This window comes from Mytilus trossulus, chromosome 7 (assembly GCF_036588685.1).
Source record: "Mytilus trossulus isolate FHL-02 chromosome 7, PNRI_Mtr1.1.1.hap1, whole genome shotgun sequence".
Classification (NCBI taxonomy): Eukaryota; Metazoa; Mollusca; class Bivalvia; order Mytilida; family Mytilidae; genus Mytilus; species Mytilus trossulus.
In genome coordinates this window covers 81027985-81316342 of record NC_086379.1, presented here as the reverse complement: position 1 = coordinate 81316342, position 288358 = coordinate 81027985, and the positions used below count along the sequence as shown (strand labels likewise).

At 32.1% G+C, this 288358-nt stretch overlaps 12 protein-coding genes across 15 annotated transcripts; 4 read left to right on the top strand and 8 right to left on the bottom strand.

The window, feature by feature from the left end:
- Positions 1-11250: 11250 nt before the first annotated feature.
- On the bottom strand, positions 11251-17716 carry LOC134725969 (uncharacterized). Its single transcript, XM_063590305.1, has 2 exons — positions 11605-17716; positions 11251-11387 (listed from the first exon to the last, which is right to left on the bottom strand). Exon 1 carries the CDS (start codon positions 17686-17688, stop codon positions 11893-11895), a length of 5796 nt encoding a protein of 1931 aa, XP_063446375.1. The 5' UTR covers positions 17689-17716; the 3' UTR covers positions 11251-11387; positions 11605-11892.
- A 7411-nt stretch (positions 17717-25127) lies between these two features.
- LOC134725968 (thioredoxin domain-containing protein 11-like) lies at positions 25128-53110 on the bottom strand. Its single transcript, XM_063590304.1, has 14 exons — positions 52928-53110; positions 50189-50408; positions 49393-49513; positions 48332-48438; positions 47800-47890; positions 47318-47427; positions 46814-46882; positions 46174-46305; positions 45111-45791; positions 44323-44371; positions 43362-43504; positions 42282-42394; positions 40823-40903; positions 25128-27467 (listed from the first exon to the last, which is right to left on the bottom strand). Exons 1-14 carry the CDS (start codon positions 53044-53046, stop codon positions 26999-27001), a joined length of 2505 nt encoding a protein of 834 aa, XP_063446374.1. The 5' UTR covers positions 53047-53110; the 3' UTR covers positions 25128-26998.
- Positions 53111-62878: 9768 nt separating this feature from the next.
- LOC134727286 (uncharacterized) lies at positions 62879-66708 on the top strand. The gene is made up of 4 exons (XM_063591665.1): positions 62879-63051; positions 64630-64994; positions 65784-65845; positions 66181-66708. Exons 2-4 carry the CDS (start codon positions 64632-64634, stop codon positions 66404-66406), a joined length of 651 nt encoding a protein of 216 aa, XP_063447735.1. The 5' UTR covers positions 62879-63051; positions 64630-64631; the 3' UTR covers positions 66407-66708.
- A 2709-nt stretch (positions 66709-69417) lies between these two features.
- LOC134726702 (alpha-1D adrenergic receptor-like) lies at positions 69418-69900 on the top strand. The gene has a single exon (XM_063591118.1). It carries the CDS (start codon positions 69418-69420, stop codon positions 69898-69900), a length of 483 nt encoding a protein of 160 aa, XP_063447188.1.
- Positions 69901-76019: 6119 nt separating this feature from the next.
- Positions 76020-87533, bottom strand: LOC134727285 (N-acetylneuraminate lyase-like). 2 transcript variants are annotated; one of them, XM_063591663.1, is made up of 11 exons: positions 87422-87533; positions 86616-86680; positions 83019-83089; positions 82650-82737; positions 82010-82064; positions 81064-81139; positions 80652-80744; positions 80016-80161; positions 79433-79558; positions 77195-77234; positions 76020-76430 (listed from the first exon to the last, which is right to left on the bottom strand). In XM_063591663.1, exons 1-11 carry the CDS (start codon positions 87437-87439, stop codon positions 76282-76284), a joined length of 927 nt encoding a protein of 308 aa, XP_063447733.1. In that variant the 5' UTR covers positions 87440-87533; the 3' UTR covers positions 76020-76281. The 2 variants fall into 2 exon arrangements, with proteins under 2 accessions (XP_063447733.1, XP_063447734.1); XM_063591664.1 differs by having other exon boundaries at positions 86616-86677; positions 87422-87489.
- Positions 87534-94057: 6524 nt separating this feature from the next.
- LOC134725967 (E3 ubiquitin-protein ligase CHIP-like) lies at positions 94058-103163 on the bottom strand. The gene is made up of 7 exons (XM_063590303.1): positions 102956-103163; positions 102173-102371; positions 101261-101426; positions 99743-99821; positions 98966-99022; positions 96961-97077; positions 94058-96263 (listed from the first exon to the last, which is right to left on the bottom strand). Exons 1-7 carry the CDS (start codon positions 103046-103048, stop codon positions 96138-96140), a joined length of 837 nt encoding a protein of 278 aa, XP_063446373.1. The 5' UTR covers positions 103049-103163; the 3' UTR covers positions 94058-96137.
- Positions 103164-131673: 28510 nt separating this feature from the next.
- Positions 131674-140722, bottom strand: LOC134725966 (S-adenosylmethionine synthase-like). The gene is made up of 8 exons (XM_063590302.1): positions 140525-140722; positions 137395-137595; positions 136753-136865; positions 136202-136345; positions 135274-135492; positions 134438-134620; positions 133550-133683; positions 131674-133031 (listed from the first exon to the last, which is right to left on the bottom strand). Exons 1-8 carry the CDS (start codon positions 140661-140663, stop codon positions 132929-132931), a joined length of 1236 nt encoding a protein of 411 aa, XP_063446372.1. The 5' UTR covers positions 140664-140722; the 3' UTR covers positions 131674-132928.
- Positions 140723-140996: 274 nt separating this feature from the next.
- LOC134725965 (UBX domain-containing protein 8-like) lies at positions 140997-169069 on the top strand. The gene is made up of 7 exons (XM_063590301.1): positions 140997-141111; positions 146594-146725; positions 153346-153419; positions 155147-155266; positions 156084-156215; positions 158721-158837; positions 168869-169069. Exons 1-7 carry the CDS (start codon positions 141045-141047, stop codon positions 169025-169027), a joined length of 801 nt encoding a protein of 266 aa, XP_063446371.1. The 5' UTR covers positions 140997-141044; the 3' UTR covers positions 169028-169069.
- Positions 169070-175009: 5940 nt separating this feature from the next.
- LOC134725964 (EF-hand calcium-binding domain-containing protein 6-like) lies at positions 175010-193524 on the bottom strand. 3 transcript variants are annotated; one of them, XM_063590297.1, is made up of 16 exons: positions 193041-193524; positions 189163-189254; positions 187920-188017; positions 187102-187359; positions 186409-186546; positions 184816-184925; positions 184228-184287; positions 181959-182104; positions 181488-181684; positions 180647-180757; positions 179973-180149; positions 179386-179676; positions 178708-178951; positions 177992-178164; positions 177369-177540; positions 175010-176446 (listed from the first exon to the last, which is right to left on the bottom strand). In XM_063590297.1, exons 1-16 carry the CDS (start codon positions 193384-193386, stop codon positions 176210-176212), a joined length of 2850 nt encoding a protein of 949 aa, XP_063446367.1. In that variant the 5' UTR covers positions 193387-193524; the 3' UTR covers positions 175010-176209. The 3 variants fall into 3 exon arrangements, with proteins under 3 accessions (XP_063446367.1, XP_063446368.1, XP_063446369.1); XM_063590298.1 differs by lacking the exon at positions 184228-184287 and adding an exon at positions 184385-184426 and having other exon boundaries at positions 193041-193523; XM_063590299.1 differs by lacking the exon at positions 184228-184287 and having other exon boundaries at positions 193041-193522.
- A 5644-nt stretch (positions 193525-199168) lies between these two features.
- On the bottom strand, positions 199169-232324 carry LOC134725962 (ubiquitin carboxyl-terminal hydrolase 39-like). Its single transcript, XM_063590295.1, has 14 exons — positions 231641-232324; positions 230166-230229; positions 229651-229745; positions 229038-229174; positions 228539-228635; positions 225192-225247; positions 223181-223406; positions 222062-222207; positions 220679-220724; positions 219473-219696; positions 218602-218663; positions 211701-211842; positions 210991-211077; positions 199169-199611 (listed from the first exon to the last, which is right to left on the bottom strand). Exons 1-14 carry the CDS (start codon positions 232278-232280, stop codon positions 199534-199536), a joined length of 2100 nt encoding a protein of 699 aa, XP_063446365.1. The 5' UTR covers positions 232281-232324; the 3' UTR covers positions 199169-199533.
- A 243-nt stretch (positions 232325-232567) lies between these two features.
- LOC134725963 (UPF0561 protein C2orf68 homolog) lies at positions 232568-244717 on the top strand. Its single transcript, XM_063590296.1, has 4 exons — positions 232568-232722; positions 240750-240862; positions 243397-243470; positions 244169-244717. The coding sequence occupies exons 1-4, from the start codon at positions 232649-232651 to the stop codon at positions 244292-244294; spliced, it is 387 nt and encodes a 128-aa protein (XP_063446366.1). The 5' UTR covers positions 232568-232648; the 3' UTR covers positions 244295-244717.
- A 2178-nt stretch (positions 244718-246895) lies between these two features.
- LOC134725961 (piwi-like protein 1) lies at positions 246896-287665 on the bottom strand. Its single transcript, XM_063590294.1, has 21 exons — positions 287520-287665; positions 285626-285735; positions 282911-283022; positions 282321-282390; positions 276451-276747; positions 275776-275971; positions 274804-274922; positions 274221-274301; positions 273760-273873; positions 267181-267372; positions 266647-266725; positions 264985-265083; positions 260500-260640; positions 259443-259745; positions 258991-259086; positions 257808-257924; positions 257114-257308; positions 256194-256382; positions 255259-255326; positions 254455-254632; positions 246896-249640 (listed from the first exon to the last, which is right to left on the bottom strand). The coding sequence occupies exons 2-21, from the start codon at positions 285716-285718 to the stop codon at positions 249554-249556; spliced, it is 2826 nt and encodes a 941-aa protein (XP_063446364.1). The 5' UTR covers positions 285719-285735; positions 287520-287665; the 3' UTR covers positions 246896-249553.
- Between the last annotated feature and the right edge of the window lie 693 nt (positions 287666-288358).

Sequence of the window (288358 nt, the reverse complement as noted above, 5' to 3'; positions counted from 1 at the left end):
TGCAAATGAGAAAACTAACAAAAAACATACTATTATGGTAATATGCTTAACACGGCTATGACCAGGACTGAAAAATGTGTTGATCTCAAAATGATACTAAAATTATCTTCTTAAATCTTAGAATTATTTGAAGTATAGCAAATAGAATAAAACAAAATACCCCCAAAAATCGTCTTTCTGTGGGATTAAAAACAGACAAAACGTTTAATCCCGCTGCAAATGTTTGCACCTGTCATAAGTCAGGAATCTGATGTACAGTAGTTGTCGTTTGTTTATGTAATATATACGTGTTTCTCGTTTTGTTTATATAGATTATACCGTTGGTTTTCCCGTTTGAATGGTTTTACACTAGTAATTTTGGGGCCCTTTATAGCTTGTTGTTCGGTGTGAGCCAAGGCTCCGTGTTGATGGCCGTACTTTAACCTATAATGGTTAACTTTTTAAATTGTAAATTGGATGGAGAGTTGTCTCATTGGCACTCACACCACATCTTCCTATATCTAGGAACTTCAAGAGATATAATGACAACATTCTAATTTGTAATTACAAAAACAAATAAGACCAAATGTCAAACACCGTAACAAAACGTGAAAAGGAGATCAAACATGTGAATCATTATAGAAACATACAAATATGTTTGTCGAATAATACCATTAGTAATAGTATAGTGTTTATATCACGAAAGATACAATAAAAATAGCATGACAGTCAATTTTGAAAAAAAAGTAACTGATTTCATTTAAGAAAACCAAATAACAATGGCACCTTTTGATTAGACATAACTTCTTTAAAACTTTTATTAAAATTTGTTATGGTCATTTTGATGATGACTGATGTACCCATATTTTGACTTTTTTATTAATTGTGACTGTTTATTTAACGCATCATGTAAATGTAGCGGAATTTGATGAGACTGTTATTAAAGTGAGAGGGCTAGCGCTATAGAACCAGGTTTAATCCACCATTTTCTACATTTGAAAATGCCTGTACCAAGTCAGGAAAATGACAGTTCTTGTCCATTCGTTTTTGATGCGTTTTGTTTTTTGATTTTGCCATGTGATTATGGACTTTCCAAATTGATTTTCCTCTGAGTTCAGTATTTTTGTGATTTTACTTTTTACCAACAGGTGGTGCTTTTTACATTAGATGGGAAGAAAAGACTGTCCAGTTGTGAATGGAAGCAATTTAGTAAATTCTGGTATATATAATATTTAAGTATTGTAATTTATTGTGAATGTTATTACGTTACACGTTTACTGGATATAATTTCATTCATAAACTTAAACAGAACAGTATTACCAAAGAAGCAAATTAAATGAATTTAATTATCATGACTTGAAATTAAATAAATGGCTTTTACAGAAATCATTGTTGTTTTGATTTCACGTTATTTTATTGGATAGAAAATGTAAACCGTTTCAATAGTTATCAATTGTACCAGGATTATAATTTAAGATCAAGCTCATCGAGATTCCGTTCGCTGAAATAGTCTTTACTCATATCACATCTTTTTATTCTGTCTTTTAAACAATCAAAAATGTCCAGTGCAAATAAAAGTATCTTCTGTTGATAGACTGGTCCTTTAAAATTTAACAAACTGTCTTCTAATTAAAATGTATTTCAAGCAAACACTTTATCTATGTTTGCCTTAGTGTCTATTTCCTCTTCTGTTTGAATCTGTATAAACGCAAAGGTTAAGTGTACAATCAACAGTTAACCAATCATAATGTGCTTTGAGTGGGTTTTTTTTACAGATTTTCATATAATCTTTCTTGAAAGTGTGCATTTTCAAATATCATTTAATTGTGTATTTAAGAAGAGTATATAATATTAAGATTTTATTGTTTTTTATTACAGGTATAGCAGGTGGTGGGGCTTGGAAAGAAACAGGAGGTGGAACAAACTACTTATGTCAACCTCATGATCCAGATTTTGCTCCGTCAGATTTTCCAATTGCATTACAAACTAATGGTTTAAAAGCACATGTTTGGGGTGCTGAATTTCAATTTTCCTATGGAGATGTCAAGGTGGATGATGATGTTCCTTGTGCGGCGTGTCTGGATACAAATGCAGTCAACTCCGTGATGATTCCCGGAAAGAATTCGTGTCCCGCTACCTGGAAAAAACAATATGGAGGTTTTCTTTGTGCAAATCATTATGGACATGCTGGTGCCTCCGAGTATTCATGTGTGGATGAAAATCCGCAATATTTTGAGGGGAAATATTTTGAACATTTAGACGGAAAATTGTTTTTTCCAGTCATAACCGTCTGTGGCTCATTGCCGTGTCCACCTTATGAAAATTCGAAATATCTTAAATGCGTTGTTTGTTCAAGATGATTTTTGATTAAAATAAGATCATAGAAGATCTTAGTAACTAATATATCTTGGTTATAATTATTATTTTTTTCGCAAATATTGATTGTTAAATAGCAGCAATTCATCATTTTTGTTCATTAATGTGAATATAAAAGTAAATACTTTTTTTTAAACTCACTTATAGTTGATATGTTTTCTTCGGTTTTGGTTTGTAACCCGGATTTGTTTTCTCTCAGTCGATTTATGACTTTAAAACCGTCGCATCTATAAAATTTTAGCCATGGTATCTATGATGAGTTTATTTACAGCCACTAGGTCGATGCCACTGCTGGTGGAGTTTTATTTCCCCGAGGGTATCAGAAGCCCAGTAGTCCGCACTTCTGTGTTGACTTGAGTTATTATTGGTATGTTCGTAATTATAAATAACCTGTTTACAAAACTTAGAATTTGTAAAAAAAGATTAACGAATTGTTTGTCTTCAATGCAATTGAACTTCGTCCTGTATTTGGCCTTTTCAACACTTTTTTATTCGAGCTTCAAAACAAAAACGCGCGTATGGCGTAAATATGAAATTTCAATCCTGGTATCTATGAGTTTATTATAGTTAACTTTTATTTATTCTTTCTGAAAAAAAATCAGATTCAAATTGATGTATTTAGGTAAAAGATAAATTTTGAGAGTTAGGAGTATTGCATTTTGCATCATAAATACTTTCACAAACATACGTAGAACTAAATAAAACAAAAATATAATGATTATAACTCAATATCCGAAGCTGACGTTGTCTCATGAGAGGTTTATTTCAGGGAAAGAAAATACTGATAAAAAAATGAGAAGTCTACAACGATTGTGCTTTAATTGGGTTATTATATATACAGTATTCTTGGGTTCTATTGAACAAGTGACTAATATTTCTGAGACGTGTTCAAACAGATAACATCGAATTTCTACTCTATAAATACACTTGGGGATTTTTTCATTAGAATTCACGCAACTTTCTCACCAAAAACAACCGTTTATCTACATTCATTAATTCTGCTGTCAGGATAAATAAAGGAAAGTGGCTATTTACATACTGTGGACTGTCATTTAAAAATCTATTTCACGAAAAAGAAGATATCGAGGATGCTTTCTGTCTCAAATACGTCGCCTTTGCACGCAAAATATCCATTATTGACGGACATTTGACCACATGTAATGGTCAAATAAAACCAACTGTCTCGTGTGACCAATTACAAAGGGAAACTTTGTATGTTACATTCGATGCTCTAATTTCAAACCGGCTGTAATTGTATTCTTATTTTCCGCAGATTCAATCACATTTCAATTACAAACTGAGAAATGCGTAATGTGATAGCTTTATTCCCATGAAGGCATTCAAACTACTAATAACAGGGCATGTTGATTTGTTAAATAATGTAAGTTTATCAGCCCAGGCTATGTCTTTTATTGTATATTGCATTTCTTTCGGAACCTGAAAATCAGACTAGATTTATGTAAATGTATAATAGAAATTGTAAGTAAATCTTAACAAATACGAAACACTGTCATTGGAAAATAAGGTGTAATTATTACAAGGAGTCTATAGCTTTTGAAATATTTCTAAAGAATATGTATAAGACTGACCGATTTAAAATTTTGGGGAAAACGGGCAAAAAAACAATATGCATTGCATAAAGTACTGAGGAAAGTAGATGGCCCAGAATACCTCATTATAATGCAATAAACAATCACAAAAACAGTAAGGTTTAAATCAAAGTAGCAAAGTCTTAAAGCTGCAACTGATGAAAACATAAGTTTTCACATTGACATTTGTCAGTGACTTCATAGTAATTGGAATCTTTGTATTCATACTATATATAATATTATTGTACGAGAAAATGAATCAATAAATAAAGACAACAGAAGAATACCAGTGTGAAAAAGTCATAAACCGATCGGGACACGTCAACTATAAGAGGAAAACACCGAAGTGCAACACAAGCAAACGCCAACACACATAGAAACAAACGTGTGGATATCAAATGCCATATTCCTGACGTGGTACAGTACATCTTGAGAGAAATGGAGGGTTAAATCATGTTGAAAAACTAGCCAAACTTACCGTTTATGACAATGTTAAAAGATATCGCTAAAGGACTATGAGACAGAAATACAGAAATACAGAACAAACACACGCAAGAAAATTCATATCAGAGAAACGAATTACAAATATAATATTCGACCTAACATGCAAACCGCAGTACAACAACGAATATATTCTATCAACGACAAACACAGGATATCAGAAACAATTTTAAAACTAATTTGACTACAAACAATAGATTAGCCAAACAAACACATAGCAGAAAAATAAAAAAATAAATACATGAATGTTGAATGTTCACCGAGACACGGCGCAAAGCAATGCAAATTCACACTTAGTATAACAATCATATTCAGGAAAAGGACAATGATGGCATTGAAAGGCAATTCTATAATTATTTGGACAACAAATACTGACCAAGACCTACATTAAGTTTTGTCATTTATTAAGACTATTTACAGTATTCACATTAGCAGCTACTACGTAGTTAATTCTATACTAAAAGCTGGACTTGATTAAGACCAAGTACAGTATTCTTTACTAACAACTGACATTGATTATCAATTGTAGCATCCGTCTTTAAGTTTCACCAAGTATTTACACCAAAATTTTTACTTAATAAGAATTTTTTTACTGTCAATCTAGTACCCTTTAAAAACTAAAATGGTCTTCAGAGCAAAAGTCGATATGAACAATTCTCTTAAACTATTCACTCGTGTTTTGATATGCAATATAAGATTATGCATTGTATTTTGTCATAAGGTACCATTGGATTGTTGTTAGAGGTCACCTGTGACGACATCTATATGTTCACAGCTAACCAGTGGATAATTATAATGTCTCATTTCAGAATCCAAAGATTGAACTCTTTATTTTATATCATCATAGATATTTATCATTTGTTTAGATTATACCATCACAATAGTTTATGTACTTTTATGAATATTACCGAGACTAATTTAGAATCTGAGATGATTTATTGGTAATTTCACAATAAGCATTTTCATTCTTTTGTAAAAATTTCATGTTTAATTTTTGTTACAATTGTTTGTTGCAGAGATACATTTGTGAACAATAATTGCTCTGCGCCATGCCAGTTACAAATTTGTATCTAATCAGTATATAGTAATGTCTCATGACATAACATTCACAAGTGTTTTTTTCTCGTTATGTTTTAGTATTAGATACTAAATAAAAACGACTTTGCAACATTATCTCTAAGGAAAGCAAGCTAAATGAGATAATTTACAAATTATTGGTATTTACGCTGGTTATGACCACAGGGATTTTCACCTCCGTCTTTTGCTGTTTTTCGTGTAATACCTTGTAGGGTATTATAATACCAAGCTATTAGGACTATACAATCAACTCATGTTATAGAATATTCTTATTCAATACAGATTAATGTTGTCGACTCAAGCATAGATATGCAAGAAATAAATACATATGAAACAAATTTTGTGTAAATGTTAATCAGACACCAACCCAGCTTTAAACAAAAGTTAAAACACATTTAATCCGGTAGTTTTTATCATCGGAAGAAAACAATCCAAAAAGCTAAACTCTTTTTTTCTTATTTCATATAATGACAGTATACATATGCCTTTAATCGTTCTTACGTTATACTGCGATGGGAAAAAAGACATTTCATTGAATCATGCATTTTTTAAGTTTGCATTGGTTTTATTAGAAGTTGCAGACTAGGGTATCCAAGGTTAATACGAAGAATAGGGTATCCAAAGGTAATATGAAGAATAGGATATCCAAGATTAATATTTATGCATTTTTTGTTATATCTATTTTAATGAAACAGACGATAAAATAAATGTTTTCATTCTTTTATACCAAGAGATAAAAGTAGAAATAGGAGTTTTGTAGATGAGAAAGTTCTGATTTTCTATAGTTTTACTCATGTTCTGAAGCTTTAGAATTTAAACTGAAGACAGGTTTAGTGAACTTCTTATTATTCTAACATTAATGAAAGTAAGATGGCGGCTTAATTGTTATCCGTATTCTAAACTCGTAACCATTATCTTCATAAAGACACGCCAGGGAAATGGTCAATTCTCATTTTATTTCACAACGGACACACATTTGAATATCAGACGTGGCATTGCTGACTATTCGATGATCTTTAATGTGGATAGAAAACCAAATTATTGTATTGTCTCCATTACTTATCACAACAGCCGCCATGATATAGGCTATCAAATGTAACGTAAATTAGCCATTACCACGAGAAAACTGTTAAAGCCCTAGATAGTGATTTGATTAAAGTAGTAAAAGCTGACCAATATAAGACGTCTACTACAGCACTGGACTCATTATGGTCTATAAACTACTGTAATACCTTTTATAATCAAATTTCCTTCGTTAGCCATTTTGTATATAACTCTTGATGCGAAAATAAATAAAGCCGATATGAAACCTAAAACCAACAAAATGTCTTTTCTCATAATTCAATGTTTTACACAAGTTATGTATATCTAATCGATTTTTCTTTTTTAACGTGTGAGTATTGTTGAAAAATCAGGGTAATAGTATGCATTAGTCCAAAAGATTTCTTTTTCTAAGTTTCGTTATCGGTCGGCTGTCTAAGTTATCAACTGCTAAAACTAATTTGATGTAATTCTCTTGTGATGTAAGGTTAGGTTGTCTAATTCTCTTGTGGTTTAAGGTCGTGTTGTCTAATTCTATTATGGTTAAATAAATCTTGTTCCATAAGGTGTGTTCAGCTCTAAAGACCATTTCAAATTTTATTTACAAATAGTCACGGCAAAATTCAATTATATCTTATGACTTATTTCTGTTTCTCATGCAATTGATATTACTGTAAAAGTAATAATTCAGGTTTGTCAATTAAGAAAAACAAATAGGTTGTTAGGATTATATTCTAACTACTTTTTCGCATCTTTGTGGTTTAGTTTCATTCAATTCGTTTGCTTCAGTGTCGTGTATGAATTATTTTCCTTCTTGATTTGTAACGGTCTGACATTCTTAAGTAACACGATACCTTATTTAATCATTATCTTTAGATTTGTGTGTTTTTTTGGGACTTTTTTTTGGGGGGGGGGGGGGCTTATTATATCGTTATTAATTCTAGTTAACACCACGTGACCTGGATATTGATAACGACATCTATCCTTTAAAATAGCTGCTTCTTGTAAACTGTTTTCTTCTTGTTATCATTATTGCTGTTGATAATAAGTGCCTTGGTTAGTTCGCGGTAGTGCCATAATCAGTTATCAAAAGTACCAGGATTATAATTGAGTATGCCAGACGCGCGTTTCGTCTTCATAAGACTCTTCAGTGACGGTTTTTCAAAATATTCATAAAACCAAACAAGTACGAAGTTGAAGAGCATTGAGGATCCAAAATTCCAAAAAATTGTGCCAAATACGGCTAAGGTAAACTATGCCTGGGATAAGAAAATCCTTAGTTTTTTTTTAAAAATCCCAAGTTTTGTAAACAGGAAATTTATAAAAATTACCACATTATTGATGTTCATGTCAACACCGAAGTGTTGACTACTGGGCTGTTGATACCCTCGGGGACGAAACGTCCACCAGCAGTGGCATCGACCCAGTGGTGTAAATAGTTATCAAAAGTACCAGGATTATAATTTAGGACGCCATAAACTTTTTAATAAAGACACAAAGGGTGATGTTTCTTTTGTTTCCTTTTCGATGTCTTATAATGCTGAGTTTACGCGTAATTCGAATTCGATTCGCATTAACTAATTCGAAGTAGTTTAATTCGCGTTCGAATCGTTTTACGTCCTAACGTCAATTCTAGTTCGAATTGCAATGCGCGTCAAATTCGCTTTACTGTCCAAACGACGTTAACTTTCAATTCGTATTAACAAAAGCGTATTTCTAATGCGAATTGGACAATTCGGATTAGGTAATTCGAATCAATTCGAATCAGTAAAAAAGAAGAGTGTGGGAACGTGATTAGCGAATTCGATTCGCATTCGATTCGAATTCAATTCGAATTAAATGTACACGTGAAGGCATTACTTGTGCGCTTTGTTGGTGGTTGCTAAAACTTTAAAAAAAAAAAAAAAAAAAAAAAAAAAGAAAAAAAAAACGGAAAGGAAAGGAGAAAAAAAGTTTATATATAGATTCTCGCTTCTCTGTACTTTCATAGATAGGACAATTTATCACGAACGGTACGGTACACTGACCAGTACCTGCGGTAAATTTAGTAAATGGTTAAAGAAGAAAACGAAAAAAACATTAAAAAACAAACAAACAAAGTACGAAGTTAAAGAGCATCGAAGACCAAATATTCCTAAAAGTTTTAAAATACAGCTTAGGTAATATATTCCTGAGAAAGAAAGCTTAGTATTTTAAAAATTTCAAAGTTTTGATAACAGTTAATTTATAATTATGAACATATCAATGATAACTCAAGTCAACATAGAAGTGCTGGCTACTGGGCTGGTCAAACCCTCAGTGAATTAAACCTCCACCAGCAGATACATCGAACCAGTAGTTGTAAATATACCAGGATCGAACTTTTATATATATACGCTATAAACGCGTATGAAGATTCATATAATTTATTGCTTTCACACACAAAAATGCGTTAACTAAATATCTAAACAAGAGACATTTTAAAATCAATAAAATAGTTAATTTCATTAATCTAATGAAGGAAGGTTGTGTTTTTATTTTAGATTGTAATTTTCTGCAACAGTTATCGATAATGGCAATGATAGTGTCCCCTGGTACATCAGATTAAGTTGTCGATGTAAAAATAAAAATATGTGGAATGGTTGTAAATGAGACAACTATCCACCCGAGACCAAATGACGTGGAAAGATAAAACGGAGAAGACATATGTGAAACGAAATTATTGAAAATGAGATGGAGTTTAATTTAAGCATAAACCCTTTGACTTCAAATGTCACATCACTCTTAAATTAGAAAGTTTTACGGTCACCCTTAAACATGGTGATGTTTACGGTGGGTTTTTTTATTCAAATATATTGTTTTCAATAATACATATGTGTTAACTTTTTTTTACCAGATATCAGTTACAAAATATTTATGTAGGCACATAGCTTCGTTTAAATTAAATAAAACTTTAAAATACAATTTCCTATAACAGTAGTCTTTCATCGTAATAACGAATACTGAATCACATTAGAACCATCATGGAAAGAAATCAAATCTAAACGGGAATAAATTCACCTCATCTTTTACTGGTTTAATTTGATTGCAAAATACATGATTGAGTGAACTTGGCCCTCATCACCACTTCTGAGACTCACTCTAATTTAGATAAAACGTTTCAGTGAGAAACATTGCATAGTAACATATCTCTGTATCAATCGAACTTTCCGGCTTTGATTTCAATGATTTGAAAGAAGTGTTTTTGATTGGACAATTCTCCTCAAATTAGTTACAGATAATGTCTTTACTCCTTTACTTTAAAATAAGTAGCCAGTTTAATAGGTGCAGTACTTTAATCTGCATTTGTATGCTATACGAAGAAGAAAAGAATTCATTGGGTTATTCAAATTCGTTTCTGGAAAAAGAGTCGCATGCATAAAAATTATCACGTAATTTCCGTAATTCGTTAATAGAGTATGATTGACTAGTTACTGCTTAACCTTCAACGAACAAATAATACATGAATAATCATTGAACAAGCTTACTTACAAAGAAACAGTAAGTAGGAAACATGTTACTGTACCAGGAAACGTGGTCTTTGTTTTGAAGTCTTAATGGCTCAAACAGCAAATGCCAATTAAAATGTTTTCGGCTTGACTCGGTCGGTTCTATAGTTCAGTCACTATCTGGTGTAGAGTGCAGACAATAGCAGACAATACATTTAATTTAAGCCCCTGTTTAATTAAGGATGTACACCTCTGAGGAGCCAAAAATTTCTAGAATTAAACTTTTGTTCTTAACCTGGTTTTTGGGTTTAAAAGACTGTAACGAAATAATTGGTGAAGAAAAAATCATATGGTGGTGCACTTCTTTTTTTGCTACAGCCCTTTGAAAATGCCCAATTTTGATGATTTTCCCATTTTTCATCGATTTTCACCTGTTTTTGGGCTATTATTGTGAAAAAAATATTAGTTCCACAATTAAACTTTTGTTCATACTTTCTAGAAAGATGAAGGGGACCAATCTGAATAAATTTTACTTAAAAAAATCATAGGTAGGTGTTAATATAAGAAAGTTTTATCGTATTTTGACGTTTTTTGGTGTAAAATTTACCATGCTGTCAAATTTGTATTTTTGTGATTTTTCTCAGTTTTAAGAACAAAATGCATGTTATTTCAACTTTTTTGTTATAAATGATTGAAAAAATACATATCTAAGAACTTTGAAAAGACCAAAATGATATGGGACGTACATGATTCTTGTAAAATCATTTTTTGTATCCCTCACCCATTTTCTCCAAAATTTTGCTAAATGTACTGACTTATTTGATCGTAAAATTTGAAAACTGGATTACTCAAAATCCGTTCATTGTAAATACACAATTTTTTCACAGAGTTATGTTTGATTATAATATTTTTAAAATTCATTGATATTTTCCACTTGTATCACATGTTTTGGAAATAATTCAAGAACGAGATTTCAACGAGACTGAATGAGACTGAAAAGTCAGAAGAATACATCCTTAACACAGGTTAGAATCTATTGAAGGTGTCAATTGCGTTCACCACTTCGATAGATGCTTGGAGGCTGTTCTATAGTCGTGTGTCAGTGTGTCTCGAAAGAACGAGTGCTGGTACATGATTGTCTGAGTTATTGCAGTAAGAACATGTTTATGTTCCGGACCATATGAGTATTTGGACCATACGCGTATGGTCATGACCTATGCTGAGCCGGACTCAACTAGTTTAACCAGGTGACTGCAATCGCAATCTCGATGAATATATAACGAACACAACTTGTTTTGATAAATTGTAATTAATATATTCCACCAGAAAGGTTACAAGTAGTCAGTAGATTGGTAAACTGAAAGAAATAAAAATACAATATTTTACAATGTGTACGAATTAAATATGAAAGTTAAATACAAGATTATTAATCGAGTCAAAAACGAAAGTAGAATTTACAGTTCATTTCTCGGAATTTAATAACTTACAGTTCGTATGTATTTATAAATTACTTATCCAAATATAACGGAGTTAAACAGATTAATTTTCACAGTTTATGATTGAATCAAACGTACTTGACAGTGGTATGTCTCGATTTCCTCAGAAAGTTAAAATGTCGTCCATTTCCATGTGTTGAAAATATTGAAGCGGACGGTGTCACATAAATTATAGGTAGTCGATAAATACGGTGATTTAAGAAATCGGTCCAGTTCAATTTGTTCCGGATGAATATGAATTATGTAATAAAATTGAATATGGAACAGAATACTCCCCGTCTGATGTCTAACTGATATCACTATTTCAAATATATCACACACTTGAATATCTGATGATATAAATCCAAGGTATCACTGTAATATTAATTATACACAGTCGTTTTCGATGAGAAGAATCATGTCCACGATCGGTCGTGTGTAGACGGATGCTTTTCCATTTGCAATTATTCGTACTTCTGCTTTTCGGACATGTTCGTCTGAACTTTTAAATGAGTTCACTATAATTCCAATTGGCCATTGGGTACGGCAAAGGTTTTTGTCCTTTAGAAGAATGACGTCTCCTTCGATGAGATCACGGCGATCTTCGGTCCATTTTCGTCGTTGTTGTAGTAACGGCAGGTACTCTTTCCTCCAGCGGGACCAGAAAACACTGGCCAGAGCCTGTACACGTCTCCATTCGGCTAGACATAGATCCCGTTTGTCGAATTCTCCAAGCTGATCTGAAGTAAAGATGTAATCGGTCTTTTGTGTCAGTAACATAGCTGGTGTTAAGATTAGCGGATTCTCTGGATCTGTTGATACTGGTACCAGAGGTCTTGAATTGATTATTGCTGAAACTTCTGCCATGAATGTATTAAGCACGTCATGCGTTAGACTCCTTCCAGCGGCGTTGATAAGCATAGCATCAAGTATTCTCCTTGCGATACCTATCATTCTTTCCCAGGCTCCACCCATGTGGGACGAATGTGGCGGATTGAAGATCCAAGTTGTACCAGAATTATACAAAAAGTTCTTGAAGGGTCCATCTTCGACGTTGATAGAGTCAATCTTTAGATCGTCGATTGCGCCAATAAAGTTTGTTCCACGGTCGGATCGGAAAGTCTTAACTTGACCTCTTATAGCGGCGAATCTTCTGACGGCGTTTATGAAAGCTGAAGAGCTCATTTCCTCGATAAGTTCGATGTGAACAGCTCTAGTCACTAAGCATGTGAAAAGAATTGCCCAACGTTTTGAGTTTGCGTATCCACCACGTGTTTTACGTAAAACAATTGTCCAGGGTCCAAATGTGTCTATTCCAACGTTGGTAAACGGAGGTGACGGTTCGAGACGGTCCTCTGGCAAATCAGACATGATTTGACACTCAGTTTTTCCTCTTAGCTTGCGGCATGTCACACATTTGTGAATGAGAGAAGAGATCAAACGCTTTGCTCCGACGATCCAGAATCCTGCGGATCGAATCGCTCCATCTGTGAAGTGGCGACCTTGATGTTTTATCTTGTCATGGTAGTGTCGGACTAATAATGTCGCTATATGATGGCGTCCAGGGACGATCAATGGTTTCTTTTCACGGAGGTTTAAGTCAGATTTAGCAATACGGCCTCCAACTCGTAATAGTCCTTGTTCGTCCAAAAACGGATTTAGGTTAGCTATCGGGCTCCGCTTATTAATTTGTTCCTGACGTTTAATGCAATCTATTTCATCTCCGTAAACTTCATATTGAGCAGATGTTAAGATGAAATTTTCGGCATTCAAAAAGCCTTCCAGAGAAGTTGCTGGTGCTGCCTGTTTTGACCCGTGTAAACGGGAGAAGCGTTCTAAAAAGGCTATAGCTCGCACAAGTGATGTCCAGTTGGAGAATCTGTTAAATCTATCAGTTCCGATACCTTTACGCTCAGGTGTGGCAAATGTTTTTGCAACATTAACAGTTGCACGTATTTCTCCATCTTCCTCTGGGTCTATTAGCTGATATATGTCCTCAGAATTCTTCTGTTCTGAGAAAAGAAGTTGTCTTGGTCCTAATAACCATTCACTGCTATGAATTTCGTGAGCAGGTACGGACCTCGTTCCCGAATCTGCGGGATTACGGTTAGTTGGTACATAATTCCATTGATTTGGAGAGCTAAATTTCCTAATCTTCTCTACTCTATTAGCGACATAGATAAAGAACCTTCTTGTCTCGTTACTGATGTAACCTAAGACAACTTTACTGTCTGTGTAGAATTTCACGTTGTCTATTTGTAAATCTAAGTTATCCACAATCGTTTGTGTGATCTCAACTGCTAATACGGCAGCAGATAGTTCAAGTCGTGGAATAGTATGACCACTTGTTGGTGCAACTTTAGCTTTCCCAAGAATGAAACCTATGTTAGGTTCACCACTACTGTCGGTCGTTCGTAGATATGCAACAGCTGCTATGGCTTTTTCTGATGCATCAGAGAAGACATGTAACTCCTTTGTGGCGGTTTTGCTGAGATACGGCACGTAGGTACGTGGAATGCGCAATGTTTCTATAGCAATTAGAGTATCTCTCCAAGATTTCCACTCAGCTGCTGTGTCATCAGAGAGAGGTTGGTCCCAATCGACGGTTTCTGATACTATTTTCCTTAATAGGAGTTTCCCTTGTATAATCACCGGAGCCAAAAATCCCAGAGGATCGTAGAGACTGTTTATCGTCGATAAAATTCCTCTCCGAGTGATCGGTTTGTTTTCTGAAGATAATTGAAATAAGAATTTGTCAGTGTTTACGTCCCAGCTGAGACCAAGACTACGTTGTAGGGGTTTGCTATCGGATTCTAGGTCTAGATCCTTAAGATTTGAAGCCAAATCACTGGCATGAAACGCAGACATAACTTCTGCACAATTAGAGGCGAACTTGTGAAGCCTTAAGTTTCCATACTTTGCTAATGCTTGCTGTGTGTCCTTCATGAGCTTAACAGCTTCCTCTTTTGTAGGACATGACGTAAGACCGTCGTCGACATAGAAGTCTCTTGTAACAAAACTAGTCACGTGACTGCCGAACTCTTGTTCTGATGCTTGAGCTGCTTTTCTGAGTCCAAGCGTAGCAACGGCAGGTGACGGACTATTTCCAAAAACATGAACTCTCATGCGGTATTCGACAAGGTTCTCTTGTAGGTCGTTGTCTTTATGCCATAAAAACCTCAGATAATTTCGATGGTCTTTTCTCACTACAAAGCAGTGAAACATGTGTTGAACGTCTGCAGTTACTGCGACCATTTCTTTCCGGAAACGCAGCAGTACTCCAAGAAGATCATTGGTCAAGTCTGGACCTGTTAGCAGGACACTGTTGAGTGAAATTCCGTTACATTTGGCGGAAGAATCAAACACTCCTCTGATCTGATCGGGTTTCTTTGGATGATAAACACCAAATAATGGCAAATACCAGCACTCTTCATGGTCGTCCAATGGTGGAGCGAGCTCTGCATGATTATTGTCTAGGATCTTACTCATGAACGTAAGAAAGTGTTCCCGCTTAACTGGGTTTCTATTCAGACTGGTGTCTAACATATTAGCACGATGAAGAGCTTGTTGTCTATTGCTTGGCAATGGCTGTCTTGGCACTCGGAACGGCAACGGTGCTACCCAACTTCCTTCCGAGTCTCTCACAAATTCGTTGTCCATCTGCTTCATGAACATTTTGTCCTCATATGACTGTCCAGGCTTATCATCGTCCCTCGTTTTTTCAAAGAGTGGCGATTGTAAATCTTTCGTTACAGGGTCTATGTAGTTTTCTCGGATGTCAAACTTGCTTGTGCATGGTTGAAAGGTTGAAGGTTGTCCCGTAGGTAAAATGTTGGTTATTTTGACATTTAACTCGAGAGGCACATGCTGCTTATTAATGCAAGTTTCTCCTATCACTACCCAACCTAGCTTCAATTGTTGTGCATATGGAGTTCTGGATGGTCCTATGCGCTGGTCAAGCACATGGTGTGCTTCTATAAGGTCTCTGCCAATTAAGAGAAGAATTTGGCAATGTTCATCTATGGGTGGAATGCTACCCCTAAGTTCTTTTAAATGAGGGTGATGCATTGTTACTTCCGGAGTAGGTATTTCGTCCCTATTATCGGGAATATGATCGCATTCTATCAGTACAGGGAGGTCAAATTTGTCATAACCATTGATTGATTCCATGACGAAACCTCTTCCTCTTTTGCCGGAAGTGACTACTTTGCCGGAGCATGTTGATAAAGTATAGTTCTCCGGTTTATCTTTGACGTCGAAGAGATTAAAGAATTCGGGCGATGCTAGTGACCGGTTGCTTTGGTCATCAATGATGGCGTACATGCGAATAACTTTGTACTGATTATCTTTGTGATGAACATTCACAGGAAGTATTTTAGCACAAGATTTCCCGCCATATGTATCTTTGCAGATCTCAGTACAGGTAGAGTTAACTGAGGTTGCTTTAGTTTCAGCCGATTCTATAGGCTCCCCGCCGTAGGCTTGCTTAGGCGAGCTAGACTGAGAATTTGCAGGTTGCTGTGGTCTAGTGATGTGAAGTGCGGTAGTGTGTTGTTTACTTCCACATTCTTTACAACTTATGCGTGCATTGCATTCCCGGCTCCTGTGTGTGGTAGAATCACAACACTTGTAACATACATTGTTTTCTTTCAAAAGACCTTTGCGCTCCTCTATTGACTTGGCTCGGAACGCTCGACATTCATTTAAGGAATGCTTTGTATTGTGCAGAATACAAAGACCTTGTTTGCTGGCGTCTCCAGATTGCTGTTCAATCGCTGTTTTATGGGTGCCAACTTTAGTCTTGGGGTAAGACGTAAACCTTGGCGCAGCACCTTTTGTATTTGGTGTGGCTTTTGACCCAAAGATGAACCCAGGGTCGTTTTTTGTTTTGCTTATTTCTCTGACGAAGGCAGAGAATTCTGTGAAAGGTGGAAAGGCAACTTCATATTTGGACTTGTATCTTGTAGCCCTTGTGGTCCACTTTTCTTGGAGTCCGTACGGTAATTTTTCAACAATAGGATTAATCCCGGATGAGGAGTCAAAATATCCTAGCAAACATCCCAGCTTGGGATTTTCCTTGTGATATTCTATTTCTGATAGAATGTCAGATAGTTCGTAGAGACGTGTGTTGTCCTTATTTGTTAAGGTAGGGAATTTGGCAAGCTTACTCATGAGAGAGGCTTCTAACATTTCTGGAGCACCATACCGCTCGTCAAGCCTCTTCCATAATCTCTGTATCCCTATGGTAGGATTATTGGCGTTCGACGCTCTTATGCTAATGGCGTGTTTAGCAGACTCTGGACCGAGCCACTTGATCAGTAAATCGATCTGTTCTGAGTCAGAGACTTGTAACTCATCAGTCACATTCTGGAAGCTTGCTTTCCAAGTATGGAAGGATTCTGCCCGATCGTTAAAGGTTGTTAACCGGGAGAAAAGCAGGTCCTTACGTAAGAGGAATCTAGTTATCTCCGATGTGAGGTTGATTTGTTGCTGGTGTGCAACAGGGATCTCTTCTATAACTCCCTGTTTTTGGTGTTCAGCAGGGATCTCTTCTATGACGCCTTGATTTTGGTGTAAGACAGGGATCTTTTCTGAAACGCCCTGTTTTCCTGTGCCAGTTATAGTTCCCAGACCTGGGAATACATTAACATCTGGTGACTTAGTACGTGTAGGCAAGACCTTAGGTGTTTGTGATGGCAAGTTCAGTGCCACAGATGGCACGAACGCTGGCGCTGCATGACTCAGCTCAATTTTAACAGGCATTTGTTTTTTCTTTTGAGGTTCTGTTACTTCCTTTACAGCGGGTGATACTGGAAGTTTATTGACGAAATCTTGCACACGCTGGAGCGGGTCTTCCTTATCGTCAGGGAGATCACTAAACGCTTGGCTGTCATCATATTCCAGGATACGGGCCTCGGCTTCTGCGGCTGCAGCCTCTTTGCGTGCTTCTAGAAGGTTTAACTTGGCCTTCAGTTCGGATTTTTCTCGGCTTACACGTGCAGACTCTTGTGTGATTTGTGATTTTCTGCGTATGGCCTCTTGTTCTAATTCAGATTGTCTGAACAGGGCTTGTTCCTCTAACATTGCTTCTTGTTGTAGGATAAGTGAATGTTGTTCAACAAAGGCTATTTTTGATTTAGCGGCCTCTGCTTTGGCGCGCTTCCTCCGTGCAAGACTTGACATGTCAGAGACATTGGAGCTACCGCTGTGCGAGCTTTTCTTGCCCTTAGATATCCTCGTTTTTGTTGATCTAGCCGTTGTCAAGGTAAGGCGATGTTCGTGCAAAGTTTCAATTGCTAGGTCAACTTTAGACATTCGGATATCCGTTGACAATTTGCAGGTATCAATGTCTTGAAGGCTGTCTAATGTTTTTGTACTTTTGAGAAATTGCAAGTACTCGTCTGTGAGCTTGCGATAATTAGTACAGGCTTGTACAATTTTATCTTGTGCCGTTAACAATTGCTGGAGGTCGTTAGGAGGCTTGGTCGTTTCTAATAATCTAGATTCTAGGTTTGACCATAGGGCCTCTAAGTCGTTATAGAACTTGTCGCGTTTTTCTATAAAGGCTCCCTGTCCCCTTTCGGTAAGTTCGCGCACTCGCCTAGTCTCTGCGCTTTCATCTAAAGGTGTTGCGTTAGACGGATTTTGTAATAGTTCTAGATCTGGGACATTTCCCTCTGGGGGCTGAACCTCTTCTTGCTGTTCCGCGTGACTGGGATCCATGATGTAAATCGGCAATGTTTGTACAACGTTGTTGGTTTGCTGCCTAGGACGCGCAAGCTGTGTTGCGTAGTGTCGATGTAACAGCTACGAACGATGCTTCGTTGTATTTCCTGATCAGGAGATGTGTAGACAAGTTGTTGTCAATTTACTATGCTGAGCCGGACTCAACTAGTTTAACCAGGTGACTGCAATCGCAATCTCGATGAATATATAACGAACACAACTTGTTTTGATAAATTGTAATTAATATATTCCACCAGAAAGGTTACAAGTAGTCAGTAGATTGGTAAACTGAAAGAAATAAAAATACAATATTTTACAATGTGTACGAATTAAATATGAAAGTTAAATACAAGATTATTAATCGAGTCAAAAACGAAAGTAGAATTTACAGTTCATTTCTCGGAATTTAATAACTTACAGTTCGTATGTATTTATAAATTACTTATCCAAATATAACGGAGTTAAACAGATTAATTTTCACAGTTTATGATTGAATCAAACGTACTTGACAGTGGTATGTCTCGATTTCCTCAGAAAGTTAAAATGTCGTCCATTTCCATGTGTTGAAAATATTGAAGCGGACGGTGTCACATAAATTATAGGTAGTCGATAAATACGGTGATTTAAGAAATCGGTCCAGTTCAATTTGTTCCGGATGAATATGAATTATGTAATAAAATTGAATATGGAACAGAATATGACCATATGCGTATACTCATATGGTACGCGTATGGTCCGACCGTACGCGTATGGTCGGACCATATGAGTATTATACTCGTTTGGTTATTAACGGGCCGGACCATATGAGTATTTGGACCATATAGGTATTTTTCAAATATACAATAGAAATAATACAATAAACAATGTAATCATTTTACATGTAAAAAGCTACATAAACATTAAATATTGATGCCACAGTTAGTTGATCTTAGTTTTCATCGCTAATTGTATTCGTGTATGCTTTTGTATACTTAAAATGAAATTCACACGGTACCATACATGTAGTTTTTCTTAGATTGCTTGTTTTGGCTGCGTGCAGTGATATCGACTCGGACAATTCCGATGTGTCTACGGTGTTTTTGAGAAACTCTAGATCTTCAATATCGTAAAATGAATTTCACAGATCAAATTAGATAAAGACAGTGGCTATTTCATGGCTCTTAAATGCTATTTTACCGTCTTATAATTAAGATTAAATAGAAGTATAGAAAAAAAGAATAAAAAAAAAAAAGAAACATACACTTTTAATATTTTACTTTTAAAATGTCTTAAAAAATATCATGATCTTTAAAAAATATCATGATCCTTGCCGGTGATGATACCTACTTTAAAGAATAAAATTCCTTGTACAATATGTTCATTTAATTTTGGCATCTTTTTATAATTTTACTTACAAATATACTGACCGACTTTAGAAACGCAACACTAGATTATTTTTGTGTTATTTTTAAATGAATGTGTCCCCGTCAAAAGCGATGACTGCATATTACAAACGCAAAAATAATTGTCAGAAAGGTCAACAAATTCTGTCTGACATGTTTTAGGTTCTGTTTTACACCTTCTGAGTTAGCATTTGTTCAACCCATTAATTGGTTTTGGCAATAATGCGGTTGGAACCTGAGGGCTTTTAAGGTTTTCCTTCGCTCGATTCTTTGGCAAATCAGTTGATGGGAAACATTTATGGCATGAATCTGTACTCAATGGCACTCGGCAATTTGATTAGCAGTTGACGTTTCGGCCGTAAACATGTCTGGCAAGTGACGTTGCGTAATCAAATTTTATTGATGTTTCATTGTCTCTAAACGTTTATCTGTTCATTGATGGCCAGCAACAAATCGTGTCTACTTGTATCGTTGTCGGAAGGACAGTAAGATGAGTTTCTGAAGTCATACAGTATGGTTTCAGCACGTTTATGTTTTAATGTTTGCAGTATTCTTAAGGGGTAATTCAGTTTTTTGTTTCTCAGTCTTGGCAAAATGGAGATGCAACATTTTTAAACTGGTTTAAGTGAGGCAAAGGATTGAAAGAACTGTTTCACAAACCAAAACAAATAAAACAATCTTTCATGAGTCCAAAATTTCGCTTTAAGAAATTCGTGTGACTTCAAAAATTCGGCATGTTCAATAACTACAGGTAAATCAGATTTTAATTTTTTTGTACGAAGAAAGAAGTATGATAAGCATGCAAAGTAGTTGTAAGAAAATCAAACAAGATTTGGTTAAAAAAATCAACAAAATGAGTGTTGCGTTTTTAAAGCCGTTCAGTATAGTAAGAAATATTAACTGTGCGAAACTGTTTTTTTTAAATATTTTATTTTGAATATACATACAATTACATTTTAGTGACGTAACAATCAGAAGGGTCACACCTAATGAAGAGTTTAAAAGTATACGTGTTGATTACCCCGACCATACGCGTACGGTCCGACCATACGCGTATGGTCGGACCATATGAGTATATACCCATATGGTCATGACCATACGCGTATGGTCCAGATACTCATATGGTCCGGAACATTTATAAAGCTGTGTTCTCTAAAAGGTTGCCGTCGGGTGAAAAAGGCAAGTTGCTGGTTCCACAACCATGGTTGATGATGTGGTATTGCATACCGACATTTTTCGCATCTAGACGTTCGTATGGTGTTGACCACTGCAGCTGTTGTATAGTAGGCCTGTGGCCTAGCTCATAACGGATCGTTTAGAAAATAAATCACTTTCGTAACAAGCCTTTGAATTGAAATGTAAATCATTCATCATTCTTCTTTTTTAATGGCAAAGACAGGGTTTATCAGATTGTAATATGTTTAGGCAGAAAGGCACCAGGGCGCTCAACAAAATGAAGTATATTTCATGTGCAAACGGTTCTGGTCAAAGATGAAACTTAATTTATATATTTAAGTTTCCTGCAACTCTGGTTGATGGCTTCCTAGTATGTTGTTCACTTCTTTAAACATTTGCATAAAGCACAAAAAAACCAATATATTATACATCCCGTCATAGATTTGTTGTTCTATGGTAAATTTGTTTTTTCTTTGTCTTTAATTTTGGCTTAAACGCATGATCTATGTGCCAATTTCTGCTTCTTTGTTACATACAATTTGTTTCTTAGTGATAAAGATTATAACACAATGTTGACTGTTGTATTTTTTGTATTTTTACAAATTTTGTCCGTTTGCTTTGTTCACGCATCGTTGTCAATAAAATGGAATTTGGTGCAACTGTCATGCAAGGAAGAGGTTTACCTAGCTATAAAACCAGGTTCAATCCCCCTTTTCTACCAAAGAAAATGCCTGTTTCAATCAGAAACATGACCGTTGTTATCCATTCGTTTGATGTATTTGAGCTTTTGATTTTGCTATTTGATGAAGTGACTTTCCGTTTTGAATTTCCCTCGGAGTTCAGTATTATTGTGATTTTACTTTGTTTTGTGTAGCATTTTAGTGAGCATAGTCTCTTTTGATTGTCTAATGCTGTGTCTTTCCAGGATCTCACTTGCATTTACCAATGAATCTTTTAATTGATGCTTCATCAAGTCTGTTGACCCCCATTGTTCTTAGCTGTCAAGTATGTGTTAATATCCAGTTATTGACTGTGAAAACAGCCGTTTTTGACAACTGTAACTAGAAATCACTTTGAGGTGGAGTCAATCAGAAACAGCTGTTGTCTAGAACACAACTGTTACAATTTTTTGTTTGTTTCAGGTAAGAAAATGACATGCTGTTTAAAGCCATTCAAATGCAGCCATTTCATATGGTTTCAATACAGTTTAATTGTGAAGTATTATAAAGGATATTTTAAAGGCAAAAACAATCCTGCATTATCCTTGTCACCGTTGTCTATTTTAATTTCGATAATGTGCATTTTTGTACTTCACCATTACAGACTTGAGAGTATACGAATTATTTGCACTTTTTATACCTTATTTTCTACCATGTTATCTCACAAATATATACCTAGATGTGTCTTGCGGTTGTTTAAATGTACTTTGTTTTGTTTCAATATCATACTGTGAAATTAGATTTCTTTGTTTATTGCAATCTGTAATTTGTTGATATTACTCTACATAAACATCGTGTAAAATATATCATCTATCTGAAGATAATAACCAGTATAAAAAGTAAAGGAATGTGTAAACTTTGCCTTTTGTTGAGGGCTTCACTCTAACCTTTAGATAATTGATTGATTGTTGGTTGCTTGAAGTCCAATGGCAATTATTTCATTGACTTTGAGATGTAGAACAGGAATACAAGTGTTTGCATTTAGTTTCATTAAACATGTATGGGTATGTGTGATGATTATACTAGGTCTCTTTTTTCTATTACATATTTCATACAAAATAAATGGGGAACGTGTCCATGGGACAGAGATGTTTCTCCAAAAAGCATTAAACAGTTAAGAGAGACACAACTAAAGAAAGTGACTAAACCAAAATTCATAAATGATCTGAGTTTTGTGGTTATATGCATTGTGTAATAGTGTCATAATATTTGGCAGAGGATAGATACTTAAGGGAGAGAATTGAAAAGAAAATTCAGCAATTTTCCCCATTTTGAAAAGGGTCACAACTCTTGAAAGCTAAATATGATGCTACTCCAATTCAAACTTGATCTGTGTTTTGTGGTAAAAAAAGCATTGTCTATCAGTTTCATACCATTAGGTCGAATCAAACTTAAATTAGAGAATGAAAATCAATGGATGGACGTACAGATGGACAAAGGTAAAACTTAATGTCCCATCTGCTACTGCAGGTGAATGAAATTATAAAAAAAACTAGTAGGAAAAACAGATTTTTAATGACTTGGTTTTAATTTCAAATATCACAATAAAGAAAATAAATGACTTTGGATTGAACATTATGATAGTGCATATTAAAGATATAAATAATGAAACTAATACATATAACATCTGATGACATGATAAATAACATTAAATCTGCTTATTGTACTACTAAAAATACCACTAGCACGAACTTTAAAAATACATATGTATACCAGGGAACAAATAATTTAAAGAACATTTTCTTGTACTCACTTTTATTAGAAAAATGTGAACATAGTTGTAAAAGAAAAAGCTTGTATATTTTACTCTAACCTTAAAGCAAAACATTACCCAAGTTATATAAAGTCATGAGGATTAATATGAACCTGAACTCTGGGCCTAATACCTTTACATAAACAAAATTGCAACATCTGACAGAAAATATATGCAAGTGATTATAACCAAACAGTAACACAAGTTTTCTGTCTTTGAAATATTCTTTATATGAATAAACATATTTCTTAAGAAAGGAACCCATCTTTTTATGTTTCAAGTCAACCAATCATTGAATGTAGGTCAAATGAGGATAAACTTTTGACAAATTATATTATGTTTGACCCTTTTTTGTGAAGACAAAACAACATCTTGTAATAAAACTGTTCTTGTCCATCCCCCTTCCATAATATCCTTTACCATGTACTTTTAAAAGCAAAATGTTCAAGAAATCACTTTTTTTTTTTTTTCTATCTTCCACAAAATTTAAGTTACATTTTATGTACATACATAAATACTGTTTGCCTTAAATACTGCATAACTGAGAAATGTTTCCACTTAAGAATGTTTTCATTTGCACTTTTATCTAACCATTAACCAGATAATGGCAGATATTATATTTCTAAAGAACATTTACTGTCAATGATAGCATGCTTAAAGCAAATATAAAGTTTCATGGTGAATAAGACACGTTTAGTAAAAGCTTATGCCAATGATACAATGTAAAGAGACTAATGCTCCTTAATGCATACATACAATTACACACTTTCAATACATTTATCAATTGACACCAATTTACTACAAAATCCGTAGTTAAAGAGATAAATAATTGTAAGCAACAAAAGATAACATCAAGTGTTATGTTTATTCTGTATGGATTCTACTTATTAAGGATAGGTTTGTTTTTTGCTCATTTTTTGAAGGTCATTTGGTGACCTTTTGTTGTTTACATGCATGTCTTTTGGACTCTGGTTTGTAGTGTCTCATTGGCAATTATACCACAACTTTTTTTTCATATTATTTTCACAACAAAATATAAATTCAGCACATGCTGATACTATTAATCATTAAAGGGCTATGAAAATAATGTTAATCTGAATGTTTCTGACACATGACCAGAACACAGACAGAATCAGCTGTATATCTATATTGCCCTATTAATAGTCACTCTCAAGACAAAGAAAGTGTTAGTTTTCACTTGAGTTGTAGAACATTATCATTTAGACAGTTACCATTAGACAGGAGATTGGATTCAAGTTTGAAAATTGAGAAATCAAAACCCCACAATGATACTACCAATAATGTGAATTCACAGTCTGTCAAAAACATATTTAAAACTAGGACAGATTAAATTAGCATGAAGTAATCTAATAAAAATCAGAATAGTTCAAGTTGTAAATTGAGAATCACATTTGTTTTACTTCACTACTGAATTTATTCTTTAAAGCAAAAATACTATTTCTAATATTATTTTAAAATAACATTAACTCCATAAGTAAGTAATGTTTTATATTCCATACATAGTTACAGTTATCTCTTAAAAATATAATTTTAGACATGTTTTAGGTGCATTAATACTTTCAAAAAATAATTGATTTAAAGATGCAGACATCATCTATTTGTTACAGCAGTACAATTTTATCTAATAAGAGACACATTGAATCAAAATAAACAGATTAAATAATAACACTGAACGAACTGTAAACAAACAAAGCTGACAAGTGAAGATATATAGGATAGATGCCAATGAGGCAGCAACTCAACAACACAGTAATAACAAAGACATATAAAGGTCAACATACTAAAAAAGAAGTGGCTTTGTTAGAATTATGTATAAATTTTGACAACTAACTGGTATACTATACTCGTATATTTATTGATTGAGGATTGCTATTCATCTAATATGTTATATGAAAATAAATCAGTATGGTCCATGTAACCAAACAATAAAGATCATTTGAATGGTTTATTTTAAAAGAACTGAAGGGGTTTGAAGTGAACAATATATTTGGGGAAATTTTATTGTGAAAGTCATCGCTTATTTCCATGAAAGCGATAGAATAAAAAATGTCAAAGATTTTGTGGTGCAGATCAGTTTGCTGAAACTGTGAAAAGGCAAAATTATAAACTAAAGAATATACTTTGGCAATACGCTTTCCTTAAAACAGCCACTGAAATATAGATATTAAAGTCAGAAGAATTTTTAAGCATATATGTCAACACAGTCTTACACCCAAAAAACAAATACTTATACAAGAAATATCTAATTATTTTGGCAACTTGCTGGTAAATTTGAAAGGTAAAGTTCTTTTTATGTCAGTCTGTTGGTGTATAGATTTCCTAGTTTTAGAAGATAGGATTTATCTTAGCTTGCTTGCAGCTGGGATAGATGGAATCTTAATATTGGCAATAGGTCTGTCCTATCCAGCCAGGTGAACTAAAATATCTGGATTAAAAGCAGGTCTTTCCAATTTTTAATGATTACTCATAAAAGACAATAATAAACCATATTTTTTTTTAAGAATTATTCATAAAACACAGTAATAAACCATACATTTTGGCAGATGACAATAATGAGCAAAATAGATACTTTTTGTAAATACACTTTTTAAAAATTTACAAATATTTGGCATGAATTGATTTTTCTTTTTTAATTTGTCTCGACGTATATACTTTCCTTTTCTGAAAAAGATTTACTCTTACACAATGTGTTGTATGATAACAAGCAACCCACACACACTTTCACAAACATTCAGACAGTCACAGTCAGGCTTGATTGTCCATATGCAAGTAAAATATTGCAATGAGAAAACATGAATGATTTACAAAATGAACTAATGCCAGTTTTGGTTTTTTGTCCAAAAAAAGTTATTTACCCTTCATTTCACACATTTATACATAAACAAGTTATTGATAATATCAACAAGTACTATTATGTACAATTTATAATCCTAATGGTCAAACAAATTGGCTATCAAGTGATACAGCGGTCAAGAACAGGATAACATTGTTTTTTCAATGGGAAAACTGGAGTTTACATGGCTACAAGGTAATGAAGATTTACTGAAAGTTTCAAGATAATCCTGTAAGTGGTTCAAGGAGTAATTTGTACAAATTTCTACTGCAAAATGCAGATGGATGAACAAAATCACTTACATCAATTGAAGATCTTTACTTTTCTAAGTGTACAAAATCTTAGTTGAAGAAATCTGATATAATTTGCCAATTTCCGAACTGAAAATGATTATATACTTTTAAACGTAGGAGAGGTTTTCAATTACAATTCCGAGAAAGTAAAATTGTTGTTAATCTTGGAAGACTCTTAATATACATGTAATACTAAATGATATGTAAAATAATCGACATTGGAGGTACTGATTATACTTAATTAAAAGAATTTCTCCTTAGAGAGCAAATTATCTGAGAAAATCCCTTATCCACGATCATCTATTAAGGTAATCTATTAAATCCTCTATGACTAATGTGGGTATATCGTCTGATCATTTACAATTAATAAAATCATTCCAAACTCATATCAGATTCATTATTGCACAAATCTTGTAAATCTTTCACTCTATACTGATGAACAAATCAAGTGATTCTGGCAGGCTTAAATGTAGTCAATGATTGAGACTTTACAAATCTAATCAGGAGAGGAAGGTGACCATTCCATCTAAATTGAACCTCTCTCATGTCTGATCACATTTAGATAGAATTTAATTAATATAATCTATATATCATAATTCATCATGCACTTCATATCTGACTACAGAACTCAGAGAAAGATCTTTTTCAATTATTATATTATTTTTACTTTCTAATACATTTTTTAATTTGTCTTTATCTAAGATCTTTTGCGAGCTTTTAAGAAATTTTAACAAAATAAAAGCATTTTTATACTGCTTGTCAATTTTCTTTAGTCTTTTACTTAAAACTTTGACACCTGATTTAAATCTAACTGAAGTCTGTCTGGTTTTATACTGAAGTTTAAGTTTTTCTATATGGTTTTGTAACAGTTGTCTTCTCTTTATGTTAAGGACGATAGCCTCTGATACTCTGCGTAGATTTTTCTCAATACATGACTTTGTACAGACATCCACTGCTGTGTCCATCCTGAGATCGTGTGTTGTATGATGTAATACGAACTTGATCAGGTTTGGTAAAGTCAGTGGTAATGTCTCGGGATACTTAACACTCTCGGCTTTCCTGAAAATCACAAATAAATCTGATTAATTATCATGACAAAGAATTTATATACATTATTTCAGTTTGTTCTACAGTTGACACATTGAACTATACAGAGTCATTAATACAATGTTTTGTGTAATTTCAATAGCAGGAATCCTATAAATAGAGAATAAGTGTTAAAAATCTATTAACTCAAGATAATTGCAATCTTCAAATTTAACAAGAAAAGTCAATGAAACAAACAATCGCATATGAATTTAGCATAAACATGAAAGTTAGGTAAAGATAATTACAATCATATGAAATTCTTTAATACTTTAATTACAACTTTCAACAAGAGGCTGTCACTAAACGACAGCAAACCGGATTTATAAACATTTATTTGTGTCCTGTCAATATCACAAGAACCATAACTGATGAACGGTGAAAGTGAAAATCGTCAATATCAAATTTGACCTTCATTTTGTCATCAGTAACAACATATCAAAATTGAAAAGCTTAGGTTGAATGGTTCATAAGGAAATGCAACAACATGAATCGAAACGCCATTTTTCGATCTTTCAAGAACCATAACTCCTGAACAGTAGAAGACAAAATCGTCATTATTGAACTTGACCTCCATTTTGTCATCAGTAACAACATAATAAAATTTGGGAAGCTATGGTTGAACAATTCGTGTATAAATGCACAGACACAACTGGAAACGCCATTTTTCAATCTTTCAAGAACCATAACTCCTGAACAGTAAAAGTCAAAATCTCATTACTGAACTTGAACTTCATTTTGTTGTCAGTAACATATAAAAATTTTAAAAGCTTAGGTTAAACGGTTCATGAGTAAATGCAGGGACAACATTTGGTTGCAGACCGACCGCCGTACATCCCCAAATCAATAACCGACATTTTTGTCACAAAAATCCAGTTAAAAATGCATGCATAAGAAAAATTAAAGGGATTGAAAATCTGAATTCTTTGGTAGTAGCTAGAAGAATAAATCATCAGAACAGATTGATAATCACTGACATAAACTCAAACTTAAATTTTTTATCAATAGCTTCAAGGGTAATTCAGTGTTCTCCCCAGGCTGTTATAGCGTCGCGGTACCGCGACGCTATATTTTTTCACCGTGATGCTATAATTCCCGCGACGCTATAATTATTTTGAAGATGCTATTTTACTTGTCCTCAATTTTGAACTTTCATCTATTATCGATTATGATCATAAAAATTATATCACCTTTAATTGTAATCCCTTTTAGTCGGACAATAAAGGCAATTAAGAGATTAAATAGCTAGGTGTTAATTGCCCTCAGGGTGATAACTGTTTGGATGCGAATATCCCAAGCTGACACTTGTGGCATGACTAAAACCACGTGTCTGCAATTGCCAATTTCGACATGGAAAAATGCAATCACAAAACAATTCGAAATCTACGTTTTGTATTACGAAATTTCAAAGATTGAAACGATTTTTTTTCTTTTAAGAAAATTTTTTATTTGTGCAACTCTCCAAAAATTACTTTCTTTCTCTTCCGGTAATACGAGAGCAAGAATTTTGGTTTAGAGCTAAAATAAGTTTAATACTTCTTTAAAAAGTTATCATAATTGGCTTAATTTTATGTTTAATCCATTTAATGCATTAAAAGCGTCTTATTCATTCACAATCTCTTGTCAAACAATGTTTATTGTCGGACTCATTTTCGTAAATTTTTCTACGGCAGACATTGCACATTTTTGTTTAAACTACGGATCGGAACCGGAACAGACATGACAAAAAACCGCATTTTCACGATAATGACAACAGATGGACAGTAGACAGAAAAAATATACCAAGAGAGAAAACTACGCATTAACAGACTATTTGTTAGATAACTTTGTTCAAAATACATATCATTTTGATGTAAAGATAAGAAACAACTGGGACTAATTCATTGAGTGCCATGAAACAATGAATTTCATAAACATGATAAAAAAAAATTTAAATTGATTTTTTTTTTTGGTTACTTTATCTTTACTTGATATAATATAGAAAATAGTTAATTTTGTGTACTATATATTTAGTTTTGTATATATACAGGTTGATCTATAATGAACCATTCATTCATTTGACTTATTGTTGGGTTACTGAAACCACATATTTATTTTTATTTGGCACAAGAGGAAAAAAAAATTCTGTAACTATAAATGAATAAAGAAAACATAAACTGAAACAACTGTTTTTGTGGTTATAGTTTAATTGTATTCTCAGTTATGAATTGAACAATATAAACTAAAACATATAAAGGAAATAGAGCATCAACGCGACGCGACAAACGACATTAAAAAAAATATAGTTATTTTTTTTTACGCAAAATGTGATGCTATCCAAAATTTCTGGGGAGAACACTGTAATTACAATGTCATACTAGGTTTTTGATGTGTTTTAGTAAGTTTTATAAAAATTTGTGGCACTATCTAAGAATTCTTTAAGTTTTTATGGGCAACAACAGCATTCTGACAATTTATAAGATTTAAATGGTTTAATGTACAACATACAAAACATTCTATATTTGTTTCTTTCATTTACATGTGCTACAAGATTCTACAGATCAAAACATAAATTAAAAACTTCTGTATTACAAATGTTTCTCATCCTTTAATCAAATAATTGTACAAGAAGAACTTTAATCCATAGCCAGCAAACATATATCTATGTATAATTTGACAATTGTTGGTGACAAACGGATGATTGAATCTCCAATCAGAACACATGTAATTAGCCAATAAAACCTAGTCGAGCAAATAACTGTTTTAGGTGACTGTTCATTTCCGATATTCCCGCAGTTAAGATTATGTTGTCGTAAGTCACCATGTATTGATCTGAATAATTTTCCTCTTTAACTACTGTATTAACAATAAATCTACTCTAAGATGATCCATCCAAGTATAAGGAAACTGATGATCACTATCTTGTGAATACGATCATTTCAGTTCATGGGAACAAATTTCAATTCTCTTCAACTCTAGTGACTAGTATTACACTGGGGAAAAGATGTCATTCAGGTTGAAATGAATAAGATAATTAGCAAAACAGTATTGCTCTTAATTTTTAGTTGATTTATACTTTGTTCAAAATCTTGATTATCCTATTTTTTATGATCAATGTGCAATTGAACTTTTAGATTGAAACAAACTCATTTGTAACATCATTTTTTTTTTTTTTATAATTTCATGATTGTGATTCTACATAGTTATACCACAGAACTAACAGAAAGTACAATAAAACTATATAGCACATCTGAATTCAGACAGCACAATAAAACCGCTGATCTCACTGTATTTACAACAAGAGGCTGTCACAACAACAGCAAACCGGATTTATTAACATTTATTTGTGTCCTGGCAATATCACAAGAATCCTTACTGATGAATGGTGAAAGTGAAACATTCAATATCAAATTTGACCTCTATTTTGTCATCAATAACAACATATATAAATTTCAAAAGCTTTGGTTGAATGGTTCATCAGAAAATGCACAGACACGACTGGAAACACCATTTTTCATTCAACAAGAACCATAACTCTGGTACGGTAAAAGTCAAAATCGTCATTATTGAACTTGACCTCCATTTTGTCATCAGTAACAACATATTAAAATTTGGGAAGCTTTAGTAGAACAGTTCATGCGTAAATGCATGGACACGACTGAAAACTCCATTTTTCAATCTTTCAAGAACCATAACTTCTAAACGGTAAAAGTCAAAATCGTCATTATTGAACTTGACCTCCATTTTGTCATCAGTAACAACATAATAAAATTTGGGAAGCTTTGATCAACAGTTCATGCATAATTGCACGGACATGACTTGAAACCCTTTTTTCAATCTTTCAAGAACAATAACTCCTGAACGGTAAAAGTCAAAATCGCCATTATTGAACTTGACCTTCATTTTAATAGTTGTCAGTAATAACATATTAAAATTTTAAAAGCTTTGGTTGAATATTTCATGAGTTAATTCACAGACAACATTTGATTGCCGCCCGCCCGCCTGACCGCCTGACTGCCCGACCACCCGACCGCCCGGCCGCCGAGCATCCCCAAATCAATAACCGACATTTTTGTCCCAAAAATCCGGTTAATAAAACTGCTGAACTCATAGAACATGTAGAATGTACATTTTAATCACTGAAATCACAAAATGTTAAATAAAACCACTGATCTCACAAAAATGTGCAATAAAACCACTGAATTTACATAATGCGCACATAAACAAGAAAATACACAATAAAGATACTGAACTCACAAAAATGTACAATAAAACTGAACTTACATGATGTACAATGAAACCAAAACGATCAATTTCAATCACAAGATTTGTTGGATTAGAGCTATGACTAAGGAGTTTATCATTTAATTTGTAATAATGCAGTCTCATTGGCATTCTGGTCACACTGTCTTATAGCTACAGTTTTTACTAAAGTTAATTATACCTCCTCTTTTGAACTTTGTGTACTGGATTCTAGAAAGGACCCAAAGGTCTTTCAAACTGATTTGCTATTTTAACTGAACACTTAACTAGGACACCAGATAAAATATGGCTTTTGGAAATCTTAGTATATGTTTAAATTGTTTATAGTTGTCTGGGAAAAAGATCTTAAAATCCTATGAACTTGTCTGATTGTGTAAAACATCAGTTTAGATGTTTGACTTTCAAAGCTAGACTTGTCATTAAAGCTTATTCATGTGTAACATAAATTACTGCTATTGTATTTTTGGTTATTATTTTTATGTCTGACTAGACAAACCATTGAAAACTCATTCCTCAGACCTTTCTGTTCTACAACATTGCCAAGATTCCTACCTCATATGTAGTGCCAAGGATTATGGTATGATCTATTAAATATAGTACTGCCTTAAAGTGGTTTTCGTAACAAGAAAATATAATTTTGTCTTTATTACAAATTCTGTGACAGATTATCAATACTTCCATCAGAAAGAAAGGATATATTTCACATAAGACAATCTATTATCAAACCTCCAGTAACATGCCAAGTAAACACACATTAACGTTATCTATCTTCATCATATATTTGTTTTCTCCTTCGAGATTCTTATAGGTTAATGAAATTCTTATTTGTCTATAAGGTTTATGGGTAAGATAGGTACTTATGAATTAATATAGACAAACAACTTTTTACCTCAAACCAAACACCAATTCTCTCGAGATGCACTAAGTCTATCATATCACTTTTTGTCGTGATATAAACAGGTTTTGCCATCATATAGCATGACTGCATTAAGCATCCAGGGAAAATCCATTAAAGACTCTCATAAAGCATCATTTCAATCACATGAAAATTGAAAAGTGTTCAAGGAAACTAAAAGTCAAGAACCAACAAGAAGTAACTTCATCACAAGTCAAATTGACAGCTTTTTGTTTGCAAATTTAAAAATTAATTTCCTGTTTCTTTGTCATTTTGTCATAATTTCTAGCATCATTTTCTATTGATTAATTCCAATTTAATGTCATTTCTAAATTCAACAGCATATTAACATTGAAAAAATAAATTAATAAAATGGACAATTTTCCACTCAGTGTCCATGACATTTAGGCAGAATAAAACAATTGATTATTAAAACACAGCTTTTTACAGTCAAACCTTTTGGATTTGTTATTTGAAATAGTGGTATATGAAAACTACCAAGAATTCAAGACATTTTTTATTTTAATTTTTTTTTTTATATATAATCCTGATTTAACAAAACAAAATTCATTGAAGTTTTGAGGGCCATACAAAGAGTTATGTTCCTTCAAAACTTTACATGATAAATCAGATATGCAAGCTGGTGGCATCATCTGTGTTCCATGTACACTTTCCCCATTTATTTTCAAATGAACTGTCGAGAACGTGGAAAGCATTAACACTAGACAGCAGGCCATACCAAGATAACACAAACAAATCCAGATATATTATACCATCAGAAATTCACTTTCTTTTGAATATTGTCTAAAAAGAAACAAAATGTATAGCAAAAATTGAAAACATGTATCGGTGAAGCTCTCATAGGGAGTATTACATATATAAAAGTCATTTATAAACAGGGTTCATTGCATGGTAAGAGAAAAGGACAAAAGTATGGAATTGACAGAAACCAGATCTTTCTCCACAGGATATGTTACCATAGAAATAGAATGAGTGATGCAACTGACAGATCGGAGAACAAGTCACATGTTTAGTGAAGGATAAACAATTAAATAATAAAATTATAATCTTCAATATCAATATAAAGATTAATTGAAACTTTCACTTCTCTCATCAAGATCGTTAATAGAAATTGTAATGAACTTTAACAAAGTGTTCCCACTGGTAGGATACAAATTACAGGAGATGTGTATCACTATAGTTACACCAATCGTACAAATATATCAAAATCATCACTTGTCAAAATTTGGACAAAAATAGCAATATTAATTTTGTAAGATTTTTTTTCTTTATAAGATCATAGATTATCTTCCATCAGAGTATGACAACTCAATTTACACATTTTCATATCCTCTCCAGCAAGTCAATAAATGCTGGGTTATTTTAGTGATCAATACAATACTCTCTAAACCAATACAATACTCTCTAAACCTATATATTTTGATAATGACATTTTGATTTCTCTAAATAATCACCATTATACCAAACAACCGATGGAGTACACGAAGCATCTGTAAAATAAGAATTATTCTCTAACTTAATGGTGCTCTCCTATAACATTATACATATAAATCATTGCCATTTCCATGCCAAACTTACAAATTACTTCATATCCCATCCTTTTACAACATGATTTAAACACATATCACTGTACAATGGCTTTCCTTTACGTTGTGTAAATAATTAAGACATCAAAAGTTAAAACAATGAATATGTGATGATGGAAAAAAGAAATAAATGAACCAATTCTATGATACGAAATGATCGTAGTTAACATGAGACATTGTCTTTATGATTTATATTTGTTATTCAGTGTTGTCTTAGTAGTTTTTTGCTTGTGGCTTATAGCATGTTGTTATCAATTTTCAGAACATTTTGTCATATTGCTCGTGAATAAATAAATGAAAAAATAGCAACCAGCTCATTCTTTTAACTACATTATGAGTTAATTAAAAAGCTTATGACTTTTGAGTTAAAAATTTCCTTAATTGGGCATTTAAATTGCCTGTTTGACCTAACCAATTTTGCTTCAACATCTTTATTGTTTTATTTAATGAATTTAGATTTTTTAGACTATGTCTGAAAATAAGAACATAATCTCTTAGTTTGTTGCATGTCAGTTTTTTGTTAATTTCACATATTTTCTTTACTGTCAGTCAATGAATGAGTTTTCATCTTTTTGCATGTTATAAATAATTATTTATCACTTTGCATGTTGTAAAAAATTATCTTCAAAAAATTTAGACAATATTCAAAAGAAAGCAAATATTTGATGGTATTATATATCAGGATTGTGGTGGTTTTATCTTGTTATTGTGTTGTGTAGCCTACTGGTTAGTTTTTTATGTGTCCCACAATCTCTATAGCTCATTTGAAAAAAATGTGTCATAACAACAAACAATTAAAATGCTTGTAAGCACAGAAGGGTAAAGATTGCATAAATGTATCAGTGTAAAATAAAATAAATATTGTATTGTCAGTGGTTGATTCAACTTCAATTCTGGACAATGGGAGATAACTCCAACTTTCAAAGATGACTTTAACAATGACATCATTTCTATTTTTAAAATAGATATTAGATTGCTGCACTTTGCAAAGTTATGTAATTTCTGTTTTGTGACTTGAATATCTGAGCATATATTGGATAAATTTCTGGAAATGTTCATGGATAGGATGTAAAGAATGTTATGATCAATGCACTATAGTTTGTGTATCAAAAAGGTAGTTATAAGCCTTGGAAGATTTAGATATCAAGTGAGTAACATAGGTTTTTGATTGCATTTTGTGCAATCTTTAACCAAAAACCTTTATCATTTTGCATATTGTAAATAATCATCTTACAAATAAAGTTATTTCTTAACATCACTTCTTTCTTGTTGTTTTATTTTGTTTCCTATCTTGTTGAACCTGTCCTCCTTTCTCTTCCTTTTACAATTCATAAGTCACTAGACTATTGTTTTCTTAAATATTTGCAAATATGAATATAAAACAATGAATTAATTTTACTTTTATTTCCATATAACTACATACAGTTACTTATCTTATTTTAAATGAAATAGTTGATAAATCAACATATTGTTTTGAATACTTTGGGACAAAAATAAGATTGATTTAGTTTTCTTTTTATTTTCAAAAGTGATTGGTTTAAGCAATTCCCTTAAAAAAATTCTCAACCTCTATTGATGAGTTTTGAATTCATCAAAAATTATTTTCCCCCTATACAATCTGTATCAAATTATAAAATTGAGTACCTAATATTTCTCAGTAATAAACTCGGTGACCTATTATGGTCATATCAAAATTTGAATAATATAGTCTAACACTTTTTCAGGTTTATCTTAAATATCTAATAATTTTTTTCATCTCACATTTTATTTGAATAAAAGATATTTACAAATCTCTTATTAACAAATCAAAAAGAACGAGCAAAACTGAAGAAGAAATACTGTTAAATTGATAACAGTAAAAAATGTAGAAAAATCAGATTTTATAATACAAAACCAAATGTCATATTAATTTTAGCATAACTATTTCTAAATAGTCCTGGAAAGAAAGACAACTCTAAAAGTTTACAGCTCTAAAACTTTTCACAGTATTCAAATCAACATGTCAATATCTTGAGAAAAAAGTACCCCTATGCTGATGATACAAATATTTCAACTCACCCTCATCATTTGTATCATCAATTAGTTATGTAACACAATTATTTAATGATAACAAATTTATGAGAAAGTTCTTCCATGTAATCAAAATTTCATTCCCTTGGTACCAGAAGGCAAAAACAAAAAGTCCTTCCATAAAATCAGAGTTGCTCTTTGATTTATGTGGTTGGACTATTTAATCAAATAACAATGCAATATTCTATTTTTAAACAGCCGTAATAAAGCAATTGTGTGTGTTTTAACAAAACAATTATAAATCATTCTAGAGATAATTAAGGAAGATTTATTTTTGGTCCTTTTAAGTTTCCTCTATGAATGCCACATAAAACTGCAATTTTTCTGACAAAATCGTTATAAGGATTATTACACAAAATCAGTTCAGACCAGAATCAATTTGCGCCAATTATTTATTTTTTCAAATATCAATTGCCCCACTGTCTGGTTTATTTTGGTATTAATTGCACCAATAAATGGAATCTAATTATGCCATATTTATGTATCATTTTAATACCCATATAGATGGAGCAACCTATTAAACCTTTTGACTAGTAAGGATGTCTGATATGTTCTTGGAGATAATACCACAGTAGGAAACCTATCATCTCCTTGTAAAGATCATACAAATTCTGTCAGAAAATTACCAAAACCAGATGGAAATACATAGTGAAGTCTTATAGTGCAAGACTATTACTGGTGAGTTTTGTACCATTAATTTGAAAGGTGAATTAGAGCATACTTACATGTAAGTAACAAATATATAAAACCAGAAAGACAGATTTTGAGAACAACATAAAATTAAAAAGTAGCAGAATATATTGTACAAGAGTGCACACGCTGAAATATCACGCCTTCTGTACTAAACATCATTATTATGTTGATAGTCCTAAATATAAGGCTTTATTACAACTGTCATATAAACTCAACATTACGCAAGAAAACTAAACATTGATCCATGAACCATGAAAATGAGGTCAAGATCAGATGAACTATGCCAGGCAGACATGTACAGTTAACAATTCTTCCATACAATAAATATAATTGACCTATTGCTTATAAATTAAGAAAAACAGACTAAAACACAAATACTAATTAACACTTAGCAATGAACCATGAAAATGAGGTCAAGGTCAGATAAAACCTGTGTGACTGACACAAAGATCATAAAATATTTCCATACACCAAATACAGTTGACCTATTGCATATAGTATTAGAAATATAAACCAAAACTCAACCAGATGCTCCGCAGGGCGTAGCTTTATACGACCGCAGAGGTTGAACCCTGAACGGTTGGGGCAAGTATGGACACAACATTCAAGCTGGATTCAGCTCTAAATTTGGATTGTGATTAAATAGTTGACACAGCATAGGTTTCTGACACAGAATGAATGTGTTCTTATGAACTTAAAATTTTTGTTTTCTCTTACATGTCTTAGAGCAATTCACTATGCTGTTGAATATTAATCCTCTTAAAAAAATGTTTGAAGAAATTTTCTTTTTATTTATGAAATTTCAAATGAGAAAAATTGAACCAAATTTTTTTAATCACATCCCCCTTTCCCTTATTCCAAAACTAATCTCAATTAAAATTTCTAATGGAGTTTGCAACAATAACTTCTCATTTAAATACATCATAAAATATTAAGATGTAGAAAAACTGCTTGTTATCACTGAATGGTAAAGATTATTTTAATTTATCAGTTGGTAGTAAAAAGTGAACATACATTGTATATTGTATATAACAAAGATTTAAGTTGATTCTGGACAAAGAAAGATAACTCCAATTAAAAAAAAATCTTGCTATTGCACAATATTTTGCAATAAGATATTTCTTGCTTACTATTCTGGACAAAGAAAGATAACTCTAATTAAAAAAAAAAAATGCTATTTCACAATATTGTGCAATTGGATATTTCTTGCCATTGTGCAATACTTTGCAATTGAAAAGACTTGGTATTGCACAATACTTAACATAATAATTTAAGTTTCCTGATTTGGACCAACTTGAAAACTGGGCCCATAATCAAAAATCTAAGTACATGTTTGGATTCAGCATATCAAAGAACCCCAAGATTTCAATTTTTGTTAAAATCAAACTAAGTTTAATTTTGGACCCTTTGGACTTTAATGTAGACCAATTTGAAAACAGGACCAAAAATGAAGAATCTACATACACAGTTAGATTTGGCATATCAAAGAACCCCATTTATTCAATTTTTGATGAAATCAAACAAAGTTGAATTTTGGACCCCGATTTGGACCAACTTGAAAACTGGGCCAATAATCAAGATTCTAAGTACATTTTTAGATTCAGCATATCATAGAACCCAACCAATTCATTTTTTGTCAAAATCAAACTAAGTTTAATTTTGGACCCTTTGGACCTTAATGTAGACCAATAAGAAAATGGGACCAAAAGTTAAGAATCTACATACACAGTTAGATTCGGCATATCAAACAACCCCGATTATTCAATTTTGATGAAATCAAACAAAGTTTAATTTTGGACCTTTTGGGACCCTTATTCCTAAACTGTTGGGACCAAAACTCCCAAAATCAATACCAACCTTCCTTTTATGGTCATAAACCTTGTGTTTAAATTTCATAGATTTCTATTTACTTATAGTAACGTTATGGTGCGAAAACCAAGAATAATGCTTATATGGGACTTTTTTGGCCCCTAATTCCTAAACTGTTGAAACCAAAACTCCCAAAATCAATCCCAACCTTTCTTTTGTGGTCATAAACCTTGTGTCAAAATTTCATAGATTTCTATTAACATAAACTAAAGTTATAGTGCGAAAACCAAGAAAATGCTAATTTGGGCCCTTTTTGGCCCCTTATTCCTAAAATGTTGGGACCAAAACTCCCAAAATCAATACCAACCTTCCTTTTGTAGTCATAAACCTTGTGTTAAAATTTCATAGATTTCTTTTCACTTTTACTAAAGTTAGAGTGCGAAAACTAAAAGTATTCGGACGCCAACGACGACGACCACGACGACTCAGACGACAACGCCAACGTGATAGCAATATAAGACGAAAAAAATTTCAAATTTTGCAATCGTATAAAAACTTAATTTTGACCACTGAATAAGATTGAGAATGGAAATTGGGAATGTGTCAAAGAGACAACAACCCAGCATGCATGGAACAGAAAACAGGTCTTCATTGCAGAAAGAAACTCCCACATCCAGAGGCGTCCTTGAGCTGGCCCAATAACAAATATATATACTAGTTCAGTTATAATGACTGCCATGAAAATGATGTCCAGGTCAGATGACACCTGCCAGTTGGACATGTACCCCTTACAGTTCTTCCATACACCAAATACACTAGACCTGTTGCTTATATAGCCTCTGAGATTTGGACATGACCACCAAAACTTAACCTTGTTCACTGATCCATGAAATGTGGTTGAGGTCGAGTGAAAACTGTCTGACAGGCATGAGGACCTTGCAAAGTAGGCACATACCAAATATAGTTATCCTATTACTTATAATAAGAGAGAATTTAACATTTCAAAAAATCTTAACCTTTTATTTCAAGTAGTCACTGAACCATGAAAATGAGTTCAAGGACATTGGACCTGTGACTGACGGAAACTTTGTGACATGAGGCATCTATATACAAAGTATGAAGCATCCAGGTCTTTCACCTTCTAAAATAAAAAGCTTTTAAGCAGTTAACCAATGGCGCCGCTGCCAGAACACTTTCCCTGTGTCGAGCTTTTCTGCAACAAAAGTTGCAGGCTCCACAATAAGAGACTGTCAAAGATATTTAATTGTAAGCTTTTTGAAGTCTATTTTATCATTAACAACAACCTCATTCAATAACAGTAAATGATCAATCTGTAATATAGATCTGCAATTATCTGGCACGGCATAGCATTCCAAAATTAAATACCAATTTCTTGCCTTTCAAACTAATCATACAAAATAAAACCTTGTGGTACATCTTTTTGGTATTTTATTTCTAATTACTTGTCAAAATACACAATAGAACATTGGGACCCCTGAAAGGACAAACAAACTGATGAACAGATAATGATGTTACTATTAAGAGTCCAATTGGGTTTGTAGTCCATTGAGATTTAATAAACAAAACAGACATTATCAAAAAGGAATAGTATCAGATTCAGAAGCTTAAAAATATACAGCACAGACAGCAGATGTAAGTCCATGATTTCAGCACAGACAGCAGATGTAGGTCTATCATTTTGAAAAAGGAGATACAGGGGCCCCCAAAAAGGCAATAATTGGAGTGGAACAGGTAAAAAGTCTCTGCATTAACCATAGATGTACCTCCAAAAAGAGGCCAGGGCACCCTAAATCCACATTTGCTGTCACTTTTCAAAACTAATTTCAAAACATAACCTGGAAACCATATATAGAAGATAAATATAAGCACTGATAACGATAACTGTATGCCTCATTTCATAGAATAGTTGTAAAACTTCCCTCTAGTAAAAAAGAAGGGCAATGAAGAATATTAATGTGTGAAAAATAATGAAGTCTATAAAAAAGACATACCTGTGAGCTGGGAAAAACAGTAAAGTAGGATATCTATCTATTGTATACTGCCATGGTAAATCATTGTTGTCTCCATTTATTCTAAAAGAATGAAAAGAAAGATCACATGCAATTTTGTGAGTTGACACATTGTATTTCATCTGCTAACAAGACATTTTTTTTATATTAGGTAAATTAATCATTGAGTGAGGGATTTTTCTTAGATGAAATTTAAAGATCCCAGTGAATAAACTACACAGAGAACAATAGTTATTGTATCTATTCAATGACACAATTGAACCAGTGATATGCCCCAACATTTCATTTAGCACCATAGTTGGCAGGGAAATTTGAAATACCATCTTGTTTCTAAAAATTAAAGCATCACATCCATTACTAAATCTATAAGAAAACTAATTCAGATAGCATCACATTACTATCATGCTAAAACTGGCAAAAGTCTGATACCTTGACCAAGTGGTGATGACTCTGGAAAAGCTTCATTTGGTTTGCAATATAATCATGAAAAATGTAGCTTTTTGGTCAATTGAATTCATGTGATATTCATGAGAGTCCAAATTAGCATGAAAATATTTTACATAAAAGCTTGTTTGCTATGACTTTAACTTGAGATTCATGTGAATCCTAATTCACATAAAAATTTTCACACAAGTTTCACATTTAAGCTTATTTCAGTTTAATTTCACTAGAGCAAAATTTGAGTGTAAACCAACATGAATTAGTGCAACAAGATCATGTTTCCGGATAACACAATGAACCATGAAATTTTGTTGGTCAAAACTTCATAATAAACTTGTGTGATAAGAATCAAGTTGATATGTCACATTACCAAAGGGCATCATAAACTATTTTTAGTCACAAATTTAACCCAAAACTGATTAATGGAAGTACCAACACAAATACTGGAAAACAATATCCCCTACAATCACAAGCAGGGCTTAAACATGTACTTCAAATAAATTATTTTCAACAAATTCAGGGTTCAATCTATGTACATAAAACCTGCTGTTAATCAAAGATCTTGTCAGTACTGAACGGCAAAGATTGCATCAATTTATCAGTGGGAAGTAAAATTAAATATTGCATTCGTTGCAGTAGTTGTTTTAACAGGAATTCTAGACAAAGGAAGATAACTCCATTTTTTTTTTTTGGCACTATATTTTGAGTATCAAAGAAGTAGTTATAAGCCTTAAAAGATTTAGATAACAAGTTTGTGCCATAAAGATTTCATTGCATGTCATGCAACCTAAAAAAAAGCAATCAAAAGGTCTATTTCTAAACAAAAATGCCCTAACCACAACACATCATTTACTTCAAATATGTATCTTTTTTTATTCATTCTTATGATTTTCATAACAAAAGCCACATGACAACAAGTGAATTGAAAAAAAAGCTTACAGATGCTTTATTATTGAACCAACAATGTATTTGTCTGCATGTATATGAAATTAATTGTTACCTTGAAAATATAATATTTTTGGCTGCTTTAAAATATCTTGCAAGACTCAGGTAAATATGAGCAAAACTGGCACAAAATCCACACCATGGAGAATAAACAAGCATCATCACATCCTACAAAAGACAAAACATATAAAGCAACTGTCTTCATCATAACTAACACATCCAAAATTCACTGCAAATCAAGATTAATATATATTTCCTTCCATCTACAATGAAGTCTTAGGCGGAAAAAATGATCGAAAAAATTTGGTACATTCTTCTTCTCTTCTCTTCTTTAGTTACAGAAAACCATCAACATTTTGAAGATTATATTCTGGCACATGCCTGATTGAGGTTGCTTTTTAAAATTAATTTCAATTTTATTTATTTTTAAGGGAATCACTGAAGAATGACTAGGTCTTGCTTGAAATTTGAAAATAGAGTTGGTCATAACAGAACTCCCTTTATTTTCCATGTGACAGCTTAATTCTAATGAAATATTTGATTTTTTTACAAACTTTTAAAATACCAATGCATCAGTTGTTAATTTAAGCTTTTTCTATTCATTGTGTCTGAAACACTCGCATAAGAGGTGTCAAAAGCTCAGTCATCATTTGCATTTTAGGTATTAAGACAATTTGTTTTAATTATCTTTAGTATTACAAGTATAAAATACATAATTAGATTCAAGATTGTTACAATTACACTATACAAGATGATGCCCATACAGGTTTATCAGCAAACATTAGATTTAGTACATTACAGTACAACTTGAAATGGTTTTGTGTGAATGACAAATTGGATGCCCTGGTGTTAGTTATGATTATTCAATAATCTAAGACAATAAATTGATGCTGTTTTTTACAAATACAGCAAAAACACTCACTGCGCCTTGAAAACTGAAAAATAAATTCTACCTTGAAAACTAAAGGAAGTATCAGATAAACACACAATGTTCTATGTTGATTTTATAGAAAAACAACATCCACACCTTTAACAAAATATCTGAATAAGCATTAAATGTTAGCCACTGAACATTAGGCGATGCCAATCAACCAATCCTAAAATGTATTTTCTAATATACAGCCATAGAACTTACCTTATCTTCCTCCATAACATCACTATTGAATGTTGTTGATGTAGCCTCAGACACACACACCTCACTTACACATGACCCACTGGTAACCTCTGACCTCAAGTGACGAGGAAGGTCACCTCTGGTAAAGTTAATTACAAAATTGGCTGAAATAAAATGACAAAATATTTTATTAAAAAAATACCTATTCTTTCCCCTATAATTCTAAATATGTCAAAATTAACTCTGATCTGAAAATAACAATCCTACCATACTGCTATTATCTAGAAATTTCCTCTTTATTCAATATTCTCTGACAAATTCATAAAGGAACAACCTAAATCTTATTGTCATGTTCAAATTTGTATACCAAAACAAAATAAGTTTATGCTAATTTTGTTGAATTGTCAGCTGGTTTATAATTTTGCATTTCATGCAATATGTATACGACAATGGCAACATTTCCATGAAGAATTTGCTTTATTTAGATTTAGCTTTTAAGCAATGACTGAATGTTTAAATTTTTAATAGAACAATGATAGTTTCTTTTTATTTTGTCTTCAAATATGACATTTTTTTTGGTATATATATATATAGATTATCGTTGATCATCTCAACGAGAATGATTTTATTGCTTGAGCCGGAATGGCAAAAGCTAGAAAGGAAATCGAGTTTATCGCTATTTTACCTATGACAAAGTTGCATATTTCATGTAAATTTCGTTAGCAACGCCACATGCCTGCTTAGTTTCTAGCAATAAATTTCAATCTCAAGCAAGTTGCATGATATGAAAAATTATCACAAAAAAATGCACAAAATAGCAATAATGTATTTTATTCCTTGTATATGTATGAAAAGCCTAATTAGTAAAAGTACCGTTTTCATGTTCAATAAGTTGAAGATATTATGTATTCCTTGATATTTATAATTTATATCATAGATTTTGAAAGTTACAAATGTACATCAAACCATATAAAAGCCTTACCAATATTAAGCTTAGTAAATGGCTGCCTTAGAAAATGCTGGACTTCATTCTATAACAATAAGAAGAACGCTTTGATTAGAAGGGAAATACATCATGTACATTGTACATGAAAATGTAATACAATGTAATACAACTAAGAATACATATCTATGGGACACCATTCCCTGTTATTGCTATCACATTTCCATACACATTCAATGAATTGAGAAGTTAAAAGCTGTAACATGATACTGGACTAACATTGTTAAATCTTATTTTTAAATTTTCACATAACATAAAATTAGTGGTATTTACTTTTCAAGATCATATTGCATCATATTGATTATCATCTGATCAAATCTTATTGTGTATATTTAAATATGTTTACCTATGTTGAAAGACATGCATAGTATCAAATCATAAAAATACAAATTGTTTAGTTTCTAGGAAATCTTGTAAGATTTCCGTTGATATTTTTTCTAAATAGGTGCAATTTGGGTACCCTTACGTTAGACTAAAAATCTGCCAATGCATTTTCTTTAAACGTCAATCTTTACTGAAATTTGTAAAATTTTACCCACTTGTTATTAAAAATTGTTCATTGGACATACTCTGGCTTTATTATTAATCATCTGATACCATGGTTTCATCAAGAATTACAAACTTTTCATAGACTTTATATGCAGAGATTGGTGAAACCATGAATTCAAAAATATCCATGCAAGTTTCCTTAATCCACGAATATTGATACTCATAAAAATAAATAAATTCACAGTAACAGAAGAATGGGAAATTTAAATCCTACTTACTTGTTTATCAATAATCACAGATACTGAAATATTACTCTCATTTGGTACATATGTACCTAGTCTGTCTAAAAATGCCTGATGTTTGTTTTTATCTAATAACACAACATTCACTGTTTTATTACTGTGACATTTAAAACCCGTAAATTCATGAGTCACTGAATCCCGATCAATGTCAGAACTATGGATCTTCTGTTCCGAATCAAGGTACAGTGATTTCTGGAAGGACAGTCTTTTACATTTTGACCTTGAAAAATTATTGACAAGTTTATTTACATAAGGATCAGAACTACGTCTGATGGTACAGGAATGACTAGATAAAGTATCACATTGTTTACATATCAACGTCCGATACTCATTCACATTATAATGTTGATAAGAATCCAAACAAGATGGAGCTCTATAATTTCCAAATCCTCTTTTGGGAATGTCTTCTTCAGATGGCGAAAATTGACAACTGTCTTTGACTTGATAATCAAACGTTCGTTTACAAAGTTCACAAATATGTTTTTGGCGGTGTAACGATACACAACATGACAGGTTGTTAACATAAGGAGGAAGGCAGTCTTTGGGTAGCACCAATGATTTCATAGCGTGTTCTCTCTTTCGTCTCAGTAAACCTTCCAATAAAATGATAAATGTTCTGTTATGACAGTTTCTGTACTGTAATACTAATTCTCTCAACTGAAAAAACAATAACATTATCATTAGACATTGAACATTTACAAAATCAATTGTTTTTAAAATGCTTTTTGTTCATGTAACAATGTAAACATGAAATATGCACCAACATTTATGTACAGTTATTGAATATATCAAAAGGCGGAAAACAATCTTTTTTAAAGAATTGAACTTTTTTGGTCACATTATTTTCAATAGTGATAATTTTTTGTCCTCTCTTTATATCAACCATATATATCAGGAAGTTTGTCGACATATTTTGTTTGTAATATATTTTTATTTTGATAAAGAACATGTAATGAATCGTGTTCTCATGAAAAAATATTTGGTTGACATTTTTGGCTGAAAGCTAGTTTAATCTTCAGTTAAGTCTTTAATAACTCACTATGAGATAATAGAAGTCCACTGTGTGCAGCCTATTCACTGGAGCAAAGACCATTAAAACTGGTCCCCGGTTTAATTGTGTAGATAATTGAAGACTCTTGTGTCCAGGTACTGATATCCATTTCACTAAGTTCTGCAATTTATAAAACAAGTAACTTTGTTAAATCTGAACAGTTTTTATACTTTTACATATATACAAACAAGAAAACAATATATAAATGTACAGCAATAACGTGAATGATTTTATCATTTCTTACTCATCCATATCATATAATTGTCAAGAAACATTTCACTCTGTCAGTGTTGTGAAAATGTAACAGCTAATTAATGATTGTGTTTTGAAACCAAAGTTTACTGATTGCCACTTTTGTAAACAATCAACATAGAAGCAAAGAAGCCTTTTGGACAAGGTGAGCAAAAAAAGAAATATAATATCAAACTTTACATTTTTTTACTCCATACAAAAAATAAGAGGTAACACTTGACAAAATATTTATCTCTGCTGTCATACAAGTCCCCTCAGACTCAAATATCTAAGCAATTTGTTCTGAACATTGTATAAATGCAACAATAAAACATTTTTTTTAAGAATAACAAAGAAACAATTACAGAACCAAGTAAAACATATATTACATTCTCACCTCATACCTGTGTTCATTAATCCACTTGACAATACTGTCAGAAGTAAAATTATTTTTTGTTGGATAAATCTGTCAAAAAAAAAAAAAAAATCCTGATAAAATCTAATATGGCACAAAATCACAATAATCAATAAATGGTTTTAAACACGTCATTTTTGGGGCCCTTTATAGCTTGCTGTTTGGTGTGAAGATAGTACTAAGACCCATTATGGGTTTTCTTTTACTAATTGTGACTTGGATGGAGAGTTGTCTCATTGGCACTCATAACCACATCTTCTTATATCTAGTTGTCAAAATTTAGGCTTCATTTTACTTTTGCTATTTAACTGTTGTTGTATTGTTTTTTTATCTATGATCAAGATAGTTAAGAACATTTAGGCTTAGCAGATAGAATGCTTATTTGTTACCAGACTAAAACACTTACATAAAAGTGAACTTGGAGAATGAACACTTTGTTTACAGAACTGCAACCATATATAATTTTCTAGTGTACACAATACTCACAAATGATCCATTTAAATTGAGTATAACAAACTGTTTGGTATCATTCATTCCCAATAGCTGTGACAATAATGGTTTATTGACTATACTAAATTTTACTGGCTGAAGATGATCTGAAATTAAAAAGAAGCATTATAAACAAATTGTCTAAGGCTATCTGAATGTTTAAAGTCAAGTACAGAAGACAAGATTTTGTCATTAAGGGTATCATTTATATTTAAGTAAAATAAGAAGATCCATTTATGTTGTGTGATGAATACCCCCACTTCTTATTGAATCTTGACGAAGAAGAATAAGCGGCCGAAGGACACCTTTCCCTCATGCTCTATAATTTTTCTGGGTCAAAAACCTCATTTGACATATATATAAAAGTTTAATTAATAATAAATATGTATACTTAGTTTCAAATTTATTTCCTACTTACGCAAAACAGGTTTTCATTTCAACTAACCCTTTATAAATTATTTTGAGTTATAAATACTTACTCCACTCAATCATCTTCATAGCAGATATATAGTAGGTTTTGTACCCTGGCGGTGTTGGGGTTGACATATCAAAATTACCAATCACAACATTCTAAAAATAGAAAACATGAATTACGATTTAACAAATAGATTGTCATCCTAATCTAACCTGACTGCATTAAAAGACACCAACCTCTGTAAGAATAAAAACTAAATCCGAGAGGGAAATCATTTAAACTACAGAAAAGAGTACCTACATATTTATCATACACAAATAACATTATACATTGTAATATAGTTTCAGGTTAAAGGAAGACAACTCAAATTAACTTAAAACTTTTCCCCCATGTCTGGGTCTGCAAATTCAGGCTCTCAAAAAAATGTCTTTCCCTTTGTTGTTGTTCGTTTGATGTCTCAGAGATGTATACCACATTAGTTTTAGTCATATCTTAAAACTGCAGCTACAATAAAAATTCATGATTTATATAATTACAAAATAGATTTACTTAAAATATCTTTATATACCCTTTCCTTGTTATTTTACGTCACTTACATCATGTAAAGCTGAAAAGTTATTAATACCCTCGACAGAATGTAATAAGGTGATTGGATATAAAATATCTTCTACAAATCTAACAAGTTCATCAGCTGTGGGAATACCTGAAAAATATAAAATAAATTGGTGTTAGTATTCATATGTTGTTTTCTAGTTTAATATAAACAAGAATGTGTCCATAGTACACGGATGCCCCACTCTCACTATCATTTTACATGTTCATTGGACCGTAAAATTGGGGTCAATACTTTAATTTGGCATTAAAATTAGAAAGATCATATCAGAGGTAACATGTGTACTAAGTTTCAAGTTGATTGGACTTCAACTTCATCAAAAACTACCTTGAACAAAAACTTTAACCTGAGCTTCACACTATCTTTTTCTTTGTTCAGTGGACTATGAAATTGGGGTCAATACTTTAATTTGACATTAAAATTAGAAAGATCATATCATAGGGCACATGTGTACTAAGTTTCAAATTGATTGGACTTCAACTTCATCAAAAACTACCTCGACCAAAAACTTTAACCTGAAGCGGGACGAACGAACGGACGAATGGAGACACAGACCAGATAACATAATGCCCCTCTACTATCGTAGGTGGGGCATAAAAAGAAGATATGGTATGATTGCCAATGAGACAACTATCCACAAAAGACCAAAATGACACAGACATTAACTATGTAGGTCACCGTACGGCCTTCAACAATGAGCAAAGCCCATACCGCGTAGTCGGCTAAAATTGTTTTAGTTTGAGATTAACTTATTTATATTTAGATGTGATTAACAGCCTCAACAAAAATATGATGCTCTAATGTCTTGTAGGAATATGTTGATTTTAATTCAACAACTCAAAAGTAACTACTGTTGCTTTCAATTAATTTCAATCAACACTCATTTTTGATAATAATGAAATCAAAAGTAACATTTCTGTATTTATTATACATAACCTTTATACATATGAATTAAGGAACACTTTTTAGTCAAGGTTAAAAATAAATTTCTATGTATGAATGTAGGAACACTTTATAGTTAAGGTTACAAATAATTTTAACTACCATTAAATTTGAAGCCATCTAGATTGGTATGATAAACATATAATTCTGGATACTTGAGAAATTTATAAGTATTCCGACAGCTTCCCTCAGGCCACCAACAGTTCACGCCAACAAACTTTACCTGAAAAAATAAATTTCTATTTTTAAACCTCAACTAATATTGTGTTGCTACATTGTATGTGTCAATATAAACTTTAACTTCATTGAATGTTCATACAGGAAAATTTCTAAAATTTTAAAAGATGTATTTTTTCAGGGATTCAAACTGATTTGCATTTCATAAGGCATTGCTAAATGTTTAAAGTTTGTTTTCCATAAAGTGTTGCATTTTACCAAGAATCTTGAAAAAAGATATATAGTTATAAAGATATAAGATGTATATAGTTCTGCATTGTGTTGCTTTGTCCTTTAAAATTTGTCTTCATATTTTTTTTTTAAAGGCTTAGTATTGCTGAGTGTTTGTCTATAAATCGTTATACTTTGTACATAACTTAAGGTGGTACCTAACACTACAGGGAGATAACTATTTAAATTTAGAAGAACGTTTTAATGGTGTTGTGTTCTTAAGGGAATATTAAGCTACTCAATGATCAAAATAAGTGTTTGTCAAACTGCTATATAACCAGTGTATTTTTTCTGATTAAACTGTTGGTTCAATTCTTTTGCTTTTTTTTGTATTTTTGTCAAAGGGTCAAAGTTAATATTTTGTCAAAATTTCAAGAAAATTAAACAAGCCGAATTAATTTTGGTTCAGGTGTTAGGTACCACTTAAATAAATGGTACACATACAACATACCTTATCAATCAAATATTTAGCTGCCTTTTGATATTCTTCTCTAACACTAACAGACTGGGCACACCAAGGAGCATAATACATTACAAATAGTATCTCTTCTTTCTGTAGGAGGTCCACTATGGGATTCATGTTTCCATAAGGAAAGTCTATAACCGCTGATCCAGCTGGGAAAAATCGGCGAGGAAGTTTTGCTGGTGATGTTAAAGTAGCTTGCCTCAAACTGCAAAATGAAAAGAAAGCATGTATTGATTTATCAATATAAATGGAGTTAGACTTAACAAATGCATAAGTTTACATTGTTTCATATCTGCTTCACAAAAGACAATGCTCCATTATAGTACATCTCATGATCAGACTTCTCTAAATAGGCTATTTGACAATTCCCGTAATTGACCCTGTAATAAGAGATCCCTTTTTTAGTTGTCTCCCTTATAAGGGAATTAATTGTAATTTACAACGGAGAGCTAGCAGAAAGAGCAAATCTACCTGTGAGAAATGTGAGTAATCTATAAGGTTTTCAAATCTTTAAATTACATTAATTTGTTGTTTAACTAAATACTTTTAACATCTGACAGAAATTACTTTTCATGAAAAATTATTTAAAAATGCCAATACACCACTTTCAATTGATCATGCTTTGCATTGGCAAAAGCCCAGTTTGTCTGATATTGAACCAGTCTACGATTGACAAAGAGAAGTAATTCTGTAAAAAGTGTGTAATAACAGAATCAAATTGGTAATTGTCAAATGAACTATTCATTAAATGACTGTTGGACATTCGTTCAGACACACTGCAATTATTCATCTGATAGACCAAACATCAGTAGGAAAAAATAAAATTGGGGGATAGTCTGTTACATGAACCAATTAAATCTATCAAATATTTTTTTCCATAAATTAAGATTTGTTTCTGACTTTGATTAAGTTTTCTGTAACTTGTATATGTTTTTTTCACAAATTGAAGATTTAACCAAATAGGTATGGCTGGAGTGAATCATTCTGGGGCTTTTTCTGTTTCCAGATAATAGTACAATGTACCAAATCTTAACCCTGACAGGAGGGTTAACTTAAATCAAATCTACCAAAACTGCAGTTATATAGAATCGAACTTCAACAGACAATGTTTTACACAATGCACAGTTAATAAAAGCGTAAACAGTAAAGTAATTAGATGGGCGATTTTCTAGACGGATAGATGATGATGGATGTCTACTTAAAAATTCACCTGCAAGATAAATTTATGGATTACATAATCAGGACGAGAACATTTGTTTTGGTTATTTACAAGGTAACAGTATGTTACTGGTCCAAAAGAAGGCAGGACACTTTACCCTAACACATTATGCAGTCTGCGACGTTAACCACTAGCCCAATGCCCCAGACTAGTAATTTACAGCTCAGACAAGTAAATTTCATTTATCGCTAGCAGGACCAGACTAGTTACAAATATAACATATTTTCTATGTTATTTGAAATTTGAACATATTTGAAGTTCAAATTGACAAGTAATGCAGAAAAGAGCGTCAAATTAATGTGTTGCGAAGTCTCAACTATCTACTTCCATAATTATACATTTATCCAGAGGAAGTGAAACAGAAATGAAAACCAGTCGCAATATTTGGGGTACTTCAATCTGTCTTATATAAACCAGTAGACAGTGGACCAACACGGACACATTAAATTTTCTAATAATGACGGCAATTGTTTATAAATCAAAAAGACTATCAAGTTTTTCCCCTTGATTAATTATATATCATTAATGTTAAAAAAAGTTTACTTCACATAATCAATAAATTTATTAAAATAGATTTATGACATTGTGAGTTATCTTAACATCGTGTTGGAACACTTTGATCTTTTTGGTAATTAGAAACTTCCCTGTGCCGCTTAAACTATTGACATCCTACAACAATTGCGATATATTCTTTCCATTGAAAGGTCAAACATTTAAGGGAACTTTTGTGATGTCTAGTCATGTAGCAACTATAACTTTTATAGCAATAAAATCTTACGGGATATACCAATTTTTAAGTCTTCAGTTTGGAGGGTACACAGGCGAGGATCCAGAGGGGGGTTCGGGGGGTTGGAACTCCCCTTTTTTTTTGACGATCAATGCATTTGAATGGGGTCATGTTATTGGAACCTCCCCCCTTTGTCCTGGGTAAGGAACCACCCCTGGTACATGCTATCACATAGCCACCAAGGCAGTTCCTTGACTGGAAGTTTACATGAACTGACCGTATGTGGCAAAGATATGTGTACCAGTGTACATACATGTGCATGCACCCTCAACACATTTGTTTTAAGCATACACCTATAAAACTACAAGGTATCGTGTATGAGGTAGGATTTAATTTGCTATCATTAATTGGAAAATTGCTAGCAGACGCGGATCCAGAGGGGGGGGAGGGGGGGTCCCAGGGGTTGGAACCCCCCTTTTTTTGGACGATCAATGCATTTGAATGGGAACATGTAGTTGGAACCCCCCCCCCCTTTTGTCCTGGGTTAGGACCCCCTTTTTTTAAATGGATGGATCCGCCCCTGGCTAGCTACTCATGTAATTTCAGAGGAGAAGCACAAAGTGCGTTGGGGATTTCATGGTTTATAAATGAACGAATGTGGCATATGATATAGCAGATTGCGTTTTCTGTTTATATCGTACCGATTCAAAACAAATGACAAAAAAAGTGCACCATCTGAACAAGTTTCACTCTGCACCTTGTAATGACATTTCGTTACCTGGGGAGTAGTGCAAGTAGGGACAGAATAAGCCCCATTGTACACACACATATTCTTGAATATCTAGCCATCCAACGCCCGAAACACTTTACTGCTTTGAGACCCCTTATCGGCCTCATGTGTTGTTTTCGCCATTGGTTTACATCCACGTCAGATCACGTTGAATACGAGATTTCAGTCCGTGTGGCAAAAACAAGAGGCCACCAGCTAACGGTCGGCGCACTCGAAAATTTACTAGGACCAGGGTTTGACCTTTTCCGTTTGAATATGCCGGTTATAAAATACTTAATACTAATTGAAAAATAAAACAGTAATACTGGCATTCGATCCTTATCTCATGACTTTATTTCACAAATAAGCCCCTTAGCAGTTAGTAATCATCAAAAATCTGATGGATAACTGGATACCATAAGAAGAAGAAGAACTTCACCCGTCTCTGTATTTTTCGGAGGATTTACTGTAGTAAGTGAAAACCATTAAAAATCTTAAAGGGGTACTAGCTACTAGATATATAAAATCTCTAAAGTAGGATTTTTTTTGTTAAATCAATAACGAAAGTGAAATAGTGAAATAATAATTTGCCGCTTTAGCAGCCAAAATGGTTCAATTTTGTCAAATTAAGCGAAGAAACCGATGATTGATATTTGCTAATTCACTTGCAAGTGACTCAGGCAACCTCATTAAATCCGTATTCATGTGATCTTCAGTTTAACCCCTAGCTAGAGATTGACAACACATGCATAATTTGTACGTGTACTGGTTATTTTTAAAGAAAAATAATGTCAACAATGAAAGTGAAACTACGGTAAACCATTTGATTACTTATTCGATCCATATAAAATCATTCTTACAATTAAAAAAAATGAGAAACATATATGTTTAATCTATAAAATAAAATCAAACAGACCTATTAAAATCCAATTGCACGTGTTGGTTTAATCTATTCATATATTTATTTATGTTTACATCGCTTATATCACTGGTATTAAAGAGATAATAGTAACTGCAATTACGATTATCCCAATATGGCGACGGTAGATATAGGTAAAATCTTTACACTCATTTTTCTTACATGTAGCATGCTTTTGTCAATAGTTACTCAGCTGCAAGGTTTATCTATACCATTACATCATATTTGAATCGTAACGGTGCACTGGAATCGTCTGAGCGCTTTGAAAATTGCCGTTGAAAAAATCGGTATGATAATCGTAACTCTATGGTATTTTTCTTCTTTGATAATCGTAATTTTCTTTATCGGATAATAGTAACTGAAACATAATAAATGTGTCTTTCAGCATTTCAATGGTATTTTGTGTGTTAAAAATGCAAATGTCAAGTTTAACAATGACATAAACGCATATAAAAATAAATGAAGAAACTTACAGGTTAATATCTAGGACATATTTACCTATATATGTATATATATATACAGTCATGGGACAAAAGTGAGTTCCCAGTAAAAAAAAGTCCTATCATTTCAACTTGTATATCTATTTATAACTGACAACAATATGCATAGTTTATATGCTTTTAGTTTAAACATATTTTATTTGCAAAAGTAGCAAAAGGGATTGGACACAAGTTATAACAACATTACAGACGTCCTCTCCCAATTTAAATATAAACACAAAGTACATTAGATAATGGCGAAAAAAAACCATAACATAGTAGTAATGCATGTAATACATACTTCAAACAAAAATTAGAAATAAAAAGAAAAAAGAAAAAAAAACAACAATATAATAAGGAATAATAATGAAACAACTAGACGGAAGCGAAAGGTTGTAAAGTAGAAATTTAGAATGTTAATTGATTGTTTTAAATCTTTGTGTTATTATGATATAAGATTGTACGGACTCAAAAATGTCTTTGTTCTGCTGAAAAGAAAGGTCACCGTCACCAGCTAATAGAAGCTCAATGGATATAGCATAACTTTCTAATTTTGAAAACAGTATTTCTCTGGCTTCGTTGTGAAGAGCGCACTCTAAAAATAGTGTATACTATCCTAAACAGGGTGGCCACAGCTGCATGCGGGACTGGGTTTAATATTAACACGATGTAAATCTGAATTTAAAGAACTGCACATATTTCTCAAACGTGTATGAATGATACTAAGTTTTCTATCCCCACAACTAAAATAGGAAGGTGGCTGTATCAATTTGGACTTCATCTTTCGTTTAAAAATATTTATGTTTTGGACGTACGTATGTCGGGGGGGGGAGGCTATTCCATTCAATAGTAGTGGATGGGAAAAAGGATTTTCTAGTTATGTCTAGTCTATAACCGGGTACTACATAATTATTACTGTTTCGCAAATCGTAGTTAGATACTTGACCAACAATCGGGAGCATTAAATCACAGAGATAATCAGGGGCAGTCCCATTATGTAAAGAATAGAATATATTGAGCTTTCTGGATTTTCTTCTGTCCACAATCAATTGCCAGCCAGTTTCAATATATATAGCTTCCCGACTAGAAAACACGGGCAACCCAGTTACTAACCTCCCTGCTTCTAACTGAACATGGTCTAAATTGTCGGCTTCTTGTTGAGTACAACCATCCAATAACTCACATGCATATTCCATAACGGGTCTTATAAAAGTTAAATATATACGAGCAAGATAATTTCTATTCAATACATATTTCAATTTTTTAAGAACATTTAATCTCGTGCTTGCACACTTTAAAATATTTTCTATATGTGTATGGAACTTACCGTTGGAATCAAAAGTAATCCCTAAGTGTTTATGACAGGAGACAAATTCTACCAAGATGGTTTTGAAATTCTATTTTCAATATATCATCTGGGGAAGTATGGCAGGAGAATATCATAGCCTTTGTCTTATTAGGGTTAAGGTTAATAAGCCAATCTTTAGACCATACTGAAATTTGTTCTAAATCGCTGTTTAAGACATCCTCTATAGTGTAAGGGTTATTGCTGGAATAAGAAAGAGATGTATCATCAGCAAACAATCGAGTTAGACTTGTCAAATTATCAGCTATGTCATTTACATAAATAAGAAATAGTAGGGAACCTAATACAGAGCCTTACGGAACTCCTGCATTAGTTTTACCAAAAGGCGAATAGACAATTGAAACAAAAACGCTTTGTTTTCTATTTGAAATATAATTTTCAAACCATTTATACAGATTTCCATCAATACCATACGCTTTTAGTTTTATTAATAGGCCACTATACCATACCCTATCAAAGGCTTTCGAGGTATCACATAATATAAGAGATGTTATACAGCGATCATCAAGTTACATGCATATCCTATAATAAATTTATAGTAGCTGGTGAACCGTTTGATATATACATGTACCTGTTAAAGATACGGAAAATGAAGCAGCTGTCGAGACATGCAACTCTTCATCCAAATAACAATTTATAAAAAGGTAAACCATTATAGGTCAATGTACGGCCTTCAACACGGAGCCTTGGCTCACACCGAACAACAAGCTATAAAGGGCCCCAAAATTACTAGTGTAAAAAACAATAGCATAACATCACAACATAGAAAAACACACGTTAAAATATCAATTGGCAGACTTAACTCAATCAAAAAACATAAATTAATACACATATGTAGCTGTTTTCCTAAGAACTGTTAATAATATATGCATTAAAAGAAATGTCATAAGATGTTGGAACGTTTCGTAAATAATTCATCGACATAACTTCATTATATGCTATCAGATATATGTTTTTAGTGTCAATATCAATGAAACACTTTCCAGTTACGATTATCTTTCCATTTTTAAATACCATAATTACGATTATCTTTTTTTCAGAGTTACGATTATCATCCCGAATTTTTCGACGGCAATTTTCAAAGCGCTTAGACAAATCCAGTGCACCTTTACGATTCAAATATGATGTTATGGTATAGATAAACCTTGCAGCTGAGTAACTATTGACAAAAGCATGCTACATTTAAGAAAAATGAGTGTAAAGATTTTACCTATATCTACCGTCGCCATATTGGGATAATCGTAATTGCAGTTACTATTATCTCTTTAATACCAGTGTTATATGGTCATTTGAGGTCAAATTGATAGTTAATTAGATGGCGTCTGTACTAAAATTCACACGAAACGAACCTACATATTCTCTACCCCATGCTCTGTAAACTGTTTCTTTTGGACTTTTGGTAGTTTGGATAAATGTTTTACATGTTTATAAATCAAATATGAGAATTTGAGTCAAATCGGTGACCATGAATTTGACAGCTAGTGCCCCTTTCCTTTAAGAACTCGAAAAAGACTAAAAAAAAAATAATCTAGTCATTCTTGATCTTTTTCTGAAATTGGTTCTATCGATTGATTGTTCAACCCTGAATATCACCCGGCATGTGAAACAGCTTGAAAAATAGTCTTTAAAAGATGTAACTTATAACTCCACAATCTTTTCAACATAAATATGTATTTCTTTATGTCAAGAAAACAAAAAGACAGAGGAACAAGTGGTCGTTATGCGGGATCCCGAGTTTCTTATCGACAACATATTTGTTGAATTTGGAGGTAGATTTTTTCAACAAATTGTCGGCCGGTATTCTTATGGGAATGAACTGTGCGCCGTGGTGGGCTGTGGTATAGTGGTTAGTGCATCGGACTACTAACACAAAGGTTCCTGGTTCCATTTCCGTTCGGGATGAAAATTTCAGGAACACAATTTTCGGCTCTCCCTTGACACCATTTGCGAGTATGGTCTTGATGAAACGATGATAGTCCGTCGGAAGGGGACGATAAATGGCTGACCCCTGTTAAGAGAGAGCCACATCTCTTGCACGTTAAAGACACCCTTGTAGATAAGTTCGAAAAAAGAGTAGACTAATGCCGCTACAAGGCAGCACTCGCATCCGCAAAGTGGAAAGGGATTAATACAAGTTGCAAAACTTGTTTCCCAATCCAATATAAATAAATATGTTTAAACTAAACTGTGCGCCTCTCCTTGTCGACCTCTACTTATTTTCACAGTATGAGTCAGAATTCATTCAGACACTTGTCAAAAACAAGAAAATCGTAGAAGCTATATCATTTAACTTCACATTTAGATATATTGATAATTTTCCATGAACAATCCAAACTTTTCTGATTGTATTTCATTTATATATCCCCAGAACTAGAAATCATGGAAACAACAACACGATAGTAAAGGTAGCTCGAGGGTACACACAATTTGGCTAAAATTTGAACATTTTTTTCCATTACAAATTTTGTTTATTACACTAATAGTTGTCATTTTATGATATGGTACAAAAATCAACCAAAAAAATCAATTCGTTTTAGCCCAAGACGACTTTTTAAAAAGCTCCAAATTATCTCCCTTTGATTTGCATGCTTCTTTCAAAGGCAGATTGCTAGCTTGAATGAACGGTCATCCCACTTTTTTTCTTTTTTTTTTCTTTTAAATTTAGGCAAGTATTTCTATAGTAAGACTTACTATACAAATCCTTGATTTATAGAAAAATAGCGATATCGTACTTAAGTATATATTCTGGGAACTTACGTTCGTTTACCATCTTAATTTCTAGTATTCTATTATTTGTTTTTAAGAATATTTTTACGGCCTTCAACAATGAACAAAACCTATACAGCACATGGGTGGATCCAGCCATTTTAAAAGGGGGTACCAACCACATGTCCCCATTCAAATGCATTGATCGTCCAAAAAAGGGGGGTTCCAGCCCCCAGACTTTCCCCTGGATCCGCCACTGTCGCATAGCCAGCTATAATAGGCCCCGAAATCACAAATGAAACTGAACATGTAATATACAATTGAAGTCTATTTTTGGTGATATCCAATTGACGTGGCTCTGTACTTATATATCCTGTCATGTCTTATTGTGCTATGATACATTTGTGCATTCTTGTCATTCATTTTTGGGATACGATTGCTGTCAAGCAATCTGTAGACTTTTACCATTGACCCTATGGCACACTCCCTCACGTCATTCGTTTTATTCTAAACATTCGGCAACATCTCAGATTCTTATGATTGTCTTGCTTTAAAAGGTAAAAACAAGCAAAACAATTGAACATAAACAACTTTCCTGTAATGTTTTACTCATAATCTTCATGTATGATATTTTCCTTGACTTATATGCGTGTTTTTAACAATACGGAAAATCAGAATTAAACAGTATTTATATTTAGTGTTTTTATAAATTTAGAAACACGTCAGAGGGAATTCCCAAATTTTGATAACTTGCGAGAGTTCTCTGAAAGCCGATCGATAATTCTATTTCTGTCACAAGAACTGAAGTGGAGTATTTCTATATTTTACCGTTATGAAACTGATATTTGATACTGTACTCTCATAAAGAAATGGAGAACCATTCATCATATCATTTAATAAACGTTCTTGTTCCAAATCGCAAGTCGCGGTTTGTTTATGTATTAATGTCCATGCGTGGTCTCACTAATTAGAGACAAAAAGAATTGCAGAGACAAAAAGCGTCAAGAAGCGACAAGAAGAATAATATTAGCAACAAGAAACTATTTAGCGACAAGAAAACATTTTTTTATTTATATTACTTATTCGAAATATATAATAAAAAAATATGAAAAAGAAAACAATTTCAACGACAGGAAAGTTAATTTTGATAGGGGGGGAAATGAAACTTGTAAATCTAATTCAGTTGCTACATTTATTTACATGATATTTTATAAGGTATCACAGGAAGTATATTTTGTCTTTTTATTTGTTTTTAAAACCATTTTTGTACAATATATAATTAACTTGCAAAATGCATTATTTGTGCATAATTGTCCAGAAAATTCATACACAAATTGTGAAATACAAATTAAGAACTGAAATCAAACAAGAGGAAAACATAATTAAAATGTGAATATTTTTCATCATTTTATTTAGTGTATTGTCTCATTTAACGATATTTATCATGTTTATGCATATAGATTGAAGATTAAAGGAAACTGATGACAATCTTGAGTTTTCAACAGGTGTTCACTATTCGGTACAATAATTTTATATTCTGGTGCGTGTAATTGATGAAGGTGTTAATGGATGTTTTTGTTGCAATAAAACAAAGGACACGCACCTAGTTAATCTCATTTGTTGCTCTTAATTGTGTATTACCTTAGAGTGAAGCCACAGCTAATGTTGGTCCTATCAGGAAAAATTGATTGTACAGTTAGGAAGGAAATAATATTTCATGTTTTTGTTTTATTAAATCCTTCAAAAGGAAGGTGACAAATCTTTGTTTTTATTTTCATTTTATAGAGTTATATTTTCTTTGCTCTTACACATGTTTAATTTCTACATCTATCAATATGATAATAAAAAGTACACAATCTCTTCATCGATTTTTTTTAATTTCTTCATCTTTCAATATAATCCTAAAAAATATTTTAATGTATGTGATTACAAAATGTATTCTTGTCGCTAAATAGCTTCTTGTTGCTTTTTGTCACTTATTATTTTTCTTCTTGTCGCTTCTTGACGCTTTTTGTCGCTAATTAGTGAGACCCCACATGCGTGTAGTTTTCCTGATTTCAAGGGGTATCAGATTGAGTGATTCCCCGCTTCATTGATTAATTTGAAACTCATGGGATTCTTTCTATGTCTGTCTGCATATGGAGGGCTATTGTTGTTGCATAATTTTAAATCACATGCATAATTTAAATTAAAATAAATGTTTCATCGTAAAAATTACCTATAACACCCCTTCAGCAGATATGGAATCTTCCATGTTATCGTTTCGAGTTGTCTCCCTTTTCGAAGTATTCGTCAAGAAGTATTAACTCGTTAATGCCGGTAAACGTCGTATTATATTAAGAACGATCTCAATGTAAACAGAGGAGTGTGTACGGAAAGGATTCATGGCCTCTGACCCAAAGGAACTTCAATAATCAAAGAGTAAGAAATGGGGTTCCTCCTAAACTGGTCCGCCGTTCGTTCTATATATAGCTTCGCACCGAAGGTCAGTGTAGCGATAAGTGAACACAATATGATAGGAGTCCAGTTTAGGGTTCCTCCTAGAATTACGGTGATAAGATACGGAAGCAAGTTAACTCGTACCACGGCATTGGAACAAAAAAAGTAAACTTGTACTACTGGGAAGTCGTAACATTCAGAAAAATATATAAAAAATATGATGTTTTATGGGTTTCTGTTTGTAAACTTAATAGAAATAAAGTTGAATTACTTGAATTTTACACATGAGTTAAATGAAAACTTAGAAAAAAAAAGAATGTTTTAAAGCATTAATGTTTTAACTGATCTTTCAAACTAGAACATAGGCGGATCCAGCCCCTCCCCCCTTTTTTTGTGGAAAAAATTTGGTTGATAATAAAGGGAATCATTGAAGCATGACTGGAGCGGGCCCTCTCTTAGGTCAGTCAGTGGGCTCCCCCTTAGGAAAAGTTCTGGATCCGCCACTGTAGAACTTAATCCAGAGGAAAGTTAAAACATTGCTTTAACTGTACCTTATTAAAATTGAACATGTTGAATATGTATATATCCAATTTAAGTTAATTAAAGCTGTAATCCATGATCACAAATTGAATGCTATGTTTACAATTGTTGAAAGCCATGTCCTTTTTTTGCGGGGAAAATGCGGACCCCCTTAACAGGAATCATTTCAATTTCATTGTTACATTTATTTATAGACATTAAAAATAATTTTGGCAATCATTTTGACTAACTGCGAAGATTTTATTATTCATGAAATATTTTCTTCGGGTGAAACTGTATATACCTTAATTATCTACATCTGCCACAGTATTTTCTATCCAATATACAAGGAACATAAGCTACAAATTGGTCATTGTACTTTCAAATTATATACATTTTACAGACTTAAGAGGTATTGGGTGAAAGTAACGTATATCATGAATATTCATCATTTAACACCATTTGAATGCATTTAAATAAGTTGGTACGAGTTAGCAATGGTATGAGTTTTTTTTTTTTTTTAATGGTACGAGTTTACAATGGTACAGGATAACTATAATTCGATAAAACACAATAACTACATGGCTCATACACTTGTAACGGGGATTGGCTATTCTTTAAGTTGAGTGACTATTCAGATTGTTACATTTTGCATGTGCAGTTGAATTAGTTTAGAGAATTTATACTATCCAGCTGTACCAGGGTTACCGGCCAAAAATGCTTGAGACTCGCGCATGTTCATGCTTTTTTTGCAACAGTATTCTTGGATCTATTTCTTTCCTCTTTGATCTTTTGAATTTTGGCCAAATCTCATGCATTTGTTTAATGAAAATTTGGCAGAACTGCTATACATGTGTCAATGAAAACTATGGCAATCGTATCCCTCAGAGCATTCTGCTCTTTGATTGCTAATGTGCTTGGTCTTTATGAAATTTTGGGCTTCTTTGTCACGTATGTTATTTTTTTGTTGTTTAGTGATTAAAATTATAGTAACACAATGTTGACTGCTGTATTTTTGACATTTTTATCTTTAATGTCTGTTTGTTTTGTTCACAATCATTGTCAAAATAATGGAATTTGATGCCATACAAGTGAGAGGTTTAGCTAGCTTTGAAACCAGGTCCAATCGTCCATTTTTTTACATAAGGAAATGCCTGAAAGTTGTTATCCATTCGTTTGATGTGTTTGAACTTTTGATTTTGCCATTAGATTAGGGACTTTTCGTATTGAATTTTCCTCAGTGAATTCATTTTTTAAATATATATGCTACACTTATCGCATACGAAACGCGCGTCTGGCGCCAATACAATTTCAATCCTCTATGATGAGTTTAAATGAAGCTTTATGATTCTATTCGTTTACAATTACTACCACTGTTCCTTAACTATACTACACCTTACAACTTATTAATTAGTCAATACATTATAAACTGAACACCGACATTTGAGAAATGTAACAAGCACCCTCACTTAACATATTGTATTTTCTCTATTTTCATATCTTTCTCGTTTTAAACTTAGCGGTTTTCTGTCTCACAGAGACATTGATTATTGACCGACCTATATCACACGATCAATACAACATTGCTTCTGGTATAGCTTGCTCCTAATCATTAAATGGATCCAGGCGGTTTAAAATTCTAATGGAGATGGAACCTCGTAAAATGCCCAATGCTGACACCATTTGGAGAGTCTGTATGCAATAGGTAAGCAATTGTGCATGCACACATTCTGTACAATCTTCTAATTATATTAATCATGGCTGTTTGCCTTTTGTAGAATTAATCATCAAAATACAGTTTATAAAATCTATAATAAGAACTGTTAATATTGATGTTTGTTCTGAGTAACACACTTCCTTTATAAAGAGTGTCGTCTGCTGACAATACTTAAATTAATGCATCTGATTCAAAATCAACACAATGCCACGATTGACCAATCATTAGGCAGATGATACTTGACCGGTTCACTTAAACAATATTTTAATACGCCTTATGCCCAATGCCTTTTTCAATTATTTAAAATATTGAAATAAGATGACACCAAAATAAAAAGAAAATTTACTGTTCACGTAAAATATCTGCTTCAAAAATGCGAAATAGATTACAAGGGGACATTACAAAAAGTATCATAAAAACGAAACAACATTAAAGCCACAAAGAGAGAGAAAAAAGTGCTACACAGGAAATGTTTTGAAACCACGACTACAAAAACTGAGGGTGAAAACAGGTACTCCGATAGGGGCGCAGTTCCTGCTCTACTAGTGTTAAACGTGGTGTTGCTCATTGCACATTGCAAGTAAACAGACTGTTATATTTGGCATCTGTTGATAGATAAGATGGAAGTGTAGTTTATCTTTGTTCAAATCTTATAAAAAACAACAAACATGTTTCGCGAAGAGAGGATAAAGCATCCTCAACCTCGGCCACTCTGAAAGAGTTAAACCCCGTTTACATCATGTTTTTTTAATGATCTTCTGAACATATTTGGTCTATTCAGATACACTTTTCATGTTTTGTTCACCAGACTCATGCTTATCCAATTTTCTAGCATTTTCCTCATAAACGAGGAAGGGAAACGGGCATGTGGTCATGTCAAGCGAAACATAAAAGAGGGACGAAAGACACCAAAGGGACAGTCAAACTCGTAAATCTAAAACAAACTGACAACGCCATGGCTAAAAATGAAAAAGACAAACAGAAAAACAATAGTACACATGACACAACATAGAAAACTAAAGAATAAACAACACGAACCCCACCAAAAACTAGGGGTGATCTCAGGTGCTCCGGAAGGGTAAGTCGACATCTGTGGACGTTGTCATCTCTGGCACATTTTTTATTCCATGACGATCAACCCTCATTTTTGGCCTTTCTAATTGCTCTGTATCGTAAAAAAAAATCCAAAAAAATCTGAAAACTATATTTAAACGTTGAACTGGTCCATTAAAATTCTTTTATTCTATTTCCACTTTTGAATTAACAAAAAGGGAATCGTTTTTATAGTAAATGTATCTTTTGAAACAGAACAGAAATTGCCTTTTTCTTCTTTGAAGATTCGTTCATAGTTTAGAATTAAAATGTGTTTGAATATATTTACTTTATTTACGAGAATGTTTTGCATAGTATATTTTCAATTCCAGAAGAAAAATTAACTATGAATGATTTTGTTATATGTAGTCGACTCGTTTGTTTCGCCACAATCACACAGAAGCTTGATTAAAGTAAGTCGATTAAAAAAATGACTTTTTAAAGGTAAAATTACGTTTTTTCTTCCTTCGATAGGTATGCATACAAGTACACAAACACAGACTGTCATAACTTGGAGGAATATACCAGCCACGGCTAGATACATTCAGTACGAGAACCCCTGTCTTCTCTTAATAGGTAACGCATTATGTTACATAATTTCTGGACTTGCCTTACTGGTGTTTGGCGTCATTGTAACCTCGGTTACTTTCCAGAATTTAGAGAGACATACAGAGGGTAACACAGAAAGGTATGTTGGTCCGGTTCTGATCGTTGTAGGAGCCTTACTTCTGGCTAGAGGGACATTCAATCAATTCCATTTTGTAGAGACTAGGACGAGAGAGAGAATACTTATAAGGGACTGTCAACCTACATTGTACTCTTCTAGACAAATAACGGAGGTAAGATTCATGAATTACCCCTATTTTTGTTTACATTTTTACCTATTATGTCTGTTTGATTTGTTCACAATTGTTGTCAATACAATGACATTTTATGCGACTGTCATTCAGATGAGAGGTGTAGCTAGCTATAAACCAGGTTTAAATCACAATTTTCTACATACGAAAATGTCTGTATAAAGCCAGGAATGTGATAGATGTTAAGTAAAGGCAACAGTAGCATATCGGTGTTCCAAAGCCATAAATCAGTTAAAAGAAAACAAACCCGGGTTACAAACCAAAACCGTGGGAAACACATTTACTATAAGATGAATACACAGTTACACCAGGAACCCTGAAGTGCACCTTAAAACAAATCATTCGTTTTATTTGTTTGTGCTTTTGAGTTTGCCATTTGACGAGGGACATTCCTAGGAGTTAATTATTTTTGTTATTTTATTTTTAACCATTCAAACGAATCAAGTAAAATATCACATCTTATTTCTTTTCAATAAGTAAAATTCAGCAAGATAGGCTAGGACAGTATTTTCTGTATCCATGTGAATGGTTACTTAGTTGGTATACTTAAACATGATAATATTGTATTCGGGTTTGATAAACAGACGTCTATAATTGTTTACTTTAAAAAATTGTGACTTAGATTTAGAGTTGTCTCATTGTCACCCATACCCCATTTTCGTATATCTTTATTCTGTAAACGATTCAAATGTACTGAAGTTTGAAATTCATTTGCTTTCAGCACTACAGTACTCTTTAATTTCCACTGATGGTTTCAAAAATCTATTTCAGTGTAGTAGCACGACAGCAACTATGTGTAGTGTTTCAGTAAATGAAGAGAACAATCAAAATGGGCAAGTATTATTACATATAAAAGGCAATATAACAAGAAACTATGAAAAAAATGTTTGACCAAAAACAAGATTAAAAGCACCATTGACCAATTATAGGAAGACTAAAAAATAAAATCCTAACCGTCGTACATAATTGCGCGCTTCAATTTCAACATAGTCAACGTCACGCAATGACGGAAGATTTAATTTGCTTAGGATTGGATACTATCATCAATGAAACATTAATGCAGTTGGAACATTTTGTTTACTAAACAATCAAACGACTACGGTTTACAAGAAAACAGCACACCACTCATTGAAATGCATCACTTTTAATGATGTTCAATATTTTTTAGACGAATGCCTTCAAATGAAGACCCGCCTCCATACGAGGTTGTCATAGCAGATCAATGTTTACCCGACTCTCCTGACACGTTCGACATTGTTCGAATTACACATAGATGGCAGGACGAATTGGTAACAACAAGCGAAGGGTCTGTAGCATCTCCTAGTAATGGGTCTGAGCCACCGTCATACGAGGAATACATGAAGAGAGTGTCTGAAGCCCAGAATGATACTTGATCAGAGCTTTTTGATTGTTCACTCCTGGGCACTTTTGCACAGTAATAGAATGATAGGAGTTTTTGTTCGTACATTGTCTGATTGAGTTCGTGCAGAATATTGTTCTCGAATGTAGTACTGCGGGAATTGATGAATCAATGTCGATTGCTTTGTGTGTGAAGAAACGTAGAGATGTATGAAGGCTAGAGGTTTCAACCGTGTTGGTATTTTTTTACCTGCTTTTGTACTTTTGTAGATCTAATTATGAATGCTTATAATAGTTTGCTTTTTGAATGACATATCATTAAAATCTTGTAAATGTCTTATATATTTTCATTTTAACCTTTATTAATCAAAGCAAATATTTACCTTGATGTTGGTCAATATAATTGTTTTGTGCATTTACAAAGTTTGCAACTAAGGCACGTACACATCGCTTTTGCGATGAACTCTGTTATATATACATACATAAAGAGGTATCATAAAAGAACAAAATATTTCAGCGGTAAAAAGAGACCTTCATTTGTTAACCATGGGTGTCTTACATGCATACAATATTTTTTGACCTGATTTGAAATTTATGATTTTTTTTCACTCCGTGAAAGTATAAGAACTTCATGGGTCTAAATTAAGCCAGCCCGTTACTTGGCTGTTGGACGTTAGATTTAGAGAGTATTTACTGCCTGTAGCGAGGAACTGTTTTCAATGACTATCACTTGCTTAATGGCATTGTCATTGAAATGAGTTACTGATTCACCATACACCCAGTAGTTAAAAAATGTTTCTGCAAAATCCGATTTAATATGTATAATTAGTTATCAAAGGTACCAGGATTATAATTTTATAGGCGCGTTTCGTATACATAAGACTCATCAGTGACGCTCAGATCAAAATAGTTATAAAACAAAACAAGTATAAAGTCGAAGAGCATTGAGGATCCAAAATTCCAAAAAGTTGTGCCAAGTACGACTAATGTAATCTACGCCTGGGATAAGAACTTACTATTTTTAAATATGGCACTCACCCTAATATTCGCTCTCATGAATGTCTTTGGCTTCTCTTTATATTTCTTCCTCTTGTTTCTTTGTTTTAAAATGTCATTGACGTTTCTACTAGTGTTTCACTTTTATAAAAAGATCCGTCGATCAGCACTGACGAAACATTAATTGTTGTAATGCGCATCTAGTACCGTGTAATTGATACACAGGCTGTATGATGACCTACAAATACAGAACTCTGGAGAAAAGTTGCCGCTTTGGCAATCATACCTCAGGTCATTATTTTCATAACCATTAATTATATTCCGGTAATTAACTAAAAATTTCTATGACAAATAAAGGCAACAGTAGAATAACGCTATAAATCGATTGAGAGAAAACAAATCCGTGTTATAATTAAACAGAGGGAAATACACCAACTATGAGAGGAAAACAAAGGAACAAAAGGAAAACTGAAGTGCAACAAAAACAACAGCCAACATACATAGAAGCGAACTATTTTCTACATTTGAAAATGCCAGTGCCAAGTCAGGAATATGAAAGTTTTTGCCCATTCGTTTGATGTGTTTTATTATTTGATTTTGCCATTTGATTAGGGACTCCGATTTGAATTTTCCTCGAGGTTCAGTATTTTTGTGAATTTACTTTTTGATCACAACTGCCATATTCCCAACTTGGTAAAGAACATTTTAGAAAGATGATACACTGACATAAAAAGAACAAATCAGAAAATCAGACAAACAAACAATCATTGGAGTAAAACAATTCAAATCACACATAGAATTTAAATGAAGCAATACCATACACAGTAATAAGGTATTCTACTCATGCTATGAAATAATGGCAGTTATCCTTTTCCAAAACGTCAATGCTTGGAACTGGACAAAAACAGCAGCAATGTCAGGTGGTATGTTGGGTGCATAATAGAGCTTGAAATTCAAATATAATGAACCGGGAAACTCCTCCTTCATGGAGCTTCATTTAAAGTAATTGTAGGTTTTTATCTGTAAATTTTAAAATTTTACTAGTTTGCCCCCACCCACTTCTCTTTCAAAATTATGGTTAATACATTTGTGTATGGACTGAGCACCTGTACTCAAACGCTTGATATCTTCCTTTACTTCAAGTAATGCATTTGTCAATTGTTACACCAGGAAAACTGTCCTTTTGTTATAACTTTTTGTTTTTTTTTGCTGCATTAGATTTATGATTAACATATTTTATCGGTCACGTTAACATTGACATACGGACTGTTTTGAAAAATGTAATAAAACGGTTAAACATAACGTCGTTATTCTATTGTATATAGTGCTATTTAAAACAGAAATGATGGTTTGTGTAAACAACTTTAACCAGAAATAGTCATAAAACAATTGTGTTATTTACTAATGGCAAATTTTAGCTCTGTCAATATCTTGCAATGTTTAATTTACCCATACTTTTTATTCGTACAGTTTTGATTATCATTAAAGCTACACTTGATACAGCGTATAGTCGGTCAGTCATAATTGGAAATTTGTGGTAACTCAAACAGGTTGAATTTGATCAAAACAAAAGATTATGAATGTTTGAAAACTGTATGAGTTTTAATCCTAGTGGTAGACAATGAACGAGAAAGATAGAGGAATAATACAGCTAATTTGTGGAATACCAATTATTTTTGCAAATGGAATAGTTCTTCGCATACTATGGAAATATATCAACGTAAGCGTACCTGGAAACATTTTAATGTTGAATTTATCGTCTGCGGACATCTTGGTGGGCGTTGTCTTAATATGGCAGGCCATTTTCAACCTTATTGGTTATTTGCGAGTTTTACCAGGTGTATGTATTTTTCGATTTTCTTCGATGGTTTTCGTATCATTTGCTTCTTTATTCGCAGTATTACTGACAGCTGTTGAAAGACTATTGTGTGTTTGTTACCATGGAAAATATATAGCTGTCACCAGAAAGAAAACAGTTGCATTGGTGGTTGGAACTTGGGTGTATTGCGCGCTTTTAACAATTTGGCCAGTGGTAACAGAACAATTCGAAATGATTGAAAATAATACCGGATGTATGCCACCTCGAGAATATATCATATTTATACCAGTGCAGTACTTCGTTATATTATTTTCAATGTGTGGGATGTACGTAATGATGTGCAAAGCTGCTGTCACTAAAAGACGCCAGATTGTGTCGATTGAATCAAATCTAGTGTTAAACTCTCGTTTGATGAAGTTCCGACATGAACTTAGAGCAGCAAAATTTATGGCAGTTATTTTGGTAATATTTATGTTCTGCTGGACACCGTTTGCCATAAGTTTAGTTTATCAAGCATCAACAACAAAACTAAACGAACTTCTGATACACATATCTGAGATATCTGCTTTTTTCGGAGTTCTGAATTCATTCGTCAATCCTGTTGTATATCCACTGCAAAACAGACGATTCAGAAATGCTACCTTTCAAATATTTGGTCGTATCAAAAGGAGATTTGCAAAACCCCAACAAGATACATTCTGTACAGTTATATAAATGTTTTAGCAATAAGGTGGTGCATATACAAATGTTGATCAATAAATCTTCTATCCTGTGATACATGCTCCATAGGTAGACATGACACTTTTATTTTTATTGCATTATTTTGATTTTTAAAGGTTCAGCGCATGCGTTTTTGTTATTTGTGCAGCCAGTATTTTGGGTAATCTTAATTTACACCCAACATTGCAATGACCGTAAATAAAATGTCCGGTACAAAAAAACAATCATTCCAAAGTATTAAGATCATTTATTTTAAGCAGATAAGTTGTTTATCTCAATGCGGTTTATCATTATTTCTTTTTTATCGATAGTTCTATAGAAACTAAAAGACTTCTTAATAACTATATGTCTTTTGCATTTATTCCCTATATCATTTAAATATTCCAGTGGTATCAAGTTTTTCCTTTAACTGTTCTTTTTGTTACTGACTTAAATTGCTGAGTGGAAGTCGTACGGGTCCAGCATTTAGCCCAGAAACCATATTAAATATTGCCTTTGCTATATTAATGCCTGAACCTGGAATGGCTGCACCTGAAGTTTAATAGAAACGAAGTTAAATGATAACGAAATTAAAGAAAAGAAATAAAAACTACAAATAATTGTTGATAATAGGAATTTAGAGAAAACACGTTGATATCGTTTGACAGTAAATGCAATAAAATGATATAATAGAATAAAAAAAAAAAATATATTGACACCCACATTTATGGTGGGAGGAAGAACACTTGATTGTAATGTTTATTGTTACGTATTTCTTTGCAGTATTATAGAAGTAATGGTGACTAATGAATGATTATGACATATTTTAATTCTTATATACTTGTAATACTTATCATAATTATTTTGTCATTTTTTATAGAAAACATAAACTCGTAATTGTTTCCCTTACCAAAGCAATGTTTTTTTTCTAAATAAACCATTTATTTCGTCTTTGAAACTTTATTCATATGGATTATTCTTTACTTCTATAACAAGACGTGGCAAATCGGTAATGCGAAAATTCTTATCACTTATTATTACATATACAAGTTCTGTTTTAGTAATAACATTAACGATACCAATGTTCCTGCACCAGATGCGCATTTCGACAATACTTGTCTCTTCGGTGAAGCTTCTGGCCAAATTATTCCAAATCCACAGCTTATTTACAAGATGAAGAGCTATAATCAAAAGGTCCAAAAAGTATGGCCAAATCAGTAAAAAGAATCAGAGTTTTGCATGAGGGAGATACATTCCTTAATTTATAATAATTTCTTACATTTTGTAACAGAACATTTTAATACCACAAAAACCCATATTTTAAAATGACGTATGGTATTCCTTTCGTTATATTCATTTGACTTTTCATGTTTCTTTTTGTCATAAAGCTCTTTACATGTTTATGTCTACATCATTGGCTTGCAATATCCGGCGTTTGGCGTTCCTGCTGAAGGTAAACACAGGACGCATGATATTATTAAAGCGTTGCTTAAAAAAAAGAAAAGACAGAAAATAAAAAAATACTGGAAAATACATAACGGAAAGTCTCTTATCAAATGGCAAATCAAAAACCCAAAAACATCAATCAAATGGACAACAATTTATATAAAAAAAAGAAGATGTGGTATGATTGCCAATGAGACAACTATCCACAAAAGACCAAAATGACACAAACATCTTGTATTATTTTAATTTTAGTTTCTTGTGTACAATTTGGAAATTAGTATGGCCTTCATTATCCCTGAACTAGTATATATTTGTTTAGGGGCCAGCTGAAGGACGCCTCCGGGTGCGGGAATTTCTCGCTTCATTGAAGACCTGTTGGTGACCTTCTGCTGTTGTTTTTTATTTGGTCGGGTTGTTGTCTCTTTGACACATTCCCCATTTCCATTCTCAATTTTATTAACAATTATAGGTCACCGTATAGTTATAGTTTTTTTCACATAAAGTGAAAAGAAAATGGTAAAAATTGTGAACTCTTATTAAAAAATTGAAACCGTAAAGTACTTATCAAATGTCAAAATCAAAATCTCAAGCACATCAAACGAATTGAAAACAACTATCATGTTCCTGACATTCAAGTGAGTGTACCAAAGGTCTGCATACTTTGCTTATGCATGTATATACGTACACGTATATATTAATTTAACCTGTTGATACTATTTGTAATGCTTTCTGTTATTTAATGCTTACTTATTCAAGGTTATAGCTCGTCTATATATCAGTTTGTTATTACTATAAAGTTTAACTTCTTCTTATTAGGAACAAAAATATGTTTCCATTCTCGATTATACTGTATGCCTTGCCACACAATTATTTTCATTTACCTATGTATATAATTGTATATAGCGGCTTTTTATTCAAGGTTTTTAAATTGTTTAACATCTCACAGCAGTAGACTACTGTTGTCTTTATATATCACTCCTTATTTTATTGACTTTGTATTTACATGGAGCTTTGAATATATCCATAACAAATGCATTGTATCAAAAGTATGTTATATAATAACAACTACACATGAACTAATGAATAACTTCTGTCATATTTCTGAATTGGCACCTGTATTTTCTAATGTAGAAAATGGTGCATTAAACCTTGTTTTATAGCTAGCAAAACATATCACTTGTATGAAAAGCACTGTTTAATGGTAAAATGAAGTTGTTCTCTCAACTTATCAATGGCATGAAATGATGACGATCTAAGTTTGTAAAGTAAATCGTTACAAATCATAAAACTACATTATATCTGATTGACGCTTCTAGTTGTGAATATTTCGCCAGAATATTTTTATTACCTCCGTTTACTGTAGAAAGAATGATGGAAAGAAATTTATACAGGCGTTTAGATTACATTTGTACGGTAAAATAATACTTTTAGTCTTTTTGACTGCGTTCGTGCAGACTGTTGTTCTCAAATGCCGAACTGAGGGAATCGATGGACAATTGTGGAAATTGCCTTGTATGGAATAGTCATAGAAATGTATAAAGACTGAAGGCCCCTACCGTGTTTGAATGTTTTGTTGCTTTTTTAACTATAATTATGAATCTTTACATGGTTGGCTTTTATGTGTAACATTTCACTAAATCGTAAAAATGTCTACAAAATCTAAACTTCATTTTAAGTAACTGCTTTTAAAATGATATATGTTGATGTAAGTTCATGTTATTGAGCTGCGCCTTTAAATAGTTAGCACTAAAGGCATGCAGTGAATATCACCTACATAATCCAACCTTTTATGAGTATGTACATACACAAGGAAGTACGATATTAAAACTGCGGCGACATAATTTTGAAACTAAGGGATTTCTGAAATGCATATAAAATATTATTTTTGTCGCCTGACTTTTCTTCAATCTTTCAAATGTATCATTCTTTCAGCGCGTCAAAGATTGTACAGATTTTCTTGAGTCTTGATAAGTTGAACTAGTTTCTAGACTGGTAGACGTTAGTTTCAGGGGGTATTAACAGCTTGATGTCCCCATACTTAGTGCGGAACGCAGCGAATACACTACTTTAATGTACTACTGCTTATTTCATGCCATTGAAAGTGTCCAGGGTCCCCGATTATATCTTCTCGCAGTGGGGATTGGGGGAACGGATGCCCAAACCTTTACATATAATTCAGATTTCAAAAATACATACCTTTTCATATATTGCGTCGGTAAAAATGCAAACTATTCCTATATTGGTCGGGTTTTGTGTGGAGTGTTGAAAAAGTGGAATACAGACATGTCGAAAATTACAGGGCTTTTTCCTTAAGAAGTAATGTGAACTTCATTGATCTTATCATATATTTCTGATCGTTTTTCTCCACCTTTTCACATATTTTTAAGCTGCAAATGTAACATATTCTAGCGGCACGTCATATAACCTTGTATTTAGTAAGTCCGCATCGAGGGAAACATGAACATCCAGCATTCTTCTGATAAATATTCTAAATAATGACATGCACTACCCTTATGAGCTCTCATTCAATGCTTGGCTTGGCTTCATTTTTTGGTTATTCATTTTCTTTTGTCAGCTCACTTTTACAAAAATGTTACCGTAGATCATCACTGAAGAGACATTAATTGTCAAGTGCGCATTTTGTACAGTGAAATGAATACCTAGGCCGTACAGTGATCTATATACATTTGTCCACGTCATATAAACTCTGATGGATGTTTGGCTCATAAAATGCAATGTCACATTTCCTTTTTATTATATTCATTATATTCCGGTTATTAACTGAAACTGCCATAGGCAAGTCTATCAAAATAGTTAAATAGGAAACTGACATCAATACAAACTTGACTTTCCCGACTTTGGCTTTACTCTATTGTCATTTTGGTTTATAAGCTCTTCATATTCTTTATAAGCTTTCGATTTTCATATTTCTCGGCCTTTAGCATCACTGAAGAGACATTTATTGTAAAAACGCACATCTGGTGCAGAAAAATTAGAACCGTTAATGTTATTGATGTAAAAACAGACAAACAACCAATCATGGGATTAAAACAATCAAAATGAACAAAGACACGAATAGAAAAAATACTAGCTACATCATTTAGTTAAGCTACTCATGCTTTCAAAGCATCATGTCATACAATTCCAAAGTTATTTTAGTAATGTTAAAGCTAGGAACAGATAAAGCAGTTGTTATTTCAGGCCCATGTTGGGGTCTATTGACATTGTCAGTATAACCACATTTGAACTTGGGTATGTACCGTGCGTCTTTGGGCAACTGCATGGCATCGTCCTTGAATTTGTGTAATGCATTTGTCACTTATTATAACACAAGTGAAACTGTTGGGTTTTTCGTTAGTTATCGCATCTCTAATTTTTGAAGAACTCAGATGCATAGAAATTCGTGCAGTGTACACCTGTTGCTATAAAATTCTTTTAGTTTCACATTGGTATTGAATTAGGTTTGTTTAACTTAGATTATTTCTGCAAACAACTTTTGCCTGATATAGACATAAAAATAATTCCACATATGACTAAGGTAAATTGTTGGCTTCTGTTCTTTTCTGGTAATTTTTGGTTTACCCATATTTCGAATTGGTACCGTTTCAAATACCACCTAATCTACACTTAATGAAGCAATTAGGAAGTCAGTCATGATTGTAAAATTTGTGATATTTCAAAAAACTTAAATTTGATTACAACAATAGATTGTCTGTTGGAGAATTTAAAATATGTGCATACTAGTTGGAGACAATGAATGCGAAAGATATATCGATTGTACAACATTCTGTGAGATCACAATTATTTTTGCTAAGGGAAAAGTTTTCACATACTATGGGGGAAAATTAACGTGAAATTAATTACCAGGAAAAATTTCAATATTGAATTTGTTGTTTGAGGGTATCTTGGTGAACATCGTCTTAATCTGGTAGGCCAGGTTTTTTTTCTTATTGAGTATTTACAAGATTTATCACATGTGTGTTTGATTTAGGTTTGTCCATGCTTGTCGTATCATTTGCATATTTATCTGCAGTATTTATTTCAGCTGTGAAAGGATTCGTGTATGTTTATTTCCATGAAAAATACACAACTGCGAACTGTCACAAGAAAGTTGCATTAGTTATTTGGAACCTGGATATATCGTACTTTAAAAAAAAAATGACCCGTGGTAACAAAATAATTCGAACAATTTGAAGCGATTAGAAATAGAACTGGATACATGCCACCTAGAAAATATATCAATATTAAACAAAGACAGTTCATTTATTTTCAATGTGTGCGATTTGATTTTTGATGTGTAAAGTTGATGTCACTAACAGACGCCGATTGTGTAAGTTGAATCAAACCTTGTTTTGAACTGCTACCTGATAAAATTCAACATGAACTTAGAACAACAAAATTTGGACACCCTTAGCCATAAGTTTAGTTTATCAAGCATCAACATTATATCTAAACGAGCTCTATATGTACATATCACAGATGTCTGCTTTTGTCGGCAGAGTTTTGAACTGATTTGTCAATCAGATTGTCAATCCACTGCAAAAACAGACCATTCAGTAATCCTACTAGTTTATACGATTTTTTAAAACTTTTATCAAATGTTTGATAGAACATGGTGAATAAAAGGACTTTGCTATCCTTTTACGTTTGGTTTATGTCTCATGAACTGCTTTAATTCAACACTCAAGAATATACACTTTCTTTTATTACATATGTTAATTTGATTGTTAAAGGTTCAACGTACGAGATTATTCGTTCATGCATCCATATTATTCAAAATATTCACAAAAACATTGTAATGACAATACAATAAGATCCCCATTAATGAAACCATCATTCCAAGATAAGGGTAATTTTTTTGAACAGGTTCATCTTAAGGCTGCATATCATATGAGTTGTTTCTAAAGATAGTTCATGGAAACTAAAAGACTTAAATCATTGATTCCTAGATTATTTTTTAAAGATACCAGTGGAATCAATTTTCTCCTTCAATTGTTGCTTTTGTTCCTGACTTAAGTCGGTGAGTGGCAGTCGTACAGGTCCAGCATTAAGCCCAGATACTATGTTAAACATTGCTTTCGCTACATTTATGCCGGCACCTGGAGTATAGAAGTACTCAATAAATAAAAGGAAAAAAAACCAACAGTAGTTGTAAATAATAGGAATTAAAATAAACATGTTGATTTCATTTGACATTAATGGTCCTAAAATGACTTAATCGAACAAATTAAAAACAATAAAAACATATATCGACACCCACAGTTATAGTGGGAGGATGATCAATTAGTTTTATTGTTATTGTTCCGCATTTCTTTGCAGTTACATGTATAGTGAATAGATGGTGACTTATAATCAATCATCACATATTTGTATTCTTGAACAGTTTAAGCTCGTAGTGAATTCTCTTACTGACAAAAAGCTGTTCACTTATTATAAATCCGGATTTGGTTATACTTAATTTCATTTTTGGTTTGATCCGCTCCTCAATATTTGTATTATATTTTGAATATACATAAATATTCACGCCTCGAGCATCAATAAAGAGACATTAATTTTCGAAATACACATATGTTTTATCCGTTTATCTTCTTTGTTACAGATATATAAAAGTTACGTTTGATTGAAATCACGTATGCAGTTCATTTCTTTATATGTATCAGGCATTGAGGTTTCATTTTGATCATTGGGTTTTTCGCATGTTTATTTCATATACATCAATGTCTGGATTTGAGCGTTCCCGCTAAAGTTAATGCGGAAAAGTTATTCGAGATCATGGTAGTAATCACGTGTTGTTTTTATTTTTTTTCCCAGCAAATGATTTTACCAAAGCTTGATTTACATCCTTTTACATGTTTATACTTACCAAATTCTGATCGAATTGTGTTGATTTCTTGTGCTTGACACTATAATACAAAGGTCAAAATCCTTTCATTTGCAAACAAAATGAATGTTCTGAAAAAACTGTTCTTTTATATTTTGTTGTTACACTTTTGTCCCATGTGTAAGGTAGAGTTGATAAGTATTAGTAATGTTTACCTCACCACATTCGTACCGTTCCCCAGATAGGAGTCTGTATGTTAAGGGTGTCGTTAGTTGTATTTTTTCTTTTATATAAATTGCATTGTTATAAATCAGGCCGTTTAGTTTTTTTTTCTTTGAACTGTTTTTCATATTGTCATATCGCATTTTTTGTTTTCTTTTTTATTCTATCTGAATATGTGGAATTGCTTATAGTTGCTTTATTCAACCCTTTTTAACCGGATTTTTTTGACAAAAATGTCGGTTATTAAATTGGGGATGCTCGGCGGGCGGGCGGGCGGTCGGGCGGGCGGCAATCAAATGTTGTCCGTGCATTAACTCATGAACCGTTCAACCAAAGCTTTTAAAATTTTAATATGTTGTTACTGACAACTAAACGAAGGTCAAGTTCAATAATGGCCATTTTGACTTTTACCGTTCAGGAGTTATGGTTTTTGAAAGATTGAAAAATGGTGTTTCCAGTCGTGTCCGTGCATTTTCTCATGAACCATTCAACAAAAGCTTTTCAAATTTTAATATGTTGTTACTGATGACAAAATAGAGGTCAAGTTCAATAATGACGATTTTGACTTTTATCGTTCAGGAGTTATGGTTCTTGAAAGATCGTAAAATGGTGTTTCCATTCACGTTGTTGCATTTACTCACAAACCATTCAATCTAATTAGCTTTTCAAATTTTAATATGTTGATACTGATGACAAAATAGAGGTCAAATTTGATATTGACGATTTTCACTTTCACCAATCATCAGTAATGGTTCTTGTGACATTGCCAGGACACAAATAAATGCTAATAAATCCGGTTTGCTGTCGTTGTGACAGCCTCTTGTTAGCTATGAGTCTAGTGTTTTTAAGGGATTATAACATCAAAAAGTAGAACTTATTTTTGCGGACACCGTCATAAGTTACAAAATATTAAGGCAATCAAGTGGCACATTATGATAATCGTAAGACAATTTGCGTCTGGCGTATATACAAAATTGAGTCCTGGTATCTATGATGAGTATGTTTACAACAACTGGGTCGATGCCACTGCTGGTGGAGATTTATTTCCCAGAGGATATCACAAGATTAGAAGTCAGCACTTTATGTGCTGACATGAATTATCATTGATATGGTTAACTGCTAGTAGTCTGTTGTTATTAATGTATTATTGTCATTTTGTTTATTTTCTTTGGTTACATCTTCTGACATCAGACTCGGACTTCTCTTGAACTGAATTTTAATGTGCGTATTGTTATGCTTTTACTTTTCTACATCGGTTAGAGGTATAGGGGGAGGGTTGAGATCTCACAAACATGTTTAATCCCGCCGCATTTTTGCGCCTGTCCCAAGTCAGGAGCCTCTGGCCTTTGTTAGTCTTGTATCATTTAAATTTTAGTTTCTTGTGTACAATTTGGAAATTAGTATGGCGTTCATTATCACTGAACTAGTATATATTTGTTTAGGGACCAGCTGAAGGACGCCTCCGGGTGCGGGAATTTCTCGCTTCATTGAAGACCTGTTGGTGACCTTCTGCTGTTGTTTTTTTATTTGGTCGGGTTGTTGTCTCTTTGACACATTCCCCATTTCCATTCTCAATTTTATTATATTTATAAATTACTGTTCACAAAATGTTGATTTTTTTAATGCTTTTCTACCTCAGGCAAAGATTACCTTACCTGTATTTGGCAAAACGTTTAGGATTTTTTGTCCTCAATGCTCTTCAACTTTGTACTTTATTTTGCCTTTTTAACTTTTTTGGATTCGAGCGTCACTGATGAGTCTTTTGAAGACGAAACGCGCGTCTGGCGTATATACAAATTTAGTCCTGGTATCTATGATAAGTTTATTTACAGGAAATTTCCATTTGAAATATTTCTTATAATAAGCGTGTAATACATGACAATTTGATATTAAAAAAACTTGCAGAATTGTTAAGTCAAAAGTAGTTTACCGATGTCATACACTAATGAAGGAAACAAATCAATGAAACCAAAGCGAAATGTATTTTGTTCACACAGTACATACATAGTTAGGTAAAATGTGTAACTATAGATTAAGGTAACAATATTAAATAGATACCTGATACTTGCTTGCTGTTTTCATATCACTTTTATCAAAAGCCGTCTTGATATTGTCAAATAACTGTCCAAGAAATGATGCTATAACTGGCACTTCTATTCCTAGTGACAGACTAGTTAGCAGTTGCTGAAATGATTGGATGATATAAATTAGTGATCAGAAACAGGTTGTATGATACAGTGTTCTTAAAATATTTACCAATGGGTCAAAACAAGCTATGATTTTATAAAACGAAGTAAAAAATACTAGAATTAGGAATCGGACTTTTCCGCAGATAATTGCCAAAAGACACGAACAATCAAAACCAAGGAGTTAACAAAAACTCACAAAACCAAGGGACCTTTACATCAACAGTTATAAATAATAAATAAGAAACAACACGAAACTCCGCTAAAAAAACGGGAGGTGCTCCGGAAGGGTAGGCATAGCTACCATAGAAAGTCATCCTTATCAAAGTGTATTAAATCTGCGCCTGGTATTGCATTTTCCTTCATAGAACACGACCTTATGCAGTATGTGATGTCACTTTTTATTTAATTTGAATTCATTTTTAATCCAAAAACAACTGTTGGAATATACTGACCACATCTGACCCTATCATGACCTGGAACTTCTTTGGATTAACCATCAAACATCGATGAGCATTGGGAAGTTCTCTTGATGAATGCTTTAAACCAACCAGGTTCGGAATTTTACTTTCAGCGAGCTCCAAGAATTTTGCGTCATTCACTAATAAAAAAAACCAAAAAGTTCATTCTTATAATATGTCATATATAATTAAAAATTGACAGTTTCGAAATATATTTACAAAATGCTGCAGTCTAAAATAAATCTTTGTACTATGTCACATTGGAAAAAAATCTATTTTGAAATCTCTTTCATGTTTGGGAGTGTGTGTGTGGGCATTTTTTTAAAATTATATTCATTTTTAATTTGATTATTTCTTTGTACTATTTCTTTGGATTATTCTGCCCAAAAGTGAGTACAATGATTGGGACATAAATATTGTATTCTGTAGTCCTGTTATACATTCGAGGTTGTGATGTTTTGGATGGTGTATACAATATAAGGTACCATTGCTACCGAAAATTGGCAAAAAATAAAGATTAGAAAAACAATGAAGTCCTGAATAATATAATGCTTAAAATACAAAGAATAGAAAATGATTGGCAAACTTGATAAATTACCGAAAAAAATGTGTATTATAATATTTACTCACGATAAACCCCAGTGAAGAAATTGATACAGTAATAGAAGAATGGTGTATTTGGTGCTGCTGAAGCTACTTTGGAAATATACTCCACTAATGTTTCTGCAATAAAATACAAAACAACACTATGAAATCAGTGACACTAAAACTAGAATTATTTTCCTGCTATAAAATGTAAAATTTTCCTGCTATAAAATGTAAATAAACTCATCATAGATACCAGGACTAAATTTAGTATACGCCAGAATAAATGTTCCTGCTATAAAATGTAAAATTTTCCTGCTATAAAATGTAAAATTTTCCTGCTATAAAATGTAAAATTTACTGTTATAAAATATAAATTATTCCTGCTATAAAATGTAAAAAAAAGTGTAACGTTGTTTTGAGTAAAACATTTTATGTTTAATGAAATTTAGATTACCCAATGAGTCTGGTTTGTAGAAAGATGGTGCAAAACATGCTATAGCTTCAACCCCAATATTTTCTGCATGCCTTGCCTATAAAGATAACAAAACATGACACCGTTATTGTAAGACAATTAACGCTAATATGTTTTAATGAAGATTTGCCGTGTCTTTTAATAGTTGTATCATAAATATTGTTCAACACACACACAAAAATTAAATAAAGTGTTTATTAAAGTGTCACATATTGATTGCAGTAAAAAGAATTCATACACTATATGCATACATGATAAAACAACAAGTATTCAGCCAAATATATGCCTTACGATACACTAGATACCAAATAATTATTTAAGACCAAGACACCGTAAAACATTAAATAAAACACTAGATTTAACAAACATATATATAGTGGAAGAAGAAGAAAGTTGTGGTAAGATTGACAATGAGAGAACTTTCCACCAGGTAACGAATGTCAAAGAAGTTAAGAACTATGTGTTAATCTGGTACGGCAAAATACCTGAATCTGTGTACGGCTTCACTGTGATATGTATATTCCTAAGTACATCAGTTAATATTAGTGTGATCAAAACTTGATTAACATACCAGCAATACTTCGAAATAGCTTGCAGTAACTATAATCAAATTTTCAATATGGTATTATATTCAAGTAATATTATGTCACTTGTACATATGGTGTTTTTTTAATAAAACATGAATGATATTGTCTGTTCTTTACTTTTTTCTTAACTGTTTCTATATACTCCTTTCTCATCAGGAACAATCAGTTGTAAAACAAAATGAAAGCAGGGAAGTTAACAATGAGAGCTATATGACTATCACTACCAAAAATGAATAACCACAGCACAGACAAGAAATATTGCTAGTGATTGCCTACAATAATATTATTGCCCATTAGGGAAGTTCATGATTATTGAACTAAGCTACTATATTTAAACAAACCAGTTCTTGGGAATCTTTATAATTGTTAGTTCCAATGTGAAGGATAATGCCAAACCTACAATATGATAAAAGATTTTAAGGTTATTCAGGTTGGTCGGCTATTCCTGGTTTTTTTTCTTTCTTTTTTCGACAAGCGGAGAAGGGGTATAGCCAATGGGAAACTATCTACCACAGTTTAAATAAAGACATTTGTTTTTGTTGGGTATTTTTCTTGTTGCGTTAACATGTTTTCAACATTGTAAGCATTATATTATAGATGTTACCGATTGTTGCTACCTATTTTTGTCATATGAAAATCGATGTTATATACAAATACTAAAATCTTTGGATGAACTTATATTTCGATTCAACCTATGTTTTGTCAACGTTTTAAAGGGCATCATTTTCAACCACCCATTTAATCTACAAACCCTTGGTCTCGAACTTTTGTTGAACTCAACAAAATTGCTGAAAAAAATTCAAGTCGGAACTGAAACTTTTTTTGCATTCTACCCTTTTAAGGCTGTTTAAGCATTTAGTCTTATACAGACAATTTCTTTCTTGATTTTCATTTTTCAAAAATCATATTTGATTTTAAATTTGCATACAATCTATTTTGATTGTGTCACAGTAATTGTTCAACATCACCACTTTAACTTACCTTCCTTTCGAGACTTTGACCCATGCCTCAGCTGTTTGTTTTCTCTCCTCTAAAGTCAAAGACAACCCTTCTGCCAATGTTCCATTCACTATGAAATAATTGATGATTTAATGTGATAGGATTGGGATGATACACATTAGATCATTCCTTTAGGATATTTGTGACTTTTATATGTAACATTTAATTTTTGAAAGGTTTGCAAGAATACGAAAGATAATTAGTATGGAATAAAGTATAAAAAAGAAGATGTGGTATGATTGCCAATGAGTCAACTATCCTCAAAAGACCAAAATGACACAGACATTAACAACTTTGAGACTTATTAAAATAATTGTGTTGTAAAAAATCATATATTGTCTTGTTACTTACCGAAAAGATATGTGAACTTCTGACTAACAAGGTATTTTGCATACTCTTCAAAGCCATCAAAGTTGATTTCACTAAAAACAAAACAATGTCGTTTAAAATGTTGGTTACTTTATGTGGGATCAAATTACACTGTGTTTGTTATACAGTGTTTATTCAATGTGAATTTGAAAAGATGTTGTTAATCGATCATAATATGGTTATTTCCTGCAGTGGAATGGGTGTTTCTATTCATCAATTTTTACAACTTTTGATAACTATTTACACCACTGGGTCGATGCCACTGCTGGTGGACGTTTCGTCCCCGAGGGTTTCACCAGCCCAGTAGTCAGCACTTCGGTGTTGACATGAATATCAATTATATGGTCATTTTTATAAATTCTCTGTTTTAAAAAACTTTGTATTTTTAAAAAAACTAAGGATTTTCTTACCCCAGGAGTAGATTACCTTAGCCGTATTTGGCACAACTTTTTGGAATTTTGGGTCCTCAATGCTCTTCAACTTTGTATTTGTTTGGCTTTTTAACTATTTCGATCTGAGCGTCACTGATGAGTCTTGTGTAGACGAAACGCGCGTCTGGCGTATAAAATTATAATCCTGGTACTTTTGATAACTATTTACACCACTGGGTCGATGCCACTGCTGGTGGACGTTTCGTCCCCGAGGGTATCACCAGCCCAGTAGTCAGCACTTCGGTGTTGACATGAATATCAATTATATGGTCATTTTTATAAATTCTCTGTTTTAAAAAACTTTGTATTTTTCAAAAAACTAAGGATTTTCTTACCCCAGGAGTAGATTACCTTAGCCGTATTTGGCACAACTTTTTGGAATTTTGGGTCCTCAATGCTCTTCAACTTTGTATTTGTTTGGCTTTTTAACTATTTCGATCTGAGCGTCACTGATGAGTCTTATGTAGACGAAACGCGCGTCTGGCGTATAAAATTATAATCCTGGTACTTTTGATAACTATTTACACCACTGGGTCGATGCCACTGCTGGTGGACGTTTCGTCCCCGAGGGTATCACCAGCCCAGTAGTCAGCACTTCGGTGTTGACATGAATATCAATTATATGGTCATTTTTATAAATTCTCTGTTTTAAAAAACTTTGTATTTTTAAAAAAACTAAGGATTTTCTTACCCCAGGAGTAGATTACCTTAGCCGTATTTGGCACAACTTTTTGGAATTTTGGGTCCTCAATGCTCTTCAACTTTGTATTTGTTTGGCTTTTTAACTATTTCGATCTGAGCGTCACTGATGAGTCTTATGTAGACGAAACGCGCGTCTGGCGTATAAAATTATAATCCTGGTACTTGTGATAACTATTTACACCACTGGGTCGATGCCACTGCTGGTGGACGTTTCGTCCCCGAGGGTATCACCAGCCCAGTAGTCAGCACTTCGGTGTTGTCATGAATATCAATTATATGGTCATTTTTATAAATTCTCTGTTTTAAAAAACTTTGTATTTTTCAAAAAACTAAGGATTTTCTTACCCCAGGAGTAGATTATCTTAGCCGTATTTGGCACAACTTTTTGGAATTTTGGGTCCTCAATGCTCTTCAACTTTGTATTTGTTTGGCTTTTTAACTATTTCGATCTGAGCGTCACTGATGAGTCTTATGTAGACGAAACGCGCGTCTGGCGTATAAAATTATAATCCTGGTACTTTTGATAACTATTTACACCACTGGGTCGATGCCACTGCTGGTGGACGTTTCGTCCCCGAGGGTATCACCAGCCCAGTAGTCAGCACTTCGGTGTTGACATGAATATCAATTATATGGTCATTTTTATAAATTCTCTGTTTTAAAAAACTTTGTATTTTTCAAAAAACTAAGGATTTTCTTACCCCAGGAGTAGATTACCTTAGCCGTATTTGGCACAACTTTTTGGAATTTTGGGTCCTCAATGCTCTTCAACTTTGTATTTGTTTGGCTTTTTAACTATTTCGATCTGAGCGTCACTGATGAGTCTTATGTAGACGAAACGCGCGTCTGGCGTATAAAATTATAATCCTGGTACTTTTGATAACTATTTACACCACTGGGTCGATGCCACTGCTGGTGGACGTTTCGTCCCCGAGGGTTTCACCAGCCCAGTAGTCAGCACTTCGGTGTTGACATGAATATCAATTATATGGTCATTTTTATAAATTCTCTGTTTTAAAAAACTTTGTATTTTTAAAAAAACTAAGGATTTTCTTACCCCAGGAGTAGATTACCTTAGCCGTATTTGGCACAACTTTTTGGAATTTTGGGTCCTCAATGCTCTTCAACTTTGTATTTGTTTGGCTTTTTAACTATTTCGATCTGAGCGTCACTGATGAGTCTTGTGTAGACGAAACGCGCGTCTGGCGTATAAAATTATAATCCTGGTACTTTTGATAACTATTTACACCACTGGGTCGATGCCACTGCTGGTGGACGTTTCGTCCCCGAGGGTATCACCAGCCCAGTAGTCAGCACTTCGGTGTTGACATGAATATCAATTATATGGTCATTTTTATAAATTCTCTGTTTTAAAAAACTTTGTATTTTTCAAAAAACTAAGGATTTTCTTACCCCAGGAGTAGATTACCTTAGCCGTATTTGGCACAACTTTTTGGAATTTTGGGTCCTCAATGCTCTTCAACTTTGTATTTGTTTGGCTTTTTAACTATTTCGATCTGAGCGTCACTGATGAGTCTTATGTAGACGAAACGCGCGTCTGGCGTATAAAATTATAATCCTGGTACTTTTGATAACTATTTACAATGCAAGAAAACATTAGTTGAATTTCTTGAGATTTCTTTTGAATCAAGTGACTAATTAGTATAGACAATATCAATATGTTATCTTTAACGAGTTTATCAACCCCTGGGCAGATTCCGGTGCCACTTGACGTTTTGACTCCGAGGGTTTCACCAGCCAAAATTTAATTCTTCTGTACTTACTTATAATTTAAATGAAACGGTAAATAAACTCATCATAGATGGTATTTTTTTTGTAAATTTTCATTGTTACATTACTTAATTTTTTTATTTTCTGAAACACTAAGGCTTTCTCTCCAACCCATATATGGCGTTATACAGCCTCCAAGCTTCTTATTTGATTTTGTATTCTAAATGTTTTAATATAAGTTCCAGCGATGAGTCTGGTGTAGTTGAAACGCGCTTCTTGTGTAACAAATTGTAATTCATGTATTTTAAATGAGTTTATGTGTTGGTCTTTCATAAAGAATTGTCTTGTTTTGTGTTACTTGAAGCAGCATGTGGTTTTTTATTATGTGGTCAAGTTTAAAATAAAAAATAATTAGTTAATCTTAATCTTAATGCAGGACCTTGAAGAGGAACCCCATTTGCGATTGTCGTTTTCTTATATGTTACTTTTTGTTTGTCTAAGATACATTAATAATTGTTATAAATCTTTTATAGTACCTATTAAGTCCATTTATAAATCTTGGTAGCTTTGATAGGCACAGATACATTTTAGTGATGACCATAGGTGAATCATAGCATTACTTTTGGTTTTTGTTGTGCTACATGATTGCTGTCTTATTAGTGTGTACTCATGCTTTGTTACTTCAATTTAATTTAAACTAGTACATAACACATACCCGTCATCCTTAAATAATGTAAATGGTGCACATACACATCCGTTCACTCTAAAATCCTCGAACTGCTGAAATGACAATTATAAGATAACATCTTTATTTCTGTGGTACGATTCCACAAAATTGTGAAAAAATTATGGTTTTCGAATTCATTTTCATTGGGAAAATAATATTTTTGTGATCGATTTCCTTTGATATACGTTGACTGTCCCTTTGGTGTCTTTCGTTGACTGTCCCTTTGGTGTCTTTCGTCCCTCTTTTATGTATGTCTGACATTGTCAATAATTGGCTTTGATAAAAGAAAACTATTTTATTCTAAACAAAAAATGCTATTATATTTAAAGCACATGATAGTGAAAAACAGAACTTTTTAAAAAAAAAAAGTAAAAAAGAAACAAAAAAATTGGATTTCCTCACAATGCACTATTTCGTTGATCATTATTTTTTCATTTTTCTTCTAATATAAATGATAAACAACAATAATGCAATTGCATCCGAACAAAACCAGATAATTCACGGTTGTTGAGACCAACCAATTCCTTATTTAGACTAAACATTTTATAACTTATCAGGATATTTTTTATTTATACATATATATATATTTACATTTAAAGACATTTTCTTGTTCTAACCACTAAATATATATATAGATTCAATAAAAAAAAAAGAATAATCAATCATTTGCCTTGATATGGGTGTATGTTTAAATTATATCATTTTAAACACAGTGTTAGCAATGTGAAAAATTAACACTTTATGACTGTTTCATTTTCATCTAAATTTAGTAATTACATATAAAAAAAAAATACCTTCTTTGATTCGCCCATATTTATGTTCAAATTCCAAGTCCTGATTACCCACACTTGGTTGGATCTGATAATAAGGTTAATATATTTATACTCACATACCTATGACAAAGTTATTTATAGTATTATAGATAACACACGATGTAGAATCATTATCCGTTGAAATGATATCGGGGTAAATCAAGCTATTACCTTAAAATGCATTCTACGTATATTAGCCATTCACCTCTATCCTTAATTCATTCTGAAAACTGGCTGACATGCAGCCTTACAATATTCTATTATATCTTGGGAAGATTAAAATACTTTGTGATGGTGGTCGTATAATGTTTAACTTTTAAAGTTACAACAATGCTACACGTCGATTAGTGGTTCTCTTGTGTTTACTACACCTTTCTTTCAAGCAAAACATTACCTTAATTTGGGAATTGCAATTTTATTTTTTTTAAATATTGAGGCATCCGTATTTCTTCCCGTCTATCAGTATATTCTTAAAACATAAATGTTTTGCAATTCTGTCTCATCATTTGATATTTTAGTTTAACATTTAACTCCAATTTACTATTTATTTCGGTTTCCATGGTAGACCGAACACACTATTTTTCTAACGAACAGGTTAGATCTATAAGTCGTGATGTTACACATATTAATAGATTAATAGAATAATGAATTGACATCGGAAAATAATATTGTATTACATAGGAAATATTCTATAATATCATAATCTTTTTCTATCCCAGAATATATATTTTTCATATATGAAAACTTTTTCAAATACATTGTAAAACACGATCTAACGATTTCAAAACAATAAATTGGCAATACAATCCAAGATTTTTTTCTGAAAAAGCTGTGTCACATCTGTTTTCTTCAAATATATCATCCATAACAGACAGATACTGTTTACCGAAAAGATGTTAAATTTCATGATTGAAACTTTCACACTCATCGAACGTTGGTATCTTACAGAATGGTCTTTTTAAAATATTATTTTTATGTAACTGTTGTACATAATCCAATAGATATATTGTAAACTAGGATGAAAATTTAAAACAAAAATGGTCTTTTCTGCTGATAACTGGTAACAAACCTGTTGGCACCATGTCTTTTCTGTCTTTGTTTGATTTTTTCTATATTTTCATTTCATTTCAGAATATTACATTTCTTCATAAGAAAATGCCTGTACCAAGTCAACAATATGACAGTTGTTATCCATTCGTTTGATGTGTTTGAGCTTTTGATTTTGCCATTTGATTTAGGACTATTATAAGTATTATTGTGAATTTACTTTTGACTATAATTGTAAAAAATGTTTTTTGGTCAATTACATGTCATTCAGTTCATGAAAATGCTATCTTCGACAACAAACATCTAAAATTAGTTGATTTCATTATGAGGGATTGAAGGAAAACAAATAAATAAATTCACTACCAGGATTTACATGTTGTATGCCAGACTCGTGTTTTGTCTAAAAAAGACTCATGAAAAATCCTCAGGTTAAAAATGTTGAATAAGTCAAATAAAGTTAGAAATCGACGAGTTTTGAGGACATACAATTACGAAAGGTCTTACGGTGTATTTTGAAGAAAACAATGTAAGCAGTTCTTTTGCAATTCTGACTATACCAAAAACACTTCATCAACAAAAAAGTGTTGAGGCTTGGGTCGGTGATACCATCATGGAGAAAACTTCCGCCAGCAGTGACATCGACCCAATGATTGTAAGTAACCTCATCGTATATAAAAGGATTGAGGTTTGATTCGTGAGACGCGTGTTTCATCTAAAAAATCAATGACGCTCTAATAATAAGGGTACTTTGTATGCTTTTAACCATTTCGCCAGTGGTAAAACCAGTTTGATGTGACTTGAAATTGCACCGAATGCATGCTACCTATAGAATATTAATATTTATCCAAAGCAGTACTTTAGTATTTTATATTCAATGTGTACTTAGGCAATGATGCGCATATGTTGTTTAACTAAGATACACCCTTTAGTGACAGTAAAACAAGTTTGGTTAAATTTCATAATGGAATAAAGAGAGCAACATTTTTGGTGGTATTTTTTGTTATAGTTATGTAGTGCTGGACAATGTTTGCAATAAGTTTGGTTTATCAAGTACTTTTTATCAACAAATCTGAGCTATCTGTGTTTTTGAGGTTTGAAATTCACTTATTAATACGCGATACGTACGTTCCTTTATCCTATCACATATTTAGTCGTACCATATGGATAACCATAAGAATTTATATTCAGTAGAGTTATTTATATATTCACAAACGGATTACATTGTCAACATAGTGGGAACTTTATAATGAGTGAAAGAACATTGTGCTTCTTTGTTAAATATTTGTTTGTTTTATAGAGTTTAAGATTATAACACAAATGGTGACTGTTGTACCCCATTTTTTGACATTTTTACCTATTAGTCTGTTTGTTTTGTTTAACACCGTTGTCATTATATAATGAAATTTGATGCTATTTTTATACAAGTGAGAGGTTTGGCTACCGTTTTCAGTTTTCCACTGTTTTGTAAACTAACGAAAAACGGAAGATTTCTTTTCATCAATCATATTGTTATTTCTTTTAAAATTCAGCCTATTTATATATGTTTCTTTATAATTTGTGGCTTAGCGGTGATGATATGGTTGTAAAACAAATTGACAAAACAAAATGCATGCAGAAAATTTATTTTGAATAAATCAATAATATCTGTATGTTATGCTTTGATTCTATCAACAGTTAATTGAAACATTTAAGGAATAACAGTACTGTAGTTGAAGAGTTGCCACCGTCAATTGAAGATTTGACGGTCGCAAATGCAGTTTTACTGGCGACGCTTAGCGGAGACAGTAAAACGGAGATTTGCGACCGTCAAATCAAAATTGACGGTGGCAACTCTTCAACTACAGTACTGTTATTCCGATTCTAATGCATTACAAAAAGAAAAAATACGATAAAACTTGAAAAAATGTCTAAATTTGTCTAATAAAAAAAATCCGCGAAACTTCATGAATGATTTTGGCACAAAGACGTGATGGCTAAACGTGACGTCATACAAATGAAAACTTACAAACTGAAGGATATTACGTTACCTGTACGCTTCAAATTCAGATAAAATTACATTACAACGGCGAATTCGAGGAAGTTGTTGTTTTATTTTCGATTATATAGTAGTATTCGAACATTTGTTGATTCATCAATTCAAAATGGCGGGTTCCTCCTTAGTTACGCCTGGTCAACTGTGGATTTGACGGCAACTTTAAGCCAATGGAAAAAATTGTTACATCCAAGTTGTATTAGAATATTATTTATCATTCCTTTATGTTTAAATATATTATTGAAAGATTGCAGTGCCATCAAGCTATAATTTCTATTGTTCTTTTTGACACAAGTCAGTCTGCGAGAGGCGTACAGGTCCACGTTAAGTCATTGAAAAATGTTAAACATTGCATTTGATTTAATGACGTCTGCACCTGAAACATCGCAGTTATTTAGTAACTCATGCAGAAAACAAACAAAAACGTAAATAGTGGTATATAGAATAAAAGTTATAACTTTCATTTGACATTAATAGTTTTAAAAAGATTGAATAAAACAAATAAAATAGCTAAAAAAACGACACCTACATCATCGTAGGAGTTGTATAATTATTTTTTCTAGATTATCATAGATTTATCTCAGGTAATATTAAAACAATAATGAAAAATAGTTTAACTTAAAATATTTTCGAAAATTGCCTAAAAAAATAATCATAAATTCAGATACAATCAAATTACAATTTTGTTATTTTTTTTCATATTTACCGTGTTTTCTATTGTTGTTTCATATATAGGGAAGCAATTATATCGATTGTCATCAAATACGCAATGCTTTTCACAATAACAATTAGTAGTGTCTTTCAAACAGTATACATTAATTGAGTAATAGTTTATTAAAATAAGAAGACATGGAATTTCTGTTTTGCTAAATGATTTTCAATTAATGTAAGAGTGTAAAAGCTCTTATTCTTTTTACTGCTGATTTCACCTAAGACAATAACAATCAAAACCAATGAGTAAACAAAGACTCACAAATCCAAAAGACATTAACATCAACAGTTATAAATAATAAAAAAAGAAACAACACGTACTCCACTAAAATCCGGGAGGGAAATCATGTTCTCCGGAAGGGTTGGCATTTCCTGCACCGTATACGGCATCCGTCGTGTTATTTCTTTGTTCAGTTCGGTAAGGATGGAAGGTTATTATGACTATTGAAAAGTATTAGATATGATTTCTGACACTCTTTTGTCATAATGGCCAATCAGCTCATGATGGCGACGGTAAAATTTCTTGAGTGATGACCTTAATTTGATTGGTTTAGCCCTGTCTTAGCAACTTTTGATAAAGCAGTATTCCTAAAATCTGCAAAATATAGAATCTTTCTTAATCAAGTATATTGATTGGTAAATTACTGAGTCTGAGTACAATAGTTCTGCTCAAAGTTCGTTGATTGCTAGTCTTTGACACTATAACTCTAGGTTATAAATGCATTTACTGGTAAATTATATTTTTACACGTGTATCACACGTTATTATATATGGCAATGAAATCAAACAGATATTTTCTTAAATTAAAAGACAGTCGTACTGAAAAGTTATCTCGAGATAATTACCCAGTTAAGAATACTTTGTTGCCACGTTCATTACCCACGAGGGTCCCGCACAGTCGTTTACCCTACAACTGTGAAGATACCAGACTCCATCTCAGGTACGGGTTAGTTTCTATTACCGATTGTATGAGTTCGTTTAACCCAAAGAAATCGGATGGCAGTGATCGCATAATGATTTATTTGTTTTATTCAATATGGTTTCTTTGTTACTAGTAAATAAAAGCTCACTGATCATTAAAAGAAAAACACAAAGGATGATATCAGTATGGTGTCAGACCACCAATTAAAAGTCCCTATCTGTTCAACCAAATTGAGGTTGGTAATTCGCATTTCAACAGATATACGATATGTCTATGGGTACTAATTGTGCCCTCTTGCTGGCCGACTTGAAGAAAAATGCCATTTACAAAACAAAAAAATGGTTTTTTTTTCCAATTTGCAGATGTATTGATGATGTCCTCTCATTCAATAAACAATATTTAGTCAATGCTTCCATGTCATATATCCAAATGAGATTTTATATTGATGATACTACCCAACCTAGAGGGTCTGGCGTATTTAATTATACGCCTGGTACCTTTTATTACTATTTACACCACTGAGTCGATGCCACTGTTGGTGGACGTTTCGTCCGCGAGGGTATAACCAGCCCAGTAGTCAGCACTTCAGCGTTGACATGAAGATCAATTATAAAGTCATAATATATAAATTTCTTGTTTACAAAATTATATTTTTTCGAATTACTAAAGATTTTCTTATCCCATGCATAGATTACCTAAGCCGTATATGGTATAACTGTTTGGAATGTTGGGTCTTCAATCCTCTTCAACTTTGTGTTTGTTTGGCTTATAGATATTTTGATCTGAACATCACTGATGACTCTTTATGTTGACGAGATGCGCGGCTGGCGTAATAAAGCATAAGCCTGGTACCTTTGATAACTAATTATATCGATTTGTTCCTCGCTATTGACAGAGGATTTCAAACTTGAATCTATTATTTTTTCACTGTTATCTTGGATCTATAATTAACATTATGATTCAAACTTCAAAGTTTGAAGTACATACCCTCTCTCTATGGTGTTTTCAGAATGTTCATACGGTATAAAACATACACCAAATTATTAGGGAGTAAAATCGACACTACATAAGTTTTACAGTCTACCTCACGAATAGTTGACTGAAATAATGGAACCTAATATATTTTAAGTAAAATCCAAATGTAGACAGATTAAGATATAAACCAATAGTTAATTATAAGCTCTCCTCAATTATATGGAAAGCGTGGTTATACAAGTTTTGCTAACTTAAATTGTTTTCCTTTGCAATTAACAAAAAAATATCAAATTGAAGCAACTGTGCGGAATGCTTTCATGTACAATTTGTGATGCAGTGTACCGAGCAATGGCAAAAAATCAATTAATATTTTGCAATTGAATTAAATTCTTTTGGTAATCATGGCATTTGATGTGCAGTTGAACATATTATTTCTTTCGCCCCTGTTTTTGTTCTAGCAATGAACACATCATTTTCATGAAGAAATTTCGCTCTTTCCCTTCATTTATGATCAACTAACTGACTATGAAACCTACATGTTTTAAAAAGTGAAATCACAAGAATACTGAACTCCGAGTAAAATTCAAAACGGAAAGTCCCCAATGAAAAAGCAAAATCAAAAGCTCAAGCACATCAAACAAATGAATAACAACTGTCATATTCCTGACTTGGTAAAAGCATTTTCTTATGTAGAAAATGGTGGCTTAAACTTGGTTTTATAGATAGCTGAACCTCTCACTTGAGAGTTGCAATTTAAATTTCATCATTTGCATTATACCACTGAAATAACTCAGAAAAGATAAATCTCTTAAAAGCATATGTTTTTTTATTTATCAATTAGTATGGATGAATTATTAACTTTTAGTGAAACATCAATGTTTAGTTTCCAAGTTGTTTTCAGTTCCTATGGTCAGTAAACAAAGATGCATCATTTATAGTTTCTAAAGCCTTTATTCTTAATATTTATATAACAATATACATAATATCACAGATGGAAAAATAAGAATATTCATACTCCTTACACAAATACATTCAAACATATACAACACACACATCTCACACGTATCAATAAGTTAAGACACAAATCATTCAGTCTTAAGCATGTTAACACAGTAATAGACATAACACATTACAATCAGAAATGAAGATGAATACAAATCTATGAACTTTTTTTCTTTTTTCTTCACTTCAATGACCAAGATTATTCATCCTTTGCATTAAAAGCCTAGTACATGTATCTTTAAATTTGTTCCACCCATGACAAACATTTGTATCATTATCTTTCTTTTTTTCAAGAAGGCCAGGTATACCTATCAAATGCAGTGCTAAAATATCTAACATAAAAACAAAAATATGAACAACCTTGTACTGTGACAGTGTGAGGGTGAATTATACTATAATCATTACTTTTTGTATTGAAAACAACCTAATTGGGGCAATAGATGACTTAAGAGATTAACAGAAATCATGGGTCCAATCAGATTCTTCCAATCCTCAGTTATTTGGTTACTTTTAAGGTAGTACCTAACACTTTAACTGAAATTAATTTGGCTCGTTTAATTTTCTTAAAATTTTGACAAAGAATTTGCTTTGACCCTTTAACAAAAATATAAAAATTTCAAAAAATTTAAACCAACCATTTTATCACAAAAATTACACTGGTTATAAAGAAGTTTGACAAACACTTATTTTGATCATTCAGAAGCTTAATATTCCCTAATGAACATAACGTCAATAATACGTTCTGCTGATTTTACAGAGTTATCTTCTTGTAGTGTTAGGTACCACCTTAAGTTGATTTCTTAACAGAAAGTCAGTGTACAATGATTATCTATTTCATACACATCAAACCTCACACTTTTTACTTTCCTTGTCATTTTTTCAAATGTAAAACTTCCTTTGATATAAGGGGAAACTTTTTACATGTGATAGATGTGATAAATAAATGCTTGTTATGACTAGAAACAATAAAGGTGGATATAAAGTTTACAAAAAAATGCATTTTTGTCATGTTACCCAAGAAAATCAATTGAAGTATATTATAATTACTGAACAGTTTTAGAGGGTATTTGAACATCTCTATTTGACTTTCTTAGATAAATTTTGGTTGTGTCAGACTGAATCACTTAATTCTTTAAGACCATCACAAACAGAAAAATTTAATCAAGAGGAAATCAGTACTAGACATTGAAATATCAGCTCAAATTCAGTGTGATTTTTCTTATTGTGTATGAACTTAAATTGGTATATTGAGAATTTGGCATATTACTTTATTATCTGTTATTGTTCTTTCATTAAAAACACACTATATCTATATTTAAATTCATACCATGTATAGGAGGAAAATATCAATAGAAAATGTACAGCATCTCTATTTTTTATCTTACATACAAAATGAAAGCAAATCAATCAAAATATATCTAAATATAAGCAGGACTTAGAGACTTAAATTAGATACTTTTTTTAAGTTTTAAAATTATTTGAGATATAATCAGGTGATATTACCTGAACTGAATATTTATCATAGAAGAATGTGTTATATGTGAATACCTATCCCTACAAATGCAAAGCTTACAGTATAGCTATAACTTGCTGTAACACTGACTTGTTTTGTGGTTTGTGACTTTGTATGCAATATGCCAAAAAGGAAAAGGAAATAGGACGCATTCTTCCATCAATACTAGTACTAATGGTTCAAGCAAATTTGAGGTAGCACACTAAATGATGATGGAGGGATGGATGGACAATGGTATACCATAAAACATCCTGGCTTTGATTGGTGTATAAAAACACAATTGAGTGATAATGAAAACAATAAAAATATTAAAAATGGTAATAATGAAAAAGATGATAATGATTATGATGACAATGACCATTATGATTATGATTATGATGAAACTTAACATCTCTGTTTTTTCACAGAACCTGATGATATCATTGCCTCTAATCTGGAGTAGTATACTTAATGTATAAATTACTTCTTAATTTGATTAATTAACACACTACATATTTCAATAATCTTCAGCCCAGGGATTTTCCTCTAAAAATGTATCTATTACTTCTTTCATTGCAAGGTTTGGAATCAGCTGGTCCTGTGTCAGATCTGTACGAGTTACTGGGTCAAAGTGGCCAACTCTCTGTAATGTAGAAAATGATCATTTCAAGTTATAACATACAACACCTTTCCACCCTCTCCTTTAAAGACTTCTTGAATTTGAAGATGAAAAAAAAAACTTTAATGCTTTAGCATCTGATTCTGCCATTGAAAAAGACTTGCTATCCAGACCTGAGCAATGTTGTTGTTTTGGTTTGGTTGCACATCTTGATTTGCTGTATGTAATGGCATAATCTTATGTATTGATATCATTGATAAAATATAAACAAATAATCTCCACATAGAAACTGTTACCTAGATTCAATTTACTCCAATCATATACATTGTTATAGATCAATGATGTTCTGAATATCATATCGGATGGTCTCTGGAGAGTTGTCTCATTGGCACTCATACCACATCTTCTTATATCTATATGTAGTTTTAAACAAATGGATACGATCATACTGCAATAGATTACAGTGGCAGATCCAGAACTTTTCCTAAATGGAGGGGGCCTGATGACTGACCTAAGGGGGGTCCACTCCAGTCATCCTTCAGTGATTCCCTATATAATCAACCAAATTTTTCCCACAAAAGGGGGGCCCCCTGGATCCGCCTATGGATTAGAATGTTTAAATGTAGTAACAAATGTAGTACATAAGTCTACTTCTTCTATAGCATATAAGAAACATAGTCTACAAAACCAAATAATGTTCTTATGTTCTGACATAGTATACCTGTAGATGTTCCACAATGTCCTTTTTATCATATGTTATTCCTGAGGGTGTAATGACTGGTTCCCTCATCAATTCAAAACTTATCTTCCCACATAAATAATCAGGAACATCTCTTGTCTGAAATAACAGTAGAAATGCCAAAAATGAAACAACAGAAAAACTGAATCTTTATACCCATTTATGTCTATGGTTTCATTTCTTCAAATGCTAGTATGTTCTGTTAAACTGGTTCTCAAAATTGAACTGGATATTTACAAAGAAATAGCATTGATATTACATGAATAATCCTGTCTTGAGAAGTATAAAGTGAGGTCCATCAAAAGAAAATATTGTAAAAATCTATATCAGCAATCTCAATATCTACAAATAAGTAATATGTTGTACAGATATAGTCAGCCAAAGAGGTCTCACGTCTCACATCTCAACGATGTATAATTTTTTACCGTGGTTCTATCAGTCTTACCCCGATGTATTATTCTTATCTGTGGTGCTAAAATTTTCGAACGAAATTTGACCAGTTCAAACCAGTTCTAACCCAGATTGTTTACACCACATGATCAATTTACTTATGAGGTTAACCTTGTTGATTTAATTTAATTCATGTAATCAACACTTGTAACATGATTGTTTTGTGTTTTAACTGAGGCTACTATAACTGTGTTATTGTAGTCTCAGGTTTTAATTAAGATATTCTAATTTTATTATCACAAATAACTACGGCCTCAGCTTGTCCGTCAAAACAGATGACTTGACCCAGTTAAATCAAGTTTAAAATTCAAGTTTATTTACAATTAATTGCAATCTATTTAATAATAAAAAGCATGACTGTACCTTCAAATAAATGAAATAGTAAACAATCTCCATAAGCACATGCTAAAATTTGTTTATATCTACTTATTTAGGCGGGGGGGGGGAGACTTTGTTGTTGACATTGAAAATGGTTACTTAACTAGAAAATTCTTTTTATATGAATCATTACAAATAAAGATCAATTTTTTAGTGCAGCATTTAGGTTGTATCTATGTTTGGTCACCACCAAATACACAAGAAAGGTCAATATTTTAATTACATGAAATCTATATTTATGGCAAAATGTTAAAAAGTATATGTTTTTTTTTAGTAGAAGTTAAGATGGAAACTGGTTCAAGTAATAAATCAATATTAGTTCTTGTAAATTTTAAGTCTCCTCAAGACAGAAATCCTTTTATATATATATACAACTGGTCTAAACATCAACCCAACAATGTTAGATCTGTAAATTTGCTTTTGCAATATATATATACAAAACTAGAAAATAGAAAAAAAAATCAATTGAACCTTTAAATTATATTTTATTTTAATTGATCATAGGTTTTAACTCTAATTATTTTATAGTAATGAATCATGTTTATTTATTTTAAAAAGATGTCCAAGTATAAAAATTATTATTTATTGATTTACTTCTCTTTTACCAATAATTTTCTGACTAACACAGTACCACAGTATTTAAACAAAACAAAAGAAATGAAAACAACAGTATCTAGAAATAAAGGTAAGCAAAGCAACACAGCACTACACATTGTACAAATTATTTTACCAGGCCCACGTTACCCTGGTGCTATCCCGAAATCCAGGGGAGAACACTGTTATTAGAGACCTTGTCTCAAATAAAAATTCAGCAGAAAAACTTGGTTGTTTTATGTTGATGTGGTAACACATTGTGGTTCATACATGTTTTCTTGCTTCTTGTTTTTAATATAGATTAGACTGTTGGTTTTCCTTTTAGAATTGTTTTACACTAGCAATTTTGGGTCCCATTTTAGCTTGTTTTTCTGTGTGAGCCTAGGCTCTGTGTTAAAGACCATACTTTGACCTATGGTTTACTTTTACAAATTGTGACTTGGTTTGAGAGTTGTCTCATTGGCACTCATATCATATTTTCTTATATCTATTGAATAAAAACTTAGTAGAAAAACTTATGTATGTATATGTAAGTTTTTATTTCAAATTTACAATAATGATCTACCTTTCGTCTGTGGTCTAACTGGGAAAATAACTCATTAACATCTTTTATTCTTGTGTCCTGTAAGAAATAAATCATTGTATCAAATTTTACTCAATACATGTATTAATTTATAAACCACTCAACAAGCAGTGTTGAATGTACTAAAAAAATCCTTATTTTGGGGAAATATGATATAAAACAAATAGGCTTAGACAAATTATACTAAAGAATTAATAAACAAGAATGTGTCCCCAGTACACAAATGCCCCACTAGCACAATCATTTTCTATGTTCAATTGACTGTGAAATTGGGGTAAAAACTCTAATTTGGCATTAAAATTAGAAAGATCATATCATATGGAACATGTGTACAAAGTTTGAAGTCCAATCGACTTCAACTTCATCAAAAACTACCTTGACCAAAAACTTTAACCTGAAGCGGGACAGACAGACAGACAGATGAACGAACGGATGGACAAAGGAAGGAATGGACGAAGGAACGAATGGAAGCACAGACCAGAAAACATAATGCCCCTCTACTATCATACATGTAGGTGGGGCATAAAAATCATTTTGTTCTATCTGTGGCTAATGAAATGGACAATAAAGCATACTCATATAATACACAATATAATGATGTTTTATTTTAAACTCCTTACATTTGTGTGGAAAAAATTAAAACACAACCTATTAATTTTCTACGAAAGAAAAAATTTATAACTGTTTTAAAATGTGCTAACTTGACTTTTACAGAAATATTGATCCCTGTACCAGTAAATTATATTCTGTTTATCTTACATTATCTTCTTCTAATGCATTCTGTACTTCTGTAAAACTTTCTTGGTCAGAGGTCTCTTCACAAAGTTTCTCCAGTTTCCTGTAGAACAATGATTGCCATGTACATTAAACTTATTTATCTTTTATAAGGTACAAATACAATGCACTGTTTAATGAATACAATGCACTGACATGTAACATAGTCTGCCTTAAAATAATTTTACTTCTTTTTGACAAAAAGACCAACATCTAAATTCAACAAAAGTCATTTTTTATAACACATTATTCTATTGTTATATAATATATCATATTTTTCATATATATCTTTTATAAAAAAAACAATTGATTTAAATACATGCAGTTTAGTTTTGTTAACACTGTATTCTAAGATCACTAATTTGCGTCTTTTCACTTTTGTGTGTTTTTCTTAGTTGTTTCTTATGCTTCAGGGGTATCTGATCATGATAAGTCAAGCTGTTACCAACTGATTTTTAATTTTTGTGTTTATGGTGTGTTTTGTTGTTATAACACCGTCTGATGTTAGTTTGAGGGTTTAAGGAGGCTCGCAGGTATAAGATTTTCAGAAAAAATAAAAATAATTAATTTTTCATTACACATTTGATTTATTACCTTGAGTAGTTGTTACTTTATCATATGGTACAAAAATCATTCCAAAAAATCAAGTCGTGTTGGCCCAGGTGACATTTAAAATGTAGATATCATTGAAAAAGCTCCAAATTATCTCCCTTTGGTGCAAAAATGCCACTTTTGGCATTAAAATTTAAATATCTTTTTAACTCATTAATGACCTATATTCTTTATTGTTGTTTTTCGAATAAGCTGTACATAACCTGAATAATTGTAAAATTTAAGCGATTTCTGTAATTAAGTTCTTTTTTTATTTCGATATTACCGCCTTTTTCTCCTATTAGTTCAACAGAAAAAAAGGACATTAACAAAAATGTATGCTTCTTTTGAAGGCAGATTGAGAGTTTAAATGAACTTTGACCCCATTTTTTATTTCATTTTTCTATTAAGTATAAGACAAAATTCATTTATAGAAAAATATAGAGAAATCCTATATTAAATTTAAAAAAAAATGATTTAGACCCCTTAATGCTCAAAAAATCATGTTTAACCCTGCCATGTTCTGTATGTGCCTGTCTCAAATCAGGATCATAAATGCTTTTTCTTTTTTTACATTTTGACATGTCAGGACATTTAGCTTACTGGTGAAGGCCGGAAAGTGACCTATACAATTGTAGCTGCTTACATCCATGTAATATGGACTCTGATGGATAGTTGTCTCATTGACAATCATATCATATCTTTTTATTTTTAAATCAGTAAGAATGGGTTCTTGATAATTTACAAAAAAATGACAGAGGATTCCTTGAGTTTCAAAACTATATATACATGTACATGTAGAGATAAAAAGATTTGGTACAAATGCCAATGAGACAACTCTCCATTCAGTTATATGAAAAATAATGTAACATCTTCTTTTAATACTTATGATTGATTATAATAAAGACTTGCCTCTTTTTGTCTTCAATAATGAGATTATTTATATAAGACTGTAATTCTATTTCCTCTTTAATACGTTTTTCTTCTATTGCATTCCATCTTCTTTTCTTGGCCATTCTAAGAGCACCTGCTATATCATCTCCAAAGTTTAACTTTTGTTCTTTGGCTAAATCATTTGCTGCAACATAATAAAAAGGTCAAATAAAATCCAAATGATTGCTTTGTTTTTATATGACACAATCTTAACCCCTTAGAAAGTTATGTTGAACATAAAAAAAAAACTGGTTTCATTAACATGATAAATGGATATATCAGACTAAGTAAAGAGGTAAGTCAGATAATGATAAAAGGATGCATGGGTTGTGGTCACATGTGTTGACTCTATCTGCATGAAACACCAAAAAAAATACTGAAACAAGGAGCAAGTACCCTATGGGAAAAAACAACATTCAAGGAACAAGTATTGCAAACACTAGACAACATTCCTTACAAAATGTATTTGTTGCAACAATATTGTTCATAAAATTGATAGCAAAAAGATATGCAGTAAAATACAACTAATTGTATTAAAGCTTCGAAGAAGACACTAGTTAGAATATAAGTAACCAGAACAAATGTTTCATTGTAATAACCATAAGATGGCATACACAGTAATTTTGTGAATTTTTTTTTCAGCCTCAATATTTTAAATCAAATGTTCCATTCTCTATACTATTATAGTGTGGCCTTTCAAGTACTGTATTTTTATGAGTTTATCCTCATTTTCTTTTTTGGTGTATTTTAAAATTTAAATCATAAAAAATGTAATTCTTGAGTTGTCATATTTTTAACAAACGATTATAAATAATATATGTAATTTCAGAATTGACAGAAAAAGTTTTCAATTTGTATATTGATTCATATATATACTTATTTAATATTTACCTCTCATCAAACTTGCAATAGCTTCATCATACAAGCAAAGCTCAACCAAGGCTTGTCCCATGAAAAAATGTCCTTTCACCAAAGATCTGTCTAAATCTAAGGCACGACGACAATCTTGTTGAGCTAAATCCCACTTTTTCATTTTTAAATAACATAATGCTCTGTTTGTGAAGTAAGTTGATGTATTAGGACTTTTCAACTGAAAAAAAGACATAAATTTTACATGTAATTTCCTCACAGTCACAAAACAATTTTTTTTTTTTAAATTTAGGAGGAAACATTTATGTTCACCATGTTCACAATTTGTGCATAGCTATGTCATTTCGTCTTCCTTTTTGATTTATTACTCAATATTTTTATTATGTTTTTTTTTGGAAAAAAAAAGTTTGTTGCCAGTTTTTGGTGAAAAAAATTATTTGTTTTGGACCCTGAGAAAAAAAAATGTTTGTTTCAACCTCAGCTGCCACTATATGTTATGCTAATGAATCTGTAGTAAGGTAAAGTCCTATTAAATATGATTTTAAAAAAAGTCATGAAAGTTACACATTTTTCATCACCATGATCATGTTCATGTGTACATGTAATTCAACTTTTAATTGGATTAAGTTGGGGACAGATCAGCTGGGGACAAGATTGCACAAATAGTCTTTACATTATAACAGTTTTTTTCAACATAGCTGGTGTACTACATGTATGTTGTAGTCTCAATGAAAAGAAGATCAACAAATTTGGCACAAGTGTTTATTTTTTTTTCATTATTCAGTCATTATTTCATTCACTTACGATAGCTTTTGAATAACAATTAATCGCCGAATCAAAACTTCTATTAGCAAAATATTTGTTGCCTTGATTTTTAAGATCTGCAGCAGCACTCATACTTAACGCTCAGAGAAAGCAAAGGAGTATTTAAAGGGGAATTTAGCAAGAAATCAAGATATGTTTTCCTTAAATTCAAGGTCAAACATGTCCTTGTAATTACAACGAAAATTGTCTTGTTTTCAAACGTTTCTATGACCAACACAAAATTAATTACAACGACGGCTAAACCATGAAAACTTCCGGAATTTTTAGAGAGATTTAGACCGAATATCAAAACATACATTAACACAAGAACAATAATCACAACATACAAATACAAATATTTTGTTGGCACAAACTCAATTACAATAATTGGCAACGGCCCATACAACTAGTATACAAATTGTAATGATGCAGCAATTAAGCAATACTGCAGGCATATTTCGAACAATGAACCGGTGCAGTTCAAGTATAAATATATCAATATATATAGATTAATTTAGAATAGGCTACTGATATAAGTTTGTTCAACGGTATGTTATAGCTTCAAATTGTTCATATTACTCATTTATTATAGATCATTATAGGACATTTTTCCTTAATTCAAATGATTGATTAATCAGTAAAAGATGATATTAATCTAAGTGTTTTTCTACACTTGCTCTGAGACTACTATAACACATTATTACAGTATTGCTTAAGTCTATTTAGTGGTAGTTTGATATATTCAGTTTTGGATTGTTTTCCATAATTTTAAGAATTGGACAATTTAATATAAGAACTTTTCTTAGTGGTCCATATTTTGAGCAGTGCAAGATAAGTTTTTGTCAAGCTTAAGATTGTGTGCACTTAGCAATAGCTTTGACAAAGGTGCCCTATCTTTCAACATATTCAACTGGTAAACATAGTGTGCACGTTTATTCGAAAAAAAAATATGAAAAAAAATGATAATTTAGGATTCTGTAATATATATAAATTATGTTCTTGTCAGTAAATTTGGTCATGAATTCGTTGTTTTATTTGAGCAAGCATAGGTTTAATAGGCACATTAAAAGATGTTAAATACGAGAAAGCCAGACTTTGGATACATTTCTTCACAGTACTTGTCCATAGGTTGTTTTCTCTTGTTTGAATTAATATGTCATGAGCTAAGATCTTGTTAGATGAGATTAATTGATCTAAAAATTTCATGGAAGACAACAAAATTTAAGCTTTTAAGGGAGTCTACCAAGCTCACTACGACATGCATGGTTGGAAGTTTTACAGTGACCCCAAGCATTTTTTTCATAAATTTTATATGAAATATAGAGTTGGTACCATTTTTTATCATCTCATTCGATTAAAAACCAAAGGATGGACTTTCACCATTCTTTAGTGATTTGATGGCCTTTACGACTTCACTTGGTGTGATTACACCATTAAAGCTCATTTATATCATTATTAAAAGGTAATTTAGCCTTTAGACTTTCAAAGATTTTCGTGGCATTTTCCTGAAAAACGATTCACTTCGGGATGTTCAAGAGTTAGTTTTTCAAAGTGTTCCTTAAAAGAATTATAAGGTAATGATTAGTTTGTTTTACAAGTTGATGACTGGTCAAGTTTGTTAATCAATTTCCAGAAAACTTTAGGATTGGAGTCTACACAATTATCCAACTCATTACACACCTTTTCTTTGTACTGTTTCTCATCATATTTACATCTTTATTACTTTTTTCTTCTTTGCTGTGAATACCACTGTCACTCTAATATAATTGTAATCAATTTAACTATTGTAAGTTTATTGTCTTAACTTTGTATGCCATAACCATTTAATGTAAATGTGTTTGTGCGAATAAAATATTGTCTATATTGTCTATTTAAATATTTGAGTGTTTTAATTGTCCCACAGATCATCTCAAATCTAAGATTAATGAATTTCTGTGTTCTGTGTTCTTGAATATGCAATGTTATATATGTTTATCTAGATTAGTTTGTTTCACGGCCGTTATTGAAATTCTTGACAATAACTACTTATTTATATAAGATTCTTAAGGCATATTGGATATTTTAGTAAAAATAGATAAAATTACAACGTATATATAAACATTTCTATCCATGAACTTTCTCCTAAGTTAAAGTTGTATATATCTGGAATTTGTAAAATTCGTTCGATAGATTTTCAGAAAAGATTATTGTAAATTTCAGATAATTGAAAGAAAATTACATATGCACTGCACGAGCAACATTACATCTGATATATGTTAGGTATAAATATCATTTTTGGCATAAAAAAAAAAGTTATAAAAATTTGATCCGTATGATGTAATATTATTCATCAATATGAAATGTGATTGTCATTTTCCTTTTAATTAGTAAATGTGATCAATCTTGGTGCAAAAAAATGCACATACTTATTGACTATCGATAAATTTGCTGTATATCATTATCGTAATACCAGATGTTAACTAAAAACAAGTAAAATCACAAAAATAAAATGAACTCCGAGGAAAATTCAAAACATAAAGTCCCTTAAATGACAAAATCAAAAGCTCAAACACATCAATCGAATGGATAACAACTTTGTGTTCCTGACTTGGTACAGGCATTTTCTTATGTAGAAAATGGTGGATTTAAATTGAGAATGGAAATTGGTAATGCGTCAAAGAGACACCAATTCGAACAAAGAGCAGTTAACAGCCGTAGGCCACCTATGGGTCTTCAATGCAGCGAAATTCCGCACCCGGAAGCGTGCTTCAGCTGGCCCCGAAACAAAAATGTATACTTGTTCAGTGATAATCACCGGACGCTATACTTCACTCTGAAATATATAAAAGAAACAAAAAACAAAAATCCTACAAGTCTAACAAAGGCCAGAGGCTCCTGACTTGGAGCAGGCGCAAAAATGCGATGGGTTTAAACATGTTTTTAAAGCTAACTAAACCTCTCACTTGTATGTCAGTGAGTATAGTGATTACCACTATAATACTTTCATCAGCATGCGTTGGTTCTTCAAATCTGAATTGCTGACTACATTCAAGAATAAATATGTAAACCCTCTAATCGACGTCAAATGTCACCCCATATATATATTACCAAATTGAAGTCCTTTCCATCCGAGTCTCCTCTAATCAATGTCATATCGATCCGAGTCTCCTCTAATCGATGTCATATAGATCCGAGTCTCCTCCAATCGATGTCATATCAATCCGAGTCTCCTCTAATCGATGTCATATCGATCCGAGTCTCTTCTAATCGATGTCCTATCGATCTTAGTCTCCTCTTATCGATGTCCTATCGATCTTAGTCTCCTCTTATCGATGTCCTATCGATCTTAGTCTCCTCTAATCGATGTCATTTCAATCCGAGTCTTCTCTAATCGTTGTCATATCGATCTTAGTCTCCTCTAATCGATGTCCTATCGACCTTAGTCTCCTTCTAATCGATGTCCTATCGATCTTAGTTCATTTTGAATAATGATAGAACCTGAACATTTAACCACATTATCAATGTTTACAGATAACTCGGAACCGCAATTTAAAAACAATAGTGTTTTTATTTCTATAAACTTAAATAAGAAGGACCAAATGTCAACCGAATGTAAAGTTATGCATTGTATTTCGGATACAAATAAGTTTATGTTGGTTCAGGATGTCCTGCTATTCAAACTTTCAATAACAGAACTATTTTTGCAGTTTGTTTAACAAACAAAAAAGACGGACCAAAAAATGCTTATAACTACTGGTATGTTGAGTCAAATTGCTCAAATAAAGAAAAACATTGAGATATGACATACGACAACTATTGGCGATGTTCTTCACATGGTACAAGAAAATAGTTGTGTTAGACAAAAATAGCTGAAATTCCAAGAAAATATCAGAAATTCCCAGACAAAATATGAAATTCCCAGACAATCTATCCTCGACATTTAGAATTGTGGTCATTTGAAATCTTGAAAACGTAAAATTGGACGCCGATTTGGAAATATATGAATTTACCTCGAAATAAAGGAACGTGACTAACATATAAAACATTTAAAGATGAAAAATGATTTTTTTCCTTACTGTCAAAATAACAAAATTTCGTTACGAACCTTGTGATTGAGATTATTATAGATATTCCTATATTTCACAATCTTTTCGATTCTGAAAACTAGAGGTCCTGCTAAAGTTCCTTTTTAGAAAAGTCTTTATAAGGCTGAGTCCAGTCCCACAGTGGGATGATGCGAAAGATACCAAAAGGCATTTATTTTCATGAGTCGAAAATAGAACGACAACAAAAAAGACAAAAAACATCAGTAAACACATAACAAACACAGAAAACATCAGTAAACACATAACAAACACAGAAAACATCAGTAAACACATAACAACACAGAAAACTCGAGACTGATCAATACGAAACCCATCAAAAACCGGTGGTGATTTTTTGATTTTTTTTAAATACTAAGGGTTTTCTACCTCGGGCATAGATAACCTTAGCTGTATTTGGCAAAACTTTTAGGAATTTTGTTCCTCAATGCTCTTCAACTTCGTACTTTATTTGGACTTTTGAACTTTTTTGGATTTGAGTGTCACTGATGAGTCTTTTGTAGACGAAACGTGCGTCTGGCGTATATACAAAATTTAGTCCTGGTATCTATGATGAGTTTATTTACTACGTAAGGATAAGCATATCTTGATCCACATGTAACACCTGTTGTGTTACTAATATGAGTACTCGAGTGCACGCTTTAAGTTTTTTATTTTTTTGTATATAGTTATGCATTGATATTAATTTAGTTTTGTTGTTGATTTGCATTTGTTACAAGCATATGTGTATTCTCACTTATTATAACTTCTTAAAAAGAGTAAACAATAATTATGAATATATGATAAATGGAGTTATAAATTATATTAAGCTTGTTTGTTTTGTATCTCAAGTTAGAGCAATGGTTGCATTTTAAAGTAAACATTTGACCCCAACTCAATTTGAATAATTGTTTGTTGACTTATGTTCGTCAAGATTCATATTAATTACGGTCCATATGCATCGTTATTTGTAACTTGGGTGTAGCAAACATAAATATCATGACAAGTGAAAAACACAATACTTCATTATTACTCAAACTTTAAGTAGACAAAAATAGATATTCTATTGAATCATAATTAAAAAGAAATACAAATAACATATAAACCAACGATTAAACACAGTGAAAAGGTCGCGAGTTTTTTTTTAAACCAATAATGAAATGTTATTACATACCATAAAACCCACATTTGTCAGATTGTGACATCTTTTAAAATGAAAAATATATTGACATCTATCATCCTTGCAGCTCCAAGCATATTTTTTTTTATCATATTGTCAATCTTATTACTTCTATGGTTATTATACAATAAGTACATCTTTTGTGTATCTTTAATATATATATATTGTAATTTAATATTTAATATATATATATTATAATTTAATATATATATATATATATTTTCTCTAAAAAACATAAAAAAATTACAGTGGTAAAGGGATACACACAATACAGTGTATATATCACATATTGCATATATTACAGACATACAAAGTAAAACAAGCTAATAGATTACCATTTCAGATTTAATTTTTCTATGTTGTATGTTGTGTATTATTGTTTGTAAGTGTGTCTTTCTTAGCCAAGGTGTTGCTAGTTTATTTTCGACTAATGAGTTTTATTGGTTCGTACCTGCGTTGGTTTATTTTCGACTAATAAGTTTCATTGGTTCGTACCTGTGTTAGTTTATTTTCGACTTATGAGTTTCATTGGTTCAAGGCTTCGTTAGTTTATTTTCGACAAATGAGTTTCATTGGTTCGTATCTTCGTTAGTTTATTTTCGACTAATGAGTTTCATTGGTTCGTACCTTCGTTTTAGTTCGACTAATGAGTTTCATTGGTTCGTAACTTCGTTCTAGTTCGACTAATGAGTTTCATTGGTTCGTACCTTCGTTCAAGTTCGACTAATGAGTTTCATTGGTTCGTACCTTCGTTCAAGTTCGACTAATGAGTTTCATTGGTTCGTACCTTCGTTGAAGTTAAAGTTTAAGTTTACCCATGAGAGCTTATGAACTTATTTTAGAATATATTTTATTTTTTCATATTGTTGAGATAAGATCTGTTCTTGCTGTTCTTCAGTTCATTTAACCTTAATGAATATGGTTAGTTTCTATATTTACGGTTCCATAACTGTTTATTGTCTTCATTAGAAAGTGCATCTACTGTGCCTTGCCAACACTTAGGTTATAATATGAACCTTGGTACAGGTGGCAAGTACTTTCGACTCTTTTAAATTGACCGGTGCTTAATTGGCCAGGGTTGTGAGTTTTCCTGCCGAGGGTAAATGGTTCTCTCAAGGCACTCCGGTTTTCTCAGCTACGAAAAACAGACAGCTATAACCAATTGTACCGAAAGCGGCATAAACTTGACTACAATCAGTTAAGTTCGATTTCCAAATGACATGCCACATTCTCCACAGAGGCGGATTTAGGGGGCCCGCCCCCTCTTTTTGGGGGAAAAATTGTGTTGCTTATATAGGGAATCACTGAAGCATGACTGGATAGGGCCCCCTCTTAGGCAGTCAGTGGGCCCCACTTATGAAAATTTCTAGATCCGTCAGTGCTCCATACAAACGTGTAGTGTATACTTTTTAACCATTTAGCCAAGGATTTGTATAGTATGAAGAATTAGAACCGCATGGACACTTGAAATAAGATCTTACTCCGCAAATTCAACAATAAAAATCATTTGTTTAACAAAATTACCGCTTTTAATTTACCAATTAATTACATAGATATTACTATACATACAGTACTTCCGTGCTTAGTTATATATCAATATCATGGACATTTCTTTATTCATTTAATGTTTTGTTCGACAAGGTTGTCACTTTTCCCCCTTTATTTAAAAAAAAAGAATTGTTTAAGTTCAGAAAACATCGATTTGAATTTCAAGAAAATTAACAAAATATGGTTTTACAACTGAAGTACATATATTCATACTAATAATTAGATTTATAGGCTGAAATAGTTCATTGGGATTATGACATAATTTTTTTTTATTAATCAGTCAATCAAGAAAGTTTGTGGTGTTTTATTCGAATATTATTCGTAATTTTTGAATTAATATCATTTCTCTTTATCATTCAACACTCATAACTATTTTGATTGGAGGGCGTGTCTACTGATTGATAAAAGGTAACAATATCATTTCATATTTCACAGTTGATCAGACAACAACTTGAGAAACATGTTACCTATATTACTAGTAATTTTGTCTATCGTATGCACGGTTTATGGTGCTCGACACAAGGGCAATAGGGTCACGATCGAGTTTGAAGATTCTGCAGATTTGTCTCGACACCAGGACCGGGTAATGTGGAGAGGTGGAGGTTCGATGAAAAGAACGCTACTTCTATACGAAGGGGAGTATATTGATATCAAGTTTTGTCTTTCTGCTCTTACTAAAATAACTGTGACTAACATTAGATATTCAAACGACGGCTTGGCAGACCACGTTCTCTTATTTATGAACAATCAAACAGTAGCAGAGTTTGAAACAATTTACCGAACTAACTGGGGACATATGTGGAATGTTTTCTCCGAAACAGGGCCTTTGACATACCCTATATTGCTGTCGCCTGGATACCACACTTTGAGAATTCTAATTAATTTATCTGACAACTATGGAACTGAATTAGATAGTCTTGAATTTCAATTAGAGAACCAACCAAGTAATGAAGTGTTCTTTTGCACTAAAGCTCTGACTGAATATGTTATGTTTTCACAACTGCCTTCGCCAAACGTACAGCTAGATAAGACGGGAATAGTGAACTTGTTAACGAATATACAACCATTCCAATGTATTGATAAGTACAATGTTTTTATGTGTTTACAAACAAACTATTTAATTGGGATGCAGATATCTGCACATTCGGAATATCTCAACAATTCTGGATTAGGTATAAAATGGGAAGATGAATTTGAAGCAACTCCAAAATGTTACGTAACAAATATTACATTATGGACATTAGGAAAAAATGACAATTCTAACAAGGATCTAGGTCTTGGTGCAACTGGTTTCTTATCATTTGATGCAGAAAAGCTTCAAATTAACCCAAAGCTGATGCCTGGAACAATTTACAATCCAACCTCGTCTGTTATATATATCAAATTTTCAACACCAATTCAGTTTGAAAGAGGAGCCGTGTCTGGGACATTTTCTTTGGGATTAGTTAATCCTAAAATGTCGCTCGTAAGATTTCAGTACTTTAATCATAAAAAATGGAAATGGTCTACCGTTGAACGTAGAATGTTCAATCAAACCTCTAGAACTAATTTCTGGATTGTTAAAAGAGATGCATTTTCACATAAGGCACCAAATACTATTCGAATTTCCTTTTCAGGATCTGCAGTGCCTGTGAAAATAGATTTTGTACAGTTTGACCTTCAGTCTGATGATCCCATTGTGTCTACGCTTGATTTGTTTCATGACAGTCAACTAGAAGTATACGGGTTACAGCATTCATCACATTCCAATACTAAAATGGTACTCAGTTCTGCTCATGCTCCAGGAAACAGAAGATTCGTTGATCAGGTGAGCATTATGGCGCGGAAAGGCAGACGTGCACCATACTATAAAGTTATTACACTTCATTCAGATGGCAGGTTGATGTTATACACGTTAGCAGAGTTGCGACCATTGATGGAAAGCTATCCAGAAGCAATTAGCGAACCTTCTGGTATATTTATAGGTCCAAATCTAGGTTTTAGAAATAAATTTTCTTCCGTTTCAATAGCTACAACTGAAATAAATGCAGAATCAAACAGCATCCGCTTACGTTATACAGATGGGAGCAATGTTTTATTTAGATTCTCTATAGTAGCTGACACGACCAGACTTGTTTTATACGAAACGAATTTTATCAACAAATATCCGTATTATTCATGTTACTTTTCAAAATATATAAATGACAATCTGAAAGCTGTGAGTAACATTTTAGTTGATGGTAAAATAAGTAATATCGACAAATCTTTTCCGATTTCAACAAAAGGCAAACGATTCTATTTTGATCATGAAGAAGCGTCATGGTATATTCAAGCAGGATCTGATTTAATTGTTGAATTCCCATGAAATTATTATTGGCGATTCTAAAATAGTGGTATGTGATAACCTTTTCGTATGGTGGCAATTTAGAGATTCTGAGTAGACAAGAAACGTACACAGATGAAACCACGGTTTAAAAATTTTGGTTTTCGTATATCATTGCTGCCATTTTAAAGATGAAAATCCTATGAATCGTTGCTATGTAAAATGATTATGAAATCCAGAAATGCTATATAATGCATAATGTGATTTAAATCTTTAGAATGCATTTTAGTTGCTTTTATTATGTAGTTTAGATGTAGGACATCTTTGTTATTTTTGCAAGTAAATAAATTATATTATAACCAATATAGAAAATTTTATTATGTATTAAAAAAAAGATTAGACAAGGTTGTCCATTTACCCTGTTGTTTTTAGAACATTTTGTTGTAGCCTATACTATTTTAGATGGTCTGTGGATTAAGGTTGAAAAAAGGCGAATACGTGAAAAAAAAATTGCCTCGAAGGCACGACCTAATGGTTTCCTGATGGCTTAATTCAGAAAACCTTTCCCATGATGGTCTCAGTCTTGACCGTGGTGTGCGTACGTAGTTAAATAATAGACTTGGGTGAATTCCTGACAGTTTGAATCTAAAAACGTAGTTCGGTTAACGAGGAAGAAAACTGTAAACGTTTTTTTTTTGGCAACCTTTTATTTTTGTTCTCTAGAATCGCTTTCGTTTTTATTTATCAAAGACAGAGTGATGACCTGTAAAGCAATGAACTCTGCAATGTGTGTGCGACAAGGGGGGGGGGGGGATTTGGCAATGCATCTTGAAATATCAAACCTATATTGCGGTCAGCTATTAGTCGCTTGGAATGTCTTTATGACCAATTAATTTTGATATCCGTTTGTTCACCCATTTGGTGACACTGTGAAGAATCATGTACTGGGTTTATATTTTCACCCTATAAGTCCTATTTATATACTGTCGTTTTTTTTCTTGATATTGGTCATATTATATCAGCCCTAAAACATTATAAGGCAACTACAAAACCTCGCACCAATTTACCTATATTTATATTAACACTTGGAACACAGATAATATTAACGATTTTTGTGCTCTCTATATGTAAGATTTATGAAGTAAGAAATACATGATATATTACATGATGGATCAGCTAAAGGTCAGTTCCCTATTATACTTTGTTACAACTGGGTTGACGTATACATACTTCTGGAATAGAATATCTACTTCAATTGGTATTAACCTGGTTTATGTCTATTAAATTATGTAAAGTTAAGGCAGTTCTTATTTTTTGTTGTTTATTTTTATTTTCTCTTGCTTGGTGTATATATATGTGTGTGTGTGAGAGGGAGAAGAAGCCTCCGTATGCCGCGGTAATTTACTGAAAATAGCAAAAGTGAACATAAAGATATTGTAGGCAACCGATCAAAAAATGGGGCTTTGTATAGTCCTATATTACAGGCACTCGTCTCGGATCCCCCTTATATACCTTTATAGTTATATTAAGGGAAATCGGATTTTTTTTTCTGAGACAAGTGCCTGAGTCCTATGTATAGCTATTTGTAGAATAACAATTGTTTTAATGAGGCATGTTATCTCTCAAGAAAACAAATATACATATATATATAAGTCACAAAGAATAAACTAAATATGATTGTCTATGGTTCAGGTTTAAAGAAAACAGAAACTGTTGCAGGGAATTACACTTCTTTCAAGGGGTCAAAGAAGAAGGTTAGGGTTTGCTCATTGTTGAAGGTCATACTGTGAGCTATTTTTATTCTCATTCCCATCAGTTGTTCTCTGATGAATAGTAATCTCATTTGCAATCATATTGTGGTTGATACTCTATAGAAAGGTAGTTATTAACTTCTCAGAGATGTTTGTTAGAAATTTATTGAATATATCTGCAATGTGTTATTTTAGGTTTTTTTAAATTCATTGTTTTTTCTTCGAAATAAGAGTTTAAACATAGTTTTGACGAGAACGGCTTAGAAATAAAACGTCAGTCTGACTGGCGTATAAAATTATAATCCTGGTACTTTTGATAACTATCAGTAACTTTAAAAATTAAATGATTAATCACTACACTAAAAGTGTTTTTGAGAACTGGGAAATTCCAAGGTTGTCTTGTGTATATAGGTTAACAATAGTTTCAAAATTCTTAATCATTTAATTTGCACAATCAATATATGTATTTGCATATAAATTACTAAAGATGTTGACATTGACAACTGATGTGATTGATTACGTGCGCTTCTTTTTCCTGACATTTCAGTGTTATTGTAATTTAATCTATAAAAATCATTATAAAACCAGGGACCAGACACATTCGACATGTAATAATTTAGAACATTTTTGTTGATTGTTAATTATATCTAATAGTTATTATTTGCAAGAAAATGTTTTAAAAACATCTTTATTTTTTTGCAAGCAATTTGTGAAATGAAATTTACCTGGATTTTTTTCGTCTATCCTGTAACTCCTTTTTATCATCAAACGCCAGTTTTTTTTCTTAATCAATTACAAATTTGAGGAGCTCCAGAAACCAAACATTGTGGCAAGCCTGGTTCAGCACGTCAAGGAATACCAAGGAGTTACAATTCCTTTTCCCTTCAATTCCCGGATGCCATATTTGCCTCAGTGTGGAAAAACCTTAGAAGTACATTTTTTTTAAACGTTAAGAACAGTTTATTTATAAAGAAAATAACCGTATCAATGATATTCATGTAATCACATGAGTGTTGACGGCTCTACTGGTGATACATTCGGTGACGAAACGTCCGTCAACAATGACTGGTGATACTTTCGGGACGAAACGTTCGTCAACTGTTACTGTAACAGTGACTGCATGGTGATAACTTTGGAGAGGAAACGTTCGTCAGAATTAATTGGTGATATCTTTTTGGACGACATGTTCTTTAACATTGGCTTGTGATAACTTCGAAAAAGTAACGTTCGTCAACTATTACAGTGACTGTATGGTGATAACTTTGGAGAGGAAACGTTCGTCAGAATTAACTGGTGATATCTTTTGGGTTCGTCAACATTGGCTGGTGATATCTTTTGGGTTCGTCAACATTGGCTGGTGATAACTTCGAGAAAGTAATTAACGTTCGTCAACTGTAACAGTGACTGGTGATAACTATGGGGAGGAAATGTTCGTCAACATTGACTGGTGATATCTTTTGGGACGACGTTCGTCAACATTGGCTGGTGATAATTTCGAGAAAGTAACGTTCGTTAACTGTAACACTGACTGGTGATAACTATGGGGACGAAATGTTCGTCAACATTGACTGGTGATATCTTTTGGGACGGCATGTTCGTCAACATTGGCTGGTGATAACTTCGAGAAAGTAACGTTCGTCAATAGTGGCAAAATGAGTGTAAAAAAATATTTGCAAATTTCTTATCAGAAGGCATCAGAACCAATGACATAAAATTCGGTTCAAAGAAGGATAACTCCATTGTATATGAAGGAAAATGCAAAATAAATATTTCTACTAGTCTTTACTATACAATTGTGACTTTTTATTTCAAAACAATAAATGTAGTCAAAAGACATGCCATTGATATTCTACTTTGACCAATATATTTTGTATATATGTATGTATGCTCTTGTACTGTTCCACTGTCAAAGTGAACTTTTAAACGATTGATATAAGAATCTGTAAAATATTTTGATAGGCAAACAAGAAACCAGTAACCAGCGATAACGTAAAAAACATTTCTCGAACGGATCAAATAAAACGTTCGTCAACTATGGTCTTTATCTGAGATGTAGTTTTTTTGGTGTCTTTATTGTAATACAATTTCGTGAAAACGCTTTTCATGAGTTTTACTATGGAAACATGTACAAGAAAAAATCAGAATATATATATATATATATTTTATTTAGTAAACTACCCCTTTACATCGGGGGCACCAGTCATCAGGGTAGAAGTGATGGTGCGTCTATACTATATTATTTACAATTATATACATTATAGTTAATGGTTTATCTAAAATGTCTTTGAAACAATAACATACATGGCACATTAATAAGACAAAAATAGAGATTTCTAAAATACATAATCATAATAAAAAAAGACAATTTATAGAATGTTAAAATATACATGTAATTTAAAACACTCATAGACAAATATGACCATGCAGCATGTATAACGCATAAAAACTAAGATCAATATATATAATAGTACATACGAGTAGGTAACTCAAAGGTTATTTTGGTTCAACCATAGTTTGACGTAATCTAAATCTTCCATAAACATCATAAAATGAACTAATTTCATCGTTAAAAGCATAACCAATATCGCCAACTAAAAATAATACTTGTGCACGTGGCGACAGTTCCAGAAAACTTACATTTCTATTATTAAAAGAGGCAAATAAGGTGAAAAATTTAGACCTGGTTTGTTCAAAAGATGTACACCCGAGCAGAAAAGGTTCTAAATCTTCTGACTCCCCTGAATCACAAATAGGACATAGGTTGTCTTCGGACATATGCATTCTAAAAAGAAACTGCTTTAATGGTAAATAATTTGTTCTTGCAAGCAGTTTAAGACGAGATGAATTTAAATCGCTTATGTCCTCTAAGTATAACTGGCTACCTGTCTTAATATAGCAGTGCTGATACAAATCAAGGCTACTTTTAGTAGTAACATCAATAATTAAACTTTCCCTTATGGCATTACCATGGCATTACCATACTGATAGTTGAAATTATCAGACCCAATACTTTCCGTGTAGGTGTTCATCTCTTGAACATATTTCCAGACACTTTCGTTTAATTGAACCATTTCACTAAAGACTCGCTTGCACAGTCTATCGTCTGGTAGGTTAGTGAACCTTTTAAAGTACGCAACTTTTTGGCGGGTGATAAATGCAGATACGGGTTCCCATCCAAGCTCGAGAAGGAGAGCGGAACGGGGAATATTCATTTTAGTGTTCATAATGATCTTAGCTGCGCGGTATTGCCAACTGTCGATGATCGATATATTTGTAGCTGAAAGTGGCATCCAGACGGCGCATGCGTGTGTTAAAGAAGGCCGGAGCACTGAGTTCCAAAGGGCGTCTCCAAATTTTACACGGTTAAAACTTCCATGCTCACCGAGAACACGTAACAAATAGTTCAGCATATTATCCATCTTATCTTTCAAAAAGTTATTAACATGGAAATTTGACTTTAGTGATCTATTTACAGGGGCGGATGCAGGAATTTTCGAAAGGGGGGGGGTGCTAACCCAGGGCAAAGGGGGGGTGCAAAACATATGTCCCGATACAAATGCATTGATCGGCAAAAATAAAGGGGGGTGCGCACCCCCGGAACCCCCCCTCTGGATCCGCCACTGATTTATGTAGTAACCGAGGTATTTATATTCGTTCACTTCCTCGATCTTTACATCACCAAGAGACCAGACTCGTTTCGGATTCAACCGCTTCCCAACCACTAGAACTTTAGATTTCTTATGATTAAATTTCAAGTTCCATTTAGTTGCGAAATCGTGTGAAATCCGAAGTAACGTCTGTAAGTCTTCTGGCGATTTGGCAACAAGTACAACATCATCTGCAAATAGAAGACAATTTATAAGTTGTTGCGAAAGATCAAAACCTACACCGCTTCCATTAAGCATATCAACTAAGTCATTCATGAGCACAGAGAATAAAGTGGGTGATAATACACAGCCTTGTTTGACACCATATCCCTTTTCAAACCAGGTAGATTCAATGTCACCAAATAGTACCTTATTTTCTACATGACTATAAATATTCTTAACTAGACGCCATACCTTCCCTTGTATCCCACTTTGCCATAATTTAACAAAGAGTTCATCGCGCCATACCCTATCAAACGCAGAAAGAAATGTGTTATCTTTTCAAAATATGCAAAACATTATAATAAAAATTTGTAAAAAAAGTGTGTTATTACTCTTACAAGGACTCAGCTGATGATTTTAGTCATACTGTTTTGTTTTGGTAAAGCTTGCATTGCTCACATTCATTTTGCTGCACACAGCCAATATCTATTGCATTTTCAAAACAATTAAAAAATGTAGACAAAAGGCATTAAAACAAACAAAAACAAAAAGAAATACAATGATTTAAATTATGATATGAGTACAATAAACGAAAAACATGTATGAAAAACAGCAGCCAACGACTTATTTACAGGCTTCTAACTTGGGATCATATAGAATAATGTGTTCGAGCGCCCAACACTGCTCCTTATATCCGTATTTATTGTAGATATTGTATTGGTGATTTAGTTTGTTTACAATACTAGGTGAGCAAAATCACAATGTGTTTCAAAGATCAGATAAAGGTATTAACTCTTACAGGAAAGCAGTTCATGGTTTCGTCATTATATATTTTTGGAGGTGTAGAAGTACTTGTATGTTTGTTGTTTACAGAGTAGAGATACTTATTGGAAATAACAAAACAAAATCACCATTTAATATGTGCCAAAAACTCTTTTAATAGGTATTTTGGGTAATTTTGGAAGATTAAGAAGTTAGGTATACCAATGCAAAAATACCAAAAAAATGATTAAACAGAAGAAAACAATACGAATCATATTCAATGATCGTAACGTATTTAGTTTACAAATTGGGTCCTTTGTACTTAAATGGAAAAGTAGTTGTGAAATATTTTTTTTTAGCAAAAATGTGATTTCATCAAGTTTAAAAGAAAGATAAAAGACATTCTTGTATCTACTTCATATAAAGAGGGAAATCAAACTCTTCAGGGGAAACTAATTGACAATAAATTGTAACTAAAAATATATTTGACTGAATTTTACATATTCTAATATAAATTGTGGTCTTTTATGTAAATAAGAGACAACTTTAAAGGAAAAGTACAAGCTGAATGTTTACAGTAATATATCAATAATAGTATTATAACAAATAACATTGAGAATAGAAATGGGGAATATGTCGCAGAGACAACAACCCGACAAAAGAGCAGATAACAACCGAAGGCAACCAATTGGTCTTCAACGCAGAGAGAAAATCCTGCACCCCGACATTGCCTCAGCTGGCCCCTATAAAAAATGTGCACTAGTATTGAAAATGGACGTCATACTAACTTTCAAAAATATAAACGAACTAAATATTAAAAAAAAACATACAAGGCAAATAAAAGCCAGAGGCTCCTGACTTAAGACAGACGCAAAAATGCGGCGGGGTTGAGCAGGTTTTGTGTTATCTCAACCCTTCTATATCTCTAGACAATGTAAAATAAAGAATCACACAGCAACTCGCTTATCTCGACGTGACTTTACAATTTATATGGTAAAGCTAACATATGGTAAAAGGCTTTCTTTACAATTGATATGGTAAAGCTAACATATGGTAAAAGGCTTTCTTTACAATTGATATGGTAAAGCTAACATATGGTAAAAGGCTTTCTTTACAATTTATTTGGTAAAGCTAACATATGGTAAAAGGCTATCTTTACAATTTATTTGGTAAAGCTAACATATGGTAAAAGGCTTTCTTTACAATTGATATGGTAAAGCTAACATATGGTAAAAGGCTTTCTTTACAATGTATATGGTAAAGCTAACATATGGTAAAAGGCTTTCTTTACAATTTATTTGGTAAAGCTAACATATGATAAAAGGCTATCTTTACAATTTATTTGGTAAAGCTAACATAAAATAAAAGGCTTTCTTTACAATTTATATGGTAAAACTAACATATAGTAAAAAGCTTTCTTTACAATTTATATGGTAAAGCTAACATATAGTAAAAGACTTTCTTTACAATTTATATGGTAAAGCTAACATATGGTAAAAGGCTTTCTTTACAATTTATATGGTAAAGCTAACATATAGTGCACGGCTTTCTTTATCACCTGCACTTATCGCTGACCCAAAGTTGGCTTTCCTTCCATAGCAGTTATCCTATATTGTCTACTGATTAATTTGATTTGAAGCATTGCAATAGGTCAAGTGATTCACCAAAGTCAAACTACAGTTAAATTACCAGTATTAAAAATTAAATAACCCTGCTTCACTCGAGATTTGCATGGTACACAACAAATGACTGCTGAAGGTCAACACAGTGAGGATACAAGTACCGATGCAAAATTATCTTCAATGGACTCAGAAAGATAGCAGAATACATCAAAAGTCACACGTCCAAGACTAAACAAACCGACGGTTAAAATGACGAAAAAAAACCGACCCTCAAACAAATAAAGACTGGGCAACTAATTAATAAATCATGTATTTGATCATTTTTGTAGACCGTGTAATGATAAGCAATGGGCTAAGTTATAGCAACCACATACTAGCAAATCGATTGTTGAAGTTTATTGTCACTTGCCTGAGAACAGTTGGAAATATTTTTTAAGTTTGTATGGAGGTTGCCAGAGAGCCCAAAAAAGAGTAACCACTAGCCTTCCTGGTCTAAGACACTCCGACTACGAAATGTGGGTTCCAACTCACAACCTCAGTGTTGACATTCTGATATTGCAAAGTAACTTGGACCACACGGGGCAATTGTGAACCAGGTTGATCTAGACATTGAGCATTTGTGTTCTTGTTTTTCAAAATTTAATGGCTATAAATGCATGTACCAGTTACATTCTTTTATCAACGATGTTATTAATGGGAAGACATCATAATAATGCACAGGTTGCTCAATCTAATTGAAATGTTGATCTCTGATTACGTTATACTGCATATGAGATCTAACAACTATCAATAGAGGTTTCGCTTTTGTAACCTTTTTTTGACCCTAGAAAGTATTTATATTGACCAATCAAAATCGTCCTAATGAAAGGGCTTCAAAAGAATGTTTGAAGATGGCGACGAAGGATGAAAACGAATAAACAGATATTTTGCCTCATCACAAAGTTTAAGGGCTAAATTGTGAGCAAAGTCAAAGTTTGCATGTATTTTGAAGCACAGAGATTGTATAGTCATGCTTCCTACGGGCAACGGAAAGAGTTTTTAAGTAAATTTTCTTACTTAATTTAACATTTTAAAAGTCACTTGAAACTGGAGATACACCTATAATTTTCAGGAGTGGAAACATGCTAATGTAGCCCCAGACTTCAAAATGGTGGAAAAATACAAACCTGTAAACTACAGGCCAATATCTTTAACCTGCATACGTTGCAAGCTCATGGAGCATCCCAGGCAAAGGTACAAGCCCCCACCCATTAAAATGCCAAAAATAACAATCACTGAAGTAAACTACAGGCCAATATCTTTAACCTGCATATGTTGCAAGCTAATGGAACATATATTTATCAGAGGGGGGGCAGGGGGCCGGGCCCCCCCTTTTGGGGAAAAAATTTGGTTGCATATATAGGGATCACTGGAGCGGGCCCCCTCTTGGGTCAGTCAGTGGGCCACCACTAATGAAAATTTCTAGATCTGCCACTAATTATTACAAGTAACATCATGTCTCACCTTGAAAAACATCACATATTATATGATCTTCAGTCTGGCTTCAGAAAATCAAGGTCATGTGAATCACAATTAATAGACTTCATTCACGAACTAGCACGATCAAAATCAAATAATAGTAACACACAAATTGACTTAATCATAATGGACTTCGCTAAAGCGTTCAACAAAGTTTCACATCGTCACCTCCTTTACAAACTCAAATTCTATGGTATTGAAAATAACACACTTAATTGGATTCAGGCATTTTTACAGGACAGAATACAAACAGTAGTCATTAATGGCATTTTCTTCACCTCTGTACCAGTAACATTTGGTGAACCACAAGGAACAGTATTGGGCCCAATACTGTTTTTTATCTTTATAAATGACTTACCGGAATATCTAGAACACAGAACACAGGCACATACACAAATTATGTGGCGGGGTTAAACATGTTAGCTGGATCCCAACCCTCTCCTTAACCTGGGACAGTGGTATAACAGTCATGTGACAGTACAACATAAGAACAATCTATATAAATCAGTTGAAAAAGGCTTAACTCATCAGATAGATAAAAAATACAAGTAGAACAAGTAAAAATAGCTTAGTAACTAAATTCAGGTTTGTGTGCAGGTCCTGCTGACTTACCTATGGGGAGGGGGCTCCAGACATGCTCAGTGATTCGCTATAAAAATATGATTGCCAATGAGACAACTCTCCACAAGAGCTAAAATTACATAGAAGTTAAAATCTCTCTCAATTCATATGTGTACATTGTAACTATATATACACTCCATTCTGAAAACTCAAATCAAGACTAAGGTTGGTAAATTTAACAAAGGTGGATGCAGAGAAGTTAAGAAAGGGGAATGATAAACACTGTTGTGTCAGTGCGCCATTAATGGCTTGTTATTGCACAAATACTTGTACATCATGTACATGTAAACTTACAAATTTTATTTATTTTGGAAAAGGTTGAGTTGTCATGTTCCCATAAACAGCTTATTGTACAACTTGTTATGGAAATTTTTGCCTGTCATACATGTACATAGTCAACAATATAAATTACAAATTATGGGATGATTATCAGCTTTTCAACAAATTATTTTTGGACATTTACATATAAAAATGTAACACAATTATATGGGATTAATGAAGACCAATTATAAAACAAACTCTTTAATTTCAGGTTAGTGTCTGATCAAACAGTAGTTTGGACTCCAGTCTGAAAAACCCTAGATTCTGACAATGTTTCTTTCAATTTGTGACTGGGCCAAACAAATAACACGGTGGAGGGAACTCTTAAAACACACAGACAGTGACACAGAAAAAGCCACTACAAGCATCTGAAGATGAATCTGAGAATGGCACTACAGATATAGGTTGTGAACCAGCTCTAGAGTTTCAACATACAGATCTTAGCCTATGGTACATGTATTGTATGTATAATGTATGATATAATACTTTAAATTTATGATCATGATGATAAAGACAAAAAAAGTATCTGGATAGACTTTTAGTTTATTGTCTATTTATTTCATTTATATCTTAAGTTTGTTCTCAAATACATTTTTGATATATATATACCAAAAATTATGTATCACAATATCAACTGTCAATTTCATTAATGATTGAATGAATTAAATTTTCTGTCTTTTTTTGTTTTACAGAATTCTGTCATAAATTATTATTAGATGTGAATTGATGTGCTGAAAACATGGAAAATAAACTTGACCATAAATCATTCTCAAGATGGTTATTCAGTTGTCAAACTGCTTCTTAATAAACAGTTTGCAATTGTAATTAATTATTTTGAATGAGTTAATTTACATCATGTACTGCTGCTGAAAGTTGCTGGATCGTCATAGTCCTGAAGTATGGAAATGGAATAAAAATGTTATATTGCAGCTGGTCTGTTTTAGTCTTCAATAGGATCATGGTATGTTATATAAAAAAAAAGAGGTGGTATGATTGCCAATGAGACAACTCTCCACAAGAGACCAAAATGACACAGAAATTAACAAATTATGACTATAGGACTAAGGTCACAGTACCGCCTTCAACAATGAGCAAAGCCCATGTATACATGGTATATATATATATATATAATACTTTCCAATATTATGATATCTAAAGAATGTTCCTAAACATGTAATTATTTTTTTTTAAGTCATTTGTAATTACACAATGTTACATGGCCATACATAACAAAATTTCCAATCATACATGGGGATTTACTACATTGAAGAATAGGTCCATCCAATGAAATGATCTGAAAAATAATTACTGTTATACTTTCATACATTTGACGTGAAACTGTACTTATGTATCCCGTCATACTTTGAACCACAGAATTATTTTATCTATTATTATTACTTCTACTGTTAAGTATGTTTTTTGTTATATCTACTTTACGTGACTCTGCATTTATGTATGCCGTCAATTGAACGACAAAATTATTTTTATGATTACCTGTGTGAATTTCAAGCGCACAATTTTACACCAGAACTGAAAACCTTCTATCCTTCACGGGTAGACTTTACATAGATAAATTAAGTCGTATAAGAAAAGCAATATGAGTATGTTAAATTTGATGTATGCCTTTTTGTGCTTCTTCGTTACATTTGTTGTTTTTTACTATAGTGATATTAAGATGATAACACAATATTGACTGTTGTACCCCTATTTTTGACATTTTTACTCTTTGAGTATGTTTGTTTTGTTCATGCATTGTTGACAATGTAATGGAATTTAATGCGATTGTCATACAAGTGAGAGGTTTAGCTAGCTATAGAACCAGGTTCAATCCACCATTTTCTACATTAGAAAATGCCTGTACCAAGTCAGGAATATGACAGTTGTTATCCATTTGTTTGATGTGTTTGGACTTTTGATTTTTGATTTTCCTTTTTGAATTTTCCTCGGAGTTCAGTATTTTTGTGTTTTTACTTTTTTTCATACATCATTAATTACAAGGAGAAAGTACCTATGCTTATATATTCCAGACCATATAAGTATTTGGATTGTACGTGTACGGTCCAGTTCGAGTATACTCATATGATCTAGTATGAGCGATCGTACATGTATTTGGAACATATGGGTTTATTTTAGACACATATTCATCAAAATACTTTTATTGAGTATTTCTTATTAATATACATGTAAGACAGTTAAAGGAATAAAGTGGAAAACATTACATCAATTGAAATTGAATAATTCTGTATTTAATTGTCTGTTTCAATCTTATTTTAGCATTCTCGTCCCTGGTGACACTTGCTGACGGAAGGAAAATCATATTTCTTACATTTACATGTTTTGTTCATGCCTGTTCCTTTGCATTTGCACCCATGCTTGTTTTGCAGCAGCATGCAATGAAATTCCTTTTGTTTTACAAATTACATTTTCAATATTGTATGTCAAAAGTTCTATTGCACTCATAACCTAACAATATGCCAAATAATAGTTTGTATAAAATTGCATCCTTAATAATAATATCAGCAACCCTACATCCAGAGTTACTCTTCTCACAATAACAAATATAAAAAAGAAGATGTGGTATGATTGCCAATGAGACGACTATCTACAAAAACTTTTTCATTCTTTGCCTACTTTTTAACACTATTTTATTATAGTTTTTAGTTTTTTTGGAACAGATTTTTATAAAATTTATGTCCATTTTCTTCTGTGATATACTGTACAGGAGATTAACAACAGATTAACTTTTAAATAACATTAATTTTTTGTTTCAATTACAATTGAACTTTTTATATTAATTTAAGATTTCGGTTATGTTGAACTGTGATGTTTATACTTTTAATGATATACATGTATATGTATCGAATAAACTTGACCAACGTCTTATAATCTGGCAGACTGTAAGTGTACATTCAGACCATATGCATATTTTGAAAAAGTATTCAAATATGGATCGAACCTAACTCTTTATTATTATTTAAATGATATATATGTAAGAGTGGGAAATTTAGATATTTGTGCAACTGATTAGTGGATAAGGTACATCCTACATTTGATTTGCAAGAATTTGGATTGATCGTTTGTCAACAACAATTCATAGTAATGAGGGATTTTTTTTTTATTTCATTTGACTTTTTAATATTTTTTGTTGTTGTTATTTGTTTGAATCCTATTAAGTATCCTGAATTTTGGTCATTGCTTTATATATGGTATAGAGGCATTTACCACATGCACATCTAGGTTGCCCAAATTTCAAAAGTGTCATAGGTTTGATATATTGGTTTTGAGACGGAACTTTTTGCAGGTAGGGGTGTGTGTCACCGGATACATGTATCAATTTTGTTTCATTATTGAACATATTGTTTTATTTGTGTTATCAGTGTTATATGTTTCACATTCATATCATATTCATGTTTCTTGACGATTGATGACAAATAGTTTTGCGCTGCATATTTTGAAACAATTTATTGCTTTGTACATTATGTTTGGTTTTACGTACTGAATATTTAAATTAGTACAATAGAAAATTAAAGCAATTCTTTATTATTTAAATTTTATTTATATATATTCAAATGGCATGAGTTGTGCATGAACTCAAAGCGCATCAAAATTAACCATATATACATGTACACTAATATAAGCACTTTTCAAGATAGTCACTGGTCCATATTATACACTCAGGAAGGTGGAAGACGAAAGTCACCGCTTCAGGTACAAAATGTACTTGTAACTTTATATATTCTTTTAGCCTTGTTTAAAATGTTTCAATTAAAGTAAAGTTACTTTAGGTTTTTCAAATATATAGAATTCACTGTGGCTTGAAAGCCACATTTTGGTATGCAAGTTAATGACAGAATAGAGCTCTGTTGCATGCAAATATTTTAGTCAAATATATTGTTAATATTTATTGGAACACAATTGTAAACTTAGTTTACAATTTTTATACTTTCAGATTAATATAATAGGGTATCTTAAAATTGGACAACTCGGTTAATGCAGAAAATGGCCCACACTTATCACCACGCCTAAAGTCTTTGTGCTTTATGGTGTCTTAATCTTCACCCTAGTCTGTGATATTGGTGTCCCATTTTTCCTGCACAATAATTTGCCCTTAAGAAACTCCAATCTCCACCACAAAACATATGCATCAATTGAACTGCCCATCTTAATTCTATACTATAATAAATACCACACTGAGCAAACCCTGAACAGTTGATACTGCCTGATTTTGGATTCAAGCAAATGTTGTCATAGTTCTTGAAAAAAACCAAATATAAACCCCTTAAAGAAATTGGAGAGAAAAAACACCACCCCCTTGGAATAATTTCCTCCAAACTCAATGCCTGCCTTTCATTTGTAGTATGGAACCATGGTTTTTTTCGGGGTTCGTAAACTCGGTAAATTGTAACAAAACCCTGCGATTGAAAGTTGGCCACGGGTTCGTTTTATCGAAAAAAAAGGGGGGGGGGGCTGAGCGGAATAAATTAAGATTATTCATGTCTGTTTAAGCTTCCCACTTAGAGAAACGTCTCAATTGAATGTTATTTTGTAATGTTAATTCGATGTCAATGTCTACAAAACTGCTTTATTTATCGACTTTGTTTTTGAAGCGAGTAACAAACTGTCGGGCTTTATCTTTCGATGTTCTCTGGACATATCCTCATGATATAGATAAGCCATATTATACATTTAGGTATCGAATGGACTGCAAAGATTTGTTAAGATTGATTCTAATTGGTTTAAAAAGTCACGTGTGAACTCCTCAGAAGTGAAACTACATATTGATAGTTGTTAGATCTCATATGCAGTATAACGTAATCCGAGATCAACATTTCAATTAGATTGCAGGTTGCTAAGCATATCTCGCTTGAGTTTCAAAGTTAAGTGTCTGAAAAAGATGATGTTCATATCCTCAGAGGTCTAAACCTGAATAGTTGGTCAAGTAACTGAATGGACACGACATTCAAGCTAGATACAGCTCTGGTGTTGATTATAATCGTCGAGAATATGTCAATCTTTGATTCTTCCTTAATAAACTTCAGCAAGTAAATCAGATAATCGCGAAATTGAATAGCCACGAAGTGGTCAAGAAAGGGAAAAACGCGAAATAAAGTATCCGCGAAAATAAGTTGGTTTACAGTATACTACCTACCTTTCAAAGTAGTCTACTCCTAGATAGATAGATTAGAAATGAAATGCAGAATAAATTTACATCAAGGTATAAAGCTGATAGATTCATAATTTAATGGACTTTTTTTTTTGGCAAAATAGGATTATATGGCATATAATTGTCAAATGGATTTATGGGAACGTTAATTTGAGTTTTTGGAGGATATTATAATAATTCTGTAATTGGTCGGAAATAATCAATTTATGTTTTGAGTTATTATTAACTGTTGGACCATAATCCCCAACCTTCCTTTTGATGTGTTGAACATCGCAGCAAGAGAACACTTGTACTATTGTTATTGTCCCAAAATTAAAAACAAATCTTTGCTTGCTGCCCTGTAAATCCCTTTGTGGTAAAATTGCATAGGGATATACTTATACTGAAGTTATTGTTTGGAAGACAAATATCTTTGGACAATGCCATCTTCATACAATAAAACGATCTCATATTTTGCAATTGTATAAAAAGGGCAAAAATTAACAATCGGTTTCTAACCCCAAAAATTTAGTTTATTAAATTCAGTTTTGAAAAGGTAAAATATTTTTTGGATGATTTGACAGTAAAAAGACGGTGAATTCAATAAAGCCCTACTAGTACTTTTTAAGCGGTGTATAAAACAAGAGGCTCTCAAGAGCCTGAATCGCTCACCTTAATTCTTTTGGTTAAATCTCTCATCAATGATTATTTTGATTTTCAATTTATTTAAATGTTCTTTGGATCGTCCTATTTTCTTCAAAAGCAAAAAAACATCATTTTCTCCTATGTTCTATTTGAGCAATAGGAGCTATGTTTCTTTACATACAAGGAAATAAAATTTATACTAGATACTCTGAAACTCATTTAGCCTAAGTTTAGCTGAAGTTGATACAGCAGTTTCAAAGAAGATTTTTTAAAGTAAGTCAACATGATGAACAAAGTGTAAAACCAGATGCTCCGCAGGGCGTAGCTTTATACGACCGCAGAGGTTGAACCCTGAACGGTTGGGGCAAGTATGGACACAACATTCAAGCTGGATTCCGCTCTAAATTTGGATTGTGATTAAATAGTTGACACAGCATAGGTTTCTGACACAGAATGAATGTATTCAAATGAACATAAAATTTTTGTTTTCTCTTAGAGCAATTCACTATGCTGTTGAATATTAATCCTCTCAAAAAAATGTTTTAAGAAATTTTCTATTTATTTATGAAATTTCAAATGAGAAAAATTGAACCCAATTTTTTATTCACATCCCCCTTTCCCTTATTCCAAAACTAATTTCAATTAAAATATTCTAATGGAGTTTGCAACAATAACTACTCATTTAAATACATCATAAAATATTAAGATGTAAAAAAACTGCTTGTTATCACTGAATGGTAAAGATTATTTAAATTTATCAGTTGGTAGTAAAAAGTGAATATACATTGTATATTGTATATAACAAAGATTTAAGTTGATTCTGGACAAAGAAAGATAACTCCAATTAAAAAAAATTCTTGCAGATATTTCTTGCTTACTATACTGGACAAAGAAAGATAACTCTTAATTAAAAAAAAATTTGCTATTTCACAATATTGTGAAATTAGATATTTCTTGCCATTGCACAATACTGTGCAATTGAAAAGACTTGCTATTGCACAATACTTAATATAATAATTTTAGATCCTGATTTGGACCAACTTGAAAACTGGGCCCATAATCAAAAATCTAAGTACATGTTTAGATTCAGCATATCAAAGAGGCCCAAGAATTTAATTTTTGTTAAAATCAAACTTAGTTTAATTTTGGACCCTTTGCACTTTAATTTAGACCAATTTTAAAACTGGGCCAAAAATTAAGAATCTACATACACAGTTAGATTTGGCATATCAAAGAACCCCAATTATTCAATTTTTGATGAAATCAAACAATGTTTAATTTTGGACCTCGATTTGGGCCAACTTGAAAACTGGGCCAATAATCAAAAATCTAAGTACATTTTTAGATTCAGCATATCAAAGAACCCCAAGGTTTCAATTTTTGTTAAAATCAAACTAAGTTTAATTTTGGACCCTTTGGACCTTAATGTAGACCAATTTGAAAACGGGACCAAAAATTAAGAATCTACATACACAGTTAGATTCGACATATTAAAGAACCCCAATTATTCAATTTTGATGAAATCAAACAAAGTTTAATTTTGGACCCTTTGGGCCCCTTTTTCCGTAACTGTTGGGACCAAAACTCCCAAAATCAATACCAACCTTCCTTTTATAGTCATAAACCTTATGTTTAAATTTCATAGATTTCTATTTACTTATACTAACGCTATGGTGCGAAAACCAAGAAAAATGCTTATTTGGGTCCCTTTTTGGCCCCTAATTCCTAAACTATTGGGACCGAAACTCCCAAAATCAATACTAACCTTCCTTTTGTGGTCATAAACATTGTGTTTAAATTTCATTGATTTCTATTCACTTTAACTAAAGTTATTGTGCGAAAACCAAGAATAATGCTTATTTGGGCCCTTTTTTGGCCCCCAATTCCTAAAATGTTGAAACCAAAACTCCCAAAATCAATCCCAACCTTTCTTTTGTGGTCATAAACCTTGTGTCAAAATTTCATAGATTTCTATTAACTTAAACTAAAGTTATAGTGCGAAAACCAAGAAAATGCTTATTTGGGCCCTTAATTCCTAAAATGTTGGGACCAAAACTCCCAAAATCAATACCAGCCTTCCTTTTATGGTCATAAACCTTGTGTTAAAATTTCATAGATTTCTATTCACTTTTACTAAAGTTAGAGTGTGAAAACTAAAAGTATTCGGACGACGACGACGACGCCAACGTGATAGCAATATACGACGAAATTTTTTTCAAAATTTGCGGTCGTATAAAAAGTCTTTAAAGGGCAATAACTCCTTAAGGGGTCAATTGACAATTTTGGTCAAATTGACTTATTTGAAGATCTTACTCTGCTGAACATTATTGCTGTTTACAGTTTATCTCTATCTATAATAATATTCAAGATAATAACCAAAAACAGCAAAATTTCCTTAAAATTATCAATTCAGGGGCAGCAACCCAACAACAGAATGTCTGATTCATCTGAAAATTTCAGGGCAGATAGATCTTGACCTGATAAACAATATTACCCATGTCAGATTTGCTCTAAATGCTTTGATTTTTGAGTTATAAGCCAAAAACTGCATTTGACCCCTATGTTCTATTTTTTGCAATGACGGCCATGTTTGTTGATAGATCAAAACTTCGGATACAATTTATAAACTAGATACCCTAAGGAACATTCAGTTAAAGTTTGGAAGTATTTGGCCCAGTAGTTTCAGAGGAGAAGATTCTTGAAATAGTTTCAACGACAGACAACGGACGCCAAGTGATGGCATAAGCTCACTTGGCCCTTTGGGCCAGGTGAGCTAAAAAGTCTGTTATAGGTTTATTCTTGGCAAGATTATCCCTCTTCACACATTTATAATTTTTAACTCTGTATAATGAAATAAACAGTGTGTTTTGCTAATGTGCTTGGTGTTTATGCTTTTTTGTCCTATGTTACACAAGACTTGGCACCATACTTATACATCCCATCATTGTATTGTGCTATGAAAAATAAATATTATATACCCGTTTTTCGATTTAGCTAATGTGCTTTGTATAGGTCTGTTATATATTTGTGTTTTTATATAAAAATAAGATTACACCATTTTCCCTATTATTTCCTTTTCAATCACACATCATTGTCAGTATGAATATGAGAGAACTTTATTGTTTTTCAAGTGAGAGATTTACTAGCTATAAATTCAGGTCTGATCCCACCGTTTTCTACATAAGAAAACGCCTGTACCACGTTGAGAATATGACAGTTGTTATCCATTTGTTTGAGCTTTTGATTTGGTCATTTGTAAATGGATTTTCCATTTATTTTCCTGGAGTTCAGTATTTTTGTTATTATACATTTATTTTGTAATGATTTTTAGTAATCTTCATATTCCTGACTTCATAGTTCTTGTGTATTAAAAGGTTTTCAAAGGAAAATGACTTTTAAGGAAGAAATAATTAATAACACTAAAAATTATGTATATTTTTATCTTTTTACTATTTTATTTTTCCCCCATTTATTCAATTCATTTATACCCCACATTGTACTGCAATAACAACATTTTGTGTATCCCATAGGACAAAGTCTTATAAAATAATGAGCAAAGTATGATACAATAAAATTGCACCTATCGGTATACATTGCCACATACATGATTACTACAATTATTTACTACTATAGTAAAAAAACAAACAATAATGTTAACATGGTGAGTATGAAGGGTAACAAATGATAAAATGTTTATAGAGGAATGGATGTTAAAGAGAGCACTTTACAGTTGATCACATGTACCCTTCAACTCTCATGTGTAAAACTAGAGATCAAACTTATAGTGTGTACAATTGATGTACACATCTTACAGAAATACAATAAAATTAAATACACTGTCACCAAGCACCTGTCTGCATGCACAGAAAAGGTACTCATAAATAACAGTGCCATCTAATTAAAATTAAATGTTAAGGAATAAGTCATGATTATCTTAATTGGTGCAATACAGAATGTTGATGTGGCTAAAAATTTGAGATACAACAATGCAGATATGCCCTTATAAGGCAGTACAAGTTCTTATTATAAAACTACATTGACATAAACAATGAAAATATCAAATATAAACAAAATCATCTATATAATAAAAAAAACTGGGACATAAAACATTAAATACAAACACATTTTGATGCTTTTTAAAATTGTAGAATGATTCGCGATTGTACTGTCAGAGAGTTGGACCCGAGTGTTTAGAAAAAGTGCTCTTTTCCGTTGAATTTTCATAAACACAAGACAAATATGTATACAAAAAGTCCATAGAAAATCACATTTGCACTAACTAAAGGGCAACCAAAATCTGAGTGATGTTAATAACAGAAAAATATATCAGTCAGACTATCCCTCTAGTTACTGTGGTAACGTCTCTGACAGTGACAAATTTCCAGAAAGGGGGAATAACTCAGTTTAAAACTGTTTTTTCTTTGTAAATCACTTAATAAAAATATTACAAACAAGAATCATATAAAACTGAAATTTGTCATAGTTAAAATACCAAGTTTCAAATCTTTTGAACACTTTCTATGCATTGAATACTTTCATCTTTCCCTGTCAATATTTGGTCAATTACAATTTGCAATGATTGGATTTCATTTTTTCGATAATTGGATGAGTTACAAAACCCTTTTCTGGAAATCCGTTCTTATTTCACAACAAAAACAATAAAAAAATAAATAATGTTCTATAATTTTTGTTACAATTTCAACTTCTTGGGAACTTCCCAAGAAAATTCAGGTCGACCAAAATGTCCATAGCAGGCAGTTTTCTGATAGATTGGCCGTCTCAAATTAAGTTCCCTGAAGATAAAAAAAAATATAAATTTAGCACACAGAACTCAATAACATGCATCTACTTAACAGGAACTAAAGTTAACACAAAATTCTAAACAGATTAAATTTAAAGTTATTTTAAGTTTTAAGATCTGATAAAACAATGAAATAAGAAGAGGCAAAGTAAAACACACATGCAACTTTTTGTACATCACTATCACTTGCTTTGGTTTTTGATTGACAAAAACATTACGACTGATATCATTTATATTGTAAATATTTTATTCTTTAGGTGTTAAAAATATCAATTTTCTCTTCAGTAAAGATCCCACGAGGTCACATTTGATACAAATCTTTTCAAGATTTAACCGATGGATCAACTTTAAATTCCTCTACCCCATCATCTTTAAATCTTAGTTTAAGTCACAAGTTTAATTTTACTTATATGTTAATAAAGAATTATAATTAAAAGTTTTTAATGGCTTTATTTCAATTCTGTCACACTTATCAAGCATTCATTTACAATTCATTAGGATTCAACTTACTTTACGATAGCACCAGGTCGAAGATCAAAATTTTTCTTGACAATTTCTAAGAGTTGTTTTTCTGACATATTTGATGTACCATAGCTAAACACTGTAATGGATAATGGTTCAGCAACACCAATGGCATAAGACACCTGTAAACATTAAAGAATTTTAATATATATCAATACATAAACTGGGCTATATATTTCAGTTACACAGAGTTAATTTTAAAACATTTTTTTTCAATATATGATTATAATATTGTAAAGACAAAATTTAAATAGAACAGAACGAAAAGTTTGAAAACATTGCAAAATACTAGTGATACATTCTAAGTCTTAAATGTGAGATATAAGAAAAAATGTTCTGCTTGTTCAAGCATGAATAAAAGAAGAATTGGCTTCACATCTATACAATACAAGTGACAAGAAAAGACAAATTATGGATGCATTGCCATTAGACATCAAACAATCTCATTCCAGGATATCACATTCATCACCACAACATTTAAAACCTTTATATTTTATTATAATTACATTAGATGCAAGTTTCATTATAATACGATATTCTGATTGGCTAACTGCACATCACATGTTATTCCGTAAACAATTGCATCAGACAATAACATTTATCATGCATGATGACACGAGGTCCCACAATAAAGTGCACAGGTGAATTAAATAAAACTGGATAAAACACGTGTTTTCATGATCCTAGCTAAAAAATGTAATTACAAGTATTGTAAAAGCGTTGACCGTGCGTACATTTTTAGAATGAAGCGCTTCTGCGCTTCATACAAAATGTACTTCGGTCAACGCTTTTACCACCCAATAAATTTACAAAAAGAAGCATTCAATTCTTAAACGAAATATTCATATGTTTTGTTACATTATACAATATAATTACCTGAACAAGAACACGTTTACACAGACCAGCTTTGACAAGAGATTTGGCTACCCATCGTGCAGCGTATGCAGCAGATCTATCTACTTTAGAGAAATCTTTACCAGAGAATGCACCACCACCATGAGCACCCCATCCACCGTACGTGTCAACAATAATTTTTCTTCCAGTTAAACCAGCATCACCCTAAAATATAAATTTTTATTAATTAACATCAACTTTTGGGAGCATTTTTAAGCACACACTGGTTGGTAATATTATTGTTGAGGAAGTGAGCTTCAATCATCATTCACTGCTATACTTAGGATGATGTATCTTTTGTGTAGTATTATTTAGGAGTGAAATCGCAAATAAAATTAAGCAAGCTACAATAATTTCAGCACTTATTCCAAACCACCCTTTCTGCTATCAAAGCTTATTGTTTAAGTAGTGAGCTTCATTTATCATTAACTCCAATACTGTATTCAATAATGTATCTACTATGTATAATTCATTATTATTTAGAAGTGTAATCACTAATCGTAGACAAAATTGGCTTTTATGAATGCAAAGCCTGATGAATGTAATCAAAAGATTTTAAATCCGTATAGATTACTTACATTACACTCAGGTCAATTTGCTCTTTCTTTAAGCTCTCCATTATAAATAAAAATTTATAACCCTCATAAGGGAGACAACTAATAAAGGGATCTCTAATTAAAGGGTTAATTACCTTATGGGAATTAGCAAATAGCCTGTTGTGTATATATATCTGAGCCAAATTGAAAGTATTAATATATATATATACACAAGCCATATTCAGCATATCAAAAGTTTTAAAATAGCTTTTTCCAACTTACCTGTGGACCTCCAATTATGAATTTTCCTGATGGCTGAATATGATATACTGTTTTACTGTCAACATATTTTTCTGGTATAACTTGTTTGACAACTTTTTCCATTAATTCTGTCCTCAGTCTTTCCAATGTTACTGTTTCGTCATGTTGTAATGAAATGACAACAGTGTGAACTCTCAGTGGAATACATGCACCTTTCACATACTGATACTCAATGGTAACCTGCAAAAAATAAAATACTTTTCAATTTTTTGCAACATTGTCTAAACAAAAATATAAATAAAATCAAACTAGATAGATATTCTAAATCAAGACATCCAAACTTATTAAGGTTACAGGGAAATAAAGGGAAATGCCTTTGGTCAATACACATTATAACTTTGAATGTTTTATATAAAGAATAAAATCATTCTTTGATAAAGTGCTGTAAACTGTATTATTAGAAGTGTAGAACACCAGCTCACAGACTTGCCTGTTTTCTATTGTAAATGGATTTCAGTGCTAGATTCCAATGGTACAATGCAATGTGTCATTACAAAAAAGAAGGCACAGAGACAATTGACAAGTTTACCAAGGAAAGTGAAAGTATTAAACAAGCATACTTATAATTTCCCAAATGAGTTTTATTGGTTATTCATATTGGTACTCTAATGTATGAATTATTCTATACTAAATTATTTATACAATAAATCAATAGCGACAATAATTCTTACAGAAGTTTCTTGCATTTACTACCAGATAATCTCCTGGAAGACTGTCTAAAACAATTCAACCTGTCATTAATGTATCCATTCTCCATTTTAAAGCTTTTCTCAAGCAATCTAAAGAACTTTGTCAACCTTGCTCTGTATTTCATTGATTTTAATTCAAAATGTGATAAACAAGCAAGTGAAAACAGAAAAACAAATTATTACATAAACAATTGTTTTACCTGTGTTTTAGAATCTGGTCTTGCCCATGCCAATTCTCCACTTCTGCGTAGCTGTGCAATTTTAGCATTGAGCTGATGTGACAAGACAACTGTTAAAGGCATGCATTCTTCTGTTTCATTTGTAGCATAACCAAACATCAATCCCTGCAAAAGTATAATATTAAAAGTAAAACTTGGAATAAAGGTAAACAGAGGTCTATTTTTGTTTACTTATAAATGTCCTATATTATATGCATATGAGGATGGCTGTTTATAATAAAAAGGTTTTTAACACATTTTGATGATGAACGTCATTGATAAACTAAACATGTATACGTCTCCTTGTTTCACTTATTCTGAGAACAGAAAATGTGTGTAGTGTTTGGCCAGTCGTTATAGTCCAGCATGTGGTTTTGTCAGTTTTATCGACTCCCCCTTATCAAACTAACCTTGGAATTCCATATTTTACATTGAGCTTCGTGTTTCCACTTCACCCAATATTAATAAAACACACATAGAGGCATCTTTATTCAAACATATATTTATCATTGGCTTTCATTAGACTTGCTTACCTGATCTCCTGCACCAATATCATCCTCGTTTCTGTCTACGTGTACGCCCTGAGCAATATCAGGACTTTGTTGTTCTAAAGCAATTAAAACATTGCAAGTTTTATAGTCAAATCCTGCAAAATAAAAAAAAGATGTTTAACTTTCATTTATACATACACAAGTTCCATTCATATTGGTCAGTATACAAATAAACAAAAACCAAAAATTATTCATTGAAGACCTGCACCAATATGTAAGCATGTGGGTATTTTTTTTTAAATAATGAAAATTAGAAGAACAAGTTCAGGGCAGTAACTTCAGAGGCAAAAAAGCCTTGTAAGAAATTTCCACATAGACCCCTCCCCACATAATTTTTTTTGCCTCACTACATTTGTATTTCTGAATGTTAAAACCAGTGAAAGTAATTAACAAAACGTCCTATCCTATGGAATTTTGTTTTTAAGTGAATGTTTGATGTTATATTCATCTCTTATGCAATTGAATGTCCACAGAGTCTGATTGAAGAGTACTACAAAGGAGCATAAACTTCTACTTTAACAAGAAGATACCCCAATAATTGGCCTGCAGGGAATAATGTTTGACTCTAAAACATAGTTACACCTCACTCCTGAATGTTCATGTTATTACTGATCATAAACATACCTTTGGCTGAATCATCATATCCTATTTGTTTGATTGTGTCACGAATAACTTTCTGATAGTCAACGTTTGCTTTTGATGTGATTTCTCCTGCCACCAATATCATACCAGTCTTTGCCAGTGTTTCACATGCTACCATTGCATTTGGATCTTGTTTGAGATGTGCATCGAGGACAGCATCACTTACTTGGTCACATATTTTATCTGCAAGAAAAGTATTCCGTTAAAAACTGTTTGAAATGTACAATTGAGTGTAAAATGGGACTAATTTGTAGTTTTCTATGAGAAGTATATGGACCATAATTTGGTATTCGGCCTTTGGTTTCTTTTTGTATCCTTTTTTATAAGTTCTAAAATTTTAACTTTTATTTTGTGGGTTGTGTTGGTGTAAGAATAGTATGAATGGAACAATTGAGTTTTTGAGAAAAAATTAATACATTTTGATTCACCGTTTAAGTGCCATGAAACCAAAAAGGAAACCAATCTTTATTTTCTTTATTTTGCACAATATAATTCGGCATAAATAAACACCATTACTAGTGTTACTTGCTTCATGTTAATATTTAAAATCTATTTTCAATGTTATATTAAAGTTTTTTTTTAAACCTGACAGGAAACCATAAGAAACCGAAAGCATTGTTTTAGTTTTATTTTATTGCAAAATCTGCTTAAAATAATCTGAACAGTATACTTTTTCTTAAAATCCATCTTAAATGTAACAGTATTATAAAACTCCTAAATATGTGCTGGTTTTGAAAACAATTAGTACAATTTATTCAGAATTTTCCATATTTTCTTCATTGATACAGGATACTATAATCGTTGTATCTTGATGTTTAAGCCAAAAAAATGTATTTATATTTGGTTTTGATATTCCAGTTATATACAATTTATTCCAAATCATTGGCAATGTAACATTCTTTAAATCCAGTAAAGAAAAAAACTTTTAACTTGGAATTAAAATCTTTAAAATAGGCAAAATGTGATACTTGTGAACTGTACACCATCTACATGGTTTCCACATTTTAACCTACTTTAGTGGGCTAAAATCAATAAAGTGCTTCCTTTCAAGTCATGCATGGTTAAAGTTTACTTCTCCTTTGACAAGTTTATTGCGTTTCTGATAAGTGTTTGCAGAACATGAATAAAAAATATAAATTAAAAACTGTGACAAAGATTCCAACTTTGTACATTCCAAGTGTAACGGTATATTAACATGTATTTTTTATTAAATTATATTTATTCACCTAAAATATCCAGTAATATTTACTGCTGAAGTTAAATCAATCCAACGAACATTGGTACAATGATAAGAGACGTAATTTCGATTGATTTTTCCAAGGACTCTTCACGTCATTATCGGGAAACGAAGGGTGTTCTAACGTCTGTCAAATATGAAATCGATTTTGTCAAGTCATTGGGCATTTATTTTCACACAGGATCGTATGTAACATTATGCACATAGGAAAAATAACAGACCACCGGCGCGGCGCAATCTCTTTGACAATTGTATTTTCCTCTTTTAAACAAGACGAAACAAGTCTACAGATTATGTTTGCTAACATCCCGTTGGAAACAAAAACAATGTTTAGACCTAGTATTTCGTACATCCGGCCGTAATGGCGTTATCACATGTTAGTCACACGTTTCACGTATGACCGGAAATGATTAAAACTTAGGACAAAAACAATTTTAATAAATATTTGGACTTCTGTTTCGTGTGAAATGTAACGCATAACGATAACGTAATTTTCTTACTTAATTATTACGAAGATCAAAACAAGAATGTAAATCATCTCGGATTTACCTGTTTGGACATCTCGCGAGAGTTCATATTTGCATATTGTTTCATATAAAATTTGCGTTACGAAATCGGACACAAAAGTCACGCCACTGTTCTTACATCTGCTACATAAATACTTATAGTTCTCAGCATTTTCTTCTGACTATTCTTATTGATCAATGTTCTTTGTTACCGGTATTTGAAAGCAAAAGTTACGAGTTTGCCGGTGACGATTATCTATAAATCAGTCAGCGTTATGCTCTTCGGAAGCAAAAAGTAACGCGAAAACGACACAAAAATACGGTTGTAGAATCTTTGAAATTCGTATATTTTAATTTTTTCTAGGGAAGAGTAGCATACACTTGTATGTTGATATAAATAATGGCATCTTTAGATGTAGTTTCAACTTTTCTTACAGTAATTCACATTTTATCACTTTTCTATAGTTATAGGAAACGGAGCCCAATAGCAAATTATGGTCCATATATTCAACCCCAATTTCATTGCAGGTATAACTTTTTTCTATTTATCATATTTTTAATATTTGAACACCTGTATCTTCTTTGTTTTTTTCCTGAATTTGTAAGTTTATTCTTGCTCTTCAACATTATTTTCTCAAAATGTGCCAGGGAGACAAATATAAACCTACATGCATCAACTTAGTGTTGAGTGCATGCAAAAATAAATATATTGAATTATTAACCAAAGTACATGTATAGTGTACTATTAACAACTGAGGGATTTACTTTATTCACTATCTAGCACACTAGTTGTAAGTTTGAAAAAGTTATGAATGTAGGTGATAATGCTTAAACATACATATACACTATTCAAACTTAATGAACCAAAATTATCCATGGAAATGAAATGAGCCAAAGCTACAAATGTAGTAAAACTGCAATACACCATTTTAGTTGCCATGGTAACTTGTCAACTATTAATATACACTGAATTACTGCAAAATAAACTGCAGTTTGTGATCCAATATCTACATGTATTCTATTATTATGACACATTTCACTTCTTAATACACGTAATAATGTAATAATGTTGCGATAAATGAAATGAGATATAAATCAATATATATGTAAATGTTTATATTCTTTATAGTGTGACCTCAATTAATATCTATATATACTATACTGTCAAAGCTAGTACAATTTGATTCTCTGGTGCTACTTGCAAGTCTAGCTTTGATTCCAAATGAAACATGAAATATCCAAATCGATGGAATGCAACTGTAGGTAAATGCACAGTAAAAATTATCCTAACTAGCAATTAATTAGTGCTTAAAACTGATGTAATCGGTGATATTGCATGCACGTGTTTGGACTGGTCAAAATATTCTACCTGGATGGCCTTCGCCTACAGATTCTGATGTAAATAAAAATGTTCCGATGTCATCCTGGCTGCATTCCTCTGCATAATGTTGATTGATTTCTTTATAGTGACTGCCATTCAGTCCATTCACTGTCGGTTGCGAAGACATTTTGATGTCCTGTGTTGTTTTAAGTTTGTTGGAAAAGAGGCAGTTTATACAGAATCGGATCTTTTTATACCCAGGCCTAGTCACTTGATAAATTCAACTGGTTTGATTGGTCAACGTATCCTAAAAATGGTTGTTTTACGAATGTTCCATTTGTAGGGGATAATTGTTTACGCAGATTATGGAATTGACCATCAGTGAAGTCTGAGTCGAACTAAAACTATTCTATCTAATTCTTGTAATTATTAAAAATTATTTTAGATAGAAATCATAAGATTTTCAGGGACCAAAAGAACTTGAGACGTCTATATCGTTATAGTTCACCCCTTCTTTTGGAAGATCCCAAGTCATATTTTGTAAACAAACCATTGATCAAGATCCGTGATGGAGTTTATGGCCACTGTGCTTGTGTTGATGTTTAGTGCCTTTCTATTTGTATACTTCCAAGCAGGTTGTTAGTCAATTACTATGAATTGTATTTAGAGTCGTGTCAATTGAATAAAAACGTAGTTGTTATGGACAGGTGCCCCCAGTGTAATGTAAAAAATCGTTTACGGATGCATATGGAATCCGGAATATTAAAAGTCCTAGATTTTGTACTTATTTAACTTATGGCATTATATAGAACAAATTATGTACATTAAACTGGTACTTTTATGCATATTTAGAATTCCTAATAAAAAAGATGTTGAGTTCAGATTTAAATCTAGACATTTTTAAGTGATTTCTGTACAAAAAATATAATTAATTTAACACATATCAATATCAGTTATAAAATGAGACATGTATTCTCCCTTTAAGTGATCATGTTCTTTGGATTATAAGATGATGTTGGCTACATGAACAAAAATGTGTATGTCGAAAAGACATCAGTCTCATCCTAAAGCTTAGGTCAAACTTGACTCAACATTCTAAATGTTCTAAGATGCCTGTGTTTCTTTCTAACATGTCAAATGTGTGTTCTCCTAGTAATATCTCCCAGGGCTTATGATTACTTGTTTCAGCTCTGGATCAGTGATGTTTGAATCTTTAAGTTTCCCTTTCTTGCTCAAAATTGATGTTAAATATTGTCAATATATCTGTCCTCTCCTAATGCTAGTCTTGTTCACATACATGTATCTCAAATGAGTAAGCACTTATTTATTTCTATCAAGTTCACAATATAGATAAGGGATTGTCATAAGAAATATTAATCTTTTTAGCTCATTGCTGCATCTTGTGCATACTGCCCTTCTATTAATATCCTGGGTATATTTGAACGCTTACACAAAAAAAAATGTGTTCTTCTAGAGGTCCGACAATGTCAAGCTCTGAATTTTGCAGTCTTAATAAAAAGTGAATAAATCTAACTATTTGTTTTCTGGTTATCACCCTGGTTGAAATGTTGAAATTTTAAATAAAAAAGAATTATGATTATAACCTGAATTAATTATTTTCAACATTTAAAGCTCCAAACTTTGATATACATAAAAGATGAGTTTAATCAGAGAATTTAATTGAGAATGTTGAATAGCCTAATGCCAGAATCAAAATTCATTTACTTTGATATTGTTATGTTTTAACACTAAAAACTGGAAATAGTATATCTACAGGTTCCTGGGTTAAGTAAGTTTTATATATTTGTTTTTCATTCATTTTTTTACCTAAATAAGGCAGTTAGTTTTCTTGTTTGTATTGTTTTACATTATCTTACCGGGGCCTTTTATAGCTGACTATGCTGTATAGGCTTTGCTCATTGTTGAAGGCCGTATGGTTACCTATAGTTGTTAATGTTTGTGCATTTTGGTCTTTTGTGGATAGTTGTCTCATTGGCAATAATACCACAAATTCTTTTTTATATGTACATGTATAAATGTAGCTCCTTTGATCAGGGTTAAGAAAAAGCACATAGAATCCATCATTTTAGATGAGACTCCCTCTAATTAAAAAACCCAAACAGGATCAATATAATGGTTTGACTAACTAAAATTGTAAATTATTAATTGAGAACCCCTTTTGTATTCCTCAGCTAATATATAATTAATAAAAAAATGTTTATTGTGAGATCAAAAATATGTATATCTTAATTTTCTGATACTTCTCATCATCTCCTCTAGATATATAAGGTTGATGGTGAGAGTAACAAGTGTCCTAGAAATCCAAGGTTGGTGCTGAAAAATTGAAGATTGAGAAGCAGCACTCTTGAATAGCCTTATGTGATCTCTTTTATTATGGTTGATTAAAAAATGTAGACCTTGTATCAAATATTTACATTTTATCATAATGTATATATCATGCTGCCCTAGGATTCCCTTATTGCTCTAAAGAAGCTTTAGTGAAAAGATTATGCTGCCCTTATTTAACAGTAAAAGAGGGACGAAAGATACTAGAGGGACAGTCAAACTCATAGGTTGAAAATAAACTGACAACGCCATGGCTAAAAAATAAAAAGACAAACAGACGAATAATAGTACACAAGACACAACATAGAAAACTAAAGACTAAGCAAGTAAATTTCCCCAATGTCACTATAGAATATATATATTGAATATTTGATAGTTAACCTTTGGTTGGCCTTGTGATGAAAATATCTAGTGATAAATAATTACAGTAGTAAAGGTATATCATATGTAAAGTTAAATAGTTGCGTGTGTACACCTGTCTACTGTATAGGGTGATGCAATAGTATTGACATTACAAATGGGGGAAAAAAATCAAAAAAATAATTACATGCATTTTTATACTCAGTGAGTTCACTGAAAATTAGAACCTCCAAAAAAATAAGAAAGAAAGTAACTGAACTGTTTTTGTGCTTATAAGTTTGTAATTGTGGAAACAAATTTTCTTTCTGATGTAATCATGGTAATGTAAGACTCAGTCTTTTTGTTAAAATAATTCAGCAAAAGGCATTAACAATAGTATTTAAATTTAAATTATTAGAATAAACAAATGTGAACTTTATTGATTTGTGAGACATGGAATGTATATATATGGAATACACAAAATATGATATTTTTTTAATACTGTTCAACAATTACTTGACCTAATTATAATGTTTTCAGTAAAATGGGTTGCATGAGTTGATACAGCAATTTTACAGTTAGGACACCCTCCAACTTTCCAAAAAATATAAATAAAAATAAATAAATGAAAATATATGTGTGTTTAGAAAATTATAGATGTTTAAATTATGAATTCATTTTGATTTATTCTTTGAACACTCAGACTCATTGATCTATTAGTTAGAAATACAGGTTGATTTATGTACAATCTCAAAGTTAGTCCCATATGATAATAAAGTATACAAAAAGAACTTATTGAATTGTGAAATTAATATTTAAAAAAATTTATATTATCGTTGTTCTGAATAAATGTTATATTTAAATTGGAAAAGGGAACATACTGTTCATTTACAGGTTTAAAAAACATATTTTAGATGTTTTGTCAAAGGAAAAAAAATTGCCTCAATCACTCCAATATTGTTCCTTGCTACTAATTGCAATTGGTCATAAAAAGAATGCATATATGTTTTATCAATTTTAGTGGAGATATTTTCACTATATTGGACCAATATCTATGATAGCAAAGGTTAATTTGTAAGAGGGAGATGACAGTTAGATTTGGTTTGATTTATTTATGGGATACATTTACAACAAAACTATGAATTTAATATATAGTCTAAGGGTAGGTCATTTTTTTTTTTTTTTTTTTTTTTTTTTTTATAAATCTTTCAGATTTTTGGGACGCAATTATTTTTGAATTTTATTAATTGAAAATACATATTTTTTCACCAATTCTCTCAGTGCAAATATAAAGAATATGGAAGCATGTTTAAAATCCACAACTCAGGAATGTGTGAAAACCAGAATTTTGGAATTAATCCACATTCAAGATAATCTAGGATTCAATAACTATATATAAAATATGTTAAAAAAAAAATCAAGATTGTATGTGATTGTATTAATCTTGGTACAATGTAGTATAATACTGGGTTAAGCTCATTATCAAAAAGAGTTAATGATTAAAAAGTTAATAAAGCTGCTTTTTTTTGCTTAGAAATGCTATTTATAAGGGAATTGGAAATATATGTAATTAAGACAAAACTGTTTATTTTTTAAAAAATTAGTTCCCATATATCCTTGTTTTCTAACAAAATGTATACCTCTATACACAAATATAAATCAACGTCCTTATGAGGCCACAAGGGTGATTATCTGACCTGTCTACATCCTTTTTATAACTGTCAAAACATTGTACAAGAAGGATATGATTTTACAATTACTAATGTCATAGTATTAAGTCATTAGTAAGATATATGTATTATAACAGGACTTGATTAGGAGTGTTTTGTGTTTCTTAGCACAATCTATTATGTCTAAAGGATATAGTTATAATTAGGGAGGATAATCCATGATTTCTGTTAAATAGAAAATATGAATAAAACATGTTGTAGCATATTTGCATAAGAGGTATTCATGCACTAACCAATTTTCTTGACTTGCAATTGTCGGTTTCTTTTAATAATTTATAAGATATTTAAAAAAAGATATAAAATATAAATGTAAATCAGGTATATCATAATGACATAAAATTGAGAATGGAAATGGTGAATGTGTCAAAGAGACAACAACCTGACCAAAGAGCGGAAAAAGTATGAGTCATGTGACTTTACAATATATTTACCTAAGTCGCACCTGAGAAATTTTGGTTTCAGCATGGAAGTATTTGACTAACTAGATAATACTTCAATTGTTCAGAAAACTAACAATTATTTATGCATTCAAAAAATAAAATTTACCTTTTATAAGACAAATTGTTATAAGTGTGAATGGTTTATGCTGCAAGTATTTCTTGACACTTAGAATATGAAATACTGATGAATTTAGTAATGCACCGTCAAAATTAAGGACTTATTAAAAATGCTTTTCTACATTATTTTTTTTTTAGATTACACATATATACTCTACATTATTTTTGATAGTAACATTTTTTTCAATTCTTTGTTGGTATGTTTATTGGTCAGGACTTTTGTTAGTGAAACAATTAGTTACTACCAATGGAAGACTATACATTTTAAAATTAAGATTTTTCATAATTCCTGAAAAATTATACATAGGTGCAAAACAAAAGACCCCCCCCCCCAAAAAAAAAAAGAAGAAAAAAAGAAAAGGCCATCCAAAATTTACTGTAAGAACTCCAAAAGTATATTGCTTGGGTATGTCCTGGATTAAATTGTTAAAAGGAAGTACAATTGATTTGGCTTTTTGTAACAATTTAAAAAAAATAATTGTGCAGGTATTATATTACACAATTAATTGTAAACCAACTTATTATTATAAATGGTGGCCTTCGGATGTTTTCTGCTCTTTAGGCTAATTGACACATTCCCAATTTCCATTCTCAATTTTACTATTTATAAGCTAACTTTATTCTTTTTAAAGTCTTTCCTAGACATCATCACAGTAATTTGATTTTTATTATCTTCTCATTTTCTTGGTTATGATATGTTTTTATCTAGATAAGAAGATCCAAGCTCACATATTTGTGATGATTTGAATTTTTGATACTTTTTTACCCCAAAAATTAAATAACTAACAAAAATAAATTGGTTAACAGTTATTCAGGATAAAGGGGAGACAATTTGATAATGCTGCAAGAATTAGAATTTCTGAAAATTGAACATGGATTTGTCATGTTACTAAAATATTAAATGCAATGTATTTGTAGATATTTAGAAATAAAAAAGGAGTGCCTCAATTGTTTTCCTGATGGAATCATCGGGACTGAATTAGAATTCAACTACAATAGAAAGTATACAATTTTTTTTTTACTTTTCCCAAATGGTCTTACATTGAAATTCACAAACTTCAACAAAACTAAATTTGATCTCAGATTTACTTGTACAATAGTTTGTAAGTTTGTCTGTTAGATAAACCTTTTTTCTTTATTTTCAGAACCATGGATGTTGGTACAAATTTTGGTCAAAGCACTGCTTTTGTTGGCCTGTCTGACTTTTGTGATACAGTTTGTAGGAAAAAGAATGTGGATTATGTTCTCACACTACAGGTCACAGCCTACCAAACATGGTAAGATATATATACAAGATACAGGTCCAACACACTACAGGTCACAGCCTACCAAACATGGTAAGATATATATACAAGATACAGGTCCAACACACTACAGGTCACAGCCTACCAAACATGGTAAGATATATATACAAGATACAGGTCACAGCCTACCAAACATGGTAAGATATATATACAAGATACAGGTCCAACACACTACAGGTCACAGCCTACCAAACATGGTAAGATATATATACAAGATACAGGTCACAGCCTACCAAACATGGTAAGATATATATATACAAGATACAGGTCCAACACACTACAGGTCACAGCCTACCAAACATGGTAAGATATATATACAAGATACAGGTCCAACACACTACAGGTCACAGCCTACCAAACATGGTAAGATATATATACAAGATACAGGTCCAACACACTACAGGTCACAGCCTACCAAACATGGTAAGATATATATACAAGATACAGGTCACAGCCTACCAAACATGGTAAGATATATACACAAGATACAGGTCCAAAACAACCATACACTGTAAGAAATATGTACTGCAATACTTTTCACAGAGTATCAAACATGGTAAAACAATTGTGATTCAGTTTGTAGGAAAGCAATTGTTGAGTATTGTTCCCAAACTACTGATCCAAGACTGCAGTAATATAAAGTGTAAGAATTATATGCATGTACTCAGATAAAGGTCTAAAAATACCAATCATGGTAAGAATTATGTACAAGATACAGGTTTAAGAGACCAAAACTATTAAATATGGTAAGAAATATATACAAGATACATGTCCAAGACTACCAATCATACAAGATATAAATTTAGGTCTAGACTACCAAACATGGTAATAATTATATACAAGATACAGGTCCAAACAACCAAGCATGATAAGAATTTTACTCAAGATGCAGGTGAAAACTACCTACATGTAACAAGGTTAAAAATAGCTTGTGTTCAAAATTTAGGTCAAAGACTAATGAAAAAAGGTGGACTTGTTCAAGATACAGGTACCAAACTATTCAGTATGGTTTGACTTATGATAAAGATTCATTTTCCAGATTAACAAATTTGGTGAGACTCATTTGCATGGTATAAGCCGTGACTACCAAATTAGGTGCATAGTACATGTTCCAGACTCAAAATTAGGTAAGACTCATTTGCATGGTTCATGTCCCAGACTTCAAAATTAGGTAAGACTCATTTGCATGGTACATGTCCCAGACTTCAAAATTAGGTAAGACTCATTTGCATGGTACAAGTCCCAGACTACCAAATTAGGTAAGACTCATTTGCATGGTACATGTCCCAGACTACCAAATTAGGTAAGACTCATATGCATGGTACATGTCCCAGACTTCAAAATTAGGTAAGACTCATTTGCATGGTACAAGTCCTAGTCTACCAAATTAGGTAAGACTCATATGCATGGTACATGTCCCAGACTTCAAAATTAGGTAAGACTCATTTGCATGGTACATGTCCTAGTCTACCAAATTAGGTAAGACTCATTTGCATGGTACAAGTCCTAGCCTACCAATTAGGTAAGACTCATTCGCATGGTATAAGCCATGACTACCAAATAAGGTAAGACTCATTTGCATGGTACATGTCCCAGACTACCAAATAAGGTAAGACTCATTCGCATAGTACAAGTCCTAGTCTACCAAATTAGGTAAGACTCATTTGCATGGTATAAGCCATGACTACCGAATAAGGTAAGACTCATTTGCATGGTACATGTCCCAGACTACCAAATTAGGTAAGACTCATTCGCATAGTACAAGTCCTAGTCTACCAAATTAGATAAGACTCATTTGCATGGTACATTTCACAGACTACCAAATTAGGTAAGACTCATTTGCATGGTACATGTCCCAGACTACCAAATTAGGTAAGACTCATTTGCATGGTATAAGCCATGACTACCAAATAAAGTAAGACTCATTTGCATGGTACATGTCCCAGACTACCAAATAAGGTAAGACTCATTTGCATGGTATAAGCCATGACTACCAAATAAAGTAAGACTCATTTGCATGGTACATTTCCCAGACTACCAAATTAGGTAAGACTTATTTGCATGGTACATGTCCAAGACTACCAAATTAGGTAAGACTCATTTGCATGGTACATGTCCCAGACTACCAAATTAGGTAAGACTCATTCGCATAGTACAAGTCCTAGTCTACCAAATAAGGTAAGACTCATTTGCATGGTACATGTCCCAGACTGCCAAATTAGGTAAGACTCATTTGCATGGTATATGTCCCAGACTACCAAATTAGGTAAGACTCATTTGCATGGTACATTTCCCAAACTACCAAATAAGGTAAGACTCGTTTGCATGGTACTTGTCCCAGACTACCAAATTAGGTAAGACTCATTTGTATGGTACATGTCCAAGACTACCAAATTAGGTAAGACTCATTTGCATGGTACATGTCCCAGACTACCAAATTAGGTAAGGCTCATTTGCATGGTACTTGTCCCAGACTACCAAATTAGGTAAGACTCATTTGCATGGTACATGTCCCAAACAACCAAATTAGGTAAGACTCACTTGCATGGTATTTGTCCCAGACTACCAAATTAGGTAAGACTCATTTGCATGGTACATGTCCAAGACTACCAAATTAGGTAAGACTCATTTGCATGGTACATGTCCAAGACTACCAAATTAGGTAAGACTCATTTGCATGGTACATGTCCCAAACTACCAAATAAGGTAAGACTCATTTGCATGGTATTTGTCCCAGACTACCAAATTAGGTAAGAATCATTTGCATGGTACATGTCCAAGACTACCAAATTAGGTAAGACTCATTTGCATGGTACATGTCCCAGACTACCAAATTAGGTAAGACTCATTTGCATGGTACATGTCCCAAACTACCAAATAAGGTAAGACTCATTTGCATGGTACATGTCCCAGACTACCAAATTAGGTAAGACTCATTTGCATGGTACATGTCCCAAACTACCAAATAAGGTAAGACTCATTTGCATGGTACTTGTCCCAGACTACCAAATTAGGTAAGACTCATTTGCATGGTACATGTCCAAGACTACCAAATTAGGTAAGACTCATTTGCATGGTACAAGTCCTAGTCTACCAAATTAGGTAAAACTCATTTGCATGGTACATGTCCCAGACTACCAAATTAGGTAAGACTCATTTGCATGGTACATGTCCGAAACTACCAAATAAGGTAAGACTCATTTGCATGGTACTTGTCCCAGACTACCAAATTAGGTAAGACTCATTTGCATGGTACACATCCCAGACTACCAATTAGGTAAGACTCATTTGCATGGTACATGTCCCAGACTACCAAATTAGGTAAGACTCATATGCATGGTACACATCCCAGACTACCAATTAGGTAAGACTCATTTACATGGTACATGTCCCAGACTACAAAATTAGGTAAGACTCATTTGCATGGTACATGTCCCAGACTACCAAATAAGGTAAGACTCATATGCATGGTACATGTCCCAGACTACCAAATTAGGTAAGACTCATTTGCATGGTACATGTCCAAGACTACCAAATTAGGTAAGACTCATTTGCATGGTACAAGTCCTAGTCTACCAAATTAGGTAAGACTCATATGCATGGTACATGTCCCAGACTACCAAATTAGGTACGACTCATTTGCATGCTACATGTCCAAGACTACCAAATTATGTAAGACTCATATGCATGGTACATTTCCCAGACTATTGTCTAGATTGTGTTTTATTTAAATGGAACATCTTATGATATCAATGGTATTTGTTGTACAGTTTTATGAGCATTGGTATTTCTCCTTTCTAGAGATACATTTCAGGGTTCACCTCAATATTAAAGTAGATAATAATTTTTGTTATGTCTGTTATGTGTTATTAATAACTTATATTGATACATCAGACTTTTGAATTATTGTTTTCCATCTGTGAATATGATAGATAATCATATGGTACAGATCATTACCATATGTTCGATAGAAATTTAATAAGGTCACTTGAAGCTTTAATTGTTATAATCAGAACTATGGATACACGTATGTATATATATCTACACTAGTTATCCTTATATTTATGATATTTTTTATGCTCCACTACAAATAATTTACCATTTATAGATCGGTTTATTCTGATATGGATTTTTTTTCAATCTATATTCCTAGGCCAATTACACATATCTGTCCATCATAAAATGATTTACTCAAAATCTCCAACCGTTTGTATAAAACAAAATTTACAAAATTTCTTTATGATACTCTTATTTGTGAGTTAACCAGGTATTTGATTACAAAAAAGTGAGTATGATCGATAAGACCCCAATGTGGCCCCAATTTGTAGCATGATTTGGAAATAAGAATTAGATGGTCATTATCTCAATGTATCATACCTTTAACAATGATGACAAAATAAATATCGTTACATGGCTGTAAGTAATTTAATTTACCCATATATTTCGTATAAAACTATGATTTTTCTAAATGCAAGTATTTATTTTTATCTGAACATTTTTGGGATATATATTTAAACTAAATTTGATAAGTGTACATGTTTACATTGATCAGGAGAAAACAAAATCAATTGATAACATATTTATGACAAAATCGACATTAAAACTAAGACTATTCTGAGTCTTCCAACACATTAAACTTATATTCAAATAAGGAGATGTGGTATGATTATCAATAAGACAACTTTCCACCAAAGTTCATATGAAGTGAATGTGAGCATGTATAGGCAACAGTACAGCCTTCAACAATGAGGAAAAATATGTAGGTGACCAATATCTTTGGGAAATAATTTTGTATTGAAACTTTACACATTATTGTCTTGTTTAGGACGTCATGAATATCATAAATTTAAATTATACACCAACTTCAACTTTTTTAATGCTTTGTCACTTAGATTGACTTCAATGAAACATGCAAGTTTCCATCGGTTTTGAAACCAGAAACCATAGCACATCATGCAACAATTTTTTTTTTATCATTTTTGTTTTTTTATTACTAATGAACTATCTGACTTGAATTTTAATTCATTTAACTCATGTTTTTTTGAGACCAAGTTCTGGATGAAATCTTTATTATTTTTTTCAAATTTCAAATAAATCTCTTTTTTTAACCTGTTAGGATTGTAACAGGCACAACTTTCAAAGATAACTTATCAAAAATTGACCTATGAATGCATCAGAATGAATCAGTGTTGAAGTGACCTCAGGAAACATGGAATTACTGGGCGTCTGTCCATCTGTCTGTCTAGTCTTGTTAGCGCTGTCACAGGTACAATCCTGGCCAATTTTTTTTACTATAAGTTACTATCAGTAATATCTTAGACAAATTCCATAATTATAGAAGCTCAATTTTTTTTAAATGATTTTTATATTCCCTTTGGATTTTTAGGAAATATTTGATTTTAAGTGTGTTGCGGAGGACATTGGAACTCTGTTCTTTTGTTTTAAATTAAATTAAATATGTTTGAAGGAAAGAAAAAAAAAATCCCTGGTCTATCTGCAATTTTTTGTTTTTATTTTGCCACACATAAAAAAAACCTTTGCCAAATGATAAATGTATGTACTTAAACAACTGTCTAAATACGACATTAACTTTGAATTAACTGATATTTATTGATAAACCAGGATAAGACTATGTTAGTACTTTAATTTTGACCCTTGTTAATACAGATAGTCTAAATGTACTACATACTGTGTTTATTGTTGTGTGGTTAACCACCTTCCTGTTAAGATATGTTAAAAACAAACAATTTCATTTCTTATGCTATAACTGACTTACTCGAGGTGTTTATGGTACATGTATCAATAAGACTGATATCATTAAAACTGTTACCTTAAACATACTTTAATAGGGTAATTTGGTAAGAGGAGAAAGGATAATTGAAAAAGAATTGAAACAGAAAAGTGTTTAGCCACAAAGTTAATTTTTCCGACTAATCAGAAAATATGAAATGTTTTGCTTTTGTCATACATTTAGGCTTCAAACATATGGAAATTTTCCTTATTTACCTCCAAATTTATTATATACATGTAGTTCAATTATTGCTACATTAGATTTACTCTAATTTTTATACGCCTGTCAAAATTTTGACTTCAACAGTTTTGCATAGTTCACTAGTGAGGGGGGATAGGACCTTTATCAGGACTCCGGGATTGGGTGTTTTTAAGCCCGGGATTTGGGGATTGACCCTCTCGGGATCCGGGAATTTATTTTTTTAATTTCGGGACTCCGGGATTGGGTGTTTTTTAAGCCCGGGATTTCGGGATTTCGTGTTTTTAAGCTCGGGATTTCGAGGTAAGGACCCCTCCTACCCTCCCTCACTAGTTGTGGTACTATTTTATTTTTGCAAAAAATTTTGGATTTGGTGATCAAAGCAAAATAAAAAGTTCAGAGATAAGTTTTATGAACAAGGGCTCTTGTTTGGTACATGAAAAATTACTTAATATCTGTTTTCCTTAATTGTTTTGTAGTGTTGAATTTATAAAATTATAAGATTGATATATTTATTATTGGTATATGTATATTCTTATATAATAATTAAAAGTTTTGGATAATTTGAACAGGAAATCTTTTATTCTTTATTTTCAAATTTCAGAACCAAATGATAATGCACATAGAAAAGAACAAGAGGTCTGCAGAGAAAAGATACAGAAAGACTTTCAAATAAAGGTTTGTCATAATAAGCCCATATCCACTTCTGTGATTTCATGGTAGCATGTTTGTCTCTAGTGCAGGAGGAAGTGATTTGATCATAAAATGTTGACAAAAATAGAAAATTCCCCCAAAAATGAACCACACACTTACAATTACATTGGATATATAGCAGTTTGACAAACACATATTTTGATCTTTGAGAAGCTTAATATTGCCTTAACAGTAGAATGTTATTTAAACATTCAGCTGATGTTTACTGAGTTATCTCCCTGTAGTGTTACATACCACCTTAGAGATGTTAAAATGTACTTTTTATTTCTCTCGTCTCCAGTTAGTTGCCTCAGCTTTATATAGTTTCACTTTGAAATTGAAACTAATGGCATGGGAGAAATATAAACCATAAGAAATTTTAACTAAATTTTCTATTTTAAAATTTAATTCTGTTGATGTTTAAAGAGAACTACCATGAGCTTTTGAAATCTCTTACAATCTGTTATATATAATATATTGTAAACTTGTATTTATTGCTAATCTTAATCCACTATGATACTATTGAAATATACTGTGATATGTTTATATTAAAAGAGATGTGGGGTTTATTTTTACATTTCTATTAAAGGAGATGTGGGGTTTGTGTCAAAAACACAGCTACACAAGTTAACACGAAATAGGTATCTGGAGGTCACCATACAACCTTCAACCATGAACATGCATGACAAAATCTGTATCATCCCAAGGCTATGAAATAACACTTACAATTCTGTTGAGGTCAGATGAACCGTATTGGAATATTAAATATATAATTTTGCTGTTTTACAATATAGAAGTCTACCTGTGTAAATTGGAGTAAATTTCGTACAATAACTTATTAAACACTGTAGGAAGGGCAGCAGTCCTTTTGCGCCAATAACTGTTTTTCAGGGGTATCATTTGCGCCAAATTTTATTTTCAAAATGTATCAATATTCGGAACTCATTTGTGCCAATTTACCTGTACACATATCCATCATAAATATTAATGATTTCTATATATTTATTTTTACTTTTGCCTCAAAAGGTATCATATGTTAAGAGATATTTCACCATAAAGACGAGTTTCTGAAGAGAATTAAAAGCCACATATGTTGATGACACAGAGCTTTGTTCCCACCATGCGTATGGGCTTTATTATTATTATGAACTAATATTAACTTTTTTATGGATTTCATCCCTCAATGTTTGTGTTTTTGGACAATAAATAGAAGTTTAAAGCTACTACATACATTAAATTGGGAAGTACCCATGCAGCAGCAGTAAGAAAAACATATATTTCAGAAAATGAAACATGTGCCGTGTTACACCGCCGGTTCCAAGTCCGAATAAAAGAGTAATTTTTCTTCTAACTGGCGCAATCATATGTTTTATTTTTGGCGCAAATGATACCACCTAATTTTAAAACATGTGGCACAAACGTAGCATTTGAGAAAAAAAGTTGTGGCGCAAAAGGACACATTTTTGGCGCAAACGGATCTCTCCCGTAGGAAGACACATTATTGTAGTGTGCAATGTCATAAATAAATTTGTATTAATTTAAATGCATTTTTTTTATTGTTGTCTTTACTATGAATTATGAAATTGATATTAACTCTATAAGATACCAAATGCAATGATTAAACAACACAAGTATTATAGCTTACTGTGGCTGATTACCAGATGTAAAATGTACACATTTTATTCATCAGACGATAAAACCTTTACTTTCAGACAGAGGCATATAAAGAAAAGATACTGATACCTAGAGAGGAGGCAAAGAAAAAACAAAAGGAAGAAGAACATTATAGATTTCTGGGACCAGCTTGGAAAGGAAAAGGTGAAGCATTGGGAGTAAGTATGAGCTATGGTCCAGTCATAAATAAACAAAATGTTTTGATCTACTGTGGATTCATTTATTTTCGTGTGTACCAATTTTCGTGGATTAAGAAAAACTTGCATATTCGTGGATATTTAATTTCGTGGTTTTGCTGTAGTCTGCATTCAAGCCTATAGAAAAGTTATCATTCGTTGAATATTTAATTTCGTGCTTTGACTGTGCCCACGAAATCCACGAAAATTGGTATCCAACGAATAATAATGAATCCACAATATAATACATGAAATTTGGTTCGTTGTACATTCATGAATATTCATGACATTTGACCATTTGTTTGCACTTGAAACCCATGCTGTCATCTTTCTGACCATTGACTCTTGCTATAGTCTAGAGGAGAGACATGTGTATTCACGGATGATTCAAGGTGAATTTGTAATTATGATATTATTGTTATTATGTTTGTATTTGATACATACGGTACATGTATTATATAAAATTAAAGGTTAAAGCGAGTAGCACACCTTTGTTATGTTGTTTGTTCTTTGTTAAGGCCATAGAATAGTATTACCATATATTCGGATGAACATAGTGAGGGAGGTAAAAAACAACTTTGTACTTTGATAATGGTAACTTTAAAACCTCACAGTAATGCACAAAAACATCCCTACTACTCATAATGTTGTTATTTAATAGTAAAAAAACATTAAATGATTATGCAAGGTAAAGTCTTATCGATATATTCTCTTTTACACTCCTTGTTAAAAACAATACAGAACAAAAGAGACATTCTGCTTAAATATTTATGCTGTACATATTATTATATATAAACAGGGAGAGGTACAAGATTCTAATGAACAAACAACTGAAGTTAGATTCCGTAGACTTGAAGAAAATATAAATGAAGAATACTTGGAGCAAGTTAGACAAGAACAAGAGAGAGAAGCTAAAAGGAAACAAAGAAAGGTAGAAATATCTGATACAAATAAGGGTGATTAGAGGGAATTCTGTGGAAAATGAGATTCAAAAATTTTATTTCAATTGTCGGGATGTATAAGTTTCCGGCCACCTCCACTTTTATTTCTTGTCTATCTGATGAGTTAAGCCTTTTTCAACTGATTTTTATAGTTCGTTCTTATGTTGTGCTGTTATACCACTGTCCCAGGTTAGGGGAGGGTTGGGATCCCGCTAACATGTTTAACCACGCCACATTATTTATGTATGTGCCTGTCCCAAGTCAGGAGCCTGTAATTCAGTGGTTGTCGTTTTTTTATGTGTTACATATTTGTTTTTCGTTAATTTTTTTAGCTCACCTGGCCCACAGGGCCATGTGAGCTTTTCTCATCATTTGGCATCCGTCGTCGTTGTCGTCTGTGGTCTGTCGTCTGTTGTCGTTAACTTTTACAAAAATCTTCTTCTCTGAAACTACTGGGACAAATTTAACCAAACTTGGCCACAATCAGCATTGGGGTATCTAGTTTAAAAAATGTGTCCGACGACCCGGCCAACCATCCAAGATGGCCGCCATAGCTAAAAATAGAACATGGGGGTAAAATGCCGTTTTTGGCTTATAACTCAAAAACCAAAGCATTTAGAGCAAATCTGACATGGGGGTTAAATTGTTATTAAGGTCAAGATCTATCTGCCCTGAAATTTTCAGATGAATCGGACAACCCGTTGTTAGGTTTCTGCCCCTGAATTGGTAATTTTAAGGAAATTTTGCTGTTTTTGGTTAATATCTTGAATATTATTATAGATAGAGATAAACTGTAAACAGCATTAATGTTCAGCAAAGAAAGATTTACAAATAAGTCAACATGACTGAAATGGTCATTTGACCCCTTTAGGAGTTATTGCCCTTTATAGTCAATTTTTAACCATTTTTCGTAGATCTTAGTAATCTTTTAGAAAAATCTTCTTCTCTGAAACTACTGGGCCAAATTTAACCAAACTTGGCCACAATCATCATTTGGGTATCTAGTTTGAAAAATGTCTGATGACCCGGCCAACCATCCAAGTACCATGGCTAAAAATAGAACATAGGGGTAAAGTGCATTTTTGGCTTATAACTCAAAAACCAAAGCATTTAGAGCAAATCTGACATGGGGTAAAATTGTTATTCAGGTCAAGATATATTTGCTCTAAATTTTTCAGATGAATCAGACAACTGGTTGTTAGGTTGCTGCCCTTGAAATGGTAATTTTAAGGAAATTTTGCTGTTTTTGGTTAATATCTTGAATATTATTATAGATAGAGATAAACTGTAAACAGCAATATTGTTCAGCTGAGTAAGATTTACAAATAAGTCAATTTGACCAAAATGGTGAATTGACCTCCTAAGGAGTTATTGCCCTTTATAGTCAAATTTTAACAATTTTCATAAAATTTGTAAATTTTCACCATCATTTTCCACTGAATCTAACTGGACCAAGTTCATTATAGATACATATAATTGTAAGCAGCAAGAATGTTTAGTAAAGTAAGATCTACAAACACATCACTTTCACCAAAACACAATTTTGTCATGAATCCATCTGTGTCCTTTGTTTAATACTCACATAGACCAAGGTGAGCGACACAGGCTCCTTAGAGCCTCTAGTTTTACATAAATAAGGCCGTTAGTTTTCTCATTTGAATTGTTTTACATTGTCTTATTGGGGCCTTTTATAGCTGACTATATGCGGTATGGGCTTTGCTCATTGTTGAAGGCTGTACGGTGACCTATAATTGTTAATGTTTGTGTCATTTGTCTTTTGTGGATAGTTGTCTCATTGGCAATCATACCACATCTTCTTTTTTATATATTCAAGACAACATGTAACAACTTAATGGGGTTTACAGAATAGAGACTAACCAACCAAATCTAAAGAAAAATGGGAAAAAATAAATAAAGAATAGAGAATAACAAGGTGTTTTAAGATATAATGAATAGAGTAAGTTACCATATTTTATAATACACTACAGGAATGAAAGAACCTCATGAAACAATCATCATCATGTCATATTATGATGTCACCAGTTTAGTCCTTACATTTTCATACTGGATGTGTGTGTTTTATTTCCATAACAACTACTAGATGCCAAGATAAAAAAAGAAGTTTGAATTTTTATGCTCCATTTGTGGGCATTATGTTTTCTGTTCTGTGCATCTGTCTGTCCGTCTGTCCATCCATTCGTTTGTCTGTTCATCTGTTCATCTGTTTGTCCGTTTGACTTGATGAAGTTAAAGTCCAATCAACTTGAAAATTAGCATACATGTTCCTTAATATGTGATCTTTCTAATTTCAATGCCAAATTAGAGATTTTACCCCCATTTTTACGGTCCACTGAACATTGAAAATGATAGTGTGGATGGGGCGTCCATGTACTGGGGACACATTCTTGTTTAAGATAAAGGGTGTTGTGTTAGCTAACTTACATATATTAAAAATTACCAGAATGTTGAAATTGAACTTTATTATGTTCTTACAGAAAATAATTCTTCCTGAAGAGCCTGAGGAAAATGATCCAGACAGTTTACAGATTGTTTTAAGATCACCATTAGGACAAAATCATACTCGGAGATTTTTGTATTCTAATACACTTCAGGTAAGTTTGTTTTTAATATTTTCTATGAGATGTGTAATATCCAAGCTCTTCAAATGGGTCATAATTTTGTATGATTTGCCAGTCTGCAAGAGATGCACTTCTCGAACAAAAGTAGAATACTATTTGGGTTAATGTGGTTGTTTTACATCCTAACTCATTTTTTATAAATTTTTAAATTCATTTTTCCAAGTTACAGGGTTTTATTCATAAAAAGGGGGATTTTTCCAGTTTTCAGACAATAACTCTAAAATGCCCTCAGCAGTTCTCATGAAACTTTGGTGAATTATTTATTTATTGATGTAAGATCCCTTTTGATATTCATAAATTTCAAATATGATATTGAGAAGTAATTGAACTGTATTTTTTGAAAATGTAACAGCCTATCATGCTCTCATGACACAGCTCATGCTGTTTATTCTCATAGGTTCCTATGTTTATCTTACTTCCCCTGCTGGCAGCCATCTTGGATGATTGTTCACCTCAAAAAGTAAGAACACTTGGTCAGCACGTCCTAACCAACATTGAAGCCATGAAAACCAGACATTTCCTTTGTAAAATTTGTTTTAATTAGTTAGGATATTTTGTAGTAATAGACATTTTAATATAGTTTGTAGTAATAGACATTTTATCATAGTTTGTAGTAATAGACATTTTATCATAGTTTTATCCTAGGGTGTTTGGTTAATGTAACCTATTTCTTGACTTGCAGTAATAACATAGTCCATCAGGTTGTTATATTTTGTCACTGCAAACAATGCATAATACTCTGATTTGTTGTTGTGGCTGAGTGGTGTAAGTATTTTACTTCTGTATCACTAGATTAACAATGAGAATGTGAGTTTAGACTCCACTCATTGTAGTTGAGTGTGACACCAATCTTAATTAACCTTGGTTGACACTTTTCATGCCAAATATCAGTGGTTTTCTTTGGGGGAATCCAGCTTCCTACACCCAATTTAAGCCTGCATCTAAAATAAAGTAAATACTGCTGAAAATGGAATTAAGGGCATACGATACAGTTTTAATCCTGTATTTCCAGTCTGATGAAAATTTCTATATAGCCAATTTTTGCATGATTAAATCAAATATTTTATAAAAAATATACCTTCATGTGCTACTTTTTGAGTTGAATGAGGTCGAAATTTTGTATATTTGCTCAAAATTTGGATTTGTGGCCATAACAATTTTGTTTTAAAAGATAAACACAATTTGTTTTTGTAAAATAATTTCTGTATTTTATAAGTATCCTAATAATTTATGCAATTACTATTAAACAATAACTAATAATTATCAAATGGTCATGAATTGAGAAAAAAACGTAATTTTTGCTGTATATTTACCATGATTAAAAAAATTGCACTATTTACAGTTTTATAAAATTTGGTCCACATGATCTCCCTGCAAAATGAAACAAAATGTCATTTTGAAAAATAGGGGTCCATATGCACTTGTTTTCAAATTAAATCGGTATGAACGATAAAATAAGTCGAAAAATGCATCTTTTCCCAATATGTCATAGTTTGACGTTGCGAAAATGATATTTTACGTTAGCAACATTGTTACCTCCCATGTAACTGTATCGTATGCTCTTAACACCAACAATCAATCACTCAATCATAATCTGTGCAGAATTTAGGATTTAAGTACAACTAGTTCATGTCGAACCTTTCTAAACCTCTAAAGCATGCATATAGATATAGGAAGATGTGGTGTTAGTGCCAATGAGACAACTCTCCATCCAAATAACAATTTAAAAATTAAACCATTATAGGTTAAAGTACGGCCTTCAACACAGAGCCTTGGCTCACACCGAACAACAAGCTATAAAGGGCCCCAAAATTACTAGTGTAAAACTGTTATATTTATACATGATGAAATATATAGGTCTTTGACTTCCAAATAAACATTTGATACTTAGGTTAAAATTGAGATTGTAATATGTATCATTTTCAAACATGGATAAAAAAAAACTTCAGATCTTTTATTTATACAAGATAACTCATTTAAAAAAAATGCATGGGTTATAGATAGGGATATGGTTTATAAATGCTCTGAATATAAGATACTACGATCATGAATTTTTGACCTTTATTATGATTAAGATAAAAGCAAGTTATAAAATACAGATCACTATAAAATACTCAGTCATCATGCATTATCTACATGAAGAAAATTGTAACTGAATAATCAACTTTAGCCAGCCAATAAAAATTAGTCTTTCTCAGTTTAATCCTTTCCTTATGTATGGACCAAAGTCCATTAGTTCAATGATTACCTTAAAGGAAATCTAAAGTTTCTTATTCAAAGATAGATTGAGCATGTACTTTTAATTTAGACTAGATTTCTACAAGTTGTCTCAAATTTGTGATAATATGGAATACTTTAATTTAAAAGTTTTGAATACTAAGTCTTAATTTTGCCGTAAATTAAAAAAATTCGACTATGATAGTTATTTGTGTTTTGGGCAAAATTGTTTTCTGCAAAATTTAGGGTGGTATGGGAGTATAAAATTAAAAATGATAGAATTTGTTCATACTTTGCCAAAATTAAGTATATATTGTGATATGTTCAAAAGGAGGAAGAGCAAAGACTGTGTTGGCCTTAGAGTCTTGGTTATGTGCTTGAGTAAGGGAAAATGTCTGTTTGTGAACTAGCATGTTATAAATTCAGCTCAACATGTCTATATGGAATAAAAACAAGCAGGGTTCATATTCAAATCACAGTAGCATGTTTGTGCGTCCGTCCGTCTGTCCCGCTTCAGGTTAAAGTTTTTAAAAAGGTCAAGGTAGTTTTTGATGAAGTTGAAGTCCAATCAACTTGAAACTCAGTATACATGTGCCCTAGGATATGATCTTTCTAATTTAAATGCCAAATTAGAGTTTTGACCCCAATTTTACGGTTCACTGAACATAGAAAATGATAGTGCAAATTTCAGGTTAAAGTTTTTGGTCAAGGTAGTTTTTGATAAAGCAGAAGTCCAATCAACTTGAAACTTAGTGTACATGTTCCCTTTGATAACATCATTCTAATTTCAATGCCAAATTAGAGAATTTATTCCAATTTCACGGTGCACTAAACATAGAAAATGATAGCGTGAGTGGGGCATCCGTGTACTGTGGACACATTCTTGTTTGTCTTGCCTTGACAGAGTCAAAAAGCGAGACATAGGTATGCTGTTTCCGGCGTCAGCGTCAACAGCCACATCAACAATGTATTAGTTTGTGATTAGGTCTACTTTATTGCGAACCACAAGTGGTAGGTCAATCATATTTGGTATGCAGTTGTATAAGCATTGGCACATCTCATTTACATGGAGATTGTTTAGCCATGTAACTCAGTCATTGTTCATTTACTTATATTATCAGAACTTGTGTGAGATGTTAAGTATTGCTATTTTGATTTTCAACATTTGCATAATCAAAATTACAAAAAGGTGAGACATATCTCTGTGATAACAGTTTATTTAAATGTTTAGTAGATTGTGAAGTTGTAGTCAAAACTCTAATTTAGTATTAAAATTAGAAAGATTATACTACAGGAAACATGAGGGGCCTATGTGGCCAAGTGGTCTAAGTAGTTACCATACCCGTAGCCAGGGGGGGTTCGGACGAACCCCCCCTTGAAAACAAATAAGCACTGTTAAAGTCAATGTCTGTTCAAATTGTGACTGTTAAAGTCGAGTTTGTGAGTCCAACGAACCCCCCTTTGGAAATTCCTGGCTACGGGCCTGGTTACTAATGTAATCATTAGGCAGTCAACACTGAGGTTGTGAGTTAGAATCCTGCTCGTGCAGGTGCACTCTACTCCAATCTTACTTGACTAGGATTGTCAGTTTTTCTATTGAAGGTTGTTAGTTTTCTCGGGGACTCCATCTTCCTCCGCCAATAAAAACTAGCCGCCACGAAATAGCCTAAATTCGGTGCCTTAAAGTGGCATTAAAACACCAAAAATCAAATCAAATCAAAAGTAACATGTGTACTAAGTTTAAAGTTGATTGGACATCAAATTCATCAAAAAGTACCTTGACCAAAAACTTTAACCTAAAGCGGGACAGACAGACAGACAAATGGGCAAACAAACAAAAGAACGAACAGCCCCACATACCAAAAAACATAATATCCCAAGATGGGGCATACAAAAATTGGTGTACCTTTATATCATTCAATTTGCCACTGCATGGACCCTCCATCAACTTCATTATCAAATCACAAGATGACTGCTGAATGTTTATGTTTAGTTGCTGTTTATAACTTGATTGCTGTCTTCTTGAGATTTATCCCATGTATAAGATTAGTTATAATTATGATACATGTACATGTATACAAGCAACTTGGTTATTTATGGTGAATTGAAATAAAAAGTTTTTATTTAGATCACTTTTATTGGTCAATGTCCTACATACCTGTAAATGTTACCTTACTTTAAAACCAAGGTATGCATCTATTTAAAGAGTTCAAGATAACCTAGATTAGAATGTAATGCTATTTAGAGAAAGACAGAATACAGATACAGAAGTTGAAAATCTAAGCAAAGTTCGAAAGTTCCTTAGGTCAAAATACAGACTAAATGAGATTAAACTGTAGAAGTTGAAAATGTAAACAAAGTTCCAAAGTTCCCTAGGTCAAAATACAGGGTAAATAAGATTTAACTGTAGAAGTTGAAAATGTAAACAAAGTTCCAAAGTTCCTTAGGTTAAAATACAGGCTAAATAAAATTTAACTGTATTACTGTATTGGTGTATTAAAAGCTCAGGCCAATATGCAGGTGTTTACCTTAGGTTAACCATAGCTATATATATAAACTAATAATCCATATTTGACTTTTATTTATCATAAACTGTCGAAAACTAGATACAAACAAAAAAAGTTTAAATGCACAGTGAATAACTCCAACATGTAATGATATTGTAATACTAGTAGCAGCCTAGTTAGTATGATGAAACCCAAATTAAGAATAGTTTTTTTAACAAAATGCAAATTACACAAAGGCATGGACCGCAAAATCATGTACCGTATCCATGAGGATACAAGTTTGACTAAACTAACAATATAGAATTAAGTACCCATAACAATAAATGAATTTAAACAGTAAAATATGATATCATCTGAGCAATATTGTACTCTAGAATGGCTTAATGATGAGCAGTCATTTACTTTTAAAGACCTTTATATCTGAAAAATAAATGATAATCTAAGCACTATCTCACACTGCTTGTGAGTTCTTATCTCATGTCACATTTTTTGGCTTATGGGGATTTTTTTTTGAGAAATTGGTGTTGATGACAAATCGGTGATTATGATTATTGTCAGACATTTTGCACCACATGCATTTGTGGAATAACAGTACTGAAGAGTTGCTACCAACAATTGTTGATTTGACAGTCGCACATACAGTTTTACTGGTGACACGTAGTACAGACAGTAAAAGGAAATGTTCGCCTGTCAAATCATAATTGACGGTGGCAGCTCTCTTACTACAGTACTGTTATTCCAATTCTAATGCATTACATAAAGAAACAATCGTTACAGCTTGAACAAATGAATAAATTTGACATACTAAAAAATCAGCAAAACTTCATGAATGATTTTGGCGCAAAGATGTCATTGTTAAATGTGACGTCATATAAATGAAAACTTACAAACTGGAGGTTATTAATTTAATACTTCTATTCAAATTCGGATAAAAATCACTTTAAAACGGCGAATTTTAGGTAGGTGTTGTTTTTATTTTCGATAATATTGTAGTAATCGAACTTTTGTTGATCCAATCAATTCAAAATGGTGTGTTTGGTCAACTGTGGATTTGACGGTAACTTTTAGCCAATGAAAAAAAAATGTTAAATAAAAAATGGCATTAGAATTTCAATGGCTGCTTAGAGACTATTTCCTCTGTATCTTAAATAGAAATGGATACAAAGAATAATGAAATGCCAAAAGTTATATTGAAATGTGTAGATGTATGGATAATTTTATGGTTCACATATATGCCAATATAACTTTCATGAAATGTAAATGAAATACTTTTACAAATGTGTTAGCCAAACAAGGTCAATGACCGGTTTCTTCTAAAGGAGTGATTTGGAGGCTTTTGAGATGATACCCTTTTTGTAAAAAAAAGCAAGTTAAAATAACATCAGTATGGCATATTCTGGTGCAATTCTTGTACATGTTTTACTGTAGTATTAGTATCCAACGAACCACATTCAGGTGTAATTACTTTATTAGTTTTAGGACACTTTAAAAAAAAAAGAAATGTGTACAGTATTTATGTAAAAAAATAAGTAGATCTATGTATAAAAATACGAAAATTGAATTGGTAGTGGGTAGATTTGCATAATTTTTCCTTTTAAATGATAATTAGATATTTAAAATCACCACTTTTTGTTGATAAAAGATAGGTATTCAGCTCTTATTTATTGACCTGACCTAGCTAAGAGTCACAGCTAGCTAGGTAATTACTTAACATATTCATGCTTATATGAATTGAATAACAGATGTTTATCACTTTCAGGGTCTTAAATGCAGTAGATTAAAGAGTGATAATTCATTTTGGTTGGAGCGAGGTCAACAGTCACACTTCTTAAGGTCAAATAAACATCTTGCATATCAATCTGTGCTTTAATACAGACCCTTGTCAGGCCATGTCTGTCCATTACATCACATGGTAACTAATCTTTATCAAATTTAAATGATTTGAAGATTTGAAAAACTTTCACTTTTGCTGTTTGAAGAGTTGTGGATTTCATTCATAATGCACAAAAATATTGTATGATACATTTTTAGGAAATTTTAAACAAATTAGAAGCTTTTTTTCAGTTTTATACATTTCAATATATATAAATTTTAGTTTTACAGAGACACTGACATTTTCCCACCTTTTATGTATAATGAATGAATCCAGAGTAAATTAGGTTCACTTGTATGTTTGCATAACCCTGACATTTGTTTTGAATGAATTGATAAAGAATGGATGGGATCTATCAATGAGGTCTTTTGGTATCATGCTTACCCTCAGCTCAGAAATTTAAAGGTTAAATCCGAACCCACGGTCAAATCAAAGATTTAAAATATGCTATATGGTGTTTGCTTTATTCTTCAATAAGCATTCAGCATCTAAAAGAAATAGAAAAATGACTGTTCCACGAAGAGTCAAAACAATTTGTTAGGGGTAGGGTAGCTTGTTTTTCCTCAAATTGTTTCTTGTGAGCTTAAAGTCATATGAAACGAGTGAGTGGTGAAAAATAATGTTTGTCCAATTCTTGAACCAATGCATGTATACATCATAAACTTAGTCCTCTGTGCACGATTTTATCATTATTTTCGCAAATTTATCATATAATCGTCAATTTTTTTTCTCTCTGTATGTTATGATTTAACAAATATGGCTGCTCATTATATGCCGTGTTTTGAAGCCGTGTTTTACCGATTGTCACCTTATAGTAAACAAATCACAAAAAGCATGGGTATTGAGCACGTGTTTAACATGTATAATCAGATATTTGTTTATTTCAATGGCAGATCCATGCGTATTGTGGTCACCGGATTTTTACGAGGAGGGTTACGCTCGGGGCACTATGCATACAGAAAATATGTCGGCGAATTGCTTCCTGGAAGCAAGCAATTAAAAATAAATAAACTTCTTCTAAATGTGAACAAATTAAAGAATTTTCCTCAGAAAAAAGTATATGTACATAAGTTGTATAATGAAAACTATCCATTTAGTTATAAAAAACATATGCATTCTTTTTTTTAATTTGAGGTTTCTTATGACTTTAAGTATGGTTAAATATTCTGTTGAGTGTGTTGGTAACATCAAAGAAGGGTTCATATTTATTCATATTAATAAAATTGACAGATTACAAATGAGATTTTAAAATACTTTCATTTACCCATCTATTTCTGGTAATTGGGCAAGGTTTTTTAACGAACTTGACTACCTGTGAAGGTCTTGCACTGTCGATAGTGATAATCATTATAAATATATTCAATATATAGCTAACTTGAATAATTTCAGCGCCCCCGATAGTGATAATCATTATAAATATATTCAATATATAGCTAACTTGAATAATTACAGCGCCCCCGTACAGTCATTGTCCTCTGTAATATAATGACTGGATTATTTAGGTTAATATGTAGCACTTATCATCCTTGAATAGATTTACATACTATTGAATAGACAAACTGTATATCAAATCTTCCTTTCTAGTCATGGGAGAATAACCACCTAAAACACAACTTTCCACATATATTTAATAGATATAAAATAAATAATAAACTTCTCTGTTCCATGATGTGAAATTTATATTTTAAATTTTTTGTATGACTCAGATGTGAAAAAAAAGTTGAAAATAAAAAAAATTGCATAATTATATTTCATTTCATTAAGTTGTTTGGTCTCTTGGATAAAATATACTTCTTTTGATTAAATTAATGTTTTAAAACGATTGAAAAGACCCTCTTCTTTTAACATTTGATGGCTGTGTAAACCAAGCTGAGATGGATTTTGTGCAGCTATTATTTGACTTTTTATCAGTATATTTCAGGGTTTTCTCAAGTGTGGAAATAAGGTTTTTTTTCATTTTATATTTTATTTTAAAATGGATCTAAACTTGATAGAATTACTAAAAACTATACACGTATTTATGGACCTTATTTCATTTTTTGTTAGTTTGTGTTTCTATTATGAGATGAATCTGCACAAAATCTTCTATTATAGTTTGCTTTGAATGGAAGCTAAACAGCATTGCATCATCACATGTGAAGTTTAAATGTTTTTGCAGTTAAATTATTTTGATAGTTTTGTCTCTTAAACTTTGGAAAGGAAAGGGGCAGAATATATTGTTTGTGTCAAAAACAAATTTTAGTTGGATCTGTTTAAGCATACACAGTATTTTGGTACTGTTATAATATCAAATCAAAACAACTATTAGACAGTTGGTTTTCCCGTTTGAATGGTTTTACACTAATTTTGGGGCCCTTTATAGCTTGTTGTTCGGTGTGAGCCAAGGCTCTGTGTTGAAGGCCGTACTTTAACCTATAATGGTTTACTTTTTAAATTGTTATTTGGATGGAGAGTTGTCTCATTGGCACTTACACCACATCTTCCTATATCTATAATAAGGTGACCTATAGTTGTAAATTTTCGTACCATTTAGTCCCTTGTGAAAGGTTGTCTCATTGGCAATCATACCACATTTTCTTTTTTTCTTTTTTTACATATAATGAGTTTTTATTGATCACTGAAAGAGATACATAACAATTTATTGAAATAATCTTTATAATATATATATTGCACAGCTGTACTGCACACATATTGTTGGTTTTTATTATACATATATATTAAAACCCCTGTTACATGAAAAGGAAGATATAAAACTTGAAATTATACTTGATATATAGCCAATCAAGGCTGTTGAAAAATTCCATCATCATCATATATATGTATAGTACATTTTGATAAGTAAGTACATGTATAGTACTATATTAATCAGCAGATATCAGGTAATTCTCCATAAGTACATGTATAGTAATATAGTAATCAGCAGGTTCCAGGTAATTTTCCACACTATTATCACATATGTGTGGACTAGTGTTGGAAAGAGTTATAAATGGGTCTACAGAAAGTAGTGCTATGACACAGCAAATAGTTTTATCTTCATTATATACAAATGTTTAAATTTTCTAACACCTATGGTGCTCATGTTACCATGAACTATACTTAGTAAATAAAATTAAGCAACATGTACTTTAATTGTAAACAATAGTTATGTAATTAGATTAAAATTTTCCACAATTATTTACATAATTTTTAATCAAGTTTTTGTCAAGTAAATCATAGAACCATATGTATTTATTGTTATTTTTTTAAGTATGGGTTATTATTTAGATACGGAATGACTGCTTGGTGCTTTACTTTATGTACTCAGTATAGAAAGTAACTCGAAAAATAAATGTACACTGTATGTTGTTAAATATGTCATGATAATGGACTGAATAGATGTAAATTTTATATTTCTTCATTCTTTTCAGGTCATTCTAGACTACATTACAACACTAGGGTTCAACCAGAGACAATATACCTTGTGTACAACTTATCCTCGACAAGCACTTTCTGATCAAAGGGAACTAACTCTGAGTGAATTAAAGTTTACCAAACGCACAACATTAAATATTGAAGAAATATTGTAATGATTTTTGATTGTATGAATATTTTGAAATCTGTACAACTGTTTTGGTGCAAATTTACAATTGGGCATTCAAAAGTAGATTTAAAACCTTAGAGTTAAGGCCCTTTGAATGATTCCAACTCATTTTAAAAACATCATGAAGTCTGAAGGTTCTAAATATTGATTGGTGAAATAAAACAAAAATTTTACTGAGGTCTGAAAGATTTCTAGTCCAATATCAAATAACTAAATGGTTAAACTAGTCAGATTCAATTTTGATAAAGTCACAGGTGGCATCATCAATGTCAAATGTTTCTAATTTATTTAAACAGTTAAAGGAAAAGGATAGAAATATTTTTTGGTTTATATTAATGGAAAAAATATTTCTTATTTGTTAACATTATCATGATTGGTGAAAATATGCTGTTATATCCCGTGTGGGTCAAATTAAAAATGTCAATTGGACTTTTTAGGCATTGTTGTTTTTTTTTTTTACCTTTTTATGAATTTAAAAAATAATACAAATTAAACAGAAAAATAAAGAAATGGATAAGAGGTGTTTGAGATGATTTGATACCAGAATTCAAAAAGAGGTATACAAAAATGAATAAGATTGGTAAAAAAATCTGACAAGAAACAACAGGATATGAGTACAATATTGTGATGAGGGGAGATAATTTCCTTTCCTATTACTGTTATAAAAGACCCATTATTGCCAGACTGCTCATTCTTGCTATTGTCATCTATCATTCAAATTGTTATTTTTAGCTCACCTGGCCCGAAGGGCCAAGTGAGCTTTTCTCATCACTTGTCGTCGTCGTCGTCGTCCGTCGTCGTCCTGCGTCCGGCGTTAACTTTTACAAAAATCTTCTCCTCTGAAACAACTAGGCCAAATTTAACCAAACTTGGCCACAATCATCATTGGGGTATCTAGTTTAAAAATTGTGTCCGGTGACCCCGCCAACTAACCAAGATGGCCGCCATGGCTATAAATAGAACATAGGGGTAAAATGCAGTTTTTGGCTTATAACTCAAAAACCAAAGCATTTAGAGCAAATCTGACATGGGGTAATATTGTTAATCAGGTTAAGATCTATCTGCTCTGAAATTTTCAGATGAATCTGACATTCCGTTGTTAGGTTGCTGCCCCTGAATTAATAATTGTAATGAAATTTTGCCATTTTTGGTTATTATCTTGAATATTATTTTAGATAGAGATAAACTGTAAATAGCAATAATGTTCAGCAAAGTAAGATCTACAAATAAGTCAACATGACCAAAATGATCAGTTGACCACTTTAGGAGTTATTGCCCTTTATAGTCAATTTTTAACCATTTTTCGTAAATCTTAGTAATCTTTTAGAAAAATCTTCTCCTCTGAAACTGCTGGGCCAAATTATTTGAAACTTGGCCACAATCATCATTGTGGTATCTAGTTTAAAAATTGTGTCCGGTGACCCCGCCAACTAACCAAGATGACCGCTATGGCTATAAATAGAACATAGGGGTAAAATGCAGTTTTTGGCTTATAACTCAAAAACCAAAGCATTTAGAGCAAATCTAACATTGGGTAAAATTGTTAATCAGGTGTAGATCTATCTGCCCTGAAATTTTCAGATGAATTGGACAATCTGTTGTTGGGTTGCTGCCCCTGAATTAATAATTGTAATGAAATTTTGCCATTTTTGGTTATTATTTTGAATACTATTATAGATAGAGATAAACTGGAAACAGCAATAATGTACAGCAAAGTGATACCTTAAAATAAGTCAACATGACCAAAATGGTCAATTGACCCCCTAAGGAGTTATTGTCCTTTATAGTCAACTTTTAACAATTTTCATAAAATTTGTAAATTTTAACTAACATTTTACACTAAAACTACTGGGCCAAGTTTATTATAGATAGAGATAATTGTTAGCAGCCTGAATGTTCAGTAAAGTAAGATGTACAAACACATTACCGGTACCATCACCAAAACACAAAGTTGTCATGAATCCATCTGTGTCCTTTGCTTAATATTCACATAGACCAAGGTGAGCGACACAGGCTCTTTAGAGCCTCTAGTTTACTTAAATTATAACTCAAGATTGCTTAGAGTTTTTACCTTTGCAAATGGAAAAATTGCTGATTTTTTTGTTTCCTTGGTCTTACTTAAGTTTGCCTCAATCAAATGTTAAGAAACTTATAAACAAGGCTTATTACCTCAAAACACAGATCAAGTTTGAATGTGGGTGGTATCACATTTACTTTTCTAGAGTTATGCCCCTTACATATAGTAAAATTGCTGAATATTTTGTTTCCCTGGTCTAAATTAAGTTTACCTCAACCAAATGGTATAAAACTTATACACAAGCATATTACCGGGCCCATTGCATTTGCGCCAATTTTTGAAAATTACAATCTTTCATTTGCGCCACAAGGTTATATTTCATTTGCGCCACAAAGTTATATTTCATTTGCGCCATAAAATAGAAACTTCGTTCGCGCCATTTTACAGGTAATTCAGGTGAAAAGTTAAGTATTAATTGCTCTGAAAGGTTTGTCTTTACAGTATTCCCCCTGGATAATTGAGTGAGTTCAAGGCCGCACTCATTTTTGAAGCTGAGAGTCACTAAGGTGTATAATTATATAGTGTTCACATGTTCGAGGTGTCAAGATGTACATTTTCAATTTAGACACAAACTAGTGTAGACAGAAGAATTAAGTCTGTGATTTTTTTATGACCACACATTAGGTTATCATTAGATCATATGTTCTGAAAAATGAAGTCAAGTGGTTTAGTGGTACCCCAAATAAAATAAAACCTTACAAAGCCATTATAACAACTGACATGGACTGGAGGACTATCTTTTGGATCAATATGGTATGCATATGAGATGGGGGATTTCCAGACATAAATACATCAGTATCGTTGCTTACAAGTTTTTTGCCAGGATAGACTTATTACTTTACTATTGTGCATCATGCTTAGAACTATCCCAATATATTACTCCAGTATTTATTATCAAAAGTCTCTGTTTTGTACTATTTACCTGTATTTACCTTTGACATTGGCCCAAATGAAATATGGTTTGTGGCGCAAATGAAAGATTTTTTTGACGCAAAAGCAAAGCAACGGTTATTACCACAAAACTCATATCATTACCAATTTGGGTAGCATCACTTTTACCATTTTTGAGTTATATACCTTTATAACGTACCTTTTTAACGTTATATGCAAGAGTGGGCATAATATGTGTCCCATGGACACATCCCCCATTTATTTTATTTTTTCCCCTTAAGCTGTTCCAAAATTATTTAAACTTTTTATTTTTATATACCTACACATTTCAGAAAAGATAAAAGTATTTTCCCTTTAAAGAAGGTGGGTTTTTTTATGAATTTTGCGGACAGGTGTAATAACAACCTGTTTATTAAGTAAATAGATTTATCTATTTTTATTTCCCAAGTCTATCTCATGTAAGCTTTTATAATTATATACATTACGGTGATAGTTTGCATGCAAATATGTTCGTAAAGAGGTTTTGTCTATTGCATTCATATTTTACCATGATCTGTTGAAAAATCAAGAAGATACCACTTTTAATATAGATATTAAATAGGATCTAAATGACTTCAATTTTTTAATCTTCCATTTCTGTTTCAGAGATTGTTTAAAAACCTCTTATGATCATTGGTAATTGTTTATCATGTTTATTACTATTTGAGTTAGTTCTAAAAATATAGTATTATATGTCTCTTGTTTTAATATGGCTCTCTTTTAGTAATCAAAGAGTTAGATAAAAAAAAATTATTAACCAATCATGGAGTTATGTATTAAGTTTTGTTTAATTGGTAGATGCCTTAACTTCTTGTCAATTTTCTTGCCAATGCTATTGTTCACTGTAAGAGAGAAAGACTGTATGATTTAGGTTTCCCTTAAACTATTAACATGTATGTTAGCTATATCAAATTTGTCAATGAATATGTTTCAGTACATATTAGTATGAAACAAATTCTCTAGTATTTTTAAATACCTATACTGTGGATTCACTATTATTGATTGGATACCAATTTCTGTTGATTACATAGATAGAGATGAACCACAAAATTAAGACATTTATAAAAGACAGATTTTGATATGGTTATATGCTAAACCATGAACTCAAATATCCACAAAAATGCAAATTTGGTTCCACAAAAATAAATAAATTTCTCAGTAGCATAGTTTCCTTTGAATTACAGCTCCACATTCATAAAACTTTCAATTTTGAAATATCTTCAAATACCACCATTGTTAAAAATATAGTACCATAGTGCTGACCAGCTCTGGTTTATTGCTGTGAAAGTTGACTTGAAATCATACCTTTTGTGGCAGCATGCAGTTGAGACACAACCTGTATTTCTACACATGTTTTACTTGAGCACATCTAAAAGATGTGTGTGATATTTGTTATAGTTTTCATTTGTATGTTAGTGCTTTATGAATTATTAATATGTATGTTTTTGCATAATAACTTTTCTTTTTGCTTTAAATTTCTATAAATGCTTAATTAAAGTCTTTTTATCTTAATACCATGCCTATTTGTTAAAAAGTTATAATAAATTGTTTTTTTCTGAATATCTTTTCTGTACCAGAGTTATTACTAGAGTAATGTCCCTTACACCAGATCACATGCACACAATTGTGATCTTATGTACTGCCAAAGATATTCTTCTATAAAGTACTGGATAAACTGGAGGAATCGATATCTATTAATCGCAGGCAACATGCTCATAAAGGCCCAAAAAGATATCTACAGAGACACAGTTAAGACCTGTAGGCCTAAAAAGCTTACACTATACAATTTCACAATGCTAATTCTATGTGTGTGAGGATCCTGGTGGGGAGAAGGGGTATATACTTCAGTTTTATTTCATAACATTTCATAAAAAAATCATTTTTTCCAAATTACGCTGATGTCATATTGGGTTTGATTTACATCAAACTTGAAGGTATATAAAATAAGGAGATGTAGTATGATTGACAATGAGAAAACCCTCCACCAAAGACCAAATGACATAGAAGTTAGCAACAACAGGTCACTTTACAATCTTCAACAATGAGCAGAAATTCATACCTCATAATCAGCACGTAATGACAAATGTAAATAGTTATCAAAGTTACCAGGATTGTAATTTAATACGCCAGACGCATGTTTCGTCTACATAAGACTCATCAGTGAAGCTCATATCAAAACAGTTAAAAAGCCAAACAAATACAAATTTGAAGAGCATTAAAGACCCAAAATTCCAAAAAGTTGTGCCAAATACGGCTACCGTAATCTTCTCTTGAGGTAAGAAATTCTTAAATTATCGAAAAAATTTAAAGTTTTGTAAGCAGGAATTTTATAAAAATGACCATACAATTGATATTCATGTCAATACCCAAGTGCTGACTACTTTGGCTGATGATACCCTCGGGGACAAAACGTCCACAAGCAGTGGCATCGACCCAGTGGTGTACATAGTTATCGAAGGTACCATGATTATAATTTAATATGCCAGACACACGTTTTGTCTACAAAAGACTCATCAGTGACGAAATTCAAACCAGAAAACTAATAGCCTGATTTATTTACAAACAAAAATTGAATGTCAAGGTAACACATGATAAGGGGTTCCCAATCCTCCATCTCACCTTGGACAGTGGTGTAATAGTTCGAAATATGAACAACTAAAAAACCAGCTGAAAAGATCTTAACTTTCAGATTGATACATAACAGAAAAATAAGTAACAAAAACACAGACCAGATGTGGCAGGGTATTTTTATCTCCTGACAACAAATTAGACATTAAGTGCAGATCTGAGAGTACCAGTATATAGATATTCATCGAAATATTCTATACTAGTAATCTTTTGGTTGACAATTTAAAATAGAAATCAAGCAATTAATTAATATGTCGTATTTGAAACCAATAGTTCATAGTAAGGACCAGGTCTAAAGGTCACTGCAGTGTTCATACTATAAATAATAAAGAGTAAACATACAACAAATTTAATGTCAAAACATAAAAAAATCAGTCAATAGCTGACAAACAGAAAGACAAAATATAATTCTGTAACCACATGCGGTAACAAGAAAATGACGGATTGTTCAGACACGTAGAAATATCACATATAACAGATTGTCGTGTGCCAAAGGAATGTATGTTAAATTTTATATGCTCTTGATGAATATGACGTGACAGTTTCGATCAGTAAATAATATTCTTTAAAACAATCTCATTTATGCAACGGTTTTCTTTTGTAAAATGCATTAAGAAAGTTGCAGTAATAAAAAGAATATAATACAAAAAGAGAGAACTTATTCTATAATGTTAACCAAGGCACTTATAATAATACAAACAGAGATATACAGAAAAAAATCCAATAAATATCACAGCTATAAAATATCACAGTTCATAAACACAATATAAAAACATTCTTTTTAAAATCTGATAATACTGTTATAGACAATATACATTTGATGGACGGAATGAAATAAATTTGAGCAGAGCGAAAAAAAATGTAATATCTATTTCAAAATGGATTATATGGAAAATACATGATTTTTGTACAATAAAAAAATTCTCAATCATACAAGTGAAAATGATGGCAGTATCATATATGGATAATATGCCAAAATCTTTAGTTGGAATAGAGTAAAAATCTGGACTTGAAAGCAAAACAAACTTAATTTCCACATTTTCAAAGATTTTTTTACTAATGTGGTGTATATGAACATTTGTATAATATATATATGAAGAAATTTACTGACATTTGGTAAGGATGATATAAGGGAATCTTACATTTGTACAACATACACATTTACACCTAACTTGCATTCCTTAAAAAAAACATTGTAAAAAAGGCATAAAATTTTAGAAGTTTTTCAACCAGCTATATTGATATTTTTTTTTAGATTAAGTTTTTTTTGGCAACTTCAGTCAGAACATTCTGAATCTAAAAATTAAATAAAACTTCATACATAAGTAATATCTAAACCACAATTATCAAATTTAGATAGAATACCCATTGGAAAATATATAACTCAAATATACACCATATTCTCTCATTCTCATTCAACTTGTATGCATCATTCAACCAAAAGTCAAAATTCTCAAATACAAATTCCAAGTTCAGTCACTTACAAAGATTAATAAAGTCAGTTCAGGTAAAATTTAGCAACACTTATTAAATTTACTTTACACTTTGTCGAGTTGGAGGTTTTAGTACTTCGTCAATGAATTTTTCATAAGATATTTTTCCAGACATATTATTATCAAACTGTGTCAATACATGGTAAACTTCTTCCTCATCTAGAATGACGTTAGCAAGCTTTAAGACAGATCTGAATTCATTTACATTGAGGTACCCCTCATTAGCTCTATCTAACTTCTTGAAAGCCCTTCGTATATTCTTCCAGTCTCCAGCCAGCTGAAATAAATAAAGATTCAATGTAATGTAATGTTTGAATTATTAACTGAGCTTTTGAATTCAGGTTATGTTTGTTATATTTTTAATTGATTGATTGATGGTTGCTTAACACTCAAGCACTATGCATATCGAAGATGACTTTGGGTTTATGTTATGGTAGGACTAAATTGTACTGCACTGAAACACTCAGATGTTAATGGCTCAAATGGTAGTCATGATTTGAATAGCTGTCATCCTAGTCCAAATAATTACGACGTCCGGCAAGGCTATTTTAGGAAGGCGTCCCAGAAAAAAATAAAAACAGCCTTGCCAGACATCATAATTATTTGTCCTACTGTCATCCTAGCTGAATACAGCTTTTGTTAGGTCTTTTTTATTTCTCTACTAAATGCCCTGTGTGTAGCAAAGATATTAAACTGTCATTATATTGAACCTATGATCATCCTGAACATGCATGAAATTAATGTCACTGGATTTTAATCAACAAACACTCTATAAATCAATGGAACATATGATCCCCTACCCTTATTTTTGAAAATGACTATTTATATGTCGGATAAAAGCAGAGCTTATGTTGTGTTGTTATATGAATAACCGACTTTAAATTAATCTTTTAAGCTTATGCTTTATGTCCTATTATCTCAATTTTTCCATAAATTTGAAAAATCCTCAATTCTTAGAATTATCTCCCTTACTTTTATAGTTTCCAGTGCATTCAACACTATGATTTTTTAAGTTACAAAGAAGAAAAAAACTTAAACTTTATTGTATGATCAGATGTAAAGTCACAAATCAATGCCATGTTTTAGAGAATTGATACTTGATAGACACAATCTTATGGAACACTTCAATTGCTATTTGTCTAAGTTTTGACGTACCTCTCTGGGAAAGAGGGAACACTTATCAGTATATATTAACTTACTTTTTGTCTAAGTTTTGATGTAATTCCATGTAATCCTTTCTGTGGAGGTTCTCCGATGTCTGCTATTGGTATCTCTGGTTGTGGATGTTGTAACAAGGACAACATATTATTGCCATGACGCCACATCTGTTTCTTCAGAGCAAATGGTTTCAAAAATTCTATATATGATACTCTGAAAGCAAAAAAAATTGTTTTCATACTTTGATATAATGAATGATTGCAGTATACTGTTCAACATTGAAAAAATTCTGTTCATTCTGACTTTTTAGTGGGTTTAAAAACGAAGGTGATGCTGACTACATCGCATCCATTAATTCATACTGCTGATATTTTTCAAGACATTCTTTATAACATCCCCCAACAAGTCCTCCCTCTGTATATAGCCTGTGACTACTTGTTTATTGTTAAATCACCTTTAAATCTACACAAAGGCTCAACTTTTATAAACATCTTGAATAAGTTTGAGCATTATAAAAATCAGAAATGGGAACACTATAAAATTATTATCTAAAATTTATGACTTGAACTTCAAGTACTTTTTAATCTTATATTTTTGGGGTAAAAAGGACTTCATACACTTTGAACAAAAGCATAAATTGTAAAAAAAAAAATGTTGGTCTTACCTGCCATCTTGTCGAATTTCAAATTTATCACTTAGTGATCTCGTTTCAAATTCACTAAGATGAACACATAACTCAGTAAGGACATCCTTAAACTCCTCCCTCGTTACATAGCCTGTACCATAGGGGTCCATCCCTACAAACTCTTTACGTAGCTCCTCCCACATATAGTCAATCTAAAAATTAAAACAATATTTGTATTGAATAAGCAAAAAGTTTTAAAAAGATAACAAATAGAGTTTATCATAATATTGTTATACAAAACTGTCTAAGTGTCAGCATGTTGGGATCTTGCTTTGATTATCTCCCTTAGAGCTCAATGTTTAAGTTAAACCAGTATAATAAAAATATTAAGTTGTCTATTTTTCAACAATAAAATTGAATCTTAATCAAACTAAATTTTATGAAAATCTATGATAAAAGCTTTATTTGAAAATATTTAAATTTTTTTATGATGTGTTCTAGAAATGCATTTCATCCTGAATAAGAGTATAAACTTTGTTATAGAAAGCAACCAATTAAATAAGCCTATGTCACAATTGCTTTCCTAAGAAAGAGGGCTTTCGTCCTTATTTTTATTCAAAATAATACAAAAATTGCTTTAGTCAAATGAACTTGTGTTTTTCAATTTATTTTTTTTCAGGCAGAAGGACTCCTTATAAGACCTACACCTGCTGTAGAAATGTACAAGATACTATGCTAACCTAATATAATCTTACCTTTGATCTTAGACTGTCTTGTAACATATCAGCAGCACAATTTAGTTTTCTGGATCTGATCATGAAGTCAGCATCACCTTTTCTTGGAGGCTGGACCTTGGCATTAGGGAAGTGGGCAGATCTTGCAGAGAAACCAAAATGTCTTACAAACTGCAAGTAATCTAAGGTCTTGTCTGTGTTTGTGATAAATGTTTTCCATATTTCTCTTATTTCACCTCGAGAAATCTCTGGTTTTATATCAAATCTACAATGAGACAAGGGATAAAAAAATTCTTATAAGCATCATGGCTGTCTTAATGTAACATCATAACCAAATAATTTTAAAGGAAAGTGGCTTGCAAGGGTATAAAAAGGAATAACCAAAATGGCAAATACCATGGCATAGGTGAATTTTAAGCATATCAACCAGAAGTGGTAAAAACATGCAAATTCTTTTGAGATGAGGAAAAAGGGTTAGAATATACGAAAAATATACTGGCTGCCAACCAATCAAAATCCAGCATTCTTATATAAGGTGTAATTACCAAATTAATATAATTCTTTGGTAAATTTTTGGTAAATTCATATTGATGTTAGAAAAAAAAATCTATCTTAAATGTTAGAAAAATAACAATGAGTTCTATACATTGCATTTCAACCTTTTTAAAATATTTTGGTAGATAAGTTCAATGATCCTACCTGTTTAATAACTGGAACATCAACTCTTGAGTGAGTCTTTTGGTATTTATCTCGTCTAATTCCTGGAAAGCTCTTTCTACATCCTGGAACTTACGAGTCAATAGATCTTTGACAAGGTTGAATAATTCTTCATTACTCCTCTTACGTGAAGTGTAGTCTAATGGTTCTTCCTCCACAACGAGTCTGTCAGCCTGTGTTTGTACCAACTCTTCCATTATGTTAGGAATAGGAGCAGGGACAGGGACAGGACCAGCACCCTGTTTCTTACCAAATAAACTTGGTGCCATTCCCCTAAAACAAATATAAAGATAAGATTAAAACATTCTCCAAACTGTTGTGTTTCAAAAGGAAAAGGAATAGACAAAGGTAAAATAATATCCTCCCAAACACTAAATGACATGTATAGTAAAAATATTTATCTTATGTCATCCTTCACCTACTGAAAACAAATTATCACACATGTTCTTATCAGATTCCCAAAATATATGTTTTTTACCAATATATATGAAAATCAAAATAGCTTAATGACAACATTGTGTGTCCTTAAATGTTTCAAAAAGTATATCCATACTCAACACTGTACTTACTTTGTATCAAAGAACTGGAGGAATTCTGCATATTTAACATTGCCATCCTCATCCAGTGGTAACCTATCAAGGAAGGACTCGTACTGATCATCACGGAGGGTCAGGCTAAATCTGCTCTCTATCGCAGCTCTGAACTCTTCCTGGCTTATCACATTAGTGTTGTGGTTGTCAATGCTCCTGTAAGAGGTCAGAATATAGATGAATAAAATCAATGTGGTTTATTTCTTCAAGAGGAATTATTTTTCATTACAGACAAGAAGTTTTTAAAAATAATGTTTTTTAATCATACCACATCTTCTTATTTTTATATTGGTTTATCACAATATTGTGGATGAATTTAATTAGCTGTATCACATCAGCACATGTCTTTTTATTCTTAAAACACCTTTTTTTTATATTAACTTTTGAACTTTTCATAGTGCGCTGTCATGCATGTTAACTCTTCACACTAAAATTTCAGATAATTACCATAAGAAATAAGGCATGATCTCATAAAGTGACCTATAGTTTCTTAAGTCTGCTTCATATGGACTCATGTAGGATAGTTGTCTAACTGGCAATCTCCTTATTTTATATTTGAAATGTAAAAAAATAAATTTGTTTTGGTTTTCAAAATACTGATATCCTCTGTATAAAATTTGTAATTATTTTTTATAAAATAGCACTATACTTACTTAAGTGTACCCAATAATGATAAGAAATCTCTTTGGAACATGTTCATTAGCTGTACTTCAATACCACTCATTGTAGACACATTGCCAGGACTAGCAGGTCTGTCTCCAACCCTATTTACAGATATATACATACATTTAAATATAGGTTATAAAAATAACTTTGGTTCAAAACTCTTTTTTAAATGTAAATAGATGTTGTTCAGATTTTTTTGCCACTTGACTGCTGTTTCATTGCTGTATACCCAATCTGTTATTTCCAGTTAGCATAAATTATAAAACATGTTAAATGATCAATGTATTCCACAACTTCATTTTTTTCACAGGGTGTTCTGTTTCTTATCCATTTGATAATATAGAAGGTTGCGTAAAAATCATGAAATATATATCTTTTAAAAATTATTGAGACTGAAAAAGAATTAAAAAGATTATTTTTTTCTCTTTTGAACATGTAAATAAAATGTCTACTAGTGAATCACACTAAAATACTAATAAGAGGTGCTGTTACGTTTCCCATGCTTTTTAACAACCTTGATGTTATAACAATAACAATCTAGCAACAATTCTGTGCATAGACACCAACAGTAGTGCTACCATACAAACTACAATATCTAGACACCACACAATCTACAAAGAAGTGCATGGTTACCAAACATGTTGTCATAGTAACTGATCTGTACATGGTTACCATACATGTTGTCATGGTAACAGATCTGTGCATGGCTACCAAACATGTCATGGTAACAGATCCGCTCTAGAGTGCACACAGTCTACATGGATAACCCAGTACAAACAGTGCATCACCTCTAGAGATAATTATTTTAATAGTTACAATCTGACTAGCCTGTGTTTTTTACTGTTCAGTATATTGTGGGTCATTCCTGCTTCAGATCTATCCTGGAATCTATGTAAGAATTCCCTATAAGGTACACCATCACGTTGTGGTTTCACGCTACATCTTGACAAGAATGCTGACAGCAACTTCTTCTCCAAATTTAAACCATATTTACATAATACTTCTAAGAAGCCATCAAATGTTACCTAAAGAAGAAAAGAAAATATAAGCATTTGTCAATGATCAATGGTTCTAAAATTTGTGCTATTACTTAACAACTAATGTAACAAATTAAATTATGAGTTATCTCCCTTATGTAAGAAAAGTTGATTTGAGATAGTTAATGAAATTTTGAAAAACAAAAATCCTGGAAATATTTGTTAACACAGGTGAAAAAGAATAAATACCAAATATTGGAGGGTGCTATCTGTGGCTGATAAAAGTCAGTATTGTTCCTTATCAAAATATTAACATACTTACAAGACCATTATTCTTGGCATCTCTAGCTTCAAATGCATCCTTCATCTGTACACATCCTTCCCTGAACTTATTCTTTAACCATCTTTCTACATCTAAGGACTGTTTTCTCTCTATTTCCTTCTTTCTTGGTGTACGAGAAGATGTTACTATTCAAAAAACAATTTAGTATCCTTAAAGTTAAATAGAGGGTACAAGTGACAATTTTTATAATAAACCAGAGTAGATACCTATAACAGTGAATTCTGAGAAATTCATAATAGACAATTATTGTTGGTTTTATTGATTAACTGTTGGTAACCAGTAATAGACTTGTTCAGGTTGAATCGTCTGTCAGACCTTTGGTAACCAATAATAGACTTTATGTTCAGGTTGAATCGTCTGACCTATCTTTTATTTGGCAGATAAAAAATAGACAACATATTTTTTGTAACAAAACATTAAAATGCCTATTACAAATAAGATCCATAGAAAAAAAATGGAGACAATTAAAGGTTGTCCTTTTTGAGAAAACAATTTACAATTTGTAGGTATAAAACTTATCATACAATCTAGTAGAACATTTTATTATCTAAGTTATCTCCCTTGTTATATCAAATCATTTTATTTAAAACAAATTGCTGTTTCTGAACATGATAAGTAATTCAATGTATTGCATTTTTATAATTATGTTTGCTAATTAAGCCAAACTGTTGTCCAAAATGGTTTCCAAAATTTCCATATTACTTCAAAATGGTTCAAATGCAAGCAGATGTATAAAAAGTGCCATTGAGAGGACGCTATTGCTATAATACTATGACAGTGTATGCCATATATGGGTGCTTTATTTCAAACTGTACAAGTTTAATAAATTGACTGCAAGCTTAGTCAGTAGAATTCTTAAAAGCTGTGGTATAAATATAAGCATTAATACAAAATTCATAACCCCATCTTACTTTATGAAAAAGCAAATCTCATGAATGATGAAACACAATAACAAAAAATGTCTTTACAATATATATATCATTGATTAATAATGTAATGAATATTAAATCTATTAATCTATGAAATGAGAGGTTACAGTCAGTAAAATCAGCCTGATTTAGAAAACCTGTCCCATCTATTTAGGCTTGCTGTTTTCTTAAGAATTCAATGCATTTGATTGGCCTTGCTGGCCTAGGAAGAACAATATTTCTTTCATATTTTATATCAAATTTGATTATGTCATTTTGTTACTTTTTTCACATGTTTCAAACCTACACATTTTACAAACTAACTGTAAAATCGGATGGTTAAATTCTGAAGCATTGCTTAATTTCAAAATATGACAATTTTAGTATTAGGGACAAATAAATCAAAATGCCTATGTTTTTCCATAGTTCTAATTAAAGAATTCACTTTAAGGACAAGTACAAATGTACATAAAAGATCATAAAATGTCTATGTTTGCAGCAAATGAAAAATTTTGATTGAAAAAAGTTTGTTTAAAATAAACAAAAGAATTTCTAAATTCCACATTCTTTACATGGTCATGTTACTTTACTAAACTAAATTTAAATGTCTTTTTAAAACAAGCCCATATTCTAATCTCAAGTAATATGATATAATGTATGTATAAAAAATTGAAATCTAAATCCTGATAATCTGACTAGTTAATTTCTAAAATAAAAGAAATCATTCAAGCGAATCCTAATCTGTCAACACGGTATTATGACACCAAAAATAAATGGTTAGAGTAAATGGGACGATATTTAACCCATGCAATTTCATCTGACCCAGTAAACTGATTATAAAATGGTGTTAAAGAGCAGATTTTACTTCCAATACCAGCCTATTATGTTGGACAACATCAGCATGACAAATCCTTACCTCTTGCTATACCTGAACCAGGCTTAGTTTCTTTATAGTGAGATCCTAAATTTATTCAAAATCATTTAACAAAAAGCACAGTGACATTTATTTCCTTTCAAATTTTAAAAAGTGAACTGAACCATTTGAGCTTTCTCAAAAATTTAGATATCACAAGATAATTTTTTTTAGTACATAACAAAAACCTGTTTTCTGTGAACTGTAGAATGAAATATATATAATAGTTTCAAAAATTTAATTCTCCTTTTTTAAAGATTGACAAGAAAAATTTAAAAAAACTGACTCTAATCTACCTAACACTCAATTTATTGGGTTGTGACTAGAAGTGAAATATAGGATTATAATTTAAAAAATATGTATAAGTAAAGTATAAAAACTACAAGTAAAAAATATCTATATCTTATTCAGTGTGCAAAGTCCTTACCCAGTATCATGCTAGGCATTCTAGAACTAAAACTAGACATGCTAGACCTTAATCTAAAACCTACAAATACCAATGGATGTGTCAAACCCAAATCATCCTTGCTAATATTTATGATTATGTATAATTTTCCATCCAGCCAAAGATGATATATCCTTACCTTGGGACTGACCTACTCGTGTTGTCTTGTTTAGATATTGTCCTAAATTAAATAATAAATCTCTACATTCTTTCTTTTCCCTTTTTATTTAATATTTATAATATAAAATTTCACAATAAGATTTTTGTTTTCATTACAGAAATTAGAAAAAAAATCATTTTTGCTGGTTATTGAAGATATTACTAATTAATATACTTTTTTTAAATTTGAGTATCATACAGAGTAATTTGATTCATGTGAAAATCATTAATTGAAATAGTTTCCAGATACAAAAATGTATTTTAAACTGCTTGGCAGAATTTATACACATTAGTTTCAAACATGTGCCATGTTGTATATGTCCACAGTAGTTTTTTTATACGATCAGCTCCATGATGGTAACAAGATATGACCAAATTAGAATATAAATGAGGTGTGGCCAAAAAACTTACTTTCATTGATAGGTGACAGCCTTCCATTTTCTCCATTTTCTTGCAGAGTTATTCCCAAAGCTTTCAAGAAAGTTTCTGAACTAATTGTTCCAGAATTAGAAGGATCATACCTGAAAATTAAAAGAAAGTTTATAAAAATAAGGAGATGTGGAATGAATGCCAATGAAAAAAAGTAACCAAAGTTCAAAAGTGGATTTAAGCAAATATAGACAACTGTACATTACATAATTAAATCAAATTATGCATAAAGCTATAAAAGACATTTCTGGCATCATGAAGGATAATGTCATCCTAGGTAGAAAGTCCTGTGTTTTCACATATCTTTACAGGATCTTTGTTTTAATATCAATACCGGCAATCATATACAAAGATTTTTATTGTGTCTGCATGCAAATATATTTCAGGAAACATGATCTGCACAACTTGTTCATGAATTGTCTGAAATCGATCTGGTGCCATAACAAATATCTCAGGTACTAATGAAATTAAAATTTATAATTCAATCCTGCTATCTGCACAGTCAAATTATTTTAACCTTTAAAGACATGTTTTGATATGTGAAGCTATGTCTGTGACATTTACAATATTTTTCCTTAGAAATTTATCTATAACTCTACAAATTCACAACATTTTCATGTCTCTAGCTACATTTTTTTAGAAATCTGTCAATCATATAGGAGACCCTGATGTAAAAGAATCCATGAACTAAGCAATTTACATGTTCAATAAAATATTAATCAAATGAAAATACAACTACAAATAGTTTAGCACATGGTCATTGAGATGATTGTTCCTGGGATTTTTAATGCATGCATTTGAATGATGTATTACATGTACCATGGCTAACTTCTATAAGAAATTATGATACTTTTAAATGACATGGAGGTCAACCACTACTTCAACATATCATTTTACAATGGATCAAACCTTGTCCTGGCCTTTGTTTATTTACTATAAGATAAATGCCTAATATGGAATAAATGTTTTGTGATTCCTATGAAAAGAAATTGATTATACTTCATATTTTTGAATAGGTTTGTGTGTTTACATTTGATCAATTTTTAAATGACCATTTTGTGTTGATATGAGAAGTATGTTTACCTAACTACTAGATAGTCAATATAAAGGTATGAAACTAATCCTACACCAGGGCATTTTAATCTTACTTAGGACTATGTCCATTTACCTATAATCCAAATAACTTCATGTAATACTACTTGAACCTTAACAGTTAGTTTTTTTATAGTTATAGTGAATTTATCACAATTTGACACCATTAGGATTTAAGGGTATAAACTGTATAATTGTAAAACTATGTAAAAATTTAACAAAAAGTTTGAAAGAGTTAAAAATGAGGAAATTCCTTAATCTTTTTATCTTTTCATCTTTGAGATTATATATTTCTTTCATAACATGGAATGAAGGGCATCTTGATTTTTTTTTTGTCATATTAATTTCTCATTTTGATAGCTTCCATAGCTCCAAATTGTATTTAACATATACATACTGTTGAAATGTATCAACTGTTTTTTACCACGCTAAAAAAACAAAAACAATACACATATACAAAATAATAAAGGAAAGTATACTAACTTTTTCCACAATTTTTCAAATTCAGTATCTTCCATATAAAACATAAGTTTGTTGAGCATTTGTTTGAACTCTGGTTTCATAATACGACCTGATCCGCCTGGGTTCAACTGGGGTATTAAGTCTGCTATATCCAAGAATCTAAAAAATACAAACAAAATATTACTTTATCTAAAAAAGACAAACTTTTCTAAAGAATTTGATTGACAAAAACATGAACTGATATATAGATGGTTATTTTGGGAATTACTTTCATAAATTTGTTGTAAGAATAATAAATTTTCAAAATGTTGGACATTCTTCTTGTTTTATTAAAATTACACAAAACACATTAAAAACTGTATTTGCAGTAATAATATATTGTAAACAAGTTATTCCCCTGGTTTAATACAGATTCTTTTGATTCAAATAACTAAAACAACTCTGATGTATTTCTTACATATGTCTTCAGATTAAGATAAAATATTGCAAACAATTAGATTTCCAAGAGAGATTATAATAATTTCTAAAATTTTTCTTAATATTTGTAAGTTTTAAGACTATATGATCCTGCCTAATAATATAAATAATCTTCAAATCTAAGATGACTCATTCATAATTAATAAGTAGATGCATGCACAAGTTGTAATGTCCATATACCAAAAATAGCCACCTTCCACCTCCAATTTCACTCTTAATAAATGATTTTATATTTACCTCTGTTTTGCCTTCTCTTTCAGATTAGAATGAACTTGTGTAGATGACATGACTGCCTTATCCTGGTATTGTCTCTGTACTGGGTCCATCCAACCTGGATAATCATTAGGCTCTGGTCCGTCACGGAAATAGGCAAAGAATTCAGCGTAATTAATCACTTGTTTATCTCTTAATCCAATCCTCTCCATCAGCCGATTGTACACATTTTGACTCAGTGAAACATTTAAAATTGTCACAAGAATTCTATGCAATGCCTCCCTGAAAACAAAATTTGCTCTTTTATCATTTTGTTCTATCAAGAATATAAATTGATATATTTTTAAATAATTCAGTGTGTATCAATAATCGTACCATTTTCTCTTATTTTCTGGAAGTTTATAAACCACCTGTACCATAACAGACCATGTGATCAATAAAACAAAGGGAATGATGTGAGTATATGTTAAATTCTGACTTCAAATAAAAATAAGGTAAAATTAAAATATATTAAATGCCCCCAAAAAGTAAGCCAGGGCAGACCATGCAAGACCCTCATGATAAACAATCACACCAGTAGTAATAGCAAAATTGTGGCTCCATATGCAGATGAGGATCCAGGATTTTGAAAAATTGAGGCCCATGAGTCCTCAAACTAAACAAAATTTGTAGTGAACCCAGTAAGAGATCTGGATTCACCATGAATAAAGCTCCATAAGTGGAGAGGTGCTGGGCATATATTTTTTAAAAGACATTTAAATGGTGATAGTCTCATTAACACCTCCTTGTTTGATCCAACTTTTTAAATGATTTCTGTGTGAATAATAATAACTACAAATTACCTGGAAACATTTCCTTTCTGTTCTGGATCATTATCCCTAAATCTTTTCCTGATCTCAAAATAACTTCCTTTAATTTTCTGTTTTAGACTAGCTTCCAACTAAAATTGATAAAAATATATATAAGTAAAACAAATGTCACTACTACATGAAGGTTCCTTCAACTTTTATTCAGTCATTTAAAAGGAAAAGGACACTTGCAGTTAATCAAGAGAGAGTCATATGTAAGGTTTTTACTTTTGCATCATCATTTATAAAAGAATCAAATAAAGACAGGTACATTTGCAATGGATTTTTTTAAATTTATTTATTAAACATTTATTCATTTAAAAAGACAAAAAAACAGTGTGATTTTAGAATTTTGTTACAGTGACATGATGACCACATGATGACCACAACCACCTGAAGTTCTACAAAAATGTTTACCACCATGAATCATGATCATGATATTTAATTTAAAAACATGTATAAGTTAAAAACCCAAATGCAAATTTGTCTAAAAACTCTACCAGATAAGAAAGTACCTCATAACAATGCTGTAAAAAAATAATAACACACTTTTGTGTACTAGGAAATATCTATTCCAGTTTCTACTAAGTACTTACTTACATCTTGTATGGTCAAATACTTAAAACTGTTTGGTCTTAATACATCCTAAACAATTTAATCAAGTTTTGAGATAACAGTGTCAGGTGAATGCTAATTGATTTTCAGATATTTTTTTTGTTTTTAGTTTAAGATATGCCTCGAAAAGTTGTTACATTCTAGAAATCATTCTATCATATGTTAAAACTATTAAAGCAACATTTCAGAGTTAATAAAAAAGAACCATGAAAAAATAGACTACTACTGTGTCTTCTTCCTTTTGAATTGGTTTGTTAATTTGTTCTCATCCTGAATATGCTTGGAATATATGCCACTGGACGTTAAAGAAGCAACAATCAATCAATCAATCCTTTCATCTCTCACCAATTGTACAAATTATTATCCTACTGTTTTACCAACATCGTACTTATATTATTACATGTATTTCAATTATGACTTATTTAATACCAACATAACTAAATATAATAATGCACATAAAGAGTGGTATACGATGAAGTTAAAAAGATATTGGAATTTTCATTATTCATATGGACAAATATACTCATAAAAAGTGGCATACGAGGTAATAAAAAGATGCTGAACTTTGGATTATTCATGGGGACAAAAATGCTCAATAACCATTCACTGTTCTTAAACTCACCTCGTCAATTTCCAGTCGACCTTGAGCTGAGGCGTTAGATAACCTTGAGGACATACGGCTGTCCATTCTACTTCCCATACCGGCTCTACTCCCTGAAATACCATTACTATTTAATGACATAATGCATATTACAGATGTTAAACATTATCAATGGCTATAATCTTAGAGAGTTTAGACTCAGAATCGTCAATTACATTATAGTTTTTCAATACGTTTAAAATTTTGATTATGATCAAACATATCTTGTATTCCTTGCTACAGTAGATGCATATGGAAAGTTTGTTCAAAAGGTGGAAATACATCTCTGGTCATCTCTTACTAGTCGGGAGTGTTTTGGGTAAAAAGCATCAAGGAGGATTTTGGTATTTAAAAAGTTACAAGATTGTATTTTGTTTACAAATCTAAACGGCATGGAAAATGATGGTAAAAAAAACAACCATAAGAATATTCAACTCCAAGGATGCGTATCCAAAGTTGAAGTCCAAAATCACTTGGCCGACAAAAAAGGCATGAAAAACATGAAGTCATATTCCCAACTTGGTACAGGTACTTTCCATAGGACAATGGCATGTTGGATGAGTTTACATCTCTCAGACTTTTCACTTGCGAGACATACAAATATTCAGATTCAACTAATCTATGACTCTTAGACAAAGAACAAAAACCAGAGACACATAATAATGTAGTGTATGACTCTGCAAAAACATGCAAAAGTTAAAAAAAAAATCAATTTTGAAATGTGAACTTTTTAAAAGTTACAGGGACACGTGTAAATATACTCGTTTAAGCGGTTCTGAGGACAAAACGTCGAGTTTACTGATAGAAACATTGAACCTATTACATGACGCATTGCCACGTGTTAACTATTGGATCTCTTACAAAGAGTTAATATTTGGGAGATTCTTCTGCAGTGGCGTATAGGTGGGATGAAAAGTGGAGATTGGAGAAACTTTTGAAAGTGACAAGCGAAAAAAAAAGCTTTTCTATATTCTATGAAAGTTGGAATCTCAACATATTTCATTTTAGTTTTTATGTCAACAAATTTTATTTTGACAAAATGTGGAGAAAACGTAATTGCCTTAATATTCCCTGATTCCTGGTTACACATATCTGAAGAGTTAATGTTCACAATCAAATTGAAAGTGAGTGGGTATATCTGTAGTCATCTTCCCAGAATACCGACCCCTTAAAATTAGATAAACATGATATATACTTTGTTAATTATTTTGCTATATTTCGTTATAATAAATAGATGTAAATTGTTAGATATTAATCATGTACAGTTTATGGTCGAAAACGAATTCGTTGTCAAAAAGCAAATCGTTACAACAAACCTTTTTGTATTCATAACTAAATACCACACTGAAAAAAATAAAGAACATTCTTCGCGTCGTAACTTAAAATTGAGAATGGAAATGGGGAATGTGTCAAAGAGACAACAACCCGACCACAGTTCAGTTCAGTTTCTTTTATCTATTGTATGTAATTGTCAGAAACGGAGAAATTATCTGCATTCAAATCTTGCGCCTAACCACATGCGTTATCTACAATCCTAGAGCTATTTGCTACAATAATTCTAGCACGAGAAACATAGTAGAGAGGTAAGCAGATAAAGATATGCGATCATCATGCATAGATTCTGAGAGAGAAATGGTAATGAAAGGCTACAATGAACAAGCTTTATTAACATCTATGCAGTATATATAATCCTTTCAACAGGAATGAAACCTTCCTTCACCATTTATTGTATGCTTACCACGTGGTGTATCCAAGGCAATAGGGCCTTAAAAAGTAAAATTATGTCAATATTCTGTGTTGTTACTACACCCTACCCGAGACTTAGTTAAGTATGTACTCGATTGCAGTCTGTACACGAACCCTCTTTACGGGGTACTAGTATCCAAACAAAGAACTTTGACTGCACCTAGTCAGGAATGTGCCAGTTGTTGCTCATTCGTTTGGAGTCTGTACACGAACCCTCTTTACGGGATACTAGTATCCAAACAAAGAACTTTGACTGCACCTAGTCAGGTATGTGCCAGTTGTTGCTCATTCGTTTGGAGTCTGTACACGAACCCTCTTTACGGGGTACTAGTATCCAAACAAAGAACTTTGACTGCACCTAGTCAGGAATGTGCCAGTTGTTGCTCATTCGTTTGGAGTCTGTACACGAACCCTCTTTACGGGATACTAGTATCCAAACAAAGAACTTTGACTGCACCTAGTCAGGAATGTGCCAGTTGTTGTTCATTCGCTTGATGTATGTGAGCTTTTGGTTTTGCCATTTGAAAAAGGACTTTCTGATTTGAATTTTACTGGGAGTTTGATAGTTTTGCTATTTTACGTTATAGCCACATAGTCTTTCACAAAATTGTATATATATAATGTTAAAAGAGATGTCTACCATTATTTTGTTTTGCACTGATAATGCCCCCAAAATATAATTAAAAGACAAACGACCATGCTTAGCTGCTAAGTTGTCAGTTTTGATCTCGTGCCAATGGTGTCAGTTTGAATTTTAACTGGTCTCAAAAAGTCGATGTTTGTCTACAGTATTTATTTTTTTATATACCCATCAATTCGCTGTATAGGAATCGAAGAAACACAATTACATTGTTATCTAGTTTTTTTTATGTTGACGAAGAAAGGCTTGTAAAAAATACCAGTGAAGAAAGCCCGTTACTAGCAATGAGAAATGAAAATCTAACAACAATCTTTGAAATTGACATTTTTGTTTTCACATCGATAACGTATATAGTTTGTCCTTTTTGTTTTCACATCGATAACGTATATAGTTTGTCATTTTTGTTTTCACATCGATAACGTATATAGTTTGTCATTTTTGTTTTCACATCGATAACGTATATAGTTTGTCATTTTTTCATCTCTAGTTTATGTTTTCTATGTTTCAACACACAATTAACAGAGAAAATTATCGATAGGACTGTTATTCAATGCTTACATTTAAATAAACCAGTTTTGACAAGAAAATAGTTTTTATACATCAATAAATCATTTTTCTAATGTTGAAAACGAAATTAGCTGTAATTAATGTATATCTAGTAACACGAAGCGAGCATTTAAAACCTTTGTAGATGTACATGTTGTGATGAATTTTCAGTATACAGTATTGTGGGTTTTTTTTTTGTTTTTTTTTAAAGTTTATACTGTATCTGTCACATGTAGTTTGGAATCAAAACTTGTGCGTCTTTACTTTTTCTTATTTTCTTAACGTTAACGACAGAAAGAAAATATTATCGTTGTTCGTGTCCAGTTACAATCAAATTGCCTGATCTAAGCTTTAAAAATTATATCACAATTCGATAACAAAGCAATTCCGTAGTTGAATAATTTTCCTCAAATGTTTTTTTTTGTGGTAAAGGGGATAAAACATTGTCAAGTCATTTTTGTTTTCATTATTTTATCTGTACTTTAAAAAGTAGACAGGGTATAACCCGTTAAAACCCTTGTAGTTTTTTTAATATAACCATTGAATTGATTGAATGTAAAGAATAATTCAATCAAACAAACACAAATTGTCGTCTCACATCGAAAGTAAACAGTACAATTCTTAACGATTCGTGTGTAGCAGTTTACTGTAAACGGTGATCTAATATTTGATCTTTCTATATATCTTAGTTCAGGAAGAATTTGACACTTGAGAAGTCTTAATCTAAAAATTTGTTTGGATAACATAGAATTGTGTATTGTCGATAGCAAATAAAATAATTTCTCAACTATTAATTCAATTTGATGTCTAATAAGACACATTAATTTTTCCAAACAAATCGTATGTATACTCCTAAAAATAAACAGTAAAAATACTTTAGAGAAATAAATTTAAAAAAGATAATATAGATCGCCAATCATATACTTACCAAAAAGGGGCATTCTTGTAGTATTTGGATCTCCATGTGTAACTTCGACTCCTTCAGGAATAGAATCATGCGGCATCGCTACCACTTGCTGGTTGACACCAAGTCGGCTGTCCCGGCCATAAGAACTTACAGATTTACGTCCAGTGAAAACATTTTCGTTAGCTAAAGGTCTTCCTGTTAATGGTTGTGAATTTGGTCTGTGGCTATCACGAGACACCCCACGAACATCCAAGTTCCCGGGGCCTTCCATCCGAGATAAAGGATGTGCAATCTGCGGTAGTGTAATACCACCTTTATTTGTTCCTAAACCCATCACATTGGGACGGGGTATCCCAACCTGCGACATTTTTGATGTTGTTACTATACCGGTAAACTTTTGATTATTTCTTTCTCCCCTGAACAGGAACCACGACTTCCAATAACTACTGAGTCCTTAGCAACGTTTGCCCGGTTACCCTGTCAGTAATTTGCGCATGTATCGATAAACTATACGTATTATTTCCCTTGCTTTTTGTTAAGCCTTCATTGAAAACCAACCACCCGGAAAAGGACTTTATATACATGTAATGTCTTTTATACGATTAGTTTAACTTTAAAGGTTAAATTAATTTAAAGTTATTTCATTGCTATGTTGTACTTGTATGAATCACATCGGAGAAAATTGACAAGTCTATATGGTGATTATAAATGTGAAGTTAGATGCTGATGAGAAAATACTTTATATTGGAAATAAAATAAAAGAATTTTATGTGAGAGTATGTGAAGAATTGATTCAATATAAGATTTGAGTGTGACTTTATCATAAATGACAGTGACTATTTCTTGATTAAACATGTTTGTCACAACTCGACACCATTTATCTGATTAATAAAGCACTTAATCTAATTAGGAAAATAACACAACGTAGCTTAATTGTCATGTAATTAAGATGCTTGAAAATTTAAATAGAAAATATTTGTTTAAATAATGCCTCTCTTGTATGATCAACATGAATATTTCATTTTCTTTGAGAATAAATACCAAATACTGGTGACATACTAACAAGGAATTGCATGGCATAATAAAACGTAACTGTTCTGAAAACAAAAGACATTTTATAAGTTATGTTCAGCATACTGTTTTGTTCACAGTTCAAGTTTGTGTTTAGAGCAAACAACAATCAGAATATTAGTACTGTCGTCAACGTCAAGTCTTCTTATATAACTTTATTTATCACAGTGTCAAAGCAGTAGCATATATTTAGATATTACAAGACAACTGTAACTTGCAGACATTTGTACTTTTCCTGAAGTAGTTCACACTAATTCCTTTTTCATTTTCAGAAATTCTTCATACTAAAATTCAGTTTCACAAACAGTGTATACATGTATTTTCAAAAACTATCACTCATTTGAAGACAATCTTAAAGGAAAAGGCATTTAATTCATACAAGCTTTTGAAAAAAAATGTCACTTCATTGAACTGGTATGCAATACATTAATTCTTACCACTACAACTATAAAAGCATGCAATGTGAATCTTTGACTGTTAATGACTTAGGTTCAAATTCAATTTTCACCACTTACATAGTGTATACAATATCCATAAACATATATATATGCAACATCACAAGAAACCTCAACTTAACCATCATGTCAAAACTGATGCAAATATCTAGTTTGAATTATATATTTCAGAGAGATCTAACTAATATTTGAATTTTTAGTAATTAACTTTTGTATAAGTTAACAAACAGGTTCTTACGTTAAATGAAAACAGGAAGTGTTGCTGAACTTCAAAAGAACGAAATAATTGAATATGAGGATACTTGCTTAAACATTAGAATTCTGAGTTAACATTAGGAGTATATTACCAAAACTGTATGCAACAGTTAAGTGTATTGCTGAAAGACATTTGATGGTATATGTAAATTTGTGGAAAGATCTATGAATAATGTCATTAAGACTCTTCAATATCTAAATTTCAGTAGGTTATATGGTCTGTCTTTGATCATGTGTTTGAAACAAACATGGCGGAAATTGGTCATAGCTCGTTCCAATCTATCAAACATACCATTTATTCTAGTTGCAGTCCTGATTACACCTTTCATACAACTATACCTATTTAAAGATTTAAAATCAACAGATTTATTAATGACTATATTCTTGTCCTGAATAGGCATGAACTATTTGCCACTGGACATCAAGTAAAGAGATAAAATGAATAGGCATGAACTATTTGCCACTGGACATCAAGTAAAGAGATAAAATGAATAGGCATGAACTATTTGCCACTGGACATCAAGTAAAGAGATAAAATGAATAGGCATGAACTATTTGCCACTGGACATCAAGTAAAGAGATAAAATGAATAGGCATGAACTAATTGCCACTGGACATCAAGTAAAGAGATAAAATGAATAGGCATGAACTATTTGCCACTGGACATCAAGTAAAGAGATAAAATGAATAGGCATGAACTCTTTGCCACTGGACATCAAGTAAAGAGATAAAATGAATAGGCATGAACTATTTGCCACTGGACATCAAGTAAAGAGATAAAATGAATAGGCATGAACTCTTTGCCACTGGACATCAAGTAAAGAGATAAAATGAATAGACATGAACTATTTGCCACTGGACATCAAGTAAAGAGGTAAAATGAATAGGCATGAACTATTTGCCACTGGACATCAAGTAAAGAGATAAAATGAATAGGCATGAACTATTTGCCACTGGACATCAAGTAAAGAGATAAAATGAATAGGCATGAACTCTTTGCCACTGGACATCAAGTAAAGAGATAAAATGAATAGGCATGAACTCTTTGCCACTGGACATCAAGTAGAGAGATAAAATGAATAGGCATGAACTCTTTGCCACTGGACATCAAGTAAAGAGATAAAATGAATAGGCATGAACTATTTGCCACTGGACATCAAGTAAAGAGATAAAATGAATAGGCATGAACTATTTGCCACTGGACATCAAGTAAAGAGATAAAATGATTAGGCATGAACTCTTTGCCACTGGACATCAAGTAAAGAGATAAAATGAATAGGCATGGACTCTTTGCCACTGGACATCAAGTAAAGAGATAAAATGAATAGGCATGAACTCTTTGCCACTGGACATCAAGTAAAGAGATAAAATGAATAGGCATGAACTATTTGCCACTGGACATCAAGTAAAGAGATAAAATGAATAGGCATGAACTCTTTGCCACTGGACATCAAGTAAAGAGATAAAATGAATAGGCATGAACTCTTTGCCACTGGACATCAAGCAAAGAGATAAAATGAATAGGCATGAACTATTTGCCACTGGACATCAAGTAAAGAGATAAAATGAATAGGCATGAACTATTTGCCACTGGACATCAAGTAAAGAGATAAAATGAATAGGCATGAACTCTTTGCCACTGGATATCAAGCAAAGAGATAAAATGAATAGGCATGAACTATTTGCCACTGGACATCAAGTAAAGAGATAAAATGAATAGGCATGAACTCTTTGCCACTGGACATCAAGTAAAGAGATAAAATGAATAGGCATGAACTCTTTGCCACTGGACATCAAGCAAACAGATAAAATACAAACAGAAGACTAAATTAATTTATCAAATGATGTATACTGGTACACAAAAGTCAACCACTGGTATTTATGAATTAGCTTACAGCAAATGTTATGTGGGGTTTTAAAAAGGAAACAAATGTTTTTATTATATACACATAAATCAACATTAAGCATTTAAAGAAATAGATCTGGAAACCCAAAATTTAACCAAGCCTGACTTCATGATTATGCTCCTTGCATTAATTATAGATATCAAAATATGTACCTAGGCCAGAGAATTTTAAGAAAAAAACCTTGTGTATTTATAACTAGCAATAGAACAGAACACAAAACCGATTTGATGGAGAGTTGTCTTATTGGCACTCATACCACATCTTCTTATATTTATTTACAAAACAACATTTGAATCATGTATTTTTTCCTGCTAAACTATCTCATAATTTTGATTTCATTGATGAGTTGGAATATCCATCAACCCAACTAAATACTTAAAATTATTTTCTCTTCCATTTTTGATGCCTTGATAGAAGAGGAGCACTATGTTTTCTGGTCAGTGCATGTGTCCATCAGTACTGTACTAGGTAAAAGTTTGTGTTCATCAGTACTGTACTAGGTTAAAGTTTGTGTTCATCAGTACTGTACTAGGTAAAAGTTTGTGTTCATCAGTACTGTACTAGGTTAAAGTTTAGAATTAAAGTGGGTTACAGTTTCAGTTTAAGGTATTTTTTAGTCAGATCTACTTGAAAACTAAGTACTGATGTTAATTATAAATTGAACTGTTTGATATTATCTCTGAAAAATTTGGGTTTTCACCCAGATATCATAGTTCAATGAACATGGAAATGTGAAAGATTAAAGTTTGGGTTTTGGTTGTCTCACCAACTGGAAACTTTGTACATATAACATTGAGAATGGAAATGGGGAATGTATCAAAGAGACAACAACCCGACCATAGAAAAAACAACAGCAGAGGGTCACCAACAGGTCTTCAAAATGAACGCCAAACTTGTATCCAAATTGTACACAAGAAACTAAAATTAAAATAATACAAGACTAACAAAGAACAGAGGCTCTTGACTTGGGACAGGCGCGAAAATGCAGCGGGGATAAACATGTTTATGGCTCCGTGTTGAAGGCCGTACTTTTACCTATAATGGTTTAATTTTTAAATTGTTATTTGGATGGAGAGTTGTCTCATTGGCACTCACACCACATCTTCCTATATCTATATACCGTATGTTTATCATTTAATTGAACTATTTAAAATATATACCAAATTAAGATTTGAACAAGATTTCATGGTTCACTGAACATGGGAATGATAGTGTGAGTAAGGTATGGTGTCCTATGGGCACATATTCTTGTTTCTATGTGATTTCATATCTAAATAATTCATTCTATAGTGAAACCAATAATATTTTTATAACATAAATATTATGAAGAAGTCTATGGAAGGCAGAAGTTTACATTATATTTTGTACTAAATAACAAGTGTAACATTTTCTTTTTCAATCCTATTTTAAATGCTTTCTTTATTATCCTAATAGGAAAGAGATTAATTATTAATATTTGGATATGTAATTAAAGACTTCTATTTGTCCGTCATAGACTTTATAAATATCAATTTACATAAAAGAAGAATTCTTTAATAATATTCTTTACGTTGCAATAATAATTAAAGAAAAATAAATGAAGGATCAGTCCATAGGACACATATCACTGGTAAATAGAGACATCACCTTAATTTTGGATTTGATCAGTATTTTGTTAGAGATTGAAATAAGCATTGTGTAAAAGTTTTATAACATTTAGTTGAGGCAAAATAAAGTTAGATTCAGGAAAATGCAAATTTGCTAATTTTTGCGTTCATAAAAGTACATAACTGGAGATCAGTGAAAGTGACGCCACCTAAACTCAACATTGACCTGTTTTGTGGTAATAAGTATTGTGTTTAAGTTTTATAACATTTGGTTGAGACTAACCGAAGTCAGAGAAAGGATGTGAAGACAGAAAGACATACAAATGTGGGGATGGACAGGAGCAAAACCTTATGCTTCCTTTGCCACAGTCAGGGCAAAAATATAACATCATATTCATTTTGAGTTACCTGATAAGTTAAAATTTAAACATTTTTGAAAAAAACAATAATATTTTTTCGCAAGTTCTGTCATTTCAAGGGTCATATAAGGTCCTGAAATGTCCCAAACCTCATAAACAAATATAATTTGCTAAAAAGCCTCCGGGTGCAGGAATTTCTCGCTGCATTGAAGACCTGTTGGTGACCTTCTGCTGTTGTCTTTTCTATGGTCGGGTTGTTGTCTCTTTGACACATTCCCCATTTCCATTCTCAATTTTATGTACAAAAAATGTATTGCAAAATTTCTAACAAATGTGGATAACAAAGAATTTCAGGATTCGTCAAAGTATAAACAAATATTAAAACAATTTGCATATTTCAAGGACTGTGCTGATATAACTATATTATTATTTTAACCGAGTGCTGATATGGATTAGTGAAGAAATTGGTCAAGATGTTTCTGATTCAAGATGGCCATATTAATCAAACAACAAACGTACAGTCAATACATTTATTACAATATTATATCAGTCACAGTGATAAAATTCATTTGTAGACGAGAGAAAACAAAGAACAACAATGAACACCATGTCTGCAAAAGATGCATCTAACAATGCTTCCCTACAATTTGTCAGTGCTTTCATTAATTTGCATATTACAAAATATATTACCACACCAAATATTTAATTAGTCTGTAAAGTATCTAATGTAAAAACATTCAGTGTTTCAAGTTTTTTTTTATTATTAATTTACATTTCATACACTGTTTATGATGTGTCCCCGTCAAATCCACTGAACTAACTCCCTGTAGCATTGAACACTAGCTCTCCAAAGCTCTGAGCTAGCTCCTCAAAGCACTAAACTAGCTCTCCATAGTAACATTTTCTTCTGGTGACTTTCCATATGTCGGGTTTGGAATATCTCTTCTTAATTCAAATATCTGGAAAAAACAGAGAAAGGGAAACATTAAAAAGAAAAGATATGAATTAATATCATGGACATAATGGTAAGGAGACTGAAATGATTCCATATTTTTGAGCTCCTAATGTGTCAATGGTCTCTTAATTGAAACATTTCACAGAAGCTCATAATCCATGGACTAGTGAGTTGTAATTTTCCTACTTACAAAGGGCCATAACTCCAGAATGGTAAGTCTGCAAGTTTAGGGTTTTCAACATTGTGTATTAGTTTCATATTATTTTGATGATGAAAACTGGAGTAAACGTGTAGAAACTAAAATCAAATTGCAATTGCAATGGTTGCCAATGTTAAGGGCATAAAAATCAACGATAGCGGACTAAACATATTTAGACTGTCTTATATTCCTAGATTTTCAGTTTTTGAAATATTTGCTTATTATAGGGAGACATGAATGCCATTAGTGAGTGACCTCAAGTTTGTTAGCCATTACTAGTGAAAATTCTTATATTTTATTGTTTGCTGATATGTAGTTTTTTACTAATGACTTTGTAGTTCTTAGACATCTATACAAGCCAGTGGGAATAAGGCAAGGATTTATTCTAGTAATATATGGAAAATCGTTTTGATAAAGGCATGTCTGTACTCAATTCTGACATGCAGGTAATGTAAGTCTAGTTCAAGTATACTTTATGTCAATTTAAATGATAAAAAATTCAGGGAATATCTTAAGGGATTTTTGTTTTGATTTGTTTTTCCATTTAAAACTTTAAAATTATTGATTTGCATAGTTTTTATTTGATCTTATTACCTCTTAAATAATGTGGATAAATGGTTAATAAAATGTAAAGGATTACTGTTGTGTATCCATGCAGTAGTCGGAGGAAACTGTTATGTTACATGCTTATTGGCTCAGACAATATTTATCTCAGCAGTAATATTCTATGCAATACAATTTTGTCAATTTATTATATATTTTAATATTAATAAAAAATAATTTATGTGATAAGACCTATCATATAAATTATGTTTTATTAATGTACATGTACTTGAATACATGAACAAAGTAAAAAAAATACTAAAATGAAAAGTAGGTGACTTCAATAGGTGCCAATTTTTATTTGGGTTTTCTGATGGAAATCCAACATTTATCTGGGGTTGTACAGGGGTGATTAAAGTCGCTGCTTTTCAATAAATCATGAATCAATGCTATTCAAATTTTACTATGTTGCGTCTGATGATAAAATGGAGATCATTATAGTATAACTAATGGCCATATTTGAGTATAAAAGTAAGACAATATTTGATTGAGCAACCTATGAATTAAACAATTGCAGAGCTGGAGTTAATTCCATGATGATGTTTGGTCACAAGTTATCTTGTTTTCATTTAAAAACAATTAATATATCAGATTTTGGATTAAATTCATTGCATTGAATGATAGATAACACAGAAATTGTAAAAAAATTAAGTTGATTTTCTAATTTCCACATTTCAAATTTGGTAAGAAGGTAGATGAAAATCAAACTATAAATAATACATATACTTCAAACGACTTCTTTGTTAATAAGAAAATTTGAAATAATTAACAAATGTAATAGAATAGAGAATGGAAACAGGGAATGTATCAAGTAAACTCATCATAGAAACCAGGTTTGAAATTTTGTATTTGCGCCAGACTCTTGCATTTTGTCTACAATAATTATGACCATATCAATGATAATTCATGTACAGAGGCAGCAACCCAACCAAAGAGCAGAAAACAGCTCAAGGCCACCAATTGGTCATTGTCGCAGCAAGAAAATCCTGCATATGTATTAAAATTATTGGCTATTTTAATAATCATGGATAAATTGGGTAAGATTCCCAATGATTTACAGCTAATTTCCTTCTGCATGTAAAGCAAAACTTTGGTGGCTTGCTTGCTTTGTTTGTATAATAGTTTATACAAGCTTTGAAAATAAGATTGACATCTTTAAACAATATATATAGACATAATTTAACCTGTATATATAATATTTGAATTTAATTGGGTGTTATCCTAATGATTGTACAATATAAAAACAAAGCAAGCAAGCTAACTAAAGTCTTGTTCTACATGCTTTAGGAAATTAGCTGTAAATGAATATGGTCTCCCAAAGTATTGAAATTTATAACAGAATTTAGAATCTGAATATTTCCACTATCTAAACCACATTTCTATTAGAATCTAAAATTGTTATCTACCCATTTAATGTGTTGATTTAACAAGAGGAGGTGTTTACACTATGATAGTACTAAATTCCATCTAACACCTTATTTTATCCTTAAGAAAGTATAATTTATAACCGACTGAGTGACTTTCTACATTTAAATACCATTATGATTACAGGAATCAGTCTTGTCTGAGTATCCCAACAACGTGGGTTTAACTGATAATTGTTGTATATAGCTTTATACTCAGCATGTAGAGATAATAGTACAGTAAAGTAGACCAAGAAATCTATTTAAGACCAAAAGTGACAACAGGTTCATATTCCTTTTGTAGAATAGTTTTTTTCAATAAGTGAAGTTGAGTTTGTTTGTCTGTACACTGTCTCTTTAAACTTGTTTCAACTTCAAAAGTAATACCAGTAATTGTATGTAACAAATCAATTACAATGTCAGACAGGTAATCGAATATTGTATTTTATTTTAAATAGTAGTTTAACCTTAAGAGCACCAAAACTTATACCCCACCATTACTGAAAACAGTTTTAAACTGGTAATGAAATAAAAAAAAAAGTTGAAAGCAGAAGCTGAATTGGCATAAATTTCAAGCTTTCAGAAAATGTCATGTTTTCAGATAATTTCTAGAAAAGTCCCATTACTATTATAGTATCCACATGTCCACCCCACAGAAGACTACCCAGTAAGATTTGGTTAACCAGAAATGAACACAAATGTGATATGATTATATCTGTTCATGCTGCATACTTACAAAAAAGTAAAATCACAAAAATACTGAACTCAGAGGAAAATCAATTAGGAAAGTCCATAATACATGGCAAAATCAAATAACAAAACACATCAAAAACGAATGGACAGGAACTGTCACATTCCTGACTTGGTACAAAAGGTGTGCACAACAATTATATATAATTTTCAAATGTCAAGATTTGTAAAATCAATAACAAAATGCAAAATTGACCTGTAATTAGCTATTGAAAAAAGACACAAACTTAAAATGGAGACATGAACAAAACCAAGAACAATATTTACAGATATAAATGGGTTTTTATTATTTAAAATTTGAAAGGATGTTTGGTTGTGTTAAACACTACTTTCAGCACTTTTAAATATTTATATCATGTATCCAGCTGTTATTAGGGAGGAAGTCCAGTAACTGCCAATAAGCAAAGATCTTTGGCAGGAAAACTGGCAGTTCTAGTCAATCAAGATCCGAGTTGAGCACACAATGCCATGAGCAAAAAATAACACATACCAAACAAGACTTGTCTTCAGTTAGCTTATAGGTTACAATGTACCAAATAAAATTACATGGGAGCAGCTATTTTATGAAGGGAACATGACATAGAGATAAAAATAGATGGCTCTTTGTGATTGGTTGCTATATCTTTTATATATTTTTCTGCTGGAAAGCATTATGAATGAAGTTTCATGCACGCACAAATTTGTCCTTAAATGTAAAGTATAAAGGGCCAGAAATATTTTTTTTATGTTGCTCAAAATTAGGGAAAATTTTCTGCGAAATCATCAGGTATCGTGAAAAACCCCAAAATTCACCAAGAAAAGCCATGGAACCATATATATTTGAGTGCGGTAAAATCACAAATAGATATCGAGCTTCAATTAGACAACAGCAGTTTTTCCATAATTAGTTTATTAAAAACGCCTTTTAAGGAGATAATTGCTAAAAATAGCATTGCCGGCAATGGGGCCACCATTTAGTACTTTATATCCTATACGTTTCAGATATGTTGTAATATAAATATATCAAATAGAGAGAAAACATATCTGTCAATACCTAACAGTGGCTTTCTTAAGAGGCCTCGACTTCATGATAAAAATCTTTCATCTATCTACAGAATAAGGCAAATTTCAAACTTATGACTTAATCTTATCTTTCAAGAAATTGAAGCCAGTGTGAGCTGATAATTATAAATGATATATTTGAATATATAATATCTGAACTTGTGAACAAAATTCAAACTTGATCTGTAGCTGGTTAAAGTCGTGGTAGATAATAAATCAATACGAAAAAAAGTATGGTAAATTGATTAACCAGACTGATGGACATAGTGCAAAATGGCAGTCCCTTTCAGCTTGTCAATAAGTAACTTTAATATAACACCCAGCCACACTGCTGTCTATCAGTAAGTGGAAAGGGTATAATCAATCATTTCCATTTCATACAGGTGAGTTGTTACCTGGTCATATGGAAATTTTAACAAGGTTTATAATTGCCTCACTGAATTTTTTTAAAAGTCTCAAGAGGCATTTAAACTCACTTTGATATCATTTTAGTGTATTGGAAAAATGTTTTTATTAAGGAGAAAATATCATAAAATGGAAATTTAATTGATATACATCCAATTAAATTTTTTTTTCCAATCCATTGACTGCTATTTGTAGGTATTTAAAGTTTATAAATTTCACAATACAATGATCATATGACAGCTAGGTACCTATTTCACCAACTTTCCTTTCATTTAATTTTATAAAATCCATAAAAACTTCAGAATTAATCTTTTCATTTTTAAACTTCAAAAAAGGTCCTTTTATTCAATTTTATGAAATTGTTAAAAACTTGCATATCTTTCCTTTCATTTAATTTTATAAAGATATTATTGACTTGAAAAAGTAATGGGAATCCTCTAGCAAACCTTACACAACTTTAAAGGGGCATTAACTGTCAAATTCATGGTCACCAAATTGACTCAAATTCTAAATTTAAGATGCATGGAGTCCATCATATATATATATTGCATTTCATGTGTATTTTAGTCTAAGAGTCTCTATAGCTACACACCAACTCATTATCCATCAAAGGTGACCTCGAAAGACTGGTGAAGGTCATATAACCTGATATAAACATACATAGAGATGTCAATAGATAGCGAACACATGCAGTTGGATTTTTCTTAGGTCTGTTTCATATTATATGATAAAACAATATGTTAATCATTGTTTTTACCTGTATAAAAATGAGATATGAGTTGAATCAAATAGTCAACCAAATAGTTTACTATTGTTCCACTTTCAAAATTGACATTTTTTTCCTTTTTATAGTTGAACATGCCAAGTTTGAGTATTACTAGTATCAATCTCTAGCTTGAAGGTCTCACAATTATGGACTTAATGAGATAGAATTATTTACTTGCAAGTGAATAATTCAACAGGCATTTTTTGGGACAAAACTTAACCAAATTTTCTCTAAAAGCAAATAATTAGCAAACTATTTCACATTTATTATGATTGAAAAAAAATCTTATGTAAACATTTGTTTATATCTTGTAGCCAATGCCCCATTAAACTTAAGAAAGTATAAAGAATGGTTTAAATTAATTCCTTTATAATGAAGTTGGTGGAAAATAACTTTTAAGACAATTGTTGACAACTTTACGGTTGATTGATTTTTGAAACAAATGTGAAGTAAGGGTTATTTTGAACAGACATAAACCGAGTTCACCCCTTTTCAACATACACACCATTTTCACAATTTTGTCATTTAAAGCTTGGCTAATGTCATGAATTTTCCCACCCTTATTGTTAGGAAACTGCAACAAACATCTGAGTAAATGCCAGGACTTTCTGACAACCAGCGACATGCAGTTTTAGACATGATCCAATGAAGCCTTTCACAGCATTCAATTACGAGAAGACTGAAGTTGTAGCCTCTACAATAACCCAAATCATTCACAAATTCAACCAAATTGGATCATTAAATGATAAGCCACTACCCTGGGTACAAAAAGCAAGAAACGCTCAGCAGTAATGATACATTTGGTCTTGAACATATCCGATATCTACTCTGATGGCTATCCAAAGGTCACGAGAGTTTAATGGTGGTCACAGTAGATCCTTTGGAGCAATTTTAGCAAAGCCCCATTTGTGCAGAAATTGTTAAAGAGTCTTTTTTTCGTGACATCTAATTGGCCGTCTGGCGTAAAATAGAATTCTGTAGACCAAAAACCATTCATTATGTACCAAAAACCGTCAGTGATGGTTACATAGACATTTGGCACCCATCTTGGCCATAAGTCATGCGTTCGGACACATTTTGGTTCCAATCGAGCAAATTTTGCATCAGATTTGAAATGGTTTAGACGATGAAAACCACCATCAATATCATAAAGTCAGCTTGAGGTTGCTTTGCGGGACAAGTGGAATAACATTTCTCGAAATCACATTAAACATCCAGGATGATCAATTCCACAGCGCTGTCGAGATTGCGCTGCACAACAGGGTTGAAACATTCTTTGTAAGGACTGTGAGTTGATGATTCGATATTGGATGTTTCTTTTACCTATTGCGCCCAAAAGCTTACAATGAAACATTTTTGTTTGATATCCATCTATTGTTAGAATTATTAATTTTCAAGAACAATTTATTTTGAAAGATTATCATTTCTAATTTAATTTTATTTTTGAAAAACCAAGTGTTGCGTTTTCATTGGCACTCAGTAGATATATAAGATTATATTTGAAAGAAACTAGATTTGTTTATTTCTGCTAATACATTTTAGTTTAAACATATTTATTTAGAGTGGATTGGGAAACAAGTTTTGCAACTTATATTAATCCCTTTCCACTTTGCGGGTGCGAGTGCTGCCTTGTAGCCGCATTAGCCTACTCTTTTTCAAAATCTACAAGGGTGTCTTTAACGTGCAAGAGATATGGCTCTCTCTTAACACGGGTCAGCCATTTATCGTCCCCTTCCGACGGACTATCTTCGTTTCCTTAAGACCATACTCGCTAGTGGTGTCAAGGGAGAGCCGACAATTGAGTTCCTGAAATTATCATCCCAAACGGGAATCGAACCAGGAACCTTTGTGTTAGTAGTCCGATGCACTGATGCACTAACCACTACACCACGGCTCTCATGACTATACTAACACATTTTAGTCAAACAGATGTCCATCTTGTCATTTAGCTGCATACCACAATTTTAAATGTTTCTTGATTTATAAACCAATGTTTATATGAGAGAGATATTTTCTCAATCACTACTCTCTAAAACCCTACATCTTTCATATATTTATAAAATTGGGACAAACAGAAATCATACAAAAGTAAGCTTCTTATTATATTGATTTATTGATACACTTATTTTCAAAACAAACATATTTCGAGAAGAATTTCCCAGTTTCATTTCCTATTCAATTCAAAATAAAACTTTTCATTAGTTTAAATTATATATTAGAGCCTGCTGGAAAGCTATTCAAAAAAAGAAATGAATCTAATTATAAACCTTTAACAAAAAATTCTCAACCTATATGAAAATCACCTGACCATAAATTTAAAAAGGTCCTGTCAGCTAATGAATAAATGTAGCATTAAATTACTCAATAAACTGCATCTAATATTCTATATAATCAATCCTGAACTATTAAAGATCCAGTTTCCACGTAAAATGTTTAGTTTAAACGATTTATAGAATTACAAGTAAATGAATAAACTGAATCAATACCTAGTGTTTTAATTATAAAAATTCATGACTGGATACCAAATCAATTTCCCGCTTACAAAACGATTACATTTGATTGTCACTTAGTGCTCATGGAGAGCTCTCAAAGTCTGATGAATTTTCGTGGCTAAGTTATTTAACAATTATATTCTACAATCTGGTATCTAACAAGGAGCAATAGACATGTAATAAAAAAGTCCACTTATTGTATTGAGAACTTCAAAAGTAACACAGAGGTGTGTATCAGTAAATTATTATTTATCTATATACATAAATGTTAATGTAATGTTTGAAACACTTTCCACAATTTTGATTATGTTTTTTGGGAACTCTCCAGTAACAGATTTGATAAAAATTGAGACGACTTGTGCATAATTCGTAATTTCCCAAAAGTATATTTTTTAACAAATTTGTTCAAAAAAATAAACAAAAATTGGGACATTGTTACAAATGCTGTATCCCCATCCCCACTAGTTAATAAGCCCTACATGCCCAAGAACCCTAAGTGGGCATGGTAGGATTCTGCACCATTTGTCTTAATAATAACAAATTTAACTTATTCATCTATGTACTATTACTTTCATTAAAATCACAGGTGGACGACTTTAATTAGGTAAAAATGTCAGGTCAATTTAATACAGGTGAATCAAAATTAAAAGCGCAAATGTCCCATCGTTTTACAGGTAAAAAAGCGCAAACGTCCTGTGCCCCAAGAACCATAGCAGTCTCCTCTTTGAACTATACTGGTGTTTTTACAAGATATTTATTCAAACAAAAGGTAATACATATATCATGCTAACAGAAACAAGACTAATATTGGGTCTTGACCTCCTCCTTTACCAGCAATTAATTTTATTTAAACTATCTGCAAACAACTGTATACAGCAAATGTGAAAATCTAACAGACTACCACTAAACATTATCAATCTAGTCAACCAAATATGAAATACATTTCCATAGAAGTCAAGAAAAGATTAATGAATATTTGTGTACAAAGAGTGTTGTAAAATTTAAAACTTTTGTCAAACAGGAAATAGCTGCACAACAGATCTCCAATTTGCTTTACGTACTTACAACTCAACTTTGTCAGACTGCAAACACCATATGAAATGTTTCTCCTTTATAGAAGAGAAGACAGTTCCAACATAGTACACACTTTTTTCCTCTCTAGAATCCATGAAAGCTTCATCAAAAAAATTTCTACCAAATGTGTTTTGGACAGATTTAGTCAAGCTGTTACTAGACCTGTAGTTATTGACACAGGTTAAAAATAAAAAATTATCAACTTGCTTTAAGAAGCCTATATTATTATCAAGTTGAATAATTATAACAATTTTTTATCTGTTTTACTTCAAAGTTCTATTTATGTTAATGCCAACCCACACAATCAGAATTTTAATTTCAAAGAGTGCATTCTGCAAATTGATATCAGAGTAGAAATATGCAAAATCAAAAATCAACATTTTACAGCAATTACGCCTACATGGAGACCATTGAAGATTTCATTTAAATGGATTTTTCTTAGGTCTTGTATTCATGATATATTTTTTTACAATTTCTGTTGGTCTTGATCAGATGAGATCTTCATCTGACAAATGCTAATTTTTACCCCCAATAATTTGGGTCAGGTTAAATAAGGTACATATTATACACATGCTTACCTGAATATCCATGTTAAACTTTGTTGATTGTTTACCATGGTGAAAATTGGTTAACATCTTCTTAAGGGGGTTCGCGGGTCTAAATCATTTATATAGGTTTTCTCTATATTTTTCTATAAAGAAACTTTATCTTATCGTTAATAGAAAAATAAAATAAAAAAATGGGGTCACCGTTCATTTGCGCTCACAATCTGCCTTCGAAAGAAACATAAAAGTGGGTTTTTTCTGTTGAACTAATAGGAGAAATAAAGGTAATATCGAAATAAAAAAAGAAATTTATTAAAGAAATCGCTCAAATTTTACAATAATTTAGTTTAAGTACAGCATATATCGAAATTATATTAAAAAATATAGGTCACCGATGAGTTAAAAAAGATATTTCAATTTTAAAGCCAAAAAATGGCATTTTTCCACTAAAGGGAGATAATTTGGAACTTTTTCAATAATGTTTACATTTTAAAAGTCATCTGGGGCCAACACGAATTATTTGTTTTGAATGTTTTTGTACCATATGATAAAGTAACAACTACAAAAGGTAATAAATAAAATTTGTAATAAAAAACAAATGTTTAATTTTTTTCTGAAATTTTTATACCCTCGAGCCTCCTTAAAAACATTTTTTAAACTAGATACCCTTGTGATGATCGTGGCCAAGTTTGATAAAATTGGTCTAAGTAGTTTTAGGAGAAAATTTTTATAAAAGATTACAAAAATTTACAAAAAATGTTAAATATTGAATATAAAGGGCAATAACTCTTTAAAGCATGTAAAGGATCTATTAACAATTTTGGTCTTGTTGACTTATTTGTAGATCTTACTTTGCTGAACATGATTTCTGCTTACAGTTAATCTCTATTTGTTATAATATACAAGATATTAAATAGCCAAAAACTGCAAAATGTTCTTAAAATTACCAATTCAAGGGCGATTTGTTTGAAAATTTCAGCACAGATAGATCTTAATCTGATGGACAATTTTACCCATTGTCAGATTTGCTCCTAATGCTTTAGTTTTTTCCTTCTTTTTCTAGAAACCAGAAGTTCGAGGGATGCTAAAAGATGCATCCAATTGTAGTTTACATGTAGAGTGGACCCCAATGAACACATTTATTACAACAGTTGTTAGGTAGTTGTTGGGTACATCAGTCTCAAGAAGGCCATTTGCACCGAAATTTAAAAAAAAGAAGATTTTTCACAATCTTAAACTTTAACTGGACTTGCAACGGGAAATAGTGGTTGCCTTGGCGTATTTTGTTAATAAACACGATCAGTAGTTATATGCCTTTGGATTAACAGTATTTGTCAAGGTTTCAGTTCTCATAACTCCATGTTTCAGACCTGGAAGGTAAGCCCACCCTCCAAAAAACCCAATTTTGTCCGATATCAATTTTTGAAGTTCGTATTTGAGCTAAAAAATGAATATTAAAAGTGAGGAACATGACAATCAATAGTGTCACATAGAGGAAACATGCAAACACTTTGAATTAAATGGCATTATGATGACCTCTAAATGTATGGAGTGCCATAAGTGCCAATTAACGGTGGTCTGGATACAGCCGTAATATGACAGCCCCCTCCATGGCAAGGGTTAATAATTTACCTGAATATTATTTTCTGACAAAAGTATCATCTTAATAATTTACCTGAATATAACTTTTTGACAATAGCATCATCTTTTTAATTTACCTGAATATTATTTTCTGACAAAAGTATTATCAAACAAATTTACCTGAATATAACTTTCTGACAATAGAATCATTTTTATAATTTACCTGAATATTATTTTCTGACAATGGACTCACCTAAATAATTAACTTAAATATTATTTTCTGACAAAAAAATCATCCTTATAATTTACCTGAATATTATTTTCTGACAATGGAGTCATCTTAAAAACTTACCTGAATATAACTTTCTGACAATAGAATCATTTTTATAATTTACCTGAATATTATTTTCTGACAATGGACTCACCTAAATAATTAACTTAAATATTATTTTCTGACAAAAAAATCATCCTTATAATTCACCTGAATATTATTTTCTGACAATGGAGTCATCTTAAAAACTTACCTGAATATAACTTTCTGACAGTGGAATCATCTGTGGTAAAATATCTATTACATGTAAATCCTGCATCTCATACCATTTTCCTGTTCCCTGAAAAATTTAAATTAAATACCAGTAGTAATTATTGTATAAGAATTTTCTATAAGTAACATTTATATAATAATGACTAATTATTATCTCCCCTTCCATGGCGGACAAGATCTAGATAACACATTTTAATCTATTTTTGGAGGTGTCAAAGAATTAACTAAGCTGTATTTGTAAGGACAATTATCTTGTAGAATTGAAAATTTTGGATAATCACCACTTCTAAAGGCCACTATTTTTTGGTTATGCAGAACGAACTGTAAACAGTCCTATTGAACTATTAAAGTAGATTTATGTGAAAAATATTGATGCCTCTGCAGGACTGTTTTAACAGACTGTTTAATAAATCTACAAGATCTTCCTTGGTATTTGATGTATTCCCAAACCTTGCTATCCTCATAAACAAGTGACAGCATTTTGATGGGTGATAAGTTTTGTACAAAACAAGAGTCCTAAGTTTATTCACTGGATAATAATATGGTTATTTTAAATTGTACATCATAAAGTTTTTGTGTTATTCATCATTCCTTCCATCTAAATAAAATGAATATAAATATTTCATATCATGTGATTCTGTGTTAACCAATAGAAATATCTGTTACATGTAAGGTATCTATATTCTTTACCTTGTGTAACACATGCACTCTGTATGATCCCTTTCCTGGTCCTGGCTGACCGTCATGGACTATATTGGCCATCAAATCATATGTCGTACATTTGTGTTTAGCTCTTATTTCTGGGGCTAATAAATCTCCAAAGTCAACATTCCTAAAAACAGAAATTGAAGTATTATTTCTACTTTTAACAGAATATAAAAAAAATGTTTATTTATCGATAACTGTTTTGAAAAACAATCTGTTGGACTTATCAATATTTTGAAGGTTTAACTTATTTCAATTAGATTTCCTGAAATTTTCCATCTTTCTGGTTCAATGTACTTTATCAGTAACAAAAAGAAACACAGATCTTTCCAGCTTTTGATTCAGTTTCAAATGACCAAAATTGAAATAAAGTGAGAAAATATCTTGAAGATGAGACAATAAATTGGTATAAATATAAGATTTTTTAATTGTAACATGAATGCATCTGTCACGGCTGGTAATCTACACACGCAGAACATTTGGTTCGGCAATGAAAACAATGAGAGGATTTCCCGGTTGTGCTTGAGTGGAGCAATTGTCACCTCTTCAAAGGGTATAGACATTTCTAAATCGCAATTTTCTTATTCGACTGATCAAAAACTGATATTGAAAATTGGAGAATGCTTTGCTGTGGTGAATACTTTAACGAAGAGATACATGTATCATTTACTGTTGTACGTGGAGTTGAACTCCTACAAAATCAGTTGCCCCACGAGAATTTGCCTTAGAAAGTGACATTTAGATTTTGAAATGGTTCTATTAACAGACCTTCAAGTTCAAATTTATTTTTTATTCAGTTAATGGGTATGAATGGCGTTTTGGGCGGTGTGGACGCTGTCCGGTGTTGATGGACATCTTAATAAATCTAAAAACCTTGTATTTTCATTTTGTCATGCGTGAGGGGATCGGTTCTGATTGAGGACATCGTGAATGTGTGAGGGGACTTGGAATTATATCTTTATATATAAGCTATCAGTCATTGAAAGTTGCCTTGATATGGTTAGATTGTTCATGAAAAAACAAAGGAGTAGGTCCGGCAAGAACCGATTTTGGCCTCAAATTTCAGGTTCATTTTTTGAAAGATTTTGACCACTTTTTAAACACTTAAAAGTGTCTATTTCATTGGATTCAATTAGTTTATGTGAAATATTTTAACTGATTTAGTCATAAGAAATGATCCGATTCAAGCTCAATTATGAAAAACTACCAAATATGCTGAAAAATGTCACTTTTCAGATGTTTTTTGTGAAAAATGAAAGTGGCCGCATCCGTGTTCATCCACAACCTTTATATATGTTATGTATTATCATCAAATACAACTTACATTTCAATATTAAGGATAAACACGAATGCAGCCACTTTCGTTTTACACGGAAACCATCAAAATTTTAACTAAAATGCTAGAATTGTGGAGATTTCAGTAATTTAGCACGACTTATTGTGCTTCTACCCGATATATGTGCATTGTATTGTAAAAAACAGCCCATACTTTATGTAGCAGAAGCATTCTTCTATCCAATAAATAACTATAAGTTTACATTTTAACAATTTTGTAAAACTGCTATATTTTGGGGCCAAACATGAGTCTGACTGGACCTACTCCTTTGAGTGCATCAATAAAAATTATGAGATAGAATTTTGAATTAACAATAAATCACCAAGTTTTCTTTTTAAGAATAAAAGTCTAACCAATAAATTTCAAATATGTCTCCAAATTCGTGGGTTTGGGCAAATAATCGGTATAGTTTACTGCCACAATTTGATATTAATTAATGTTGTAATTTTCATTGTTATATCAGTATTGTAAATCTAATCCTGAATTTTGTCTATTCTATTCTATTTTTGGAATATTGTATAAGAAATTCATGTGACGTCACTTTGTGCGTTGATGGTATAGCTAACTCGGCTGTGAATTTTTATGTGCTGGTTGAGGTTGTTTTATGTATCCTGTTTTATTGTGTAGCTAGTCACCACTTCGATTTCATCATGTATATCTATTATATTATATAGTCATTTTATAAAACTTCACTGGTTGCAAAATTATGAATTATTCGAAATAACAAAGATTTTCTTATTCCAGGCAGAAACCCTAGCCGTATTAGGCACAACTTTTGGGAACTTTTGGTCCTCTATGTACTTGTCTTGGCTTTCGAACTTTTTTCTTCTGAGCGTCACTGGTAAGCCTTGTGTGGACGAAAGACGCATCTGACATATAAGTTTTTTTAACCTGGTACCTTTTGTTAGCTATAATTGGTGTGTTTCTCTGTCCTACATGTTCTCTCATTTATTTGTATTGTAGTCCTGTCATGTAAGGTTGTCTTTAAATGATATGTTTACCATTGCCTTAGAAGCGGGAGGTTTGACATGTCACAAAACCAGGTTCATGCCACCATTTTTTCTTAAAATGTCCTGTGCCAAGTGTGTGTGTTAAAGTTTAATGTTAACTTGTGTTTCTGTTGTGTCATAGTTTTCCTCTTATATTTGATGTGTTTTCCTCAGGTTTAGTTTGTAGTCCGAATTTTGTTTTTCTAAATCAATTTATGAATTTCGAACAGCGGTTTACTGTTGTTGCCTTTATTGGAGACATATTTGCAATTTATTGGTTAGACTGTTTATTCATATACAGAAAACTTTGTGATGTATTGTATAAATATAGATTCTTACATTGATACCAGTGGATTATTGGATTTATCCAATCGAGATAGTTAAATTATCAATTTTAAAGTCCGAGCCGCCTCAGCGAGGACTTTAAAATTTATAATTTAACTATCTCGATTGGATAAATCCGATAATCCACGAGTAACTATGTAAGAATCTGTTTCTCTAATGATTGAAAAATACATTTCCTTTTTTTTTGTTAACCGAAACTCCCCTTCGAGTGCCTTTCACATTGCACGAAGTTGTCAATTTCATTAACACCTGTTAGCATGTTTTGATTCATTCAGTAAGCGTAAAAGGTCATGACCCTTAAAATCATCCAATGATCTTTTGAGATCACCAGCAACCACACGTTGATTAAATTTTTTTATACAATGGGTTCAAAAAGGGATAAATTTCCATAGAATTAGAGAAATCAGAATATTCAAACAAATATCAAAATTTGTGTTTTAGCAATCCATTTTTTTTAAAATACGCAATATAAGGAGAGTTAACTCGTTTCGTAAAAAATATATACTGGGCTGATGGGCTATATGAAATTTTTCATCTTTTATTTGTACCTAGAAACAAATCGTTGACATATTTTTTATTGTTCGTAAAACATATCTTCCCACAATGTATTTCAAAATTCTGTTTCATTAATTTTGTTTATGCACACAAATGTGTTTTTTCATGAACAATCTGACCCCATTTTGGCAACTTTCAAAGACTCATAGTTTGGAAATAATATTATGATTTCAAGTCCCCTCACGCATTCACGATGTCCGAAGTCAGAACCGATCCCCTCACGCATGACATAATAAAAATCAAAGCGCTGTAAGCACTGTAGGCAGTTAACCAAAAACCAAGGCAAACATAATTATGAAAACTGTGGCAATGTTGCTTCAACTTTTTTTTAAAGATTTAAAAGAACAAACATTAAACATTCATATATAATTGTACATTTATCAGTAAGGCAAACAATTTATATTTTATCAAGGTTTTCAATAGCAACGCACATGACCAGGAATGGTCATGAGTCTTTCATGAGTCAGCAGTGGTACAAATTTGCAATCATTGCAGTTCTTCTAGTTGATCGTAATTGTTCATATTAGTTGACTGTTAGTAGTTCAAGTTGACTTTAGTACGAGCTTGTAAAAGTATGAATGGACTTGCTTCCCTGGAAAGAAAACTGAGTTTGTGTTGTACAGTACAAAAGTTATGAGACACAAATCAGACAAATGTTTACTACTACAGGAATCAATGGTGAGGTCTGACTGACCTGTCCATAGTAAATGTAAATAACTCCCACCATCACCCCAAGTCCATGATGTCTAAGTTTGGAATAAAATGACAGGTGTTAGGGTCTAGCAAAATGATATGCATATGTGTCTCCTTTGAGATTCACCTTGTATGTCATTCAATCTTTTTTTGAAATGACAAACAGGAATGAATATGGTTTAGGTGTTGGTATCTCAATCTTTTACAAGTTCTCAAAACACACACAAGAGTTTGTGGGGTGACCCTAGGGACTACCCCTATATTTCATTTGATTTTTTATATTGTCCTATACATGAATATATATGGTTTATGGGTGGGGATCTCGACCGTTATCAAGAATTCAAACAGGAGGGGGTGGGGGACCCCAGTGACTTCCCCTATATTTCATTTGATTTGTTATATTGTCCAATACATGAATATATATGGTTGAGGGGTGGTGATCTCATCTGTTTCTAAGTTATCAAACAGGAGTGGGTAGGGTGACCCTAAGGACTCTCCCTATATTTCATTTGATTAGTTCTCATACATGAATATATTTGGTTTAATTTAAAGGTGGTGATCTCGACTGTTTCCAATTTCTCAATCAGGTGACTGCAGGGACTCCCCCTATATTTCAATTAATTTTGAGTTGGGGATCCCAACTGTTTCAAAATTTCTTAAACATGAGGGGTAGGGTGACCACAGGGACTTCCCCTTTATTTCATTTTATTTGTTATATAGTCTTAGGCAGCAACCATTTTATTTTCGGGGGGGGGGATTTTTTTGTTTTCAGTTTTGGGAGAAAAAAATAATTTGTTTCTGATCCTGAGAAAAAAAAAATGATTTGTTTCACCCTCAGCTGCCGCTATATGTAACGCTAAAATTGAAAGAAAAAAATGTTTTCGACTTGTTGCCAAAAATTGCCGAAGGCGAAAAAAACAGTTTGTCCAGAAAAAAAATCCAAGGTTTTAGGGTGGGGATCTTGACCGTTATTAATTTTTGGTCATTTTGGTCTCTTCTGGATAGTTGTCTCATTGGCAATCATACCACATCTTTTTTTTTATATAAGAAACTTCCAGCTATTTTAACTCGCCTATCAAAATTGAGAAGAAAAAAATACCCCTAGAAATTGCAGTAATATGTTTAACTTGAAAAGTATTTAACATGCATTACCAACATTTATCACTGATAAAAAAAAATTATACTGTTACCAGGAACATATATATTGTTAGATAAACTGTTCCCAGCTGTCACATTGCATTGGATTTTGACATTAACATTGGTGTACAAAATATTTTCTGCTTTTTCTTTCTTTTACATATATCTTTTGGTTTTCAATTCTAATGTTTATATTTTTACCATGCATAGATGTATTTTGTCACCTATCTGGATAGCCAAAACCCGGGATTACCCTTATCCGCTTATGGGATCGGATCCGATATTGTAATCTCGCGGCAGCCATTTTGTTTTCAATGTTGTTTTTGACAGACAGTGAGATACGATTTTACTCGGATTTACACATTATTTATCGGAGATTTTCTGTATAAAGCTAGCGGTTGGACAAATTGAACATCGCTGTCATGAATAGTAATGATGAAAATAAGTTTGAGATCGTTTATTAGGAAACTTTGGATAAAATGTTTTCAAAGTTATTTTTTTCTTTCCTTTCAAGGACCGTCGGGCATGTCGGGCGTAGCTAGTAACTAAGTAGAAAGTCTGACTGCAAAAGTGGAAGGTCGCAGAACTCGGCCAACTGCTAATTTGAAACCCTGCATCCAAATTGAAAAAATACGAAAATTTCGTCTTCTAATTCAAATTGCCGCCAACATCATGATCAGTTGAACTACTGACGTATATATACGTAGTTGACTACGTATTGATGACAAACTATATTCCTACGACTTTTGCAATTTGGGAAATCTTAACTACTTGTCTTTGGAGATTTTCGGCGATTAAATATTTCATACATTTGTTCTTTGACATCTTAGCCAAAAGCTCGGGGGATAATAAACTACATAATGATTCCTAATGTGCTCTACTTCCTATGTGCAACTTCAAAACTTTTGGGAAAATCGACGATTATTTAAGTTTTTTCTGGTCATATCTTTTGTAATCAAAATAACAATGGCACGCATTTCAGCATTTATTGGGTAGCGCACAAATCCAGGGTGCTGGCATAAGGCAGCTTAACTGCCTAAAAACGAGGTTTTTAAATTTAATAAGATGTTGATCAACACCAGACAGCGTACACGCCGCCCAAATCGACATTCATACCCATTGATCGAATAAAAAGTAAATTTAAACTTTATGGTCTGTAATTAGAACCATTTCAAAACTAAAATGTCACTTTATTAGGCAAAATCTCGTGCGGCAACTGATTTTGTAGGAGTTTAACTCCACATACAACAGTAAATGATACATGTATCTCCTCGTTCAAATATTCACCACAGTATAGCATTCTCCAATTTTCAATATTTTGATCAGTCGAATAAGAAAATTGTGATTTAGAAATGTCTATACCCTTTGAAGCGGTGATAATTGCTCCACTCAAGCACAACCAGAAAATCCTCTAATAGTTTCCATTGCTGAACCAAATGTTCTGCGTGTGTAGATTACCAGCCGTGTCTGTTGTCAAAAATATTTGTTTTCATTCGACTCTTGAAATTCAGAATATCAGCAAACAGGAACTTGAAGTCTGATAGATCCTCAAAATGTTACAAATCATCAATGACAAGCTGTATTACAATATCTAAACTTGGCTTATTTTCACCCTCCAAAAGGTAATATGCACGTAAACATATTATGCACAAAAACTTGCAAATGAAACTTGAGACCTACCCATTGGCCATTCTATTGGAGTTTTGCATTTAGGAACACACATAAAGAAATACAGACAAAATGAAAATTATAGAGCTCTAACATTGAGGGTGTTTATATAATTATGTAACATTTTCTAAATAATATATCAAATAACACACATTATACTTACTTTATAGGAAAATTAACAATAGTAGGGTTCTTCTCGGTAATAAAATAATTCTTTGCAAATCTCTGAAAAACAAAACAAACAATTATAGCTTTCAGTAAATCTAGTTCTAAACAAAACCGAACAAAGAAGACAAAGTTAAATATTCTTTTGCCTCCCTCCTTATATATCATAAAGGTAAACTTTATCAAATTTGCAAGTAAGTTACATCATTGTGTTGTGGTCACTTTTGAGATCTTCTCTTCCATTTTTGCTTGCATACTTTGTCTAATTGCTATTTTGTGTGTTTTTGTTGAAACAGTTATTTGTTTAAATAGTGATTAAGATTACATTACAATGTTGACTGCTGTACTCCAATTTTTGACATTTTAGTAACTTTTTACCTTTTATGTCTATTTGTTTTACTCACACATTGTTGTCAATATGATGATATTTTGTCATACAAGTGAGAGGTTTTTCTGCAAAAAGAAATTCCTGTACCAAGTCATGAATATGACAGGTGTTTTCCATTTGTTAGATGTGTTTGAGCCGTTTTGCATATCTTTTGGAGTTTGATATTTTTGTCAATTAACTTTTTACCAAGCTAGTTACGTAGATCTTGTAGTGAGATATGACATTTTGCCCTAAGTGTAAGGCCTCACTGTGACTTTGAGATGAGGAACAGCAATAGAAGCCATGCGCCTTTGCTTTTATTTTTTCAAGTGCATTTACTGATTTTGTGTTGTGACACATATCCTGTCTTTTGCATTAACATACAAATTTAATTCATTACAACATACAACAATGGTATATACAGATTCATCTAATCAAACATATTAATTACTCAACATAATGCAATTACTATCCAATAACATCCATAAATATTTTAGCTTACTTTAATATATATAATAATGTATGGGGGTAACTGTGTGATTTCAAAACGTTTCATTGTGGAATCTTTGTATGTTTTATATTCTTTCTCGTTGACCCCGTTGAACTTTGAAAGCAGCACAGAGAAAGGAATCTGTGGTATAATGTTTTCTCTCATTTCATCAGGATACAGAGGGGGTGGAGGCAAGTCACATGTTAAATATAACCAGGGCATTTCATCCATTCTCACTGAAATAAGAAAGAATTATATCAATATAAAGCAAATATCGATATTCATAACATTGCTGTCTTAGTAAATAGACCACTTTCAAGTTATGTTCTTCACTAGAAAATTTTGTCAATTAGGCACGACTTTATGACATCATTTACTAAATAGAGGGGATCGCCTGCATCCCTGCTGTATTTAGGTTCATCAAGCATCTTTGTGATCTTCATTATGCAGGATAAACTAGAAATAATGTTTGTTGTGTAGCTACTTAATCACAATTCCCTAATGACAACAATACATATTGGTTTTTCGTTCATTTTTTTACATAAATAAGGCAGTTAGTTTTCTCGTTTGAATTGTTTTACATTGTCTTATCTGGGCCTTTTATAGCTGACTATGTGGTATGGGCTTTGCTCAATGTTGAAGGCCTTACGGTGGCAGGAGCCTTAATTCAGAACTCGTTGTTTGGTTGCTGTCTACCACATAGGTTTTGTGTCTATTGTCTTAAGTGAAAACTGTCTGACAGGCAAAGGACCTTGCAAGGTACGCACATACCAATATATTTATTCTATTACTCATAATAAGAGAGAAATTAACATTTCAAAAAATCTTAACTTTTTTTTCAAGTAGTCGCTAAACCATGAGATTGAGGTTAAGGACAATGGATATGTGACAGACAGAAACTTTGTAACATAAGACATATATATATACAAAGTATAAAGCATCCAGGTCTGCTTCTTCCTAAAATATAAAGCTTTTAAGAAGTTAGCTTACCATGCTGGATCACTATCCCTATGTTGAGCTTTCTGCGACAAAAGAAGTAGACTCAACAAAAATGAAAATGTATAAAAACTTTTTAGGGATATTTTGGGGTTGAAAATTCTTGCATGTTTGACATTAAATTAAGACTGTTATTGCTTTTCAAAGTAAGTTTGACATTAAATTAAGACTGTTATTGCTTTTCAAAGTACAATCACAAAATCATTCATATAAACTCCATACCTTTATACTCTTCTTGCTCCATAAGTTTGTCTTTTTCTTCATCACTCTGACAATTTAAAACAAACAGATATATAAATCCAACATAATTGTAGATAACTCTATATCTATATATTAAGCAACTAGTTGAAATAATGATTCTGTAGATGAACAATTAAATCAAATTTATATTTTTGCTAAAAAAAAATTACAAGTATAAATTTTTGATAAAAAAAAAATAACTATGGATTAACCTGAATATTTATAATAACATTTTATATATTTCAACAAAAATATCAATATTAATTTTCAAAAAATCTTATCTATAAAACTGATACAGAATTCTACTTAAGTCTGCATTTTGTAACAACCCCAATTCATTGAAGCGATTCTGTCCAAATACATGAAACACACATTAAAAATCTCCCTTCTTAATATAATGTAATGCCATACCCAAAACAAGAATGTGTCCAAAGTACAAGGATGCCCCACTTGCACTATCCTTTTCCATGTTCCATGGACCGTGAAATTGGGTAATAATCTTATTTGGCATTAAAATAAGAAAGATTATATTATAGGGAACATGTGTACTAAGTTTCAAGTTGATTGGACTTCAATTTTATCAAAAACTACCTTGACCAAAAACTTTAACCTGAAATTCCCACTTTTATTTTCTATGTTCAGTGGACCGTGAAATTGGGGTCAAAAGTCTAATTTGGCTTTAAAATTAGAAATATCATATCATAAGTAACAAGTGTATTAAGTTTCAAGTTGATTGGACTTCAGCTTCATCAAAAAATACCTTGACCAAAAACTTTAACCTAAAATTCCCACTTTCATTTTCTATGTTCAGTGGACCGTGAAATTGGGGTCAAAAGTCTAATTTGGCTTTCAAATTAGAAAGATCATATCATAAGCAACAAGTGTACTAAGTTTCAAGTTGATTGGATTTCAGCTTCATCAAAAACTACCTTGACCAAAATCTTTAACCTGAACGGACGAACGGACGCACAGAAGGACGCAAAGACAATGAACGAACGAACGGAGCCACAGACCAGAAAACATAATGCCCCTCTACTATCGTAGGTGGGGCATAAAAACATATGCATGTGTTTTAATAATAGACTGGCAGGTTTGTTTGAATTGTTTATTTTGAGTTGGTTAGATTTTTTTTATATTGATTTTGCCAGCTTTTCTGAAAGATAAAATCTTTTTCATAAAAAGATACATTCAAGGAGCTTTATACTTTAACAAACATGCCATATGATCATTTTAATACTTGCTTTCAAAAATATTCAATTACTATTTTTGTCATTATAAAATCGAATTACAAGGGCCAGTTTAGCACTTATCTTTTTAACTCTAATTTATATATACATGTATATAAACTACTAGATCTGTACTTACCAATTCTACAGGTAATACTTTTCTTGTATATACCTTCATTATGCCCCTGAAAGTTTTGTTAATAATACTACTTGACAATTTTCGGGTTCCATTTAAAGCTCCATGTCCAGCATTTAAAAACCATGATAAAAAGTCTATTGCATCTCCTGAAAGTAGTTAAGGATCAAAAACATGACAAAAGGTTTGTTGCATTTCATGAAAGTAGTAAGAGATATAAATAAATTTTAAAAAAACATGACAAAAGCATATTGCATCTCCTGAAAGAAGTTACAGATAAAAACCATGACAAAAAGTCTATTGCATCTCATGAAAGTAGTTAAAGATAAAAACCTTGAAAAAAGTCTATTGCATCTACTGAAAGCAGTTGAAGATAAATTCCATTACAAAGGCTATTGTATATCCTGAAAGAAGTTACAGATAAAAACCATGACAAAAAGTCTATTGCATCTCCTGAAAGCAGTTAAAGATAAATTCCATTACAAAGTCTATTGTATCTCCTGAAAGAAGTTACAGATAAAAACCATGACAAAAAGTCTATTGCATCTACTGAAAGCAGTTGAAGATAAATTCCATTACAAAGTCTATTGTATCTCCTGAAAGTAGTTACAGATAAAAACCATGACAAAAAGTCTATTGCATCTCCTGAAAGAAGTTACAGATAAAAACCGTGACAAAAAAGTCTATTGTATCTCCTGAAAGTAGTTACAGATGAAAACCATGACAAAAAGTCTATTGCATCTCCTGAAAGAAGTTAAAGATAAAAACCGTGACAAAAAGTCTATTGCATCTCCTGAAAGAAGTTACAGATAAAAACTGTGACAAAAAGTCTATTGCATCTCCTGAAAGAAGTTACAGATAAAAACCGTGACAAAAAGTCTATTGTATCTCCTGAAAGAAGTTACAGATAAAAACCGTGACATAAAGTCTATTGCATCTACTGAAAGTTGTTTCAAATAATTTAATATCAAGAATTCAGATTTTCTAGTTCAACTGTTTTATAATAAAAGGGAATGTATATCTGCTAAAAATGATAATTGATTAAATTATACTTTGTAATACAATTTAAAAATACAAAGATTCTTTTAACTATGGACATTTTGATCAAGACTAAATATGTACCTTGCTTTGTAATTTGTAATTTCTTTTTACTACACAGTACAACTGCTTGTAACATTTCATGTGGGCTGACATGGGCTTTGAAGTTACGTGGATTCCATAACTTCCGTAACAATTCTCCAAATCTCTGAGTAAGAAGGCACATTTGATCACCTGGTGGACGTTTTATTACACTGTAATTAGATTCTTGTAAGAAATAGTCCCTTAAAGGTGTTACATGAGACAATGCCTGAAAGAAAGAAGTTGATAAGAAAATTAAGAAAATGGATTAAAGACTCAAATGGCTTATCAATTTTATGCTTGGTACCATTACCTGTACTAGTATTTGCAATGTCTTGATAAGTGTCAATTTAAATAGTGTAAAAAAAAAACTACTGAATTCTAAAAATTAGTCAAACTAAAGAAAACTTGTTTTTTTAGGAGAGAATAACGTACAAATATTATCCAAATAGATACACATAAATAGTTGCAATTAAGAACATGCTAGAAAGATTGAATGCTCTGGGTCGAAATCTGCAAGAGGGATTTCCCAAAATGGGTACCTCTATCAAAATTATTTCAACTATTCTAGATAGTATTGATGCTTTAATAAGGTTGAGAACAGGAGTGGATAACACTTAAAAGAGATCCATCACCAAGTATGTTGCAAGATGTAAAAAATTATCAAAAATTATCAAAATATGTACACAAAGTACAAAGTTTTTAGAAATTCTTAAAATTTTGGATTACATAAAACTGAACCCAACTTGTGGGCTTAAATTATTTTTGATCTTATATTCTACAAACAATAATGTGTCCAAAGTTCACGGATGCCCCACTAGCACTATCATTTTCCATGTTCAATGGACCGTGAAATTGGGTAAAAAATCTAATTTGGCATTAAAATTAGAATGATCATATCATAGGGAACATGTGTACTAAGTTTCAAGTTGATTGGACTTCAACTTCATCAAAAACTACCTTGACCAAAAACTTTAACCTGAAGCAGGAGGAATGGACAGACGGAAAGACAGACGAACAAACAGACAGACACGAAGGCCAGAAAACATAATGCCCCTCTTCTATCATAGGTGGGGTATAAAAAAACAACAATTGAAACCATAATGAAATCTAGTACCCAATAAATAATAATTCTGTAACATTTAAGTTAGGTGCCAGGTACCAGTTTTGGTGTACCAAAACAAGTGTCCCACGCAGAAATTTTGTTATAGTTAAGTATTGAGGTATATAACTGCATCATGTGGACTGAAAAAATAAATGAATGTAAATTCTAGGCTATTGTACTACACAAGTAAGTAGTTGTATACACAGAGTGGGGATTTCCTTCACATATAGGTCCAATCAAAATTGTGGTCTCCTCACTTGATGGCATCCAATCAAAGTGGGAGAAATATTCATTTTTTTGTAAACAAAAATATCTTGAGATTTTGATGGTAAGGATAGGTTAGGACAAGGCTCTAATTCACTAAATATCCTTTATCTCTTGCATTTTGCCTAAAATTCTTGTCGACTTTTAGCAGGATTCTGCAGGTGAGCATTAAATTGGTATCAGAGCATCACATTTTTTGCCTTATTTGCAATGCATTTATAAATTTTAAAATCTCCATGCTGGAAAGACACCCACATTTAAAGGTTTTCTATATATTTACATAAGCACACACACATCTTAGTTCCTTGAAACCATACATTTTATTTGTATATAAGCTTGAATGAATTTTCAAGAAAATAAAATCATAAATCCATGAAATTCTAAAGATTTATTGTAAAATAACTGGTTTCTGCCACCTTAGCATTACATTTTCAGTACATAAGGGTAAATAACTCTGAGTATTAAACAAATGATGCCCATTAGAGTTATCTTTCATTACATTTTACAATGTTCCTAAATCAAACAATTCTATTGTGAAAGATAAGATACCATCAATCATTTCAATGATATAGATTCTGGATCAATTCAAAATATTTATATCTTTGGTTGTCGGTCACTTTCAATGAACAAGATTAATCATCTTACCTGTAGAACCACATTACAATAATCATTGGCTTTAATGTTGTTTAATCCAACAATACCTGAAACAAACAATAAAGTGTTAAGAAATAGAATCCTGGAACATAATTCTTTTAAATCATGTAAGCATAACTATATTTTTACTGAGTTTGTCTATTCATCTTCAACTCTAAAAAGTCTTCTTCCTTTACACTTTTTTGACTGCATAATTTATTTCGATCAATCAGAAGCTTAATATTTTCTTACCAATAGAGTGAAATTAAAACGTTCATCTGAATTTTACAGAGTTATCCCCCTGTAGTGTGTAGTACAATCATATAAATATATATTTATATGCTTTCAGAATATATAAGCTTCCCTACTAAGAATATTTCCATTCTCAATTTTATACATGTTTACATTTAAAACCCCTTGTATCCAAAATATCAATATCAGTTCTTAATGAGTCAAAAATACTATCTATATGTTTGGTTGTACAAGCCTACTTAAATGACAACTTAAAGGAGGATTTGTGACACGATCTTGACATATTGAGCCAATTCAAAAGGAAATTAACTTTTCCTATTACATTATTTCACGTTCAGTGAATAAGCAGGAAATACTTATTATTATTTTTTAAATATGACCTGGAAAAGTTTTAGAATAATGACCTATTCATAAGTGTTGTTCCGATGATCGGAATAAGTCGGAAATCAGTTGGTTGGGCCTGGCGATGTCGATATTCGATTGGGATTTTGTTTAATCGATTGTCGTTAAAGTTTCCGGACTTTTAGCTTATCAACATCCCGTCTGTTTACGGTTTGCTTTTTATATGCGCAGTCAAACAATATTAACAAAAAATATCAGTCGATGACAGTAACAGTGTTCCCGCCTGCCCTAAATAGAAGGGCACCCCGCCCTTGGTGCCCTTACCCCCGCCCTTCTGCCCTCCAAAGCCAAAGAATGCCCCCCCTCTGCCTTTTCAAAAGATACATTTTACAAATTTCATGCCTTCTGGCGTTTCCGGTAAAATTGTTACCTGATTGTGTAACACTAATTACTGACAATAGGATTAAGTTAAATACCTAATGCCTTTGGCAGTTTAACACCTCTGCTAATGATTGTTGACTGCTAATTAGTGGATTTAAGATAATTGAACAAACAAATACTAGATATTTAATACAGAATGAAAATGCTGACATGTTAGCCATTTGTAATGTTTACGTATCATAGCATATGTACACATAAAAAATAAATTTTTAAAGAAAATTTAAAACAATTTAAAAGGCATACTAGGTTTTGACTAAGTTGGTAGATTGGTAAAAACGTTTTGTTTTATAACCACGAGTATGAAATTTAATAAAAGAAGAACCAAAGAAATTTGTATTTGAACATAACAAGATTGCACCACTTCCTGTTTTATTTCTTGTATTATAATCCTCCTTACATAGGAGCACTTAACAAATGCTTTTATTTTTTAACCATAAGAGTTTATACCTACTGTAATATATGCAATGTATTATTGCATCATTATAATATAATCATCTCTTGTATCACCTGTTATATTTATAAAACTCCCTACTTAGGAGCACTTTGGTGTGCACTTCTTAGTACTTTTTTGTAACAATTTAAATGATTACAAGTTAGGTAACTTTCAATAACACAAATTTTAATGTAAATAATTTAATTACATAACAAATTCAATTTTGTTTAGCTCCATCTTTCAGAACTATTTGTTTATTTTTATAGACTTGTATAATTAAGTTATATAAATTATAAAATAAAAATAAAAGATTTTTCTAAGGATTTTTTTCCTGATCAAAATGCACAGTTTGCATAAATTTACATCAATTAAAATGATATGCTTTGTGTCATGGTATGATAATTTGATAATAAAAAAATCTTACTGGAACCAACACTTGGAACACATTAATTTCTGAATAAGGTTAAAATACAAGTAATGTTCTGCAGCTGAGCCTAGCAATAAATAATACATATATTCAAGGTTATTTTAAATACACTGCCAAACAGTGCCCTTACAATTTGGGTTATTGCGCTAAAGTGCCCTTTCAGACAAGTAGCACCCTTCTGCCCTGAGATTCAAGCTGGAACACTGAGTAACAATGTCAAACATCCCATAATTAAAAAATTAACCACTTTCCTTCTTTATAAACGTGACAAAAGCATTTGCAGATTGATGGAATGTTATTTAACATAAATAACTTTGTATGAAATACTTTCTTTCATTTACGGTACTTGCCCTTGTTACTTGAGAGCGGTACAAATCATTCTGATTTTAGACAAAATAATTTAGTTGCTTCATTAGAACATGTTGCAAATTGCCTTTTAGTTATGTTTTATCCATTTGTAGCATCAAAAACGTCATATTCCTTTCCAAATTGCTTGCCAAACATCGTTTATTTTTGTAAATTTTCCGAATTTGTCCGCCATTTATAAAAAAATAAGAATCACTAATCAGATACGGTTCAACTATGTAATAATTCCGCATTCTTGCAATTATAAGTTCAGACGCACGAATGACACACTTGACAGAAATTAATGATCACAAAAGTGAAAAAAAAGCGTTCTACACGAATTAACAGACATTGGTTTAATACCTTTTGTTTACTGTATGTATTATAATGCAAATGCATTGTTTTATTTTTTTGTCTTAATTTTAAATTTCTTAAAGTTAAAAACTTTATATATCTTTTCCTAATTAGAAGCATTCAAATGTCCATACAGCTATGTTATTGAAATTGTTTTGTGAGTTACACCATTAATGTTAGTGTCACTGTTGGTAATTAATGTTGTAATTATGAGATAAAATATGTTCAATATGAATCTTAATTCTTATTAATTCATTGTTTTAACTGCTTAATAGATTATTATCAAAGGTACCAGGACTAATATTTAGTACACCAGTATATATGAAAAGGAAACAAAAGATCAAATATGAATATATAAACTCTGCAATGATATGGAATGTACACATTAGACATGTACATTGAGACTAAATGCATGATTTTCTTTGAAAAAAACGGCAAGGTATTATGATCCGATTATAACTGATAGTGGGTTGGTTGCTGTCAACCGATTGTAATAGATAATCGGTTAGTAATTTCAACCGATTATCCAACACTACTATTCATTAGCAAACATCAGTGGCGGATCCAGAAATTTTCATAAGTGGGGGCCCACTGACTGACCTAAGAGGGGGCCCACTCCAGTCACGCTCCAGTGATTCCCGATATAAGCAACAAAATTTTTCCTGAAAAAGGGGGGGCCCTGGCTCTTAATCCGCCTCTAAACATACTAACCATAAAATAATAAAAAATGTATAACAATATGAAGATGAGATAATTGATACATGCCTGGTAAATATGTGGTCTTGTCATAAGCTATAGACAGCTTACTGTTGTTATCCATCTGTTGGATCTGCTCTGGTGTGAACGTTGGATTCAACACATACTGTCAAGATATATCATCAATAAAACATCATCATATAAAACAGCCTTTACAATGAAATGATAGTTCTCAATACATACCATCAATAAAACATTATCATAGAAAACAGTGACCAAAGCCTTAACAATGAAATGATAGTTCTCTATACACAAACAAAATCAAATGGTTACTTGTTTCTCATTTGTTTGTATTCCTTCTAATCTAACAGATTTCATTAATTTCTGAAGTGGGAATCTCATGATCCAGAAAATTATTTAATTTGATTAAAACTGAGTTTGGAGTCAGAATTTTATTTACCACTTGAAAAAGGGGATATTCAAATTTCCATCCGAAAGGGTGTGTCTTTGTGTGCTTCAATTTATTATTGGCTGAGTTACTGCCCACCTATCATAATGATATACATACAATGATATCTTCTAGTGATGAATCAATGATTTGATAGTTATCTGGTAGACAATAGAACTTCTGTGTTTGTAAGTTAAGATACACATGATGACTCTCCAACACACTGTGTGTATAGGCATGGGACATTTTTCCACGACCTGAAATGAAAAACATAAAGATAGGAAATAATTTCTCACAAACTCATCACCAGTTTAATAGCAATGTTCTTAGTGCTTATGAATATTATATCTTTAACCTTTTTGTCCTTAAGGGAATATGGTGAAGATAGTGGACCTTTGAACCTTTAAATGTCCTCCTTTGCAAGTTGACAATGACTTTTACTCTAGTTAGGGTTTTATTGCCAAAGGTTACAGAATCTTTAAATAAATTTCCCTTGTGGCCATATCAGAATTTACATTATACCAGTTATAAATTTGCAATCCAAAGTAGACTTGACTTTTTACTAAACTATATATTCTGGAAAATGATAATAAATGAGTCCACTCTACTACAGACTACAGTGCAAGATCTGAAAATAGCAATTTAAATCTCATATGCCAATAATAAAGGTTATTTATACTTTTACAGTAGTAATATTATGAATTTACGAAAAATAATAATGTGTTAAACTTACCTTGGAAATATTTCCCGCATACTAAGCATGCATACACATTGATGTGGGACAAGGACACAGAACATAACTTCTCAAAGTCAAAATCAAGAACAGATCTAAAAACAGAAAATGTATAAAATATTATTCTGGAAAATTGCAAACCAAAGATATAATTCTTTCATCTTACATTTTAACCCATCATATAAATTTCTTTACAATTTAATTCTGCAAAATTATATCAATACTTCATAAACAATTATGCTGAGGTTGTCTTTCAACTCATCTCCAGAATAAAACAAGTCACATAAAAATCCAACACAGAACTTGAAAAGTATACCTGTTGTCCAACAGTCGGCTTATAATAATTACATTGCAACTCTTAACTGACATAACCTTTAACTGAATTAAAATCAGCAAAATGATAAATTTTGTATAGATTTTTTTATTTACCTGAAGATTCTAATCCATGTTTTTTTTTCTTGCCACTTCTAGAAATAACTTGTTGTTCAGGAACGTAGAATTATTTTTTCTCTTACCTATTAATAGTATCCAAATAAGGACATATTCTGCTTCTGTCAACTTTAGGGTCCTGTACTGCCGCTACAATATATATGTTTATCATAATTATCTATCTATAAACATATGTGAAATGTACACCAAACCTAGGTTTAGCATTAATTTGCCAAATTAATTAATCATGTTTTAATTAAATTACAATTACTAATTACATCAATATTTTAATGTAATTCTGACACACTTCACCAAAATCTTTTGCTACCTACCAATCCTAAATACCAATATTCAGAGTTGTTTTATGTCTTTAAACAAAGTTTTGCAAATATCTACTTACTTTTAATTTTGTATTCCATAACCATTTAATGTAAATGTGTATGTGCTAATAAATATTGTCAGTTGTCTATTTTTTCTTACTATTCAATTAAAAATTTACTAGCATACATGAAGGACATTGGACTAGTGGGTAATAGTGACTGGTAATTATTCACATTGCAATTCATCAAAATTAAAATTACTAAGGGTCAGAGCTCACAAGCAGGGTGGGTCAAGTATATATATGGAAGTGTTTAACGACCTTGACTGGCCTTTCAGCCCTCGCACGGTCGGCTCGGTGCCCGAAGGCGTTTGGTGAGCTTTAAATGATTTGATGCCATGGGTCAGGAACAAGTAGTGGAGGTAGCAATATGTAGGCCGCCATCTTGGTTTTGGTGATTTATTTTTCTTTGTTTACTATTTTGATGTTTTTCTTCACTAACGGCTGCTTTCAGGGCCAGTTTGGTCAGCTTGGCAGCCCGCTAGCCTCGATGAAGGAGTACTGGTAGATGATCTCGGACGTAGTTCAGAAGATGACAGGAAGCGTTATCAGGACCAAGGCCGTGAGGCAGTGAAATGAAGGTCGTATCACCCAACAGCCTAGGATACAGCCCTCGGACGTTAATCGGCATGACACTCCCCATAATAGACAATGGTTTTGGAGGCATGTTAACGCGGGTACGCCAACTACTACGTCTCTCTGTACGGCATGGATTGGTTTCTGTCATCTTAAGTAGTAAGTCGTTGAACATCTAACTGTAAACCCTCATTGAAGATAGCGGGTAAAGGAGAGCTGACCCAGCACGTCCGTTCAGCTGTAAGGACTGAGACGTGACTGGATGCGATTGAATGATTGGGTGGGTCAAGTAACCGTAAACAGACAATTTATTGGGAGCCTTAGGAGGGGGTCTCATTGGGGGGGTTCCGATCCCAGATCCCGCTTTCTGTTTTGTCAGATTCCTGTATCCTTGTTACGCTATATACATAAGCAATTCTCATGTTTTTGTCATTTCCTGTTTTCACGACACAATAATTTGACTTTCAGGCGTCACGCTCACAACAAATTGGCAATCCCCATCACGCTAAGACCCCAATGAGACCCACTTAGGAGGATGTTATGAAACACCTTAAAATATAGATATCATTTTTAAAGTTTTACCGATAAAAGACCTTTTTAATATACCTATTTCCTCCTCTTCTTCTTCAATCTTCACAGTTGTCTTTTTACTTGTACTTTTTATTGGCGACTGCTTTTTATCTGATGATTTGGATTCTGTCCCCTTTCCTTTTTTCACTTTCTCTTTCTCCTTCTTTTCACTCTTTTTATCATATTTTACTGATTTTTCAGTAATGGTTAGATCTCTCTTAACTTCCTTTCTTGACTTTTCACTGCCTACTGCTTTATCAGGACTTATTCCACTTTTAGCTACTGCTTTATCGGGACTTATTCCACTTTTAGCAACATCTGAGGGGTCTTCGCTTTTTTTTGGTTGGTTTACATCAGACTGCTTTCTATCATCTAAAATTTGCTTGTTTTTTTGTTGACTAGGAGATTTTTCAACCTTAGACGACGAATCTGTTAGTTTCTGGTCACTGACAACTGTCACCTGGCTGGCAATACGTGATCCCAATTTTTGTGTAGGCTCTTGTTGTGCTTTTGAATGCTCTTCGACAGATGAATCGAGTTTTGGCTTTTTATTTTTTTTAAGAATTGATTTCATGGGGTTGTCGTCGTCCTCTTGGACAGTTTCTGGTACACGAGTACGCTTTAATATTGCTCTTGATGAACTTTTTAATTTCGTGCTCAGTTCGTTCGCCGCCATGCCGATATGTGGATGTGAAGTACGTCATTTGTATAATTTTGATAATAAATAAACCAATTCCGGAATTTATGAACCGGATTTTGCCTTGTATTCGCGATAAAGTGTCAAAATAACTAAATATGGTTAACTGTTTACTTATTGTTAAGAAAACATCAAATACGAATTACAGTTAAATTTGTAAAAAAAAGAACAAAGTGGAACAAAATATATATTCAAAATGAAAACATAACTTCTCCGACAAGAGCTCTAAAATTATACACCGCTGTACGCATAAAATGGTACGTAGTACACAGGAATTGCCGGTTGGAAAGAAATTTCCTTCTTTGGATATTTGTTGGGTCTCTTAGACACCTCTTAGACATCTGAGAATGGCAAACAATAAAACTAAAATTGATATGGGCCATGGTTTCATGAAAAGTATAATACGAAATCAAGTGGACAGGTAACCGGTAACCAGCAAAAAAAACCCCAAACATATCTTTTAAAAAAAAACACTTTTTCATGTAATGATTATGTACCCTTCTGTTGATTCAATGCTAAACATATGGAAATTTTATAGAAAATCCACAGCCTTTATCCTTGGACTATCATATTTGGTAATTTGATGACTGATAGATATAGGATAATTGCATGCAGTGCTATCATTGATTTCCTAAAAACAAGTTTATTAATGAAGTTATTGGTTAAAACAAATACAAATTTGGACCAAATCAAGTACACCTTTTAGGGTGCGCTCGACTTTAATGACTCAGCATGAGGTATTTTGGAATTTACAGGTTGGTTTAAACTTTTTGTAAAAAATAAACACTAGCACATCATAGAAAGGCAAGTGAGTAATCTATATTTACTCTAATTTTGGAGGATTGCAACACAATTTCATATAGCAGTCCTAAGTATGAAATTTGTTCAAATTATTATGGCATATTGTTATTCTAAATTATTTCCCAAAATTGATCGCCCTGAAGATCATAAAAAACATTTTATCAAAATTAAGTATGTCAATAAAGGCTTTGATTTTGTAAATATTGCCGGTATATTTAACGACCATGCTGTTAAAGAACAAATTCCTGGATATTTTGACAATACTGAGCTACCTCTTATTTGTTATATTTACAAGAAATCTACCCGGAAATTTGTGTTTAATTATAGTCAATTGTGTAAAGATGTTAATTTCAGTAAAAATACACCTACTTCATGTAATTGCAGTAATTCGGAATATATTTATGGACCCATTTCCCATGTTCTAACAGGAGATCTTAACGTCGTTCAAGACCGAGAGTTAAAATCATTCCTAAGTAAAGGACCTAAATATCGTCCCCCGTCAATTATTAATTGGAATGAGTGTCGTAATATCATCCACGACTCACTCCATACTTACTGTATGAAATGGATAAAATGGGAAAAAGCTGACAAAAAATCTTTGGACTCTTTTTTTAATTCAGTAATGAATATAGTTGATATACGTATTCAACATTTTAAAGAACATTTTACTATTAACAATAACCACAATAAACCTATTTCTCGTATCAAACATAAACTAAAAGAACTAGCCAAGGAATTTGTTTTTGTCCCGGCTGATAAAGCTGCTAATAATATTATTATTGTTTGACGTAAATTTTACATTGAGGTTCTGAAAAAGGAAATCACCAATTCACCAACATTTCAACTGACTCCATTTTCAGAAAACGAAATCTGTAACAAACATAAACTTTTAGCCACCGCTTTACAAGCAGAGCCAAATACAATGAAAGTCCCAACTATGTATTGGCTTCCGAAGCTACACAAAACCCCTTACAAATATAGATTTATTTCGTCTTCAAGCCATTGTTCAACTACTAAATTGTCTATTCTTCTTACCAGCACACTTGGTACAATTAAAAACCTTATAATAAATTGTTCAAATAAGGCCTTCGAAAATAGTGGAACAAATTACTTTTGGAGTGTCAAGAACTCGTTGGAAGTACTTGATAAATTGCATGCTTATATTAGTGATTTTGAATCTGTTCAAAGTTTTGATTTTTCTACCCTGTATACCACATTGCCTCACATTCTCATTAAGAAAAAATTCACACACCTCATTAAATGGGCATTCAAAAAATCAGAATGTGAATATATATGTTCAAACTCTTTTAGGTCATTTTTTAGTAGCAATAAACAAAAAAAACTATGTTAATTGGACATGCTTTGATACTATATATGCCCTTGAATTTTTACTAGATAACATTTTTGTTCATTTGGGGATTCCGTATATCGTCAGATTATCGGAATTCCAATGGGGACTAACTGTGCACCACTTATTGCGGACCTCTTTTTGTATTGTTATGAGTTAAAATTTATGACAAAAATAAGCAAAGACCCATCAAAACAACATCTGATAAACAAATTTAATAATACTTTTAGATATTTGGATGATATTTTGGCTCTCAATAATGACGACTTCAGTATGTATATTAATGAACTTTATCCTGGCGAACTTACTTTAAATAAAGCTAATACTAACAATGACCACTGCCCTTTCCTCGATCCTGATATCTATATCGCTAACGGAAAGCTGAATACTAAAATTTATGATAAAAGGGATGATTTTTCATTTCCTATCGTTAATTATCCGTTTTTAGATGGTGACGTTCCCTTGTCACCATCTTACGGTGTTTATATATCTCAACTTGTACGATTCGCTCGTGTATGTAACAATGTTTTAGAATTTAACGAGAGAAATTTATGTATTACTGAAAAATTATTACACCAGGGTTTTCATTATCACAAACTAGTCAAAACATTTACTAAATTTTATCATCGGTATAAAGACATCATTCGTAAATATAGCTCAACAGACTTCTTATACGTTCAGGTATTTCACATCCAATTTTTTATGGAAATATTCTTTATAAAGCACAAAGGTGTCAGTATTCACCTCATAAACTTACAAAACCTTTGAATAGACTTATTAAGAAGGGATATAATTACCATACTGTTGTCAAGTCATTAAAGATTGCATATTTTGGCGTTAATATTGAGTCACTGATAAGGTCTTTGCGTTGGAACTAAACACATTTGTTCTAAAAACAGTTGTTGGCATGACACAGGTTATGTTCTTCTCATATATGTTATGATGGTATGATACTAAACCCCTAACGGGAAGGATTGTGCCTGATGTTCATATGATGAAATCATAATCTTTCAGTCAGTTTAATTGAAGTCTGGAGCTGGCATGTCAGTTAAAACTGCTAGTAGTCTGTTGTTATTTATGTATTATTGTCATTTTGTTTATTTTCTTTGGTTACATCTTCTGACATCAGACTCGGACTTCTCTTGAACTGAATTTTAATGTGCGTATTGTTATGCGTTTACTTTTCTACATTGGTTAGAGGTATAGGGGGAGGGTTGAGATCTCACAAACATGTTTAACACCGCCGCATTTTAGCGCCTGTCCCAAGTCAGGAGCCTCTGGCCTTTGTTAGTCTTGTATTATTTTAATTTTAGTTTCTTGTGTACAGTTTGGAAATTAGTATGGCGTTCATTATCACTGAACTAGTATATATTTGTTTAGGGGCCAGCTGAAGGACACCTCCGGGTGTGGGAATTTCTCGCTACATTGAAGACCTGTTGGTGACCTTCTGCTGTTGTTTTTTTATTTGGTCGGGTTGTTGTCTCTTTGACACATTCCCCATTTCCATTCTCAATTCTATTCAAATTTTATAACAAAAATCTCTGTATTAAAGGCTGTGGATTTTCTATAAAAATCTAGGTTTATTTGCCACAAAGTACTCTTTTTCATTTAAATGCAAAGAAACAGTAAATTATAATGCTTTTCATCAAGTTTCCCCCTAGTATATGTACAAAATGGCCTGTCTCTATTATTCAACATATCTGTAGTTTTGATACAATAGATGTTTGAAAAATTCGTTCAAAAATGGCTACAGAAGGCTCGGGGGGCCACTTCAAACATTTTTTGGTAGGGGTGAGCAGCTGAGACATCAAGTACCCCACCCTTTTCATATATTTTGTTTATAAAAAATATATATCTTGTCATATATATCAATTAACGTAAGCAGACCTATAGATGTATTTGAATATTTTTCATCTTCTAGTACATTAGTATAGATTTTTTCAATAAATTCGTCATATTTTTAAAAACTTTTTTCTTATTGCTCCCTTTTATATCTTTCATTATGAAGAAATTTCTATTCCAACATACAATAAATGCATGTAAAAGAAGTTTGGTCAGATCATAGATGGTATTACATCTATGGTCAGTTAAATGTATTTTATCATAATCACTTCAGAGAGAAACCCCTTCACTGATTTTAACATGTTTAATATTAATTAAAAACTGATAAAAAGCAACAACAAATGGAAGTTTTTAACGACCTTGACTGGCTATACAGCCCTTGCATTGATAAAAAGTTACATTGCTGTTCCCTCTTATAGGACGCTTTCACAATGGAATTCTTTAAATAATTGTTATCATGGTTTATGTATACAAACCCTTTAATGTTAATTAGGTGCAAATGTCAAATGGCCGTATTTATTGCATCTATCACTGTCATCAGTGGAAATACCACATCAGAATAAATAGAGTTTAATTGGTTTGACAAATAACTGATGTATTTACAACTGTGGTTTAACCGCATCAAAAATAAATACAGACATCTGATTAGTTTCAGATACTTATGATATAATCAAGCAAGTGATAATACCAACCTATTGATATATTTAATCTGAATTTCTCACCCTTTTCATATATCATAGAGCATGAAAAAGTGACCTATTCCAGCGGCTCATCCCTATCACTAATTATATAGTAAGTGCCCTTCCCCCGAGACAGAAGGGCTCATAAACCTTAAAAGAAAATGAACTATCCAAATTGCTAATAATTATGACGTTTGTGAAACCTTACTGAAGATAATAAAATTGAGAATGGAAATGGGGAATGTATCAAAGAGACAACAACCCGACCATAGAAAAAACAACAGTGGAAGGTCACCAACAGGTCTTCAATGTAACGAGAAATTCCCCCACCCAGAGGTTTCCTTCAGCTGGCCCCTAAACAAATATATACTAGTTCAGTGATAATGAACGCCATACTAATTTTCAAATTGTACACAAGAAACTAAAATTAAAATAATACAAGACTAACAAAGGCCAGAGGCTCCTGACTTGGGAAAGGCGCAAAAAGGTGGGGGGGTTAAACATGTTTGTGAGATCTCAACCCTCCCCTATACCTCTAGCCAATGTAGAAAAGTAAATGCCCTTTACTGGCAGGCATATTTGTCAAGTGACATGATATTCATGTGTAATACAAGCTTTTTCAACAGTTTACACACACAGATTTGGTCACATGCTGTGTACTCCCTTTTAACCACTTTCCACACTTTTTCGTTTTTTTCATTTTTTGGTTGTTAGTGCTAACACTATTGTCCTTTTTTTTACGGCGTCAGGTGTCAAATGCTCATTTTTAGCCACTGTGGATGTACATGTATGTAATTTGATTGGATTTGTCAGATTTTGTCAGAGTTCAAATATTTATTGTGTTTTGTTATTTGTGGAAAAAAATAAACGTTTTTTTATTAAAATCATTCAATTTTTTTACCGTCTAAAAGAAAGTGTACATTTCATCTTGGTGCACAAAAAACTTTTGTATATATGTACAAAGATCCCTCTGTTTAAGGGCATATGATACAGTTACAGGGGAGATAATGATGTTGCTAATGTAAAATGTTAATTTAGAGACGTTAAACTGTGACATAAAAATAAAGATGCATTTTTCAACTGATTTTTAGCTCACCTGGCCTAAAAGGCCATGTGAGCTTTTCTCATCACTTGGCGTCCGTCGTCGTAGTCGACGTCGTCGTCGTCGTCGTCTGTCGTCGTTAATTTTTCAAACATCTTCTCCTCTGAAACTACTGAATGGATTTGAATGAAACTTAGCATGATTGTTCCTTAGTATATCCTGCACAAAATGTGTGCTTCGATTTTTGATCCGTCAAAAAACATGGCCCCCGTTACTTAAAATAGAACATAGGGGTCAAATGCAGTTTTTGGCTTATATTTCAAAAACGAAAGCATTTAGAGCAAATCTGACATGGGGTAAAAATGTTCATTAGGTCAAGATCTATCAGCCCTGAAATTTTCAGATGAATCAAACAAACCATTGTTGGGTTGCTGGCACTTAATTGGTAATTTTAAGGAAATTTTGCTGTTTTTGGTCATTATCTTGAAAATTATTATAGATAAAGATAAACTGTAAACAGCAAAAATGATCAGCAAAGTAAGATCTACAAATAAGTTAATATGACCAAAATTGTCAATTGACCCCTTAAGGGGTTATTGTCCTTTAATGACAATTTTTCACAATTTGTTCATCATATTTGCTAACTTTAAAAAATCTTCTCCTCTGAAACTACTGAATGGATTTGGTTAAAACTTAGCATGATTGTTTCTTAGATTATCCTGCACAAAGTGTGTGCTTTGATTTATGATCTGTCAAAAAACATGGCCGCCGTTACTTAAAATAGAACATAGGGGTCAAATGCAGTTTTTGGCTTATATCTCAAAAACAAAAGCATTTAGAGCAAATCTGACATGGGGTAAAAATGTTCATTAGGTCAATATCTATCAGCCCTGAAATTTTCAGATGAATCAAACAACCAATTGTTGGGTTGCTGCCACTTAATTGGTAATTTTAAGGAAATTTTGCAGTTTTTGGTCATTATCTTGAATATTATTATAGATAAAGATAAACTGTAAATAGCAAAAATGATCAGCAAAGTAAGATCTACAAATAAGTTAATATGACCAAAATTGTCAATTGACCCCTTAAGGGGTTATTGTCCTTTAATGACAATTTTTCACAATTTGTTCATCATATTTGCTAACTTTAAAAAATCTTCTCCTCTAAAACTACTCAACTAAATTCAACCAAACTTCAACTGAATGATCAGTAGGGTGTATAAAATAAAGTTTGTGCTTTATTTTCTATTTCGTCAAAAAACATGGCCATCATGGCTAAAAATAGATCACAAGGTAAAATGCAGTTTTTGGCTTATATCTCAAAAACTCCAGCATTTAGAGCAAATAAGACAATATGTTAAAGTATTGATTAGCTCAAGGTCTACCTGTCCTGTAATTTTCAGACAAATTGGGTAACTGGTTTTTCAGGTATAATGCCCCTGAATTGATGATTTTAAAGAAATTTTGCAGTTTTTGGTTATTATCTTGAATACTATTATAGATACAGATTAACTGAACATTTAAATAAATTGAAAAGCCAAAATAATCATTGATGAGAGATTTAACCAAAAAAATTAAGGTGAGCGATTCAGGCTCTCGAGAGCCTCTTGTTATCATTCACACTGATTTAACTTAAAAAAAAGTTCACAAATCTGAATTTTGGGCAAATATCTGAAATTTCAACCTCATTTTACTCAAAAAGTAGCAATGTAATGTTTTTTATTACATATTTGATTTACACAGGTAAAAAATAGCCTATATATCTTAAATGAAAAATTATCTCTGTCAGAAATAAGCTGTTGGATATGCCCTTAAGAAGCACCCCTAGAGAGCTGTGAGGATTCAATGGAATCCCTGTACACTCCCTGTCAGGATTAATTGAGATGTGTCACTAGCATATTTACAATGTTGAATATTTACAAGGACAATCCCCATCCAAACATCAGGTAGGGTTAGGACACCAGACAGAATCTGTTATTATTGTGGAGGTAGCAAAAATACTCAGAGAGAACCACTGAGCTGCTCGGCTAGAACAGTCAAACTGAAGAGATATCAGCAGATTGATCTCCAGGTCAAAGATAGGAGCAACTTTGACCAACCGATGCCTCCAAAGTACCCATTCTAGTTTTAACTCTTTTCTGGGTACCAGAGATATCATGTGTGTAAGAAGGTGAAAATCAACCTTCTGATGTACTGATATTTTTAGCTTCTGGAGTGGGGATCGAACTCAGTACCTTTAACATCATGTTGGAAGTTTATTTTACCGTTATTACTTTAGGATGATAACCCTATTACGTCTTTCTTAAATGAAATAGCCTTTTTTACGTCATAATTATTAGGACTAGAGTATCACTCACTTAAATAATTATGATGTCTTGAAAGGTTATTTTTACTTCTTGATGCAACATCTTCCTAGAATGTGTTGCAGCTAAAAAATAGCCTTTGAAGACAACATATTTAATAGGATAGTTCACTATTCATGTCTTTCACTGGAGAAGAATGTTAAATATGCATGCCAAAATTGTGTTATTTTTTAAAGAGACAACATCAAAAGTTCAATATAGGATAAAAAAAAATATAATTCACATAGTTTTTTCACTGACCCCATGATTAAGAGTACATAAACTTGTATACAATTCATTTTTTAAGGAGATGCACTAAAACAAAATATAATGATAAATCTGCATTGTTCAATGAAAATCATTTCTCTAAAACATTTATATTTTTCACCAATAGGGATAATTATGATAAAGAAGTAAAGTCTAAGAAACAAGAAAAACCAAAACTTAACCAAAGACCAAAGAAACCTAATATTGATGTGTATGTACCACCTACAAGACAGAAGAAAGGTTTGTAATAGCAACAATGGTTTCACACTTTCGCAGCTTAAAAATGGGAAAATAATTGTGTTAAAGTTTGTTGATTGTAAATAGTTGACTGCCTTTGCAATATTTTTTTTCATATATTTCGATGACCAAGTGGACTCTTATCACAACAGTCAATCATGGAGTCAATACTTTTTTTTCTTTGTTATTTCTATAGCTTAGTTTCCAGTAGTACATGTAGAATTGACATACACTTCCTGTCATACAATACAAGTAAGAGGGAGAGAGAGGGTATGGATAAGTGAACATTTTTTATACGACGGCAAATTTTGAAAAAATTTTCGTCGTATATTGCTATCACGTTGGCGTCGTCGTCGTCGTCCGAATACTTTTAGTTTTCGCACTCTAACTTAAGTAAAAGTGAATAGAAATCTATGAAATTTTAACACAAGGTTTATGACCATAAAAGGAAGGCTGGTATTGATTTTGGGAGTTTTGGTCCCAACATTTTAGGAATTAGGGGCCAAAAAGGGCCCAAATAAGCATTTTCTTGGTTTTCGCACTATAACTTTAGTTTAAGTTAATAGAAATCTATGAAATTTTGACACAAGGTTTATAACCACAAAATAAAGGTTGGGATTGATTTTGGGAGTTTTATTTTCAACAGTTTAGGAATTGGGGGCCAAAAAAGGGCCCAAATAAGCATTATTCTTGGTTTTCGCACAATAACTTTAGTTTAAGTAAATAGAAATCAATGAAATTTAAACACAATGTTTATGACCACAAAAGGAAGGTTGGTATTGATTTTGGGAGTTTCAGTCCCAACAGTTTAGGAATTAGGGGCCAAAAAGGGACCCAAATAAGCATTTTTCTTGGTTTTCGCACCATAGCGTTAGTATAAGTAAATAGAAATCTATGAAATTTAAACACAAGGTTTATGACTATAAAAGGAAGGTTGGTATTGATTTTGGAAGTTTTGGTCCCAACAGTTAAGGAAAAAGGGGCCCAAAGGGTCCAAAATTAAACTTTGTTTGATTTCATCAAAATTGAATAATTGGGGTTCTTTAATATGCCGAATCTAACTGTGTATGTAGATTCTTAATTTTTGGTCCCGTTTTCAAATTGGTCTACATTAAGGTCCAAAGGGTCCAAAATTAAACTTAGTTTGATTTTAACAAAAATTGAAACCTTGGGGTTCTTTGATATGCTGAATCTAAAAATGTACTTAGATTTTTTTATTGGCCCAGTTTTCAAGTTGGCCCAAATCGGGGTCCAAAATTAAACATTGTTTGATTTCATCAAAAATTGAATAATTGGGGTTCTTTGATATGCCAAATCTAACTGTGTATGTAGATTCTTAATTTTTGGTCCAGTTTCAAAATTGGTCTAAATTAAAGTGCAAAGGGTCCAAAATTAAACTAAGTTTGATTTTAACAAAAAATAAATTCTTGGGCCTCTTTGATATGCTGAATCTAAAAATGTACTTAGATTTTTGATTATGGGCCCAGTTTTCAAGTTGGTCCAAATCAGGATATAAAATTATTATATTAAGTATTGTGCAATAGCAAGTCTTTTCAATTGCACAGTATTGTGCAATGGCAAGAAATATCTAATTTCACAATATTGTGAAATAGCAAATTTTTTTTTAATTAAGAGTTATCTTTCTTTGTCCAGTATAGTAAGCAAGAAATATCTGCAAGAATATTTTTTAATTGGAGTTATCTTTCTTTGTCCAGAATCAACTTAAATCTTTGTTATATACAATATACAATGTATATTCACCTTTAATACCAACTGATAAATTTAAATAATCTTTACCATTCAGTGATAACAAGCAGTTTTTTTTACATCTTTATTATTTTATGATGTATTTAAATGAGTAATTATTGTTGCAAACTCCATTAGAATATTTTAATTGAGATTAGTTTTGGAATAAGGGAAAGGGGGATGTGATTTAAAAATTGGGTTCAATTTTTCTCATTTGAAATTTCATAAATAAAAAGAAAATTTCTTCAAACAATTTTTTGAGAGGATTAATATTCAACAGCATAGTGAATTGCTCTAAGAGAAAACAAAAATTTTAAGTTCATTAGAACACATTCATTCTGTGTCAGAAACCTATGCTGTGTCAACTATTTAATCACAATCCAAATTTAGAGCTGAATCCAGCTTGAATGTTGTGTCCATACTTGCCCCAACTGTTCAGGGTTCAACCTCTGCGGTCGTATAAAGCTACGCCCTGCGGAGCATCTGGTTTTCTTTGTGAGCCCCACCTTCGATAGTAAAGGTGTATTATGTTTTCTGATCTGTTCATCTGTCCTTTCGTCCGTATGTCCCGCTTCAAGTTAAAATTTTTGGTCAAGGTAGTTTTTGATTAAGTTGAAGTCCAATCAACTTGAAACAGTTTAAATTTTAACTAAGTACACATGTTCCCTATGATATGATCTTTCATATGCCAAATTAGAGTTCTGACCCTAATTTCATGGTCCAGTGAACATATAAATAATAGTGTTAGCAGGGCATCCATGTACTCTGGAGATTATGTGTTTTTATTACAGATGAAAAGAATGAGCTGTTCCAGTTAGAGTTTGAAGATAAAGAAGGAGATATATTGACTTTTATTGTTTACCAAGTAGGTTTATAGAGTTCTGTGTAAATAAACAGCATCATATTAAGGGATAACCACGGCTCATTTTCTTTAAGGATTTGTGACACTACAAATAATGTGAACTCCTTTGTTGATTGATTGTTGGTTTCTAAACATCCAGTGGTAAATAATTCATGCATTTTCAGGATGAGAACAAATTAACAACAATAGGTTCTGTAATAGAGGCGTTCAGGAAACTCCTTTGTAAACAACAACTTGTTCAGGAAAAGATTCAAGTTTGAAAGTAAAAAAAAATATACCATAAACCAAATTGTTAATTTGTAAATTGTATGAAAACATAAAAATAGTGTTTGCTACAAATGGGATAAAAGCTGGGTTAGCCTCATTTTATGTCTGCAACTAAAGCTCTTACAATTTAATTTGATGTTTTCCTACAAGGTCCAAATATTGTATATGGTGTATCGATTCTGGGGGAAAGCTTTATCAAGTACACTCAACACCAAAAGAAAGTTAAAATCATAAAATATTTTGAAATTCTACATTTCTGACATCCAAGCTATCTGGTCTGTGTTTGGTAATTGTCTTATTGGCAATCAAATCAAATCTCCTTAATAATAAATTATATGAATGAAATTCTCAAATTCTCAAATAATTTCTACTATGCTTACTATCTTGTGATAAAGTTTTGTATATACATATGTTGTTTTTTATTTATTTTTTAGGATGATAAGCCTCATTTTGTGGCTAGAAAAATCGGGAATGAAAGGCAGCTGACACAACCATTTATTGAGGCTCTGGAAGAAAGAATAAAGCAAGAAATGGAAAAGCTTAAAGATGAACAGACCTGATTGCTTCATAAATTTCAACCCAGAAATTTTTACTAGAAGTGAAGGCATCCAATTTATGCTGTGCTTTACCTTGATATAGCCAGTGTTTTGTGTTGCTTGTCGTAAAGTTATTTTGGCCTGGTGCCAGATGGACTAGGGACCATTGTTATTTCTTCCATGTTGTATCATCACTATGAATAGAACCAAGCACATCAGGCATCGTCATGATATTTAAGCACATCTTATTATCTGCATAACAAACTGGAGAAGTAATGCTTTGTAGTTTCTAAGTGATATACTTATAGTTTCATTGGAAAAGAATATGTTTTGATTGGTATAAGTGAAAATAATAATTAGTTTCAGTGTTGTTTGAATTCAGTGTAATGTGAAAAATAGACAGCAAAAGGGAAATGGTAGAAAATAAAAAGTACAACCCACCTTAAATTTTGATTTGTTATCCTCAGTCATTATAACGACAAATATTTCCTAATATATAACAGTAACTGGAGGCCTCAGTGAGCAAGTTGTCTATGTCCAACTACTGCATTGCTAGTCTGTTAACACTTTATCAAGGATGATATTTGTCTGAATAGCACAAATGAATGAAATCTACCATCTATGTCAAAAAAGGAATGTCTTCATAAAACCAATAAAAAAAAATGAAATCAGAGAATAACCATATGGATGGCATCAAAAACTATTTCCAATACCTGAATGCTAGCTCAAATAACCCTATCATTTGATATAACAGTATATTGTATCAGCCGTTGTACACCCAAAAAGATTTTAAACATTAAATTATAATACTTGCTAATAAAGCTGCACAAAGAGAAAGGGTTTATGTCAAATAACAATTGCAACATTTCTTTACAAAAAATTGTGCCACTTTACTGAAAGTAAATAACTTGTTATATGTGAAACTTAACTTTTGTCTATGGTGGCTATTCTTACTGTAATGTCAAAAACATCTTTACAACAGTTATTGGTTTTAACAATTTCAATGCCAGAACTTACCACAAACAGAAGGTAGAGGATCCCATGAACTTTTATCAATCAATTGGCATTTGTCAACTAACAACTGTTTTTTTTTGTACATGGCATTTTGCAGGTCATTTTGACATTTAGTTTCTCTATGTACAGTACATGTACTAGTTTTCTGCTTTAAAAAAAACTCAAATCAGTACATATTTTCATTCAAGGCTAAAAGTCTATGAGGACTCGACTTCATATTTAAGTCATGAGATCAATTTGTAGATATTGTCCTACTTTTTATTTAAGGTGGTACCTAACACTACAGGGAGATAACTCTGTAAAATCAGCAGAACGTTTTGATGACATTGTGTTGTTAAGGGTATATTAAGCTTCCAAATGATCAAAATAAGTGTTCGTCAAACTGCTATATAACCAGTGTATTTTTTCTGATTAAACAGGTGGTTCAAATTTTTTGAAAATTTTATTTTTTTGTCAAAGGATCAAAGTGAATGCTTTGCCCAAATTTTATGAAAATTAAACGAGCCAAATTAATTTTAGTGGAAGTGTTGGGTACCACCTTAAGTTACTTTCAATATTTATCTCCTGTGGTTTCTGAAAAACACTTAAAATTTGGTAACAAGAGTGCACATGCTGGAATGTCTTGCCTTCTTTACTAATCATTGATATTATGTTGATAGTCTTTTCTATAAAACTTTATTACAACTTAACAGTAACCAAGGATACTAAACATTGACCAATCAACAATGGAAAAAAGGTCAAAGTCAGATGAAACATGCCAGGCCAACATAGAAAGTAAACAATCCTTACATCAAATAAAGTTGACCTATTGCTTAGAGTTTTAAGAACATCAGACCAAAACACAAAACTTGATACTAAGCTATGTACTCTGAAAATGAGGTCAAGGTCAAATAAGACCTGCGCGACTGACATATAGATCATAAAATATTTCTGTACACCAAATATGACCAATTGCATCTACTATTAGATAAAAAGACCAAAACTCCAAAACTTTAACTTTGTCTACTGAACAATGAAAATGAGGTCAAGGTCAAATGACACCTGCCAGCTAGACATATTCACCTTACAATCATTCCATACACCAAATAAAGAAGACCTATTGCATAAAGTAAGAAAAACAGACCAAAACACAAAAAACTTAACTATAACCACTGGACCAAAGAAATAAGGTCATGGTCAGATGCCACCTGCCAGATGGACATGTACACCTTATGGTCCTTCCATACACCGAATATACTAGACCTTTTGCTAATAGTATCTGAGATATGGACTTGACCACCAAAACTTTACCTTGTTCACTGATCCATGAAATGAGGTCGAGGTCAAGTGAAAACAGTGTCTGACCGGCACGAGGACCTTGCAAGGTACGCACATACCAAATATATTTATACTATAACTATAAGAGAGAGTTTAATATTACAAAAAATCTTAAACTTTTTTTTTCAAGTAGTCACTGAACCATGAAAATAAGGTCATTAACATTGGATATGTGACTGATGAAAACTTTTAGACTTTTTCGGTAGGGGAGTAAAAAAAATTTGGGTAAATGTACAATGATTGCAATAGGGAAATTTGCTAGTCCAGGAAATCAAAACTACTTAAAATAAAGACTTCTTTTAAAATCTTTATTTGTAATAAATTTTCATTATCAAAGTTGCATACAATAGTATTCTCATTACACATTCTTGAGGTTATTGCAAATATATAAAGACAAATAAAGAGATTGTCAAACATGTCTGAACAAAACATAGAACAGAAATGTATCTCAAGTGAACACTTGTATTGAGTGAGGTACAATGAATGTTATTAGTTGGTTACCATATGAACAGACCACTTACTGTTATCAAAAAGTTCAGCAGTAGGGGGTCTTCTTTACTCCATGGAGTATTATCAAGCCAATTTTGTTAAAAATATATAGTTTGTGGTACAAGGTATTTCTGAGATCAGACATGTTGAGGTTAACCAACATTTGTTACATTATAAGCCAAAACGATACAAATTGATACCGTTACTTTCTCTTAAATATGAAAGAGCTTCTGTCAAAAAGTTATATCTAACAAGATATTGAAGATCACAGAAGTCATTAATCACCCTTATTTAGACATCACAAGTAGTGACATCACTTGTACACAACTTATGTTTTAGTATCTTAATGTTTGGTTATAAACAATATCCTATTCAAATTACAAGAAAAAAAATTTCAACTAAAGAATAACTCAAAACATAAAATATGTCCCACAGCCCATTATAAATGCATTACCTATGACTGATTGGTAAAAATAAAAAAAACTTCAAACATAAATGCACTATTTCCATGTCTGATAGCAATATATATAGGTCATTATAATAAATTTCAAAACATCTTCAGTTTTAGCATTCAACATAGATACTTAGGTTCAAATTTTGGATGGAGTTCCTAAAAACCATTAATGCAGTCTACACTTAAAAGGGACTCTGACGAAACACTGCATTTTCTAACGAGTCAGTATATGAAATTTTAAATTTTAATTTTTCCTAAATATAATAGTGTTTTGTCTTACTGACCATATTGTTGGACATTAAATTGAAAAAATATTCTATCAGCAACAAATTACTCAGAATAAAGTGCTGCTTTCGGATTTTTTTTTATTTTTTTTTTAAATGAAAGGTAAATATAAAAACTGTTAAAAATATCATGAAGATCAGGGGAATTTCACTGTCAAAAGATATATAGATTCCACAACTGCAACAAGTGTATTACAATATTTCTACACTCAAGACAGTTAAATTTTAATATTTGAAGCGAGAGGCTCACCGAGCTTTTTAAATACTTAAAATTGAACTGTTGAGAGTGAAGAAATATCGTAATACACGAGTTACAGTGGTGGAATCTGTTTCTCTTATGATTTTTATCCTTCCTTTTCAAAGATTTGAGGAAAACTGTGTACTTATGATGTGACATCATCAGACATGTGCGCCTTTTTTCATGACGTCAGAATCTGAAAATTCAGAAGAAAACAAGAAAATTTAACTTCACAATTTAATTTCAACCAATCATTTGCCGTGAACAGATATTTCACTAGTAAAGAGAAATATCTTTCTCAGGCCGGTCAGAAAATGTGAAAATAGCACAATAATTAGAGAAGAGATGATCATGATCTAGATATTGCAGTAAAAATAAAGTAACATAATTTATAAATATAGAGCTGAAATGTGTATGAAAATTTATAACATATGGTATATAAGGTTGTTTAAGACTCTTTGCTGCCTTTGACATAAATAAGAATGATTCTTATGTACAGGTATATAATTCGCTTGATATTTCATGAATGAATATATAATACGGAGATATGTCAGGTTGTTGTATATACAATGGTTGGCTGTATGATTCATTTCACTTTTCTCACACCAAACTAAAGCCTATTTACAAACATGTTATATCATTCATTCCTACTAAAGAAATTACAATATCCTACTAAAGAAATTACAATATATACCCAAATAGTATTATATGACTAGAATAGTTACTGTCCATTTTGAGAGAAATGGCCAAAGTTTTCCTCGACTAACTGGTGAAAGAATGTTGCAGAATACAGATTAAGAAGGAAAGATAGAATTATATGAACCATTAGATACTTTTCTAGGAATTTTTTTAAATATTTTCACCTTGCATTTAAACAGAAGTACACATTTGACTTTTTTTTCAATCTTCTGTATTCTTTCCCAGATGTATATGTAAAGATTCAAGATCGTTTTGTTCCTTTATCTTTTTGGTAAAAAGTTTGGCTCTTCTATGGGAGTATTACAGCTGATATAACATTTAAAACAACCTTTCTTCATACAGTACATCTACATAATGTACAAAAGTATAAAATAATTATAACATTGATCTGCAAGTTTCACTAACTTGCAAAATAAAAAACAAAACATTACAAAATATAAAATGATTGTAACAATTAAATCAACGCATTCCTTGTCTTTTGCAATGGAGATGAACTAAAAATTACTAAGTCAATGATGAACAAAATATGAAAAAAATACCATATAAAACACATCTTTTGGTTTGAAACTACTTGTAATATGTAAATGTCCTCCAAAAATTGTCTGAACAAAGGAAGGCACAAACTTGGAAGTCATCTGATATAAAATCTGAAATGTCACTAAAAACTTTCTCCTTTTTCACAATCCTTCATAACAGAATCAATTAAAATTTGACTAGCATTGACATCAATACCCAGCAGGACTAAAATCTTGTTAGCCCAATGGTTTCTGGGTGATATTTGGTACCATCTATAAGAAGAACAATCTGTCTGACAACTCTGTACTTGGTTCTTTGTGGATGTTCTGTCCAACCAAGTAAGCCAACTTATGGGCATACTGAAAAGGAACAAAGAAAATTTATTCATTTGTATAGTACAAGAAAGTAACTAAAATAGCAAGAAGAGAATTAGATAATGTAAATCAGTATTATTTGTTAAATGTTTAATAGGAGTTGCTTTATTCATACACAATTGAGTTAAACAGATGTGAACATTAAAAATCTTACATAGGAGTTACAATTTCCTAATTCAAGATCACACAAATTGGGCACAAGTATTCAGATAAAAGCTGACCTTATTGGTGATGCTCAAATTAACACCTGAACAAAATGCAATTGCAATTAAATTATAAAAATATTCATGTTTTCACTATTCACTGCCAGTTAAATGAATACACATCAATAACCTGTTTTGCTTATGTTAAACAAAGAATGCAGTATTTAGAGAAACAGAACTGAGTTCTCTGCTTGTATGAATTTATTATCTGTGTAATCACATAGATATGTTATAATTCTTACCTGACAAGGTGCTGGTACCCTAACAGTTCCTGGCCAGTTATAATACAAATGAGTCATTTTGTATGACAGTCTCTGAAGATGATCAGGTCTCATGTTATAATTCTTACCTGACAAGGTGCAGGGACCCTAACAGTTCCTGGCCAGTTATAATACAAATGAGTCATTTTGTATGACAGTCTCTGAAGATGATCAGGTCTCATGTTATAATTCTTACCTGACAAGGTGCAGGGACCCTAACAGTTCCTGGCCAGTTATAATACAAATGAGTCATTTTGTATTACAGTCTCTGAAGATGATCAGGTCTCGTGTTATAATTCTTACCTGACAAGGTGCAGGGACCCTAACAGTTCCTGGCCAGTTATAATACAAATGAGTCATTTTGTATGACAGTCTCTGAAGATGATCAGGTCTCATGTTATAATTCTTACCTGACAAGGTGCAGGGACCCTAACAGTTCCTGGCCAGTTATAATACAAATGAGTCATTTTGTATGACAGTCTCTGAAGATGATCAGGTCTCATGTTATAATTCTTACCTGACAAGGTGCAGGGACCCTAACAGTTCCTGGCCAGTTATAATACAAATGAGTCATTTTGTATGACAGTCTCTGAAGATGATCAGGTCTCATGTTATAATTCTTACCTGACAAGGTGCAGGTACCCTTACAGTTCCTGGCCAGTTATAATACAAATGTCAGAGTCATTTTGTATGACAGTCTCTGAAGATGATCAGGTCTCATGTTATAATTCTTACCTGACAAGGTGCAGGGACCCTAACAGTTCCTGGCCAGTTATAATACAAATGAGTCATTTTGTATGACAGTCTCTGAAGATGATCAGGTCTCATGTTATAATTCTTACCTGACAAGGTGCAGGGACCCTAACAGTTCCTGGCCAGTTATAATACAAATGAGTCATTTTGTATGACAGTCTCTGAAGATGATCAGGTCTCATGTTATAATTCTTACCTGACAAGGTGCAGGGACCCTAACAGTTCCTGGCCAGTTATAATACAAATGAGTCATTTTGTATGACAGTCTCTGAAGATGATCAGGTCTCATGTTATAATTCTTACCTGACAAGGTGCAGGGACCCTAACAGTTCCTGGCCAGTTATAATACAAATGAGTCATTTTGTATGACAGTCTCTGAAGATGATCAGGTCTCATGTTATAATTCTTACCTGACAAGGTGCAGGGACCCTAACAGTTCCTGGCCAGTTATAATACAAATGAGTCATTTTGTATGACAGTCTCTGAAGATGATAAGGTCTCATGTTATAATTCTTACCTGACAAGGTGCAGGGACCCTAACAGTTCCTGGCCAGTTATAATACAAATGAGTCATTTTGTATGACAGTCTCTGAAGATGATCAGGTCTCATGTTATAATTCTTACCTGACAAGGTGCAGGTACCCTTACAGTTCCTGGCCAGTTATAATACAAATGAGTCATTTTGTATGACAGTCTCTGAAGATGATCAGGTCTCATGTTATAATTCTTACCTGACAAGGTGCAGGGACCCTAACAGTTCCTGGCTAGTTATAATACAAATGAGTCATTTTGTATGAGGCTTAAATTAAAATATTGATTGTTTGCCCTTTACCGACCGACCCTATAAATTCGTTGCGCCCGAAAATCTTTTATTTGTATTTACCAGCAAGATTTTATTTTATTTTATTTTTTCGTTCCTACCGAAAATCTTATATTTGTATTTCCCGCTCAAAGCTATTTTATCCGGAATTCTCGGGTTTTATCTTTAACGTATAAGGTCCAGTCCGTTTGGTATCACCTGAGCGTTTGACATGAACACTTGCATCTGAAATTTCAAAGCATTTGTTTGAAATCGATGTTCAGCATGTGCTTCTGTACCTTTATACTTAAAGAGCAGGGTTCATTTTCAAAAAAGTTCGTTTGATACAAAATTATAAACGTGTGAACAAACTAATTTGTAAACGGACGTTGAATTCTATGTAGGGATAGTCTTTTGTGATCCGGAGATCAGGATGATTATGTTAACGATGTCGCTATATTATTTATATCTGACATGAACCAAAAGTGGCTAAACCCTGTAAAGTGGAGAATATCTGGCAGTAAAATCGCCAAGTTGTCCATACAGATCATTTATAAATGCGATGTAAAATACGTGACAATTGTCAGAGTTTTATGTCTTGTAGCATTTTGATAGGAAACAAAGCTAAGGCACACACGATGTTTTTAACACTCAAGGGACTTTTTCTACTAGGAAATGTATGTCTGCCCAGACATATCTTATCAGTACAAAGTTATATTACAGAAAATCTTAAGGTAAGCATACAAGGTACGTAGTACAGAATATAAGTGCGAGTTCAAACTCTTCAACATTCCAGGCATATAAACGTTGAAGATATGCGGCACAGCTCTATTTTTTGATATTTGAAAACAAAATAGTACTGTGCATATGAATTAGCTTCACATTCTACGTGATATTTGTTTTTAAACTAATAGTCCCAGAAAACTTATTTGCAAAAACAAAACGGACACAAATGACATTATGCAGAGTTTGTATCTATAAAATAAAATTTTATACCTACCTGCCTACCCATGACAAATAATATACCGAGCCAAGTTATTTTTTTGGGGGAAAAAATAAAATATTTTACCTACCTACCTACCCTGTTTCAAAACATAGGGTCGGAAAAGGGCAAACAAACAATATTTTAATTTAGGCCTGACAGTCTCTGAAGATGATCAGGTCTCATGTTATAATTCTTACCTGACAAGGTGCAGGGACCCTAACAGTTCCTGGCCAGTTATAATACAAATGAGTCATTTTGTATGACAGTCTCTGAAGATGATCAGGTCTCATGTTATAATTCTTACCTGACAAGGTGCAGGGACCCTAACAGTTCCTGGCCAGTTATAATACAAATGAGTCATTTTGTATGACAGTCTCTGAAGATGATCAGGTCTCATGTTATAATTCTTACCTGACAAGGTGCAGGGACCCTAACAGTTCCTGGCCAGTTATAATACAAATGAGTCATTTTGTATGACAGTCTCTGAAGATGATCAGGTCTCATGTTATAATTCTTACCTGACAAGGTGCAGGGACCCTAACAGTTCCTGGCCAGTTATAATACAAATGAGTCATTTTGTATGAGTCTCTGAAGATGATCAGGTCTCATGTTATAATTCTTACCTGACAAGGTGCAGGGACCCTAACAGTTCCTGGCCAGTTATAATACAAATGAGTCATTTTGTATGACAGTCTCTGAAGATGATCAGGTCTCATGTTATAATTCTTACCTGACAAGGTGCAGGGACCCTAACAGTTCCTGGCCAGTTATAATACAAATGAGTCATTTTGTATGACAGTCTCTGAAGATGATCAGGTCTCATGTTATAATTCTTACCTGACAAGGTGCAGGGACCCTAACAGTTCCTGGCCAGTTATAATACAAATGAGTCATTTTGTATGACAGTCTCTGAAGATGATCAGGTCTCATGTTATAATTCTTACCTGACAAGGTGCAGAGACCCTAACAGTTCCTGGCCAGTTATAATACAAATGAGTCATTTTGTAAGACAGTCTCTGAAGATGATCAGGTCTCATGTTATAATTCTTACCTGACAAGGTGCAGGGACCTAACAGTTCCTGGCCAGTTATAATACAAATGAGTCATTTTGTATGACAGTCTCTGAAGATGATCAGGTCTCATGTTATAATTCTTACCTGACAAGGTGCAGGGACCCTAACAGTTCCTGGCCAGTTATAATACAAATGAGTCATTTTGTATGACAGTCTCTGAAGATGATCAGGTCTCATGTTATAATTCTTACCTGACAAGGTGCAGGGACCCTAACAGTTCCTGGCCAGTTATAATACAAATGAGTCATTTTGTATGACAGTCTCTGAAGATGATCAGGTCTCATGTTATAATTCTTACCTGACAAGGTGCAGGGACCCTAACAGTTCCTGGCCAGTTATAATACAAATGAGTCATTTTGTATGACAGTCTCTGAAGATGATCAGGTCTCATGTTATAATTCTTACCTGACAAGGTGCAGGGACCCTAACAGTTCCTGGCCAGTTATAATACAAATGAGTCATTTTGTATGACAGTCTCTGAAGATGATCAGGTCTCATGTTATAATTCTTACCTGACAAGGTGCAGGGACCCTAACAGTTCCTGGCCAGTTATAATACAAATGAGTCATTTTGTATGACAGTCTCTGAAGATGATCAGGTCTCATGTTATAATTCTTACCTGACAAGGTGCAGGGACCCTAACAGTTCCTGGCCAGTTATAATACAAATGAGTCATTTTGTATGACAGTCTCTGAAGATGATCAGGTCTCATGTTATAATTCTTACCTGACAAGGTGCAGGGACCCTAACAGTTCCTGGCCAGTTATAATACAAATGAGTCATTTTGTATGACAGTCTCTGAAGATGATCAGGTCTCATGTTAGAACTGTCATGTACCACAATATAATGTGTTGGTGATACTGTTCCTTGTCTTACATGCTGAGAAACAAGGTAGAAGTCATACCTACAATATACAAGTAGAACAAATTCAAATGTGACCTCCCAGACATTTTTTTCCTTTTCAATTTTCCTAAATATTTCATGTCAAATGTAAATAAAGAAAGTTACCACAGCTAGTAAATATACAGCAAATTCTGCATTTTTGCAACTTACAAAAAGACATAATTCAAGAAGAAAATGCAGCAACCTTTATTGAAACTTGATCTGTGTTTAGTGGTAATGAACATTGTGTATAAGTTTCATTGAATTTGGTAAAGCAAATTAAAGTTTCAGTGCAGAAACTAATTTATGGATGAGAAGATAGAAAGGACAGACAAGAGTAAAACTAATGAATGCCCCCTCTGCCATTGTGGAGGCATAAACAAATTGCACCCTATATTAATCCCCACCTTCTCAACAGAGCAACATCATCACAATATTATTTTCCATCAAACTGACTAAGCTTATTCAACATTTTATCATTGCATCCCCCAAAGTTACATTTTAATTCTAGCAAATAAAATATTCAATACAATGAATAGTATACACACAAAATATCATGAACTAACTTTCAATTTTCATATAGAGGCTGTAAGTTAATTGAAAATCAAAAGAAATTCTATACACTACATGGTGGCCCTAAGTACTTACCACTCTCTCCTTGTAATGGTATGATCAACAACAGTTCCAGGTGGAGGGTTTTCTAGATCCCTATTGGTCTGGAAAAAAAATCAATAATGTTATACAAACCTGATGATAAATAATAACTCTTTTTGTCTTTGAACTGCGGACAAAGAGTTCCAGCCAGAATAAAGATTTCACTGAAGCCTTATTTTAATACATTAATTGTCAAAAATATGAAGCAAATTCTTCTGCAGGTGTAAATGGTTTTACATAATGAAATATCTATCATTTATCGCTATTTTGTGCATTTTTCCCTTGATCCTTTTTTGTGATAATTTTCATATCATGCTTCTCGCTTGAGATGGAAAAATGATCGCTAGAAACTAAGGAGGCCACATGGCGTTGCTAATGAAATTGACATTGAAAACGTCGTCATAGGCAAAAAAGCGATAAACAGATTATCATTGGTCATCTCAACTCGATTGCTTTTCTCACTTTCGCTGTACCAGCTCAAGCGAGAAAATCAATCTCATTGAGATAATCAACGATAATCTATCATTCTAATGTGCTTAGGATTAGTCTGAATTTTGCTTATGCCAAAAAAAAAAACCCTTGATGTAATGTATGCACAAAACTTTTGTCTATTTTCTGCTTCATTTTAAAACGTATTCAGAATCTGTTGTAGCATCTAACAGAACTAGGGATGGTTGAATTGAGAAAAATCTCTTATCCAGTTGTATGGACTTCTTTGCAGTGATTTCTTTTGAAGACATTAACAACATGCTTTTCAGGCTACTTACAAGAATAACCTCGGGAGTTTCAGAAAAAAATACAAACAATGTAGGGGTTTTTTTTATAATCCTTTCCAAAATTTATCCCCATTGAATATATTTTGAATAATTATATTTCTGTTTAGAATATCTTTCTTACTCCTTTGTACTTGCATAACATCAATGTATTACCTTGAGAAAGATTCTAGCATTAATTCTTTTCTGTACAACCACTACAGTCATTGTTGGATTATAATTATCCCCAAATTGTCTAAAGCATTGTTTCAGTTGTTCTACTTCATGACCTCCCACAATACTCAGCTGTCCATCACCCACACCATCTCTGAATACAACCACCTTCTCTGGGAATGTGTGGTTAACCTTCAAATATATAGATGTACAATATGTTATAAACTACAAGAACATTAGCCCCTTGGAGCCTAATAACTTTATATATAACATTGATCAAAATAGGACTGATCACCATTACAAATTAAGGTACAAATAAAATATCAAATGAAATAAAATAAACAAATTCAGTAAGAATTTCAGTTAAAACAAGAATCTGTCCTCAGTACACGAATGCCCCACTCGCACTATCATTTTCCATGTTCAGTGGACCGCGAAATTGGGGTAAAATCTGTAATTTGGCATTAAAATTAGAAAGATCATATCATAGGGGACATGTGTACCAAGTTTGAAGTCGATTGGACTTCAACTTCATCAAAAACTACCTTGACCAAAAACTTCAACCTGAAGCGGGACAGACGGACGGACGAATGGACGCACAGACCAGAAAACATAATGCCCCTCTACTATCGTAGGTGGGGCATAAAAAAAATATCCTTCATTAGTATGAACTTCTTGATGTGGAATGGTCACTTATTTTTTTTATTTTTCCCCCCTATTATTCTAAAGTTAATACATAAATTAAAGGAATTGTTATTTAGTAAAAAAGAAAATTGATATTCTATAATCATGAAAGTTCTACAAATTAAGTATCAACATAAGATGGAGGAAAGTTTGAATCATCAAAACAGGAAAGTTAAATGTAGACAATAGCAACCTAACAGTACCATTTGTCTACCAATATAAATTAAATTTTAACTTACCTCATGATACTTTCTTATTGCTGATGTCATACATATCTTCAAGCCATCAATAAGTTCTTGTCCTGGTAGCTGGAAACAAACTCTGCTGTACCACCTTGTACATTCTTTGTTTGTACTCGACACAAATCCAGCAATAGATCGTTTACCCCTTGTAGCATCATGATAAACATCTATTCCTACCACCATCAAGTTACTCTACAAAATACATAACATTCACATGATTTTAATATTTAAGGAATGACTGTAATATTTTTACTGTCTATAAAGAAATAACATAAAAAATTTAGTGCACACTGAATAACGCGCGTAGCGGGTTATTTAACAGTGTGTGCACCACAATTTTTTATGTTATTTCGAATAGACAGAAAAAATATTATTATAATTTAATTCTAAATTCCATTTTAAACTGTAGAAAACCATGAAAAAACGTTGATGACGTCAGTCACATGACTGAATTATGTCTATGGGCTCATAACAAAATAATGTCAGCCAATCAGGAGACATATTACATCCAAAATTAAATTATCTAACTATGTAGCTCTTGTTCTGTTTTTAATTTTTGAAGTATTGTTATTCTATAATTTACCTATTAACCAAAAAGGAAAAGTTGGTTAAAATCGAAATTTGTAAACCATGTTCTGTTGATTTTTTATGTTATTAATTAGTCGTACATCAGGTAAGTAAGATAACCCACCATTGGTATACTAAGAGCCCACAACTCTCCACCCAATTTGACATTTATCTGTAATCCCACTTTCTGTGTAACACTTCTCAACTTCTTTTGGTCTTTGATTGTCTTTGCTATGATCACCTGCAATAAATCTATCTACTTTTACTATCAGCATCTTATATAATATAATCTAATGTGTAGAACAGAAATCCCCTAGATAAGATTCATACTATTTAAACCAACACTTATTTGTAATGGTAAAAATCTTGCTATAATTTTCAAAGTTCTGGTTATAATAATTTCAAGAGAAGTTTGTTACAGTTTACTTTTCAGACAAACTTGTGATTTCTTTGGAACTTAAACATGCAACAAAAACAGTTGTGCATTGAGAAAAAAATCATGGTTTTCCGTCAAACACATTTTGAATAATTTGATAGTTTACAAAGAATAATTTTTATCTCTCACCTTTATAATGTTTTTTTTTATATATATAACAGTAGTTATTGAAGCTTGATTATGACTTTTGATACATGGTAAGAAGAAGAATACACTTATGGAACGTAAGTATTTTTGGAAAGGTCTATACATGCCTGTTTCAAAATACAATAGAAAGACATTCTTTGAGCTGTCTCTTCATTTTAATTAGTCCATGCACAAGGATGTTTATCCACAGGTCATTTTATACTTTTACTTAAAATATTCTGTACTTATACAATACACAATGCTCATTATAACATTACAATAAATGGGGAATGTGACACAGATGATGCCCCCCCCCCTTTTTGCAGATCATTTAAAGTTATAAACAGACATAACCTAAGAGCGGCAAAAGATACCCTACCCAAATTTGGACTTGATCTTAGTTTTGTGGTAATAAGCATTATGTATTAGTTTCATAGCATTTGTTAAAGGCAAACTTAAGTTTGAAACGGAAACATTCAGCATTTTTTTATTTGTTAAGGGGCATAACTCTAGAACAGTTATCACCAAGATTCAAACTTGATCTGTATTTTGTGGTAATAAGCCTTGTGTATTAGTTTCACAGCCTTTGGTTAGGGCAAACTTAAACTAGAGAATGGAAACCACTTTAGGACATACAGACAAAGGTAAAACTTAATGGCCCCTTCCCAACGGTGGGGGGCATAAAAAGTTGAATTAATACAATGTTAAATTATGGATTTTTATCAAAATCATAAAAAGAACAAACCTGAGAAGGAACAGGACATTCAACACAACATAGTTTCTTTACTGCTGAATATCTATCATCTCTGGATGTTGGGAAGATTATCACAACCATTTGTACCTGTAAATCAAAGTTTAATCATATTTAATTAAACCATAAAAACAGTCACAATATTTCTCTGTGTTTAAAATTTTGTGCCAGAAAACATTCAAATCAAGTGAGCTGTTGTCTGAAGTAATCTGTTAGTTTTCAAGAATGTTTATTGTGAAATAGTAGATACTTATTTATAAATATTGCAGCAATAAGTAAACCTAAAAGCAAAACTTTCAAAGCAGCCATGCACATAATGTATATCATTACTAACCATTGTTTCAAAAACTTGTTTTACAATATGTAAGGATTGAATTTCAATCATCTGATTCGTTCTGTATTATGTCAAAAATCATTACTCTTTATTTAAATACGAATAAACTTACTGTAGGATTTATATTATCTCGTAAAGATTTGATATACGTTTCTGTCCTGTCGTCCCTGAGTTCATATCTTGTTGGATTATTGCACTGTATTCCCATTTGAGGACAGCACTTTAACATCATACTGATATATTCTTGCACTGTAGCTGAATCTCTTTTGGTGTATAACACAATCCAGTTTTTGAGATCAACAGCTGTGATAACAGTTTTTCTTGTAGCATCCCTACCCCAGTCAGCCTGAGGTCCTGCCATCACATGGCCATCCCTGAATATAATTTTCTCTTCCTGCACTTGTCTGCCCTCAATCTGTTTCAAATAAAGTTTTACTTAAACATATCAAATAAAAATATCTATTAAGTGTTTTATCTTCCCCCAAAGAGACAAATTAGTAAATAAAAACACAACATTTAAAGTTTCCTTTTAGCAAAGATAATTTTACTGCATATATAGTATACAACAAGCATTAACATACAGTTGGCAAGATGACATAGGATCCCCTTTAATAATGAACTTGACATGTCTCTTATTCTAGTCATAAGTTCCAAAGGGTTTGTGGACATAAATCAAATACAAATTCAGTTATCAGATTTAACTAGACCTGACACTGAGGTTATAACCTTACACTTGTGGTAAGCAGTCAACTTAAAGACATCAGACACTATTTCAATTAAACTTTTAATCAGTCGAAAAAGTTTATCTGTATACAGATTAATTACACAAATAAAATGATGTCAGTCTACACACTGGTTGTGCAGTTTGATATATTTAAATTTATTGCACCGCAGCTAAATTATCATGTTGTGATTGGTTTAACGCTGTCACGTGATGAACCCCTATGGGACCGCAGGGGGTTCGTTAAAATTTCATAGGGGGTTCATGACGCGTTAATGGTGACATCATCTATTAATGTTCTTGTGTTTCATTGTTCATTTTACAACAAAACGCAGCAGAAAAAGTCCAGCATGTGTTAAATTCGTTATACGGTTAACTACTGACCCCCTACGGATCCATATAGGATACTCAAGTTTAATTTCTACTGTTATGTTACTCATATAATTACATCTATTGTATCATTGTCAAAACTAAGGCCCCAGTTTGCTAGTTCCTGGCTTGCTTCAGGACTACTGTTTACACTGTTTACAAATTTTCCCATTGTCAGTTTTCTCTGGGCTGGAGAAACTCTTGTATGTGTTGCTATATCCTGAAAAAATAAAATATTTAAATTGAATATTTTTTGCAATGATCAGTATGGCATGCTTTTTATTTTTTCTGGATTTTAATGCATAGAATATAATAGCTGTAAGTTAGCGTAAAATGTTTGAATGTGAGTGACTGCAGTAAATTAGAAATAATCAATTCATCAACATAACACAAAATTTGAATACTGTAATTATGAGTTTCCAGGAAAACTTTTGAAATATTAAATAAACAATCAAACACAATTAAAATTTATCAGGTACTAAAGAACTAATAGTTTACGGGAATGATATATTAAGGGGATCCAATACAGTTTCAATGGAGTTAATTCTTGGCAGAAGGTTGAGGAATGGTCAGACTTTCAGCTGATTCATGTGTGTAATATTCAGAAATAAACTTTCCTTTCCTGTTTCAATTGTAACATCACTGTGAGATGACAAAAATCACAATTTTCACAAGTTAAGGGGGTTCGCGGGTCTAAATCATTTATATAGGATTTCTCTATATTTTTCTGTAAATGAACTTTATCTTATAGTTAATAGAAAAATGAAATAAAAAAGTGGGGTCACCGTTCGATTGCGCTCACAATCTGCCTTCGGAAGAAGCATACATTTTTGTAAAGGTGGGGATTTTCTGTTGAAGTGATAGGAGAAATGAAAGGTAATATCGAAATAAAAAATGAAATTTATTACAGAAATCGCTCAAATTTTAAAATAATTTAGTTTAAGTACAGCTTATATGGAAATTATAAACTAGAGGCTCCAAAGAGCCTGTGTCGCTCACCTTGGTCTATGTGAATATTAAACAAAGGACACATTTGAATTCATGACAAAATTGTGTTTTGGTGATGGTGATGTGTTTGTATATCTTACTTTACTGAACATTATTGCTGCTTACAATCATTCTATCTATATTGAACTTGGCCTAAGAGCTTCAGTGGAAAATGTTAGTTAAAATTTACAAATTTTATGAAAATTGTTAAAAATTGACTATAAAGGGCAATAACTCCTTATGGGGTCAATTGACCATTTAGGTCATGTTGACTTATTTTTAGGTGTTACTTTGCTGTACTTTGTTTCCCTTTACAGTTTATCTCTATCTATAATAATATTCAAGATAATAACAAAAAACGGCAAAATTTCCTTAAAATGACTAATTCAGGGGCAGCAACCTAACAGCAGTTTGTCCAATCCATCTGAAAATTTCATGGCAAATAGATCTTGACCTGATTAACAATGACACTCCCTGTTAGATTTGCTCTAAATGCTTTGGTTTTTGAGTTATAAGCAAGAAACTGCATTTTACCCCTATGTTCTATTTTTAGCCATGGCGGCCATCTTTGTTGGTTGGCCGGGTCACGCCACACAATTTTTAAACTAGATACCCCAATGATGATTGCGGCCAAGTTTGTTTAAATTTGGCCCAGCAGTTTCAGAGGAGAAGATTTTTGTAAAAGATGACCAAGATTTACGAAAAATGGTTAAAAATTGACTATAAAGGACAATAACTCCTAAAGTGGTCAACTGACCATTTTGGTTATGTTGACTTATTTGTAGATTTTACTTTGCTGAACATTATTGCTGTTTACAGTTTATCTCTATCTATAATAATATTCAAGATAATAACAAAAAACAGCAAAATTTCCCTAAAATTACCAATTCAGGGGCAGCAACCCAACAACAGGTTGTCCGATTCATCTGAAAATTTCAGGGCAGTTAGATCTTGACCTGATGAACATTTTTACCCCACGTCAGATTTGCTCTAAATGCTTTGGTTTTTTAGTTATAAGCCAAAAACTGCATTTTACCCCTATGTTCTATTTTTAGCCGTGGCGGCCATCTTGGTTGGTTGGCGGGGTCACCGGACACAATTTTTAAACTAGATACCCCAATGATGATTATGGCCAAGTTTGGATTAATTTGGCCCAGCAGTTTCAGAGGAGAAGATTTTTGTAAAAGATTACCAAGATTTACGAAAAATGGTTAAAAATTGACTATAAAGGACAATGACTCCTAAAGTGGTCAACTGACCATTTTGGTTATGTTGACTTATTTGTAGATTTTACTTTGCTGAACATTATTGCTGTTTACAGTTTATCTCTATCTATAATAATATTCAAGATAATAACAAAAAACAGCAAAATTTCCCTAAAATTACCAATTCAGGGGCAGCAACCCAACAACAGGTTGTCCGATTCATCTGAAAATTTCAGGGCAGTTAGATCTTGACCTGATGAACATTTTTACCCCACGTCAGATTTGCTCTAAATGCTTTGGTTTTTTAGTTATAAGCCAAAAACTGCATTTTACCCCTATGTTCTATTTTTAGCCGTGGCGGCCATCTTGGTTGGTTGGCGGGGTCACCGGACACAATTTTTAAACTAGATACCCCAATGATGATTATGGCCAAGTTTGGATTAATTTCGCCCAGCAGTTTCAGAGGAGAAGATTTTTGTAAAAGTTAACGACGACGGACGACGACGGACGCCGACGGACGACGCCGGACGCCGGACGCCAAGTGATGAGAAAAGCTCACTTGGCCCTTCGGGCCAGGTGAGCTAAAAATATAGGTCACCGATGAGTTAAAAAAGATATTTCAATTTTAAAGCAAAAAAATGGCATTTTTGCACCAAAGGGAGATAATTTGGAGCTTATTCAATGATATATACATTTTAAAAGTCACCTGGGGCCAAAACGAATTGATGTTTTGGAATAATTTTTTAACCATATGATTAAGTAACATCTACTAAAGGCAATTAATGAAATTTGTAATGAAAAATAAATGTTTGATATTTTTCTGAAAATCTTATACCCTCGAGCCTCCTTAAACCAAAGAAACTGTTAGAAAGAATAAGGTGCAGGATTTGAGACAGGAAAAAAAAAGATAAAGTCATAGATGGCAAGAAGTCTTGAAAGGTTAAGAAAGATAACACTTTTTTACACAACTCAACAACTTTTTTGCAAACATGTGTGTGAATTATATTTGCATTTCCTTTGGGAAATTGACCATGTGAAACAGATGACGCCCATCCTCCCCCTTTCTTTTGCATGTAACGGTAAGGAAGCTAACAACTACATTTCAAAGCCTTTATCAACGAGTAATACCAATATCATAAAATTATCATATCTTATTAAATGATAATACTTAAGAAGGATTAAAATTAAAATGGAGCTAGGAGCCTTAATTAGCCTAGAAGGTTGACAAGATTTTTGTGAGAACAAAAATTGTAAGGGATCCGTGGAACCCTATGTCCCACCTACTTATGTTGTAAATTGCAAGCTCAACAAAAATGAGGATTTTTTTTTTTAAATATTCCTCTCGACACTATCTTTTGATTGAATGAAGCTTCTGTCCATGTTTGGTAAAAATCCAGGATGGTTTATGAAACTTATTAACTGTTATCGAAACTTTGACTGCCGACTGTAAGTATATAATTCACATTTACAGACTTTTAACAGTCCAAGGATAACATTAATTTAATTTTTGGGATCTACAAAAGTGAAATAATTTGACACATATTTCTTGCTAGGAAATATGCTGCACATGCAATTGCAAACACGTTTTATATGAGATATGCTGTTTACAAAGGTATACAACATGGAAAATAATGTAGTGGTACTAGCTAGCATGCACTAAACTAAGTATGTGAGTTTTCAAAAATGATAAAATAAAAATAGGAGAATGTGTCCATACCCAGACTAGCACATTACATTGCTCAAAGTAACGAAATCCAAATTATAACTTAATCTCAATATTGTGGTAATAAGCACAAGTTTCATAATATTATTAGCCTGATGCAAACAACAGTTTGAGATTGGATACGAAAAAATTCAGCAATTTTTCAGTTTTTAAACGGCATATTTCTAGGGCAATAAAAGTGAAGACACTCAAATTCAAACTTGATCTGTATTTTGTAGGAATAAGTTGCACAATATTTTGTTGCAGCAAACTAGAGAACAGAAACTAATTTTGGGTAATACATACTGCCTTCTGCATTAAAATGAACCAAAAAATATTGAGATATGAGAATAAGAAAGTTTGATTACAAATACTATGATAAAATAAGATCTGACACTTTTCCTTCTGGTAAATGCTAACACCCAGTGAGACATGTATTACTTACCTGTTTAATTTTTCTAACTTTGTCGTTGTCCTAAAGGATGACATAAACATAGATACAGAAAGTGCTTTCATATGTGAGAATATTTGACTGAGATTAGGAGCAGTACACAAAGGAACTACATGTTAGTGTAGGGAATTGTTAAAAAAAATACTTTCTATCTAATTTATTTAATGTTAGGAACATTATAAGACCAACTCAATAGGCTATTTAAACTGTAAACATTACCTTCATCACTCTGAAATCTGATCGTAGTTCATCTGTGAGACCAGTCATGTAACATAACTCTGGAATTAAACAGATGTTCTCACATTGTTGTTCCATTCCCTAAAAAAGACAAGTTTCCATTTATATAGTCAACATAGATTCATGCTGTAATATAAAAACATTTTGTTATCCTTATTGAAAACATCTTCACAGTCATCCATGAATCAAAATGTAAGTGGCCTAAAGATGCACATATCAAAAATCAAATGTTACCCTTTCTAGGCAACAAAATTGTAATTTTACTGGTCTTATTCACAATGATACATTGCCCACATCCTTCTTTTCACCATGATAATTCCAGTAAACTTTTTGAAACTGTTCGAAAACATCTAATTAACTCCGGCATTTTCAAATCATGTGAGATTGGTTGCATTATTTACAAGACAAAATCAATAAAGGTCAATGAAATCTACCACAGTGAAGCAGACCCAAAACCTTATCACTTAATATTTTATTTGAGAAAATATACAATATCTGGATGAGAATAAAACAACTTACATGCATATTATAAATAATGCATGACCAGTTTTTGGGTCTATTTGGAAGTACATGTCTCAAATGTGTAAAGATAAAGTAGTCCTAATACAGAAAATAATACTGTGTTAAAATGCTGTGATGTGCAAAAGTTAAAGCAAAATAGATAGGATGAAAATTCTTTTATATTTTTATATTTTTACAACATCTCATTGAAAAGCATCTTGAGAAAAAAAGAATATGCTGTAATGTTTCACAGAAAAGAGACTAATTTTCAAAACATGTAATACATATTGTGTACACACTTTATTTCAGCAAGCACACAATACATAGTCAATGAACATGATATTAAGTCGTACAAAGTTAATATTCTTGATGCAACTCACTGCCAATATGAATTATAGAGAAACATTTGACATACATTGTGAGCTATAAATGTTCAGACAGACAAACAGATTTAAGTGTAAGCCATGATGGAGGCTGACACAAGCAGTTCTAATGATCTCCTGAGCTATAAATGTTCAGACAGACCAGCAGATTTAAGTGTAAACTATGATGGAGGCTGACACAAGCAGTTCTAATGATCTCCTGAGCTATAAATGTTCAGACAGACAAGCAGATTTAAGTGTAAGCTATGATGGAGGCTGACACGAGCGTAAGCTATGATGGAGGCTGACACAAGTGTAAGCTATGATGGAGGCTGACACAAGTGTTAGCTATGATGGAGGCTGACACAAGTGTAAGCTATGATGGAGGCTGACACAAGTGTAAACTATGATGGAGGCTGACACAAGTGTAAGCTATGATGGAGGCTGACACAAGTGTAATCTATGGTGGAGGCTGACACAAGCGTAAGCTATGATGGAGGCTGACACAAGTGTAAGCTATGATGGAGGTGTAATCTATGATGGAGGCTGACACAAGAGTAAGCTATGATGGAGGCTGACACAAGTGTAATCTATGGTGGAGGCTGACACAAGCGTAAGCTATGATGGAGGCTGACACAAGTGTAAGCTATGATGGAGGTGTAATCTATGATGGATGCTGACACAAGCAGTTCTAATGATCTCCACCAGAGTGTATGTAATCTAATCATTTTTATATGACAGGACTTTTATATCTACTCCAATATATAATACTAATACATACCTGAGGTGTTCTCTTCTTTTTCTGTCTGTGTAGGAGAAGTGGCTGTTGGTCATCTTGAATATTCTTATTGTAAGCTTTCCTGTAACATTATTATAACATTTTAAGGAGGCCACATTCACCTTCAGCTTAAACTCTTGTATTAAATTTGTTGTCTTCATAACTTTTTGATGTTTGGAATAAAAATGACTTGTATTTGAATTTTCATCTATTAGATCTTGAAAAGAGAATAAACAATTTTCTGATAATCAACTCCAGTTTTTTTTCACCTTTTACATGATCATGATGATGTTCAAGATATATTAATATTCATTTGGGTTGTTTTCACTTTTTCTTCCAAAAAAAAAATAAGCAGTTATATTCTATAATGTGAATATTTTCTTGGATTTTTTTATTCATATATTTATTTTTCTTGTCAGTTTCCATAAGGACAATCAATTACTATTTTTTTTTAAATCTTTCTTGAGAAAAGAAAAATGAACAAAAAACCCTAACATCATTCACAAAGTAAACCTCTTCTTGTTAAATAACACTTACTTGTAATACTCTTGGAAAGTAATAGACTCTCCGGTGTTTTTACATGGGAATGAGTGAGCAGGACTTTTATCCCAGATAATATCATCTATGCGGTATGTCTTGTTGTTATATCTAGTGAGTACCACAGTCCCTACAAGTTTTTTTACACATTCATCTTGAAAGCCACTTGAATTTCTCTGTACAATCTGCTGCCTGAAACAAACAAAACAGATTCATCTTAAATTAGTGAAATGAGAATATGATAAAATTTAAGCTTGAGGTGAAGCTTATATAGTAGACTGAGCTTACTCATAAGTATTCCCTTATAATTAACTTTTTAAAGGACAAGGTTTATTGTGGGAACTTTCTTTGCAACTAAGATCATTTTTTTTTATAGATAGAAAATCTATTCTATTATTTATACCAGATTTAATTGTATCAACCAAAATGCCAAAATCAAACCAATCATCTGTAAAATTTGGTTATTGGAATATAGGTGGCTTATTTTCAAAGGGCATGAATAAAGCAGAGGATCCCCTTTTTCTGAAACATTTAGAGAATTACGACATTGTTTTTTTAGTCGAAACTCATGTGGGATATAATTCCCAAATACACAATATTGGTAAATTTCATTATCATCCAATTTGTAGAAAATTATCAAATAATAACCGTCATTTTGGGGGTATAGCAATTCTACAGAAAAGTCATGTTAAACCTCATGTCAAAATATTGATTAACAGTAATCCAGATTATCAATGGATTAAATTAGAAAAATCCCTTTTTGGATTTAAAAGTGACCTATTTATTTGTGAACTGTACAACCCCCCCTGTTACGTCTAAATATACCCAAGAACTCTCTTCTGATGTTTTTGAATGCATAGAAAAAGATATCTTTCAGTATAAAAAAATGGGTGAAATTTTGTTATGTGGAGATTTTAATGCCAGAATAGGCTTATAGTAAACGATGATTCAAAATTTACACCAATTTTTGATACATACCCTACTGACAAAAACATTATGACAAAGAAAAAGTCGAGACCAAAAAATTGATCAAAGAGGCAAAGAAGTTTTCGATTTTTGCATTAGTAAACAAATAAGAATTTTAAATGGCAGAGTTCTTGGTGATACATTTGGTAATTTTACTTGCTATACCCCCAATGGTGCAAGTGTGGTTGATTATGTTGCTGTGTCGGAAGAAATTCTTGAAAATGTACTGTATTTTAAAGTATCCAGATTTATTCCCACATTATCTGATTGTCATTGTAAACTTGAGTGGGAATTATCTGCAAAATATTGTGTTCCTGGAGAAAATGATATTCCAATCCAGTTGAAAAATATGACACCTAATTATATCTGGACTGACTGTTCAGCAATAAAATTTCAAGAAACACTTTCTTCAGATACACTACAAAACTACATACTAGAATTCAACAACAGCACAATTCAATTTACTCAGACATCAGTAGATGAAGCATCATCAAAACTTTCAAACATCTTTTCATCAGCAGCAAATCTATCACTTAAACGACCTTTAAAAAAACACACAAACAAACAAAAAAACAAAAAGTGGTTTGACGCAAGTTTACAACAAGCTCGAACTAACTTGCTTAATTATGGAAAAATTTATTCAAGATTTCCATATGATCCAATTATCAAAAATCACTTTTATAAACTGAATCGTGAATACTCCAAACTAAGGAAATATAAATACAAACAATACAAACAATCATTGATTAGTCAGCTGGACTCCTTGCAGGAAGAGAATCCAAAACTGTATTGGAACTTAATTAATGAACTACAGGAAAAAAAAAGAAACTAAAAAAAAATTTGATATCAACTTTGATATCACATTTCCAAAAGTTGTCACAACTGAAAGGTGAATTTCAAAGTAGATATACAGAGCTATGTGAAAAACTGAAACAGTTAGAAAACTCAAAATGTTTCAACGAGTTGGACTCCGTTATCACTGAGTCTGAAATATCCAAAGCCATTTCACACTTAAAATGCAATAAATCATCAGGCTTGGATAACATTAGTAATAATATGATAAAGAATGGACAGACTTTCCTTTTAAAAAGTTTTCAACAGATGTTTAATACTTGTCTGTCTTCAGGTATATACCCAACATCTTGGGCTGAAGGTTATATTACACCAATTTTTAAAAGCAACGATACAAGTGACCCTAACAATTATAGAGGAATAACAATAACAAGTGCAATTGGAAAGCTTTTTAATAGAATATTAAGTCTAAGACTGGACAAATTTCTTCAGGAACATAATATTATACATGATAGTCAAATTGGATTCACAAGGAAAGCCAGAACTGCAGATCATATGTTTATTTTAAACTGTCTTATTAACAAATACTGTAATTCAAAAGAAGGTAGACTGTTTGCCTGTTTTGTTGATTTTCAGAAGGCTTTTGATACTGTTATACATACAGGGATCAAGATTAAACTACTAGATATTGGGGCTGGGTCTTATTTTTATAACATTATTAAAAGTATGTATGAAATTAGCAAATCATGTGTCAAAATTCAAAATCAAGTAAGTGATTTTTTCCCATTAGATATTGGAGTCAAACAAGGTGACAACCTCAGTCCGAATTTATTCAAGATATTCATAAATGATTTGCCCAGATATTTGTCAGATACTAGAGACCCAGTTAATGTCAATGACAAAGATCTACATTGTTTAATGTATGCTGATGATATTGTTTTATTATCTACATCAGCTGAAGGACTACGAGAAAAGCTGGGAATGCTTGATAAATTTTGCAAAGATTGGTGTCTCAATGTGAATACTAATAAGACAAAGGTGCTGATTTTCAACAAGGCAGGCAGACATGTAAAACAGATATTCACATTTCAGAATATAAATCTGGAATGTGTTTCAAAATACAAATACCTAGGTTTATATTTAAGCTCATCTGGTTCATTCAGTTATGCTCAAAATGAACTATACAAAAAATCCCTGAAAGCTCATTTCAAATTAAGGAAAGATCTTTTATCACTTACAGCTAATACATTAATGCTAGCAAGACAAATCTTTGTTTGGCTTGCTTGCTTTGCTTGTATCAATGTTTGCTCAAGCATGGCAATTAAAATAGGCGGGGCTTCAGCTTGTATACGTCAAACTAAAATTTCATTGGACAGACACTAAATTTTAAACATCACATGATGACAAATATAAAGCGCAATCGTAGAAATGGAAGCCCAAAAAATGTATTTGTTTTTTCTCGAAGATATGCATTTTCATCATCCAACTGAAAAGGTGAGTTTGAGATGAATAATTTGTCTAAAAAACCGCACAAAGAAAGAATATTTGATACATCATCTCGCTTCAGGTTCTATCATTTTTATATAGCAAAACTACAGGTTGACTTTATAACATAAAAAAATCACAGTACTAAAAGATGAAATATATGGGTCAATTGAAATACCTATGTAATGAATCACTAAATCAGAGTAGGTGTGTTCGAATAGTTATTTTGCTTTTCTAAAAGTACTTGACGACAGACTTGACGACAGTCTTTTCAGTTGGATGATGAAAATGCATATCTTCGAGAAAAAACAAATACATTTTTTTGGCTTCCATTTCTACGATTGCGCTTTATATTTGTCATCCTGTGATGTTTAAAATTTAGTGTCCTTAACTTCAATAACTGTCCAATAAAATTTTAGTATGACGTATACAAGCTGAAGCCCGGCCTATCTTAATTGCCATGCTTGAGCAAACATTGATACAAGCAAAGCAAGCAAGACAAACAAAGATTTGTCTTGCTAGCATTAATGTATTAGCTGTAATCCTGATGTAAAAACAAGTATTCATGTTTTTGACCACACTGTAAAACCTATTTTATTATATGGTAGCGAAATATGGGGGATGTTTAATTCTCTTTCCTCTAAATGTAAGAAGGAAGATATATCTTTTGAAAAATTATATTCAGGTTAACCCTGTGAGAAACTTCATATAAAATTTTGTAAATTTATACTTGGGGTACACAAGAAAACAACAAATGCTGCAGTGTTATCTGAACTTGGAAGATTTCCAATATATTTTAATATTATAAAAGGAATGTTATTGTACTGGTATTGATTAGAGAATTTAGGTAATAATTTTCCTCTATTAAAAGAGGCATATACACAATCAAAGACACTACATCATATGAATATAACATCATGGTATGGTTCAATAAATGTTGTTTTTAAAATACTTGGTATTGACTATACAAATGCCATAAATGCTCCATTTTGTGAATCCTTATACAAATTTAAGAAATATATACAAACCAAGCTATCAATATTGTTTATTAGCTGTTGGAAAAAACAAATAGATAAATTTTCAGACAGTAAACTGAAAACCTACCTTTTATATAAAACAAATTTTGGTTTTGAAAAATATCTAACATTGATCAAGAATTTTGAACTTAGAAGAAGTTTTACTAAATTACGTGTATCTTCTCATAGATTACAAATAGAATAAGGTAGATATCAGGGTATTCCCCGAATTAACAGAATATGTAATAAATGTTCTTCCAATACTGTCGAAGATGAGGCTCATTTTCTATTTGATTGTAACAAATTTGAGGATGATAGAAATTGTATGTTAGCTAGTATTGCACAATATAATTCTTATTTTAATCATATGAACAGTCAAAGCAAAATTATCTGGTTATTTAGTGTAGAAAATGTTGAGTTACTTAAAATAATATGTAATTTTATATACAAACATCTTCCTTAGTGAAGATTAGTTAAAGGAAATCTATGTGTGTATATACATTTGATTGGACATAGAAAATTATATTCATCTGAATATCACAAACATACTAGCCGATTAAAAAAAAAAAATAATTGTTAAGATATATTATTTATTCAAATGTTCTCTTATATCCTTGAGGCATCGTCCCCTGGTATCAACTGCATTCAAGTTACCTATGATGCTTCCTTGTTTGCTTTTGATACAGGTAGGAAAGAGACATTTACACACATTTTACATGCCTATGGCCCATAAGGTATCGCCCCCTGGTGTCAGCTGCCTTTAGGAAACCATAATGCTTTCCTATTTGCTGCTGACACAGGATGAGTCATGGACATGTTTAATTTCTACTTTCTTTTTGGCTAATTATTATATATTTAATTGATCCAACTTTTTGTGTACTATACATATGTGGATATCTATTTTTTCTTTTTTTCTTTTTGGACTGCTTGTTTGTTATCTATATCAACCACACTTGCAATAAAATGCATTAGTATTAAAAAAATCAACATACTATAGATTCTTTATCTACGTATTCTTTAAGAACTTAAATAGTTCTCGTTTACCTTTTTTTTTTTTTTTATCTCATTGTTTGTATTGTATTATGAAAAAATTATTGATGTTGTAATGTTTATGCCGTTCGGGGCCCATAATTGGAAATAAAAATATCTTATCTTATCTTATCTTATATTATGTCAACTTATTGAAAATATTTGCCAAATTTAGCTTTTTACCCCAATATAATGGTTAATTAAACATAGCAATTTTCGTCAAGCAGAGCATGGTGTCCCAAGAATGCATAATTTAGTTTAACTCAATATTTTACATTCACAAAACTGGCTTGAAAAATATTTTGGCTAAAGTATCATAGTTTTTCCAAAAATAAAATTTTGCCTGAGAAAAGTAAAAAATAAAATACTATTTTTGTGTATATTTCTTTTTAAGTTGACAGGTAAAATGCTTTTATTATTACTTATTATTTGGAAGTATATCAATGAGATTCATGTAAATTTCATTATTTTTTTTGGTAAATCTCATTCTATGGCAGTATATCTAATTAAAAGGAATATTTCAAAACAAATTAACAAAATTTCAACAGTTCTATATATTTGATTTCATTTCCTTTTTGAAGAAAACATACAAATATATCAATGAAGAAGTTCTAATAACAAAGATAAGTAGGATGACATTCACATCATTGTCTTTATAACAAAAACAACCCAGATATGTATGAAAAGTTCATTTTGAAATTTTCCAATATTATAACCAAAAGATGCATTATTATCTTATAGACCGAGGTACAAATTTTAACTCTTAAAACACTGATGGGCTTATTTTGACCTACTTATTCAATTACATGTTGAACTATCCACTTTTTATTTTGTAAAACCTATTTTGGCTAACAATACTATACTTATCTAATAACACCCCATGTTAACATCAAACAAGAATGTGTCCATAGTACACAGATGCCTTACATGCACTATCATTTTCTATGTTCAGTGCACCATGAAATTGAGGACAAAACTCTAATTGGAATTAAATTTAGAAAGATCATATCATAGAGATCATGTGTACTAAGTTTCAAGTTGATTGGACCTCAACTTCATCATAAGCTACCTTGACTAAAAGTTAACCTGAAGCCAGACGGGCGAATGAAAGATAGGACTCATGGACGCACAAACCGGAAAACATAATGCCACTAGGTGGGGCATAAAAAGAATTATTATAATCTCAAATAAAAAATGGTTTACTTTTATATATTATGACTTGGAAAGAGAGTTGTGTCATTGGCACTCCACACCATATCTTCCAATATATATTGGTAAAGTTTTAACTTACATCAATTCAAGAACGGTTTGAGTTCTTAGAACTCTGTGGCTTGCATCAGCCAGCAACATCAATCCCCCTTCATTTTCACAAACTGAAGTTATGTAGCCAGGCCATACCTCCAATCTGAAATCAGAAGTAGAAACGTCAAATAATGAACATATAAACATCAAAAAATCATCAAAATTGGTAACTGTGTTGTTGGTAAGGTTTGTTTCATGGATGCCAACAGAATACAAGAGTTTGCATAAAATCAGAATGCAAAGTACCAAATTTTGATTTTAATTTTATTCAAATTAAACCAAGAATTTGGATTCTAATTTTCTGAAATACAACGTACAGAAATATAACTGGATGTCAAATAGTAGCATCCAAAATGACAAATAGATATTACATGTTTTACTTTAAAAGGTAAAATAAATTTTCAGTTTCCGATAATGCTAATAGTTGATAATTTTATTCAGTTTACTCACTTGTGTTGGGGAACAGCTGATGGTGTCTTTGGGTTATAAAAATAACGTCCAACTTGAACCATTTGCAATATATACATAATTCTAAAATAAAATTTCAAATAAATTTAACAAAATGTATTGTTTTAATATGAGCACTTCAAATGCACTTTAAATATAAACGTGTTTGGAAGACATATTATTTAAGTTTCTTGTTTTTTCTTTGTGGTACTTCGAAAAAAATTGGGGAAAAAACAAACAAGAAGGTCCAAGTCGTAGATAAAAAGTAGAGAAATGTGTCTGTCTGATGTTTATCTAGAGGGAAACTTCAGATATCAATGCAGATATGAATTTTATAAAAGTCAAAATTCACTTCTTTAGTAGAGTCTGGGCCAGAGTAATAATGAAGTAATCTTGTAAATCATTTCTTTGAAAAAGTTTTAATGATCTAGATTTATTGGTGTTTTCATTTTTAATGTGTTACTGGTCATTTTGAATAAAACTGTCATTATAACTTCAACACACAGTTACTGATAAAATAACTTCCTTTATTCAAATATATCTATCATAGCATTTTCATTGAATCACCACATCTGTGTTGACTTGCCTTCTAAAAATGATATTGTACACCATCAAACAAGATTCTGGAGGAACCACACGGGTAAGTCTGATAGTGAGGGTGATATCCACCCCATCTGTAAGCCTTTTAGATGTTACAACAGTTTCCTGTAAAATATTCAAAAAATATCATTATAGTATCTCAAATAAGGTGCTCCAAAGTATACAACATGATAACCGTTGGGAATTTGTAAAAAAAATTAATTGATTCATTAGAATAATCTGACAGCATGATTGGATTATATTTTGATTCAAAATCAAATTAAAAAAAAAAGTTATATGTGAAAAAATTGGTCCATATGACCTCCCTAGCACATAGCATTTTCAAGGGACATAACTCAGGTGCTGTAAAAGTGACACTTAACATCTGAGGTGTTTCACAACAATAGGACCAGAAAAGACTGTAACAATTAGAGGAATAACTAAACCAAGATTCCAAATATATAGAACAAGAATGTGTCCCAAGTACACAGATGCCCCATCTACACTATCATTTACTCTGTTCAGTGTACCATGAAAAGGGGATAAAATCTCTAATTTTACATTAAAATAAGAAAGATCATATCCTAGGGAACATGTTCACTAAGTTTCAAATTGATTGGACTTCAACTTCATCAAAAACTACCTCGACCAAAAACTTTAACCTAAAGCGGGACGGACGCAGACCAGAAAACATAATGCCCATAACTGGGGCATAAAAATCATTTAATTTTGGATTTTTTTCAAGTTTTGCAGTCATATAAAAATAGAAAGAACAATGTCTTTTCTACAGTCACAATTGTTTAGATTCTGTCAGTCTCAAATTTTTTGATGCAACGTCATGAAAAATGTTTTCACAACACCTATGGAAGAGTGAAATTGTTGGTACTTATATCACTAGAAACTTGTGGTCATGTGATAATATAGCTGATTTCTATTGCCCTACAACTTAAAAACTACATGAAAATCTGATACCACCTACCTGATCTGGCAACCTGATTGGTAGATATAATATACTACCATCAAAGGCTTTCACTTGTCCTATCACATCCCTGTGTTCATTGAGCATTTTAAATCTCATATTCTTTGAATCCACCATTGGACGGTAATCTACATGATATTGATACACGCCAGCATTGGCACACCTAATTCTGATATAATTTCCTGATAGGGCAACTCTAAAAATAAAAAGAATTATTCTTAGTTTTATGACTTTATAAATGTAAAATATTGTGTATAACAAGCATCTGCATTCATGAGACACCATGTCCCACTTGACCAAAATTTCAATGCTCATTGAACCATTACACTGGGGTAAAAACCTAATTTTGGCCAATATTTTAAATAAGTTTACATCATAATATATATGATCTTATTTCAATTAAATGTGTCAACAACTTTATGGCAACCTAACCACTTTTACTTAAAAGTGTTCTGATTTCACAATGAAACATTTCAATGTGTAATGTTAAAAGAGATGAACGTGATAAGATCTGATATAAATTTGATGTTACATACTTTATCTTATGAACATTATAAATCAGAAGTTTAAATTATAATAAATTCCATTCATTTACAGGAGAAAAATTCAAATTGAAACAACTTTTTACTGCAAAACTAATCAAATATTTCAATTATGTCTGTGAAAATCACTAACACTTTGCCATCTTTTCCAACATTGCTAACAGTGGGTCTTCTATCTTCTGTAGCCATCCTTGCAAACCTTCCTTCTAACTGCTGAGTAGATGACTGGCCAGGTGATGGCTGACCAGGGGATTGCTGACCAGCTGATCCTGGACCAGCTCTGGGAGGTGAACGCTGTTGTCCTGCAAGAGGCTGTTGTTTCTGAGGTGATGCTTGTGCCCCTGGACTTTGCTGTGCCTGCTGAGGGGATGCCTGTCCCACTGGAAGTTGCAGAGCTTGCTGAGGTAATGGCATTGAGCGTCCTCTTCCCCTAAAATTAACACAGTATTCTATAATGAATATTTCTTTCAGTGCAACTGTTAGAACAACATGAACAGTATCATATAAAATAATCAAAATAGTTTTATTATGAAAAAAGTAATGCAGTTTTTTTCTAAAAAGTAGAACTGACATTTGTTATCCATAGTTGAATCAGGGTTTCAGCTAGGATTTTGAGGGCTTTAGTCACTTTTGCGCGTGATAAAAATCAGCCTTATTCTTTATGATAGCAAGGGGTCTAGGATGTATATTATACTAGCAATTTATTTATGTCCCCTATGTCCAAGTCCTTCAATGACTATTCTAGGATCTTTAAATACTTTAGGGTTGCTAATGTAGGCAGTTATTGGCAATATTGCATGAATTGACTGATGTGTTGCTTAGATATGAAGATAAGAACAGGTAATATGTTTCACAACTTTACTTCAGTTATTTTCAGCTGATCAACAACAAAAATTAGGTCACAGGTGTCTCTAATTTTTAAACCACTGCACAAATGAACTTGTAACGACTTTTTCACTTCACAATCATTTATATCCTTGTACAGTATTTCGTTTTCTTTTATCAACATTTTGAATTAAAAATATAATACATACAGACTTTGTCCCCATTCACAGGTTATGCCTGCCTCATATTATCCTTGAAAAAACGTTCAAATCGATATTTGGAATAAATTTCTTTAATATTGGATAGAAAGATCTGCTTCAATACTTATTGTGACGATTCTAATGACTGTAGACTGTAGATCATGTTTACTTTCAATTTCTTTAAACAAAATGAAACGGGAAGTGACAATTGAATAATAATTTCAGAACAATCCCGGATTTATCTACGAACTTTCACGCATGCGCAATACATAAAACAGGAAGCACCTGTTTGCAAATGAAAATATTTCTAAAAAGAACGTTTTGAATAAAGTTCATTCTTTTTAACCGAAGTTGTTTTTGATGAATACTTATATCAAGTATGACGAAAATTCGTTCAAATGACGAAACTACGACAATCAAACTGCAAATAATAATCGTACTAAGGGAAATATTAAAATAAAGGTGAATCGCGGGGGAAGATTATTAATGTTGTTCAAATGACGAAAATACGACAGAATTGCAAGAAATGATTAAAATTAAAAGCTGACTGACTGATTTAATTTAAATAGATTATTATGATGGTCAATTATGTAGTTTAATAATAATTAAGAGATTAATGACCCTTCTGATTGGCGATAGGCGTATTACTTGTCATCACAACTTTTAACACCTTTGGTAAACGTTAATTACATGAGGGTCATAAACTTGTCAGAAACATAAAGACAGGTAGAATTCATGTAATTTGATGTGCAATTATTTTTACACTTTCCAAATTTAAGTGACGAAACTGATATGAAATACTTTCGTCATTTCGAAAACCTTTTCGTAAAATACGAAAGTGACGAGCGCTAGCAAAATCACTGGTTGAATAAATCACAAAACATTTAAATATTGAACTGTAAAGTATACCTGAAGATTTCGAAAGGGCAAGATACCATGATAGTTCAAACAAGCCATCTAAGTTTCATACTTTTATTAGCTCATTATTATTGTCCTGTATATATTTTATGATAAAAGTTTAAATCATCATTGCAATTGAATCAAGAGTCTTAACACTTTCCTTACTGATTTTTCTTTTACCGTGACGTTGTGTGACCTGATCAAATTTCAGGACGTTGTTTGCCTGGCCTGAATTAATTTGACGTGTAACTGAAGAAAAAGTGACGTTTTGTAAAAAACTTTTGTATCTTGGTTGTTTCTCATCAAATCGGGTTCAAACTCGATAGTTTTACACTTAAGTATGAAAGGATCGTTGCAATACCAACAAATTTACATGACAATACATACTTTTGATATTTTTTAACCTTTTGTTGGAGGAAAATGACGTTTTATTTGAGAAATCATTTTTTTTTGTGACCGGTTTATATTTATTCCTTCCATCTTCTAAATTAACACTGCAAACGGTAATTAACACCTATCGAGTGTTCCTTTATCAAAGTTTAATGGAAAAAATAACTCCAGAGTCAAAATTCTAGCTCAATGGTGTGAATAAACACGAATGAAAATGGTATGTCAAATTCTCCGGCAGCCATTTTTTTTACCTGTAATGCAATCAGAAGACTCTGAACAAGTTGGAGTTGTCTTTCTTGGTCCAATGTTTTCTTTGTATTTTTGCATAGATTTAGATATAAACTGACTGTTTGGATCTTTTGTGGATTTATTAAAATTTTGTGGAGATATCAAATACTACTTTTTCTGGTAAAATCAATTCTTTTCAGATTCATATGTGCTTTTTTAAATGAATGTGCATGTATATATATTTTTTCTGGTTTTGTTTTGTATCATGGAAATATTATTCCAATGTATTCTGATCTGACACACCAATATACATGTATGAATATTTAACACTTCAATATCTTGATAAACTAAGTGAGACTCTCTTAAAACAATAATGAACTTACTATGATTTATTTAAATAATTATCTGTGTCAGTTTCTATGAGATGCTAGAATTTCCAGTCTTTGGTTGTGTATTGTTCAATGATGAAAATAATTAAATGTTCCTTAAAATTTGGAATATTGTTTATCAAAAATTAATAAATGAAACTGTCAACTGTAACAACAATTATAAATTATGAATATCCTTTCAACAAACAATGAAAATCCTCTCAACAAATGATGAATATCTTTTCAGCAAATTATGTATTTTCCTTCAACTTCATGTGTAACTAAGTAACTGTCAATTAAGAAGTGTAATTTCTGACTGAGTGGTAGACTGTAAAGCAATGTGGCATGCAAAGGTGTTTGCTACATTCTACGCAACCATATTTTGTCTGACGCCTTTTTTCCTGAGTATCATTAGCTACCCTATGCCAGCATACATGACACCATGTCTTGTTACCCAAATCTGCTGGTAAATGTCTGTGTGTTAGTCTGACTTCTACAGGTAGGTAAGATGGCCTCCCCCTACGGTTGTCCCTTGTGGTATACCCTGCAATGAGTTGGGTTGCAACTGATTTAGAAAAATCCAAATAGGTCATTGATGTAGTTTGCTGGTGATTGGGTGACATTTGTAACAGACGGTAAGCATTAAACTTAATAATTTCCAGCATCTTGAAGAACACTCTCTTTGGCCATTTATTTGTTTTGTGACAGAAGAAATAGTACTGTATGTACTGGTCACAACGGTCGACACCGCCCATGTGGCTGGTGTAATCTGCAACCATCTTTGGACATTGGAGTTGCTGCCTTTGGAATTGTCCTTCATGTTGAACAATTCTACTCACTTCCGTCAAGCTGTTGTCATGGATGGTAGATATCACAGAAACATTTTTCTTGTCTTTCCATACTGTAGCTGAAATTGCCCCCTTTTGCCTAAACTGACTATCTCCTCTCTGTGTAATACCAACAGGCTTCTTTGTCGTTAAATCCTGTGGTAAGCCTCTTCTGTTTTGACGGACTGTTCCACAGGCTCCAGTGTCAAGATTTTCAAATAAATTGGTGAACAATTCAGGACTGGAAAAGAAGTTATCCATGTAAACATGGTAACCTTGTCTGGATAAATTGGCACCTTCAAGACAGGAAATAACGACAGTGCTAGCCAACCCTACTTGCGTTCTATCTGTTTTGCCCTGGTAGATTTTACAAAATGACATATACCCAGTGTCAGACTCTGCCAACGCCCAGAGCTTAATTCCCCATTTTGTTGGTTTAGCAGGCATGTATTTTTTCAAGGCAACCCTTCCCTTGTATGGTATCATACACTCATCGATTGATACATTTCTTTTAGGTATATATTGATCCCTCATTTTTTGGTTAAGAGCTTCCATAAAGTATCTGACTTTGTAAGTACTGTCGTAGTTAGGCTCCCCTCTTTGTGGAACTCGCTGGTGAGGATCAGTAAAGTGTAGATACCTCATAATTTGCATGAACCTGTCACGTGCCAAAACTGTGGCAAAATATGGGGTTTCCAGACAATCTTTAGACCAGTAGGATTTTAAATCTGGCTTCACATCAATACCCATTAGGAAAGTTAAACCAATAAAAGCCTTCATCTCGGGCAAGGAAGGACAAGACCAAGCTGACTTGTTTAGGTCAGGATTCAAATCTTTTTGCATCTGTGCATAGCTATCAGTTTTCTCAATTATCTGTTGTAAAAGGTGGTCAGACAAGAACAGTTGGAAAAAGTCAATTATTTCCTTCTCTGGGCCTAATATATTTTGTGGACCAGTAGTATTTCTGGGTTGAAACAGATGGGGGAGACCTCTTTCATAAATGTCAAACCCTTGGTGCCATCCATCATTGTTGGGTGCATCACCGGCATTATTTACGTCAACAAGTTGTGGTTCATCATCAGACAGTTCACTTTCAACATCACTTATCAGAAAATCATCACCAATGCCGTTTTGGGCTAATTGTACTTGATATCTTTGGCATGCAAGTTCGATTTCACCCGCCGAAAACCCCTCAAACTCGTCCTCTGAAGTGTCGGACATTTTTGTATTTTCAAAATGTTACAGACGACATTTTACTATATTTACTACGATTTTGGCGTCCTTGACACCGAGCAAGTGGGAGAGGAAAGTGATTGGATAGTTTTATTTAGATTTTCCATAAAAGGAGTGCGACCTTTTGCACTCGTGGGAAAATGGAATAGCCGCGCCCACGGAAGTCCAATTATTACTTGACTTTTATTCTCCGTGAAGTTTTGAAAAGCATTTTTCGTTATTCTAATCATTATATAAATCAAAATAATAATGAAATTATATTTGACTTTCCTTCTAAATAACATTTTCTTGACCTAAAAGGTCACATGTTCTCATCACATGTCTTGTACAAAATGGCGACGACTTATTTTGTTTGTTGACGCTACCGATCTTTCATTGTACTATGGTAAATATTAGGCGTCAAACTCAGTAAGAATACGTATTCTTATACTGTAACATGCAAGCTTGTTGAAAACCTTGATATTTATTGGGTTAAACGTAGGTTACGGGGGAAATGAGTTAAAAAGACGAAAATTATTTTCATCACGTGATTGTTAATGCATGAAAGCATTGTTCGGCCTGGCTACGGGGATGACTCAACGCATTGTTCAGCCTGGCTACGGGGATGCCTCAATGCATTGTTCGCCTTGAAAGGGTTAATATGGAATGGTAAAAAAAAAATTGTAAACTCCATCTTTAGTGAAAGACTTGAAATGCATATAACAATGTTTTATCTTTTTCTTTACAAATGTCAGTCTTTTAATTTATGTACAAACAGCAGTTTGAATAATTGACTAAAAACTCATTTTATTAAGGTTTCCTTGTGTATCATACGAAGGCTTTTGACAGCAATGTAATGAGATGGGAGGCACCTTTTTCAAACAAACCCTTCACAAGTGTGAGGTGTGCTTTCAGCAATCATTCAATGCCTTAAAAAGGACACCTGTAAGCCAATTATGCAGGTGAACTCTAAAATGCTCTGTGGTCAGGTTGTTGTCGCTTTGACACATTTTCTCATTTTTATTCCTACACTTAAACTTTATAAATACATACTGCAGAAGGGCTTGCATAGCAGCCAATCCTCTTCCTCTTGCTAATCCTATAGGAGCCTGATCTGGTGCACCTTTAAAAACAAAACAATTATAACCTTGATTGTAGTGAATTACCATGGTTTCTAAGGGAATTCAAAACCAATAATTTCACAATAAGTGTTGTCAAGAAGACATCAACAACATTGCTTCTACACAAATTGTAAATGCTTTGAAAAAGATATAGATTCTCGCATTTTCTACTTTATATCCATCAAAAAGCCCATTGTCAATGTAATTTAAAGAATAACTAATCAAAGCATTTTAATATTGAAAAATATTCAAGTTGTGAAAGAAAAAATACTGATAATTATATCATGTACTACACATATTCTTGAATTAACGTGTTGTTCTAATACTTTTCAATATTTGAGTTCTTCAATTACAGGTAGCTATTCTATAAGCCATGTTAATATGAACATTTAATAATAATCAGACTATTCTCGAAAACGACATTTCACAATGAACAAAAAGAACATTCCCTTATCCTTTTATCTTGTTACCAAAACTAAAGCTGATAAATAAAACTTTTGAAGTATTCTATCTTTATCTCACCTCCTGGTGTAGGTGGTGGAGCTGATATTGCAGCAACCAAACCCCTCAATATATCACCTCTACCCATAGCAATAGGAGGTGGCTGTGTTGCTGGCTGAACTCCAACTGTTTTCTGCAACAAAAAAAACACTGAGTGATTATCAAAATTTGGGTAAAAATTATAACTATTGAAACAAGAAACCATCCATGTTAGCAAACAAGAAGATTTTGAGTGGTTGGCATGTCGAGTAAAAACACTATCTTTGCAGAGGAGAAGCAAATACCAATCATCAAGACTTTAATTTAATAGAATTGATAAAACCTGATGTTGACACACTGACGTGATACTTGAGGTGTGCATTCTAAGATTTAAGACCAACTGGCACCAATATGATTGTTATATAAAAATTGTTTTTATTGATAGGTTATGTTTTGTTACATTTCTGGCTTACAATTATCAAGACTTAATTTGATAGAATTGTTAAAGCCTGGTGTTACTTTAAACATATTTTATTTCAAAAAATCATGTACATGGCATACACATATAAATACAGTGATAACATATTACAAAAGGATTCGGAAACAAGGAAACAAATAAGCCTGGTGTTGATACATTGACATCCTGCATTTGAGGTGTACATGCTACCATAAGATTTAAGACCACCAATATGATTGTCATTAAAATTATTTTTGTTTTAATTGACAGGTCATGTTTTGTAATATTTCTTGCTTGCAATTGAAATAATTAAAAATCAAAGCCTGAAAGGCTGTCAAAGCAATTGCTGCCATGTTTATGTTTTGGGGACTTTTTTTTCATCCACATATATTTAAGAATCAAACATGACAGGAGTGTCGTCTAGTGAGAATTAAGAAGGTTTTAACTTTATATCAATTAAAGACTTTAGCAGAAAGTCATTTTTAATATGTTTTATATTTCACAAGGAGACAACATGTTTACCAGGCTAAAGTTGTGGTCAAATATACATGTGCTGAAACATATAACTCCAAGAAAAATTATTATGGATTATCCCCTAGTAGTGTTTGTAACTGGGCAATAATTTCCTTTATTGATTTAATTTTCATAATTAATTTAAAATTAACACTTCAGTTAAAACATTTCAACTTTCCAGACGCAAATGTTGAAAAAAAGTCATAAACATGTAAAAAATAAATATATATTTCAGCTGACTAAAAATATTTTCATAATGTTACTTTGTCATCATTTCTTAAAAACTAAGTCCCAAACATTATTGCTCAGTTGATATGTGTCATCCTCATGCGGTACGAGATAACTATAATTCTCATGCAATCCCGAAAAGAGGGGCCATCACAGACAAACATGACATTAAATCGTCATTACACGAACAAGAACAAACATCTCTAAGTTGCTTTGATATTTATCCAATTTTCAGGAAACATAGTGAAAATGATCTTCAATATTTCGAAAACATGTGAAATAAAATTGCAAACACGGTGGACCGTCGAGGGTCAACAAACGTAGTAGACTCGTCCATTGGAAAGACGAGGATAATGGTTTCATCATTTGTCATGCATACCCAATTTTGAATATGATATCCAAAAAGGATGTACTTTTTTTAATCTATGAAACTAGAAAATTCCAAATTGTAAATATCTCTTCATCTGGACTTGGCATCTATCACGTTTGGACCGGTCCATTTCATTAGTAAGGTGATCGATAAATCTTACGGAGTTATGACAAAAAAGGAAAACAAACTTATTGTTATGTGTTTTTAACAAGGGTTTCGTTCCTCTAAATTATTTGCGCAAACAAATCAACAAAATAGGTCAGTTAACTTTGTCTATTTTTAGATTACAGGTAATCATTTGACACTACGTATAACCTGATAACCTGTGTAGTGATTTTGATTTTACGATAAATTTATGAATGAACGACAATTTTATGAATGAACAAGAGCACCTGACCTCTTTCTTAAAAAACACCAATTAAATTATAAAACCGTATATTATAAAAGATCATTCAGTCAAATTTTCAATACTAAATCAACAACTGAAATGATTCCATATTTTGTTGAAACATCGTACGAAAGGAAAACGGAATCGCAGGTATAAAAATGCATTTTTTTCACTCGAACGTCTATGTTTTTTGATAGTCAAACGGTTGTCCCCCTAAATACAAAAATACATCTACAAGAACGTATGCTGAAACTTCTTAAATCCAATAACTTTTTTCAAAAGTTTCAAGCTATGTATTGCATTAGAAAACATACATAGGTGTTTAAGAATGACAGACCAGGAGCCTGTTTAACAAAATACTATGGCTTGATCTGGGCGGAGTCTCTGATCTGGGTCACAAAGATGGCCATACGCGACGGCATGAAAGCAATTGCTTTAAAAACTTGCCCCTCAATCGGTAGCATAAGTCCAGCTTGACTTCCAGTTCCTGATACAAAAATCAGTGTTTGTTAAGCTTAAATTGCTGATACAATATTCAGCACAAGTCAGATTAACTAGCTGATACAAAAATCATGCCTTACTACATGTATATTGCCATCAACTTCAAGACTTAGCACAATTATGGTCATGATTCACATCAGAATTCGTGAAAAGTTGCCGTCCTCAGGATTTTACCACCAAAATTTTGCATAGGACTGACAAAATTTTAGTATTTTTTAATAGAATCAATAGTGAGGACAGGCAGATTTTCTTCAAGGACCACCAGGGAAAAATAGATTCTGCTAACTCTGTCACATGTACCTCATCCTGATCTCCTGGTTTACGAGTTCCATCTTTCAGAGCCTGAAGTAGAGCTGCCCCTCTTCCACCTCTTCCAAACCCACCAGTAGCCATTTCAGATCTTTTACTTCCTTAAAGTAATTAAAAAGAAATCTAATTATAATCATTTCCATTTTCATCAATACTTTTTTTTCTTATTTTATCAGTCTTGGGGAAATATATTGCACAAAAAGCTGATCAACTGAAAAAATTTCAATCATGTTACAAGCTACATTTAACTTGATTATCGTCTTATTAAAACCATATTTAATGTAAGCTATTGCTGCCTTCATTACATTACACCTTTGGACATGCTCTTAAATCACAGGACTTTTTCCTTTCTGACATTGGAGGTAATATAAACTAGGTTTTACGTATTTCACTCCTTCCAAGACGATAATCAATCAGGGACTTTAATCTAAACATGGTCAGATATAGCAGGGTTTCTGCTGGCGGTGACCATTTTTGCAATTTGCGAAAAAATGATAAATGCACATACATGTATAAAGTCCTACATAAGAAAAGCAGAAATTTAAGTAGCCCACACCAAATTTGAGGGGCCCCAAGTAACACTGTTATTATCTGAATAACACTTGAAATTTCAATATTAGCACATATTGAAGACTTTAAAACATTGATTATTAAATAATAATATATAATCGATGCATTTTATAACTTAATAATGATTTAAAGACAGCGGCGTTCAGTCACTAGTTGTCTTATTTTAGATTTTCAAATAGGGCAATTAGTTATACTTTTTATTACATTGGCTAATGTTGTTTTTTTATGAAATGAATGTAGAAAATGTAAGGAACTACATGTTTTTCCTACACATTCACAATTTGTTTTGAACCGACGTTATCGACGTCCTGACCTTGCCTATTGTTGTATGACAAATTATCGGTTTTAATTTAACTGGGAAATCAATGTAATTTATTGCAACCAATGTAATAATATATAATTATTATTGACTTAACCAAGTAAATCTGGTTGACACCAGACAAATATGTAATTATTTAAGTCAAGCTTAAAAAATCTAATGTCAGTTGGTCTACCATAAGTATAATACTGTGTAATACTGTGATATTATATATATAATTAGTACTTGAAATGTTTTCTTGAAGTTGAATTTGCATAAATTGTCATGTTTCATGTGTTTGTATCTTGGAATAAGCATTGTATCATATGTGCTTTGTCCAATAAAATACTTGAATTAGAATTTGTATTATTCAACAATCAAAGTTTAAAAGTCACCAATATGTGCTAATATGTGTTATTCGGTCATTACAAGTGTTTTTTGAATATTCAGTGTTATTTAGTAACTCGAAGTACCGGTAGTCCCCTGCTAATACCATACCCTGATCTCTCTGTATTTTCGATCACTCTGGAAATTTTATGTCGCTATTGTATAAAAATCATTAGTACATTTGTATAAATAAAGGTGTTGATTGTACTGTTTGAATCATTGATATGGTTAAATGGCGTCTGTAACATCTCCTGTCAACTGAGAAAGTAGAAAAATATTATAGATTGCCGAATTGACTTTTTCTATGGGTGCCAATTTGACTTGTACCCAAAAAAATTAACCAAATGTTGTTATGCAACAGGTTTTGTTTTCTTAGACAAGTCGCTGTGTACACCACTATAGTGTAACAAAGACTATAACTAACTCTACAGCAAAGGGTCCCACAAATGTATTCATTTATTTTAGGGTAGATAAAACAATGATGAAATCAAAACCGTGAAAAGGAAAAGCACATGACACGCAGACGTCAACTTTATAACTTTCATCAAGCTTACAATCATGATATTGCCATTTCATAACATTTGAAAGATGTCAGATAAGTATAAAGCAATACTCTTAAATTATATTAACCTTAATTGATGATTATATGAAGGGTTTTTTTATGAAAACATTTTGGTGTAACTTGTCAATCTCTTCTGTCTCGCGCTGAGCCTCTTTTTGGCATCATAACAAACCACATATAAATTAAGTATTTTTCGTCCGATCCCGTATCAATCTTTTCGGGAAATTTATACGATTGATTGGATGATTGGATGATTGTTGTTTAAAAACGTCATGATTAAATTTGGTGTGATGTTATAGTGTTAAACTGTTGTTTTAAGTGAATTATGATTTGGAAAACTACGGTTTCTACCCAAAACTTTAACCGATTGCGGAGTACGAATACAGCCATTTTTGACAAATGTTACAATATAATCGCCAAATAATTCAAGTTCTTTTAGTTTTGCTTACAGCCAAAATAAATGTGTGTGCGTTTCGCTTATATTTGATAGACTCGTGTTTGTAAGTTTCTATTTTAGTATACATACATAATTTGTATTTTTTTTTTTAAACACATGTATATTTTCTTCCTATAAAAGTGAAAAATATCACTTTTGATACATGAATGCTTTGCTTATGTATAAATGTTTTAAAAAGGCATATATTTTAGAAATTTTCTTTTGAAATGTATGTTTCTATATTTTCTTTTTTATTTTATCATGAAAACCGGTAAAACTTTTTATAAATCTCTATTTTGACGGATGCGGCAAAATATCTAAACTGGAATCCGCTTGTATTCGCTTCACTCAAACAAACTATGAACAAAGTGTAGTAGTCAGCCGAGAACCAGCTTACAAAATATCTAGCAAAGAAGGTTATTTTGACGAAGCCGGTAAAATAGCACCTAAGAGAGGACAGAATAGCCACTT

Excerpts from the sequence above, each read along its gene's own strand:
- LOC134725966 (XM_063590302.1), bottom strand. The coding sequence starts at position 140,663 with ATGTCTTCGCAACCGACAGTGAATGGACTGAATGGCAGTCACTATAAA. Across the intron at positions 136,346-136,752 it reads ATATTGGTGCAGGAGATCAG|GGATTGATGTTTGGTTATGC; the intron begins GTAAGCAAGTCT and ends ATACTTTTGCAG. Across the intron at positions 135,493-136,201 it reads GACCAGATTCTAAAACACAG|GTTACCATTGAGTATCAGTA; the intron begins GTAAAACAATTG and ends TATTTTTTGCAG.
- LOC134725969 (XM_063590305.1), bottom strand. The coding sequence starts at position 17,688 with ATGTCAAGTCTTGCACGGAGGAAGCGCGCCAAAGCAGAGGCCGCTAAA.
- LOC134725962 (XM_063590295.1), bottom strand. The coding sequence starts at position 232,280 with ATGGCGGCGAACGAACTGAGCACGAAATTAAAAAGTTCATCAAGAGCA. Across the intron at positions 229,175-229,650 it reads ATGCGGGAAATATTTCCAAG|GTCGTGGAAAAATGTCCCAT; the intron begins GTAAGTTTAACA and ends TTTTCATTTCAG. Across the intron at positions 223,407-225,191 it reads ATTGTAATGTGGTTCTACAG|GCATTGTCTCATGTAACACC; the intron begins GTAAGATGATTA and ends TCTTTCTTTCAG.
- LOC134725968 (XM_063590304.1), bottom strand. The coding sequence starts at position 53,046 with ATGAGGCCGATAAGGGGTCTCAAAGCAGTAAAGTGTTTCGGGCGTTGG. Across the intron at positions 50,409-52,927 it reads CTACTTGCACTACTCCCCAG|TTTGAGGCAAGCTACTTTAA; the intron begins GTAACGAAATGT and ends TTCATTTTGCAG. Across the intron at positions 46,883-47,317 it reads TCAATTTAAATGGATCATTT|ATTTATCCAACAAAAAATAA; the intron begins GTGAGTATTGTG and ends TTTTTTTGACAG.
- LOC134725964 (XM_063590297.1), bottom strand. The coding sequence starts at position 193,386 with ATGTCGCAGGTTGGGATACCCCGTCCCAATGTGATGGGTTTAGGAACA. Across the intron at positions 184,926-186,408 it reads TTTGAAAAATTGTGGAAAAA|GTATGATCCTTCTAATTCTG; the intron begins GTTAGTATACTT and ends TTTAATTTTCAG. Across the intron at positions 182,105-184,227 it reads AATGCCTAGCATGATACTGG|TAACATCTTCTCGTACACCA; the intron begins GTAAGGACTTTG and ends TTTTTTGAATAG.
- LOC134725967 (XM_063590303.1), bottom strand. The coding sequence starts at position 103,048 with ATGAGTGCTGCTGCAGATCTTAAAAATCAAGGCAACAAATATTTTGCT. Across the intron at positions 101,427-102,172 it reads TATTGCAAGTTTGATGAGAG|CAAATGATTTAGCCAAAGAA; the intron begins GTAAATATTAAA and ends ATTATGTTGCAG. Across the intron at positions 96,264-96,960 it reads ACATTGTGGAACATCTACAG|AGAGTTGGCCACTTTGACCC; the intron begins GTATACTATGTC and ends TCTACATTACAG.
- LOC134726702 (XM_063591118.1), top strand. The coding sequence starts at position 69,418 with ATGATTGAAAATAATACCGGATGTATGCCACCTCGAGAATATATCATA.
- LOC134727286 (XM_063591665.1), top strand. The coding sequence starts at position 64,632 with ATGCATACAAGTACACAAACACAGACTGTCATAACTTGGAGGAATATA. Across the intron at positions 64,995-65,783 it reads CTTCTAGACAAATAACGGAG|TGTAGTAGCACGACAGCAAC; the intron begins GTAAGATTCATG and ends AATCTATTTCAG. Across the intron at positions 65,846-66,180 it reads GAAGAGAACAATCAAAATGG|ACGAATGCCTTCAAATGAAG; the intron begins GCAAGTATTATT and ends AATATTTTTTAG.
- LOC134727285 (XM_063591663.1), bottom strand. Across the intron at positions 79,559-80,015 it reads TCATGATAGGGTCAGATGTG|CAACTGCTAACTAGTCTGTC; the intron begins GTCAGTATATTC and ends CAATCATTTCAG. Across the intron at positions 77,235-79,432 it reads AAACAGCAAGCAAGTATCAG|TGTCAAGCACAAGAAATCAA; the intron begins GTATCTATTTAA and ends TTTGTATTATAG.
- LOC134725965 (XM_063590301.1), top strand. The coding sequence starts at position 141,045 with ATGGAGTTTATGGCCACTGTGCTTGTGTTGATGTTTAGTGCCTTTCTA. Across the intron at positions 146,726-153,345 it reads GTCACAGCCTACCAAACATG|AACCAAATGATAATGCACAT; the intron begins GTAAGATATATA and ends TTCAAATTTCAG. Across the intron at positions 156,216-158,720 it reads CTAAAAGGAAACAAAGAAAG|AAAATAATTCTTCCTGAAGA; the intron begins GTAGAAATATCT and ends ATGTTCTTACAG.
- LOC134725961 (XM_063590294.1), bottom strand. The coding sequence starts at position 285,718 with ATGGCTACTGGTGGGTTTGGAAGAGGTGGAAGAGGGGCAGCTCTACTT. Across the intron at positions 267,373-273,759 it reads CAAACCGTTCTTGAATTGAT|GCAGCAGATTGTACAGAGAA; the intron begins GTAAGTTAAAAC and ends TGTTTGTTTCAG. Across the intron at positions 259,746-260,499 it reads TTGACAATGATACAATAGAT|ATTGAGGGCAGACAAGTGCA; the intron begins GTAATTATATGA and ends TATTTGAAACAG.
- LOC134725963 (XM_063590296.1), top strand. The coding sequence starts at position 232,649 with ATGGCAAACAATAAAACTAAAATTGATATGGGCCATGGTTTCATGAAA. Across the intron at positions 232,723-240,749 it reads ATACGAAATCAAGTGGACAG|GGATAATTATGATAAAGAAG; the intron begins GTAACCGGTAAC and ends TTTCACCAATAG. Across the intron at positions 240,863-243,396 it reads ACCTACAAGACAGAAGAAAG|ATGAAAAGAATGAGCTGTTC; the intron begins GTTTGTAATAGC and ends TTTTTATTACAG.